Raw genomic sequence first — 288,358 nt, forward strand, 5'->3', positions numbered from 1 at the left:
GCGGTGCTAAAGGCATGGATCCCGGCAGATTGATCTGAACAGGGTTACTCGAACCCAACGAAGTGGAAATTCCCCCGGGACTAGGTAAAGGAATTTGTCCAGCCTGACTCTGTAGCAATCGTTTGGCCAGGTCATCAGTTTGTTCCTTGGAGAGAATGAGTTCTCTTTTGAGGGCATTAGTCTCTTGGCGAGCTGAGTGTACCTCTGCCCTTAATTCCCCCAACAGCTGGGCCAGCTGGTCTGTCTCAGAAGTCTCCATAGCGCCCGGGTGGGAAATTGTAGGTAGGCTTCACGTTCTGTTACGCTCACCTGACTCCCACGGAGGCGCTGGCCAGGATCGTGCTGCTGTGACCTCTTCTAAGGTGTTGCGCGGGGCTCAGAAGATGGACTGGACCGGACTCCCAACTCCTGCTTGTCCGGCTTGCAAAAGTATCCTTCTGTAGGCGAGAATAAGGGATTAACTGTCTGCGGGGAATGCTACCAGCCTCCCCCTTTCCCCTCTCAACCTCCTCGAAACCCTTCAGTGCTTCCCGTGGCGTCTCACCTTAGGGTCTTGAAGGGCGAGCTCTCCTTCCTGCTTCTGATGCAGGGGCGCGTTGGTATCCAGTTACTTCACTGGATTCTTGGTTTTATGAGAACCAAACTTGCTTGGCTTCCAGGTAAGTTCCTTGAAAGGTTCCCCTTTTGTCCTTGCATCAATATGCTAATGTCAATGTCTTTTTCCCCATAGGGGCCGGGGTACGGAATGCCGGGGAAAAGGCACCGACCCGAGATGCAATCCCTGTAGAAATCAGGTAAGTCTTGATGAGCGTTGTTGGGTAATGTGTTTTCATTCGCTCATTGACGCTAATGTCTTTTTCCCCATAGGGGCCGGGGTCCGGAAACACCTGGATGCGGCGCGGACCAGAAATGAAGAGGGAATGACCCAACAGGTAAGTCTTAACATGGAGGTTTAGGTTTCCTCATTCCCTTCTCTCTCTCACCTTTGCTCTTGTCTTTTTCTCCCTAGGCGTGGAAGCGTGGCTGTGAATCCGGGTGATCGCTGCTGAACATGGAGGCGCCCTGTGAAGGTGAGTGGAATGCGGCGCTGCGGCGGTCGATGCGATGTGCTTTTAAATTAAGTGTCTTCCTTTGCAGGATCGTCGGCGAGCTGACTCCGGAATGCAGATCTTGCAGGTAAAGTCTTTTCCTTCTCCTATTCTCTCTTTCTCTTCCTTTGTAGGTGATCAGGATGCTGGCAGGCGTGGCAGAAGTCCGAATGCAGGAGCAAACACGGTGAGCGCCCAGCTGCTAGATGCAGAACAACGCGAAGCATGTGCTGCTCTTCGGGTGTGGTTTAAATAGCCTGTAAAGTAGTTCCAGGTATGTATCCTTCCACTGAGGTATTTATTCTTCCTCAGGCCACACCCGAGTGATAAAGTAGTCCAAAAGATAAAGTAGTCCCATTCAGTCCTCAAGAGGGCCTGGATGTAGCACCACGGTCTGCTTCAGGTAAGTGCACATTAAAACACTTACACACATGTCTTGCTTTATGAGCCTGCTGCCTAAGGCGCCAGGACTGGGGTCCAGAATGAGCCTGGCGCCGAAGGCGCCAGGACTGCGTCCAAAAGGCCCCAACTTGGGCCCGCTGAGACGTCCTTGGGGAAAATGATGTCTGCCTCTGGGGTTGCTGGGCTGGGCCTGGCTCCTTGGAGGTAGGCATTACGACAGGATGCATGTGCTTTTTTGGAAACTGGTTAGGGAGAAGAACCTAATTAGGGATTGTGAGCCGCCATGTAATATCGGCGAGAGGGAATGGTGTACCGATTTTTCTAACCTCTTTCAAAATGAAATTAAACCTGCCCCTAGGTCAATAGTTTATAAACCACCCATTCCAGCTACCTTTATCTTTACTATCGGGGATGTGGTGTTTGCCCTTAACAATCTGCAAAACCATAAAGCAACCAGCATTGATTTGATCCCAGCATACCTTTTTAAGGATGAGGTTGGGATATGGGCCCCAGTTCTGTGTAAGTTGTTTAATGCTATCCTGTGCAGTGGTGTGATCCCAGCCTCTTGGAGCAAAGCAACAATAGTACCCATTTATAAGAAAGGTGGCAGAGACTCCCCAGGTAAATATTGTCCCATCTTGCTCTTGGATGGAGTTGTTAAGCTTTTTGGTAAATTATACTTAACTCACTCCAGGAGTTGGCAGACCGTGAAAATTAATCACTTATCTATAGGCAGGGTTCAGGTCAAACAGAGGTACAATAGACCACTGATCTATCCTGTTTTTGATCATCGTTAAATACACCTTATTAAAGAAAATTTATCTTTATGCTGTCTTTTTATATCTTAAAATGGCCTTCAATACTGTTTCAAGAGAGCAATTGTGGAACATCCTGCTGAAGCGAAATGCCCCTTCTGACTTGGTTGCTATTATCCGCCAATACTGCTACTGTTAAATATGGGGCAAGGGGCGAGCAGACACAGGACATTCGGGGTCAATACTGGAATAAAGCAAGGCTGTACCCTGGCCCACTTCCTATGCATTAGTTATATGCAACCAATTATCGATGAATTGATGAGTGGGTGTCAGGACAGCCGGAGGGTGGACACAGATAAATACCCTGCTTTCTTCTATGCGGATGAAGCGGTCCTCCTGGCAACAACACCCCAGGGCCTGAAGTGTGCTGGGACCATTTTTGAAAACAAATGCTCTGAATTATACATATGACTAAATACGGCAAAATGTAAAGTGATGGTCTTCAGACCGCAGCACGCAAAAAGGAGGATATTCAGATTGCATGCCTGTGGCGACAGTATTGAACAAGTCACACATTTTGATTACTTTGGAGTGCAGTTTGAGGAATCCGGTAGCTAGGAACCACAGGTTAAAAAATCACTACTATCTCTTAACAAATACTGTGGCAGAATCTCATTTTTCTTTACAAAAAATGGCAGGGGGCAATTTCCTCTGCCTTGGAACTTTATAATATACATGCAGTCCCAGCAGCTATGTATGGCTCAAAATTACAGGGACATACCAATACCCGTGATCTATGTGTATGCAAAAATACATTTCTAAAGAAATTACCATTCCTACCTGTGTCAGCACCATCAGCCCAGGTCCACCATTACCATACCTGTTATGTTCTGCGCCAGTATCTGGAATGGGGAACGGTTAGAAGTACACAGGAAGGCATTTTCCCATCTAATGAGCCATGAAGGGGGGAAAAGCCTAAAGTGGTTAGAACATGTGAAGGACTGTCTCCTAGAATTGGGTATGCCTGAGCTATGGATTAAACCCCAGGTACCTTTGGTATGGAATCTGATTGACCTAAGAAACAAGGTTAAAAAGTACATGCATGATAAACTTAGAGTCGATGCCACAAAATTGAAGTTTGGTGTGGAATACCTAGATACCACAATAGAACTAGGGTTCAAGACTTACTTTGACTCCACCCTTGTGCTCTTTGTGAAATCCCTCTACAACCGCTTTAGGCTTGGATCCCTACCAGTAGCCTGTCTAACTAAGAGGTGGCAGGGGTCCCAATTAGAGCTGTGATGAATATGTGGTTCTGGATCAGAAAATATGCTGCATTTTCTATTACTATGTAAAAAAATGGACCGTTTGAGACGCATGTACCTGCAACGTATTCTGAACAATGTAGGAATTCACCAAGTAATGCCAGCTCTATGATTCTTGAGAATGTCTCCTCCCCTATGTGGTATCCGGCACTGCACGTTTTATTCATAGGGCATGGCTGCTGAGAGGAAGGACCATCAAGTGTGGCCCAACAACATGTATATTGGGGAGAAAGAATCGGTGGCTGCGAGCATCGCTCTCCCCAACACTTACTGCACCGAATATCCTGGCAGGAATACAGCTGCATACTGGCAATTACAGCAGGGATTCTTACCTTGAAGTCCAGCATTTATACTCCACCATACTGCTATGTTCTACTCTACTCCCCCATATGCTGTAAATAGTGCATATTGCATGGTTCCTTTTACCCACTGCTAATATGTTTACACTTTTGTCTGTTTTGTCTAAACTCTATATTTTGAACTTGAAGGTAAAAATGCCGAATAAAAGTATGTTTTGACAGATTTTTGGTATACATATGGTTTGTTTGAGAATGTTAGTGCAGGGAGTTTATTAAAGGGCGGGTGGGCAATTTGGAGTATCCTTCTCATCTAGCTTTGTAAACATCTTGTTAGGGTTGGCCATTGGGGGGAGTCTCTTTAGTGGTGCCCCTAGGGTAAGGTGCTTAAGAGGTCATGCCGCACAGGTGTCTCTCGGCAGTGACCAGTGGGAAGTGGCTTATCCTGAAAGTGAGTGGGAAAACATGGAGCAGAGTGGAAGCTATCAAGAGCATGCAGCAGTGGGTACCAAGTCGACAGTTGTTGATAATAGCTTTTAAGTGCAGTTAAGAGAATGTATTTCTGGGAGAACCAAATTGTGGTTGTCCCTATGAACAGCTCAGCATGCTATGATGTCAAGGTGCAATATCCAAGTGTCATTCGTGTGCGATAAATTGGGCATTGGAGCAGACAAATATGGTAGGGAACACACTGCATTGGACACCAGGTGGGGAGTGGAGGTTCAGACATATGAGAAGGATTCTGCTTCCCAACACTTCCCATAGCCAGCAGACCCCTGAGCAGCAGCTGCAGCAGTCACTGCCTCACACTGCCAGGTATGTGTAGCAGTCTCCATAAGGCACGCCAGTGATACAGCAGGAGGGCTATGTTAGACCCCAAACTTCTGAGGAGAAGGTGCATCCAGGGCATTGGGATTCGGATTCTTGCTCTGGCTCAGGGTATGGCAGTATTTTAACTCCCCTCACCCAAATGGACGGTAACAAAGGCGGAGTGCCACATTTGTGGGGAATGCTACTGTTCTCCGTTGAGAAGTAACGTGCCATTGTGAACTTGATGCACCGGAGGGCTGTGAGTTTATAACTGGTTGGTTTACTCACTGGGCATTATCAGTTTTTGGTGGTGGTCTTGTGGTTATTTGGTGTCATTTATTGCTCTCTCCAGTGCCACACAATTCACGGTGTTTACACAGCCATACTTGACCCTATATGCTATACATTTTGGGTTTGTCCATTGTACTGTATGTGACCCCGAGTTAGAATCTACCGTGGGTATCTGCCAGACTGTACTGAGTTGACCCTCGCATGTTCTTCTTATCGTCTTTCCATGCGTGATATTCTATCAAGGTGGCATAAGATTGACCTTGGATGTTCTGGTTTGTTACGCGGTGTCTCTGGTGTTGGTGTTCGTTGGGATCGAACCAATTTAGATGGTCTCCCAGTCACTGTACTTTTCTGGTACATGTGACCTCCTTGCTGGATAAGGATGTAGTGGGGTGGTTGTTGCCCCTTTTTTGCACTCCGCTTATTGATTTTGCGGTGGTAGCATATGCCAATTGGTAGAATTTTGCACTTAGCCAATTGAGCATGTTTCTGTGTTTACATTTACAGGTGAGCTCCTGATGTTGTCCACACGTTTGTACTTCCATATATATTCCCTTGAAAACAGCAGACCTACTTACCCCTGAAGAATTTCTGTTGAAAGAAATTAGCACAGAAAGAAACATGTTGGGTTGGGGAATTTGATGCTGTTGTAGGTTGCATTGTAAATCATGGTGTATTGCGTTGTTCTGATTATATGAAATGTTTGTTTGTCGCTTACCTGCGAGGATCCTTTGTTCCTATTGGTAATGAACATAGATTGTATTTTAGAGTGTTGTTTTATATTTGAGATTTAGATCTTATAATTAGATGAAATAAGTGTGATGTTAGGTTGTCTGATTGAGTGTGACTGAGGTACGTCTGGAGAATGTTTTCTCGGAGAGTATGAGAATATTGTGTTGAATTAGATAGGTCAATTGTGTTTTTTGACTTTTTTACAAGTGCATTGATGTTGGCACTACTGATGATTTTTAGAAAAATGTTATCAATTCATTGTGATGTGTTTTTTCTACAACTTCAGTTGTTCAGTGAAGTGAATTGAATTGTTTCACTTTATAAGTTTGTTCATTTGGACACTACGCCATCTTATGGCTCATATCAGTGAGATAATGGTTCTATAGACGTGTGTACTTCTTTTGAGCTCGCCCACAGAAACACTTGTTCTATGATCTTTTATGTTGAAGCCAATATTTTAACAGGCCATCATCCCTTCAAACAAATGAAGTGTCCAGTACATAGGTATTACATATCTGTGGCAGTGATTGTCTGCTTTCTGATCTTATTGAACCATTATCTGTATTCAAGATGCCTGCGCTTGTTAGAAGGGTGTCCCACAGTATTTCCTCTGCACAGACAATGCCTGCACTGGCCATGAAGCTTTCATCTGGTGTCACTGTGTTGTGGCCATTGAGGCAGTCAATATGGAAATCACTGGTATTGTTGAAGAATGCAGGGTTGCCTGCAGCTCTTACTGTTGCCTGCATGTTAATCCAATTGACATTCCAAATTCTGCAGCAATGCATCCTTACTACTTTCAATGTGCCTCCTCCTTGTGATTGTTGTGGCAAGACCTCCTCCCATGGTACAGGCTGAATAAAAGCAGAGACATTTACCTTGAAAAATGGATCATAAAAGCTATCAAGTATTCAATTTTACATTTCAACCTGTCAACCCGTGTATCATCATGCAAGGTTTTAAGGCAGTCCCTCACCAGTTGTGCTACCTCATCCTCACCTGCCAGGGCACTGGCCTTTGCCAGGTTTTTGAGGTTTAGTTCAAGCAGGTATACCAGAGGAAGAACCTCAGTGAGACATGCACTGTGATGGTTAGCACGCTGTGTAGCCTCTTCTTAAAAAGGCTGCAGTGTAGAGCAGACATTATACAGCAACAGCTACTTATCTGTGGTTAAGGAAATCTCACTAGCACTCTGCTGCATGTGTTGCAATAGCCTGAGATGATATTACACTGCTCCCGCAGACTCTGCAACATGTGCAAAGTGTTGTTCAAAAAAGTGTCCACTGAGGTCTTCAGATTATGCTGCGGCAATTTGTGGCACACCTATAACTGGAAAAGGGAATATTGTGCATGTTAAACCTGGCTGAATTTGGGCGTTGATACTCGGTGCCACTGTGAACATTTCTTTTATAGAGCGACAGTTGTTAACAAAGCAAGTGACAATCAAGTGTAAAACATATGCAGAGCAGGGAATGTGCATTTTATTGATAATTCTTAAGGCGGCAATGACATTTGATACATTTTTTGCTGTGACAAAGCCCTACTGCAGTTATGAGGCCTTAGTTACATTTCCTGTACCTCTTCTACCGTCTCCCAGATATGAACTCCCCTAGGGCTTTTATCTTGGAATTCTGCCATGTAGAGTGTTGATTCGTGTTAGACAAGTATGTGTTGCTCCCTCGCATTATTCTGTGACTCCTCTTGACTGGTAGAGAATGGAAAGGCTAACGAATGTGAAGTAACATCTATACTGTCAATGTCCTGACAACTGTTCCACATGTCCAAAGCAAGTTCGTACTGCTATAATTCCAATCCCTCTGTTGGCATAACTTGGTTGTACAATTCAGGCATTGACTTTTTTGCGAAAAAACAGTACCTCTGAATTTCCCAGCAATGATCGCCTAATCTCAAAAGCTGCCAGAAACCAGGTTTCTCACCAAAGGGCAAGAGGCCTGTGAGAAACATAATGGCAAGATGTGTATTGAACAGGCACTGTTTGTGATGTGACCTGTGATATTTGTGTCCATTCTGAATTGCTTCCACAGCACTGCCATGGCACTAAGGGGTGCTAATGGAATGCATTGCTAAAGTACTAGGGGACACGCTCCATGTTCGACTCCCAAGTAAAGGAATAGTGGTAGTACTGTGCAGTAGCACCTTTGGGTGTTCTTATGGACAGAATGGTGTTACCATAATAAATTATCTCTGACCAAAATAACCGGACATACTCAAAGAATATGGCAAAATATTACTTTATTATCAGCTCAATAAAGTAGAGAAATCTGTCGAAAAAGAATTTCTAGCTCACTCACTCTCAATACATTTTAGTTCTGCAAAAGACTTCAATGCACTTCAGCTATGACATCATCCTACGTGGCAAATAATAAAAGCTATTGGACAGAGGGATTGGTTAGGGGAACATATCTACTTATAGTTTCTATGAGTGTTAGTAACATAATTGGCTGCCCCTCTTCTGGCAGGAATACGTTGGACTCACCTCTCACTACATATAATGCAGGTTATAACAGCATAACCTCAGCAGATAGGCTTCTGAAACAATGTACGCTCACCATTGCATAGGCCCTCATGATTGCTTGGCATTCTCTGCCAACCTTGGACGTCCGTCTCATTAGCAGCACGTGAAATGAAACCCAGAAACCCAGGTGCAGAGAACGTCAATCTACTGCCCACTTGCCCAATTAGACTGCCATCTGTCATCAGCCAAGACTTCAGACAAGGCTTCTTCTTTCTATTTGACTTTGCTGGATGTTTTTTCTCTGGAACTTTATGGGCAGTTAAGGTACAGTGTTACCTTCAGCTGGAGCTGAATAGGCCTCGTTTTCTGGTCTTGGGCCATATGTGAAGAGACCATGATTTTGTCCATCTTGCCTTTATATTTAGTGATATTTGATTCAATTATCCTAGGTGACATTACCCACTTTGACCTCTGGAGACGTGGTTGCTCTGTCTCACATGTGCTTTCTACATCTTTGATTGTTCAATACTTGGCATTCACAATTGTTTGATCATTTACCTAATCTAAAAGAAATCTGCCTTGCATACATTGCCTATCCTCGTTGACTCCCTTTGAAGCCTAGAGTTGCTTCTTACTATGGCATCCTTGATCCTTGGCAAAAAGCTATTCTTTGTTCATGCACAAATGTGTATCTCCAGCGCCTGTCAGCTCGGCAGCCCTGGTTTCTCTCATTCAAGCTTCTCGCTTACTTTTATGCACAGTAGATGTCCATCTTTTCAATGTGGCTGCTTTACTGTTATATTTTCTACTGCAACAGGCTTCTAAGTGACTCATCTATCTTGCCTTTACGCGTATGTATATTTACTACTCATCTGGTTACTTATCTTCTTTGGATATATGGTTTCTTCTCACTCATATACATGTTTATTTTGCTTCTTCAGTTACGTCTTCATTCTTTAAGTATTGTTATGCAGTTTCAGTGTGTCATTGTATCTTTTCTCTATGACATCACTTTGCACCTGTCAGATTTCCTTTACAGTTCTTCGATATTCAGTATTGTCTGCAGATCTCCTGCTATCACTTCAGCTCTTGGATACATAACGTCTCTCATATACTCGATGCAGCATTGGAATGATACCTGGTGTCATGCACTGTGTCTTATTGTTCTTCGGCCAGTATGTGGGAGGTGGGGGGGGGCGGATTCTATCAATGATGTACATGTCTGATTCTCTACAGTACTTTTGATATGCAGACTGGTGCTGGTATGCTGCTTGTCATTTGGTATGGTGAATTATGCACATTGGGTCTTCGGAATTCTTCTTATGTCTATGCATGGTTCTGTATTAAATGTTTCCACAAATATGTGGTGCCTAAGTTTGGCCATGCCTTTCCTCGGAAACCAGAGTTACGGCATATTGTGCACATGGCCAGAGTCATTTGAATTGCATTCATGTAAAATACTGCCGCACTTTGGATTTTCTTTGAGGGCTAACAACAATCAGGCTTGGTTCTTCAGAAAGTGGAGCTGGTGGTGATACATTTCACAGGATCTGCGACAGAAAAAACTGTACACATGTTGGGTGTTTTTTCTACAAATTCTGCTTCTGTGTCAGTTGTCACATTGTGCTCCTGGACTTCTTCACTAATGTCCCTGTTTTCCATCAGCAATGCATGCCCCTGCATTGAGTCTGATGGAACATAACATTTAACTTTATCATCATCAGCATCCATGTCATCCCAAACATCTTCCATTTTTTCAGACTCAGTGGATGGAAGCTTTGGAGACAGAACACTGTGGCCTCATTACGAGGTTGGAGGTAAGTAACGGTCCTTACCGGCATGGAGCAATTACCGTGTCCGTGAAGTAAAGAGCCCGCTATTAGCAGGGAATTACGAGTTTGCGGGCACAAGCTTTGCGCCATGCCGTTAAGGACATAATCGCCATGCCGCTAAAGACCCAAAAATGGCCCTTAGCAGCATCAAGGGAAGCGCTGATAGACCTACCGCCATCCATGAATTCGGCATTAGCGGTGACCGCTTTTAGCGCTGTAAATAAGCGGAACCGGAAGTAGCGTCATCGCATAGGAACAGGAAAGAGCACGGCGGCCATCTTTAAAAACACAATCCATTGCCACCCTCAGCACCCAGGACCTGCATCAGCACTACAGCTGCCCCAACTTCACCCAACACCATATCAGAATGCCCAGGGCGCTGAAAAAAGGAGCTGCATGCCTGCGCAAGGAGCACTTCTCTGAAGAAGAGCTGAACATGCTTTTGGACACCCTGGCCAAAAATGATGAGGTTGTGTTTGCTGCTGATCTGCATCGACCTGCACAGTTGCGTAAGAAAGAGATCTAGGAGAAGGTGGCGCGCAAAGTGAGTGCGGTTGGCACCACCCCACGCACGGTAAAGGACGTGCGGAAGCGCTGGGATGACCTGCGCCTACGCGTCCAGAATATCCTTGCAGCAAATTTTAGCCAGGGCATGGCAACAGGTGGCGGAGGTGCCTCACCCATTCAGATGACTCGCTGGGAGGAGACATGTGCGAGCACAATTGGAATGGAGGCAATCGAGGGAGTGGGGGATATGGAGCGTGGAGCGCCATCATCGGCTGATGGAGGTAAGGGTCCTAAGAAACCACTGTAATGCAAAGCATGAAGATGTCCCCCGAAACTGACAGTGTATGTAACCCTGCCTACAGGCAGTGCACCACACCATCACATCCACATGCATGCTGCACCTCATACATGTGTCACCCAGACGTATCCCTGCATGACCCACCCATATGGCAAGCAAACTATTTCACAACTCCAACGGCAAATACCTGCCATTCCATAGAACTGCAGCAACCCCAATACATGCATGATGCACGTAGACCCATCATTGATGCTGTCCCTCTCTTGGTCCCCCACAGGCACACAATCTGACGGTGAGGCTCAGGACCCCACGGAGCAGCCCACAACACCAGTGAAGAAGGCCAGGGGCACGGAGGGAGCAAACAGGCCCTCAACATCAAGGGGCACAGTGAAACCTGGACTTGCACACAAGCCCAAACCAACACAGGAAACTACTGCGCCAATGCGCGAAAGGGCCACCACCACAGCACCCACACCAGCCAACACCACACAGGAGCCAGTGGCTGAAGGCTCTGTGTCCACTGCCAGCAGTACATTTGGAGAAGCAGCAGCCACATCACCCATGTCGGATGATGATGCACACAGTCCGACACCCGGAACACCTGCCGCAACAAGCCCGCAGCAGTCACCACACCTCTCCCCACCCAGCACACACAATGCCAGCAGCCATGAGCTGTCTGCTGTTGAGTCATGGCCAGGGATCTTCAGCCCCACGGGGAGCATGCATGATGCAGCACCCTTGTTGCATGCTGCTTTGACATCCACCGGTGTCAGGGACAGGCAAGAGGGTATCACAGTCATCCAACAGCGCCAGGAGGAGCTGACAGCGCTGATGACCCAGAACATCAGTGAAGGTGCCCGGGTGAGGGAGGAGTTCCGGGAATATGCAACGTCCCTCAAAGGTGCTATTGAATCAAGTTCCACACGCATATGCGATTAATTGGCGGCTATGAGGCAGGCCCTCACCCTCATGGCGGATGCCTTGGAGGCCCTGCGTCCCGCACAGGTGATTGAACAACCAGGCACCTCCTCGAATGCCAGCTCCACACAGACCAGCCCCCTGCGTAGATCCGCACAGAACTTGCGCAGGTCGGACATGGGGCCACCCGATGCTGGCAGTGGACATGGGTTGTAGGTGCAGCCTGCCATTCTGAACTATTGCAGACTAATGGTGCATGGACGTGCACACCATGTGTGGGGGAGTTCAGGGGGGAGGGGAGAAGGTGAGTGGGGGAGTTGTGGGGAGGGGGCGAGAGGGTGAGTGGGGGAGTTATGGGGGAGGGTGTGTGGGGTGGAGGGTTGGGGCACATTCAATATTCTTAATGTGCAATACACCCGTTGTGTCAAGAGAATTGACATGACTGGACATTGCTCATTGTGTACGTGTGCTTTATTGGTGAACAGTGCACAGTGTCCATGACCCCCACATAACCAGTGCCCTGAGTCCCACCTCCATGGCACCCTCCGCATCCATGTGTATTAGAAATATTGGTTAATCAAATTCTGGCGCACAGCACGTCCCTCCCGAGCATTGCCACCTGCTTGACGTGCAGCCCCATCTCCTCCCTCCTCATCCCCCTCGTCAGGCGGTTGCAGTTCAACGACAGGGGGCAGAGGCACGTTCCGTCAGATGCAGATATTGTGCAGCATGACACATGCCATGATGATCTTGGCCACCTTCTCTTGCCCGTACAGGAGTGCCCCACCCGACCTGCTGAGGCAGCGAAACCGTGCCTTCAAAAGGCCAAATGTCTGCTCGATGACCACACGGGTATGGGTATGTGCACGATTGTAGTCATCTTCATGCCTGGTCTGCGGGTTCCAGACAGGGGTAAGGAGCCACCTCTTCAAGGGATAGCCAGCATCACCCGCATGGGTGCAACAATGGTTATGTGTAAGTGATTTCATCAAATGGAACCTGTACCTATGACACAAAAGCATGCATTAATTTCCTGTTCTCATCCACATATACCTGCATGAATTGAGCTACTCAAAGTAACTGCAATGTGTGAAGTCACATGATCAACAGGTGTGCGTAGCATCGTCTAGTGGACGCAGAGGTGTCCTATTCCTTGTGAGTGTTCATGCACTGTGGTTGCCCACAGCCGTTGTTTCCATGATCTAGGTGATGTGTAGTTAATCGTATGCTTTGATCCTCTCACCGTTGAAGCCAGACTCTTGATGATCTGCCATTCCACGCTTGATGTCCCCATGCTGGTATGCTGCACCTCTGTTGTAGTGTACGAGTGAAATTCTGTATTTTGGCCTCATGTGATTCCTTTGTACGCACTAATGAACACATGTCCGTTGTGATGTTGTTCTTTGGTCATTTGTATTGCCCATACTAACTGCACGTTGCTGCATTGTGTTTCAGGGGCTACGGTCTGATTATGTGGTGTGTACATGTGGATGGCTATGGAATGGTTGCAGTACTGCCTCGTTGTCATTGTTGTGCAGCTAACGTCTTGCATTTAGGTGTCAGGTGTCAGGTCCAGTCTGGCCTGCTTTGGAGTATGGGCATAGTCCATTCTCTCACCTAATCTCAGCCAGGTGAAGTATGCACCTTATTGTGTGCTGGTAGGTGCCTGTGGCCAGGAAGTGGAGCACAGACACCACCTTCAGTAGAGGGGGGATGGCAGTTCGGATGTCTATGAGGCTGGCAATATCGTTATGTATCATGTCCACAATGGTGGTGATGGTGTCCCAGTCCAGACGCTCCAGTGTGTGGATCTGCTCAGGGGTTAGGTTGAATGGACTGGCTCTGATTCGAGGGATTGGGGGCTGCCTGTGTGGTACAACTGCCTGCACAGGTGGGGCATGCTGTGCCTGTCTCACCCTCCTTCTCCTCCTGCGTCTCCTCTGTGCTGCCTGTTGTTGTTGTTGCTGGAGTTGCAATGCAAGCATGTCCTCCAGCCCCAGTATTGCTACTAGAATGAGAATCATTTTGGTGTGTGTGTGGGTGTGGGAAGGGGTGTGGTGTGCTCCTTTTGTGCTGGCCCAGTCTACATTGCCTCCACCTGTGCTGATTGTGTGCACCTGTGACAGTTGAGAACACAGCACATGGCCATTTATGGGTGGTTCGCGATGCCGGTATTGCAACCATGCCGGTATCCCTTTTAGCGCCTTCTTGGTCCCGGTTTTTGCATGTACGCCTGACTTGTGATGTCCTCCTGTTTACACCATGCCGGTATTACCGGCATGAAGGGTCGCGTGCCCGCGCCCATGCCGCTATTAGAGGCACTGTTATTTACGATGCCGCTAATAGCGGGTTGGAGGGTCGTAATAGCCTGGAGTGGTAAGCGATGCAGGTAATCCTTTACCGGCATTGTTTTTCCCTTACCTCCAACCTCGTAATGAGGCCCAGTGACTTCGAATTTTCAACCCAAGTTCAAGTGCACTGTGTTTTGTTCTGTCCCATGCTTTGCTGCATGAGATATGGTCATCGTCCCCTGCAATAGTGTGTGAAATTGAAAGTGCAACCTCCTCTGCAAATCTGGATGCACAATAATTGTGGTGCAATACCACTGCATGTACCTCAGAATTACTTGTGGATTTGTGGGCTGAATGTTGTGTTATGATGAACATGGTCGTGTGATATTCTGCCATCACCATTGCACACACTGATTCCTTGTTCCTCCTCCTCCTTGCACCTGAGTGTCACCCTAGGGAATCTGTACATTTCCACTCAGTTCAATAGATGATATCTGTTGTGGTGAATCCCTTAATGTCTACTCTGCACTCAGACGGAACTTGCACATTTCACTAAATTCAAGAGATGGACCTTCACTTGTAGGGAACTCCTGACTCTCTGTATGTCTGTAATGTTCTTCCACCCCAAGTGTCACATCACTGTATCAACACACAATAGCACAAGCAGTGTTGAGGTATTCATAGCTTCTCCCTGCACCAGAGAGTCACTCTATGACACATGCACAGTTCCCCACACATTTTAAAAGATATTATCTCGTATTTTGACTCCCTGAATATCTGCACCTGCGTGCCACGCTAGAGCATGTGTGCCGTGTTTGTGTTCATTTCTAGACTCTGTATGTACTGAATCCCTGCAGATGTCTAACTTCTGTCAAGTGCACTGTTATTTTCTCCAGATCCTGACAAGTCACAAACAAAATTGAAAGTCTTCGCGTTTATTTCACCTCCCAGACCTCCAAGCTGATGTCACTCTCTGCGATTCCCTCCCACTACACTAATGTCACTTATTTATACATGTTACAACTTCCCGTTTCTATTATCATGTATTTTACAAGAAAAATGTATATTTAGAGTGGTAGAGCAGCAACATGCTATACATAGTGGCCCTTGCTAAAGCATGCTCTAATTTATTTTCCCGGTCTCTCTAAACCAAATTAAAACAAAGTAAAACTCATTTCTACAATAAAACGAATCAACTACAAAATTAAAATATACTTTTTAAAATGGATGTGAGGTAAAATAAAGGATGGCTATAGATTGAGCAAACCTCCAGACATAGAAGGCTATCTGTGCTGTATCTTAAAAACCATTGATCTCGTCAGGGAATGCAGCTCCTATGGTATAATTTCCCTTAAGCTCCAGTATCCCAAAATGCATTATTAATGCCATAGAGAGATTACTAAAGCCAACTTCGTACCACTTCAAAGCACACATTTGCCTGAAATCATCTCAAACACCTAAATTGGTAGCCTCCAATCACAGGATGCCTGCTTTATGACTTTCATCAGCACACCATTGGCCTTCTGAAAATGGAATGCCCTGTAAAAATTGAATGCCCTGGTTCTGAATTGGTTAATTAGGCTGTGAGGGGCGTGAAAGAGCTTGCTCACAATTGGAAGGTGCTTGAATTTAGTGGATTGCGCCTTTTTAGTTTTACAGTAGGAACATCAAGCACTTGATAAACGTTCCTGTTCAACAACGAATCAACCAAAATATGTTATCCCCCCCCACTTCCATATATTGTTTGTATCTTTCATTTATTCCCTTGGCGTTCGTTGTTATTTTGCTACACCATCCCTGGCAGCACAGTCTTCACGTCCTACCACATTTTTTGGTACACTCAGGTTGTGAAAAGGAGAAAGGCACATGAAGCAGGGGGTGGTTTAACTGGAACTTGGAGGGATACAGGGGTAGGTGGGCACATTTTCTGGCTTGCACATTTACCAGGAGTCCTACCCTCTACCTGACTGCTGTGTTCCTACTCGACTTGGGGCCTATGATCACACTGGGTGTGCTGCATTTGTACAAAGTGTTTATTACAAACACTGCTAGGTTCAGTGATAACTCAAACCCCTATCAAACGAAACAACTTAAATACCACACAGCACAAGTATGGAAAGATGAGTGTATGCTGTTGTATCGTCTCTTTAGTGATCAGGTGTTGCAGATATATTTGCATATAGAGCCAGTACATCAGCAGTTTTATACTAGAAAGGGGTAAAGACCACGCACACTGAAGTGGGAGAATGGGAGAAAAGACTCCCCCCAATCTCCTCGCGCCACTGGCCCAGAGGATCGCGGCCCAGACACCCGCCACGGGATGAATTCATCTATCTACCAGATGACCTAATACCCTGGTACAGGAACATACGGATGTGCCCACCAGCCTGCCCGCCAGCCTGCCCTACTCAAGCCGACACCTGTGGCATGGATGAACTCGACTAAGCCATTCAACAATAAGGACCTACATCGTTAGAGATGCAATGACGACCTAGCCAACTGTCAGAACACACGTGCAACCATGCACACTGGACACTCCCACACCAATCCACACGAAGAATATACTCAGTGCTATGACGTAGGTGACGGACACACCCACTGAAGCGCGTCTTTATTATTTTTCACATAGGTTCTCCGAAATGCAGAAACGCAAGACACACAAAGCACTCGTTTACATGCTTGCTGACGCTTCTCCCGCCCCTTGCATCGTAATGAAAATACAACAAAGACATGATACTGCCTATGAAGCCATGTGACACCGCAACCTAAGTGCCGTGCATTACACATCCCCACCTATGAACCAGGCCCAACTAGGCCGCAAGCAAGAGTCGCCATGAACACTGAGCGAGCAAGAGTACAATTGCTGACCCTGCAGAACGAGCCCAGCGAGAGCTGACAGCCAAGGGAGCGATGTTGCAACTCGTAAGCTACCAGCCGACGCCAAGGTCACACCTGTAAGCAAAACCAGGCACGCAAAGGCAAATACAACTTTAAATGTGCAGAATTCTGCCTCAGCCACGGTCTCTCCTCACGTGACCAAGCCAAACCTGATAAGGTGCCAGACCCACGAGAGAGAAGTCGCCTGGGTCCCACGTCTGGGACACAGGCTGCAACAAAGATATGACCCAATGGACACCTACAGCGATGGGAAAGGTCTGCTCTCAGGCCTATGAGCAAATCCTCGCATTGTCTGCACAAACACATAGTTACATATTGTTGCAAATGACAGGTACACCGCGAGCTGAGAACAACGATGGTCCCAGGCTGGGGGGCTCGCGAGTGGACCAATCAGAACATGGGGGCACTCATCACTGACGCCACTAACATTAGCCAATCATTAGGGGTCTTCGTGTAACAATTTTCAAGTATCTAATAGAAGGGACAGCCCAAGTGTACCACCTGACAGACCCTTAACCACTAACAATTTTCTCTATATGTATGCTATACTAACCCTACCACTCGAGGAACCAATCCAGAGTGGCAATAGGTTTTTTGCTAACTTTCCCAGGTGACGCAAGTAGCGTGTCATACTGAAGCAAAAAGGGGCCTGCGAGCCCCACGAATTTCGAGAGTCTGGACGGACGCGTACGATCCTAGACCCATCCCTGCCGTTGTTCAATAAACAGCAGAACCACCTTGCTTCTTGCGTGTGTCTCATACTCATTTTTGGGAAACACGGGAGGAGTTGGGGCCTCCCAGGCCGGAGGTCCGCGGACGGCCCAGACGACCCCGGGAGAAACTCCCCGACAAGTTGGAGGCACTGCTGAGATCTGGTTACGATCTACCTTTTTATTTACGAGTACTCTCGTTGCGAGGAGGCCCGGCGGCACGGCCCCCTCTGCCGCTGCCCCCTTTTTGAGGACTACAGGACCATCGCGGAACTGCGAGAAGACCGGACAGCGCAATCCAGATATTGGCCCTCGGGAGCCGGTTGAGAAGTATCCCGCCCGCGGTTGGCGAGTGTCCAGGCGTGGTCCAGACGAGGGGAGGTGGCGAGCCGCTTGGAGGGGTGCACGCAGTCGAGCGGCCCCGCATCAAGAGAACTTGGTGAGTATGTCACACCCAACAAGCAATGTGAAGTTGTGAGGGAGGGGGGAGGAATGGAATAAGGGAGGTGGGAGGTGTTACAAAGGTGTGCGGCGAAGATTTGATAAATTAGTGTTGGCGGTGAAGTGGTTGGTAGCTGGACAAGTGCGAGAGCAGTCTGCTACGCTACGAAGAAGATTGGGCGGAGCACGAAAACATCAAGTGCGGCTGCTCGTAGACACTGATTGGTCTAGGTCGCGACAACATGTAAGGGTGTGTGTGTGTGTGTGTGCGGTTTCCTACGAATTGGCGATTATTGTTCAATGAGTAGATGAGGATCCCTATTGATCGAGCAGAGAAACTCGATAGATAGATGACGTTTTCCTGTAGGCGGTAGCTAACTGGTTGCCAAATACGGAAGATAACTGGTTGCCAAATACGGAAGCAAGGGCTAGCTGGTTAAGCCCTCCTGCTGAGGGGCGTATCACACGCGAGGTGACGCAGCGTGCGCAGTCTGATTATATTATTGGTTACCTTGTTCCAGGCGTGACAAGAGGACAGCTGTGGGGTTAACGGGGATAAATAGCAAAACTAATTTCGAGAATTCTGGAGTGTGAAAAGAACTTACCGGTAGTTTTGGAAGAGGTCGGTGACGTCACCCGTAGGGCTTTCATAGGATACCTCGACCACACAGCGTTGTTGAAGAGTGGTGGGGAAGCGAATAGTGGTAAGGGGGAGGGCATGGAGGTCAACGGCAACGATTAAATAGGGGCCAGGTGGAGAGGGGGACGTGACCGTGCACAGAGAATGCCGGCCACGACGAGTGAGGAAGGAGGAGGAGGGGTGAAGAAAAGTGGGACAGCTGTATAAGCACATCACACAGGGCACGCAGCCGCAGGGGGCTACGTGCGCCTTGGCCGTAGGGGGCCGTAACGGTATTAAGTGAGAGAAACAAAGACAGAGAAAAGACTACATACTTGCATGCGTTATATTTGACTGTTTTCTTTTTAGCGGACAATCGTAAGTCCCCAAACTACGGGGCCAGGTAAAACATCTGCAATTGTCAAATTTGATAGAATTTATTTTTAGCCAGGTAACGGCTATTATATTGAGGAGAGCTAATAACACAGTGCTACTATGTCATATGGGATAGGATCGGGAGGGTGGGGGAATACCCTCACTACCCCGCTACAGCATATATCTAAAACACTGTCGCCCCATAGGGAGAAACTGATTACATACAGCATAGAATGGACACAGGGGACGGACAACAAAATGACGACACCCTGACCGGCAGTTTTGACCCATATGTCCAGCACTCACTACTGACACATAATACATAACACATACAAGGGGAAGAAGTTGATGCACCATGCGGAGGTGTTTAACTTATGGAGGATGTTCCAGGGGTCCCGACCAGGACCGACCGGAATGTTCACTGTGGGGGAAACAAAGGAGGAGACGAATGTTAAGGAGGAAGAAGAGAATGGGGAAAAAGAGAGTGAAAGCACACAATGCACGGGAAGAGGACAAGAGGGAGGACAGAAGCTTAGTAATATGAATGAAGCAGAAATAAAAAAGGAGCGGACCGATGACATGCCCTTAGCGAAAGTAGTGAAAAAGGAGGAAGGGGGCTTATATCCTGTAACGGAACTACGAGAAGTGATAAGGCAACAGCTAACGGCGGCTGAGGGGTATTCGAACCCAGCATACAGCCCACCACCATATACAGCTACAGGTGGCTACACGGGGGGGAGGTGACAAGTGCGGTAGGGCCAATTTATATGAAGATGCCCGCAAGGGAAGGGAAGACTAGTGAAGAACAAATTGCAGCCATAGGACACGACGAGTGGGTAGCTGCACAGGTGTTATTAAAATTGCGAGGGACATTAACGGGAGAAGAGAAGGAGGTAGTAAGAAAAATGAACGAGGACGATCAGAGTAAGAGCGAGATAAAAGGGGGAGGGGGGAAAAGGAAGGAAGGGGAGCTGTTACGAGAGGAGGAGATTTTGGAGGAACGATTGGCAGAGTTAAGGAATGAGCAAAACGCCCTGATCAAACAACTTGAAAGGGAGGAAAGAGAGAGAAGGAGAGAAAGGAAAGAAAATAAGAATGAGTTAGAAAAAATGAGGGAAAGAACTGAAGAACGGAAGAGGGAAGCTGAAAGGATGAAGGCGGTAGCAGAAGGGTATCTCGAGCAGCGCAGCGCGACAAGAAAAGGGAGGAAGAAGAGAAAGAAAAGGAAATGGAAATATGGAAAAGAAAAATACTATCAGAAACCACAAAGAAATACGAGGAAGGGAGGGTAATAGAAAGCATATTAGAAATGGAAAGAGAGAGATGGGAAAGGAGGAGAGAGGAAGAAAGGATATTAGAAAAAATGAGTAGTGAAGTAATGGAGGAATTAAAAAAGAAAAGAGAGGAAATAGGAGGCAAAATAATAGAGAAAAGAGAAGGGGAAAGAGGAGATAGGAGAGGGGAGAGTGAGATAAGGAAATATGTACGCAGGGACACAGAAGTAGCAACAACATCAGCACAGAGGGGATCAATTGGTAAAGAAGAAGTGGGAGGAACGGATTTAATAGATTTAAAAACAGTGACGATTCGGCGGAAAAAGACAGATTGGGGATTGTCGCTCCTGGAGGATTTTTGTAGCGAGGAAGAAGAAGGAATGGGGGAGAAGGAAGAAACGGGGAAAGGGAAAGCTTAGATAAATTGTACATCTCCCGAACCAACAGGGAATCACCATGGGCTTGCAGAAGGAAGGAAGAGCTGGGGGTAAGTGAGGAAGGAGAGCAAGGGATGGCGGGAATGCAAACACGTGCAGCTACACCCTCATCATCCCGTCCAACATGTCCACCCACACCCGGTCCCGAACACACACCCTATGCCGGCAGGCTTAGAGATCTTCCCGGACGCAGGCAAGAAGAATGAACACACACGCCCACATAAAATAAAGGAAATAATAAGCGAAGGGGAAGAGATGAGGGGGAAGCAGCTATGAGCGGGGGAAATATGGACATAGCAGATGATGTAGACGACACAGAAGAAGAGGAGGGCTATACGGACTCAACACCGCGACACCCGGGGGGGCAGATAGGACACAACCTAATGCCACTTTTGGAGAGAGGAGGGGTTAGACCACAATACATCCCTTGGAAGCATAAAGACAAGGAAAATATAAAGTGTAGGCTCCCATCACTAAGTGGAGGAGCGGGGAAATGGATATATGAGATGGAAAAACACACTGCAGGACAGAAACTGGCAGTAGGAGACGTGAAGGGCCTATTAATATTAATATTAGGGGATGCAGCAGATGACATCTGGAAGAGAGCGGGCTTCCCAGGTGTCACAATAACGAACACATCACATGACGGGGCACCATTTGCGAATTGCAGGCATGCATCATGGCAAGCACTAAGGGTACGATACCCAGACACCTCAGACATAGGAGCAATTACAGCACACAAGATGCGTGAGAACGAATATCCTGTTGATTATATCCAGGAAATTCAGGAGAAGTGGCGCATGGAAACTAGAGAGCAGTGGGACAAGATACCGGCAATATTTTATCATATACTAATACAAGGGCTCCCAGAGGCAGTACAGAAACAATTGAAGAAAGTAGTTGGGATGGAAGCAAAGGCTTGGCCGGAAATACAACTGACAATAGTACACCATTGTAGGACGTGGCAAGAAAAGATGAAACAAAAGGAAGAAGATAGAAAAGCAGAAGAGGCTAAATTGGTGCAGAAAAAAACTGACTAAGTACACGATGGAAGGTCCACTAATAACTACACCTACAACAATGACACCAAGCCCCACGCAAGTAGTGGCCGCACAAGATCCCTCCCAAATACAATCTCCACAAATTATAACACAACAGCTGCCACCACCTCCACCATACACGGCTAACATGGGAGGAGGATACATGACATCAGGAACTGGATATTATAATAACAACAGGGGAAAGGGAGGAATGATGAGGGGTAGGGGATATGGCTATCCTGTACAACAGCAAGGGGGAGGATTCAGAAGCTTCTATCCCACTGGGCAATCAGTATACCAGGATAATTCAGGAAGTTTCCCATGGCAGACCAGGGAACCACCTGTATGTTGGATTTGTGGAATGTTAGGACACATGTCATGCACATGTAGAATGAGACCCTCCACACCAGCATGGGGGGAACAAGGACAACAAGGGCCTACAAGGGAACAGCAGGGTTACCAACAACAGCAAGGGCTGCCACAAGGCAGCGCACAGCAACAGTTAGTAACACAACAACTACCACAGACATATTCACTACCACAACAACAGGTAGCGATAACACAACAACACCAAGTGCAGCCAGTGCATCAGCCCACTCAAATACAGGACCATAAGGTAACCTCCACCGATACACAGCTACAACAAACACAGCTGGGAAGGGTGACTGTCCTGGGACACAACCCTTACACAGGAAGTGGACAATCATTATACCCACAATAGGACAGCCCACAGACGTCCTTGGTGTGTCCCATCCTGTCGGTAACACCTAATAGTGCGGAGGAACCACGCATTGAGGTAACGATAGGTGACAAAAAATTATCATTCCTTGTTGATACTGGGTCAACCCGGTCTTGCATAAGGGAAGGTAAATTTAAAATGTCAGGTGAGGCCATGAACACCCAAGGATTCTCTGGGGCTAGGGGGTTGGTTCCCTTTACTGATAACATCTCCTTATCTATTGGAGATTATGACATGTCTGTCCCGCTCCTGTATTCAAGGGAGTCACCAGTAAACATACTTGGGAGAGACATAATGAGCATGCTAAATATGACAATCTCCTTCACGGAGGACGGCATAATTTGTTCCACTCCAGGAATAAACATGCTCACTGCACGGCAAATTCTGCAAGCATACTGTGGACAGACAGTAACTCCGGCTGAGCCAGTAGATGGCAAACTGTTCCAGTACGGAACAGATATGGCATTCGCATGGATGCCAGGAATAGAAGGGAAGATCTGGAGGAGGCCAGCAGCATATTTGTTCAGACCTGAGACACCAGCCAATGAACCAGAAGGGAAGGTGATTTCGGTGAGCATCGAGAGTATCATAGCAACTGCTGATTATATTGCAGTACATGCCCAAGACCAGGAAGGGAGAGCATGGAGGGCAGTGATAGCGCTGGCTGAGGGATGCAGGCTCAACCAGGTGTCCGCTGAGGAGCTCTTTTCAGAAGACAAGGAGGAGGGTGAAATGGTATTCATGATGAGTCTGGATATATGGCTAAGAGTGACATATAAGCAGGTGGCACAGAAGATTGCCATGGCACTCGAAGCACCCGCATCTATCCCAGTTCCCTTTTACGAGGAAGATATGGCAAAAGTTCCAACATCACTGTGGACCACCAGTCCCTATGACGTGGGCTGCATAAAGAGTATCGGGGGAGTAAGAATAAAGCTGAAAAAGGGTGCAATACTCCCTAGAGTGAAGCAATACCCACTATCAAAAGAGGAATATGAGGGCATATACGAAACAATAACGGCCCTAATAAATAACGGCATACTGGTACCATCAGAATCACCATGTAACACGGCCGTGTACCCAGTACGCAAAGCTAAAGGAGGGTCTTGGCGTTTTATCCAGGACCTCAGACCCTTGAACAACATTGTGGAAGCAGAATACCCCAAAGCAGCAAACCCGGCCACAATCTTATGTGAAATTCCAGCAGAGGCCTCACGATTCACAGTGATTGACCTCAAAAATGCCTTTTTCTCAATACCCCTGCATCCAGATTCACAAGACTTGACAAGCTTCACGTACAGAAACACAAAATGGAAACACACCAGGTTACCACAAGGGTACTGCGAGTCACCCTCAATTTTTAACAGAGTAATACAGATGGACTTGGGAAACGTTGAATTGGAGAGTACGGTGCTGCAATATGTTGACGACATAATAATTTGCAGCTCAAGCGAGAAAAGGTGCAGGGAGGACTCATTGAAAATGTTGACCGTATTGGCTGAAAAAGGTTACAAGGTAGACAAAGAAAAGTTACAGTACTGTCAGGAACAGGTATTATACATTGGTCAACTAATATCCCAACAAGGAAGAAAGATTGCACCACAAAGAGCACAGGCTATATCAAACACGCCACTGCCACAAACAGTGAGGGAGCTGCAGCAGTTCCTGGGATTGGGCAACTACTGTAGAGCATGGGTTTTTGATTACAGCTCATACATAGGACCCCTACTTGAAGCATTGAGAGAAGCAAACAAAGGGGACAAAACATTGGGGTGGACACGGGAAATGAAGGAAGCATTTGACGAGTTGAAGAACGCAATATCAACTGCTCCGGTACTGGCCACCCCAGATTATGAACGGCAGTTCTTTATCTTTTCACATTGAGACTCAGCAGTAATGAAAGCAGTATTAGCTCAGAAAACAAGCATGGGACACAAGCCAATAGCGTTCTACAGAGGTCACTTGGACCCTGTTATTTTAGGCCATTTCCCTTGTGAACAGAGTCTTGCCGCAGCTGCCTTCACGGTAGAGAAATCATCATCTATTACAATGGGGTGCCCAACCACACTATTCGTGGAGCATGCACTATTTGCAATATTGAACAAGCCTAAGTCCACACTAACCATGCAGAGGGCGTCAGGTTATGAGATCATCTTGTCTAGACCAGAACTATCTATTGTTAGATGCAGTACAGTTAACCCCGCAAGGTTTATAGCGGAAGTTATTGAGGAAGGTGATTATGCTCACAACTGTGCGCAGACTATCGAAATGTACTCATGTAGTAGAAAAGTTGAAGAGGATGCGCTCAATGGTGGAGAGCTCTTGTTCATTGATGGGTCATCAACAATATACCAGAGTGATGGGATAAGGAGAACTGGGGCAGCAGTTGTAAAAATGACAGAAGATTTGGTGTGTGTCCCGGTGAAATGTGTACAGTTACCACAGCATTATTCGGCTCAAGCAGCAGAATTGGTTGCACTGATCTTGGCGTTGAAGGAAAGCATTGACAAAAAGAGTTACTATATATTCTGATAGCGCATATGTCACGTCAACTGTCCACTCAGGGTTGATAAAATGGCAGAGAAGGGGGTTTAGGAGAGCTGATGGTACACCAGTACAACATGCTCTCTTGTTAGCTGAATTAATTGAAGTAATAAATGATCCCCAAGAAATAGCTTTGGTTAAATGTCCTGCACACACTAATCGAGAAGACCATATCTCAAAAGGGAATGAAACAGCAGACGCACATGCCAAACATGCGGCGTATTTTGGTGAAATATGGAACCCCCCACAGTCAGAGAGAGGGAGAGGGAGGGGGATAGCTAAACAGATGTTGATGAAAGAAGGGTATACCCATCTCCCAGCCACACAGATAATGGAATTACAGGCGGCCGCACCAATGGCAGAAAAGGAACTATGGGTAAAAAGAGGATGTACGATGCCGCCAACTGACGCACTGTGGCGTCAGGGTAACACTGGAAAGGTGGTCATGCCGTTGGCACTATTGAACACCGCCCTGGCCCAGCGCCATCACCCAGCTCATACAGGAAAGGAAGTCATTGCAGCACGAATTAGGGAAGACTGGTTCTGCCCCGAGTTAAATTCTCATGTAACAATTTTTATCAGCAATTGCCTTACGTGCCAACAGTTTACGGCCGGTCACACGCTGCAAGTGATAAAAGGTACTATACCCCGGCCAGAGGGACCCTTCCTGCACATTCATATTGATTACGTTGATATGATCAATGTATGTCAAGGAAATAGGTATATGATTGTAGTGGTATGCCCATTCTCCAGGTGGATTGAAGCCGGACCCTGCTCACATGCAGATGCGTTCAGAGCAGCTAAATTTCTAGTGAGGGAGGTTTTCCCCAGGTGGGGTGTGTGTGAAGTGCTGCGGTCAGATAACAGCCCACACTTCGCCAATGAAATGTTTCAGCACATCACGTCTTTGCTGGGCATTAAGCATAAATGTGCATGTGCATGTCACCCGCAGGCCAATGTGAATGCCTGAACGGCCTATTGAAAGAAGAAATAGCAAAGATACAGCAAACCATAAAGAAGAGCTGGTTGTATTGTCTTCCGCTAGCTATATTTGAGCTAAGGAATAGGCCAGGGTCTGACCACCACCTCACTCCTCACGAGGTGATGACAGGACATCAAATGCGCCTTCCTCTAACGCCTACATCAAGAGCATTCACAGATTATGAAAACACTGCAACTGTTCTTGGTGATGAAATGTACCAATATGTGTCTTCTTTGATTACTAGTGTAGCGTTTGTATCTCAACAGCTCGAGCGCACGCGGGGCGGGTCTAAGAGTTGTCAACAAGAAGACACTGACAAAGAATTGGAAAAGGAGGGACTAAGCAAAATTGCTAAAGGTGACCACGTGCTACTCCGCAACTTCAACAGAAAGTGGAACGGCCCACGCTTTACTGCTCCTCATTTGGTAGAGGAGGTAGCTACGAGAGCGGTGAAGTTGCAGGACAAGCGTGCTTGGAATCACCTACACGACGTGAATATGTACAAACTCCAGACCCGCCCTAGTGTTACCGACAGGGCCATTGGAAGAACAACGACAGCATCGCTTACAGAGAAGGAGACGTCGACCACAGCTGACGACATTAGTGTCACTACACCCGATCACCCCCCAGAGTCCCCAGAGACAAGTACTGAAATAGACACTGGACACTTGCCCACAGCCCATCCCATGGTCACGAGATCGAAAAGTAAACAGACTTCCGCCAATTGAGCCCCAAACGCCCTGCCCACTAAGGTCACCCCCAATTGAAGGACATTGTTTTGTGCACGCACACACATGTAAACACTTGTATGTTTTCTCTTTTTCTCTCTCGCACATGCAGGTACCGTGTGTAATTGTATTGTCGAGAAATAAGTAACTAACAGCGTACATTGCCCAGGAGTAGATGCTACCCACGGATGATAACTACCCTGAAGCCCTATCACACTAATTTGTATATCATATAAGAAGGCCAAAGTACCTAAAAAGAAGCACTTAACTGCTCTAAGAGATAGATCACTAAGGTTGGCGTGGGAACAGCTCTTCGCCTGCGCACTGAACGACTACTTGATAGGGAGAGCTTGATAACAACAACTAACTATAATAACAAGCGTATTGAGAATTTTCAGGCGGGCAACTTTAACGTCGCAAGAATAAGCTGCCGGACTGCAGCGAGGTAAGAGCAAATGCCGGTGAGACTAGCTTTTGTAATAAAAATGATAGAAGTATTGGTAATCACTGGTCTGTTGGCTGCCTCTGTATGGCAGAAAAGTTATGCTATCAATATTATGGCTGCACCCAAACCTAACGTACCCCCGCCCACGGCTGCAACAGGTGAGACGTCAGGTGGTACTAGCAATCCTCCACATAAAGGAAGTAGAGTTAAACGCAGCACATACTCAGATAATAAGGTTATTGATAATTACATAACAGATTCAGCACACATCTCGAACAACATGTGGTACCAGCACATGACCCAAATAGGTAAGCAGACAACAGAAGACAGCTGTTATGTTTGCTCATTGATCCCATACGCCATGAGCGCTTCTCGAAAATTCGTAGCCACAGAAATAGAAGAAAAGACGGCACGATGTATAATATATCTGGCACTATTCCAAACGAGAGGGCGATTTCAAGGAACAGTGATGAGAATGGAGTGGAAAACAAGAGACACATACCCGTACGAAAACAACTTTCTCAAGTCATATTTGAGTTACCACAAGAGCAGTTTGCATGCCGAAGCGTTCAGGTATATGACAAGTGGCCCTGAAAAGGGAGAAACGAAGAAAGTAACACTACAATACCTACCCTGTGATTGGTACGCCACCCAAGAAACTGGTACACAAGGCTGTTGGGAAAGGCCACTGGTAACAATAACAGGGAAGGTATACATGAACAATGAATGGGACATAGGAGTGGTTGGTAGCAACATGGTGACAAGAGAAAATACTACCACCATAAAGGAACACAATGACAGATGTTAGACGACATGGGGCAAGTACGTACCTCTGCTGACATGGATGGAGAAAGATGAAGACCCAATAAGCATACTACCACTGACCGCGCCCAAGTTATGCTACCAACACAGAGGAGATGTGGAGGTGGGACACAACACCAACTGTGCAAGCGTATTAGAGTTACCAGAGGGTAACAGGTACAGCAGTGATAATGGATCACTACTGGGCCTGCGGAAATAAGGCATATCACACCCTGCCCCCGTTGTGGAATGGTATATGCACAATGGTACACATCAATGTACCATCACTAGTGGTGCCCCAAAAACATGTAAACATGGCCAACTTCCCCAAAATGGATGAAGGGAACAAGAGGAAGAAGAGATCGGTACAATCACAGAGGGGGGAGGACAACGACAACAACAACAATAATGTCCTGAACAGGAAAAAGAGACAAGGAGAACCTCTGACAGGAAACTACCTGTGGGGAAGGTCGGAAACAGCACTCACTTCTATCCCACCAGAACACAGATTATTTAGCAGAGCTGCAATGTTCTTCTCGTCAATAATACACTCTGGACTACAAGCTTATGCAAACGCTAAATGGCTCCAGATAACCCGATGGGAACTAATGATGACCATTAATTCAACAGTAAACGGATTCAACACAATAAAAGAGGAACTATGAGCGGTGAGAATGGTAGCATTACAGAACAGATATGTATTGGATCTCCTCACAGCAATGGACTCCAAAATGATGGAAGACAGTAAACGAGTGAAGAAGGATGATAGCTGGTTTTCATTGTTATGGTCATGGATGCCATCATGGCTGTCGGACGGGCTGGAGATTATAGTTGGATGCATAATACTGGCTGGAGCTGCATTAATTATAATAAGATTTTGGAAGGCCAGGAAGGCACGCACTACAGACGAAATGATCGAAATGGTTGGTATGCACCCCTTGATGCCAACTGATGATGACCAGCACACAGACACGATAATAAAGGAAAGAGAAAAACTGCGCAGACAGATCATCACCAACCACCTAGACCCACCATCCGTAAAGCTCAAAAACCCAAGAAACCCGAGGAGCTACATCGGAAGATGGGTATACTGCAAACCGGGAGGAAGTTTGTATATATGTATTGGTCATTTGAGGACCATGTCAACCACTACAGACACCTGGGAGGAGTGACTAAAATATGGAGAGTAAGAGGAGATAGAGAAAAGGATATGTTTGTGGTCGACAAGTCGACCAGAGGGGGGACTGAAGTGGAAGAATGGGAGAAAAGACTCCCCCCAATCTCCTCGCGCCCCTGGCCCAGAGGATCGAGGCCCAGACACCCGCCACGGGATGAATTAGTCTATCTACCAGACGACCAAATACCCTGGTACAGGAACATACGCATGTGCCCACCAGCCTGTCCGCCAGCCTTCCCTACTCAAGCCGACACCTGCGGCATGGATGAACTCGACTAAGCCATTCAACAATAAGGACCTACATCGTTAGAGATGCCATGACGACCTAGCCAACTGTCAGAACACACGTGCAACCATGCACACTGGACACTACCACACCAATCCACACAAAGAATATACTCAGTGCTATGACGTAGGTGACGGACACACCCACTGACGCGCATCTTTATTATTTTTCACATAGGTTCTCCGAAATGCAGAAATGCAAGACACACAAAGCACTCGTTTACATGCTTGCTGACGCTTCTCCCGCCCCTTGAATCGTAATGAAAATACAACAAAGACATGATACTGCCTATGAAGCCATGTGACACCGCAACCTAAGTGCCGTGCATTACACATCCCCACCTATGAACCAGGCCCAACTAGGCCACAAGCAAGAGCCGCCATGAACACTGAGCGAGGAAGAGTACAATTGCTGACCCTGCAGAACGAGCCCAGCGAGAGCTGACAGCCAAGGGAGCGATGTTGCAACTCGTAAGCTACCAGCCGACGCCAAGGTCACACCTGTAAGCCAAACCAGGCACGCAAAGGCAAATACAACTTTAAATGTGCAGAATTCTGCCTCAGCCACGGTCTCTCCTCACGTGACCAAGCCAAACCTGATAAGGTGCCAGACCCACGAGAGAGAAGTCGCCTGGGTCCCACGTCTGGGACACAGGCTGCAACAATGAAATGACCCAATGGACACCTACAGCGATGGGAAAGGTCTGGTCTCAGGCCTATGAGCAAATCCTCGCATTGTCTGCACGAACACATAGTTACATATTGTTGCAAATGACAGGTACACCGCGAGCTGAGAACAACGATGGTCCCAGGCTGGGGGGCTCGCAAGTGGACCAATCAGAACATGGGGGCATTCATCACTGACGCCACTAACATTAGCCAATCATTAGGGGTCTTCGTGTAACAATTTTCAAGTATCTAATAGAAGGGACAGCCCAAGTATACCACCTGACTGACCCTTAACCACTAACAATTTTCTCTATATGTATGCTATACTAACCCTACCACTTGAGGAAACAATCCAGAGTGGCGATAGGTTTTTTGCTAACTTAACCAGGTGACGCAAGTAGCGCGTCATACTGAAGCAAAAAGGGGCCTGCGAGCCCCATGAATTTCGAGAGTCTGGACGGACGCGTACGATCCTAGACCCATCCCTGCCGTTGTTCAATAAACAGCAGAACCACCTTGCTTCTTGCATGTGTCTCATACTCATTTTTTGGGAAACACGGGAGGAGTTGGGGCCTCCCAGCCCGGAGGTCCGCGGACGGCCCAGCCGACCCCGGGAGAAACTCCCCGACAACACTAATAAAAAACATATCACCAAGCATCTGCATAAAAAGTAAAAAGAGCTAAAATAGTCCTTAATAATATATGTCCAGTTTACCTAACGTGCACTTTTTATCAGATATATGCTAGGGGCAGATGGGCACATGTGTGTGGCCATCTGCCCCCGGGGGGGTCAAAACATACTGCCCCAGGCGTGGGAGGGGTGGCTCTGCCAATATTTGCAGTGGCCTCCCCCCCACCTCAAATGGATGGGGAGCATCTCATGTACCCCTTCCTGGGGCAGAAATCTGCCCCCAGGGAGGGCTACATAAGGTGCCTGCATCCACTTAGGGTGGGGGCGTGAGGGCCATCCCCCTTGCAAAAATCCCTGGTGGCTAGTGGTCCCACCCGCACCCACCCCACCCAAAATTACATTTAAAAACATCTATATTTTTTTTGTTTGCCCCCTTTCCCTGGGGGCAGATGATCACCCATCTGCCCCCAGGATATTGCCCTCATGCTTTGGGGGGCAGGAGGGGAGAGGGCAGTTTACATAGTAAGCAGCGTCCCCCACTTCAAAAACAGATCCCTGCACAACACACCAAACACATATTCGGGGGGGGGGTAAATGATATTACATACCCCCCATTTAAAATTGTGGGGGGATTTGTCCCCCCTGTGCCCACCATGTCCTACGCCCATGTGTATTCCAAGGGCAACCTGGCACAATCAGCAGCAGCCGGGGGTCGCAGAGAGTGCTTCACAGCTTGTGTATGTCAGAAGCGTCCTAGCACTATTGCAGCATCAGTCATCTACCCCAGGCTGTGTACTGTTAGTGGCCTAGAGATTCGGCCCAGGCCTGCCTATGAAGGTAGCAGTCTCAGTGGCAATCATGCAGACTGCTGGGTGGTGGCATTTGTATTTGTTTTTTGCTCTCCTTCTTGCTGTGGGCCCCAAAGAGTGAGCTGGGATGAAACAGTGATCCGAGGTGCGGTGCCCCAACTGGTTGAACTTCATGAAGTCTTAGCCAGCATTTAGACAGAAGATTTTTGTGTAGGCAGACGTTTGGACATTTTGGAAGGTGACAGTTTGAGTAGTAGTGTGGGAGGAAGGGCAACATGTAAAGAGGCCAGCTGCGGCAGTGACGCATTGCTCCATGACCCACCTGACCACATGGAACAGCATTCATGAAAGCTGGGACATGGCTACGATGTTGATGTGTAGTGCCCATTTTAGCACTGGGGTGCCACGTACCTCGTTGATGATACAACAAGATCAATGAGATTCATTTTTTTATCACTGAGCAGGGCAACAGCCTAATCCTCCCAAGTGAGGGCCAGAGTTTTCCAACTGAGATAACAGTGTTCTGCTTGCACCCTTATATATAATGCCATTGTTCAATTTTGAACACAGGGGGAACCTGGTATGTACCACTAACTATATTTCTTATATTTATCATGTGCCTCACAGTATCCCATAAAGGGTTATGAGGTTAAACACACCATGCATCAGTGCCCTGGAAAGAAGGTGAATTTATGCTAGAGGGGGAGGAGATGCATATTTTCTAGCAGGAGGAGTAGGATTTCCTCATGAGCAGGTAAACGTTGTCCTTTTCCTTGGCCCCAACTGGGCACAGGGCATGCAGCTTCGCAGGCTACCAAGAAAGTGGCTGAAGCATTGGCAGCAGACTCAGAAAAAAAGAAGGAGAAGAAGAGGAGGCAGTGACATTGAGGGAGGCCTCCTTCATAATGGATGGTAGAGGGTAAAGCTTGGTGGTGGTGGAGTAGGGGAGTGTAATGACACAAACACAGGAAAATTTCACAGCTATGTTCATGCAGGTGGAGGGTAACATTTCTGCAAGTGCCCTGAAGAACTTTTTGAAATGATTGCTGAGTTGTTTGGGCCTCGATGGTAGAGAGTAAAGCTTGGTGGTGGTGGAGTATGGAAGTGTAATGACATGAACACAGGAACATTACACAGCTATGTTCATGATGGTGGAGGGTGACATTTATGCAGGTGCCCTGGAGGACTTTTCGAAATGATTGCTGACTTGTTTGGGCCTCGTGAAAAGGAGCAGACAATTGATTCAAACTGACAAGGCCAGGGTCAAAATGAAGAGGAGATCCAGGAGGATTGTTAGTTTGACAAGAAACTCAGGAAGAGCACCAGCCTGTAATAGTGCCACAGCAGGCACTGGAACTACTTGCATTTGATGCAGGGATGAGCAGGTGATGGAGCATTGCCATGAGCCTACCAGTAAATTAGGGTCAAGGCAGGCACATGCACATTCAAGGACATGTGCACAGTTCTCTCAGTTTGAGACCAGTTATCTTCTGTTGACGTCCTGAATTTGCACCGACGTGTAACCCAGTTGCACTTGCACAGTTCACTCAATCAAGAGGCGGGGACAGACAGTTGTCTCCTCTTTCACTGAATGTTTGTAACGTTCTCCCACAACAAGTGTCATGTTAGCATGTCAACACAATAGAACAATCTGCGTTAAAGTATCCTATGCTCCACCCAGCTCCCGAGATTCTCCCTGTGCATTCATTCCCTTTAAGACTCTGTGTCCCTGATTCATGGAATTATTTAAAACATGGATTTGCGTGCCATTCTGCTCACAAATCCCTGTTTGAGGAATGGGGATTTGTGGGCAGAATGGCATTCAAAAACCTGTTTTAAACGCAAATAATTCCATGAATCAGGGCCTGAACTTCATGCAGCCCTGAAGGTCTGTTATTTTCTCCTGCCAAGTGTCACTATTATTTTCTTCAGACCCCCGCAAGGCTTACACAATATCAAATGCCTTGTGTATTTAACACACGGACCAGACCGCTAAGCTAATTTCACTCTCAGGCATACCCTCCCACTGAATTGATGCCATTGGCATAATTAACTGGTGAAAAACTGAATGTGCTGCAACGTCCAATCAAAAAAGTAAAACAAACATGCATCTAAACTTGTTTTAACAATCTCGCAAATCCTCACATCATCACCAACTCTAGCAGCCCTTACTCCAACTCTAATACTCTAACTGTCACTTTCCCAAATGTCCGAAGTCTACCTCCACACAAATCTCCTCTCTAATTGCTGGCCAAAACTTCATGAAGTTCAACCACATTGCTCATTTCGAACCAGAAGCTTGAACCTGCTGGCTATATAAGCACTCTGTATATAGCCAGTGGGTTACAACGTATGGTTCAAACCTTTCATACGTTTGACAACTGGAAAGCAGGTGGTTCAGAATTTTAACAAAAACACTTGCCCGGGCTTAGTCAGATAAAAGGTCTCTCAGCAAATGGAAGGCTTTCAGGACTGAGTTTAAACAAACCAAAAAGGTAAATGTAACTATTCTCAATCATGTTAATCCCTATGGATCCAGAGCACACCTTGTGTTAAACCAAAAAATATAAAGTTTAAATTAGTAGTAGGCTGCAGGGGAGAAAAACACCCCTGACACTAGGTTGTGCCAATAGTTAAACAAACAAACAGGAGTCCACGACCTTGTGGAAGATTCCATCCCCTGCACACCAAATTGTAATGGTGTCCAATCAATATTTTAGACCATCTGGATCAATTTCTTTCTGTAGTCACTTTCTTCCACAATTTACAGATTGGTAATTATGATTGTTCACAAGAAAGCAGTAATGCCCGATTCTTTTATGTATATATTAATATTTGTAGCCATTTTTCAAAATATACCAAACATTCATATATCAACAATTCATAAATCATCAATACAAAAAAATCACATGCTCTATGGGTTTCAGAAAATTGCTTCCCTTCTTCAGGAGCTATTATTGATACTTTCTCATGCATCAAGTTGCTTGTTGCTTTTCAAAATGTACAAAGAAAACAGAGATTATACGTATTTAGTGTGAACATTGAAACATAACCTTACTGTATACATACATTAGGTAATCAATATGTATCATGATTTTTCTGTAATACTCACCTGGTGTCAGTCCATTGAGCCCGCTCCAAACTGTGAGGACAATGTTCAGAGAGTAATATATTAGCTGTTAAAGTTAACCAGAAAATCCAGTAATACCTAATGAGTGGAAAACAAAAATGTAAGCTAATTGATCTATTCATAACTAGTTGTCCTTCTTAGTTACCAACTCCCTTAGTATCCACACCTCTAGTGGAGGATGTGTCTTCCTTTTTCTTCTACCAAATGAAGAATTCTCTCATGTTGATGACCTGCTCTTATTCAACTTCGTAATGCTGTTATGAATGTCTTGGTACCCGTAATGCCATCCGCAATAAAAAATATTAGTTGATGACGTTACGCGCAAAACTTGATTCGGGATGCTCAGAATGTTTTATATTAAACCCTCAATGCGGATCGTGAAGTTAAATATGATTCCTACTGAAAATGGAATCTCTGATGTCTAGGAATCTTCCTGAGGCGCAGGACTGATATGATATGATATATGATATGATTTATGATATGATATGGCATGTATAACGTGCCTATATACAAGTGTTTCAAGGCACAACCAGGCAAGGGAGAGGGAACAGAGGGAAGACAATGTCAATGAACTTACTAGGCCAGGTGACATTGAGATTGCGCAAGTGCAGGGGAGGGGGGAAAGGGGAGGTGCTAGGGGACGAGACAGTGCAATACATAGGATAAACAGTAAATACATTAAAAAAATGAAAATACATAGATTAAATCAATAGGTAAAAACTGTGGCCTGCTTGTGGCAAGTACAGGGGTAAGTACAGACATCAAGTGCCAAGAGCTGGAGGGGACTGTAGGGATACAGAAACAGCCCCAAAGTGCAGGGGTTGCTGGGAGGCAGTGCAGGTGTGCAGCTGGTGGGGGATGGGACCTGGGCCAGAGATCAGAGGGTAGACAACTGACCAGTGCAGTTTCAGTCAGGAATTCAGAAGGGGAGAGGATGAGAGAAAGCAGAAGCAAAAAGGAAGGTTTTCAGGTGCTTCAGGAGCAGTAGATGGTTCTCCTCAACTTTCAGGGATGCAACTGAACTGTTGTCTGAAATCTTGATGTCTATAAGCAACTCCTAACCGTATCTAAGTTCATTAAAGTGATTGTTAAGTACATATACTTACTCGACTGTAGAGAAGGGAATTATAATTCACATCCCATTTCATTAAAAAGTCATTTCAATGTTGTTGACTAATTCAGGAGCAATATTAATGAAAGCCCATGCCTCCATTCTAATATTTGTCTTAATAGTCGAAGTACCTTGCAGTTTCCCATTTTGCTGGTACAATTGCACTTTGTAATACTACATTGTTGCTACATACATACAAGTATCTATGTTTGGTAATGCAGGAATGTTTTCACTCTAGGTAAGACTTTATTAGTCACCGCACAGAATTCGGACCATTGTTCAATATAGTGCAAATCTATCCAGATGTCTGCTATAAATTAACATCAGATTTAGTTTTCTAAAAAATCTACATTCACCCCCGGGTGGTTAAGGCTGTTCAGTTTTTCTATCCAGAATAATTCCGTCTGATCCAATTTCTTTCCCATATTCCCTCCCCTTTGTTGTTTCTGTACCACTTCCAGTAGGATGGTTTTGATTTGGGCCACTGTGTGTCTTCTCTCTGTGAAATTTCGTGCTACTGGGGAGCATGTATTTTTGGTTCTTGTATTGCTTTTATGTTCATTCAATCTTTCCTTTGCTTTCCTTATTGTCTGACCACATCGACAATCCCACATGGGCAACTGAGACCATAAATGAAAGATTGCGAATCATAAGTAGCAAAATCCTTGAGTTTAATGTTAGCACCAATCTGTGGATGTCTTGCTATGCTTACCCTCGTGATGTTGTTACAATTGTTGCAATTGAAGCACAGGAATGTGCCACTTCTTTTTTTTGAAGTATCAGTTGTTGGTTCACTCTCGGTTTCTCAACCTTCACAAGTTGATCCCTGATCAACCTTGCGACCTCTTTTATATGCAATGATGAGTGGTTCTAAAATAATTTCTGTAACTCTGGATCCAATTGTATGAGTTTCCAATTTTTCTTGATGAGTCTTGTTAGGTGATGACTTCGACTGGAATATCTTAAGGCATACAAAAATTGTGTTTCTTTATCTTTATTCTTTGGCACGAGGAGGTCCTCTCATCTTAGACTGCTTACTTTGGTCTCTGCTTTATCGACTATCCTCTCTGGGTAACCTCTCTTCAGGTATTTCTGGGTCATTTTGGCATTTTCTGTAGTCAATGCTTCCTCTTCTGATACTATGCGTTTCACACTAAGGAACTGACTTACGGAAGATTGCTTTCAAGTGAAGCTGGTGATGACTGAGGTAATGTTGTGAATTGTTTACATCAGTCGGTTGTGTAAGATATTTGTTACTAAACAACCTTCTCTTAGCACTAGCTCCACATCCAGGAAGTGTAGTTTGGGTATGCCTACTTCCATGGCAAATTGAATACGCTCATGTATGGTGTTCAGATATTCTAGAAACTCGCCTAATTCTGTGAAATGTCCTTGCCAGCTGATGAATATTTCAAGAAAGTAGGCAAACTGAATTCCACCAACTACCACCCAATCATGATCCTAAATGTGTCTAGCAAGAGTTGTACCTCTATATTCTTTAATGAACTAGACATTTGTGTGGAAAATCTAGGTATACTTTTAAAATTCCAAATAGGTTTTCGAACAAGACTAGGTGCCTCTCTTAATGGGATTGTCCTTACCAACCTAGTCGCATCAACGTGAAATAAACTAGAACATACTAAATACATAACCAGCATGCAAATGTCCAATGCCATGGATAGGGCCAATAGTCAAAAACTCTGCCTTAAACTCAAACATTGGGATATTCCAAAGGATATAATTAGCACCATTATGCTTCTTCGTGAAAACACTCAATATAAAATAAGGGTGAATAAAGAAGGTATATTATCACAGGCATGTGGTACACATGTGGGATTAAGGCAGGGATGCATCTTGACTCCTATACCGTTTAACTTTTATATTATTGATATTGGAGTTCTTTGGAGCAACGTGAACTCATCTGCTTTAAAACTATGCTCCATTACCAATCAAGGGCTTGTTTTTGCAGATGATCTGCTTTTCATTGATAAAACACCTTTGGGGCTACAAAGAACATTAGATTAATTTATGAAATATTTTACTGATCATAATCTCCTGGTGAACGGGCATACATCCCAAATTAAGATATTTACAAACAAAAGATCTACCATGTACTGGTCAGTATGCTAGTAGATATTAAACCTGAAAAAACATTTGCTCAGTTACTTAATTGGTATTTACTATTTCTAATTATTCCTCTGTTGAATCAATTGGACCGTATCAAGTCAAGATGAAACCATGTCTTCCCCAATTCAAAATAATCCATGCAAGGCAATGAAAATGTACATTCATTTCACTTCTGAAGTTTTATTGCATGAAAATTGTGGCGAACTTGACTTATGGTGCAAATGTTATCTTGCATGACATGGGTAAAGTCCTTAACACTGTCGAAAGTGTTATCTGAAAACTACCTTGGCACATCACTTATCTTTTCCAAATCCTGTGATAAGACATGAGCCAGGCCTTATTTCTTTGCATAGTATTGCCGGGTGGAAAAGGATATCCGATCTGTAGCAAAAAACAGACACAGCATCTTTGACCTCCTCGCCTCTGACAAACCGCACCTGGTCTGTATCACCAAAACCTGGTTCTCTGACAACTTTGCTCCTATCACCAATGAAGCCTTCCCCCCAGACTACTCCCTTCTCCCACTGAACCGTCCCTCTAGAGGAGGAGGAATAGCAATCGCCTTCAGGTCTCACTTCTACGCCTCAATCACCGACAACCAGCCACCCATTCCTTCCTGTGAATCATTCCTCATAAAACTATCCCTCGGACCATCGTTCTCCCACAGCTTCCTAATCATCTACAGACCCCCTGGCTACGAAAGACAATTCTCAAACAACCTCTGTGACTCTATTGCCACCCTCCAACTAAACCATCCCACCCTCACCCTTCTAGGAGACTTCAACATATGGCTTGACATCCCCACCAACCCTATGACCCACTGTCTGGCTGACGGCCTAGACACAATTAACCTCCATACCCACATAAACGGGCCGACTCACTATAAAGGACACACACTTCATGGCATCTTCAGCTCCCACAACCTGATACATCTAAACACTCCAACCCCTATCATCTGGTCCGATCACTTCATTGTTTCTTTCGCCATTCGCTCACCCAACCCACTCCCCTTACCCGAACCAGAACCTCCGAATCTACGCAAATGCTGGAAGAAACTAAAAATCATTCCCGACCTAGCCGATACACTCCTTGAAGCTCCTCCCCCTACCCGCCTACCTAAGGAACTCCTAACCTCTGACGCCTTTGACTCATGACTCAACACCTCACTAATCCCGCTCACCCCCTCTTGCAAACCATCAGCTCGCCATGGCCTTTTTCCTAGATGGTTCACCCCAGAGCTGAAGTCCACTAAACAGCTATATAAATCCTTAGAACGCAAATGTCAGAAAGACAAAACAACCCTGATCAGATCCACCTTGGCCCGGCACCATCGCCACTTCAAGGCCGAAATCCGGAAAGCTAAAAAAAACCATTACAACTCCCGAATCCTAAACTGTAAAAACCCCAGCAAAGAACTTCAAAAAATCATTGCCGAATTACCAAACCATCATGTACCACCACCCTTCCCACCCCCTCACAATCACTCTGCGACTCACTCTCTCTGCACTTGGTCACCACAGCTCTCGAAAGAACAAACTCTCTAAACAACAAACTAGCTCTCTTACACCCACCACGCAATCCACCCACCCTACCTGCCATCCCACCACCTGCGACCACTACCCAACCGACTTTCGACTCCTTCATTTCAATATCAACTGATGAATTTCTCAAACTTCTCTCTGCCCGCAAACCATCCAGTTCCCTGCTGGACCTCTGCCCAGCCACAACCCTCAAAGAAATCTTTGCATCTACCTGAGCAGGAGAGCATGCAAGAACCATTATAAACGACTCCCTCTCCTCTGGAATTTTTCCCAACGCGTTCAAAACTGTTCATGTCAAGCCTCTTCTTTCTAAAAAAACCTTCCCTCAACCCTCTCGAGCCCAAAAACTACAGCCCCATCTCAAACACCAGGTTCCTTGCCAAACTCATTGACCAAACCACCTACTCCCAACTAAATGCCTTTGTCGAAGCCAACAATCTCCAAGATCCTGCTCAATCAGGTTTCAGCGCCCGACAAGGAACCAAAACCACCCTAACCTCAATCTGGGATGACCTTAAAAACACAGCTGATTCTGCAGGATGCGCCTCACTAATCCTTTTTGACCTATCGCCTTCGACACAATCAACCACTTAATCCTCCTTGACCGCCTCCACTCCCTGGGAACCCGTGGAAATGCTCTCAAATGCATAGCATCCTTCCTCGACAATAGGAACCAAATAACCCTACTCTCCACCTATGCTTCCCACGCCCGACCAGTCAACACCAGAGTTCCGCAAGGAGCATGCCTATCAGCCCTCCTGTTTAACCTCTATATGTCCAGCCTCCCATGAATAATCCGCTTGCACAATATCCTGTGTTACAACTATGCTGATGACACACAACTAATCCTAAAACTCCTGAATTCAAAACCCAACTGCCAACCCAACCTCGCTTCCTGCCTCCTCAACATAGATCACTGGATGACCACAAACCACCTCTTGCTAAACCCCTCCAAAACTGAAATCATGTTATGTGGCAACCCCAAACTTCTTCCGCACCTGTTACCCTGGCCATCTGCCATGGGCAATTTCCTGACACCCTTAAATTCAGTAAAAAACCTTGCATGCACCCTAGTCTCAGACCTAACCCTCTCGCTCCAAGTCAACAACGTCTCCAAGTCCTGCCACTACCACCTTAAAACTCTGAGGTGCATTTTTCCATACCTCCCCTTTCCCAACAGACTCTCTGTGGTCCAATCAATTGTTATGTCAAGACTGGACTATGCTAACCCCCTCTACCTCGGAGTCCAGGCGTACCAAATGACTAAACTACAAAGAGCACAAAACGCTGCAGCCAAACTGCTACTAGCACTTGGCCCAAGAGATCACATCTCCCCAGCACTCAAAACTCTGCACTGGCTTCTGGTTGCCCGAAGGGTGACCTTCAAAACCTTATGCATCTCTCACCGAGCAATGCATAAAACCGGACCTCAATATCTTCAAGACAAACTAAAACCCTACCATCCTCCACGCACTCTAAAATCAAGCTCTGCCGGCCTCCTCGTCATACCAAAAACCAACTCAGGCAGGTTTGGTGGATCATCATTCTCAGCCCTGGCCCCCACTCTGTGGAATGCACTTCCACCCCACATCTGACTCACCGAGGACCTCATCATGTCTTTCCACAAATTACTGAAACATGGCTCTTCCCCTAAAATCGACTCTTAATTCAAACTCGATAACAGCAATCAATGACCTTAGCCCAAAGCTGCTTCATCATTAATAACAACCCAGAAGCATGATCCCAGCATGAAATCGAAAACTAATAACATCTATTGCAAATTAAAATGGATAAACTGAATAGAACAAGTGAAGTGGATGAAAGTAGTGAAGCGGATGGAAGGAATAAACTATGAAAGCAGTGAAGTGGATGAAATTAAGAAATGGATGAAATAAATGAAATAGGCAAGAGGATCAAATGAAGAGTGTGGAGCGGATGAAGAGTGTGGAGTGGATGAAGAGTGTGGAGCAGATGAAGAGTGCGGAGAGGATGAATTGTGTCAAAAGGATGAAGTGTGTGGAAAGGATGAAGTTTGTGGAAAGGATGAAGGGTGTGGAAAGGATGAAGTGTGCGGAAAGGATAAAGTGTGCAGAACGGATGGAGTGTGTAGAGCGGATGGAATGTGCGGAGCAGAAGAAGTGTGGAGAGCGGATGAAGTGTGCAGAGCGGATGATGTGGGGGGAAAGGATGAAGTGTGCAGAAAGGATGAAGTGTGCGGAAAGGATGAAGTGTGTGAACGGATGAAGTGTGTGAACGGATGAAGCCAATCGAACAGATGAAGTGTGTGGAAAGAATGAAGTGTGTGAAAAGGATGAAGTGTGTGAACGGATGAAGTGTGTGAAGGGATGAAGTGTGTGAACGGATGAAGTATGTGGTAGGATGAAGTTGATAGAACAGAGGAAGTGGGTGGAACGAATGAAGTGGGTGAAACAGATGAAGTGGGTGGAATGGATGAAGAGGGTGGAACGGATGAAGTAGGTGGAACGGACGGAACGCATGGATCAGACGAAGTGCATGGATCGGAAGGAATGCATGGAACTGCTTAAACAGTTGGAGTGCATAGAACTGAGGGTGTACATGCGATGGATGGAATGCATGGAACAGATAGAGGGCATGGAATGGACATTGTGCAAGAATGGTTGGAGTGCATGGAACGCTTGGAGTGCATGGAACGGTTGTAGTGCATGGAACGCTTGGAGTGCATGGAACGGTTGCAACACATGGAACGGTTGGAGTGCATGAAATGGTTGGAGTGCATGAAACGGTTGGAGTGCACGGAATGGTTGGAGTGCACGGAACGGTTGGAGTGCACAGAATGGTTAGAGTGCATGAAGCGGTCAGAGTGCATGGAACGGTCGGAGTGCATGGAACGGTTGGAGTGCATGGAAAGGTTGAAGTGCATGGAAAGGTTGAAGTGCATGGATCGGTTGTAGTGCATGGATCAGTTGTAGTGCATGGAATGGTTAGAGAGCATGGAATTGTTGGAGGGCATGGAATGCACAGAGCATGAAGGCGCTCGATCTCAAGCACCTACTGAAAACCACCTCACCACATCACCATGCTTACTCTCTTCTATACACCACCATTCAACTAGAACACAGTGATACTATGACACATTTGGTATAGCTGTTTTCATACCAACACCTGCCACATACTCCCTATCATCCTAACTAAACACAGTTGGCTGCACACCTGCCTGTGGGATGTTTTTACCCATGCATCCGAGCCCTACCAGAATAGGAAAACTGTGCAGTACTGGCATGGAAAACATCTTGATGGCCAGAACTTCCCAGAAAATGCACAGGGAAATGCATGAAGAATAGGCTGCCACCCATTTTTGCCTAGGTTGTGAGCACAGGAGGGCACTGCCTAAAACCACCATTGGGCTACCCACACAGTAGCCTGAAACCATTGGGAATGGCAATGCTGATTGCCAAAAGCAACCTAGAACTGTGGGGAATTCATTTTTTCTTAAATCCCAAAAATGGTTGCATTACCAGTACTCACCACTATCAGAAAGCCGGCGTTTTAAAACCACCAGACTTTTGTGTAAAACTGAACAAATGAAACAAAACCAGACCAAGGAAAGACTTGCTAAGAGGTGGATACAATGTAAAACTATACTTTGAAATGACTTGAAGGAAGTAATTATTTAATGTGTATGTAAAAATCGTAATATACTTAAACTGGGGGACAAAAAGTGACATTTAGCTGAAACCTGGCTTAATGAAACTGAATTCTGCCTGACATCTACCCCCACAGGAGTTAAAACCTGCTCAGCCACTCTTCCCCTTGCCAAAAGGAGTTGTCACCTCTCTGATTAGATTAGGGGTGGAGCAGCTAAAGTGAGTTGAACAAAGGCCTGTCCTGGGCCCAGGCAGATGGTTTATTGGGGGGATCGTAAATGGCTTCCTTTTGAACAAAGCCCTTCCTTGACTCGGCAGAAGTTATATTGGGGGCGTTGTAAAAGTGGCTTCCTCTTGGCAGAAACGGGGAGGGGCAGCCCCCTCTGAGGACATGCTGAGCTTAAAGAAAGTGGATAGACTGGTTTCTCCACCATGTGACCTGGGAAGACACACCCCTGTTGGCCAGAATATGATTTTAAGCAAGATGGATAACTCATGGTGCGGACTTGTCAAAATTATCTAAATGATACCATAATTCTTGTGATTTTTCTGCCCACATTTTAAGAGGTTTTAGGACCCGGTGGGATGATCGGGGGGGTTGCTAGCGGAAAATAGGGTTTCACTCCAAATGTCTGCATGTTAAAAATCTGACACTTCATCAATTAATGTCCACACTCCTTGCGCACATGTGTGTAAATTTGGGTAAATGTCCGATATTGCGAAACCAGTTAAAAAGTGCAAAATGTTGCCATTTCTGAATGCAAGCCCCCAGGAAGAGCAGAGTTTGAACAGAGTATACCTCATGTGATATGTGATGGGTGCATGTAATTTTAAACAACTGTGTATCTGTGCAATATGTATTTGAATCAAATATAGATTTGTGGGCAAACTGACCGGGGGAGGATCCTCTGACCATAAAACCTACAGCATCACTCTGACTCACATTTCCTTCCCCCAATTATGGGAGAGGAGAGAATTGGGCCAATGACAAGTAGAGAGGGGCAGGCTTAGCTGGGCCCAGGCACACACCCATTTTCAAAACACATAAAAAGAGACTGCTGGGACAGGTAGAGAGATTCAATTCCATTTGCTGCGGAGCATGGTGACCGACGACTTCACATCCAGACATCCAGACTTCAAATCCATCAATCTCCAAAGACCAGAACTTTACTTCAGAACTTAAAGCAAGGGCCTAAAACCACAAACTGAGAACTCTGCTCAGCAGGCCTCAGCATCCTCAAAATCATTTGCAGACTATTCACAGCCAGGCTGAGCTGTTGATTCTGGCCTGAAACCCTGCGCCAGAAAGATCCAAAAGCAGTGCTGTACCCAGAGAAAGCAGAGCAGTATCCGGAACCAGAGGCCAGAGATCCAGAGTGACCCAGACCGCTGTTAGCAGAACCAGAGAGCTGACCCAGATCAATGTGAAGTGCCGAGACCAGAACCGGAGTCCAGACCAAAACCTGACCAGATCCGTGGCGAGGATTATTTCAAAAATATATTGTGAGTACCTAGCAGAACTGTGCAGAACCAATCACTTAGTTAAAATAATCTAATCCAAACTATTTTAATCTAACCAGAACTGCCTCCTAGAAGTTGTCACTTGTCAATTCTGCAGCTGCACAGCTGTCAATTGTCATTTTGAGTTTACTTAAAATCCGAAAAACTACCTTTATTTAATTGTCCGTATCTCTGGAACCGTTTGGGCTACGAACTTGGTTCCTCTGAAAGCTTAGAATCTAAGCTCTCCAACAAGCCTAGAACCGACTTCCTACTCCTTATACTTTCTCCGCAATCACGATTCACGCATTTGCGAATTTTGCCGCGATTTGCGATTTGGCCCGATTTCTTTACTTGTAAAAAGATAGCTGCTTTTGCCTGAACTGCTAAAATTCGTTCGCATCTTAAGAACCATCCCTGAATCATTGCTAAAGTGAGCCTGAACTCATCCCAAGTAGCTACCACTCCCCCTGAACCTCCTAAAGGGAATTAAAACCATTTTCAGCATATTTCTCACTTCATTGCCATCACCTTTTAAAAGCATTTTGGGCCTGTGTTTCAAACTTCTATCTGTGGTCTAAGCTTGCTGGGGTGAATTGAATTATATTTGATTGCATTCCTAAGAACTGTGTGTGTTACTTCCATGTCCTTCCATTTCTTACATTGCATAGGGGAGGAGGGTGAATTGCCAGAGAAAAAGTGATTATATTATCTTTTGCTAAAATAATATCAAGTATTTCTGTACTGCATTTTATTCCTCATTGCTTTTCCCTTGAAATCATAAAATTATTTTTGCTACTTTATCCATCCTATACTAACTCCTCATTGATTATAAAGAAGTGTGCTAGTGCCAGATTACCCATTGTTGGTCAACATCATATATCTAAGTGTACTATCAGATATTAATTTATTATAAAGTGTGATATATATATATATATATATATATATATATATATATATATATATATATATATATATATATATATATATATATATTGTTTAAATTCTCAAATAAACCTTTTAAACTTGCAAAACAGAACTACTTCTTGGCTCAGTGGGGTCAGGGGGATTCTAAGAGAGGGGTGTTATATAGGGGTAGTCATCCAGAACTCATGAACTGGACATAAAGATATATTAATAAGGGTTTCCATTCAGTATCCCAGACTAGGCATTGACTTAGCTGTAGTGTTGAATTGAATCCTCTTACACGCCAGTCTAGGCATTCTCCTGAGACCTAACATAGCCAGAATCAGTCTGGTATCACCCTGCCAGAACTAAGACATACTCCTGATCTCCCAACCACCACACCTACCGCTAAGAAGCAGCTTTCATACAAGTGCCACACCTGCTGAACACATATTCGGTGCACACACGCACCTTATGACTCTCTCTCTCTCTCTCTCTCTCTCTCTCTCTATACTGACTTGAACTACGGTTCCCGAGGGCATTCAACCTACCAGCGCCTGGAGATCATACCAATGGTACATAAGGTGCTATATAAATGCAAAGTAACATAACATAACATATGCAAAGATGCTTAATCCATTGATTAGTTCACTTTTCATGAAAGCAATTCATGCTAACCCTTTTGAGGGAAATTCGTTTGGATGCCTGGGAATTAGCAAATAATACCAATAAAACTAAAAAAAAATTGGAGAATAACAGTTGAACAACTGAATACATATTGGACCTCATTACATGTATATGATAGTTTATTTATATAGCACCTATATACAATGTGTATCAAAGTGCTTCAAGGCAAGGGAGGGAACAAGGGAAAATACAGTCACAATCTTACATGCCATGAACAACAAGAATGTGAAAAATAACTATCGTATTCGGCCTGGCGACATTTCAGATAGTGTAAGAGCTAAGACACAGATAGTAAGTAGAAAGGAGATGGGAAACAGACAGCCGTCTACCGTACTAGGCCTAATGACATTTCTGGTAGAGCTGGAATATTACAAGAGGTGAAGGAGAGGGTAGGAGAAGGAGGGAGAGGAACCAAACAAGTGACTGTCATACTAGGCCTGACGACATTTTAGATAGTGCTGAATGGGGAGGGCAGTAATAAGGAGGGGGAGGACACAAACAATTGCTGCTATTGTACTAGATCCAAGGATAATTCCGATAGCTAAAGTGCAAAGAAAAAAGTAAGGGAGGGAGGAGAGACGGAGAGGGGAGAAGGGTGAGGATGAGAGAACAGAGAATAAAACAGTGAAAAAAGCACAGAGAAGCAAAGGAGAGAGCGAAATACAGATGCAGAAGTCAAAAACTCATAATGTTGCAGGGAACAGAAAATGTAGGCAAGGATTCAAGAAGACGATGGGCACAGCATGATTCAGGGCCAAGCTGAGTATGAGATCCAGGGAGGTCCAGCATGAGGGTTGAGAAGGTGAAAAAAAAGTCAATGTCTCCATAAAGTCAAATCCATGTGTTGGTAACAGGTCGGAGATGGTGAAAGCCATAGTGAGTCAAGAACTCCTGCAGTGAATAGATGATTGGGAGGGAGGTGGAAGAAGAGTGCTGCAAAGGATGAGGGGAGGGTGAAAGGATATAGGAGGTGCAAGAAGGTGAGGGCCGTGGGAGGGGGCACACACGAGTATCACGGTGGACCAGAGGGAGTGGGGGGAGACATAGAACATAATGGCTGACCAGAGGAGGTGTCACACACAAGAATTACGTGGGACCAGGGAGGGGGGTGGGAAACACAGAACATAATGGTGCACCAGAGGGGGGACATGAGCATTACATGGGGCCATGGCGGGGGTGGGGGCACACACGTACATCACAGAGGACCAGAGCGGGGTGGATGGACACATGAAAATTACGAGGGATCAGAGGGTGGGGGATGCTACCAGCAGGTTGTTGCTGACCTCATAACACTGTTCTGCTGCTTGAGGATCCGGTGTCACTGGGACATTACAAGTCCCGGTGGCCTGGGATATCAGACGGCAGAAAGTGTAAGTCCCCATTCCCGTGGAGTACCATAGTACTCCATGGGAATATACACACAGAAGCACCGGCACCGTTGCTAACGGTGCCGGTGCTTCCATGGAAACCATGCCTGCAGGTTCCGGTACTCCCAGCAAGTCAGACCTGCTGGGAGCACCAGCCCCTGCGGTCATATTCGTAGTCTGGTAGTCCGGAAATGGTGCAAGTAAGTTTCTACCAGCACCCTTATTTCTGGACCGCCAGACTTGTAATGAGGCCCATTCTCTCTACTCCAAATATTCTAATTTTTTAGGAATCATATGAAATTGTCAAAATACATACACCATTTTCCTTGCAATCAGATTAGATGTGTGTTTAAGATTCAAACTGAACCAATTGTCCACTCTGGAGTGTTTAATTCCTAGATGGGGTATTTCTAAGCATGAAAGATCTTGCAGACTTTGTGTGCTCCTGATGCTGTGGAAACAATAAAGCAACACATCTAACTATATACCGTATTTGTCATTTGAGAAATGTATAGTTCCCAATCATCCTTACCTTGGACAATGATTATGGCATATCATTATTATTGGGGATAAAATTGGCCTACAATTAGCACTGAGTGTTTTACAAAATATTATATGAATTATTGGATGGTCTAAATTCTAACAGGAATTGACGCTAGCATTTTAACAAATTGTATGTCATTTCATTGATCATTTTGTAATTGAATGTCTTGTTTGGTGCTTGCTGAATAGATATTATTTCTAACTAAACTTAATGTAACTTACTTCAATGTATTGTTCTTGTTATTTTTGTATAGACACCTTTGTGTAAGGTTTATTTTTCAAACCAGTTCACAATAAAACAAAATAAATTAACTATTGCAATCATGTTGAACGGGAAATTATACCGTGCCTCCTATACTGTATGAATACATGTGTACTGGCCTACGCCAAGCTTCTTATAAGCCACTTGCGAGGAAATCCGAGTTGCAAGGTGTTGACCTTAGATCAGTGTAATCCGCCATTTTAGATCTATCCGACATTTTAGGGTCTCGCTCTTAAAGTCACCCTGTGTTCTAAGATGGTGGACAATGTCATTTCAAATGCAACATGGCCGTCTTGACCTCTGTGTATAAACTAATGTATAACTTGCTTGCAGGCCACATGTTGGGGTCATGAACTGAGACCTTGTCCTTGGTTGACCTGTGTATTATAGAGGATTACTTGTGCCATTGAAGCTAATCTGCGAGCATATGTTAAGAACAATGTATCCAAATACTGAACTGAGAAAACTTGTTTAAACTACACTGTATAGATGTTTGAGAAGGTCTTTATAAGAAATCCTAAAGTACACTGTTACCATTAAGGCTTGTTGGCGAATGTATTAAAGGCAAACCCTAAGTGTACAGATGTGTGAACTAGGGACGAACCCTAGATATGTAATGTATTAACAAATATTAACTGGGAAATGGGTTGAACATCGTGTTTTCGAGGGTATAAAGGGTGTGACTATTCTAATGTACAGTCACACTCACTGAGCATACCGAACCACACTGGAGTTCGCTGTGTTGTACTGAGGGCTGATAGATATCTGTTGCTTTGTCCTTTGAAACTGTTCAGTATAAAATAAAGATCTTTGTATGTTCCTTTGTAACCCGTGTTCAGTGTATTTCCTTTTGGGGTACTCAGCCTCAATATCTTCTTTTTGTTTTCACAATCACTCTTACAATTGTAAGCTCAGAAACACCTATTGTAGAACCTAAAAAAAAGACATCCCTTCAGAAGACCCTCCTCACTGGTCTTGTTTCTCCACAACTTCACATTCTAGTTAGGATGTCACTGTCAGTGCCCAGTCAGCATACAGTCATGTATCTCCCTAAGGAGCAGCAGGTGTCCTCTGTTCCTGCCCTAGTCCCACCTGACCTCACGGCAGCACCCATCATATGTCTGGCATCTGTGATTGTAGGAATGCACTGCACACCTTTCCCACAGCCAGCACAACAAACACCACTGCCATGACAGTCACTGGGCCACTGGCACAATTAAACCTCTCTTTTAAATGGACACCACCAGCATCTCTGCAGGCAACCGTCACAGCTGCCTGTAATTGTTACCGTTACACATCGCATGCAAATAAAAACAAAAAGTGAAAGACGTCACATTTGGACAGACTCAGTGTTTGGATTTGAAGATAATACTTATTTCAGGTCCAAGAGTATTAAGAACATGATATTTTCTTTTCCTTTCCCCTTGCTGAGTTTCAGTCCAATATCATTGGCTATGATATCATAAACTGTGGCTGTAGAACATGCCTGGCGTTGAGATATGAAAGTACATGAAATTAACAAAATGAGAAAATGCAAAGAGAATGTAAAAAAAGATGTGGTGGAAGGCTCCCAAAATGAAACTAAATCACAAGTGGAGAAGGAATGACATCTCATGATTATGTGTCTGACTATTTAGACACACAGAAATCCAGTGGGAGAAATATTCTACAACCCATAACATGGCAGGACACCACTATCACCATTATATCCATCAAGGTTAAGCATTGAAGTACATTTTCAAATTATAGTGTTAAAGATGAGGCTCATGAATTAAGATGCATGAAATGAAGAATTGAGAATGCATACTAAAGGCGATTGTCTACTAATTAGACAGCACTCAGAAAAATGAGTACACTTTGATTTCCATTAAATAGAGTGGTGAATTTTAAACAGTGCAGCATCCCTTGAATTTCAATTGAAGATATCTATTGACATAAATGCAATTTAGATTGTTATTAAAACCCTACTGTAACAGCCTAGGGGAGGCTGATATTCACCATGTAGCACGTAAACACGGATTAATTACAAAACAAATAGGCATATTTTGATGGGTTCTTTGAGCTTTGATATGACCAACACAATTCGAAATTGGGTTTTGTCATCTATCTGTAATGCATAAAACAGAAGCACATTTCATAAGACATCCATAAGTCATGCTGTACAGAGGGGAACAATAAGAAAGGACAAAAAAGGGGATTATAAGATTCAAATTCAAGACATTTTCCTATTTCGAGTTCCTCTATCCATTTGTTTCATCTTACCTAATTCTAGATATCTATGCCTTTCCTACAACCTAATTCATTCCTATGCTTAATTGAATCTTTTCCATTTTGCCCTTAAACTTTCATTGAAAAACAAGCATATGCTTAAGTTTGATTTTGGGGATTCTGGAATAAAATATTGACATTTTCCAAAATCTAATAGTATTTACCTGTGCCCACGATTGTCACTCCAGATTAAACACTTTAGTGTCAATCGATAATGTATTCAGGAAAACTATCCCAGTAGTTAGTGTCTGTCGGCCAATAGAAATAAATGCATTATAAGTGATAAAAGTCTACTAAAAAACGTATACTTATTCAATCCAAAGTTCCTTGTTTCAAATTGGGTCTAATATATCCCAAAAGTTATTGGCCAAGCTTTCAATTAATAGATTTGCAGAATCTCGAGATTTCTTTCAATCTAGCATTGTTCTGCGTGTGCGAGTGTGGGTGCCATCTTGTGACAATATTTATTCCCATGATATCACTTAATGACGTGATGAAGTCATGTGTGTTTCGCCGTGATGATGCCTGTTGCCAAACCGGCCTTATCGCAAACATTTGATCTCCTTAGTTCACAGACATTCTGCACAGGTGGGCAAGATGTTAAATTAGGTATGTTAGTCACTAGCGACTGTCCCTGAGACACTAAGTGACTAATCAACCGGTTACTGTTGACCATGCGGGGTAAAAAGAAAAAAAAAAAACTTTGAATTGGTCAACCAAAAATAATCCAAATGTGTATCTGTCTCACAATTGTAGAGGTTACAGTAATGTTGGTAACCTACTAATATTGGCATTAAATATGATCAAACTGATGACTATAGGGTTTGTTATGGAAACATGTTATGTATTAATATTTAACTTGACTAACATGTTGGCCATGTATGGTCGCAATTTATAATTGTCTCACAGTTTAGATTGCAAGTAGCAGAGATTATGAACGTTAGAATTAGTACATTGTAGGTACGACTAATACACATCAATTCAAATGACTGGAAATATAAACGGTTCGTGTATTTCTTATAGAACATTGAATGTGTGGTGTTGCACAAGTTTACCCTTGAAATGATGTGTATTAGTCATAAACTCGCTTACTGTTACTGCCACTTGATCATGTGGGTTTCCCATAAGGATTATCACCAAAAAAGTGGCAGTAATGGAATTACCTCCTTTTTTTCCCAAACGGCTACACGTTTAATGAGTCCCATTGTTATTTAAGTGCAGTTGCATTTAAAATCTTATTGATACAATGTGCATGGAAACACATGCAGTGCTCCATCATGGAAATATGTTTCAAGAACTTCACCACATTAGCAGGCAAACTGCCATAAGTGATGGGAAGCCAATCAGAGCTCACTAAGCCCTTCAGTTTTGCATGGAAAAACAAGGGAGTAACATTCAGTTGACTAATATCAACACCTGTGATGGCACCACTTTAAAGTGGGGAAATCAGCACAAAGTCATATACAAATGTAAGCAATTACGTGTGTGATTTAAATCAAATCTGGAAATTATTCCTACATGAGGTCAGAAATAACAACAGGAATTGCTATGTCTGAAAAAGCAAAAGAAAGCCCTTGTGTGCTCAGCCAATCGGGTGGCTGGAAACAAGGGCATGAACTGACAGTATATTGCCTGCATTTTTCCTGCAACTCTAATCCCTTCCCTGCCAATTGTTTTAGGTGTCTCAGCACTTTGGTCCCTGTCCACTCCCCAGACCAACACACTTTGGCCCCTGCACACAACCTAGACCCATCATCCCCCACCCACCTCTCTCCCCCATAAGCACGTAAAGCCCCAAATGTCCACATCCGCTTACCTGCTGGGGGTCCTGGCTCCAGTCTCCTTCCATCTCAACCACCATTTATTTATTTTATTTATTTATTCGTTTTTGTATAGCACACAACAGCCCAGAGGCATTGTGGCGATTGTTACAGGAAAGGACTTAGTTACTGAACATACAGATCATTTTTACAGTGACAAATACATACAGGCACTGATAAGCAAAACAGTGATGAGGTGGGGGCAGGTGGTGCTTGTTACAGGAAAGGACATAGTTACAGATATACAAAGGCATGATTACAATGACAGAATATGTACAAGGCAGTGATAAGCAAAGCTGTGACGAGGCAGGGGGGGTGCTAGTTGAAGAGAGAGGTTTTTAAGTTTTTGCGGAAAGCAAATAGGGAGGTTTCTGATCTGAGGGCTGTAGGGAGCCTGTTCCAGAATGTGGCCGCTATGTAGGGGAAGCCTAGCCCACCTGCTTTGGCCCAATTGGTGTGGGGGGGTGACCAGGAGATTAGTGTAATGCGTATGTGTGGGACATGCAGAGGTCACTCTTGTGATGGTCTCTGACAGGTATGAGGGGGCTGTGAGGGAGAGGCATTTGTGTGTGAGAGTAAGGATTCTGAATGTAATGCAAGTCTTTTACAGGGAGCCAGTGTGCTGCTTGTCTTGCATGGGCAATATGGTCCCTTTTCGGAATTCTCAGTGCTGCTCTTAGGGTGTTGCTTTGGGTGATTTGGAGTCTGTTTATGGTTTTTGCTGAGGTACCGGCAAGGACGGCGTTGCAATAGTCGAGCTTGGCCCCAATAGTAGCTCTGGCTATTGAGAGACAATTTGGCTTGGAGAGGTAGGGTTTTATGGCATTGATGAGCTTGGTGGTGTGGGCCGATGCTGAGGCAATGGCGCTAGCCTGTCTTGTCATGGACAGTGAACATTCAATGTGGACCCCTAGAGTCTTTACAGATGTGGAGATGGGTATGATAGTGTTATCAATGGTGAAATTGGAGTATAGATTATCTAGTTTAGCTAGCGTGTTTATTTTTACCAAAGAGGATGATCTCAGTCTTATCTCCATTGAGGCAAAGGCCGTTAGCCGCCATCTATGCTCGGTTAGTGGAGTTCATTAGGTTTAGTGCGATGGCATCTTGGTTGTATGAGCCGAATAGTGGTAGGAGTACTTGTGTGTCATCAGCGTAGTTGGTATATGTTATACCTAGTGCGTCAAGTTTGTCTAAGAGAGGCTTTTTAAACAAGTTGTACAGTGTGGGGGCTGTGCAAGAACCTTAGGGGACTCCGGAATGGATAGTGGTGGGGGCTGCATTGGCTGTGTCAGAGAAAACTTTCATTGCTCTTCCTTCAAGGAAGGAAGTGATCCAGGATGCTGCTTCATTGGGGAATTTAGCTGAGTGTGTGTGGTCAGCGGTGAGAGTTTTATGATCTACAAAATTGAAGGGAGCTGAGAGGTCCAGTAATGACAGGAGTGCTGGCTTACCTTTGTCCATAATTTGGGTGATTTGGTTTTTGAGATCAACCAGTGCAGTTTCTGTGCCGTGCCCTTTGCGGAAGCCTGATTGTCTTTTCCCTAAAATGGAGTTGGTTTCAAGAAAGTGTTGGATCTGGGTGTGGGCTGCTTTGTCGAGAATTTTGAGGAGGAAAGAGACAGTGGTTATGGGGTGTTAATCATTGGGTTGGGTGGGGTCAAGAGTAGTTTTTTTGGGAGGGGCACACCCAAGTTTCTTTGAGGCTAGCAGGAACGATGCCTGATTTAAAAGATGCATTAATGAATACCATCAAAAGAGGGACGAGGGAATCAGCGCAATCCTTGATGATCTTAGGTGGGCATATGTCTCCTTTACACATGGATGGTTTAAGGTTATTAAGGAGGTTGATGTCTTCTGTTTCCATGATGTCTCTGAATGAGAATAGGTTGAATGGGCTTGATTGCGTGGGGACTGTTTGCGGAGGCAAATGTTGAAGGGGCATGGTTTGTAGTGATCCTGGATTTTCTTTTGTAAGAGGTCAATTTTATTAAGCATGGCAGATTGTATACTTGCACACCAGGCCTCATCTTTGATTATCTCATCTGGGCTAGTAGGTGGAGAGGTGAGCTCATTGAAGATGGTGAAGATTTCCTTAGTTTGGGAGTTAGCATTTGTAATACGGGCGTTGAAGGAGTTGGGAGATGTCGTTAAAGCTTTCCTTGGTACTGTCGCAAGGGTTGCCCTGCCATATTTTGAGGGCTTTCCGTTTGCTGCTGCGTAGGGCTTGGAGTTCTTCTGTGAACCAGGAGTTGATATGTAGTTTATGTCATTTTTTTTCCTTTTTACATTCAAGTGGGGCTATGGAGTTGATAGATTTAGTGAGGATTTCTTTATAAATGTCTGCTAGGATGTTTTGGTCATTGGAGAAGGGGGGTGATAATAAAGGGACATCCAAGTAAGGGCAGAGGTTGTCCTTGTTGAGTTGTTTAGAGCTTCTGACATGAGAGAGAGATTTGGTGGCAGGGGCTGTGGGAATAGTAAATTGGACACAATTGTGATCGGTCCATGGGTATGCAGTGTTGGAAGTGACGGTGGAGGAGCAGTTGTGGTTGGTGACCCAGTCAAAGGTGCAGCCTTTTAAGTTGGTAGGAATTGTGACTTTGTGAATTAAGCCTAGGTCCTTTAGATCTTTAGTGAGTGCAGCTGCAGCTTTGTCTTTGGGGTCGTTGAAACCTAGATTAAGGTAGCCGAGAAGTAGTGTCTTGGTGGTGCTTTTAATATTGTCACTAAGTAGGTGGATGAGGTGTCCCTGGAAGTCAGAGGGAAGTCCTGGCGGTCTGTATATGATGTGAATGTTGATGGTGATGTTAGGTGAAAGGGAGAGTTGGGCAGATAGAATGTCTGAGATGCCCCCACATGGGCGGCTGTTAAGCCTGAGGGATAGGTTTTCCTTTGAGATAAGCACCATGGCACTAGAAATGGGTCCTAGTCCCTTTTTCTATTCTCTGTGCTGTTATCCATCTTGCTTTTATTTTTTTCAAGGTACTTGGGACGCATGGAATGCATGTGAAGCCCGTCTTCCATAAAATAAATAATTAAATGCAACTATTCACACCTTGGACAGAGTCCCAGGGTGTGAATAACTATCATCCCCTTGTCGGCATCATACAGGGCCAGTAACGGCTCTTAGCCTTCACTGAGGCCCTCACTTAGCTCAGGCCTGTCAGGCTTGGGCTGGTGGGCCGTTACTGGTCCTGTATGTCCCCCAACTTGGGGGTGATTGTTACATTAATTATTGGATGACTTACCTGCCAAAATACTAACAATCACACTTATAATACAGAAGCACCATGCATGCAAATGATATGCATTCATATAATCATTGATGACTGATATATCATGGAAAAAGAGTACCCCAGTTTAATAGTCCTCCAGCCTGCATCCTTCATGCTATTTATCCTCAATCCTTCCTTTTTCCTTTCTCCTTTGAAAGGCATGGGGCAAACTAGCTTGTCTGCCAACAGGAAAAGGTTCCCACGAAATCCAACAGACACTGAATACAGCTGACTTCCAGGTAGGTTGCATCCAGGCCAGCACTTTCCCATTTTTATATTTGTACCTTGCTGTGTTCTTTATAATTGAAGGAAGCGGCTACTCTCTCACAAACAACTTCAAACCTAGTAATCATGGAAAACCAGAATGCAAAGTAATTTGTTTTGGGATCTGTAGAGTGCAGTCTGATGAATTGTAATCTGTATCTAGGTAATAAACAATCATTGTCAGTTTGAGTAAAAAGGACATTATTATTGATATTGCCAATTATTCAATCTCAGAAATTTAAAAATTTGATAAATTGCTAAATCATGACATAACCAATTAGGGTCATGGATGTTTATCAGATATGTTCATTTATATAGACTTTGAAATTGATTTGTTACTTGTATGGAATCATCAAATTGAGATTCAGTAACAATAATGTTTTAGATAAGATTTCAAAGAGTGTTTGATACTTAGACCAAGATGAAAATCCATCAGAGCACTCCACAGATCCCCAAAAAAAGACTTTGTATTCCATATACATGCAAGTACTTTATTTACTTGATTTCATAGTAATTTACCTTCACATTCAAACATGTGTCCTTAATACCAATTAAAAGGAAGAAAACAAAAACATCAATGTGTTTTAAAGGCTTCAATCCCTAGAGTGTATGCTGAAGTGACACAAGACAAGAGCATGAAGCGTCAAAAGTGGGTTGATGAAAAACACATATCCCAAAACCTCCTGCAATACCAACTCATAAAATACAATATATGAGAGCTTGTTACATGGAACTACATGGTGGTCCTCAAACACCAGCACCTCTTAAACATTTCTCCTCGAATGCTGCCTTGTTCTTGTTAACTATTATCATATTTCTAGTCCATCCAGAGATGGGGTACATGATTGAGAGCCATAGAAAAACAAATTCTTGGACAAAATCCTTTTATGGATGTTGCGAAATTCCAGGATCTATTCTACAAGCCATTGTTTCTGCCAATACTCAAATGTATAGAATATTTGTCACATTTTGACAATTAAAACATCATGGGCCAAGTTCACAAAGAATTGCAATTGAGAACATCTGGAGATGTCTACCAGCATCTAATGATGACACCTACTACCATCTACCATATTTAGAAAAAGGAAGTGTAACCGTGGAGCAAATCAGTGATGCCTGGATAAATCAAATAGTCGTGAATGGTATTTGCAAGTGAAGATTTCATAGTTGCTCTAATCAAATCCAGATGTTTGCTAGTTTGTTTTAAAATGTCTGAATTAGGTATAACATAGCATTTGCAAATCAGAGATGCCCATGGGCATCTTCACACTTTCTCCAGTGCAAATCTTGGTGAAGTAAATCCAATAAATTCAAAATGCATTCCATAGCTAAAACAGTAAGAGTGAACTCCCAAGTACCATTTTCAGCTATCTCAAAATATCTGCATGCATTTGGATTATTTTGTCCACATATTATGCTTCCCAGAAACAGTCAGAATTGCACTGTATCACTTCAGATTAATTTAGTAGACATGGCTTCACAATCGTGATTATATGGCCTTTGCTATTGACATGTTGTTGGACGGATACAACATCTAGCTAGGCAACATATGGAATGGCAAGAGTGTCTTCTGGCATTGGTGGAAGACTTAATGCTGCATCAGATGCATCTACAGGTATATTGATTTCTGAATGTGTCCGGTCATAGCTCTCAACCTTTTGTGCCTTTGGGGTGGGTGAAAAAAATGATTTTGAGAATTATGGTTTGTAACACCTATTTACAACTAGCAGAAGCAGCATACTCTATGGGAGTATCCATGCAATTCTGTCTAGTTGCACATTTGGAACACAATTGGCAAAATAATGGCAAGAAGTCAGCAGTACTACCCAACCTATCCATTGCAAAGTGAGTTTAATGATTTATTTATTTATGTTTACATTTATAAAGCACACAAAACACTCACGCATCACAGCATTGTTACAACCAATTACATCCAAAGTGGTAGAAAGTCAGGTACTTATGCTTTGGTGGTAGCCAGTAAAAGTCCAGGTGGTAAGCAAATAGCCAGGTTTTCGGAGCCTTTATGAAGGTCCAGTAGGAGGGTTATTCTCTTAGAGACAGGAGGGTGTTCCAGTGGTTAGCTGCCACAGGTGGGAAACCTGAACCTCCACCCTTTACCCTTTTATATTTGGGTGGGATCGGTGTGTAGGTGTAAGCCTTTCTCACGGGTCTGGTGGATTGGGTTTTTCGGAATCTTTGTACAAGGTAAAGTGGGGCAGTGTTGGATATGCATTTGTGGGTGATAGAGTTTTAAATATAATTCTTTCCTTGACTGGCAGCCAGTGGATGTTCCTTCTAGCCTCAGTCATGTGCTCTCTATTGGGGATGTTAAGAGCTGCATGCATGGCATTATTTTGTATCACTTGGAGCTTGTGGATGGTGTGCCGAGGTCCCTGTGAAGAGGGCATTGCAGTAATCCAATGTAGCCCCGATAATGGCTCTGGCAATCGTGAGGCAGCTATTTGGGGTAAGGAATGGTCTGACTGCCGTAATCATCTTTGTTGTGTAGGCTGCTGATGTTTCAATAGCATTGACCTATTGTGTCAGGGAGGGTGTAGAGTTGAAGTACACTCCTAGTTTTTTCACCGATGTTTCGACAGGTACTAGAAGATAACAAATCTCTTAGAGGTGGCTGTCTAGTGATAAACACATGAAATCTATCAGTGGCCAAGATGCGAGTTACAGGCCCTGTTGGAAATTGTATATCACCCACCCAGGGAAATATTATGTAAACATTGCGCTTGTTCCAAAAAATTAAGCAAATTCATTTTGCACCATTTTTGCTGATTCGAGAATATGGAATAGAGCACACTGATATTGCCTCCATCTGAACTATCTCAAATTGCATTAGGGCACACATTAAGAAGCAGGCATGGTTTGTCCATATAAGGTGATGGGGCACCGACCCACATCCCATTCTCGATGAGCCAAGCCAGTCAAGTGAAAACACTGAGTGATCCCTCAGCTGTACCTAGCATCTGAGGGATCATTCTTGTGCTGGCTTTACCTGTTAAAGGGGAACATGGTTTCCCTTTGACAGTTTCTGTTCCACAGAATGCATATACAATGGACCATGCAAGGCAGGGAGAGTTTTGCTTCCCCAGGCTTGCATGGCCCATTGGGGATGCAGGCTGGGGAACTGAAGATTTGAGTGTGCATACAGGGCTCTCCTGCACTTCCCTGTGCATTCAGACTGATTGAGGTATCCAAGCTCCTCTATGCATGTGCAGGAACCAGGAATCAATCTCTGATTCCTGGTTCCTGTTCTTGCAGCATGGTTGCTGGAGGGGTTCCAAGGCAGGCAGCATGAGGAAGAAAGAGCATAGTCTAGACCGGGGAAGATAGTAAGAAAGAAAAGTATGATCACTATATGTGTGCATGCATCTGTGTGTGGGTTTGTGTATGAATGATTGAGTGCATTGTGAATGGTTGGGTACACTTGTGAATATGTGAGTGAATGCTGTATGTGTGTGTGCATATTAATGCTCTAGTGCCTGGGTATGTCTGAGTGATTGAATGCTTTATGGAGTCGTGTACGCTTCTGTTTGCGTGGGGAAGTAGTGCACTGATTTGGGGTGGGAATCACGTGTCAGTCAATCTTTCTGGCTCTATTTTTTAAATATGTCTTGTTTTCTGGCCATTAATCTTTACAAAAAAACGATACACATGTTATTACATAGCTGGACTGCCCTACTAAGATACAACCTGCCTGGCTATATTATCTTACTAGGTGCATGACTTTTGCACTGGGAATCAATTTTAAAGCAACCTTTATAAGTGTTATTACATGGTTCAACATGGCAGCACTGGCCTACTTTGGTGCAGTCAATCTAGTTGCATTTGCTTTTACTGTGGAATGGCTTTTTACTGGACATTTTGGATTCATGTTATTATGTTGCTAGACTGGCCTACTCCAGCCTACTCGAGTTGTCTTTCTTTACTGTGGGGTGGGATTTTTGACCATGCAACAATGGTAAAGCAAACATTATAAGTGTTTTTGACTGGCTGGAGCAGCCTGCTCTTGTGTAGCAAACGTGGCTGTCTTATTTTACTGTGACATGACATTTTTACTAGGCGTCAATGGTAAATCAAGCATAATAAGTGTTATTACATGGCTACACTAGCCTACACAGTTGCTGCACGTCTGGTTGTATTTTTGTTACTGTGGCATTCCATCAATGACAAATCAAACATGAGTGTTATTACGAGGCTTCACTGGCCTACTTGTGTGAAGTCTGTTTCTTAATGCAGCATGGCATTTTTCAATGTGTGTGCAGAGATCACTGATCATGCATGTTGTCATAGGCACGTTTGTATTAGCTCACACAGCTGCACAACACATTTGAATTCCCAATAAGGAGCACATATCAAAAGATAGTTTTGCAAGTGTGGTTGTATTCTAACAACCAGAACACTCATTGCAGCTACTTTTTACCCATGCAAGTTCAATTTTGCATGGCATTAGCACAAATTATTCCAATGCGTCAATGGAAAATATGCCCCTCCAATTAAAATATTCACAAGCCGCCACTATTAAGCAGTAAACATGTTCATTATTATGTTGCATAGCTTAAAACGAACTACACACCATCTGAGTCAGTGTTCCCCTGGTGGAAATCTTTTTAGATGAAATGGCTAGGATGAAACTTGTTTGCTCCATTCTACGTTCCATAAGTAACCAAACTGGTGCAAAGTTGTGTCCTAAATTCTTAGTACCCGTGTTAGATAATATAGCTCATGTGTCCACCCTTTCCGAATATATCTACTCAATTTAGTGTCAAATTTGTTTTTTTTTTAAATGGCAAAAAATCTGCTTTAAAATAGGAACTTAAAAGGCAAAAATGCTCAAGTCAGTAATAAAACAGACAGCAACAAGAGTACCTTTCAGAGTTACACAAGGTCAATGAGTAGTTTGAAATTGGTGAATCCACTCTTATTGCTTGGGGTCAGCAGGGTCAGCAGGGTCGGACAAGGCCATAGAATTGTCTCTGACACCAAAGAAAAAGTGGCCCACAGTTGCAAATGGCTATTCATTCCTTTTGTGACACTGTCTGAATAGTAACCAAGGGAAGGTTTTTTGATTAACAGTGCTAAAAATTGTGCATCTTAAAAAAAAAAAGAATATTTAGCAACAGTGGTCAGAACTACTAGCCACAGAGTGAAATAACTCATCAAACTGGCCAGAAAAGTGGCACTCTTAGACCAAAAATACGGGTCCACACCAGCATTTTGTGCTTTTGGTTTGGCCATTGGCCTAACTCCCTATAGGCCAATCCGAGTCTCGTGGCTAGTTATACGTTGCTGTAACCAGTAACAATGTGCTATTCCATGTGAGCAATTCTTTCAAGTCTCTTCAGCATGGAAAAACGTGTAGGTTGCCATACTCATTACAAACAGGGGAATGTTCATGTGCTCTACTCAATGTCATCCATGTCTACATCGTGATGCATATTTTGCTTCAGTTGTTTGGTTATGGAAGTCATACAGAATGTATGGTATTGACTACCTCCCCTCACAATTGCCATTACCCTTGTGGGTGAACATGATATTCATTATTTTACAAACAATTTGAATGTTCTCCTTACTGTTTCACCTGTAAGGGAGAGAAGATATCAAGAGGGTAGCTTTTAACACTTCAGCATAGCAAACCGAGGGACAGGCTTCAAGCCTTGCTCGTGGAGTTACAGAGAGGTCATGCCTTCTGAAAATCTCTGCCCAAAAGGGGTCTTATCTCTATTCAGGAGGGGGTCTTAGCTGACTGTCACTGATGACGTTATTTCAAACCATCCATCAGAAAGCCATCACCAGAGTCAAGGTCAAGAATGTAGAGTCTGCACCCTGAGCCAGTCTTAGCTAAGCACGTGGAACAGTTAACAAACACCCTTTACCATAAGATAGCATTCAGATTCTTTCAGTAGAATGCTTGAAGTGAAGTTCTGGTCTGGTTTGTTGATGTTCCTGTTGTGGCTGAACAGAATGTAGAATGGGGAATAGAATGCAACCACGGGAATAGAAGGGTGAGGGAAGTAGGAAAATCAGTCTTAAGGCATGAATAAAGGAGTTGAGACATGAAGGCAGTCTCATGTCATTATTTAATGGATGTATATTGAGTACCAGGGTACAAAGGACAAATACAATTGGCGACGAGGTAGTCACTGGAACCCACACTGCTGGAAAAAGAAAGGAAGTGGGACAGCAGTGACCCATGGAAAACAGCCTGTGGAGATGGCTGACGTAAAAGAGGAAGTTGAGAAGATAGAGGACAAGATTGAAGACAAACAAGCGATCTGAAAAGGGGTCTTAGTTCAGACAAATTCAAAGAAGAAACCAGAAGTAAAAGGAAAACGTAAAGGCTGCTGACAAGGTGAAAGAAGAATAACAAAAAGAAAGTACAGGTGGCTGTTGTGTTCAGGGTTTGGCCACAAATGACTCTGACCCTCCAGTGAACTGTTAACTTATTTACTTAAGTTTAGGTACACCAATTACAGTTCTTAGAGTCAGGTAAGTAAAAGGGGACATAGGACACCCACCGGCATCCTCTCTCAGGGCTTACATCCTTGCAACTAACAAACCTGGAACTCACTCATAGATAAACATTCTAAGCCCTGCATTCCATCTCAAGATTCTAGTCACTTGCACCAGATGAATGCAAAGTTAATCACAACACATCTTTCCCCTATAGGGACAACAACAAGAACAGTAAAGTATCGGTGGCAAGATCAATATTTCATCAATATTTTTGTCCAGTAAAGTCCCACCTGAAAAACAAAAGATTATTCAAAGCATTTCATATATAACCACAACCAACTCCAAAAGGTTTAGACCCTGTCACCACTTCAAAATCTATTAATATTAACATCAATGTCCATCTGTGGATTAAAATTAAAAGTCCACCTGTGGAGAGAACATATTAATATGCCTACATAGAACAGCTAATGATGAACACTGTTATCAACTTAATAACTCTAATGAAGATTTAATAAACACTCAAAACCTTAATATCTTATTTCACTCACACATCACCGCATACATGTCTACCAACATATGCCAAAACAATGGCACCAAAGTCTAGGAACAACATTTCCCTTTTTATACAGACAGTGTAATGGACAGTAGTCCGCTCAATGGTTCACCACAACCATTGCACCTTTTCACACATGCAACACATGTAATGGACAGTAGTCCGCTCAACGGTTCACCTCAACCATTGCACCTTTTTACACATGCAACACATGTAATGGACAGTAGTCCGCTCAACGGTTCACCTCAACCATTGCACCTTTTTACACATGCAACACATGTAATGGACAGTAGTCCGCCTGTCGAGAGAAATATGTTAAACTACATAACTCAATTAAAGAGAGAGACATGTACCTACAACATCACTCTAATAAACTAATATATATCAGCTCTAGTATCTCAACTCTAATCGCCAGCACCTCTGCATTCTCTCCTACTTCACCATTGCATAGAGAGTAACGGAGGAACACAGAGCTCCCATCCCCATCAAACTTCATAACTGAGTCAGGCCTCCCGCTGCAGCACTCATGCCGAACTCCAGGACTCCACTCAAGCCAACTGCAGCAACCTTCGGTTCCAGTCAAAGGTAAGCGCTGACATCGGATAACTTTGTCAGTGATCTCAGCTGCCTTCACTATGACCAATAGCTTGTAGCCTTGGCGCAACAGATGTTTGCACAGTCCATGGGCCCCAGGCCCCTCCTAGATCCATTAACAACTTCCAACTCTTCTGAATGTTTGTACAGTCTCAATTCTCTTAAATGCTTTCTGAGAGACTGCCACCTTGAACTTCACCATGCCAATGAATGAATGAACCTTGCTGCTCCAATGAACTTCACAGCTCCTTCTAATAACCATAGGTCTCACAGAGCCCACTGCACTTTACAGCAGACCGTTGTACCTTTCAACACTAGAACTTCTTGTCCCCACTGCCCTTTGCAGCACACCCTTGTCACTGAAGTGCCTCTTCACTCCCTATGCAGTGCCTCTTCACTGCCCCGTGCAGCACTTCACTGCCCTCGCAGCGCCTCACCTCTTCACTGCACCATGCAGCACTTCACAGCCTCTGCAGCGACCACTCACTGCCTCTTGCAGCGCCTCTTGACTGCCTCTTGCAGCACCTCTTAACTGCATCTTGCAGTGCCTCACTGCCCTTGCAGAATCTCTTCACTGCCTCATGCAGCACCTCTTCACTGCCTCACGCAGCACCTCTTCACTGCCTAACGCAGCACCTCACTGCCCCTGCAGCGCGTCTTCACTGCCTGTCGCAGCACCTCACTGCCCTTGCAGCACTTCTTCATGCAGCACCTCACTGCCTCTGTAGCATCTCACTGCCCCTAGCAACGCTTCACTGTCTCTGCAGCACCTCTTCACTGCCTGTTGCAGCGCCTAACTGCCCTCGCAGCACCTCTTCGTGCAGCGCCTCACTGCCTCTGCAAGATCTCATTGCCCATTGTAGCGCCTCACTGCCCTGGCAGAACCTCTCCACTGCCTCATGCAGCACCTTTACATCCATAGCTGCTCTGTTATTCCAGTGCCTTCGTAGCGCCTCTGTCTGGGCCTTTCTTGCCCCCTCTGCCTCTGTAGCACCTCTGTCTGGACCTCAATTGCCCTCACTGCACTTGCAGTGCCTCACAGCCATCCAGCGCTCTTACCTGAGAGAGGATCACTTCTCAGAGGGGGGGGGGCGGTGGGTGTCTCCCTTTGGTGCTGTCCCCCCAGCACAGCCAGATCCCATCCTCGTCGACAGTGTTGTGTTCAGGGTTTAGCCACAAATGACTCTGACACTCCAGTGAACTGTTAACTTATTTACTTAAGTTTAGGTACACCAATTACAGTTCTTAGAGTCAGGTAAGTAAAAGGGGACATAGGACACCCACCGGCATCCTCTCTCAGGGCTTACATCCTTGCAACTAACAAACCTGGAACTCACTCATAGATAAACATTCTAAGCCCTGCATTCCATCTCAAGATTCTAGTCACTTGCACCAGATGAATGCAAAGTTAATCACAACAGTGGCTGAAGAAAAGGCAAGATTTCAAGGGAATAGTAAGCCACGCAGTGCAATAATTATTTTTACAATCTGAAAGTGGCATTGGGACTGCATAAGGCAAGGAAGGCGCACTGTCAAGAAAACAAGCAAGAAGACGTAAGGTGCATGACACAGCCATTGTATGTCAGGACATGTGTGAACTGTGAAAGTGGAGGCCATTTAAGAATTAATTTGCGCATTCAAGCAACTGAAGGCGTTGCTTGAATTCGCATTATTTAAACAAGTCAACATTACTTTTTGGGAGCGCGAGGTGCAACGCTGAATTTTAGGATCAAGGAAAGGTGACGTACGAAGAAGCGTCACGAAAACATTAGAGAAAGGGAAATAAATACGTGAGGAAACGTGCCACCATATTGTGTGATTGCCAGTATTAAATAGTGTGTTGGCATGACAACGATATGAAACAAAACGAAAGTGGATACAACAACGATAATATGGAAATAAAAACAACCAATGAAAAATAAAGAGCAAGATACATTTAAACATTCAAGTTGAAAGTCTACAGTGGCATTATAGTAAGGAATCATTTGGGAGACATGCACACGCATGGACATTGAGAGAAGTTACAAAAGATTACCATGGTGACCTGGCAAGTGTAAATAAAACCGCATCGGAAACAAATGAAATGGTGTGTGCAAGCGAACGAGAATGGGTCTTAAGGTTGCATTATAATGTTTGCGGTGTCAAGGGAAATATTATAACACAGACACAGTGACATTAAAAACATTAAAAAATATATATATCTTCCAGTTGTCGTGGTGTTTCTAGAATATAATTTGGTGAAGAGCATTAAAATAAGCCATGGCAGCAAGATGTGAAGGATGCACATGTTGAATGATGAAATTACTGCTCATATGAAAAATGAACAGAGTCAACAAGGAATCATAACTGTGTCCTTTAAACAAAAAAAATAAATCACAACATTCAGGATACATTATAGCTGTTTAGAGTGACCTGCACAGTTGAAAGGAATATCACACATTGTGGTTCAATAACAATAACGAGACGAACAAACAACGAATTACGTGATAAGTAAGCACTTCACCCTTCAAGGTCACGCACAGAGAGGAAACAGAAGCAATACAGCCCGGCCGCAAGATACTATGATCCCATTGGATTATTTGCATTGTCCTGACCCATTCATATTGGAGCCACAGGAAGACCAAGGGCGACCGTGGCAACAATGGATGGAGGAGTTTGAAGGATTTCTGAAAGCGGTGGGAAATCAGGATGCCTTAAACAAAATGGACATATTTAAAAACTTGGTGGGAAAACATGTGAAGAGTATTATTGCGACTATTCCGAGTGAGGAAAGAACAACGTATCAAGCATTGATTTCTGTCAATGGTGAACGGTTGGTTGTTTCTACAAATAGAGACTATGAGCGTTACACATTCAACAAGTGCAGACAAAAACCACATGAAACAAAAGCACAATTTCTATTACGGTTACAGAAAAAAGCAGCAAACTGTGAGTTACCAAATTTCGGTGATGATGAGGCGATAAGACTAAAAATAATCGAAGGGTGCACATCATCGCAACTCCGGAAACATCTCCTAAGTGTGCCTCTCCATTTGAAAGAAGTTTTGGAATTGGCTAGGATATATGAAAGGGTTGATGTGCAGGCAGCCAATATGGAAAAAAGAAGTGAGTTGAACGCCATGGTTGACTTCAAGATAAACTCACAGGAACAGTCACGATTGTCAAACATGCTTTCCAAAAAAAAGGCATGGAATGGTGAAAGCAGGAGGAGACCAGAAAAACAGTGTTACAGCTGTGGATTTGAGTCCCCACATAAAGGTCGACGATGTCCTGCTCTTGGTCGAATGTGTATCGAATGTGGTAAGGAAAATCATTTCAGGATCATGTGTAGAGAGAGAGTGCCGTTATGGTCAGTATATAGACCAGATGCTCTGCTGATAGTGGAAAAGAGGGATGGCTTATTGAGGTCTCACAACATGAAGTCTTATTGGGAGAGAGTAGATGTGCAATCGAATGTGCAACCCAAAAGTGATGCAATGATACATCAAGCGCAGTGACCGGAACCTGGTGGAATGAAGGGAAACTTACGTAATGGAATGACCGAATATGAGACTCTGGAATGCGATGATGTGTCGCAATCATGCCGAAGTGGGGGTCAAGGGCAGAGTAGAGGAAGTTACCAATATCAGCTCGAAACCTGTCCTTCTCGGACTGAAGATCATATCCTTGTAAAAGGTAAAGATGGGGATGGGAAATTTGAAGAAAGAAAGAAAGATAATGGTTGGACAACTCGGAAAAGGAGAGCTGATGAGCATGAGGTACAGTTGTCAGTGGGTCGACAAAATCAACAGAAGAGACTGGGCTTCATTAATGAGACAAGGCCTCTAATAGTGACAGCTGTCAACAGGCCCAAGGTTATGACCATGATAGATGATGATGATATGCCTAGGATATTCCAAGATGATTCAGGGGTAGAACTGTATGAGGAAAAGAGGAATGAAGAACCACCTGTTGGCCTCATGTCACTTAAAGATTCTGGACATTCTCCACCTTGTTTACGTAGTGAAGAAGAAAATCGAGGGGTAACTGGAGCAACTGGTCGTCCTCAGAGAACCATTAGAAAACCCTCTCTTCTTATTGAGCATATGTAGATGTGACTTTGCCAGATAAGAGTAGAGGGTGAACTCACATGATAAGGAAGGGGGAGGTGTTGTGGCTGAGAAGAATGTAGAATGGGGAATAGAATGGAACAACGGCGATAGAAGGGTGAGGGAAGTAGGAAAGTCAGTCTTAAGGTATGAATAAAGGAGTTGAGACATGAAGGCGGTCTCATGTCATTATTTAATGGATGTATATTGAATACAAGTGTACAAAGGACAAATACAACAGTTCCTATGTCTTTAGTCACTTCACGCTAGAAAATGGTAATTTCCCTTGAATCTACAAGTCTGCACTACGTTGCAGGAAGCATTCACACCTTTTCCTATGAGACTTCAAAACAAAATACCTAATTCAGAAAGGTGTCTGTATTTTGGCACGCAATTTGAGCGTTCTGCCTAGTTATTATAATGAAATAATCTATATGCATTTGAAAAATGGTGTTTGCCACAGAACCATTCAACATTGCTTATTCAAGATCATGCTTGTGCATTCACAGCATTGGTCAAAATAACATTTGTTTTAAAGTAAAATGTTTCTCCTTTTGAATGGTGCCTTATGAGTTGAACAAAACATCTAAGGATCACTAACAGTTTGCAATAAAACCACTTAACACAAACGCTGCTAAGCATTTCTACACAAATCTTCACTGAATGTTATGAGTGAGAATTAAATATGTTCTTAGAAAATGGTGATGGTGTTAATTGATATTTATTTTGGAATCCATGTACATGTGTAGGCGCTCCTGAAGACTTTTGAAATCTGGAATGCATTGAAGGGCTTGTGAGGTAAGCGATGATATGTATCGACTAATATGATATGTAGAGTACATGGGGCAAGATTGCATGCATAGCAGGCAATTGTTAAATGGTGCAGGACCATTTGGTAATTAATTTGCACAGACCGACTTGTACAATATGTTTTATTTGCAGTGGTTACTAGAAGTAATTTTGTTTAAATTGTTGGTTGGTGCAAATGCCATTGGAAAAACATCCCTGTACCAGTGCCAATTTACCTGACAGTGCAGCTGAACTGCTCCACACTCTATATATGACATGTGGCCTACATTTTTGGTAGTGGTGCCCAAGCAGTTCATACGCAGAGTGACAGCCGGGAGTCCAGTCATCCAATTAATATAATTCCCTGAGATGGATAATTGCTTTGTATGCCGTCAAAGGCATGTGTTTCCTTTGCCATCTACTTTGTGGAGAATAGGCTTTGCTGAAATGTGGATGCCTTAGATGTACTTTCATAAATCCATATTTTAAGGTCTTCACTATTCAGCACCTATCAAAGATATAGGGCCCGATTGATGGAATTATTTGTGGGGAAAATCAGGGACTTGCACGCCAAAACCGCCCGCAAATCCCTGTTCGGCGATTCATGGAATCGAAGGCGCAGGACTTCTCCTGGGCTTACATGGAGTTTGTGCAGGCTCGGCACGTCTCTGCAAGCCATTGAGTGCTTGCGCGAGACACCCTGCATAGGCAGTCCTTGCACACCCACAAACCACGGCATTAGGCTTATTCATGGATTTGGTCGCACAGCTGCTCGGTCAGGGAATAGTTACGCAAGTCCTTCATACTGTCCGCCACCCGAAAGCAGGCATGAGTACACTTGCGCAAAGGAAACACCGCACCAAGGTGGGTTTGCGTGTCGGATCTTGGGATGCGTATATGCACCAGGGTTCTGATACAACTTAAGGCTGCGTATATGCAGTATAGCAGGGTGCAGGGACCGTTTACGTGGGTTTGCATGCAGATTTTCTGAGATTTCAAACAAGTTACGATTTTTCATACGCATGTTGTCAGGGTGCTAGAAACAGTTACAGGGTCCCCAAGATGCAAACCTGCTTACAGGGGACCCCACACACTGTTCGAAGGGTGCATGTATTCGAGCCCAGCAGAGCACGCAAAAGTAGCAGTCCAGGCTGTTTTTGCTTTGCATGGGAGCAAGTCAGGGGCATTCAGTAATCCATGAATACACGGCCCGTGCATTTTTAATCTGCACGCAGGCTAACACCGTGCCCTTCTCAGTGTGTGGCCCCTGCAGAATTCCTGCACACATTTCCATGAACAGGCCCATAGTATCAATTCATATATTATCAATTCATAAACTCATATATTATCCACTCAATCTACTGTTTTGCAATATAGCTATATTGAGACCGTCGGAGGTACAGGGCGGCAAGGAGCTCTAGGATCTTATATGTGTTTAAAACATTGTTGTGATTGGGAATTCCAGCCATGAAGAATGCACACATTTTTCTGCACAACAATGCATTTTTCAACATCTGTGCAGAGATCGCTGATTATGCATGGTGTCATAAGCAGGTTTGTGTTAACTCACACAACTGCACATGTGAATTTCCAGCAAGGAGCCAAAATCAAAACATAGGTTTGCGAGTGTGGATCGTACTCTAACAACCATTAGTCACACCGTCTGTGAAAGACAGGCATGCGCCTCGTTGCAGAAAGTTGCACCGATACAAGTCCAATTTTGCATGACTTCAGCACAAAACAAACATATTCTTTCAAAGCATTTTAGCACATGGGAAATAGGCGCTAGAGCTAATATCATTCCGTATTTGCATGAATGGAATCATTGCCGTTTTGCAAAAATCCATTGAAAGTATATGTTTTGCAATAGTGCCCTTTTTTTCCACTGTAGTAATACGGTCCAAAATTGCCCTTGTGCCATTCCAAACCTTTAATCATGATGTCCCATATGGCCCTTTCTCGGACCAGATTTTGCATCAGCATCCAACTGACCACGCTGACTGAAATGTACATCCATTTTTGAAGCAGCCCAGAACCACGTGCGATTAGCATTTCTTTGTTTTTATGTATTTATTGCATTTCTTTGTAGCCCCCAGTCCTGAATGTATCACGGCGCCAGCATGGAGCGCTAAGAGATGGGTTCATTAGCCCGTCTGTCATTCCGAACGGAAAGTAGCAGCAACTTAATATCAGAGTTGTTACTACTTTAAAAACATTGTTCACCTTCACGCCGGCATGTTTGTAATTTAATAACAGCTAATGTTAACGCAATGTGTCTGATGGTGTGCGATATGTTACAATGCCTGTCAAAAGTATTTGAGACCAAAACCTATGATTAGGCCTCAAGCATCTTCAGATTGTCATGGAAACCAGTCTCTATGAATTTGAGATGAAGGATCTGTATTTACGATACACACAGCAGGATGTTTTCTGTTTCCAATTTGGAATTCCTTAATTTCACTTTTATTTTTCCTGGAAAAATGTGAAATGCCTTGTTTGAAAATCAAGGAACATATTGGAAATCTTCTCAAATATGCGCAGTATTTATATTTTCAATAATGGCGTGCAGACTTAAAGCATAATTTTCTTGCAAGATCTAATGGAGATGTTGACCATGAGGACTGCACAATACACAACAGTATCTTTTACAATACTGGAAATATTTTCACATCAGGAGAACTAGGTAAACGTTAATTTAACTTTATTCGTCCGTAAGGCCATCGAAGTACACAAATATAAAGATAAGTATAACACATAAATCATATATAGTACGAATAATATACACTGACTGGGCCCCCGTGTCAAACACAATAGCTGCCATAGTGTCAACCCCAAGGCAAATTCTGATGTTAACTGCCTCTGATGGCATGAGATGCTGCATATGTAACATTATTCTGTATCCGTTAGTAGCCTCCTCAGGTCTTTTCCCTAGTGGGACTATATCGGCTCAAGATAGCGATTGGTGCGGGGTCCTCATGCCTATAGGGTGCATTGTTCCTGTGGGGTTGGCATTCTTACAAAAGGGGGACGCTCTAATTATAATCGAGCTACTTGGCGGTAGGCAGCGTCTCGTTCCAATTCCTAATAGGCCAGTGGCCATTCTTGAGTTCTATGCAATGCAAATAATATCATGAGTGTTTCCCTCATTGTGGCACAGTCTCTGATTTGAGAGCGGCATCCGTAGACTTTTCTAAACCAATGGGTACATCTGTTTATGAGGGAATCTCTTACTTCCAAAGGTCTCACTGGGGCATTTGCAAGAATACCACCCCCCCCCCTGGTTAGTCCCCCTCATTGTTTCACGCCCCATGTCCTAGGGCTTTTTGCAGCTTTGAAACACTATGGATGACCATTTCTGGGCCCGTTCTGTGATCTACTTCTTCAGCTCCACACCCCAGCTTGCCTCCCTGTCAATTATGCTGACCCCCGTAATTGTCCTCCCCTGAGACAGCCCGCCCGGGCATTTGTGCTAGTTTATGCTGGAGTTTATTAACTAAGGGTGACATACCAAGGTCACATTGATTCTGAATCCCCTTTTTAACTAACGCTCTGCAGGGCACTTCAGAATAAATGGGGGCCTTTTATGGCAGACTCAGTCATGTCCATCTTTGGAGTATTATGGGACTACTATGGGACTTTCCACTGCTGGATCAGGCCACCTTAAATTAGTCTCAGTACTCAGCTGATGCTCCCCTGGGGTATCTCCTTCTGTGCCTTTACAGATTTTAAGGATCTACATTAAAGGGTTCTTCATATGTAAAAGCAGAAGAAATATCGAGGCTGAGTACCACAAAGGAAATACACCAAACACGGGCAATAAAGATTCACAGATCTTTTATTCTGCGCAGTTTACAAAGAAACATAGATACAGATAGCTATCTGGCTCTCAACACCCCGCAATGAGTACCAGCCCGTCAAAGAGAGGAGAAAGAGTGCTGGACATCTAAATATTCGTACTTTTATGCAGTTTTCAGAGATATTGTCCAGCCCCTCTACATGTTAATAATTTGTGGTCTAGAGTTTGTGCCTAGTTCACATACAGTTTATACAATAATATGCAGACGGATTACATTAGTTTGCATTTCCATCAAGTTACAATGGTGATGTATATTCTCGGATCCTGTGGAAAGCCTTAGTCTATATCCCTTCACAATGTAGTTTGGCTGTGTACATGCTTGAGATTTACTCTGCATTGTCCCAACGTTTACACAGGGATGAATCTTATGTGCGCAGACAATACTCAGATGGCTTTACATATGGAGCGCAAGGTCTCTTTACCTAGTCTAAACAGTTGGCTCTTGGACAGCCTAAACATTGACAGAACTCAAAGGTCGGGAGGCTTGGTTGCAAGTTGAAAACACAGTCCACCATTTCACAACAGAGAATTGCATGAACAGAAATCAAAATGGCGGATGACTTTAAAATGGCAGCGAAGTCGATCCAAAATCGGAACTTTGCAACGTGGTTTTCCCCATAGAGCGACTAGGCTTAGGCCAATATAAATGAAAAAGGAGGCACTATATGATTTCCATTTAACAAACCCTCCTTTTGGCCTAAGCCAAGTGCTAAACTAGAAATTAGTCGCTGCACGAGTAACTCCACGTTTCAATGTCCATACATCCTGAATCACATTCATCAGATATATCAATCGCCATAAGATCTGCGGCGGAAATGTCCTTCATTACAAATTCATTGGTCATTATTCCCGGTGCGTGTACCTTTGGTCCTAACGTTCCCATAGTCTGTGCACAACATCCCCCTATCATTGAACATATGGCAGGAAGACATTGTATACAGCAACAAAAAAACAACAGAATACCCAGAATTATCAATAAAACCGAGAGAAGCTTCCATCCCTAAGATCGTAAGAAGTCCCAGAACCAAGTACTAAGATCCCAATTTCCCTCAGGAACTTGTACTTCAGAACTCAGGATGTGCAGATTTTGTATTGCCTTAAAGATGGCCGGGGAGGAATCTGGTGTGAAAACACAGCAAGCGGACCCCACTAATTTGCATACTCCACCACGCTCAGCCAATATGACGTCTAATACCATCCAATTTTGTAGCGCCACTAATCTGATTGCCTTTTGCTCTAGAGTCATGTTATAGATTAGGTCAGTGATCCGGTTGATGGTTTTCTCCAGTACTCTTACTAGTCTCCTAATGTCCTCAGAATTCATAATCTGCCCCCAAAATGGAACAAAAGATTTTGCTACATCGCCCAGAATTTGTGGAGGAGTATCACCGCTCTCGTCCCACCTTAGACGAGCACTAGAGATTTCAGTGGTACTGGCTACATATACCCTGGTAGCAGAATTCCTAAATAACAAGTTCCCTGGCAATCCATAGGTAGCCATGGAAAAGCTTCATTACCACAAACAAAGTAGACAGGTTTGCCTACATACAAAGGTCTGTCCTCACTGGTCAAGTTTGCAACATTGGTGCAACCCTTGAAATCGCCCATTGACTGACTACCATTCCTTTGTATGCAGAAAGAAACAGAATTGGGGCTATGGTTAACAGTATAAGAAGGTGGCGTGGCATCTCTATTAACTATAGGAGCCATCTTAAAAGAAATCAGAGATTGAAAGCATCGGGACAATCTATCAGAAGGCCTAATAGAAGCAACATTAAGCTTGCTCCTATTTGCAAAGAGTGAGCATCCCAGAGGCGTTAAAACTCGCTTTTCAAATTCATTCAAATTTGTCCCATCAAAATTCCCTGAGATACTATTGTTCCACCGGCCAAAGGATAATGCCGGTAGAGAAGCATAACATGAAGTAGTTAAAGGCAGAGGATGAATATACCAGCCCAACCCTTTTTCCCCATGTTGCGGTAAATGAGAGCAAACCCAGCAGTTTGGCCTATTCAAACTGGCATGAGTTGCATTCTTTGTTAACAGTAATGTATTATTATGATTGCTCTGTCTATGTTGAGAGTCTCTAGGAGATAGAGTGTGCAGGTCCACAAAAGGTGTAGATACAGTAGGAACACTCTCAGTAGGCAAGAATGTTTCAAGTGGGCGTACTTCTTCCATATACCAAAATCCTAAGGCAGCTAATACTATGAAACTGGTTAACACAATTACAAGAAAACAACACGTTTTAAAAGACCATGTAGTTGATCGTCCATTGTCATTGTTGACCACACAGTCACTTGTTTGTTACGCATGAGTAGAGGCAATAACAGGCATTGTTCATTTGAAGCTGTTCTCTTTTTCGAAAAGATTACTGCGAAAAATTCTGTAGTCCGTTTGCTGATGATCTCCTGATCACACGTTTTCTTAGTCTTTCCCTATCCCCAGCCACCTACTTTCCTGCAGATGCAATAAATGTGGTACAGGACAAGCTCGGTAGTTGATCCCCTGTGGGCACAGCTGAACCGTGCAGTAAGTCTAGCTCCGTGGACGCAGATTGTACCTTGTGACTCCTGGTACCGTGTGATCTATGAACAGTGTGTTGTTGCTTCCTGGTGGAAGTGATGAATTTGCAGCAAAACCAGACAAAGGTGCAAAAGGATCTGTAGAAGAGTGTGGAGATGAAGCAGCAATTTCCCCAGGTCCCAAGGGCTCAGGGAGTGTCTCCGAAACACCCTTGGTGTTGCTCAATACTGATCGATCGCTGGGAACAGAGCAAGTAAGTTTCTCCATATTTTCTTCATCGTGTGGCAAAGGGAAAGGTATCCTCTTGACATGTGAAGCGTGAATCCAGTGTTTCTTTCCAGCTACTCGTACGGCAGTCTGTGTGGCCAGTAGGACCTGAAAGGGCCCTCTCCACCGTGGTGCGAGACAGGATGCTCTCTCAAACGCTTTGGTCAGCACCCACTCACCAGGTCGGATGCTGTGACCTGGCCCCTCATATTTGGCGGGGAGTGCTTCTTGCACCTGTTGATGAATCAAATACAGATTTTGAGTTAACCGTTCACAATATTCAGAAACAAGTACATGCTCTATATATCTTAAAGCCCTATGTTTAGGAAGATTCCAAATGTTAGCTAGCCTCCCCTTCACCACCTCATATCGGGAGAGCCCAGTCCTAGTCTGCAGGGTTGTCCGCATAGAGAGTAACACTATCGGTAAGGCTGTAATTTCAAATTGGTGCCAGCACAGTCTTAGCAAGATTGTTCTTTAAAATTCCATTGTGCCGCTCTGCCAATCCAGCAATCTGAGCATGTCTGGCCGAATGGTACCGTTTATCGATCTGTAATCCCGCGCATATTTGTAGGATAACAGCAGTGATAAAATGTGGACCATTATCCGACCAGATGACCCTCGGCAAACCAAACCTAGGAAAATATTCCTTGAGCATGGTTTTCACCGTCGTCATTGCTGTGGCATTTTTTACAGGGAAAGCTTCAACCCATTTACTGAAAGCACAAATGACTACCAGAACATACCTGAGGTTATTACAACACTCCATTTCTATAAAATCAAAGTGAATTACCTCGAAAGGGACAGAAGGTGGACCAAAACCACCCATTGGTGTCGATGTACCCTTCCCCACATTGTGCTGTAGGCAGACCATACAACTCTGGACAAAATGCTCTGCAGTTTTCGCGATGTTAACATTTACCCAGATAGTTTCTAACATTTTGCAAATTTTCCTAGCACATATGTGGGTGGGACCATGAGCCATTGAAACCATCATAGTGATGTACGTGTCTGGCAACATCCATTTTCCCTCTAAGTTATCCACCCAACACCCATCATCATCCAACCTCGCCAAGCCCTCAGCCCATTGCTTAGTTTCCTCTAGAGTGGCATCTGCTTGGATATTCTTTATCGAATTGATTCCTTCATCTATAGTACAGACTTTTGTGGCTTCCCTTGTAGTGTACATATCTGAATAGAGATCGGCAGCAGTCTGTTTGGCTATCTGGTCAGTAAAAGCGTTCCCTTTTCCTACATCGTCAATGATTTTCTGATGTGCCACGCACTTCATAATTGCTAGCTGAGTGGGAAGTGCAAGCGCTGAGAGTAGCTGAACTATCAAGGTACCATATTGAATCTTTGTTCTATGTGAGGTCAAGAAACCTCGTTCTGGCCAAAGTCCACCGAAATTGTGAACCACCCCAAAAGCATACTGACTATCAATATATATATACACTCTAAGCCCTTCAGAAAGTTCGCAAGCTCGGGTCAATGCAATAATCTCTGCGGCCTGTACAGAGTTATGTGAAATTCTTTTGGTTTCCACAATCATGCTTAGTGTAGTGATGGCATAAGCAGAAGTGGATGTACCATCCGGAAGTTTGAAACAAGAGCCATCGCAAAACAGCTGTCCTTGTGGATGGTTCAGAGGTGCAACTTTCAAATCAATCCTGCCTTTAGTTTCTTGTTCTGTGGTATAAAGGCAGTCATGTGACGTTTCATCACTGCAAGCAATATCTTGCGGAAGAGGTAATAATTCAGCCAGAATCAATACATAACACCTTTACATTTGGATATGCGGTGCAAACAAGATCAATTTGTATCTCGTTAATCATGCGGAGGTAAGATGTTGTGTTTGCATTCTGTTTAATAGAACGTCTACAGAGTGAGGTACCAACAAGGATAAAGCATGGCCTAGGACCATTTCCTCGCTCTGTTTTACAGACCAGCAGTGACAGCTCTCATACATCTCGGCAAAGCTCATGCAACAGGATCAAGGGTGGAGGAAAAGTAACTGCACGGCCTATTCTTCCCCCCATGTTCCTGCGTTAACACAGCCAAAGCACATCCATCACGTTCATCCACACACAACTCAAAGGCCTTTTCATAATTTGGTGTGCCCAAAACCAGTGCTGAACACAGTGCAGTCTTGAGCAAATCAAAAGCTTTCTAGTGTTCCAAGTTCCATGGCAATTGCAAAGAAATGCCCTTCGTTGTCAAAGCCAACATTGGTTTGATCACTAGCGAAAAGTTTGGGAACCACTGTCTACAGTAAGAAGCCATTCCTATCAACGCTATGACTTCCTTCTGTGTATTTGGGACAGACATGCTAGAAATTATTTTAATTTGTTCAGGTGTCAATCTTCTTCCCTCCTTTGACAGGAGATAGCCTAAATAGGCGAACTCCTGTTGACAATATTGAAACTTTTTCAGTGAAGCTTTATGTCCATGTTTTGCTAGATGAATAAGCAATAACACAGTGCCTTCTTTAGAAGCACTTTCTGAATGTGCAGCCAAAAGAAGATCATGAACATATTGGAGCAATATACAAGTAGTAGGCAACTCAAGCATGTCGAGCTGTGCTTTCAAAGCCTTAAAGTAAATGCTTGGACTTTCCATGTATTCTTGTGGCGCACGGGTGAATGTAAACGAGCGTCAGCCAAGGTGAACGCGAACAGGTATCTGCTATCCTTGTGTATAGGAATGATAAAGAAGGCATTCTTAAGATCTACAACACTAAAATGAGTAGCAGAAGCTGGGATTATCGTGAATATCGTTGTCACATCAGGCACAATAGGAAATTGTGGAGCGACAATCTTATAGATAGCTCGTAAATCTATAGTGAAACGGAAAGGAATTGCATTATCTCCTTTCTTATACACCGGTAAAATCGGACTATTGCACAAACTACCTACAATTTCTTCAATTACCCCATGGTGTACAAAATCAGAAACTATACACTTCAAAGCTTGCTCACCATCAATCGAAATCTTATACTGAGGAATATGTGGCAACTTTACTCCAGGTTTCAAAATGATTTTAACAGGCTCAATTTATTAACTACCAACATCATTGTAATCAGTAGCTCATACACACTCCGGAACGTCACTAAATTCCAGCGGCAAAGGTCTAGTTAAAAACTGTGAGGTAGAAAATTGCTGTGGTGAAATCGTCAAACGCACTCCATCTGAACAACAATGAATTACCACATTTAATTCCTTCAACAGATTCAACCCCAACAAATTCTCACCACAGTTTGATGTCAAAAGAAATGGACAGTGATCCATGAATGGTCCCAGTGAAATTGGTACCGACAAAGAAACCAAACTAACCACTGGCGTACCAGAAAACCCTACAGAAACATTAGTTTGCCCTGACAGTGGAATGTCTGGAACCCGTGAATGGTTAATGGAACACTTCTGTGCTCCTGTATCTATCAAAAATAGATGTTTCCTATTTCCCACCATCATCTCAACATAGGGACCTTTCTGATTAACGGGAATAGGCGTTGGTTCCAAACCCTGCTTCGGGCAATCCTAGCAAAACAATATATCATCAAAGGGAATGTGTTCAGAGAGATAAACAGTAGAAGGCTGATCAAAAATATTTCTATTATCCATACTTAGTGGCTGATTGTCTTGCAAAAAGGACTGAGAATTCTGAGAAAACTGGCTTCTACCCGGACCCCCTGCTCCAGGGCGGCCTCTGGATCGTCTACCCATAATACCGTATGTATTATTCAACCTTTGCTGGAGGATAGGGAATTGTGATCGCCAATTACCCTCTTGTCTGCAATAGGCACATTGGTTCGTGTGTACAGGACCCAACGGTATGTTACCTTGTGGAACATACTGTCCCAGAAACTGTGTACTACCCCCTCTAGGCTAACAATCTGTTGCAACAACACCTTAGTTTTCAAGTCTCCCTTTTTCTTTTCAATCCTTTCCTTCTCATTAGTGACTCGGTTTTCATAATACTGAGCCGTATGAAACACTTCAGACTGAGACTTAGCTTTGCATGCCCTCTCAGAAGTCATAATTTGTGACTGGATGTCAGGTAACAATCCACGCACACATTTGTCCACAAATAGTCGTTAATACTCTGTGCTTAAATCCTGTCCGCTAAAATCTGAAAATACTTGTTCAAACCGATTAAAAAATTCGGTAGCACCCTCAGATTTTCCTTGGATACAAGCAGTAAGTTTATCCCAAACTATCCTTTTCTCAGGAATTAAGGCTTTCAGGTTTGTCACTATTCTATCAGTCAAAGTCAGTATCATCTGTGGTGGTCTCTCACCAGCTGGCCTATCTCTATCTTGCCTAGTCAAATTATGTAACGCTCACCTGATTCCCGCAGAGGCGCCGGTCTTGACTGGGTGAATGCCGTATCTTCAAAGGTGATGTGTAACACACGGTTGGCTCTTTGGGCTGGACCTCTGTGCACTGTATGTCTGACTCGAAGAGTAAGATGTCTGCAGATAGAAAATATGGGATTAATGAACTGGGTTTATTGGGTGCCTCTCTCCTCTTCCCTTTCTCTTCTCCTGTAGAACCCCAAAGGTTAACGCCCTCACCTTAGGTAAGTGAACGCCGAGCTCTCCATCTGCCTCGGGGCAGGGTGCCGTAACCAGTTTCTTCACTGGATAAGGGTGCAGGCCTCTTGACCTCAGAGGACTGCTGTCCGTCGTTAACTGCACGAACGGTAAGTTCTGGGCACTTCAACAGGGTAATTCATAGAATTTCGCAGAAAAGTGTCGCAAGCGGCTGGCGCAGAGTGTCCGCGTGCGATTGTCTGCGCCAGGCACGTGCGCTAAAACCGATTTCCGCGCACAGCGTATTCATGGATTTTAGGCTCCCAAACCAGCCGTGGCGCAGAGTATCGCAGCGACCCTGCAGCAGCGCCAGTAACGCCCCCAAGAACGCCCTCGCGCAAGGAAAAGCCATCGAAATCGCTAAATCATCGCAAAGGGCTGCGCTAACCCTGGACCAGTTTACAGGGCTGCCAAACAAGGAACGCAAAGCGGGTAACGTGCATATCAGGGGTAGGCGTGAAGTAATACACGCGATTAGGCAGGGTACGTGTATTACAGGGGTACGCGGGAAGTTTAACACGCGATTGGACAGGGTACGTGTATTACAGGGGTAGGCGTGAAGTTTTACACGCGATTAGCCAGGGCACGTGTATCACAGGGGTACGCGGGAATGATCACACAGGATTTGGCTGGGTACGTGTATTACAGGGGTACACGGGAAGTTTTACACGCGATTTGGCTGTGTACGTGTATTACAGGGGTGCGTGGGAATCATCACACGCGATTTGGCTGGGTATGTGTATTACAGGGGTGCGTGGGAATCATCACACGCGATTTGGCTGGGTACGTGTATTACAGGGGTGCGTGGGAATAATCACACGCGATTTGGCTGGGTACGTGTATTACAGGGGTGCGTGGGAAGTCACACACGCGATTAGGCTGGGTGGGTCCTCACAGGTGTTCCCTGTACACCCTCCACGGCCCCTGCAGGCAGCCTACAAAACAGGGGCCTACCCTGCACACCTGCTCATGTCCCCCTGCACCCCCACCCCCCAGCAGTGCAGGGGCAGCCTCCACCAGGCCCCCACTCATGTCCCCAATCACCCCCACCCCCCAGCAGTGCAGGGGCACCCTCCACCAGGCCCCCACCCATGTCTCCCACCACCCCCACCCTCCCGCCACCAGGGGTACCCTCCACCAGGCCCCCACCCATGTCTCCCACCACCCCCACCCCCCAGCAGTGCAGGGGCACCCACTACCAGGCCCCCACCCATGTCTCCCACCACCCCCACCCTCCCGCCACCAGGGGCAGCCTCCACCAGGCCCCCACTCATGTCCCCAATCACCCCCACCCCCCAGCAGTGCAGGGGCAGCCTCCACCAGGCCCCCACCCATGTCTCCCACCACCCCCACCCCCCCGCCACCAGGGGCAGCCTCCACCAGGCCCCCACCCATGTCTCCCACCACCCCCACCCCCAGCAGTGCAGGGGCACCCACTACCAGGCCCCCACCCATGTCTCCCACCACCCCCACCCTCCCGCCACCAGGGGCAGCCTCCACCAGGCCCCCACTCATGTCCCCTATCACCCCCACCCCCCAGCAGTGCAGGGGCACCCTCCACCAGGCCCCCACCCATGTCTCCCACCACCCCCACCCCCCCGCCACCAGGGGCAGCCTCCACCAGGCCCCCACCCATGTCTCCCAACACCCCCACCCTCCCGCCACCAGGGGCAGCCTCCACCAGGCCCCCACTCATGTCCCCAATCACCCCCACCCCCCAGCAGTGCAGGGGCACCCTCCACCAGGCCCCCACCCATGTCTCCCACCACCCCCACCCTCCCGCCACCAGGGGTACCCTCCACCAGGCCCCCACCCATGTCTCCCACCACCCCCACCCCCCAGCAGTGCAGGGGCACCCACTACCAGGCCCCCACCCATGTCTCCCACCACCCCCACCCTCCCGCCACCAGGGGCAGCCTCCACCAGGCCCCCACTCATGTCCCCAATCACCCCCACCCCCCAGCAGTGCAGGGGCAGCCTCCACCAGGCCCCCACCCATGTCTCCCACCACCCCCACCCCCCCGCCACCAGGGGCAGCCTCCACCAGGCCCCCACCCATGTCTCCCACCACCCCCACCCCCCAGCAGTGCAGGGGCACCCACTACCAGGCCCCCACCCATGTCTCCCACCACCCCCACCCTCCCGCCACCAGGGGCAGCCTCCACCAGGCCCCCACTCATGTCCCCTATCACCCCCACACCCCAGCAGTGCAGGGGCACCCTCCACCAGGCCCCCACCCATGTCTCCCACCACCCCCACCCCCCCCGCCACCAGGGGCAGCCTCCACCAGGCCCCCACCCATGTCTCCCAACACCCCCACCCTCCCGCCACCAGGGGCAGCCTCCACCAGGCCCCCACTCATGTCCCCAATCACCCCCACCCCCCAGCAGTGCAGGGGCAGCCTCCACCAGGCCCCCACTCATGTCTCCCACCACCCCCACCCCCCCCGCCACCAGGGACAGCCTCCACCAGGCCCCCACCCATGTCTCCCACCACCCCCACCCCCCCACCACCAGGGGCAGCCTCCACCAGGCCCCCACCCATGTCTCCCACCACCCCCACCCTCCCGCCACCAGGGGCAGCCTCCACCAGGCCCCCACTCATGTCCCCAATCACCCCCACCCCCCAGCAGTGCAGGGGCAGCCTCCACCAGGCCCCCACCCATGTCTCCCACCACCCCCAACCCCCAGCACTGTGGGGAACCTGCCAGCAGGCCCCCACACATGTCCAACCCATGTCTCCCACCACCCCCCCACCCCCCAGCAGTGCAGGGGCAGCCTCCACCAGGCCCCCACTCATGTCCCCAATCACCCCCACCCCCCAGCAGTGCAGGGGCAGCCTCCACCAGGCCCCCACTCATGTCCCCAATCACCCCCACCCCCCAGCAGTGCAGGGGCACCCTCCACCAGGCCCCCACCCATGTCTCCCACCACCCCCACCCCCCAGCAGTGCAGGGGCACCCACTACCAGGCCCCCACCCATGTCTCCCACCACCCCCACCCCCCAGCAGTGCAGGGGCAGCCTCCACCAGGCCCCCACTCATGTCTCCCACCACCCCCACCCCCCCGCCACCAGGGGCAGCCTCCACCAGGCCCCCACCCATGTCTCCCACCACCCCCACCCTCCCGCCACCAGGGGCAGCCTCCACCAGGCCCCCACTCATTTCCCCAATCACCCCCACCCCCCAGCAGTGCAGGGGCAGCCTCCACCAGGCCCCCACTCATGTCCCCTATCACCCCCACCCCCCAGCAGTGCAGGGGCAGCCTCCACCAGGCCCCCACCCATGTCTCCCACCACCCCCACCCCCCAGCAGTGCAGGGGCAGCCTCCACCAGGCCCCCACTCATGTCTCCCACCACCCCCACCCCCCCGCCACCAGGGGCAGCCTCCACCAGGCCCCCACTCATGTCCCCAATCACCCCCACCCCCCAGCAGTGCAGGGGCAGCCTCCACCAGGCCCCCACTCATGTCTCCCACCACCCCCACCCCCCCCGCCACCAGGGACAGCCTCCACCAGGCCCCCACCCATGTCTCCCACCACCCCCACCCTCCCGCCACCAGGGGCAGCCTCCACCAGGCCCCCACCCATGTCTCCCAACACCCCCACCCTCCCGCCACCAGGGGCAGCCTCCACCAGGCCCCCACTCATGTCCCCAATCACCCCCACCCCCCAGCAGTGCAGGGGCACCCTCCACCAGGCCCCCACCCATGTCTCCCACCACCCCCACCCTCCCGCCACCAGGGGTACCCTCCACCAGGCCCCCACCCATGTCTCCCACCACCCCCACCCCCCAGCAGTGCAGGGGCACCCACTACCAGGCCCCCACCCATGTCTCCCACCACCCCCACCCTCCCGCCACCAGGGGCAGCCTCCACCAGGCCCCCACTCATGTCCCCAATCACCCCCACCCCCCAGCAGTGCAGGGGCAGCCTCCACCAGGCCCCCACCCATGTCTCCCACCACCCCCACCCCCCCGCCACCAGGGGCAGCCTCCACCAGGCCCCCACCCATGTCTCCCACCACCCCCACGCCCCAGCAGTGCAGGGGCACCCACTACCAGGCCCCCACCCATGTCTCCCACCACCCCCACCCTCCCGCCACCAGGGGCAGCCTCCACCAGGCCCCCACTCATGTCCCCTATCACCCCCACACCCCAGCAGTGCAGGGGCACCCTCCACCAGGCCCCCACCCATGTCTCCCACCACCCCCACCCCCCCCCGCCACCAGGGGCAGCCTCCACCAGGCCCCCACCCATGTCTCCCAACACCACCACCCTCCCGCCACCAGGGGCAGCCTCCACCAGGCCCCCACTCATGTCCCCAATCACCCCCACCCCCCAGCAGTGCAGGGGCAGCCTCCACCAGGCCCCCACCCATGTCTCCCACCACCCCCACCCCCCAGCAGTGCAGGGGCAGCCTCCACCAGGCCCCCACCCATGTCTCCCACCACCCCCACCCCCCCACCACCAGGGGCAGCCTCCACCAGGCCCCCACCCATGTCTCCCACCACCCCCACCCTCCCGCCACCAGGGGCAGCCTCCACCAGGCCCCCACTCATGTCCCCAATCACCCCCACCCCCCAGCAGTGCAGGGGCAGCCTCCACCAGGCCCCCACCCATGTCTCCCACCACCCCCAACCCCCAGCACTGTGGGGAACCTGCCAGCAGGCCCCCACACATGTCCAACCCATGTCTCCCACCACCCCCCCACCCCCCAGCAGTGCAGGGGCAGCCTCCACCAGGCCCCCACTCATGTCCCCAATCACCCCCACCCCCCAGCAGTGCAGGGGCAGCCTCCACCAGGCCCCCACTCATGTCCCCAATCACCCCCACCCCCCAGCAGTGCAGGGGCACCCTCCACCAGGCCCCCACCCATGTCTCCCACCACCCCCACCCCCCAGCAGTGCAGGGGCACCCACTACCAGGCCCCCACCCATGTCTCCCACCACCCCCACCCCCCAGCAGTGCAGGGGCAGCCTCCACCAGGCCCCCACTCATGTCTCCCACCACCCCCACCCCCCCGCCACCAGGGGCAGCCTCCACCAGGCCCCCACCCATGTCTCCCACCACCCCCACCCTCCCGCCACCAGGGGCAGCCTCCACCAGGCCCCCACTCATTTCCCCAATCACCCCCACCCCCCAGCAGTGCAGGGGCAGCCTCCACCAGGCCCCCACTCATGTCCCCTATCACCCCCACCCCCCAGCAGTGCAGGGGCAGCCTCCACCAGGCCCCCACCCATGTCTCCCACCACCCCCACCCCCCAGCAGTGCAGGGGCAGCCTCCACCAGGCCCCCACTCATGTCTCCCACCACCCCCACCCCCCCGCCACCAGGGGCAGCCTCCACCAGGCCCCCACTCATGTCCCCAATCACCCCCACCCCCCAGCAGTGCAGGGGCAGCCTCCACCAGGCCCCCACTCATGTCTCCCACCACCCCCACCCCCCCCGCCACCAGGGACAGCCTCCACCAGGCCCCCACCCATGTCTCCCACCACCCCCACCCTCCCGCCACCAGGGGCAGCCTCCACCAGGCCCCCACTCATGTCCCCAATCACCCCCACCCCCCAGCAGTGCAGGGTCAGCCTCCACCAGGCCCCCACTCATGTCCCCTATCACCCCCACCCCCCAGCAGTGCAAGGGCAGCCTCCACCAGGCCCCCACCCATGTCTCCCACCACCCCCACCCCCCAGCAGTGCAGGGGCAGCCTCCACCAGGCCCCCACTCATGTCTCCCACCACCCCCACCCCTCCCTGACACCAGGGGCAGCCTCCACCAGGCCCCCACTCATGTCCCCAATCACCCCCACCCCCCAGCAGTGCAGGGGCAGCCTCCACCAGGCCCCCACTCATGTCTCCCACCACCCCCACCCTCCCGCCACCAGGGGTACCCTCCACCAGGCCCCCACCCATGTCTCCCACCACCCCCACCCCCCCACCACCAGGGGCAGCCTCCACCAGGCCCCCACCCATGTGTCCCACCACCCCCACCCTCCCGCCACCAGGGGCAGCCTCCACCAGGCCCCCACTCATGTCTCCCACCACCCCCACCCACCAGCACTGTGGGGCACGTGGCCAGCAGGCAGTCAGGCAGCCGCAGATGGCAGGTGGGAGCGTGCTCAGGGCTCTGGGGGGCAGTAATTTGGCCTCCTGTCCAGGAGCGTGGTCTTTCGTGTGTGAACGCGTGGACAGCCTGATAGGGAGTGATTCTGCACGTGAAAATCCCACACGTCAGCGTGTGAATCGAGGAAAGGCCCTTAGCGCGTAAACCCGTCACCAGCATATGCGCGCCTATAGTCACCTGCACGTGCAGGAAAATGTTGCGTGACACGTCCCAGTGTCAAAGCGTGTGATTGGTGAAAATGGATCTACACGCAGAAGTGACAAAGCGTGTGATTGGAGAAAATGGATCTACACGCAGAAGTGACAAAGCGTGTGATTGGTGAAAATGGATCTACACGCAGGAGTGACAAAGCATGTGATTGGTGAACGTACACGCCGCGTAAGTGACGCTGTACGTGTGGGCCTGTATATAAGGTACGTGTAGAACACCATTTCCTTGTACGTGCTTTTCGTGGAGAGCGAGTGGGTGAATTCTGTACTTCTTGTCGTTTCACACGCGATTTACTTCACGGCGTTTCCAGTTCGTACTCCCTGTTACCTCTGACAGCTTTTTCTCTTTTTTCTCTTGTACTGGTTTACCTGGGCCTGTTCCCTCAAACAGTGTCCCCTTCTACTGTTGTCCTGTCTTCTCAGACAGCGTACACATCTTCTTTTGGCGGGGGTATTGCCAACCAAACGCGCTCATTTTTCACGCTCTTTTACCTGGCAGACGGTGAGTCACGCACGTATCTAACTTCTGTGCTTGCCCCGTGTGTAGCCTACCCCTTCAGAGGTCATTCTAGGCTGCGTGTGACACGCATACGTTCATTCTTGTGTTACTGGGTGCCACAGCGTAGTGCAGGTTTTTATTTCTGCACACGTGGTCTAGGAGGGGTTGCGTGCACGTCATTCCCTTTTTTGGGCCTCCTGTGCGTTGCGTGACCCGTCATCTTTCCCCAGGGGTTACAATCAGCCGTGCTAGAGCACTAGGGTACAATTACCATCTGGTACCCAACCCCTTTGACCCCCAATTGCCCAGGACAATTGTCTACAGCCACTCCCATACGCACATTAATATCAGTGCCATGGCTGGGAGGCGAGGATTCCGTAAGGGTGGCAAAGGTGGAAGAGCCACAAGTGGTGGCCGTGGTGGATCCGGTAGGGGACGTGGTCGTAACTTGCAGGGTGAGCCTGTCCCCACATGTGTGGAGGACCAGTCAAGGGCACCCATCATCCCCCCCTCCCCCCTCCCCCCCTCCCGTTGAGGCTGAAGTGGCTGACACCATCCATGCTCAGCCCTTGTTGGACCAGCCCATTGTGGCACCAGACCTGGCTGACTCCATGGCTGACTTCCAGGTCAGCAGGGCTACGACACGTGCGCTGGTGCACGTTGATGCTATCATGCCACGTGGATCTGGGGCAGCAAGGTCATCTGCTGCCCCAAGTAGGCAGGGCGGAGAGGCTGCAGGGGCAGCTGCGGCTCCATCCACCCCAGCTCTCACACACCCAGCCAGGACAGTGTCCGTCCTAGTCCATTCTGCTGACATTCCCCATGACACCATTACACTTGAGCCAATGCCTGCACCAACTCCCATGCTGAGTGTGCAATCCCACACACCTGATACAGAGCCCACCAGGGCTCCTGCCCCTAGTGTCCAGAGCGGCGCAGGACAGTCAGGATCACCACCACCTTCCAAGCGGAAGAGGAAGAGTGCTCGTCCGGCACAGGCTGATGCCCCAGACACGGCTACACAGTCCGGTCCGTCGAGGAAGCCCAGCTTCACGGATGACGAACTGAATGCACTTGTCCAGTATGTGTCCGGACATGATAACGAGATGGTCATTGTTGCAGGATCCAAGACCACACCTGCACAACGCCAGGCACACTGGCAGACCGTTGCGGACATCGTAAGTGCCCTTGGAATCGTGAGGCGCACAGCCAATGATTGCTACAAGCGCTGGAATGACCTAAAGCGCAGGGCAAAGAAGAAGCTGGCCTCAAGTCATGCCGCAACTCTAGTGACTGGAGGTGGGTCTCCAGTAGAAGACATGGAACTCACTCCACATGAGTCAGTCGCTGGGACCTACGTCACGGAGGAACAGATCCAAGGCGTGGGAGATCTGCCTGATTACGAGGCATTGTCCGGTGAGTGCACATGCATGTGTGTGTCATCCATGTGCATGGTGTGTGTGTGAGGGCATCTGTTTGTGTGCCAGGTGAGAGTGTGTGCACCTGAGTCGAATGGGTCAGCCATGTGCTTCATGCAATACATCCTGCGCAGCTGCATTTAGCCATTGCAGTATCCCTTCTGCCAACAGTAGATAACTAGGCCAACAGCACCCAAGTAGGCCTTGAAGTGTCACCTTGCCACAACATTGTTGCTTATTTTCCTATGTTCAATCAGACAGATTGTATGCATTCCACCACTTATACTAGGCATTCCTCAGTCCTCTAGTCACATGTATGGCATGGCCATGGTAAAGTGGAGTTACTTTGTTACCTGGATATCATATGTTCACACATGTCCCTGTGCAATTGGACCATATTGGACTGCCAGCTCCAGGTGATAAAGCAGACCTGTTTGAATTAGAAAAGCTATTGCATGTGGGAACTGGACAGAATGAATAAGTGCTGCCCTCCTCTCCATCTACACTCAATAGCATTTGCACATGCCATCTGTGTGATGGCATGTGTGTGTCACCTGGCAATCACAGGGCAATGTGTGATGCCACTGCCAGGCAGCATGCATGAAATGTGTTCAACTTCCATCTTTGTGTAATGAGTGTGTGCCATTTGCCTGCCCTTCATACGCAGTGAGGGTGCATGCATGGGAGGGTCTTAGTCATGTGGGACATGTGTCAATCAAGTACTGGTTCTCTTGCTTCTCAGCCCTCATTGTGTGCCATGGTGCTAATGCGGGTTTCCATTTCTTTGTCATTATGTCATTGCAGGGGAAGACGCACCTGATACTGCTGGGGTTGTGGAGATGGTGCAGACCCAGGAGGGTTCCGAGGGCCGACCAACCACCAGTGAGGGACGTGGTGTGCTGGTGGGTGAAAACCCACAAGTGCTGCAGGTCGTGCTCTCAAGGGGTGTCTCTGGCTGCACCTCCCCCGAGCTGTACTCAGCTGTTGACTCGGATGATGAGACCTACGTGCCGTCGCAGGTGAGTGTTCCAGGGAGGGAATCTGTTCTGTCCCACCCACCTGCACCAGGGTCAGAACCCTCAATGGGGATGTCAGTGTTGGCAGCTAGGCCTTTGGTGGTTACGGATGCAGGGTCACACTCCGCGACATCTGATCCTGTTCCTGGGCCAGCAGATCAGAGGGGGAATGCAGTCCTGCAGCCTCAGGCAGTGCCGGCACAGCAAGGCGCAGTCCGCCTTGCCCCAGACAGGTGTGGTGCCCGCCGACGTGGTGGCCGTACGCCACCTGGCAATACTGCATGGGAGCAATCCATTTACGGTATGGCTACCCAACAGGCAGCATCATCCGAGATGATGGCTCAGGCCATGGATAGGGTGGCCACTTCCATTGTCCCCCCTGAAAGGCTGATGGAGCGACTAGAGCAGGCAACCGACTCCATCTGCCAGTCACACAGGGAGGACATGTTGGCGTCCAACAGGGACAGGCGGGCGGCACTGGCGACTCTACAGGAGGCCATCTCCATAGAGTCCCAGGGCCACAGGGAAGCCCTGAGGCAGGAGCTACATCAACTCAGGACGACTCTTGTTGAGCTAGAGGCTTCAACACACCAAAGGACAGAACAGCAGCTGGAGCGTCTCACCCGTACGCTCTCAGCTGAGATGCAAGCAACGAGGGCGGAGGTCCGGGCATCCCGTGAGTTGTTGCATGGGGACCTCCGCACACTCATCCTCCAGAACGAGACCTACCACACCCGCATGCTTGCAGCCATGGAGGAACAGAGTAGGGCCTTGCGTGGGCTGCCTCCCATAGTGCAACCACCTCCGGATGCAGCTGCACAGGGTGATAATAGCGACAGCAGTGATACTCCCACAATAGGGTAGCCGTGTGGGCCATGAGCCCATGGAGGTGTTTTTTTCCCAGGATCCACACAGGTGGTTTCTGGTGTGCACCCTGACCTCGGACCTCCTGGGTGGCCTCCCCAACCCGCCCGGGACCTTTAATGGCCATTTTTTATTTTTTTTATTTTTTTTTTATTTTTATTTTTATATTTTTCCCAAATTTTTTTGGGACAATTTGTTGGCTTCCGTGGTTCCTGTGGGCATACGCTGCATTGTGGCTGGGCACATGCAGGCTTGTCATGTATTAGGTTCAGATGCCTGGGTTTGAGTCACACACACCCCTCCTGCTTCCCGTTTCCATGGGCTTGCAAAGGGTGTGCCCAAGTGACATTGAAGTACATGGTGACATTGAACTCCCACTACATGTGTGGGTAGTCTAGTCAATACTGTGTATACATTCCTAGTGCATATTGCTGTTGTGTTGTACACTGCATGTTGCATTGATGTGTAACTCATCATCTGTGTCTGCCTCCCAATTTGCAGGTCCCTTCCTCATGTCTACACAAGGCCCTCTAGTCTGGAGATGGGGTCCTTGTTGGCAGCAGTGCACCTACAACTCTACATGGCACCAACACTGTTCAGTTGGAAGTGGTGGGAGTGCAGGCATATCCAGGTGGTGAGACAACTGATCTATTACATTACTGAAGTCATGTTAATGGTAGTACGTGCTCAAGTTTGTTGTTTGTCCTGCATTACAGTGAGCATTTCAGGTGTAGGAAGTTTCAATTGGGAACATTGTACATCGCAACACTTGTCATGTTGTGGGGATTACTTTGTTTACCTGCACATAGCATGACATGGCACGGTGTGTTGTGTGGCGGTGCTGGGGATGGGTTGGGTGACATGGCACTGTCCTCTTGTTGCATTTAGCCAGTGGGTATTCATTTTGGCTGCTTGAATGTGTTTCTTCACAAAACTGCATTGGTGTTGTGTGTGGGTAGGGATGCACATATTGTAACACTTCCAGGTGAACAATCTCAGGCTGATATGCTTTTCACGGTTGAATCTCCAGACATCCAGGATCAGTGTCAGGTTGAGTCATCATTGATTGTCAGATGGAATGTGCCAGGCCAGTGTGCACTCCACAGGGGAGTGTATACTATGTGAAGTAATTAGCCACTAGCTGTGTACGGGTTGCCTCCCCTCGTGCCCTTTCCCCTCCCATGCGCAGCGGCTGTGCATGTGGCTGGGGATGTGGGGCCACCACCATGTCCACGGGCAGGCCCCGGCGTGTTGCAACGTTGTGCAGGACACATGCTGCCACTATGATCCTGCACACTACTGGGGGAGCGTATAACAGCTGCCCGCCAGAACAAGGGAGCGAAAGCGTGACTTTAGCACTCCGAATGTGCGCTCCACTATGTCCCGGGTTGTAATGTGGGCTGTGTTATATCTTACCTCGGGTGGCGTGGTGGGGTTCCGAATTGGCGTCATCATGTGGGGGCTGAGAGGGTAGGCACTGTCCCCTGTGGAGGTGGTGATTGGTATCATTGGTGGGGTTGTGACCTTGCTCAGTATCCAACATGCATGCATGTGCAGTGGCATACATACTCACCAAGAAGCCATGTATCGCCATGCCGCCCAGCATCTATGTCCCGGCATAGGGTGGACATTCGGTAAATGAAGCTGTCGTGGGTGGACCCGGGATAGTTGGCATATACTGAGGTGATGATTCCCTTGGCATTACATACTACCTGCACGTTGATGGAATGCCAGTGCTTGCGGTTCCTATAGATGTGCTCAGATGCCATGGGGGGACGTAGAGCCACATGGGTGCAGTCGATGGCACCTAGCACTTTGGGGAATCGTGCCACACCGTAAAAATCCAGGGCGGCAGCATGCCTTTCAGCAGGTGTTCTGGGCAGGTATATGTGCCTGCGGACTGATGGGCGTGCAGTGATGATGTCCAAGACCTGGTGTAGGCAGCGTGACTGGGTGGCCTGTGACACCCCACCCACTATGGCACTTGTCCGCTGAAATGATCCAGTGGCTAAGAAGTGCAGTACATTGAGGACCTTCTCCAGGGGGCTGAGTGCTTGGGAGCACAGGGTGGGTGATGTGAGGTCATCCTCCCACTCACTCACCAGGTCCAGTATTATGTGTGGTGGAAACCTGTACCTTCCATACACCTGGTCATCAGGCATCCCGAAAAGGCTGGTTCTGGGTGTGAATATTCTGGCCCTGACTCTCCTCCTCCTCCTCCTTTGGTAGCCCACTGCCACTGCTGCTAGGAACGGTATGTTCATCCTGGCATCTGGCTTGTTATTTGAAAAGTGCGCAAATGAATGCTTTGCGCGTGTTCTAGGCGAGCGTGTGACCCGCGCACCCCTGGAATCTAGTTCCCAGTCCAATAGCGTGTGGAAATTCCCACGCAGCACGGGATCAAGTGCGCTGACGTACTTGCGTGTGTAAGTGCCCGCGCACCCCTGAAATACACGTACATAGGCCAATCGCGTGTACGCGCACTTTTGTCCAATTACACGCGATGACGCACCCCTGAAATACACGTACATAGGCCAATCGCGTGTACGCGCACTTTTGTCCAATTACACGAGATGACGCACCCCTGAAATACACGTACATAGGCCAATCGCGTGTACGTGCACTTTTGTCCAATTACACGCGATGACACTCTGACGTGCAGTATTTCCACGTGTGCTCCGTCATCACGTGCTGAGTGGGGAACACCCGTGCGGGTCACGTCAGACGCGCTTACGCGCTGAGGGACTCTGGTCCAATAGAATCGCGTATGCGTGCTGACGCGCTTACGCGCTAAGGGCCTTTCCTCGGATTTCACGCTGACGTGCAGGAATTTCACGTGCCAAATCACTCCGTATCAAGCTGGCCACCCGAAAACACACGGAAGACCACGCTCCTGCCCAGAAGGCCGAGTTACTGCCCCCCAGTGCCCCGAGCAGCCTCCCACGTGCCATCTGCTGCTGCCTGCCTGCCTGCCTGCTGCCACCGTGCCCTGCCATTTGGTGCCTGCACATCAGCCATCTGCAGGGGTCCAGTTGCTGTGTCCACCCCTGCTGGAACTGAAGACTCCCGACTGGGATTACATCGCTCCACAGCCCAGCCCCAGGACCCAGTTGCCCACCCACACCTGCCTCTGGGGTTGCCATGTCGGGCACTTCCACATCTGGCACCAGTGGCAACCCCAGGCCAGAGGGGCAGAGGGGCACCAGCTTCACTGCCACCGAAGTTGGTGTCCTGGTGGAGCATGTCCTGGGGCAGTATGATGCCCTCTTTGGATCGTCCCGCGCCAGCAAGGAAGGACGGGAGAGGATCTGGGCCGACTGTGTGGTTGCCATCAACGCGGAGGGGGTGGCAACCCGCAACGTCCAGAAGATCAAGAAGCGCTGGGAGGACTTGAGGTCCAGGACCCTTGTGAAGGCCCGGCGCCTCGTGGAGGGGGGCCGGGGCCGCATGAGTTCCATCCAGAAGAGGGTCCTGGAACGCGTACGCCCAGCGCTCCACGCCCAGGTCCTTGAGAGGGAGGCCCCTCTGGAGTTGTCCGGTAAGTGTCCAAGCATTACTGTGTGAGACAGGGCATGTTGCGGTGTGCTGGTTCTATGATACTTGCCTGTATGTGTGCCATGGGCCATGTATGCATGTATGTGTGCAGGGACATCATGGTAATGCATGTGCGACCAGTGATGTGTGACCCACATGGTTGTTGCATGTGTTGAAATGCGGCATGGGGAGCCCTATGCAGATTTTGGACATGAGAGCATGCCAGTCTCTGTACCTGGACATGGATGGGGGTGAAGGATGGGTGCTGATGCCAGGTACATGTCTGTGTGCCTGACCTGTGTGTCTGTGACTTGTGCATGCCATGGATGCATGACACATGTGTGTGACAATGCACAGATTCAGTGACGCACCCAACTTACCCTTGTTTCCCCTGTGTTTGGTGTGTTTGGGGCCAGATGGATGTGACTGAGGTGAAGTGTGTGCATGTGATATGCATGAGCCATGATGCATGTGAGTTACATATCATTGAATGTTTCAATAGTCCATTGGACATGCATGGAAATGTCCATGGCATGCACCATGCCTGTTACTGTGTGTGTTTTGCCTGGACTGACCCATGTGTTGTGGAGGGACATGATGGAAGTGTACTTTGACAGTGGTGCTCATCTGCTATTGCTTCCAGTCTAGTGGACCATTGTACAGTAGCCTGATGCTTGTGTCCTTTGTCTCCCTCTACGCAGCGGCTAGTGAAGAAGAGGGCGGAGACGGCGCTGTGGAGCAAGGCGGCGGGGATGCCCCCACGGCTGCAGCGGAAGGGGTGGGTGAGCCCCCACAGGGGCCTGCTACGGCGGGAGACGGTGAGGAGCCATCCAGGTTGGTGGTTTGCACAGAGGAGGAGGAGGCCGACACTGGTGCACACATAGGGCCTGGTGGGAGCATCCCTGCTGGTGCAAGTGTTGCAGTCCAGGGCCAGGGCCAGGAGGCAGCACAGGTCACCGTGGAGGGGCCTGTGCATGTCGCTGTCCCTGACCCTGTGAGTGCACCACCATGCACCAGCAGGGATGCTCCGTCCCAGGCCCGTCCGCAGGTAGAGGGGATGTCCATGTCACCTGACTCCCCTCCACCTGCGGACGTGGGAACCCCTGGCCGCGTGGAGAAGGTCCTGATTGGGGTCGCGATGCGCACGGCTGTGATTCGTGATGCCGTGCGTGCTTCCCGGGAGGAGCACGCACGTCATCACGAAGTGCACCGTGCTGACGTGGCCCAATTGGGATCGGCCATGTTCGGGGGTTTCCTGCATGTGTTGGCCAATCTGACGGCCCTCTCCTCCTCTGTGCAGGCTATCCACCGGTCGTTCTCCTTGCCGTCTTCCGGCCCAGATGCCACCAGGGCCCCCTGTGGACCTGCCCCGACCAATGCAGCCAGCTCGGTGGGGATCCCATCCCTGCCACAGTTGGGAGTCGGAGGTCCAGCAGGGGTGGACAACACAGCAAGTGGACCCCAGCAGATGGAAGATGTGACGGCATCATCGGGCAGGGCACGTGCACGACGGCGTCGGTGGTTTCCATCAGCCTGGATGCCGTCGTGCTGGCAGAGGCAGTGGCGTCGGAGGCAGCAGCGGGCTCGACGTGGGAGGCATCATGGCTCGGGGCCATCAAGAGCAGAGGGGCAGCCATCGGCCGGAGGGCAGGGCAACCCTGGGATGGTGGTGTCTTCCGTGTGGGAGGAGTTTGGCCAGCGGATAGGTGCGGAGCGGCAGCGGGCGGAAGAGGAGCGGCTCGCCATGGTCAGGGCGGAGTTCTCCATGCGTCGGGCATTGAGGCGGGCTGAGTGCCTCGAGGAAGCTCGCAGGGAGTTTGAGGTGGACATGGGGTTGTCCCTGCGAGACCTCGGGGCCAGGACAGAGTCCCGCCTCCAGGACATCGACATGGAGTTCGATGATGCCCTGGCCAGCAACATCACCAAGTGAGCCGCAGGACTTGCCCGCTGCCTTTGTATATAGTTATTTAGTTAGTTAGTGCTAGGTTTCCTTTATTTTTTTTTATTATTTTGGACCGCTCGGACAATGGCCACTTTTTTGTACATATATTTTTCATTAGTTAGTAGTAGGTTTCATTTATGGTGTTGGGCTCATGGACCCTGGTACATTCCTGTATATAGTTTGTTTTTTTGGGAGATACATTTTTTTAATTTCTTATTGTTTTCACCATGACGTAATGGTTTTTCATTAATTTCCTACTACATGATATTGCTTTGGACAATTATTATTTTTTTTTCATTCCTTTGTTTTCTTGTTTATCACTTTTGTTCTCGGACATGGACCATTTCTTTACTTAGCCACATAGTTGTATGTTTGAAAAGTTAACTTATTTTTGTTATTTAATACATTTTTTATATTTTCTTACACTTGTGTTATTTTCTCATTGGTTTCTTACATGTCATGATATGGGTTTTGACATTCACTTGCACCCTTTGTGTATGTGTGTGTGACGGACATGTGTTCTTTTGCATACTTGCCATTGGGGTTGTGTCATGTGATTGCATTCACTATGTGGGTGGATGCAATCCTTGCCTGGGTGTTTGTGCTGGGTATGCTGGCCATTACTGCCATGATTGTGTATCGTCAGGACCTGGGGCCAGGGGGACATGTGTGGGGGCCTGCTGGCAGGTTCCCCACAGTGCTGGGGGTTGGGGGTGGTGGGAGACATGGGTGGGGGCCTGGTGGAGGCTGCCCCTGCACTGCTGGGGGGTGGGGGTGATTGGGGACATGAGTGGGGGCCTGGTGGAGGGTGCCCCTGCACTGCTGGGGGGTGGGGGTGGTGGGAGACATGGGTGGGGGCCTGGTGGAGGGTACCCCTGGTGGCGGGGGGGTGGGGGTGGTGGGAGACATGGGTTGGACATGGGTGGGGGCCTGCTGGCAGGTTCCCCACAGTGCTGGGGGTTGGGGGTGGTGGGAGACATGGGTGGGGGCCTGGTGGAGGCTGCCCCTGGTGGCGGGAGGGTGGGGGTGGTGGGAGACATGGGTGGGGGCCTGGTGGAGGGTGCCCCTGCACTGCTGGGGGGTGGGGGTGGTGGGAGACATGGCTGGGGGCCTGGTGGAGGCTGCCCCTGGTGGCGGGGGGGTGGGGGTGGTGGGAGACATGGGTGTGGGCCTGGTAGTGGGTGCCCCTGCACTGCTGGGGGGTGGGGGTGGTGGGAGACATGGGTGGGGGCCTGGTGGAGGGTACCCCTGGTGGCGGGAGGGTGGGGGTGGTGGGAGACATGGGTGGGGGCCTGGTGGAGGGTCCACCTGCACTGCTGGGGGGTGGGGGTGGTGGGAGACATGGGTGGGGGCTTGGTGGAGGGTACCCCTGGTGGCGGGAGGGTGGGGGTGGTGGGAGACATGGGTGGGGGCCTGGTAGTGGGTGCCCCTGCACTGCTGGGGGGTGGGGGTGGTGGGAGACATGGGTGGGGGCCTGGTGGAGGCTGCCCCTGGTGGCGGGAGGGTGGGGGTGGTGGGAGACATGGGTGGGGGCCTGGTGGAGGGTACCCCTGGTGGCGGGAGGGTGGGGGTGGTGGGAGACATGGGTGGGGGCCTGGTGGAGGCTGCCCCTGGTGGCGGGAGGGTGGGGGTGGTGGGAGACATGGGTGGGGGCCTGGTGGAGGGTACCCCTGGTGGCGGGAGGGTGGGGGTGGTGGGAGACATGGGTGGGGGCCTGGTGGAGGGTACCCCTGGTGGCGGGAGGGTGGGGGTGGTGGGAGACATGGGTGGGGGCCTGGTGGAGGGTAGCCCTGGTGGCGGGAGGGTGGGGGTGGTGGGAGACATGGGTGGGGGCCTGGTGGAGGGTGCCCCTGCACTGCTGGGGGGTGGGGGTGGTGGGAGACATGAGTGGGGGCCTGGTGGAGGCTGCCCCTGCACTGCTGGGGGGGGTGGGGGTGATTGGGGACATGAGTGGGGGCCAGGTGGAGGGTGCCCCTGGTGGCGGGAGGGGGGTGGGGGTGGTGGGAGACATGAGTGGGGGCCTGGTGGAGGCTGCCCCTGCACTGCTGGGGGGGTGGGGGTGATTGGGGACATGAGTGGGGGCCTGGTGGAGGCTGCCCCTGGTGGCGGGGGGGTGGGGGTGGTGGGAGACATGGGTGGGGGCCTGGTGGAGGCTGCCCCTGGTGGCGGGAGGGTGGGGGTGGTGGGAGACATGGGTGGGGGCCTGGTGGAGGGTGCCCCTGCACTGCTGGGGGGTGGGGGTGGTGGGAGACATGGGTGGGGGCCTGGTGGAGGCTGCCCCTGGTGGCGGGGGGGTGGGGGTGGTGGGAGACATGGGTGTGGGCCTGGTAGTGGGTGCCCCTGCACTGCTGGGGGGTGGGGGTGGTGGGAGACATGGGTTGGACATGGGTGGGGGCCTGCTGGCAGGTTCCCCACAGTGCTGGGGGTTGGGAGTGGTGGGAGACATGGGTGGGGGCCTGGTGGAGGCTGCCCCTGCACTGCTGGGGGGTGGGGGTGATAGGGGACATGAGTGGGGGCCTGGTGGAGGCTGCCCCTGCACTGCTGGGGGGTGGGGGTGGTGGGAGAGATGGGTGGGGGCCTGGTGGAGGGTACCCCTGGTGGTGGGAGGGTGGGGGTGGTGGGAGACATGGGTGGGGGCCTGGTGGAGGGTGCACCTGCACTGCTGGGGGGTGGGGGTGGTGGGAGACATGGGTGGGGGCCTGGTGGAGGCTGCCCCTGGTGGCGGGGGGTGGGGGTGGTGGGAGACATGGGTGGGGGCCTGGTGGAGGCTGCCCCTGGTGGCGGGGGGGTGGGGGTGGTGGGAGACATGGGTGGGGGCCTGGTGGAGGGTGCCCCTGCACTGCTGGGGGGTGGGGGTGATAGGGGACATGAGTGGGGGCCTGGTGGAGGCTGCCCCTGCACTGCTGGGGAGTGGGGGTGGTGGGAGACATGGGTGGGGGCCTGGTGGAGGGTACCCCTGGTGGCGGGAGGGTGGGGGTGGTGGGAGACATGGGTGGGGGCCTGGTGGAGGGTGCACCTGCACTGCTGGGGGGTGGGGGTGGTGGGAGACATGGGTGGGGGCCTGGTGGAGGCTGCCCCTGGTGGCGGGGGGGTGGGGGTGGTGGGAGACATGGGTGGGGGCCTGGTGGAGGCTGCCCCTGGTGGCGGGGGGGTGGGGGTTGTGGGAGACATGGGTGGGGGCCTGGTGGAGGGTGCCCCTGCACTGCTGGGGGGTGGGGGTGGTGGGAGACATGGGTGTGGGCCTGGTAGTGGGTGCCCCTGCACTGCTGGGGGGTGGGGGTGGTGGGAGACATGGATGGAGGCCTGGTGGAGGGTACCCCTGGTGGCGGGAGGGTGGGGGTGGTGGGAGACATGGGTGGGGGCCTGGTGGAGGGTGCACCTGCACTGCTGGGGGGTGGGGGTGGTGGGAGACATGGGTGGGGGCCTGGTGGAGGGTACCCCTGGTGGCGGGAGGGTGGGGGTGGTGGGAGACATGGGTGGGGGCCTGGTAGTGGGTGCCCCTGCACTGCTGGGGGGTGGGGGTGGTGGGAGACATGGGTGGGGGCCTGGTGGAGGCTGCCCCTGGTGGCGGGGGGGTGGGGGTGGTGGGAGACATGAGTGGGGGCCTGGTGGAGGGTGCCCCTGCACTGCTGGGGGGTGGGGGTGGTGGGAGACATGAGTGGGGGCCTGGTGGAGGCTGCCCCTGCACTGCTGGGGGGGGTGGGGGTGATTGGGGACATGAGTGGGGGCCAGGTGGAGGGTGCCCCTGGTGGCGGGAGGGGGGTGGGGGTGGTGGGAGACATGAGTGGGGGCCTGGTGGAGGCTGCCCCTGCACTGCTGGGGGGGTGGGGGTGATTGGGGACATGAGTGGGGGCCTGGTGGAGGCTGCCCCTGGTGGCGGGGGGGTGGGGGTGGTGGGAGACATGGGTGGGGGCCTGGTGGAGGCTGCCCCTGGTGGCGGGAGGGTGGGGGTGGTGGGAGACATGGGTGGGGGCCTGGTGGAGGGTGCCCCTGCACTGCTGGGGGGTGGGGGTGGTGGGAGACATGGGTGGGGGCCTGGTGGAGGCTGCCCCTGGTGGCGGGGGGGTGGGGGTGGTGGGAGACATGGGTGTGGGCCTGGTAGTGGGTGCCCCTGCACTGCTGGGGGGTGGGGGTGGTGGGAGACATGGGTTGGACATGGGTGGGGGCCTGCTGGCAGGTTCCCCACAGTGCTGGGGGTTGGGAGTGGTGGGAGACATGGGTGGGGGCCTGGTGGAGGCTGCCCCTGCACTGCTGGGGGGTGGGGGTGATAGGGGACATGAGTGGGGGCCTGGTGGAGGCTGCCCCTGCACTGCTGGGGGGTGGGGGTGGTGGGAGAGATGGGTGGGGGCCTGGTGGAGGGTACCCCTGGTGGTGGGAGGGTGGGGGTGGTGGGAGACATGGGTGGGGGCCTGGTGGAGGGTGCACCTGCACTGCTGGGGGGTGGGGGTGGTGGGAGACATGGGTGGGGGCCTGGTGGAGGCTGCCCCTGGTGGCGGGGGGGTGGGGGTGGTGGGAGACATGGGTGGGGGCCTGGTGGAGGCTGCCCCTGGTGGCGGGGGGGTGGGGGTGGTGGGAGACATGGGTGGGGGCCTGGTGGAGGGTGCCCCTGCACTGCTGGGGGGTGGGGGTGATAGGGGACATGAGTGGGGGCCTGGTGGAGGCTGCCCCTGCACTGCTGGGGAGTGGGGGTGGTGGGAGACATGGGTGGGGGCCTGGTGGAGGGTACCCCTGGTGGCGGGAGGGTGGGGGTGGTGGGAGACATGGGTGGGGGCCTGGTGGAGGGTGCACCTGCACTGCTGGGGGGTGGGGGTGGTGGGAGACATGGGTGGGGGCCTGGTGGAGGCTGCCCCTGGTGGCGGGGGGGTGGGGGTGGTGGGAGACATGGGTGGGGGCCTGGTGGAGGCTGCCCCTGGTGGCGGGGGGGTGGGGGTTGTGGGAGACATGGGTGGGGGCCTGGTGGAGGGTGCCCCTGCACTGCTGGGGGGTGGGGGTGGTGGGAGACATGGGTGTGGGCCTGGTAGTGGGTGCCCCTGCACTGCTGGGGGGTGGGGGTGGTGGGAGACATGGATGGAGGCCTGGTGGAGGGTACCCCTGGTGGCGGGAGGGTGGGGGTGGTGGGAGACATGGGTGGGGGCCTGGTGGAGGGTGCACCTGCACTGCTGGGGGGTGGGGGTGGTGGGAGACATGGGTGGGGGCCTGGTGGAGGGTACCCCTGGTGGCGGGAGGGTGGGGGTGGTGGGAGACATGGGTGGGGGCCTGGTAGTGGGTGCCCCTGCACTGCTGGGGGGTGGGGGTGGTGGGAGACATGGGTGGGGGCCTGGTGGAGGCTGCCCCTGGTGGCGGGGGGGTGGGGGTGGTGGGAGACATGAGTGGGGGCCTGGTGGAGGGTGCCCCTGCACTGCTGGGGGGTGGGGGTGGTGGGAGACATGGGTGGGGGCCTGGTGGAGGGTACCCCTGGTGGCGGGAGGGTGGGGGTGGTGGGAGACATGGGTGGGGGCCTGGTGGAGGGTGCCCCTGCACTGCTGGGGGGTGGGGGTGGTGGGAGACATGAGCAGGTGTGCAGGGTAGTCCCCTGTGGTGTGTGCTGCCTGCAGGGGCCGTGGAGGGTGTACAGGTAATGCCTGGGAGCACACAGCCAAATCGCGTGTGGAACTTCCCGCGCACCCCTGCAATCCACGTACCCTGACTAATCGCGTGTGGAACTTCCCGCGCACCCCTGAAATCCACGTACCCGGCCATATCGCGTGTGGAACTTCCCGCGCACCCCTGCAATCCACGTACCCTGACTAATCGCGTGTGGAACTTCCCGCGCACCCCTGATATCCACGTACCCGGCCATATCGCGTGTGGAACTTCCCGCGCAACCCTGAAATCCACGTACCCGGCCATACCGCGTGTGGAACTTCCCGCGCAACCCTGAAATCCACGTACACGGCCATATCGCGTGTGGAACTTCCCGCGCACCCCTGAAATCCATGTACCCGGCCATATCGCGTGTGGAACTTCCCGCGCAACCCTGAAATCCACGTACCCTGCCTAATCGCGTGTGGAACTTCCCGCGCACCCCTGAAATCCACGTACCCTGCCTAATCGCGTGTGGAACTTCCCGCACACCCCTGAAATCCACGTACCCTGCCTAATCGCGTGTGGAACTTCCCGCGCACCCCTGAAATCCACGTACCCTGCCTAATCGTGTGTGGAACTTCCCGCGCACCCCTGAAATCCACGTACACTGCCTAATCGCGTGTGGAACTTCCCGTGCACCCCTGAAATCCACGTACACGGCCATGTCGCGTGTGGAACTTCCCGCGCACCCCAGAAATCCACGTACACGGCCATATCGCGTGTGGAACTTCCCGCGCAACCCTGCAATCCACGTACCCTGCCTAATCACGTGTGGGACTTCCCGCGCACCCCTGAAATCCACGTACCCTGACTAATCGCGTGTGGTACTTCCCGCGCACCCCTGAAATCCACGTACCCGGCCATATCGCGTGTGGAACTTCCCGCGCAACCCTGCAATCCACGTACCCTGCCTAATCGCGTGTGGGACTTCCCGCGCACCCCTGAAATCCACGTACCCTGACTAATCGCGTGTGGTACTTCCCGCGCACCCCTGAAATCCACGTACCCGGCCATATCGCGTGTGGAACTTCCCACGCACCCCTGAAATCCACGTACACGTTTATTTTTTCTCTCAGCGCGTGTCTGTGTTTGTGGGTACCCCTTTGTACGTCATTTATCCTGGAGGGCCATAGTATTGGACATTCATCATGGCTGTATATAGGTGCTATTTGTTGGCGCACCTTTTAGCGCACATTTCTTCCAGGCGCAGAGACGCTACCGCCTGCTTTCTTGTGGCGGTCGTGTTTGTGCCTGTGCGCTGGTTTGAGCGTGCGCTTTTTTGCCCTATTCTATTCCATGAATATGTGTTGTAGGCGAGCGTGTGGGCGTTCCGCGCACTTTTACCCTGTGCTTCCCCCGTGACGCCCACATTTTGGCAAGTTGTTCCCCATTCCGAGTGTTACGCCCCGTGTTCCGCCTACTTTTGTTGCGTGCGCCGCGCTATGTGCGATTTTCGCTGTGGACTGTGCGATTTTCGCTGTGGCCTGGCGCACGCCGTTAGATGGCCTGTGCGCCAACGTGCGCCGCGCACTTTCTTATCGCACGTCCGATGGTTTTCTCGCGCACGGCCTTCCATGAATCGATGTGCGCTGCTTTTCGTGCGATTTTCGCTATTCCACTGCGATTTTCGCCATTCCACTGCGATTCGCACGTTTTTGGCCACTTGCGCCGCGCTAATTATTCCATGAATCGGCTTGCAAATGTCTTAAAAGTCTTTTGTAATGATATCTCTTGTTTTGCAGGGTTCCGGCGATGGCGGATGGCGGGCTGATGAGAGTTGAGGATCGAACCCGCGTGAGGAATAGAAGCGCCTGGAAGCACGTAAGTAAGCGCTTGTAGCCTGCTTCACAATGCGTACTAACTGTCCCTTTTATCTTGCAGGTACAAGTTCGGAGCTTTAGAGAAGCTGAAGGGTGCTGGAATACCCACTGGATTCGGCGTGGGAAGGAGTAATGGCACGTGAGTAATAAAGTTGCCCAATGTCTTTAAACGCACCTTCTTTTGTCTTTCAGATGCGGGATGCAGCGCCGAAGGCCTCCGGAGCGTGCGAAGAGCTGGTAAGCTTTTGTCTTTCAGATGCCGGAATGCAGTGCGAAGACCTCCGGAGCATGCGAAGAGTAGGTAAGCCTTTGTCTTTCAGATGCCGGAATGCAGCGCGAGGCGTTGGTGACAGCCCATGGACCAGGTAAGAGATGCGCTGCCACTGAAGACCGTAGTGCTAACCTGTTCTTTCTTTGTCTTTACAGGTGCTGCTGAAGACTGGATTCCAGGATGGTAAGCCTTTGTTCCCTTAGGCCCAGGATCAGAAGCAGAAGACACGATGAGCGTTCTGCTGCAGAGAATGCAGAATAACACAAAGCAAGATTCATCCATCGGGTGTGGTTTAAATAGCCTCCTGTAGTGCTTAGGTGTCTCCTTCCACAGCCACGCCTAGGTAAGAAAAGAGTTCCTGCTTTCCAGAAGAGTTCCAGTGTTCTGAACCTAGGGAGTGGCTCCTGCCCCACCCAACAGGAAAAGTAGTCCCAAACAGAAGAGGATCAGGGGTTCAACTGGCAGGTAAGTAAGCAGCATGGTCTGCTGCAGGTAAGTCCACCCAAGCATTATGAGCCCGGCGCTTCCAGCGCTGGGACTGGGCATCTTTATGAGCCTGGTGCCACTGGCGCCAGGATAGGGTCCAAAAGGTCCCAATTGGGACTGGCTGGCACTCGGAACCGGGGTTATGGGTCTGCTTCCAAGGGAGTCGGGCAAGTCCTGATCTTTTGGAAGCAGAGATCATGACAAATTATCCCATGTGTCCCCTAACCCTGGTGCATTGTCTACTGTCCTAATTTGTTTCCACAAATGGGCAGGTAGGAGCACAGGAAATAGCAAATCTATATCACCCAGAGTGAATACTGACGACTGCGAAAACAGATTCTATCTCCTTATAAAATCTTGTTGGATTCTTTCTAATATGTGGGATAGATTGTCTGATGGTATTCACTTCCTGTCTTGAGAACAGGGCGTGGACAAACTGCGATACATAATGTGCATAAATATCATAGGCGGCAATGCCTGTTGCGGCATTAGCCGGAACCTTGACTTTGGGGACGAATGTCAGAGGAACCTCTCTCATAGGTAACTGAGTAACAGGTAACTCCGAATGCTTACTGAGCAACAAAGCTAAATTGAGCGCTAAAGCAGCTGAAGGAGTGTGAAACGAAAAAGCTCTCTTATAGATATTCAATAATTCTGTTACATCCTGTTACAAACGTTGGTCACTGTGGCATTGCAGCCGGTTGTGCCGTTCTGTGTTCGTTAAACCTTCCAAGATGGCCGTCAGCCTTTCTTGTTATTCTTTGAGCACCGGGTCAGTTGTTACACGTGCAGACCCGACGTTGCCGGCTGGTCAGGTGACCGAATATAAGGGATCGAGAGTATTGGTTCAGTGCGTCGCTACTCCTAGTCCAGACGCTTCATAAATGATCGCCATCGAGGGATTTCTACTGTGTTTGCCTCATACCTGCTTTCTAACCTCTTTTCTTTTGTGGGCTTCAGAATTGACACCGATCCAGACTTCGGAGAGTCCCTGACTCCTCCCTCCGAGATTCTTCCACGTTTCTCTCTGGAACTTTGTCTCCGACTCATCCTAGCATTTCGCTTATGACCTTCACACAGGGATCCTTATTCAACAACTACACAATTCCTCTCGTATGGTACAAAACATTATTCTGTAGGATTCCACTCTAGTTCCTGTCTCAATTGGACTAACCATTTCACCCCTTGTTTAGGATCAATCATCCTTTCTTGTAGCCATCAGAGTTACAGGAAGTAGAGAGTTTAACTGATCTGCTTTAAATACATCGGAAGCTGATTTTAGGTGGTTGGCATTCTTTCTGGGATACCATTGAGCTCATTTACCTAAAACTCTTCTTACCTGTCCTTTCTTTTTCACAGAGCACGTTCCCTGCAGAAATCGTAACTCTGGTACAAAGGCAAGCGACTGCAGGAGTCTCACTCCCGAAGACAAGACGACCTCTGACTGTCCTCGCCGCTGCACAGGTTTTTTTCCCATAGAGGGTTTTCCCTGGGGGTGCTGCCCCTCCTCTCCTGGTTATTTTACCCTGGGTGATGGCGGCAGAGCCTGCAGGGGTATTCTCATATTCGTCCCTAAATTTCAACTGCCTTCCTGGTCACGGCTGTAAGTGACTTCAATGCCGCACTCCAAATAAGTCAATGCCTAGTCTGGGATGCCCAATGGAAGCCTTTATTTATATATATTTTTATGTCAAAGTTCTTTAAATCTGGATGATGAACCCTTATATAACGCCCCTCTCTTTGGATCTCCCCGACCTCACTGAGCCAAGAAGTAGGTTTGTTTTGCAACTTAAAAGATTTATTTGAAGTATTGAACAATATATATATCCCACTTTTATGAACAAAATAATATCTGAATAGCACCCTTGTGAATATGGACGGTAATCAACAATGGGTAATATTACAAAATTACAATCTCTTTAATCACTTAGGAGTATGAATATGGAGGATACTGTCGCAGAGAATATTTTATGTAATTCAAGGAAATGCAATAATGGGAAAGAATGCAATACAGAAATAAACCTTGATATGATTTCAATCAAAAGATAATATGGTCAATTTTTCCCCTGTGACTACTCACTCCCCCTCTATGTAATATGAAGAGATGGAAATGAGGGCACACAGGTTTCAGGAACACAATCAAGAATGCAGTTCAATCCCAGTTCCCCCAGCAAGCTTAGAGTGAACAGGTATGATTTTAAAACACAGATCAAAATGCTTTTCAATGTGATTGCAATGGATGGGAAAATATGCTAAAATGAATTTAATTCACTAAAGGATATTCAGGACAAGTGATAGTTACTTTAGATTGGTTCAGGTCAACACTAGCAATTATTCTGAATGATTATCAAATTTTTTTTGTGAAGGTAGATTTTGCAGAATTAAAATCAAGATTTCAGAAATGACAGATGCCCCTTAGAGATTTACCAACAACAGGATGGACACAAGATTCTATAATGCAGTTTTGGACAGGTTAAAATGGAGGGAAGAGGATTACTTTAAACTAAGAGATTGGTTCTGTACAGTTCTAGACTAGATACTCAATCCTAGTTTTGGAATGGAAGGGAAATGGACCCCATCAAGATCTGGTCAAGGCTTTGGGCTGCGATTCTCTCGCCACCGGACAGGCCTCAGGCACTGGGTCTGCGTTCAGCACTGCATGGCAGTCTGCGCGGCCTCTTAGACTTGATCAAGCGGGTCCTGGATACAGCTCTGCTTTCTCTGGATCTTGGTTCTAGCATAGGGTTCTTAGCTAGAAGCAACACAGCTCAGCAAGGCTGCTGAATGGTTTGGTTAGGCCCCGTGGAAGTTTAGGGGTTAGAATTAGGTTGCAAAAGATTCTAAAGGCCTGCTGAGAAGGATTCAGCTTGTGGGTTAGGCCTCTCTGCTTCAATGTTCTAGAGTTTGGTTCTAGAGTTGGTTCTAGATCTGGAGTCTGGAGTCTGGATTCTAAGTTCTGGTCTCTGGAGTCTTTCGGCAGGGTGCTGTGCAGGAATCAGTTGAGTAGTGGAAAGGTGTGTCCCCTATCTGTCCTAAGCAGTCTCTATTTACCTGTTTCCAAAGTGGGTGTGAAGGCTGACTTTCTATGCCCAACTCCCTAAGGATTTGATAGGTCAGAGAATCTCCTGTCCCCTGACTGGAGAAAATGATCAGCGTGTCATGAGGTGCTATCATGATGCTGTGTATATGGCTTAGCTGAAATCCCTCCCCTCTGCTTTTACATGGAAAATCAATTTTTCTCAAAAAAAATATTTCCCAGATACACAAGTTGTTCATAATACATACACACATCACAAATTATTTAAGGTATATCTCTGCTCAAGTCCCATGTTCCTACGAGCTTGGGTTCAGAAATGACAACTTATTGGCGCTTTTGGTGGGTTTCACAATATTGGTTCCGCACCAAATTTTACACAGACATACACACCCTCTCTGAGCATATTACTGTAAGTTCTTATGTTCATAGCAAAAACACTACAGCTGCAATATTAATAAATCCCTGAGTTTGGTCTCAGAACATCGCACAACGTCCAGCTTACTCTTAAATTGTGAGTGCATTTTTCATTTTAAGAATCCAAAAGTTTCATATTTTTGTCAGCTTGTTACAATATTTTAGAACCATTTTCCTTAAACATATATTTGGTGCAATGTTAAATCCACATCCCAGTCTGGTCCGCCTCCAGAGCTGGGTGAGTCAGATAGTCAAATGGCCTGCCTTCCTGCTAGAGCAGTTGTTGACCAGGCACACCCAAATCAGCATATTCTATTCAGTTGAAAGACTCTATTGTCTCTTTCCTCCTGCCAGCTGGGGAAATCTCCTCCTCTCACAACAGTTCTAATTAACATGTCCATGCGATATCCTCTCCTGTTGGTGGGAAGGCCCAGGTGTGAAGGGTTCCCAGAGACAGAAGGCCTCTTGAAGTTTTAACTAAATCAGATTACCTTCTAGTCAATTTCAACAGAGTTCCTTGTGAAAAAAAATGCATTTTATAAACTTAAAATAAGCAATTTATCTTTAAATCAAGTCTTTTTCAACAATGAAATCACTGTGTGGCACTCTATATGACATTTTGATAGAATTCTCTTCTTTGGCATAGTTTGGGTTTAGTTGTTCAGTTTTTCAAAGAATATGGTTTTAAAACGCCGGCTTCTGGTAGTGGTGAGTACCGGTATTGCACCCATTTTTGACAGCTGTCTTTACATCAGTATCTTTAAAATGGGATTTAGCTTGATAGCATATGATTCTTGCTGACATTGTGTTGATGTGGATTCTTGCAGTAGAATAATGTGGAACACCCAACAAGAAGGTTGGATCTTTTTGGTGATTTGTGAGCCATGATTTTATCAAGAAACAGATTCGTAAACAGCTCTGTGTTGCTTTTGACAATCAGCATTGCTTTTTCCAAGTGGTTTCAGGCTGCTTTGTGGATGGCCCAATGATGATTTTAGGCAGTGATCTCCTGCGCTCACTAAGATAGGCAAATGTGGATGGCAGCCTATCTTTCAGATTTTTACTGCACATTTTTGGATGGTTTTGAGCGAGCAGCATGCTTTCCAGTGGCCATTCTGATGTTTCTGCTGCCAGCAATGCGCAGTACTGTTGCAGGGCTTGGATGAGTGGGTTGATGCATCCCAAACAGCTGCTTGTCCAGGTTAGTGAAATCCATCTTATATAAACTTGAATTGGTGGTGATTCAGATTGTTATCGGGAAATTTATAACAGTTAGCGACGCCCTTAAAGGAAAGATAAATATATTTTTTTTTTTTCTGGACATTCAGCAAGTGTCTATGGAACAGCAAATGCAACAACGTATGGCTGCCATGCAGTCCATATCCCTGGAGCTGCAAAATGTCAAACAAGACAATGCGCAGCTCCAACAACAGGTAGCTTGTGTAATTCCCAAACACCCCCGTCAGCTCTGCCATCTGGCAAATTTGACGGGGATCCTCATAAATTGAAGGAGTTTCTAGATAGTTGCACCGTGCAATTTACATTTAAACCACAATATTTCCCTACTGATAAGGACAAGGTAAGGTTTTTGATCTCCCACCTTTCGCTTTAGCTTGGGTTACCCCGTTAGTTACTTCGGGAAACGCAAGTCTGGAGTCTTATCCAGCCTTTGTAAACAGTCTTAAGTCTATGTTTAATAGACAAGAAATATCTGTAGCCTCTCAGGAGCGTCTTCTTGATCTTAGAGAAGGTAACAAGGACCTCCGGACCTACATTACCCAGTTCGAACAACTATCTTCAGAGACCAATTGGGCGGATGACGCTCTTCTCACCTTGTTCCGAAGAGGTCTCACAGAGGAATTGAAGGATGAGGTGTCCAGAGTCCCTCGACCTGCCAATTTAGCTGATATGATCACAATCCCCATGCAAATGGAGTACCGTCTCCAAGAGAGATTGCTAGAGCGGAAAAAGGGGAAGGTTTTCTGTCCTCGCTCCGAGAACTACCCAACAATTAGCAATCGACCGCAGACAGATGAACCCATGCATATTGGGATTACCCATGGTCCACTACCTGCAAATGAAAAAGAACGGCGTAAATTGTTAGGTTTATGCATTTACTGCGGTTCATCCACTCATGTGTTACGAGACTGCCTGACTGTTCCTCCGCGAAGACCCAGTTCACAAATTTCAGGAAACTCCAAAACCCAGTCATAAGAGGAACCACGGCTAGGGTAAACAAATACGGTTCCTCACCTCAGGTAGATTTGCGGATATTATAGGTAGCGCAAAATTGGGATCACTCATACGATTCACCAAGGGTTTAGACAGGTGCATATGGTGGCCCTTAAGGGACACAGACACTATTGAAAGGGAGGGGTCATCTTCAGGAAAAAATTGAGTAGTTTTTAATTCAGGAACCCCTAAAAGATTGTTATCCCAATACAGCGCCCTGCAACGCATCAGGTCCAGTGAAAGCACATTGCATGTCCCAGGGCTAGCTGCAAAGTGTGCTAAGCTGCCCTTCTCAGCAGTGGTTTTTGCTGCTGCATGATATTTCCTTTCATCACATTTGTCAGAATTACCCTCTGTAAAAATCTTGCTTGCGTCACTCCACTTGACAATCGTGGCACTTCCCAAGAAATGGTTAATTTAATTGGTTAGATTATATTTGTCGCCCGTAATCATGATGTGGGCCCCCACTGTGGTGCTCGAGTCGGATTGCAAAGTGAGTGGGTCCTACAGCCTTTGTTGTACTGTAAGAAGCTTCCTTTTAGTTTTGATAATTGCAGATGGGCTTTGTGGTGATGAGTGGGTAGGAAACAACATCTGTGTCAATATTTGCCGATGGTATGATTGTACAGATGAGAAGTAAGAAGGTAAAAAGCAAAAGAAGAAAAGCAGTCAAGTCTGCACACAGACACAATGTAAACAGTTTGGGTAGGACGCCTTGTCACGCTCCTCACCATGTCCCGATGGGTCATCAATCAGCAGCCTTCGCCCTTTGTGAAACTGGGGGTTGCGACAAAGAGACTGCCCATTTGGTCGCTTAATACCTCTGCGGGAGCTCAACAACCCACACCCTTGTCCTCTCAGACTTCACCCTCTGGGTACTTGTTCTTTTATGTTCCAGGGAGGATGGAAAAAGTGTGAGCTGCACATCAAACAGCACAAAGGCAGATAGGCAAGTCAACAGAGTACCCGTGCGATAGCTCAACACCCTGCACCCTTGTTCCGTGGGCTTCACCCTGCGGGTGGTTTCCAGTCCTTTTATGTCCCATTGAGCGTGGAAAAAGTGTGAGCTGCACTGCAAACAGCAGAAAGGCAGATAGGCAAGTCAAGAGAGTCCCCCCTGTGGGAGCTCAACACCCCACACTCTTGCCCCAGCTATTTAGTATATATTCAAAATATTGAATTCTGAGATGTATTTCGACGCTGGTTTAGATTCCCCCCCTTTTGTCTAAGCTTACCGATGACTTGTTGGAAACCTGGAGTAGACACATATATTTAGTGAAAGAGAGCATGCATGCTATTATATATGCACAAACATTTTGGTGTCGTAAGTGGATAATCCTGACAATATGTTAGTATTATTATTATTTTTACTATTATTATTATTAGTATCGGTAATAATACACATGTGTACTGTCCAGAAAGCACCATGATTTGTAGGATGAATCAATTCTTCAGGGATCTTTTGCATGTCAGGTGGTAGCAATGTTTTGGTCCTGAAAGGGAGAACAGGACCAGAGTTTGAATTCGAGAGCAAGTAGAGAATTCATTCCTGAGTATGATCTACTGACATATGGAAATAACAGGTGCTTTATGGATGTAAACCATGGGCCCTCATCAAAACAGGCACAAGTAAAGTTGCATGAGAATAATTCACAAAATGCATTATCTCAGACGACAAACATGTTCATATATTAACATCCAAATAGGGCCTGATTCACAGAATGTTTTCCTATGGCATGGCGTCATTATAAATAACTTCCATGGATCAGGCCCGTTCCGGTAGAGGGGGAGCTGTTGCACACATATGCTGAATAAATATCACACCTTCCTCCAACCAGTCAATGACATAGCAACAATTGACAACGCTAATAGTTTTGGCTGATACAGACATATTGTTAGCATTTCCCAAGGTACTCAAACCATGTGCCAATGACAGCATATGCCTAGAAAGTGCCATTATTTGTCAAGAAGCAACATCATGTGTGCTGGTAGTCATATGCCAAATGTTGCTATCATAAACCAGGCAATGCCATTAAAGACACAGGTATTGCGGCCATTTCAATATTTTGGTATACAAATCCCCAAGATTCAAATACCTGCAAATATTGGCATGAACACCCAAGTATTTGCAGCATGGCCATCCATTTTCCAGGCACTGAAACTGTTGTCATTGATATGTGCATTTCGAAAAGTAGTGCCGGTAAGCTAACATGTGCCAAGATCAGTTATCAAAAGTTAGTGTAGCACAACCACATTCAATTATTCAGGGTTTGTACATACATGCTCTGCTTGATTTTGACCATTGAGCTGAGCACGGCAGGAAATGTTTTCCCCATCACATAAAGAGTACCAGATTCCATTAGTCCCACTTAGCATACTAAGACCACATTCCAACATGCATAGCTCTCACTAAAGCCAGTTAGCATCATGACCACAAAGCGTAGTAAGACCTGATTTCTTTATCGCCTTAATATTTCCAAATTAGATTATTTTGTGGCAGGGAGTGTTTGAAGGAGGTGTGGGGTTGTACTAGTGTTTGTGCAATACTGTGGATAGTGTGTGTGCAATGCTATTGCAGTGAAAGTGCTAAGGGAAGTGTAGATATTGCATTGCTGACAGGGTGTGTATGAAGTGATGGAGGTGATGTGTGTGCAGTGTGGTGTGTGTGCAGTGCTGGTGGCAAGGTGGGTGTGCAGATATGCATTCTTGGGGTTTTGTGTGTGAGCAGGTGGCTGGTTGTAAGTGTATTGCTATAGGTGCATGCAGTGTTGTCAGCGAAGTGTGTGCTTGTGTGCTGTACATTACTAGGAGCATTGTGTGTGGGGGGATGTGGGGGTGCTTGAGTGTTTGTGCGTGTCTACATCCCCATCTGTGCTTACACTAGGATACATAACACAAATAATAAAACTGATATTGACCATAAGGGTTTTTAGAGAACCCAGAGCACTTCAGAAACCATTTAATAACTGTACAGATGCAGCAACGCAAGTAGACTAAGTAATCATAAAGGCTGGCTATACATAGTGAATAGACTGCAGGCGGTGCTGCCATTATATAGAAGCTGGACATCAGTGTCACATGTTTAGTAAGCTCGAACCCATGAAGAAGGAAGGATTGGAAAAGCTGTGTCGCAGCAACATGAAGCTAAATGCATGGAAAGGCCTGGAAGAGCTGCCTGGCCTGGTGTCAAAATATGAAGTAGTCAAGAACTGGTTATCTATCTGAAAAGAACAGTAACTGTGAGACACTGAATAGTCTTATGTTAAGGTACAAAGAAAGAACATTATAAGTGATAAGTTTATTAATTAAAGACAATTAAATGCTGCAAAACAGACCAAAATATGGTTTGCTGTCAAGTGAGCTAAGGATGGAAATAGAAGTTAGGCATACTGCTCTGGACTTGACATAGCATGTGGCTGTACTCCCTTCTATTCCCTGGAGCAAGGAAACTTTGCAAGGCCAAGTTCAAAGACAATCTGAATGACAGAAGGCATGAGCGATGAGAGATGTTGGGCTAATTGCATGAGGAAACATGGTCAACGTCCACCCACTGGCACGTGGGTAACAGCTTTCGTGCTGCTAGTGAGACAAATGTTCCAGAAGGATACAAGCATTCCAACCAATTATAGTGGACCATATAATGAAGGGCCATATATTTTGAGAACCAATAATATACTGTGTACCTGATATCTGATGAGGATGACTTGCACTAGGTTTGGGCATAAGTTGTCCACCTGAGTGAAGAGACCCAATCACAACCCATCCCTACATAGAAAGTATACTTAGATGTTCCCTTTGAGTGTATCACAACCACGGTAGGTTTCTCTTATTTGCCATGTAGTATGACATCACGTATGACGGATATTTGCTATATAAAAACTAAAGCTAAAGTCTGTTGATGTCCATAGTAACTCTCTGTTTCAGCCAATTGATATTAAAACAGTTGAAGGAGAATTTTTGCCAACTTCCTGAGTCGGTCTTATTTTGTGTAAAAGTTATTCTGCATTCCATCCATGCATGACGTGTTACTGATTTAAAGACCCCAGGGTTCAAGTGGTAGCATTGTCGGATGGTTTAATAGATGATCCATTGACCTGTCAGAACTCCAGTGTTTCAGATGATCGGATACCCTCTGTAATCTAGCCGGAAGATCGGAGGGTTTTCTGTGGGGAGCGGCCAAATAGAAAACTTGCAGGTAAAATGAGGACGGTGTGCAGGGTCCCTATTTGACGAAATCCCTACTGGCTCTTTGCGGACACCTGGTGAAAGTGGTCAGTTGGAGGAGGAGATAATACTGAAGGCCTCGAGTCAGAGTGATCGAATGGTGGGTTGACTGAGGGGAATGGCAAACTAAGGGGATGGGGTTATGAAAATTTAAAGAGTAACAGAAGTAACGGGAATCATTGTGTAAAGAGAAAGAGAGAGATATAGAGCCTGAGACTCCTAACCCAAGGGGATTTTAGAAGAGGTTGTCTCATACTCCAATCGGAGTAAACTAGTCTACGTGCAGGACAGGTCCACCTAAGGAGACATCCTAAACTCTGTGATCAGAGAATTAATTAGAGGCAAAAGAGGAATGAGGGTGATCACCATGGTTTTTATGTGAAGAGTTGACTAGTTAGTCTGTCTATGTGTTTTTGTTGAATTAAGGTGTTGAGGAGGGACACAAACAGTTGTATAAGAGTTGAGACAAAGTCAACTAGTTATACTATCTATCTAGGGAAGTAGCTACTAATCCAGAGGTAGTCAGAGAAAATTGGGGAAATAAAGGTTTTGAGCAGCGATTGTTGGAGTGTGCTCATATGTTATGTTTTTAAGAATCGAAAAGCAGCAAAGGTATTTTATACACTCTGGTAAGTATTGACAGTCAATCGAGACTTGTCACAATGGGAGATATTACTCCTCTGATGCATTTATGTAAGACATTGCCAAAACACATGCCCAAGCTCAAACAGTATAGTGCGGAATGGGTGTGAAAGGCATGACCGATAAGATGTTCATGCCATGGCCACAAGGGGGATCACTGTCAAAAGTGGTATTGCAACACATGACCACATACCTGCACGCTGCGTACATGGAAGAGAAATTAGAGAAGAGGTTAGCTATTCTAGAGCTCTGGAAAATGTACCAAACAAGAGAGAGAGGATCCGCAACCTGAGGAGTGAATGCTTAACCAGTGTAACGAGGAAGGTGTTGAGCCCCCAGCTCCCCTTACCTCGCCAGAAGTAAAATTCGATAGTACGGAAGACACAGGATTGTATCCTTTAAAGGAACTGAAACTGGCAACAGGGTATAGTAACCCAATGTACGAACCACCCGGTTATAGCAGTGACAACAGTTTAGAGGAGAGTAAGAGAAAAGAGGAGGTCTTTAAGATCATACAAAACAGGGAAGAGAAAAATGAGCGATCAAACATATTGACAGAGATGGAATGGGAGATTAAGAGATGGAAAGCAGAAAAGGATAAAGCTGACGAGATAACGTTCATACAGAATGAATGGATGGGAGGAAAGAAACTGCTCGAACTAGATGGGAAAAACATTGAGGAAGTAAGGCAAAAGGAACATCAAGACAAACAGGATAGCAAAGACAGGGAATGAGAAAACAGATTAAAAGAAGACAAGCATAAAAGAAAGTGCAGACAACGGCGAGAACAGATGTATCAAGAGGAACAGCAACAAAAAAGAAGAAAGGGCATAGGAGCAAAGAAAGCATGATAATAGGCAGAGAGCAACATAAGAATGAGATGGACAAGAAAGGAAGAGAGAAGGGGAGGAAGCACAGAAATTAAGGGACAGAATAATACAGAGACAAAGAGAAGAGGAAGAAAGAAGAGCAGGAGTAAAGAGAGGAGCGATAGACAAGAAGAGGAGAGAGTTAGATGAGAAGCGAGAAAGTGAAGAGAATCAGATGAAGAGTTAGAACGTAAGAGGAGACAACGGGAGCTTGATATTAATTGTATTCAAAAGGAGCTGATGGAACCAAGTCCTACAATACGATGGGACCGAACAGAGGAGTTCCTTCCATTAAAGTGTGCGACATCAGGGCCATCTAGAGTGACCCTAGAAGAGAACTTTGATATAGGAAGCATTGGGGATAGGCTTATCAGGAATTAGGGGAAGGTACCAAATCGGGAAGCCAAGGGAAGGGAGATCAATCCTCTGTATTTCAATTACAAGGCAAAAAGGGAAATCCATTCAGTCTTGAGCAGAGGGCCTTATGCTTAAGCAGACTGACCGTAGATAAGGGTGAAGGGGAAGAGAGTCATACTAGTTGGGGAGTAGATAGGTCTGACGAGGAGAGGGAATCCTTCAATGGAGATGAGGGAGGAGGGGCATGTGCCCCTGAGGAAAGCCTGCATTCAGACAAGGAAGTAAGATGATCATATTTAGAGAAACCTATGGATAGGACGCCAGATCCCACAACATATCCAGAGCGTCCCCAGAAACAATCTCATAGTGAAAAAGGAGAGTAAATGCCATATGTGAACAGATTAAGATCATTGCCAGGGAGGAGAAGGTCAGGGACTAGTGTCTCCACCATGGATAGGTAGACAATGGGAGCAGACTGCAGGTTAGTGTTTCCACAGTTTCCCTTATTGGAAAAAGGGGCGCAAGACTGCTGTATATTCCATGGCCACAGATGGACAAGGATAATTTAAAATGCAAGCTCCCGAGTTTGACATCGGGTGCAGGAACATGGATTTACAAATTAGGAAAAATTAAAGGAGGAAACTAAGGGTCTCTTGGGAGCCATCATTGGGGAAAGAGCTGATGACATATGGAGAAGAGCAGGCTATTCAAGTATGGCAGCACAGAACACAGAAAACAATGGAGCACCATTTAATAATTGCAGAGCAGATGTTTGGACGGCTCTTAGGGTATAGTATCCTGACACATCAGACAAGGGTGCAATTATGACACGTAAGATGAAAGAAGATGAAGATCCTACTTCTTACATTCAGGATATTTAAGAGCATTGGACTCTTGAAACTAAAGAGCCATGGGAAAATACAGTGGCACTATTTTACCACATTTTATGTCAAGGATTGCCAGAGCAAGTGCAGAGACAGATGAAGACATTAGTGGGGATAGAAGCCAAGCCTTGGGCTGAGATATAGCTGACGATAGTGCATCACTGTTGGCTCTTTAAAGAGAAAAACAAGAAGATGGATGAAGCTCGGAAAGTTGAAGAAGCCAAATTAGTTAGAAATAAATTTTCAAAATACGCCATAGATGGGACTATATTCACAAGCAGAGAAGGGCTGGGAATACAGCAAGCATTGGGTACATCACAGGCAAATTATCAACGTCCGATGGACCAAAGAGGAAATGGGTTTATGCCACAAAGAAGAGGTATGGGATATAGAGGGAGGGGTGGATTCCAAAATAATCATGGTGGGTTTCACAATGCACATAATGAAAATCAGAATGTGCAAGGAGGATTTAACCAAGGGGGACTAATCAGACGCTCTCCTCCTGTATGTTGGACTTGTGGGATGACAGGGCACATTGCACGCATATGTGGGAACCAAGGGAATGTACAGAATGGCCGGTTCTCAAGAGGGGGCACATCTTATCCTCCAGCATATAGCTCACAAGAGAGAGAAGGGTTTGCACAAGATCAGCCAGTGTATCAAATAAAGACACCGCAAATGCAACATACACAGCAACCACAGCAAGTGCAAATGAATAAACCACAAGGGCAGTCACATCACGCCCGATGCAAACACAGCAGTATGCAAACACAGGACAATTATTGACACCTAGAATATGGGGTTTCAGTATAGAGGGTGGAAATCCTTTCATGGGTACAGGCATATGCATGTATCTACAATAGGGCAGTTTACAGGGTGACTGATGTGTTCAGTACTATATGTGACACCAGACCCCGAAGAGGAATCAAGGATCGATGTGACGATAGGAGGCAAATCTTTTTCTTTTTTAGTAGTCACTGGGCTACATGTTCATGTATATGAAAATTCAGTGAATGCTCAAGGGTTCTCTGGAGCTACGAGTCGAGTTCCTTTTACTGATAAATTACCAGTCTCTATAGGAGAGTGTGACATGGCTGTTCCATTGTTGTACTCTCAACAGACACCTGTTAATATTTTGGGAAGAGATTTGATGACAAAACTTAACATGATGATTTTATTTACTGACAAATATATTGTGTGTTACATTCCTGGAATACACTACATGAATGTGGATGAATTTATATGGGCATTCACAGGGAAAGTAGCTCTACGAAGCATTCCAGTAGAGCCAGAGGATTTCCTTTATGGGGTGAGCATTCTATTAACCTGGTTATCTCGCTTAGTGGGGAAGACTATGAGAATACCTGATGAATTCTTGTTCAGAACACAGATACCCATGGACGAAGAGGGGGGACAGACTATCCCTATAGAATTAGAAGCAGCCATAGCATGAAGGTAAAACAGCAATGCTTGAAGGAACAGATGACGAGGGTAGACCATGGAGAACAGTAATAGTTATTGAAGAAGGGTGCAGATTGCTTGACTTTACTGATGATGACATGTTTAGAGAGGACCCAACAGATGATGTAGTGTTCTTTATGAGCATTACATATTGGACACAAATAGAGAAAAGAGAGGTCGTGCAGCGAATGGCGATAATACGGCAGCGTCCAGCTTTTTTTGACAAAGACTTGGAGAAGGTGCCAAGTGTCCTATGGACTACAGGCCCTTATGACGTAGGACTGTTAAAGGGGTAGGGGAAGTCAAAATAAAGCTGAAACTAGGAATGATTTTACCTCAAGCAAGACAGTACCCCATGTCTCGAGAGGCTGATGAGGGTATTTTTAAGACTATTTCAACACTGATGGAACAAGGTATTCTGGTATTGTTAGAATCATTGTGTAATACCGCAGTGTATCCTGGGAAAAACTCAAAGGGAGGGTCGTGGAGATTCATACAAGATAGGAGACCGATTAATCAGATTGTCGAAGCATAGTTATCTTTAGTTCCTAATCCGGTGACAAGACTATGCAGTATCCCAGCAGAAGCATGATATTTCACTTTGATTGATTTGAAAAATGCATTTTTCTCAATCCGTTGCACGAGGACTCACAAGACTTGACTTCCTTTACGTTGCGCCAGACTAGTCTGAAACACACTTGTTTGCCCCAAGGGTACTATGAGTCTCCATCGATCTTTAATAGAGTCCTCCAGATGGATTTAGGCAATATTGATTTAAAAAGTGTTGTGATACAGTATGTAGATTTTGATTTGTAGCACTACAGAAGGTGAGTGCATACAGGACTCAATTCATTTGATGACTATTTTAGCAGACAATGGATACAAGGTAGACCAAAGAGAAATTACAGTATTGTCAAGAAGAGGTGTTATAGATAGGACAACTGATCTCACACGAGGGAAAGAATGTGACACCTGAAAGGGCTGGGGCAATTATGAAAACCACAAAACTGCATACAGTAAAACAGATGCAACAATTTTTGGGGCTATGTAATTATTTCAGAGCCTGGGTGTTTGACTATAGTTCGTACACAAGACCCCTTTTGCAGGGTTTGAAAAAGGCACAGGTAGACAAAGACACAATAGAATGGACTGAGGAAATGGAGGAGGGATTTGAAGAGTTGAAAAAAAACAATCAGTACAGCTCCTGTTTAAGGAATTCTCAATTATGATGAGTAGTTGTTCTTATTTATACACACAAATGGGACAGTTATGGCAGCAGCGCTTACACACAGGACCACATTGGGGTACAAAACCCCTAGCATATTATAGTGGGATTCTAGACCCAGTTATGAAGGGACACTTTCCTTGCGAAAAGTCATTGGCAGCCGCTGCGTTCACAATTGACAAGTCTACAAGCATTGTAATGGCTGCTCTATGATGCTTTTTGTGGAACATGCTCTGTTTGCCATTTCAGAGAAACCCAAGGGTACATTGACATCCCAGAGAGCTTCTGCTTGCAAAGTCATATTTTCAAACCCAGTGATTAAAATGGTTGGATGTAAAATAGTGAATCCTGCCACGTTAATCGCTGAGTCAGTAACAGAGGGTGACCAAGTGCATGATTGTGCAAACTATATAGAATTCTATGTGATGGGTTCGAAAATGTAACCGTGCGCTATTGACAACACTAAAGTAATGATATTATTACTGCGTACTGCGGACACGTTTTCACAAAAACATACCCATCCAGGGTTAAAGCTAAGTGAAATGAATGATAAATCTGAAAGGGTGAAGCGCACTCTGGTTATTGTTTATACTATCAAATACATACAATCACAATTGCAATGAAGGGATTTTTTATGATTTATTCCTGATGTAGACAACCGACACGTGTTTCAACCTTGTGGTCTGTTGAAAGGGTGTATGTTCTACCGCATCAACCCTATTTCTCTCTTGGGATGACGGCGGTACGGTTGCATAATTTAGTCAGATAAAATCACCATACGGGATATCCCCAATATGCGATATGTCTAAGAGTTAGACTGACATTCTCGGATAGTCAGAAATGGCAAAGGAATACGTCCAAAATTAAGAGTTTAGTGGATTAGTGCATTGCAGGTCGTACTGGAAGCCTGTTTCCGCATGGGTCAAATCCCTGGGTCAGATCCCAGCTCAATAGAATTATTTCCACAGCGCACCCGCCGGGGCGAGTGCCTTAGGTATGTGCTCCTCTTCCCGGCCCCAGCCGTATTGGAAATCTGTGCGTTTTGCACAAGAAGCCTGAAGCAAAGTCGTATGGTCAGATCCCAACTATTTTGCTCTAACGGTGATCTCGGAGCAAGTACCTTTAAGTTGTGAAACCTGCAGGTACTTAATTCCTCCAATTACGACCCATTATTCATCTCGTTTTTAGAGACTTCACTCTGAGGCTCAGCAGTGATGGCCTCTGCCTTCCTTGATTTCTTATAATTTTTTCATGTACATTCGGTTAACTTCATCAGAGTTGTAACATTCTGTGTTGCTTATTTTTGGGCTTCTTTTCAATCCCCTTGTTTTATTATTTCATTTACTGAGGTTGAAACAGTGAGTATGTTGACGGGTCTTCAATGTCATCCACCAGAATACTGTTTAGACCAGTCTGGATCACTACTTGCTTGCTGTTAATCTCTTCCGACCTTGGGACTCCATGGACTTGTTGCAGCACAGATATCTCTGCCTCCTGCACAACTTCTTCCCCTTCAGTTTGCAAAATTATAGTTGAATGTCTCTCAATTATGTACTGGTCGACAATTTCAAGTCAATCCTTATCCACACTGAAATGTCTGGTTCTAGATTTTGTGATTGATGGAACATTTTCCACTGTTCTTCTCATTTGGTTTAATCTACTATGACCACTAGACCTAAACAGGTCCATGCTCTTGTCTTGATTGGCAGTTATATATCCCTCAACAAGCGATATCTTCATATGTATCACTGTCAATAGAGCCACCTGATAATTGATTTTCATATTGTTGACATCGCTAAAACACTCATTGCTTTTGATTGATTGATTGTTTATTTATTATGCGCTTATACACAAGTGTTTCAAAGTGCAACTATGCATGGAAGGGGAAGACATGGGGAACACAAAAACAAACAATCTTACTAGGCATGGTACATTCAGATTATGCAGGTCTACAGAAACAGGAAGTGCATGGGTGGGGAAATAGGGAACAAACATGGCCAGTCCCATTAGAACATGGGTTAAGTGCAGAGAGATACCACTCTCATGGGTCGTATTCGAAGTGCAGTAGTGCTGCAGCAAGTGCAAGTACCAAGGGCAAGTGCAGGAGACTGGCTAGGAAGCTTGAGACCTGTGAGGCTCTGAAGGTGAACCAGGCAGCCAGTCGGCGATGCTGAGCAAGTAAAGTAGAGAGAGCAATAGAGCGGGAGAGCAGAAAGAGGTAGTTAGCAGGGGAGGGGAAGAAAGAAGGAGGAGGCTAAGAGGAAGGTCTTCGGGAGTTTCCAGAACTTAAGGAGATTCGGCTCAAGACAGAGAGAGGCAGGCAGGCTGACCCAGAGGGAGGCAGCTGCGGTTTATAAAGATCTCCCCCCAACTCTCCACTTAGAGAAGAGGCTCACCTGCAGAGAGTTGGAGGAAGACCAGTGGAGGGCTCGGGAAGGTGAGTATTTAGGAAGAGAGTGTTGCAGATGGAATGGGTCCAGGCCCCAGAAGGCCTTGTGGACAATGTAAACGGTATTGAACTTAATCCTTGCAGCCACGGGGAGCCAGTAGAGGGATTTCATTGCCAAAGAGATGTGGTCCCTGGGCTTGAGGCCAAGGACAATTCTTGCAGGTCTGTTCTGGATGAGTTGAAGAGGATGGAGGGTAGAAGAGGGCAGGTTGACGAAGAGGCTGTTGCAGTAATCCATCCTAGAGAGGACCAGGGCTCTGGAGATGGTGAGCCTCCCGGGGATTGTATAGGTGCAGTTGGTAGTAGGACTTTTTAGAGAGGTCCGAGTTGTGATATGAGAAGGATACAGTGCAGTCGAAGATGACCCACAGATTTTATGCCTCATTGGTAGGTGGAGGTGCAGGGCCAAGGGAGGCCAGCCAGAGAGAGAGAGGAAAGGCTGGATCAGGGGTCGCAATGAGGACAATCTCTGTCTTACTGGCATTGAGGCAGAGATTGTTTGCAGCACACCACAACTGAAATGTGGACAGACAGTCAGGTATGAGTGAGGAGGAGGAAGAGGAAGAGGGTAGCCTGAAGGAGAGCTGACTGTCATCTGCATAGCACTGAAAGTTGTGGGTGAAGGTGGGTATCATACTGCAAGGTGTGCCATGTAGGCATTGAACAACCAGGGGGATAGGATAGATCCCTGGGGACACCAATACATAGACAGAGGGATAGGGGAGAGAAAGGACCCCAATTCCACCTGGGGGGGGCAGTCAAGAGGAAGCAGGTTAGCCATGCCAGGGCCTGATCAGTCATCCTCAGGGTATCTTGGAGGCGTGTGATCAGCGTGTTGTGGATCACTGTATCGAAGGCAGAGGAGAGGTCGAGTAGAATGAGGACAGAGGGAGAGTCTGAATCAAGGTTTGAGAGCAGGTTTTAACAGGTGTTCAAAAGAGCAGTTTCCATGGCTCTGGATGCTGGTGGTCCTGAAAGCAACCCAGAGATTCTATGTGGAGGGTAAGCTGAAAAATAGCCAACTTCTCCAGGAGTTTTCCCAGGAAAGGAGTGATAGAGATCGGGTAATAGTTTGCTGGAATAGAAGGGTCAGCAGAAGTTTTTCTGAGAGAGGTTGCACAAGGGAGTGCTTAAGATCAGTGGGGCAGCTCCAGTGGCGAAGGAGAGGTTGCAGAGGTCGGCCAAGGCTGGGGCAAAAGAGTCAATGTTGTCCTTGATGGTTTTGGAGGGACAGGGGTCCACCTGTTTGCAGGAGGCTTTCATAAACTGGCCTAGTCTAGAGGCCTTGTCAGGCATGACAGGGGTGAGAGAAGAGAGAAGAAGGGGAGGAGCAGGGTGGACAAAGGAAAATACAAGAGATGTTGGTGCATGAGGTGGTGAGGAAGAGAGAGAGGATAGGATGTCCTGTGTTTTTGAGGTGAAGTGTGCAGCCAGGGCCGAGCAAAGGGCCTGGGTGGGTGCGATGGTCGAGGAGGCTGTGGTAGGGTTGGCTAGTTCATTGCTGTTAATGGAAGGGCTCTGATTTGTTGGATAATAGGTTGATTTGTAGCATTTCGGTGCTGGACTGCCCATGTGGGTGGGACAAAGACTGATATGCAAATGGATATTTCCCATCTGTGAAAGATACAGTGAGCAAAAAGTGTGTGCTGCAAACTCTTATCTCAGAACAGGTTATCATGCCATGTTCTTTCTGGAGAGGAGCGCCTGCTACCTTTTTTTGAAATATTTGCAAGGAACTTGGGGTTGGTCACCCTGAGTTACCTGGGGGCAATCAGACGTGGACTCCCTGCTTACTGTGCTCAGAGAGGCAAAGCTTCACCTCACTGATGAGGCCCAACAAGGCTGAAACACATGTATGGGGTTGCTTTTGGTACTCTTGTTCAGAGAGGAATTGCCATAGCATTTCGGTGCTGGATTGCCCATGTGGGCAGGACAAAGACTGATATGCAAATGGATATTTCCCATCTGTGAAAGGTACAGTGATCAAAAAGTGTATGCTGCAAACTCTCATCTCAGAACATGTTATCATGCCATGTTCTTTATGGAGAGGAACGCCTGCTAACTTTTGTGAAATAATAGGTTGATTTACCTGACTATTCATTGAAAGCGTAGAGTCACTAGAGGACAACTGGTATTCCTTTTCATCCACTGCTGAGTCTGGGTATAGCACTGGCGAGGCTAAAGGAGATACGCTGTGCTCCTTAGCGGTCATTCGGGACACCAGCCAGCCAGTATCCTTCCCCCCTGGATTTACAGGACTTGTTATTTCTTCCCTTTGTTCAAATCACGGGGCTATATGAGCCTGTCTTTTTATCTGACTCTTGTAGGTACTTCTATTTGCAAGTTACTCTCATGACTTTCCAATCCAATTTGCTAGTCCGTTCTTTCCTTTCTCCTCAAGGTCTCAATATCAATAACGGGTGACTCAGTCATTGCTGGTCTCCCCAATCCCAAGGCCTGTACTGCATTAGCCACCATAGAATCGCAAGACATTTGGCCTTTTTCATTAATCAGTCACTCAGTTTTTCCCGATTTGGTCAAATAGGCTTTGATTTTAGAAGTAGTACTTTTTTCGGGAATCAGTTTCTCTGCAGGAATTGGTGTTGATAATACCTGAATTTCTGTAACAAAAGTAATCACATTAGGGTCTCGCCTTCTGCCACCTCCAATGCTTTGGGGGTTTTAGGAGGCTGGACAGCAGTCCCCTGGAGGCTTTCATCTACTACTAATGTTTTCACTTCCAATGGGGTTACCTTGCTTCTCACATTCGGAGGCATTTAAACTGCCGTGTTTATTTTGATAAAGCCCTGATTTATTTAGTGGTTTAGCAGTGATTATCAACACTAACTTAAATGGCCGCCCCCTCCATGGTCCGCCAAATGATAACCTCACTGACCTTAAATGTTTTTTTGGTGTGGGGGCGCCAACAACAGGTTCTTCCAGTAACTTTCAGGCCGACTTCGTCGACTGGGGAAAACTGCAGACAACTGCTCTTTACACGCCCCCTCTCACAGCAGTAACAAGGAATATGAGCACACGGCTCCACACAGCTCAAATAGCCACAGATGATACAGCTGACTGCTCTGGGTCTGTTCAGGGTCTGCACAGTGTCTGCGGACAACTATTCACTACACGCCCGCACTCACTCTTTACCCTTACAGATTTGGAATTACCTGCATCATGTTTATTATTAAATATAAATTTAAAAAAAACTCACATTTGCACCATTGCAGATGGCAATTCGTCAAAGGTGCATAACCAAGGCAAATAATTGACAAACTGGTGGAACGGCTGGAGCCGGCCTGTTTTATTTCTATCCTCAACCTTACAAATGGTTATTGGCAAGTCCACCTCAATGATTAAGCTAAAGTAAAGATGTCCTTTGCAACACTAGAAGGGTGATATAAACTAGGCCTCCTTCACAAATCAGGAACACCAGAAGGTAAGTAGTTTACATGTAGGTTTATTTCTCTTAGTTCTTAAGTAGAGAAAGCACTGGGACATCCCTCTAGCCCAGCACCTCAGGTCCAACTGAAACCAGCAGAACCCTGCACACCAAACATACATCAACATTCCACCTAGAGCCCCAGTGACATCACCACACCAACACTCCACCTAGAATGTTAGTGACATCTCCATCATCACAACACTGATAGCCATAATCAAGCACAGCACAGATTATGACATATGCCCCTCTCTTCAACCATCACAACACTCATAGCCATAATCAAGCCCAGCACAGATTATGACATATGCCCCTCTCTTCAACAACACAACACTAGACCCATGGTAGAGACCCATCACAAGTGCAATATCACCAGAAAAGTTACAGCTCAGAAACCATTTTCTACTCCCCCTGAGCCGAACCGCTACAACCCCAACATCTAACCAAGATCTGAAATGGAAAATACAAAACAAAAAAAACTCAAGCACAGGCTCTCCCCAGAACCTGAACCCACTCAGCTACAAACCCGCTGAATGAAACACAACAATGGAAGAACCAAAAATAAGTCCTTCACCGTGGAGACCCCTTGCATCGCAACCAAAACTAACCCACTCACCATCTAATCCCCGCACAGACATGTGGCCACCATGTCTGTGCCCAACACCAAATAACTCCAACCAAAATCTATGATCTTACCACTGAATTCCATAACAACACAACACTGTCCCCATAACTTACTCAAAGAGCACCGCACCACCCTTAAAAACCCATACAGCAGCTCACTGCCCACTAGACAGCACCTCACTGCCCCCTTAAAATGACCCAGACAGCATCACACTGCCCGCTAGACAGCACCTCACTGCCCTTCAAACCCAGACAGCACCTCACTGCCCGCTAGAGAGCCCCTCACTGCCCCCTAAAATAACCCAGACAGCACCTCACTGCCTGCTAGACAGCACCTCACTGCCCCCCTTAAAATGAGCCAGACAGCACCTCACTTCCACCTTAAAATGAGTCAGACAGCACCTCACTGCCCGCTAGACAGCACCTCACTGCCCCCAAAAATGACCCAGACAGCACCTCACTGCCCCCCTAAAATACTGGCATCATCCACACATAACCAGGGGACAGGCCCCTACGAACATGACAAACAACACGCAGGACACCATGTAAAACCCCACAGTAAGGGATAACCTCATCAACTCTATGGAGCTAAAGTCCCTGCGCCAAACCCCAACATGTCCCTGAAATACAAAACAACAAAATGCATGGCAAGTAATTGTAAATGCAAAATGGATGCAAGTGACATGGCGTTAAAGTCCCTGCGCCATACCCCCCACCCACATGTCCACTTCAGCCAACCTGCAAAGAAAACATTGCATAAACAAACATTACAATGTCCCATGAACCCCACAACCACGAGACCATACCAAAAACCAAAAGGACATGTCCTAACAACAGGCCACATACATATACACAACAACATAATATACCATAACAGGCCTTAAACAACTAACATTGACCCATGACCCAAACCATATATTTACTAATCCCGGAGGCCAGAACATAAATACAACAGCATAATAATGACACCGGCCTCCCCCGACACCTACCTTATTTTAATCCTCAGGGCTAGCAAACTCCGCTGTCCCAACGTATAAACCCCATAGATCCGGGTCCAACTTTCTCAGGCCATCTGCTAAGCCTCTCCGGTTGTTGCAGGAAATCTGTTGCCGCAGCCACGCCTTGACTTTCCTATAACTTTCCTGTAATGTAACTTTCCTGAGCGGTGCCAATGATAGAGTGGCCTTGTCATTCCCCATGCATGAACACCCCTGGAAACTCTCTGCGGCAAGGAAAAATCCAGTCATTTCTTCCCGAGTTACTTTTCTGTCCATCACCAACAACAGGCTGAGCTTCCCATTCTCCATGAAAGAACGCTCCTGGGAAAACTCAGCGGCAGGGAAACATCCCGTCGTTACTTCCCCACTTCCCCACACTGCGCAGCCCACTCTGCGCTCCAAGTAAACTCCGTTGTGGCAATCAACTTTGCGTTCCAGCTTACGCTGCTGGAATGCTAGTCCTCCTACAACCGACGTCGGCCCTCCTCCAGCCGACGTCATCACAACTAGTCCCAACACGATGAAAGCAACAACGCTGCTCGGACCCCTTGTGCCATCAACCTGCGCACCTGCAGTTCGGCGCCCCAGTTTCCCTTCATCACCGACCTCAGGCCATAGAGCATTTTCTCAGGCGGCCTCTCTGCTCCATCCCACAGCGGAACCGCTCCTCTCAATGCGGCGCTGCCTGGCCACCGCAGCAGGGAACCTCCTCCCTTCCGCCATGCTCATCCGACACACTGGGGCCACTTCAGACTCCGCTGTTCTCGCGCTGCACAGCACAGCGGCTGAATGCAGAGCGCCCACCAGCCCCTACGCACTACGCAGGCTGACCTCCTCCGGCCAATACAGAGCTGGCAACAATGGATCTCTGCCGCTCCCGCACCGCCAGCCAAGGTCCCCAACCTGGGACCTGGCACAGACCTCTGCACCGCCTGGCCTGCAGAATGCCTCCACTGGACCCGGAGACCGACCTGAACCTTTGCTGCACCACCCGGCCTGCAGCCTCCTCCTGCTTGATGGATGTCACCCTGGAAGGCAGCGCTCCTCACCAGCTGCCCCTTCCCAGCAGCATCGGAACCATCCTCGTCGCCAGTGATATAAACTATGCCTCCTTCATCAATCAAGAACACCAGAAGGTAAGTAGTTTACATGTAGGTTTATTTCTCTTAGTTCTTAAGTAGAGAAAGCACTGGGACATCCATCTAGCCCAGCACCTCAGGTCCACTGACACCAGTAGAACCCTGCACACCAAACATCCATCAACATTCTACCTAGAGTCCCAGTGACATCACCACACCAACACTCCACCTAGAATGTTAGTGACATCACCACCATCACAACACTCATAGCCATAATCAAGCCCAGCACAGATTATGACAAAGGGCTTTTCCAATTGACTGTCTTATCTTTTGGGATTCACCAGGCATTACCTGGTGTGATGCATCGGTGTTGCAGCAACACACACAGCTGGAGTCATAGGAGAGCACATCAGAGTGACTGCTGTGGAGAGCGGTGCAGGAAATAGCCTCACAGGGGGATGCAACCTATGCTACAACACTGTGAAGGTGTCACAAACCTGAACACAGCTCTAGCAGACAGATTAGCTGGATCCTATGAATGGAAATCAACCACTAGCCCACCAGGGAAAATATTTTAGAAATAAAGGCCTCTATGAAGGCTACTATAACCAAAATCCATTTAACCACCAGGGATTCTACACCTCCAGGGTGGCCTGAAAGAACAACTCATCCCATGGAGCCACCACAGGCTCTAGGTTAGAATGCAGTCTGTTTGCAGGGAGTAGGGGGGGGCGCTTACAAGCCCTTTTGATGCCCACAAGCCCTTCCCCAATCACACCCCCTGGAAGGCAGGTAAGTGATTGTATAGGGTAAGTGACCAATCCTGGGAAAGGGTGTGGTATTTAAGTAAGTGTGTATGGGTGGTTTGTTAATTAGGTGAGGACAGAAGGTAAAGGAGAACGTCTGAAAGGCCATAGATTGAGACTCTGACAGGAGTGTGGAGGTTGCTGGAGGGATCTGTGGACATGACTGTGCATGCATGAGAGTAAGAACTAAGTGTAGTAGGAGTAGTGTAGTAGAAAAGTGGTAGGAGTGAGAGTAGAGAGAGAAGTGGAGCTGCAGTGACAGAGAGGCAGTAGAAATGGTAGATGGAAGCAGTATTAGTTCAAGTGGTAGTGGTGGAGAGGTGTTGGTGGTGGGAAGTAGTATTGGAGTAGGAGCAGGAGGGTGGTAGTAGTGGTGGAGGAATAGTAGAGGCACATAGGTAGTGTAGGAGGAAGGAGAAAGAAATGCCCAAGATAATATATGGTAGTGATTGTTGTGAGTGGAGGATTTAAGAAGGAGGAAACATAAAATCTAAGGGTGGAGGTAGGAAAGCAAAGTGTGAGATGTGAGGGATAACAGAGTGGTGACTTGAGAACAACCTGGTATCTAGAGGAGAGGGTCAGGTGAGCTTGGGCAAAAGAGGAGAGCTGGTGGAACCAGGTGAAAAAAGGCACCACTCTCTATTTCCTTAGAATACTAAGTGGTCTAGGATAGGGAGATTTACAAGGCCCCTAGGGAGATAGCCAGACATCAACGTATGGATAACCACCTGCAGTCAAAGTCAGATAAAAGACAGTAGGGGTTACCTTGCACTAGAATTTACCATTATAAGGACACTTGGGTTAGGGTGCAAAGATGCAAGGGGAGAGGAGAGAGCTTCGGACGGTCCTACCACCAATATCCCAAAGGACCCAGCGGGCCCTAAGACTAGCCAAAAATTCCTCAGCTGAACCAATTCTAAACCTAAATAAAGACCGTGGAACTTATTGGAGCTTCTAGAGTGATTATTTGCAACAGCCTGTCACACATTGTAGGCCTTATGCATCTTCAGAACGGAAGTCATGCATTTAAATCAGCCCTATTTGCACCCCAAACCAAACTCTGCTAAAACATCTACAATTTCAGAATAAAATCAGTTTTACTCATTCAATTAATAATACCAAAGTCATTCCTTACCACCTCCCTCTGCGCAATGACGTGAAACAACACACCTTGCGCTTTTCTTTCCCAAACACTCAACATACATCTTAAAGACAGACAATCATTTGGGGAACAATTTTCCCCATGCCTTGCCACCTGTTTGAACAAGAAAATCTCTACTTTGGCTATAAGCTAACCACAATAAAAATATCAACCTACAACACAATTATTAATTCAAGTTGAAATCCTATAAGGTCACTAAGACTGATCTCTGGTGTTTAAGAGAACAGATTCTGCAATCCTGAGATTCCAACTCCTGAGCATTACTGATCTTACGGAACCTATCCATGATACACTATACCACAAATAAATAAAATAATTTGAAATGCCACTACACCTTTTGAAGAAATTATCTTATCTAGAGGTATTAGAAAATGATTAATCTTATCAGAGCATTAGTGAAATCAAATTATAATTGACTATTTATAAGCCTGAATAAGGCAATGATTTACCAACATAATCACAGTGGAGTGGTCAGAATGTTTTCCGCCCTAAAACAATTGGGCTCCATTTATCCAAGCCAACATAATACAGAATCGGGTTGAAAACCCCTGGCATCATCCACAAACCATACTCTCTGTTGGTTCAAATTATCACCTTGCTTGAAAGCTCAAACAATATGAAGTATCAAATTACCTCAGAAAAGTACAAAATTAAGTGCTTTGTATGACTGGGCTTTGGTGTCAAAACAGCTCAACTCTGGAATAATATTCCAAAAGACCTAAGAAAGGAAAAACATTTTAAAGTGCAAGGGAAACCTCAATAAATGACTCTTTCTGAATGCTATCCCTGTAAGGAATGACAAAGAAGGACAATGGGCCTCATTATGAGACCGGCGGTAGCCGTGCCGGAACCGGCACAGCTGTCACCGGTATCATTTTCTTTCCGGCGCCCACGAATGGGAAATTACCAGGTCATTACGGCCCTGCTGGACCTGGGAATTGCCCATTTGCGGGCACCGGACTGAAATGCTCCCTATTCCCATTGAGCCTAATAGGGCTCAATAGGAATGGGGAGGTCGGATGCACCGGCACCATTCAGAATGGTGCCGGTGCATCCGACATGCTCTGCTCGTGGGTGCCGGTATGCCCACCAGGTCAGACCTGGCGGGCAGGAAGGCACCCACGAGCAGAACTCTTAGTTTGCCGGTTCGGTAACAACGGTACCGGCAAGCTTACCGGTACCGTTGTGACCAGACCGGCAAATTTATAATGAGGCCCATTGTATTTATTATATTGTATTTAGTTATTTGATATTTGTAAGGCGCCTATAAAACAAATGGTGTTTCAAGGCACCACAAGACAAAAAAAAAGAACAAAAAAAAAGAAGCAACTCAAAGAGCCCATATAGAAAAGCTAATTAGACAAGGAGGACAAACCTTATATACTTACATGGAATGAGGATCTAGACCAGTGGTCTTCAAGCTTTTTTGGCCTGGGCCCCTCATGAGCAAAATTCTGACCTGCCGGGCCCCCCCAAAAATGCCAAATGGACACTATGTATTGCATGCCGTCACCGCACCCTACTCCCAGTATAGTCCCCGGGCTCCCCCACCTGCTCCCATCACACTCGCCGGGCTCCCTCTTCCCACTCCTACCCAGTCCCTGGGCTCTCCCCACCACATCACACACCCTGGGCTCTCCCCCCCTGCTCCCACAACTATCCCATGGTTCCCGCCCATCCTGCTCCCACCACAGTCCCTGGGCTCCCCCCATCCCGTTCCCAACACAGTCCAAGGGCCAGTGGCGGCTGGTGAATTTTTTAAGTTTTCCCCCAAAAATGACATAGCGACCAAGCGCAGTGAGGGAGCCCGAACCAATAAAGGGAGGTTCATGGGGTTTCCCCCCGTGAATTTAAAAAATAAAATAATGGGTTAAAATGATGCATTGTAGGGCACACTTTAACCAAACTAAAATGGGTGCATAGCCAAACAGTTTGCAGTTGGTTCTGGGGGGGGCAGGCATGACATTTTTTACTGGCCATCTATGATAGATGGCCAGTAAAAAGACACCATCCCTGTCCCCTGGGCCCCACTGGGCCTAACAAAACATGATTATGTGTGTATGCAAGGTGCTGGGGTGCCAAGGGGGAAAGCATGGCATTTTTGACTGGACATCTGTTATAGAAATCCAGTAAAAAAAATACCATCCCTGTCCCCTGGGCTCCACAGCACCTCAGAAGGAGAGCTGATTTTGGCAGGTTGGTAGGGGGATTGTTCAACAAGGGCATTTAGGCATTTTTAAAATGCCTTTGTTGTACAACCCTCCTTCCCCTCTCTATCCACCACTTGCCAAAATCAGCTCAACGGACCAAAACAAACTAACACACACACACACACACACACACACATTCATACAGCAATCACTCTATCATTCACACAAGTATCCATCACCATACACTCACTCATAACACAAGCATACATGCATCCATACACATGTTTCAATACAAAAAAAACATAAATATACCTTCTGCATTGGCCTGCGTGTGGGTGCTGAAGCACCCTGCTCCAGGCTGCTCTGTCCATATGTGCAAGGAGGCGCAGGAATTCCCCCTTGCACATACAGACGAAGCAAAACGCCCCAGCCCTGCATGGCTCAGTGAGCATGTGCGGCTGGGGAACTGAACTGTCAAATGGAAATAGTGTTTTCCTTTGACAGTTCAGCAAGCCTAGGAAAACTCCCTCAGCTGGAAAAAAAGCAGCTGAGCGTGTGCTCATTTGTTTTACTGGACTGGCTCTTTAGCTCTTCCATAATGGGTGAGGGGGCCACTGGGTGGGCTCTCCCTCACCATTATGTATGAGCCGCCATAGGGCAATAGGGCAATAGGGCAATGCCTGTACCAGAAATTCAAAATGCTAGCATGGGCCAGTCAAAATGGCCCACCTTTTTGGCCAATGTGGGCCAGTTTGATGAGTTACTTCACTATGCAGTTAGTCATTTTGACCATTGTTGCTGAATAAATATTCTTTAAATATCACAATTTACTTACATTTTAACACAAAGCACCCCCTTGGGTACTATTCTGTGACAAAGGAATTAATATACATTTACAACTGCAATCCACTTTTTAATTGGTGCCTGAGACACTTTCATGCTTCATCCCGACCATGTGAGCCACCCCTGCCCATTTCTTCCAATCTAAAAAAAAAAGAAAAATATTATTATAATTCTTTTTTTTACATTTTCTTCTGGGGTCTCACGGGCCCCCAGGGATGTGAACGTGGGCCCCCAGCAATGCGGGGGCATGCCCCGCAGTGTGAATACCGCTGATCTAGACACTCTGTCAATGGCCTTGCACTTTCATCAGAGGTTCATAGATATATTATATAACAGCTCTGACTAAAATCCTGAGTCCCTCCCACATTTGTGAAATGGAGATGAAGAATGTATTACTAGAAGGGTAGAAGTCCACTTCAACGCCTTCAATGTTAAAAATAATGTGCCCCCAAAATATCATAAGATGTTTTGTTCAGCTATGTACTCATCTCGGGAGGATAGCTGAGGGGCAACGTGCAAGACCACATGGAGCAACATGGTTCGATCCCCCGTCCGTGTTTGGAAACTTTTGGGTATTAAGCGCATTATAAATAACTTATCATATCATATATCATCTTTAATGTCAAGGTATATGGCACTACAGTAGGTTCACTCATACCTCTATACAACATTTTTGTAATGTGTATATGAATCAATATTGCTGTTAGAAGGTGTATTATTAAATAAACAATACATGAACTCTCACACATGTCCGAGCTCACGTTTAAACTGTCACAACATTCCAAACCACACTTACACCAAGACGTGTTTGGTATCAATTAAACAATGACATAGATGTTGGCAGATAGAGCATTTTTTGTTTGGGTACCATGCGAGTATCTGTGTCTTCCGAGTATTCGGCCATCACGTGGTCTAGTAACCATGCGTGGTGTCTCTACCTGCACATATGACATAAGAGATACGGTGGCATAGAGACAAGGGACGCTGAGACACCACCATCTGATAGGGTGTCCGTGTTACAGATGATATTACATGTAGACTGACAACTATGCAACCATTTTTTGATATCAACAAAATCACTCCTTAATAAAATGGAGAGTGATGGTATGTAACACTCACAACCACGTGACTGCGTGCGATATTAAGATAAGCATCTATTAAAAGCCTATGTAAACAGAAGCGAAATTGAGGGCCTGTAGGCACACACTACCACTACTGTTAAAGAAGCCCCTGTGCTTTGGTGTCATTTCAGAGCCCTACACGACGGGAATACTCCCCGCACGGAACGGATCCTACCATTCCAAAGTGCCTTAACGAGAAGACACGGATTTTGGAAATACCAAACGAGGATCTCCATTGACCAGCAAATCACAGGCTAGACACACTGGGAGCCCTGGACTCAGTAAGTAGCCTTCCACCATAACTATTCATGTGGTCAAGGATAGGTTGCCATTACTTGTTAAATATAAACATAGCTTAAAATAGGCCATTGTGTCTGTTTGTTTCTTGCTCTGTAGGATAGGGTACAGTGTGCCATTTCTACGAGACAGAACCTGTATGGGGATTGACTCCACTACATTGTCATCACCACTTGAAATATTAACGGAGGTGAGCATGACTGGGTAACAACTTGAGGTGGTATTTCTTTTTACATTGATTGTATAACTAATTGAGACGACAAGGATATTGGAATAAATTGTAATTAGTTTAATATTGGGCTTGTAGATCACAGGTTTCACCTGATCCATCATAGAGGCACCGTGCATTTGTTAGTTGTCCTCCGTCCTGAGGAAGGTTGGCACACCTGGAGGACCATAGAATTATATCAGGTACCCTTTTGGTATTATCTGCAAGAAGTTAGACTTACATCCAGAAAAATCATATTTGAATTCACACCGATAGGCATATAGCAAAAGAGAGTTTCTGAGAGTATAACAACATTCATTCACTGAACCCCCTTCTCAATTGGATAGTTGACTATCCTTCCAGTGCATAGTTATCAATGAGCATACTTCAGCAATGGCCTTGGTCTTAAATACATATTTGATATTCTGCCTTTCATAAGGGCTTCTAAATAAAATGCATAGATATCATTTTATTTTATGATTTATTCATTCATGCACCAGTTAAGGAACTAAATGCTCATGGTATAACTTAAAGTCATATAAATAATTATATTTCGTTATGGTAGTAACTCCTGTCTTGTAGTGCTTAAGTACCGGAAGTAGATTCAAATTGAGAGGCACCGTTATAATGCCTTGCTTCATTTACACATTGTGCTTTTTTAAATTTTCCACAAAAGGGCACACCTGGAGACCTGCACACCTGAGGCTGAGCCCTGAAACATGGCGCAGATTCTGCCACACACCAGAAATATTCCAATGCTGGACGGTGAAAAAGCAAGAACCTCTGTTTCTAAATTAAAAGCAAAAACCTACTTCTTCCTGCTACACATTGAAAGTGTGAGTCCCCCCAAACGCAATACAAACTCCCCAATGAGAGTCAATAATGGACACACCCCAGGAGGCAATGAGACCAAGACCAAGTGCGGGTGAAGATAAAATGTAAAGTTTATCCAAAAAACAAATAGGGCAAGCAGAGAACTCTGCAAACTCCGAGAGCACTCCGTCAAACGTCATAAAACATCTACGTTTTGTTACAAAACCATGTCTACTATGACGTGGGAACTAGGAGTTACATGAATCGATGAGATTGAGCAATGGGGAGTAGACAGTATGGAATATGCAGGGTCAAAGCTTCAGGATTGGTGAGGCTCCTTGTGGTGTCACTGTGATGCTTGTAGGTCAGCTGGACTTGTCTGGGTGGAGTGCTGGGTCAGGTGATTTCTAATTGATACATCCCTGCTGTACTAACATTTGCCCTTGTGGCCATGCACACTCATTCAGTGTTGACTATAATTCATAATGCCCTGTAAATCCTACAAAGCATTATTCTAACATCACAAGAAAAATAGCACATAACTCTTGGTGTTCGTGTTTCATCATTCTAAAACTACTATACAATAAATGGACAGCTTCACGGATTCAGGTGGCTTATCAGGGGGCATATTTCAAGGATACCTCTATCACTCTTCTACGTTAGATCTAGTGGGGGACATCTTTATAGTAGTTGGGGTGAGCTGGGATACTACCTGGTCAGAGGGCACATAGCTGGCACATCAAAAAGGCGGTGGCAATGAGAGGCTTATTGCCCATATTTCTTTAACCAGAGTCTGGGGTTGTGGAGCAAGTTTATGGTGCTATTGCGGGCTGGGGGTTTGGGGGAGGGGTATCCTTGGTGCAGGCTCAGGGGCAGGGTGAGAGGTTACATTTGTAGCATCACATCATCTGTGAAACAAGGGCCTTTAGATGTTTGCCAGGCCTGAGGGGGGAGGAAGGTGAGGGTTGAGTGTTCGGCGTTGCAGCAGAAGGTGAGAGAGCCATGTGGCCTCTAGCCAATCTACTTTGCTGGGTTACATACGAATCATTAGAATGCAAGGTAGAATTAGGCCAGTGTGGTTGCAGGTACATTGAATAATATGTGAACTATGATCATAATATAGGTTACACATTTTCGTTTATCATGAGCACCAAGCAAAGTGAATTCTATCTACAATCACCTTGTGGCTTTATCATTTTACATTATAAACAGTTAGAAGTGTATTCTAGTTGAACATGTTTGCGAACAGCATATCGAACAAGTAAACATATCATACATCAGTATGAGTGTTTGGCAGAGAAGAAGATTCGCCCAAAAGTATGGGGCCTAGGCATATAACTAATACAGTAGCCTTGTGCACAGAAAAATAATAGGTAATGATCTTCTTGTTTCGTTTCATAGAATCAGCCCCTTCATACACAACTACAGGAGGGGGGATTGATAACCTTTGCAGAGGGATTAGTGTTGTGGGTGAACCAGTGGGTGAACAGGCGTGGCATATGTAACTGTTACTTCAAAAGGAGAGCAAAGTTTGGGGGTTATCCTCAGAGTATGTCATGAATGAGGAGTCTTCAAGGGGGCATGGCATGTTTGTGGAGATTAATTGTTTTCCTCTAGCCCAAGCTTCCTCCGGTCATTTGCAGGTCAGTGATGAACTGCGTAAGGTGAAAGATACAATGTTAGTCTGGTAGCTTGTTAGTGCCTAGTCTCCCATGGGAACAGGCCTTCTGCAGGGACGCAGAGGGGAGGAGGGTGAGGGAGATGACTGGCTCGCTGTGCGTGATCTCGAGAGGAGAGCTGCAGCTCTGCAGCAACCTTGGTCCATGAGGCCTGTGGTACAATGTACAAAATGGAGTCTGGTGGTGGTACAAAATGGAGTCTGGGATCGGATTTCTGGCCAATGTGTGCATACATATGGGTCGTCCCACAGCCATCCTGCATCCCTGTCCACAGGCGCATGGGTGGCCAGTGGATGAATCATAATCTGTATGTCGGATGGAATGGAGGAGAGGGGGTTTCAAGGACCTTTTCTCCCATATATTCCCCCCTTTCATTACTTAAGTAACAAATATTGCAATTCACCCAGCCTTTTGCGCTCCTCTTCCTCAGCCATGGCCTCATCCTATGCAGGTGTTCCCTTTCGTGGCATCCATGCCCTGCATACGGCTCTGAGGCTCTCCCCTGCCCTGGCATAATCATCTGGAGTACAAGTCATGTAGATACATCCTCCATCTCCCTCGAGATCCACCCACACCTCATTATACTAAGCTAGCTCTCGGGGCTCTTTTATAGCTGTGTGATATAACCTATCTACAATATACCCATCATAGTATAATGCCACCAATATATATTTAGGCCCTGAGTCTTCCCCCATTTGCACTTGTGCCTCTTGTGTCATCTGTGCCACTCCTTTTGCATTGCTCATTGTCACCATCATCATTGCACTGTTAGGCACTGCATCTGTGCAGCACCTCAGACCTAATTGGCACACACACAAAATCAAGACCAGGAACACAATGGTGGGTACTAGCAGTTTGTCAGCCATCCCAAACCATGAAGGAACCCACAAAAAAAGTTATTTGAACCAGGTACTGGGCTGCACCCCTCCTTCCTCTTTCATCCGCTCGCCAAGGTTATGCACGGCTGCTATTACGTGGGACAGAGTTCCATTGTCCTCATCTGCAGAGGGTCCGAAAGTGCAACATCCGCTCCTGATTTTTCTGCAAACACCTCCATCCATGGCTGTCAACAGGTCTAGAACATACCTGTTCTGCATCATCATCAACCGCAGGGCCCTCAGCTCCACCTTGATCACGTTAAACCCCTCTTCTGTGTCATTTGCCAGTTGTATCAGCTCCCACCAGGCTATTTGGAGCCATTTTGCATTGGCTTATGCTTGGGTGCTGGGAATGAGGGAAGCAAAGAATGTCTCAGCGGAATTGAACAATCAAAATTGATCTGGAATCTGTACCAAAAGTTCAGAAGCTGCCTTGGAGATGTAGTTTGATGATCTCTTTTTCGTGAAACTGTGCTCTGCATGCTCTCCTCAGATATGGCATAGATGGGAGCTTCTTCAGTTGGCTGCACGGGTTCTGGATTGTTGGCGTGCGGCAGCTTTTTCTCCCCTTGGATATGACTTTTAGGGATCACCATCAGAGCGGAATGCAACATTGCCAGAGAGCATGTGCCCCTCCATGACTGTGGAAGGTGGAGGTACGCCTGTTTGCCGCAAACCCAGTAAGTGTCCATTAATGAAGCAGTTCCTGGGGTTGCTGTTAGTACTCTTGTTCAGAGGAGAATTGCCTAGCATTTCAGTGCTGGACTGCCCCAGGGCAGGACAAAGACTGATATGTTTTGGATAATTCTCATCTGTGAAAGATAGTGAGCTAAAGACTCTGGTTAAGGCTCTCATAACCAGGACCTATGTCTGGCAGAGAGACCCCCAGAACCTCCCTTGTTATTTGCTATATGAATAAAAGCCATCAAATAAACATATTATAGTTGCAATAACAATAACACCATACGTTCAAAGACCCTGGCTAATAAGAAGACTCCCACTCATCCAGAAGCATCTCAAGGAACATATTCGTAAGGAAACATATATTTAAATTTCAGGATCACTCACAATTTTACAAAAGGTACATGCAGGTTCCTTCTAAGGCATGATCCTACTCAAAGGTGAATGAGAATGAGAGCATGTTCCAAAAGTATGGGAAACAGTATTCAATCTTGGGGACAAAAAGTAATTTTTGGGTGTGTGAATCACAGTTCCTGAGCAGATTAGTAGTTGTAGTAGATCTGCATTTAACTGTGGTTCTTGCTTTTCAAATCACATAACACACTTTCACCTTAGTGAAATATGTAAATCATAGATGCTGCTAGAAACCTATCAAAGTTGTGTTTATGTCATCAGAGCTGTACCGTGTAGATCCTACAAGCGACATGAGTTACGTGATGATGCTGCAAAGGTCACCGATGTAACGACGTCACACCGTATTTAGAGTACACATAGCTGTGCTACACATCAGGGAGCTGGCCGCTGGGTAGGAAAACACACACACACAACGACTTGAGCAGCAAACCATTTCCTCAGAACTTTCTTGCTTATATATATATATATATAGAGCACTCTTATATTACACGTGCAGTTAAGAATTTCCTTGCCATAGAGCATTTTTATATTACATGTGTAGCAAAGCTTTTCTTTCTAGGTTCTGTCAACCACGCATATCGTCACGCATATCTTTTTAGTTTTCTTTTTAGCACTCTTGTTTAACACACTTGTATTACTGTATAGAGATAGGTAGGGTTAAGGTTATTATGTAGATGGAGCTGTATTAAGTATAGTTGAGAAATTTAGTAGTGAGCAAAGAATCTACCATGTTTTAACAGGCCCATGTTAACAGCTGCAGAGATGCCATTTTTTAAACTAAAGGCCATAGCTTGCATTTGATTGAAATTTATTTCTGCTGATGGACCGAGTAAATGCAGAGCAGTCTAATTTAGAGGGAATTTTAATAGGAAGATGCAAGGTGTCCAATAAATTGCTGCAAGGGAAACTGTTCTCATGGGAGTGAAACTAAACCCCAGACAGCAGGTGCAATCCCACAAGATATGGGGTAATACACAATGGGTGCAAAGTACACAGTACTGGGGGTGAGAAGGCCCAGACCGCAGGCTGCCTGAAGATGTAAATAGGATGAAAGTGACGTGCCCTCAATAACCACAGGACATTTTACCCGGGAATGAAAGTGCTATGGTAGAACATATACAGATAGAGGAATTGATTTCCAGCAGCAGGCCCTCGCATGTTTTTTCAAAATAATGTTGGCAGCATGTCGTGAGAAGGGAGTGGTGGAGGCAGCAGGCCCAGCAGCTCCAGAAGGGTGCGGGGCTGACGGGCTGAGGGAGCCAATCAGGAACAGGGGATTGGGGTTCCAGGGGATGAAGCAATGTGTTCAACCTTGATGATGTTGCCTCGTAATATCATTGGTGGTTCTCGGTGGAATGCTCTCGTCCATGCTGTCTCCAACATGAGGGTCCAATTAGCAGCTAACAGGTTATCAACTTGTACAATGAAGGATACCAAAAAAGGAAAATGTTAAGTTTCATGCTGATTATCACAACGCAATGTTATTGAGGGGCGGGATGTTCAGGTTTTTGATATCATGATGGGGCGTTGCGTTCAGTGTTATCAGAAATGAGGCCCCTAATTAGAGTCTTTATTGTAGAGAGTTCTCTAGGGACTTTTGCTTAAAGAGCAGCCAATGAACATGTACGAATTACCCTAAAAGTGTTGCAATGATAATGTTAATGTGTTTTATGTATTAAAGACTGTGCCCAGAAGTGGCAGATTGAGACGGTTTTCAGTCCTGACTGTTTGTCTTTCTCCCGGCTGTTTAGATTTATAAAGCTGTGTTTTTTCGTGCATAGCGTAAACTCCATTTTATTGAGTAATTCAGATTTTTCCTTTGACCACGTGAGCGAGTGCCCCTGACGTGCTGTCCAAACTTTGAGGAGGGTTAAGCTAACAGAAGGGAAGAGGTGTAAGTAATGTTTTATTTCTTTGTAGAGATGTAATTATTATGTAATTTAGTAGACTACATTTATTCATAATGGTAATTAGCATGTTTTACATTCATTCCTGTGGTAAAGAAATGAACAGAGCTTGGCATTTTTTGTCTTGTGAGTGAGGTTTCACAGTGCTTCACCAGTGTGTTAAAAGTGTTCATATATTTTATATTTTACAAGGAGGCTCCGCCCCCCTGGTGCCTTCAGCGCCCAAACCCCAGTGGGCTCCCTTCGCTCGCCTCCCCTTGGTGACTGCTGCGCGTTGAATTTGGTGGCTTGGTTGCTCATAGGGATACTCCAGCAAGTGCTCGCTTCGTTTGCACCCCCCTTTGGGCAATTGGAAAGTTGGACATTATACCAGCAAAGTTGGAGAAATGTGGAACGAAATGACAGAAGACCCATATCTTTAGGGCATACAATGACCCCAATTCAAAGCGTTATTGTACCGTCACTTATCAGTTACACAAGTTCATCACACAACTTCATCAGTTCATGTCAGTTAATAAACTTCAAATGCCATAGGAATTGTAGATTTGGACATTATACCATCAACGTTGGATGCATGTGGAACGGAATGGCGCTAGACTCATATGAAACGTTACACAAAATCGTCACTTATATGCAACTTTATAAGTGAATGAACTCCAGTGAATGTACTTCAAACGCCTTAGGATTGCAGTTTTGACACATTGCATCAAGGTGGGCTAAATGTGGAACAGAATGACACCAGACCCATGCCTGTAGGATATACAATGACCCCATTTTAAAGCGTTTCAAAGAAACAAATAAATGTTACATGAAATCGTCACGTATACACAATTTCATCAGTGAATAAACTGCAAACGTCTTGGCAATTGCAGATTTGGACAGCGTACCATTAATGTGGGCTAAATGTGGAATGGAATGACACCAGAACCATGTATGTAGGACATACGATGACGACAATTTAAAACGTTACAAAAATTGTTACATAAAATCAATACACAAAATCATCACTTATGATTTTTGTATTATAGGGTTGATTTATGTGCCTACAGCCTGACCAAGCAAGCCTTTTGCACTAGAGTAAAACAATTAAACATGATGCAAAAGAAAACAGAAATACAATAATAAATACTCTATTATTACAAAAACATATCAGCACAATGAAATATTTTGAATGAAATTATAATCAACACAATATAATCTTAGGTTACATTAAGACAAGAGCATATCGATAATGCCAATACAAAGATTCACACAGGGGCTATGCAGTTAGTTGTTTTAGGACCTTTTCCCAGACATAATATGCTGCAGCAGTGATTACCAGCGATTGTGCGCAGTAAATAGCAGTACAAAACTGGTCAGAACTGAGACTGTATGAGGAGAACAAACATTTTCTTAGGCCTTATTATAATAAACAGACAGCTGTGGGAAATCAGTCGATATATGACTGGCAGACTCAATGCTACTACCACAGATATAACATATTCTGGCAGCCCGAGGGATAACCCTCCAGGCACCTGTATATTCCAATATAGGAAAGTATAAGATGAAGCGTTCCAGTGCTGGATTACGTAATTTAATAAGATATCTGCAGCGAAGGTCAGAAGAGAATTCCTGCGTGACATAATGAGCGCACCTCTTTTTTCCAGACAATTTAGATAAAGGCCCTCATTACGACCCAGGCAGTAAGTTACCGCCTGGGTCGTACCCTTACCACCATGGTGTAAACTATGTTTACACCATGGTGGATGGCGGATTTACCACCCCATTCCAAGGTGAGTGGGGCGGTAAATCCCCATTTCCCATTTACCCTTTCCCATTCCCATTTTTGCCCCATAGGGCATAATGGGAGTGGGGAAGGCGCTAATTACGCCACCGTAAATTACGGTGTCGTAATTAGCACCATGGTCCCTTAGCGCCATGGATTTTAACGCCTGCAAAAAGCAGGCGTTAAACTCACCATGACGCAAAGGGACCTCGGAATCAGGCGTTAAGGGTTGGCGCCGTTTACGGCGCCGTTAACCCCTTAACGCCTGACTCGTAATGAGGCCCAAAGACTGGGAGTGATCCCCTATCAGAGTCTTATCTTTTAGATTAGTTAAGAAGAGGGAGACTCCATTCTCAGTGGACAGAGGCAGCCCTATGGCACCAAGGAGCTGCTTCGCTTTGGTTATCAAGTTCCAGCAGGCACGATTTCTGGGCCTGATAAGGGCATGATCAGAAATAAGGCCCAATAATGACGGGTGGAGCTAGTGGCCTGATTGATGTTTACCAGCAATTTACATCTCGACATTTTCCAAAGTGAGAGAAGAGAGAGTAATCCAAGCTCCAACCTCACAGCTTCTATTGCAACCACCACAGGTACACCTAGCAGGGAGCACAGCAACTTCCCTTCTACTTTATCAAGCTAGCATGTATGGCATTTATGGCAGGCAAGCAAGGCCTCGAAGCCATAGAAGTTCTGTGAATAACAAACTTTGTATAGACCTCTAGCAATCACTCGATGGAATGACCCCCTTGCTTATGCATAACACTCTTAAAAGCTTGCCACTTCCTGATTGTCTTAGATGGTAATACCCTCATGTATAATGCAAGAGAGGGTATTTTCCTTGCAGTTCCCAAGGTAGGCATAAGTGTCGACAATCACAAGAGGTTCTCCCATACACCAAGGAAATGGAACTTTAACCCCACTCTCTTGCCACTTACCATGATTTTGGTTTCCTGAAGTGTATTCTCAGTTTATTAACTGCCACATAAAGATGGAGAGCCTGCAAAGAGCACTGTAGGCCAATGGGAGTTTGCATACGAGAGCCATGATATGTTTTCGTTGCCGAGGTTAGTTGGAAAATTACGGGCGGCCTGCTGTGCATCATCTCTGTATCAGCGGCATATCGATTAAGTAGGCGATGCAACCTTGCTTCAGGCTGATTTAGTGGTGAATGATTTAGATGTGTGGTCCTCCTGAGCCAGACTGATGGTAGCTGAGGTGTCAGAATAAAGTAGTTTGATGAAATACAGTAAGATGGGATGTACCAACTTATCCCAGTGTCTTGACGGGACACACTGTCAAACGCTGCCTTATAATCCACAAAGCAAAGGTGCAAATGACAGTCTGCATGGCAAAGGGCATCCGACATTAAGAGCTGCAGGCCCCATATGCTGTGGAGTGTACTACAGGCTTTTCTAGATACGGTCGTCTGGCGTTTAATTCAATTTAAAGATTCTGCCCACTCATCCCATTGATTCAATGATATAGTGGCAACATCATCCTCTAGGGTCCAGCTTAGCCAGCAGATGAAAGTTGTTTGGATCAGAGCACGTTCCGTTTTTGTGCACTGGGACAAACACATATTCGTGCCAGCACATAGGAATGTCACCATGTCACCAGTTTTCATAACATGAGCAAATCATTCATGAAGGAGATGGACCCAGAAACGGGGGTTTCTTTTAATAACCGCATTTGCTATACCGTCCAGACTGGGAGCTCTGGACGCCTTCATTTTACTGATAATTAGATAAATATTTTCTAAATCGCATACAATGGATGTCAAAAGACCATCCATATAAGTATTCTCAATATGGGAGCCCCAAATCTTCTCGGAAATACCAAAGAGTTCTTTAGAGTACTCTGCGGTCATGAAAGTGCAAAAGAGATACCAGAATGTCCTGGTGTTGTTCGCTATTAAATGTCCCTGTATCATTTTCCAGTTAGAGATGCTTAAACTATACTTTTGTCCTCGCACCCAGTTGTTATAATGAGTTTGTAGAAAAGAAATACGTTTGCTTCTGTCTGGTTCCATGATCGTATTGTCCCTGTTAAGTTTTCGTATAGCAGAATCCTGGATTTTGTATTTGTTTATTTCTTATGTATCACAAAATCAAACAGGGACGTGTGACACTTGGTGGATGGAAAAAAACAAACACATTCCTATGATGGCAGGGCCAAAGGTTGTTCAGCATCATCTTCAGAACCCATTGATTAAAATATAGGAAATCTTCAGGGTGTTGCCCACTGGTAAGCAATAATTGATTTACACGCCCGATATTTGATTCAGCAATAATAAACATAAAGTGTGTCAGCGGAAAAAAAACAAATTATGGAGGAACCCGTCTATAGAACTAGGAGGTGGGCATCCAAATTCAGAACCACAGATCAAACCATACCAAAAGCAAAGAAATTTAGAAACCATGAACGTTTTATTTGTATTTCATTGTATGTTTAAAATATACATATTAAATCATGTTTAGAGCTCATTATCTGAATAATACCATTTAATTAGAGAATTGAAAAACACAGTACTTTTCTAAAAACACGACTGATAATTCAGTCAATGCTAACTTAATGTAGCCAAGCAGTCTGAACGTCATGTCGGTTGAAGGGGATCATCCAGCTGTTTTTCAATTCTCTAATTAAATGGTATTATTCAGATAATGAGCTCTAAACATGATTTAATATGTAAATTTTAAACATACAATGAAATACAAATAAAACGTTCATGGTTTCTAAATTTCTTTGCTTTTGGTATGGTTTGATCTGTGGTTCTGAATTTGGATGCCCCCCTCCTAGTTCTATAGACGGGTTCCTCCATAATTTGTTTTTTTTTCCGCTGACACACTTTATGTTTATTATTGTTGTTACTTCCTCTTTGTCAGCGAAGTAGAGGTTCTCCCATCTCCTGTTTCGCTTTCAATATTTGATTCAGACCATATGATTCTGATAGCATGCTCATGTATGGACACTTTCACTGTGGGTTTATATTTTACAGGCAACATATGGAATTGAATAGCCACAGTGAACATGGCATGATCACTCAGCGAAATAGTGGTAGTTGTAAATTCCAATATGCAAGTGCGTATGGACTGGTTAATACAAAATATAATAAAGGCGAGAGCAAGTCTTACCATTACTCCAGGTGGCCAAAGATTGGGTGGACGCTGCTATTAGGGGGTTTCAGATCAAATTCAATTAACATATCTAGCCAAAGGCAACCTTTCTTTTGCAACTTGGATGTGTACACAGCCCCACACTCAATCCTGTTTAGTGAGATAGCCCCACAAGGGTCATACATGTTAACCTCATCCTTACATTGCTCCCAATGGGCATTACAATCATGTTTCACAGCAACTTCACCATGAGGCGATAACAATGTATTTATTGTTTATTTATTTATTCTTTGCTTGTTAGGTGCTTATACAATAAGAATATACTGTTTCAAAGCTCCCACAGGGTAGGGAGGGAGGGAGAGTGAGAAATACATCACAACATTACAACACAATATTTAGGAGCAGAGGGAGAAGAGTAAAGGGGACAAACCTACTATGCATTGTGAGTATTCAGAACGTGCAAGTGCAGATAGGAAGAGGGAAGAGGGGGTAAGTGAGGGGGAGTCCGAACCAGTGCGTGAGACATGGACGAAGTGCTAGGAATGTTGAGTGCTACACGGCCTGGGCCACACAAAGGTGGAAGTGCGAGTCTCCAGAGCGGAGGGTGTGCAGATGCAAAGTGCTGTGGAAAGATAGCAGCTGGGAAGAATTGGTGTGGGAGGTCAAGTCCCCGAAGATGCATTAGGGCCAATGACACCGATTCAGCAACTGTGGGATGAGGAAAGAAGGAGGGAAGGGGGAGGAAAAGAGGAAAGTCTTAAGGAGCTTCTGGAATTTGATAAGAACCTGCTCAAGGTGCAGGGGGAGGGGGCGGCAATTCCAAAGTAGGGAGCCTGCAGAGGAAAGTGAGTGATCCCCTGCCCTCTGTTTAGCAAAACGCTTTACACACAAATAGTTGGTGCCAGAGGTGTGAAGTGGTCTGGAGGGAGAGTATTCAGTGAGATAAAATTATTAAAGTTGAAGATTGTGTGGTCCCCGGGCCCAGAGAGCCTTGTGGATTATGCAGAGGGATTTGAATTTAATCCGTGCAGCAACCAGGATCCGTCAAGACTTTTTAGAGTAGGAGAGATGCAGTCCCTGGGTTTAAGGCAAAGGATAAGTCTTGCTGCCCTATTCTGGATAAGCTGAAGGGGTCGCAGAGTGGAAGAAGGAAGATCCAGGAGAAGGCTGTTACAGTAGTCAAGTTTAGAGAGAACCAGGGATTGAGACATGTTGAGCCTCTGGGGGAAAGTGACAAATGGTAGAATTCCTTTGAGAAGGAAGAGCTGATAGTGGACTTCTTGGCAATGTCCCGAGTCTGGGGGAGGAAGGAAAGAGAGGAGTCGAAGATGGCACCAAGGTTTCTGGCTTCAGTTGAAGGCGCAGGCGTTGAGCCCAAGGAGGAAGGCCAGATTGAAGTGAAGGCATTCTTGCAGAATCTCAGAAATACCAGCCAATAACTGTTCAGTAAATAAATACACCATTTGGGCTGTCATTTAGATCGATTACTAAAGTATTAGCACCAAGTACCAGATAGTTTTCCACCACCTCACTGAGTTAATTAGAGGGTGTGGCCCCCTTAGAAAAGTCTCTTATGGCGCGATGCACAAGCCACCCTTTGCACATCCCCTCTGGGACAAAACCACCAGCCGAGAGGTAATATTATAGCCATTTAAGGCAAAATCTTACAGTAACCGTGTCTCTTGCAGAAAACATACGTCAACCAAAAGAAGAGCCTTGAGACCCTCTGGGTTACTTAAGATGGAGCAATAGCCATGTGTATTCAGTAAAGAATTCGGGTTGAAACAGCAGTTCCCCCTTGTCAAGGCTGAGACATTACAGCAGTTTCACCTTCATCAAGGCTGAGACATGTCTCCATGTAAGCGTATCCAGGCTGAGACATGTCTCCATGTAAGCGTATCCAAGTCCCTTCAACATGTTCCATGGTATTCACACTGCTACTAGTTTTAATGTGTACAAGTTTCTGGTAGGCAATATAATTGTCGAGAAGCCTTTGGGGCCCAGCGTGCCCAACATATTTATGCACATATTTGTTTGGAATTTACTCTGCTATCTTGAGCTTGTGAATGCAGTTGGAAAGGAATCACATAGAGAGGAAGTATTCACCCTTCTAAATGAATTCCCTGTCCCCCCTAGCATGAGCGTCTTTAACATTGGGGGTCCACTAATTCTGACCTACCCTACCTCACCTGTAAACACAGAAATGAGAGCAGATGACTATCATTTGTGGTCGATCAAAGCTATAAAGTGTTTTTTTCTCAACATCATGGCAATGCTACTGAGGACTGGGAATTAATGCTGTCAAGGTTAACCCCTAAGTTTAACCCCTGCCACAACAGTGGCACAACAAACAGAACAATGTAATAATTTGTCTGATTGAACACCTGCTGACATGGCAATCCACCGTGCAGTGCTAAAAACTGACAGGCCGATTCATGGAATAAATGTGCGCCGAAAATCCCGGCGCAGAGGGGCCAATACGTGCGCTGCGCCGAAAATCAGCGCAAAGCGCAGGGAAACCAGCGCACGTCGATTCATGGAAGTCCCTGCGCAAGAAAAGCAGAGGACGTGCGCGGAAAAAACGCGCGGCGCAGGCCGGCGCACAGGTCAACCAACGTCGTGCGCCACGGCCACTGCGCCATCACTCCGAGCGCAGCGCACAGCTCTAAAGTAGGCGGGACACAGGGCGGGATACTCGGAATGGGGAATAAAATGGGGCACAACACTCGGAATGGGGAAGAATGTGGGCGGCACGGGGAAAGTTCAGGAGGCAAGTGCGCGGAACGCCCACACGCTCGCATACAACACGTATTCATGGAATAGAATAGGGCAAAAAAGCGCACGCTCAAAGCAGCGCACAGGCACAAACAGGCACAAACACGACCGCCACAAGAAAGCAGGCGGTAGCGTCTCTGCGCCTGCAAGAAATGTGCGCTAAAAGGTGCGCCAACAAATAGCACCTATATACAGACATGATCAATGTCCAATACTGTGGCCCTCCAGGACAAAAGACGTACAAAGGGGTACCCACAAACACAGACACGCGCAGAGAGAAAAAATAAACGTGTGCGTGCATACCGGGGTGCGCGGGAAGTTGCACACGCGATATGGCCGGCTACGTGGATTCCAGGGGTGCGCGGGAAGTTCCACACGCGATATGGCCGGCTACGTGGATTCCAGGGGTGCGCGGGAAGTTCCACACGCGATATGGCCGGCTACGTGGATTGCAGGGGTGCGCGGGAAGTTCCACACGCGATATGGCCGGGTACGTGGATTGCAGGGGTGCGCGGGAAGTTCCACACGCGATATGGCCGGGTACGTGGATTCCAGGGGTGCGCGGGAAGTTCCACACGCGATATGGCCGGGTACGTGGATTGCAGGGGTGCGCGGGAAGTTCCACACGCGATATGGCCGGGTACGTGGATTGCAGGGGTGCGCGGGAAGTTCCACACGCGAAATGGCCGGGTACGTGGATTGCAGGGGTGCGCGGGAAGTTCCACACGCGATATGGCCGGGTACGTGGATTGCAGGGGTGCGCGGGAAGTTCCACACGCGATATGGCAGGGTACGTGGATTCCAGGGGTGCGCGGGAAGTTCCACACGCGATATGGCCGGGTACGTGGATTCCAGGGGTGCGCGGGAAGTTCCACACGCGATATGGCCGGGTACGTGGATTCCAGGGGTGCGCGGGAAGTTCCACACGCGATATGGCCGGGTACGTGGATTCCAGGGGTGCGCGGGAAGTTCCACACGCGATATGGCCGGCTACGTGGATTCCAGGGGTGCGCAGGAAGTTCCACACGCGATATGGCCGGGTACGTGGATTGCAAGGGGTGCGCGGGAAGTTCCACACGCGATATGGCCGGGTACGTGGATTCCAGGGGTGCGCGGGAAGTTCCACACGCGATATGGCCGGGTACGTGGATTGCAGGGGTGCGCGGGAAGTTCCACACGCGATATGGCCGGGTACGTGGATTGCAGGGGTGCGCGGGAAGTTCCACACGCGAAATGGCCGGGTACGTGGATTCCAGGGGTGCGCGGGAAGTTCCACACGCGATATGGCCGGGTACGTGGATTCCAGGGGTGCGCGGGAAGTTCCACACGCGATATGGCCGGGTACGTGGATTCCAGGGGTGCGCGGGAAGTTCCACACGCGATATGGCCGGGTACGTGGATTCCAGGGGTGCGCGGGAAGTTCCACACGCGATATGGCCGGGTACGTGGATTCCAGGGGTGCGCGGGAAGTTCCACACGCGATATGGCCGGCTACGTGGATTCCAGGGGTGCGCGGGAAGTTCCACACGCGATATGGCCGGCTACGTGGATTGCAGGGGTGCGCGGGAAGTTCCACACGCGATATGGCCGGGTACGTGGATTGCAGGGGTGCGCGGGAAGTTCCACACGCGATATGGCCGGGTACGTGGATTGCAGGGGTGCGCGGGAAGTTCCACACGCGATATGGCCGGGTACGTGGATTGCAGGGGTGCGCGGGAAGTTCCACACGCGAAATGGCCGGGTACGTGGATTGCAGGGGTGCGCGGGAAGTTCCACACGCGATATGGCAGGGTACGTGGATTCCAGGGGTGCGCGGGAAGTTCCACACGCGATATGGCTGGGTACGTGGATTCCAGGGGTGCGCGGGAAGTTCCACACGCGATATGGCCGGGTACGTGGATTCCAGGGGTGCGCGGGAAGTTCCACACGCGATATGGCCGGGTACGTGGATTCCAGGGGTGCGCGGGAAGTTCCACACGCGATATGGCCGGCTACGTGGATTCCAGGGGTGCGCGGGAAGTTCCACACGCGATATGGCCGGCTACGTGGATTGCAGGGGTGCGCGGGAAGTTCCACACGCGATATGGCCGGGTACGTGGATTGCAGGGGTGCGCGGGAAGTTCCACACGCGATATGGCCGGGTACGTGGATTCCAGGGGTGCGCGGGAAGTTCCACACGCGATATGGCCGGGTACGTGGATTCCAGGGGTGCGCGGGAAGTTCCACACGCGATATGGCCGGCTACGTGGATTCCAGGGGTGCGCGGGAAGTTCCACACGCGATATGGCCGGCTACGTGGATTGCAGGGGTGCGCGGGAAGTTCCACACGCGATATGGCCGGGTACGTGGATTGCAGGGGTGCGCGGGAAGTTCCACACGCGATATGGCCGGGTACGTGGATTGCAGGGGTGCGCGGGAAGTTCCACACGCGATATGGCCGGCTACGTGGATTCCAGGGGTGCGCGGGAAGTTCCACACGCGATATGGCAGGCTACGTGGATTGCAGGGGTGCGCGGGAAGTTCCACACGCGATATGGCCGGGTACGTGGATTGCAGGGGTGCGCGGGAAGTTCCACACGCGATATGGCCGGGTACGTGGATTGCAGGGGTGCGCGGGAAGTTCCACACGCGATATGGCCGGCTACGTGGATTCCAGGGGTGCGCGGGAAGTTCCACACGCGATATGGCCGGGTACGTGGATTGCAGGGGTGCGCGGGAAGTTCCACACGCGATATGGCCGGGTACGTGGATTGCAGGGGTGCGCGGGAAGTTCCACACGCGATATGGCCGGGTACGTGGATTCCAGGGGTGCGCGGGAAGTTCCACACGCGATATGGCCGGGTACGTGGATTGCAGGGGTGCGCGGGAAGTTCCACACGCGATATGGCCGGGTACGTGGATTGCAGGGGTGCGCGGGAAGTTCCACACGCGATATGGCCGGGTACGTGGATTCCAGGGGTGCGCGGGAAGTTCCACACGCGATATGGCCGGGTACGTGGATTCCAGGGGTGCGCGGGAAGTTCCACACGCGATATGGCCGGGTACGTGGATTGCAGGAGTGCGCGGGAAGTTCCACACGCGAATTGGCTGTGTGCTCCCAGGCATTACCTGTACACCCTCCACGGCCCCTGCAGGCAGCACACACCACAGGGAACTACCCTGCACACCTGCTCATGTCTCCCACCACCCCCACCCCCCATCCACCAGGGACACCCTCCACCAGGCCCCCACCCATGTCTCCCACCACCCCCACCCCCAGCACTGTGGGGAACCTGCCAGCAGGCCCCCACCCATGTCCAACCCATGTCTCCCACCACCCCCACCCCCCATCCACCAGGGACACCCTCCACCAGGCCCCCACCCATGTCTCCCACCACCCCCAACCCCCCATCCACCAGGGACACCCTCCACCAGGCCCCCACCCATGTCTCCCACCACCCCCACCCCCAGCACTGTGGGGAACCTGCCAGCAGGCCCCCACCCATGTCCAACCCATGTCTCCCACCACCCCCAACCCCCATCCACCAGGGACACCCTCCACCAGGCCCCCACCCATGTCCAACCCATGTCTCCCACCACCCCCAACCCCCATCCACCAGGGACACCCTCCACCAGGCCCCCACCCATGTCTCCCACCACCCCCACCCCCAGCACTGTGGGGAACCTGCCAGCAGGCCCCCACCCATGTCCAACCCATGTCTCCCACCACCCCCAACCCCCCATCCACCAGGGGCACCCTCCACCAGGCCCCCACCCATGTCTCCCACCACCCCCACCCCCAGCACTGTGGGGAACCTGCCAGCAGGCCCCCACCCATGTCCAACCCATGTCTCCCACCACCCCCACCCCCCATCCACCAGGGACACCCTCCACCAGGCCCCCACCCATGTCTCCCACCACCCCCAACCCCCCATCCACCAGGGACACCCTCCACCAGGCCCCCACCCATGTCTCCCACCACCCCCACCCCCAGCACTGTGGGGAACCTGCCAGCAGGCCCCCACCCATGTCCAACCCATGTCTCCCACCACCCCCACCCCCCATCCACCAGGGACACCCTCCACCAGGCCCCCACCCATGTCTCCCACCACCCCCACCCCCAGCACTGTGGGGAACCTGCCAGCAGGCCCCCACCCATGTCCAACCCATGTCTCCCACCACCCCCAACCCCCATCCACCAGGGACACCCTCCACCAGGCCCCCACCCATGTCTCCCACCACCCCCCACCCCCCATCCACCAGGGACACCCTCCACCAGGCCCCCACCCATGTCTCCCACCACCCCCACCCCCAGCACTGTGGGGAACCTGCCAGCAGGCCCCCACCCATGTCCAACCCATGTCTCCCACCACCCCCAACCCCCATCCACCAGGGACACCCTCCACCAGGCCCCCACCCATGTCTCCCACCACCCCCCACCCCCCATCCACCAGGGACACCCTCCACCAGGCCCCCACCCATGTCCAACCCATGACTCCCACCACCCCCAACCCCCATCCACCAGGGACACCCTCCACCAGGCCCCCACCCATGTCTCCCACCACCCCCACCCCCAGCACTGTGGGGAACCTGCCAGCAGGCCCCCACCCATGTCCAACCCATGTCTCCCACCACCCCCAACCCCCCATCCACCAGGGGCACCCTCCACCAGGCCCCCACCCATGTCTCCCACCACCCCCACCCCCAGCACTGTGGGGAACCTGCCAGCAGGCCCCCACCCATGTCCAACCCATGTCTCCCACCACCCCCACCCCCCATCCACCAGGGACACCCTCCACCAGGCCCCCACCCATGTCTCCCACCACCCCCAACCCCCCATCCACCAGGGACACCCTCCACCAGGCCCCCACCCATGTCTCCCACCACCCCCACCCCCAGCACTGTGGGGAACCTGCCAGCAGGCCCCCACCCATGTCCAACCCATGTCTCCCACCACCCCCAACCCCCCATCCACCAGGGGCACCCTCCACCAGGCCCCCACCCATGTCTCCCACCCCCCCCACCCCCCATCCACCAGGGACACCCTCCACCAGGCCCCCACCCATGTCCAACCCATGTCTCCCACCACCCCCAACCCCCCATCCACCAGGGGCACCCTCCACCAGGCCCCCACCCATGTCTCCCACCACCCCCCACCCCCCATCCACCAGGGACACCCTCCACCAGGCCCCCACCCATGTCTCCCACCACCCCCACCCCCAGCACTGTGGGGAACCTGCCAGCAGGCCCCCACCCATGTCCAACCCATGTCTCCCACCACCCCCACCCCCCATCCACCAGGGACACCCTCCACCAGGCCCCCACCCATGTCTCCCACCACCCCCACCCCCAGCACTGTGGGGAACCTGCCAGCAGGCCCCCACCCATGTCCAACCCATGTCTCCCACCACCCCCACCCCCCATCCACCAGGGACACCCTCCACCAGGCCCCCACCCATGTCTCCCACCACCCCCCACCCCCCATCCACCAGGGACACCCTCCACCAGGCCCCCACCCATGTCCAACCCATGTCTCCCACCACCCCCAACCCCCATCCACCAGGGACACCCTCCACCAGGCCCCCACCCATGTCCCCCTGGCCCCTGGTCCTGACGATACACAATAATGGCAGTAATGGTCAGCATACCCAGCACAAACACCCAGGCAAGGATTGCATGCACCCACATAGTGAATGCAATCACATGACACAACCCCAAAGGCAAGTATGCAAAAGAACACATGTCCGCCACACACACATACACAATGGGTGCAAGTGAATGTCAAAACCCATATCATGACATGTAAGAAACCAAAGAAAAAATGACACAAGTGTAAGATAATGTAAAAATCTATTTTAAAAAAAATCAAGTAAACTAATACAACTATCTGGCAAAGCAAATAAAAGGTCCATGTCCGGGAACAAAAATGAGAAACCAAAAAACAAAGGATAGAAAAATCAACAGATTTTGTCCAAAGTAAACACATGTAGTATGAAATGAAAGAAAAACCATTACGACATGGTGTAAACAATATGAAAGTAAAAAAATGTACCTCCCAAAAAATAACTATATATACAGGAATGTTCAAGGGTCCATGAGCCCAACACCACTAATGAAACCTAATACTAACTAATTAAAAAAATATGTACAAAGAAGTGGCCATTGTCCAAGCGGTCCAAAATAATGAAAAGAAATAAAGGAAACCTAGCACTAACTAACTAAAAAACTATATACAAAGGCAGCGGGCTAGTCCTGCGGCTCACTTGGTGATGCTGGCCAGGGCATCCTCGAACTCCATGTCAATGTCCTGGAGGCGGGACTCAGTCCTGGCCCCGAGGTCTCGCAGGGACAACCCCATGTGCTCACCAAATTCCCTGCGAGCCTCCTCGAGGCACTCAGCCCGCCTCAATGCCTGATGCATGGAGATCTCCGCCCTGGCCATGGCGAGCCGCTCCTCTTCCGCCCGCTGCCGCTCCGCACCTATCCGCTGGCCAAACTCCTCCCACACGGAACACACTGCCATGCCAGGGTTGCCCTGCCCTCCGGCCGATGCCTGCCCCTCCGATCTTGATGGCCCTGAGCCATGATGCCTCCCACGTCGAGCCCGCTGCTGCCTCCGACGCCACTGCCTCTGCCAGCACGACGGCATCCAGGCTGATGGTAACCACCGACGCCGTCGTGCACGTGCCCTGCCCGATGATGCCGGCACATCTTCCATCTGCTGGGGTCCACTTGCTGTGTCGTCCACCCCTGCTGGACCTCCGACTCCCAACTGCGGCAGGGATGGGATCCCCACCGAGCTCGCTGCATTGGTCGGGGCAGGTCCACAGGGGGCCATGGTGGCATCTGGGCCGGAAGACGGCAAGGAGAACGACCGGTGGATAGCCTGCACAGAGGAGGAGAGGGCCGTCAGATTGGCCAACACATGCAGGAACCCCCCAAACATGGCCGATCCCAATTGGGCCACGTCGGCACGGTGCACTTCGTGATGACGTGCGTGCTCCTCCCGGGAAGCACGCACGGCATCACGAATCACAGCCGTGCGCATCGCGACCCCAATCAGGACCTGCTCCACGCGGCCAGGGGTTCCCACGGCCGCAGGTGGAGGGGAGTCAGTTGACATGGACATCCCCTCTACCTGCGGACGGGCCTGGGACGGGGCATCCCTGCTGGTGCATGGTGGTGCACTCACAGGGTCAGGGACAGCGACATGCACAGGCACCTCCACGGTGACCTGTGCTGCCTCCTGCCCCTGGCCCTGGACTGCACCACTTGCACCAGCAGGGATGCTCCCACCAGGCCCCATGTGTGCACCAGTGTCGGCCTCCTCCTCCTCTGTGCAAACCACCAACCTGGATGGCTCCTCACCGTCTCCCGCCGTAGCAGGCCCCTGTGGGGGCTCACCCACCCCTTCCGCTGCAGCCGTGGGGGCATCCCCGCCGCCTTGCTCCACAGCGCCGTCTCCGCCCTCTTCTTCACTAGCCGCTGCGTAGAGGGAGACAAAGGACACAAGCATCAGGCTACTGTACAATGGTCCCCTAGACAGGAAGCAATAGCAGATGAGCACCCCTGTCAAAGTACACTTCCATCATGTCCCTCCACAACACATGGGTCAGTCCAGGCAAAACACACACAGTAACAGGCATGGTGCATGCCATGCACATTTCCATGCATGTCCAATTGACTCTTGAAACATTCAATGATAAGTAACTCACATGCATCATGGCTCATGCATATCACATGCACACACTTCACCTCAGTCACATCCATCTGGCCACAATCACACCGAACACAGGCAAAACAAGGGTAAGTTGGGTGCGTCACTGAATCTGTGCATTGTCACACACATGAGTCATGCATCCATGGCATGCACAAGTCACAGACATGCAGGTCAGGCACACAGACATGGCTACCATATATGTACCTGGCATCAGCACCCATCCTTCACCCCCATCCATGTCCAGGTACAGAGACTGGCATGCTCTCATGTCCCAAATCTGCATAGTGCTCCCCATGCCGCATTTCAACACATGCAACAACCATGTGGGTCACACATCACTGGTCGCACATGCATTACCATGATGTCCCAGCACACATACATGCATACATGGCCCATGGCACACATACAGGCAAGTATCATAGAACCAGCACACCGCAACATGCCCTGTCTCACACAGTGATGCTTGGACACTTACCGCTCAACTCCAGACGGGTCTCCCTCTCAAGGATCTGGGCGTGGAGCGCTGGGCGTACGCGTTCCAGGACCCTCTTCTGGATGGAACTCATGTGGCCCCGGCCCCCCTCCATGAGGCGCCGGGCCTTCACAAGGGTCCTGGACCTCAAGTCCTCCCAGCGCTTCTTGATCTTCAAGACGTTGCGGGTTGCCACCCCCTCCGCGTTGATGGCAACCACACAGTCGGCCCAGATCCTCTCCCGTCCTTCCTTGCTGGCGCGGGACGATCCAAAGAGGGCATCATACTGCCCCAGGACATGCTCCACCAGGACACCAACTTCGGTGGCAGTGAAGCTGGTGCCCCTCTGCCCCTCTGGCCTGGGGTTGCCACTGGTGCCAGATGTAGAAGTGCCCGACATGGCAACCCCAGAGGCAGGTGTGGGTGGGCAACTGGGTCCTGGGGCTGGGCTGTGGAGCGATGTAATCCCAGTTGGGAGTCTTCAGTACCAGCAGGGGTGGACACAGCAAGTGGACCCCTGCAGATGGCTGATGTGCAGGCACCAAATGGCAGGGCACGGTGGCAGCAGGCAGGCAGGCAGGCAGGCAGCAGCAGATAGCACGTGGGAGGCTGCTCAGGGCACTGGGGGGGCAGTAACTCGGCCTTCGGGGCAGGAGCGTGGTGTTCCGTGTGTTTTCGGGTGGCCAGCTTGATACGGAGTGATTTGGCACGTGAAATTCCTGCACGTCAGCGTGAAATCCGAGGAAAGGCCCTTAGCGCGTAAGTGCGTCAGCACGCATACGCGATTCTATTGGACCAGAGTCCCTCATCGCGTAAGCGCGTCTGACGTGATCCGCACGGGCGTTCCCCACTCAGCACGTGAAGACGGAGCACACGTGGAAATACAGCACGTCAGAGTGTCATCGCGTGTAATTGGCCAAAAGTGCACGTACACGCCATTGGCCTATGTACGTGTATTTCATCGCGTGTAATTGGCCAAAAGTGCGCGTACACGCCATTGGCCTATGTACATGTATTTCATCGCGTGTAATTGGCCAAAAGTGCGCGTACGCGCCATTGGCCTAAGTACGTGTATTTAAGGGGCGCGCGGCCACTTACACAAGCAAGTACGTCAGCGCACCTGTATGCCTGCTGCGTGGGAATTTCCACACGCGATTGGAGTGGGAACTCGATTCCAGGGGTGCGAGGCTCACACGCTCGCCTACAACACGCGCAAGGCATTAATTTGCGCACTTTTCAATGAACAAGCCAGATGCCAGGATGAACATGCCGTTCCTAGCAGCAGTGGCAGTGGGCTACCAAAGGAGGAGGAGGAGGGGAGTCAGGGCCAGAATATTCACACCCAGAACCAGCCTATTCGGGATGCCTGATGACCAGGTGTATGGGAGGTACAGGTTTCCAGCACACATCATACTGGACCTGGTCAGTGAGTGGGAGGATGACCTCACATCACCCACCCTGTGCTCCCAAGCACTCAGCCCCCTGCAGAAGTTCCTGAATGTACTGCACTTCTTGGCCACTGGATCCTTTCAGCGGACAAGTGCCATAGTGGGTGGTGTGTCACAGGCCACGCAGTCACGCTGCCTACACCAGGTCTTGAACATCATCACTGCACGGCCATCAGTCCGCAGGCACATATATCTCCCCAGGACTCATGCAGAAAGGCGGACGTGCATCCAGGAATTCTATGGTGTGGCTCAATTCCCCAAAGTGCTTGGTGCAATTGACTGCACACATGTGGCTCTACGTCCACCCAGGGCAACAGAGCACATCTATAGAAACCGCAAGCACTGGCATTCCATCAACGTGCAAGTTGTATGCAATGCCAAGGGAATAATCACATCAGTATATGCCAACTATCCAGGGTCCACCCACGACAGCTTCATCTACAGAATGTCTACCCTATGCCGGGACCTAGAGGCTGGCCAGCATGGAGATACATGGCTGCTTGGTGAGCATGAATGCCACTGCACATGCATGCATGTCAGATACTGGGTCATGACAAAACACCACTAATGATACCCATCACCACCTCCGCAGGGGACAGTGCCTACCCTATCAGCCCCCACATGATGACCCCAATCCGGAACCCCACCACGCCACCCCAGGTAAGGTACAACACAGCCCACATTGCAACACGGGGCATAGTGGAGCGCACATTCGGAGTGCTCAAGTCACGCTTTCGCTCCCTTGACCGTTCTGGCGGGCAGCTGTTATATGCTCCCCGAATAGTGTGCAGGATCATAGTGGCAGCATGTGTCCTGCACAACGTTGCAACACGCCGGGGCCTGCCCGTGGACATGGTGGTGCCCCCACATCCACAACCACATGCACGCCCGCTGCGCATGGGAGGGGAAAGGGCACGGGGGGAGGCAGCCCGTACGCAACTGGTGGCCAACTTCTTCACCTAGGAATCACAGTGCTGGCTAGTGCACACTGCTCTGGCACATACCATCTGACAATCAATGATGACACTACCTGACAATGTCTGAAAATTACTTGACAATAAACAGTCAGATACACATCAGCCTGAGATTGTTAACATGGAAGTGTCAATATGTGTGCACCCCTAGCTACACATACACCAGCAATGCATCACAACGCAAAGACACAACTCCATCAATCTAATATGCATTGCCACAGGCGATTCACTACATGACAACATTGCCATGTCACCCATTCCCTTCACAGTCCCGCCACTGAGGACACCATGTCATGGTATGTGACAGCAAACAAACTGGCCATCACAACATGACACCAGTGTCACAAATAGCAGTGCCCCAAATGGAACATAGCCGCACTTGAGCAGCTAACCGCCCTGGAGCCACTACTACACACCTGTGTAAGAGTATTTTCAATCAAATTACACACCAACCCACCCTGAAGCCCACCCAAACAAGACACATTGCATGTAATCAATGGTAGTGTCATTACCTGATTCTGCTGGTATGTCCTCACCGTCCAGATGTACAGTGATGGCGCCATGCAAAAGTGTCAGTGCACATCTACCGACATGTAGTCTGACTCCAGAGAGTATGCCCTTGTGAAGATCTGTGTGAAATACCTGCAAAACATGAGCAACATATGTAAGTAGAGGCACATATCAAACCATCATGCATAGTTAGGTGCAACAACAAAGAACACTATGAATGTCTACACAGTATTGACTATGGACTGGCCAACAGCTCATGGGAGTCCAATGTCACCGTGTAATTTGCTGTCACTTGGGCACACCCTTTGCAAGCCCATGGAAACGGAAGCAGGAGGGGTGTGGATGTCTGCTACCCAAGCATCGAAACCAAACTCAGGACAAGCCTGCATGTGCCCAGCCACAATACAGTGTATGCCCAGGTACCCACACAAGGCAACACTCTTGCAAAATAAAAATAAAAATGAGAAAAAATGGCCATGAAAGGGCCGGCGGGGGGGGGGGGCACCTATGAGGTCCGAGGACAGGATGCACGCCACAATCCACCTGTGTGGATCATGGGAAAGGAAAACACCCCATAGGCTCGTGGCCCACACGGCTACTCTGTTGTGGGAGATGAGTCGCTATGGCTCTGGCCAGACCCTGCAGCTGACTGTGGAGGTGGGGGAGCTGCCTCAGAAGATGGTGTGACAATGGGAGGCAGCCCACGCAAAGCACGAGTTTGCTCCTCCATGGCTGCAAGCAGGCGGGTCTGGTAGTTCTGGTTCTGGGTTATAATCATGCGGAGGTCCCCATGCAGTAACTCCCGGGATGACCTGACCTCCGCACGAGTTGCCTGCATCTCGGCCGAGAGCGTCCGTGTCAGACGCTCCAGCTGCTCCTCTGTCCTTCTATGGGATGAAGCCTCAAGCTCTAACAGGGTCGACCTGAGGTGACGGAGTTCTTCCCTCAGGCCTTCCCTGTGGCGCTGGGACTCCATGGAAAGTGATTCCCGCAGAGTCGCCAGTGCCGCCCGCCTGTCCATGTTGGACGCCAACATATCCTCCCTGTGTGCCTGGCAGATGGACTCTGTAGCCTGCTCCAGTCGCTCCATCAGCCTTTCTGGGGGGACAATGGAAGTGGCCACCCTATCCATGGCCTGTGCAATCATCTCGGATGATGCTGCCTGTTGGGTGGCCATACCGTAGATGGATTGCTCCCAAACGGTATTGCCAGGTGGCATACGGCCACCACGTTGACGGGCACCACACCTGCCTGGGGCAAGGCGGACTGCGCCTTGCTGTGCCGGCAAGGCCTCAGGCTGCAGGACTGCATTCCCTCTCTGATCTGCAGCCCCAGGAACAGGAACAGAGATTGGGTGGTGTGGCCCTGCATCCGTAACCACCGGAGGCTGATCTGCCGACACTGACATCCCCATTGAGGGCAATGGCCCGGCTGCAGGTGGGTCGGACAGAGGAGATTCTCTCCCAAGAACACTCACCTGCGACTGCACATAGGTGTCATCCTCCGAGTCTACACCTGAATACTGCTCGGGGGAGGAACCCCCAGAGACACCCCTCGACAGCACGGCCTGCAGCACTTGTGGGTTTTCACCCACAAACACACCACGTCCCTCACTTGTGGTAGGTCGGCCCGGGTTGCCCTCCTGGGACGGCTCCACCACCACATCCCCAGCATCAACAAGTGCTTCGTCCCCTGCAAAGACATGAATGAGAAAAATGGAAACAGGCATTAGCACCATGGCATGCAACAAGGGCTGATGAACAACAGAGGCAGTAGTTCTACGACACATGTCCAACATGACTGGGAGACCTCCTATGCATTCACCATCACTGGGTCTGTAGGGGAGGCTCAGGGCATACAATGTACAGATTGGAGAGCAACGCCTGCTCACCTTGCTGCCTAGCACTGCCATCACACATTGGCCGTTGATTGCCATGTCAAAGGCACATGCCATCACACACATGGCATGTGACATAGCCACCAAGTGAAGAGGGAGAGGAGGGCTACTTTTTTGGATTTCAACCACTCTGGTCCTGACATTGCATCGTCACATCAATAAGTATACATGTTGTACATGGATCTGCTAGTCCAAATTGGCAACGATGCACAGTGCCTTGTCTACATCAACAAAATGCAGTAAACAATGTGATTCCACCTCCCCATCACCTGTAAAGGATTCATATTGCATTCGTGAAGCACCGGTCAAGTAATGTATGAAGGTACAGCGGAGCACTGAGGGGTGGTGGGGCAGAAGGGGATGCCAGTCAACAATCCTACTGGTGCTGGTGTCATTCATGTCACGCAAGTGCAGGGGTGGGTGGCACAATGAAGTGCAAGGGGAAGTGGCGGCTGGAAGTGCTGTACAAGGTAAGTAGGACTTGACGTCAAGGGCAGATGGTGTTAGGCGCAGACAAGTGCTGGGGGGGTGGCCTATAGGGGTACAGAGACATTCATGCAGTGCTGTGGGCTCGGAGGGGACAGGGGAGGTACACACTGCTTCTGGCTCGGCAAGGTCCTTTCAGATTTCTATGTGTCCTGCAGAGTTGTCACATGCCGCAGATATGTGCCCTTGGATTGGGGATCTCATCTTGGTGAAAAGGGTGAGGCGCTATTGCCTTTGGAGCATGTGGCAGGCCAGTTTGCCAGAGGATGGCCATGATGCAGGACATTCCCTCTCTGCCACCCGGCACCTGTGGTTTGGGTTCACAAGATCCGAGTCATGCCAGGACTCTGCATTGGCATGGGGCTTCAGACAGGTGGTCATGACCGTGGCAAAGACATCCAGTGTACCTGACATGGAGTGGAGCATGGAGTGGGCCCTGTCAGGATGGGAGTGAGCCTAAGGGGGAGCTGGATGGGGGGGAGATTTTGGCAGCATGAGCCTCGACTGACACACACTTCATGGGTCGGAATACCAAGAAGGTGTGTGACAGTGGTGAGGGTGGCTTTGCCTGTGGGGTGGTGAGGGTGAGCTGGGAGGAGAGGAGAATGTGATCACTCCAGGAGAGAGGAGTGCAGAGATGGACGGAGAGGGGAAAGTCAGATGAGATCAGAGCATCAAGAGTGTGCCCTGCAGAATGAGTAGGGACAGACGGGAGTCTAGAGGGTGAGAGGGAGTTGCTGAGGTCACAGAAAGGTCACGTGGGGGCGTCAACAAGCATGCAGGTGGATGCGTACAGCACCAAGGATGAGGATTTCTGTGTCTGGGGACATGAGTGAGGAGGAGAGGTGAGGACACTCAGAAAGGAAGTAGTACATTTGACCAGTTTTCCCAGACACAGTACGCACTGTTTGAGAATGTCAAGGTGTGGTGGAGAGAGACCTCACACAAGCCATTCCAGAGTGGAGTAGGTCTAAGTAGGAGTGACAGTGGCAGGAATACCCTCAGGGAAGCCAAGGGCACACCCCCCCTGCACAGTAGTGGCGGGCCAAGGAGAGGGTCAAGGATGCAGACAGAGCTGGCCGTCAGACATGTTTCCATGAGACCAAGGATGTCAAGGTGCATAACCTCATGTAAGTGACAGATATCGGAGGAATGCCTGATGCAGCCGCAGTGAAAGGAGTGTAATTGTGGAGGAGGTTGACAGCCTTGTAGGACTTACGGGGAGTGCTAGAGATCAGAGGTGCAGCATGTGTAGGAGTTGGAGTGGGAGGCGGAGAAGGTTCATGGGAGGGTGCAGGGAGGCAGTGCAGGATTGATGAGGAGAGAGGAGGGGGGACAGCAGGAGAGGTAAGGAAGTTGATGAGATGTGGGTAGCATTTCTCAAGGAGATTGAGGTTGGCCTAAGGGCCTTGGACTGAGACGCTCCCATTACCATGCACATCAATAGTGGCCTCTGAGGATTGGAAGGAGGCCAGGAGTACACCCCAACGGGTCCCACCAATGATGGTGGAAGAGGAGCAAGGAGAGAGGACAGGGACCATGTGAAGGGTCTATGGGACAGGCAAAGGCATGTATGAGCAGATGTCAGTGAGAGTTAGCTTAGAGTAGGCTCAGATGCACTGGTCAGCAATAGGGTGGGTCGCATTGGAGGGCAGGGTGCCCTCATTTGACTTTTGGCAAGCAGGTGTCGTGAGTAGGGCACGATGGTCTGAACAGTAGAAGTCAGGGAAGATAGACCATGAAGAGCAGCATGGAGTGTGAGGGAATGGGGCTCGAAACCAGACGGTACCAAAGCCCACAGGTAGGAGGTGGATGTCAAGGCAACATCCACAGTATGACAGCATGTTGGTTGGCATTTATATACAGAGGACGCATTAGCATGTGGTATCATTGCATGTCAGGCATGTGAAGATGAAACTTGAATGGCTGGGGGAAAGGATAGGAATGGTATGTAAGACATCAGATGAATAGACAGGGGAGTATGAGCAACAATGTAGTGACAAAATGACAATTCAAGGGCAACTTCCATGGTGTCGGCCCATATGTGCACTGTTGCCAGTAGGGATAGTGCTGTGGCCAGATGGTGTTGCACTGAACATACTGGATGAGGCTCATGGGTGCCACTATCAACTCTGCCACACACCCCCTTGACAGGCACCCAACATGAATGCTTCACACACACACCATGCACATGGATAATACACACATGCATGTGCACTCACCGGATGATGCCTCGTAATCAGGGAGGTCTCCCACACCTTGGAGTTGTCCCTCGGTGACGTAGGATCCAGCTACGGACTCGTGTGGTGTGAGTTCTATTTCCTGTGCTGGGGACCCACCTCCAGTCACCAAGGTTGCGGCATGACTTGAGGCCAGCTTATCCTTTGCCCTGCGCTTAAGGTCATTCCAGCGCTTCTGGCAATCACTAGCTGTGCGCCTCACTACTCCAAGGGCACTTATTCTGTCAGCAATGGTCTGCCAGTGTGCCTGGCGTCTGGCATGTGTGGTCTTGGACCCTGCAACGATGACCATTTCCCTATCATGATCTGACACATACTGAACAAGTGCATTCAGTTCGGCGTCTGTGAAGCTTGGCTTCCTTGATGGGCCGGACTGTGCAGCCGTGCCTGGGGCATCAGCCTGTGCCGGACGTGCACTCTTCCTCTTGCGCTTGGAAGGGGGTGGGGATCCAGAGTGTCCTACGCCGCTGTGGACACTAGGGGCAGGAGTCGTGGTGGACTCAGTACTGGGTGTGTGGGATTGCCCACTCAGCATGGGAGTAGGTGCAGGCATTGGGGGTAGTGGGATGGGGTCAGGCCTGATCTGAGGTGCATGAACTAGGACCGACACAGTCTTGGCAGGGTGTATGAGAGGTGGGGTGGATGGAGCCACACCCTGGCTACGGGGGCCAGCAGATGACCTATCTGGCATAGATGCGCGTGCCCTGATGACACCAATGTGCACCGTTGCACGTGCAGTGGACCTGCTGACCTGGATGTCAGCGATGGGATCACCCTCAGACAGGTCTGGTGCCACAATGGCCTGGTCCAACAAGGGCTGATCAGGGTTGGTATCAGCCACATGACTCTCAACTGGGGGGGGGGGCATGGGTGTCCCTGACTGTTCCTCCAGACTGGGGGGGACAGGGGCACCCTGCAAGTCACAACCACGTCCCCTAGTGGATCCTCCACGGCCACCACGTGTGGCTCGGCCACCTTTGCCACCCTTACGGCTTGCACGCCTCCCAACCATGGCACTGATGGTATTGTGCGTATGGGAGTCGGTGTGCACAATTGTCCTGGGCAATTGGGTGTCAAAGGGGTTGGGTACCAGATGGTATTCGTACCCTAGTGCAGTGGCAAGGCTATATGACACCCCTGGGGAAAGATGACGGGTCACGCAACGCACAGGCACCCCAAAAAAGTTAAGGAACGTGCACAATACCCCTCCTAGACCACGTGTGCTGATAGAAAACCCTGCACTACGCTGTGGCATCCAGTAACACAATGAACGTATGCGTGTCACACGCAGCCTAGATTGACCTCTGAAGGGGTAGGCTACACACGGGGCAAGCACAGATGTTAGATACGTGCGTGACTCACCGTCTGCCAGGTAAAAGAGCGTGAAAAATGTGCGCTTTTGGTTGGCAACACCCCCGCCAAAAGAAGATGTGTACGCTGTCTGAGGAGACAGGACAACAGTAGAAGGGGACACTGTTTGAGGGAACAGGCCCAGGTAAACCAGTACAAGAGGAAAAAGAGAAAAAGCTGTCAGAGGTAACAGGGAGTACGAACTGGAAACGCTGTGAAGTAAATCGCGTGTGAAACGACAAGAAGTACAGAATTCACCCACTCGCTCTCCACGAAAAGCACGTACAAGGAAATGGTGTTCAACACTACCTTTTATACAGGCCCACACGTACAGCGTCACTTACGGCGTGTACGTGCTTGGCCCATGTTCACCAATCACACGCTTTGACACTCCTGCGTGTAGCTCACTTTTCACCAATCACACGCTTTGTCACTCCTGCGTGTGGATCCTTTTTCACCAATCACACGCTTTGACACTCCTGCGTGTAGCTCACTTTTCACCAATCACACGCTTTGTCACTCCTGCGTGTAGATCCATGTTCACCAATCACACGCTTTGACACTGCACGTGCAGGTAACTATTGACGCACATATGCTGGTGACGGGTTTTCGCGCGATTCGCTGAGTGTGGGGTTTTCACGTGCAAAATCACTCCCTATCAGGCTGTCCACGTGTTCAAACACGAAAGACCATGCTCCTGGCCAGGAGGCCAAATTTAAGTCCCCCAGAGCCCTGAGCACGCTCCCACCTGCCATCGGCTGATGCCTGACTGCCTGCTGGCCACGTGCCCCACAGTGCTGGTGCGTGGGGGTGGTGGGAGACATGGGTGGGGGCCTGGTGGAGGGTGCCCCTGGTGGATGGGGGGTGGGGGTGGTGGGAGACATGGATGGGGGCCTGATGGCAGGTGCCCCTGCACTGCTGGGGGGTGGGGGTGGTGGGAGACATGGGTGGGGGCCTGGTGGAGGGTGCCCCTGGTGGATGGGGGTGCAGGGGGACATGATCAGGTGTGCAGGGTAGTCCACTGTTTTGTGGGCTGCCTGCAGGGGCCGTGGAGGGTGTACAGGGTACACCTGTGAGGGCCCACCCAGCCTATTCGCATGTGATAATTCCCACGCACCCCTGTGATACACGTACCCTGGCCAATCGCGTGTTGAACTTCCCGCTACCCCTGTAATACACGCACCCTGGCTGTTCGCGTGTGATAATTGCCGCGTACCCCTGTGATACACGTTCCCTGGCCTATCGCGTGTTCTACTTCACGCGTCCCCCTGTAATACACGTTCCCTGGCCAATCGCGTGTTGAACTTCCCGCTACCCCTGTAATACACGCACCCTGGCTGTTCGCGTGTGATTATTCCCGCGTACCCCTGTAATACACGTTCCCTGGCCTATCGCGTGTTCTACTTCACGCGTCCCCCTGTAATACACGTTCCCTGGCCAATCGCGTGTTGAACTTCCCGCTACCCCTGTAATACACGCACCCTGGCTGTTCGCGTGTGATAATTCCCGCGTACCCCTGTAATACACGTTCCCTGGCCTATCGCGTGTTCTACTTCACGCGTACCCCTGTAATACACGTACCCTGGCCAATCGCGTGTTGAACTTCCCGCTACCCCTGTAATTCACGTTCCCTGCCTAGTCGCGTGTAGTACTTCCCGCGTACTCCTGATTTGATGATTGCCCGCTTTTCTTTCCTTGTTTGCCTGCCCTGTGAAGTGGTCCAGGGTTAGCGCAGCCCTTAGCGATGATTTAGCGATTTTGATGGCTTTTCCTTGCGCGAGGGCGTTCTTGGGGGCGTTACTGGCGCTGCTGCAGGCTCGCTGCGATTCTCTGCGCCACGGCTGGTTTGGGAGCTTGAAATCCATGAATACGCTGTGCGCGGAAATCTGTTTTAGCGCACGTGCCTGGCGCAGACTATCGCAGGCGCACGCTGTGCGCCAGCCGCGTGCGCTACTTGTGCGCTGGATTCTATGAATTAGCCTGTGAGTGTGAGATTCCAAACAGCTCCTTTACTGCTGGTTCAATTCTGAAATTCATTATCCAAGACCAACATCAGTCCGACAGCACTAATTTATAAATGGAGAGCAACAGGTTCTCTAAAAGTGCAGACTTTGCCAAGCAAATAGCATTCTTTCAATGGTAGACAAAAGAAATCACGGTGCATCCACTGAAATACAAGGTCTTCTTCACAACCTCTGAAAGTTGAATTACTCCACTGTACTGTATGCCATGTCTCTTTCCTGTCTCTTCTCTGGTTGTAAACAATTGCATTTTCCATTTGTATATTGGCATTAGGAGGTTTTGCTACTGTATGGGGTACAGTATATTGTATATGTTCTTTCCATTAAATCTTATAATAGCCCTTCTGTCACACGTATATGATTTATTTTCTTTTGCCATTGGATTCTACAGTGTGATGTGTTTTTCCATCACAGTTTTTCCCATTCCCATGTTGATGTGTGCATTCACATTCTATTGGCATTGAATGGCGTTGACTCTGTATAGGGCTACATTATTATCTGTTCTATTTTTACCCGTTTGTGAGGGCCCATAACATTAACATGATATATGCTTTGTTTATTTAGTGTCAACATTTCTTTGGTAGCTACCAGCGGTGAACATCTTCTTGGGAGAGACATTCTCATTGGATGATACCAGGGAGCCAGAGAAAGCTCAGAGGTTAGACCACCACCGTGCCTACAATCTCACTGAAGGGGTGGAGGCACAGAAGAAACCAGATGAGACATCCTGGAACGGGGGAGGGACCAAGGTTGAAATCCGAAATGCAATCCTAATGATGACACTGATGCAGTGCAAGTTAAAATGTGCAGGAATGTAACCATGTGAGGATGAAGTACTATTAGGTGGCCACAAAAAGCCTGGCAACTGCAGGGCTGCCTCTACCGCATGTGCTCCTAGATGCAGAGGATTTTCTCAGAGCGGCGCATTCAGACTAAATGGAATGTCCTACCGATGGCCCTAAGAAATTGCTCGTCATTGGAGGTATTTAAGAACAAACTCAAAACAAACCTATTGAAATAGAGCAGCTTTTCCACCACCAGATCATTTTATCACCTGTCCTTTGTAGGTCCTTGTGCCCGTATGCCTCCGGGCCACTTGGTTGCGCCGTACAAATAATATAAAGTAAAGTAAAGAGGCAGAATGTGTTCATCCTGTGCAGCACTTTTCACCTATTGAAGAGAATGGTGCACGGAGAGTATGCGGGGTTTGCTGGAAATATTAATCTGCAACAGGGCCCATAGTCTACAATAATTGTACACTATATCACAGAGGAACTAAAGCCCATAGCCATGTTGTTTACCCACGTAGTCTATGGTTTCAAACACAGGTTTAGCAACACCATTAACCTGCACTGGTAGAGATAGTCTCCCACCCAGCCATATTTTTTCTAATCATCCCAATGCTCTACTGTCTTTGCAACATGCTTACCACCTGACATGAATGTTGCTCCTCCCATGATGCCCTTCATGACACCTATCCCTTGACCCCATTGCCTTTAGCAACTTCACCCACAACACCAAAGACCTGTCTACTGGGCTCAATCACACCAATAATGCCCATCCCTTCTTTCAAGCCCTGGTTTTGGTTACTAGCTCAGATTCCTTGCCCCCGCAATATGGTGCAAAGGAAAGAGAGCAGCAGTGCCCAATTGCTCAAAGTCCCATTATTATCTATTATCCCAGAGTTGAGTTGATAATCGTTAGCATCTCCACACATTCTATGAGTGAGATTATCCAAATTCTTTTCAAACACCTCATCACTGATTTATTTTTCCAAATATTGTAGGAAAAAGCCAATTCATTGGGGAGACAAAAAACTTCAATGTCTCTTAGTCCCAGGGCCACAACAGTGTCATGTGGCCCTAAATGATTCAATGGGATAACACCCAGCAAAATAAGGGTAAGAAAAATGTATTCTTTGGTATGGTCTGCCAACATGCCTGCTCTTTTACATCCCCACATGCTTGCTTCTCCCATTCCCCAACCGCTTTAGAAAGGCAAGTGCCTTTCACACCCACCTCTGGGCAACAGACAGTGGCTCTCCCTAACACAGGACAGCAACATGTATGCATTTATCCTTTGCTTATTTATTTTTACAATTCTTTTGAATCAAAATCTGTAAATACAGATAAAGAAGACAAACTAAGCTGTTCTTTACGTTTCTGACCACTGAGGATGGTAGGTGAAGACCTGCAGGGAATGTAAAATGCCATATTGCCATTTGAAATTACTGCCCATTACAAAACATCAGTGGAGACTATGAACTACACTGTTAAAACGATATTTGATGCCACAAAAGGGCAACAACTCCCATCAAATGTTCCCATTGATTCTGCAAGGTAGGGATGATGGAAGTTGTGGGCAAAACGTGGATATTCAATGGCTCCCCAGAAATGTTGGTTTTAATCTGCTCTGACCCCTACATACTGTCTGATCGCAATTGCTTATCAGAACGAGGTCACAGAGGGCTTGGCGCAGATCCACAGGCTGGGCACCATCTTTCATACCTCTCGAGTCTGTGCATGTTTGTTTAATTTCTGCTTAGTCTGTGGTCGCGCAAGAGGCGGGTGACGCCATTCTTGATGGCGAGAATTGTTGGCTGAATTAGCAAAGCAGGAGCACTGGATACACCTTCAGCCATCATGGCCAGGCTGCCTGCAGCCCGGCCTGATAGATGGCGCCACAGTCGCATGGCCCCGGATCTGTCCCAGGGGCTTTGTCAGCTCGGCGCAGCAGTCTACCCATTGAGTAGGCCCTGAGGAGCATTGATCCAGCCATCTGATATATGCACGCAGGTCCACCATCTTGGAATGGTGAGCTCCACCATTATTTTAATAATGTACTGTAACTCCATCAGAAATAAAGACTGAAATGTAGATCGACAGACGGGCCTTAGCCCAGGAGCTACCGTTTTAAAAAAAAATGTATTTCACAAATTAGTTTAAAAAACATATTCAGTCGCAAGGAAGACTGTGGGCGTAGTAGCTGCGATCACAGGGGGTGGGGGTTGCATTGCAACCCCTGGCGACCTCCAAATGACGTCCCTGGAGGCAGATAGGAAATCAAAACAAAAAAAAGTCACACCAACTGACATTACTATACATTACTTAACAAAAAAGTGTTACGTTTCTATGCTGACTTATCTCCACCAAGAGAAGTCATGGCAGAGTCTGAAACCTCCAATGAATAATATATGTTTGGCCGCAACTCCCACCATCCCTCTTAATTCACTATGTTGGAGAAGACTGATGGGAGCTGTACTCAAAACATTTGGTGAACAGTTGCAGATTCAGGACACTGCTTATTGGAGTACACTTTTCAGGCATTACAGAAGTTGAAAAAGTAACTTCAATCAAGCTTGAAGTTGTTATAAAATAAATAAAGTAAATATGCTGAGCCGACACTTTTACAGTGAAAACCACGTCCACAACTAAATACAAAGTGCAGTATATTGCAGTCGGAGACCTTGCCCATGCTCAATGCCCCCTTGTCCCTGGAATGTAAAAGTAAATATGACGGTCATATATGTATATTGCTGTTCTGTGTACAGTATGTACTGCCTGGCAACTAATGCAGAAAAAAGTGCATCTTCGATCAGAATGAGTCTGTGTGCTTTGGCATCTAAAGTCAGCATGACTAAAGTGTTTCCCACACTGCTACATTAGTAAATTATTCAATACACACCATAGACAGGCTTTCTAATTCTAAAAAATAGATAGAAAGACTTTGCATATGCATGGTGCAAAATCCTACATTATTGTTTTGTACTGTATGAATGTGCCTTATACTCTAATGCACAGTCACTGAAAAGGATTTACACAATATGGGTTACCTGCATGGCCAGGGAGGCATGCCACCCATGATAAAAAAAGAAATGTACACTGCGCAGTGTGCACATTACTCACTAAAATGGATTTAATAAGCGATACCCCAGCACACACGTGATCATAAAGTGGAGACAGCACATTCCGCACAGTAGGGTTTGATCAAGTCTATTAGTGAACACATATAAAAAGGTATGGATGTGCAAAAGTGCTCTACAAGGCCAACGTTCTTGAAAATGTGCATCTGTCGTTGCCTGCAGTACAGTAACCCACCTTTGAAGTGCCCTTTAGCTGAGGAAGACCACAAACTACATGTGGGAACTGCCCCACACAATCAATCTTTTATCCATGAACACCAATTAGAAATGTGACAGTATGTAACAATCAGGCTCAAGCTCACCTTTCATAAGAGGTAGATAGAAACTAGCCAGTGAAAATGTTTAGGACCACACATTTCCAAGAGCCGAAGGCAATAGGTTCTTGGACCTCAAGTGCCATTGCTGTACAGGAGTGTAGTATATTTCATATAACTACATACTGCACGAACCAGAAGCCTGAAGACATTGGGCCTCATTACGACCCAGGTGCTAAGTGTTTAATGGCGCCGGAAAGCCGGTGAAGTGGCACAGCGAGTAGAGTGCTCGCTTTGACATCCGTGCAGAGGCTGCTAACGCAGGTTCGAATCCCGGCAGGGCCAAACTCAGCCTTTCATCCTTCCGAGGTCGATAAATGAGCACCACACACCGTGGGTAATAATAAGCAGCGCTCAGATACCTCAGGGTTCGTAGCGCTATATAAATGCCAAATTATTATTATTATTATTATTATTATTAAACACTTAGCGCCTAAGTACGAGGTCCCTTTGCGGGACCCGACCTTAACGGCTGGTTTTTCCAGCCGTTAAAGTAGGGACCCGCAAAGGGACTTTGGTGCTAATAACGGTACCGCAATTTGCGGTACTGTTATTAGCGCCTTCCCCATTCCCATTGAGCCCTATGCGGCAAAAATGGGAATGGGGAAGGGCCATGGCGGCATGGGGAATTACCACCCCACCAACCTCGGAATGGGGTGGTAATTCCCCATTCCGCCATGGCGGACACCGGCATGGACCATGGTGCTAATAGCACCATGGTCCTCGGCCTGGGTCGTAATGAGGCCCATTGTTTCTAAAAGACCTTACGTTATTTAAAATTATAGAGTGCACATACGCCCAAAGGCACCTTGGTGCTACACTAGCACAAACAGACCCACAGTTTAATATATGACCTAGAATAACAAGGTTTTAAGGGAGCGGGGAAAAAATAAGGTAATGTGAAATAGTGTGCAAGGAGAAAGGCAGAACATGCCAGGCCTTAGAAGCTGCCACTGAGAAGGCTTGGCCCTCCCATACGGGATAGTCTGACTCCTGGCACTATGTCCAGCAGGGCTGACTGGGAACAGAAGGGACAAGCTGTAATACACAGAGAGAATTTAGCTTGAAGATACTCTGCCACCCCGCTCGTAGAAAGCGCGATATGCAATGCATACCGATTTAAAGAGAATCTGCTTCTCAATTGGTAACCAGTGAAGTTGTCTAAGTAAGGGAGACATACGCGCTCCAAATGGAGGATGAGGAATAGACCTAGCGGAAGGATTTTGAAGCATCTGAAGATGATTTATGAGGTAACGTGGCTGACCAAGGTAGAGAGAACTACAGTAGTCAACTGCGCTAAGAACCAGGGCTGCGACTACTGGCGCTTGAAATTTAACAGGGATAAAAGTTAAAACTTTTCACAAAATGTTTAGTTTAAAGTGCCCAGTCTTACAGACCGTAGATACTTGCTCCTCCACGGAAAGAGAGGAGGTGATTTTTACCCACAGTTATTTTACTGATAAAGACGGCAAAGCGAACGGACCAAGTGACCTTGGCCAGAACTCAGCCGTGCAAAAAGAAAGAGGAGTGGAGGTTCCAACCACCAGGACCTCTGTTTTGTTACTGTTAAATTTTAACCAGTTCTCTGCCATCCAAAAGTCCAGGGCCTCAAGGTACCTCCTAAGTGGTGCCGCAGTATCTGATCAAGTAAGTTCCAATCGGACCAAAATCTGTGTGTCAACGGCATAGGAGTAATTCTTGAACCCGTCAGAGTCTTGCGGGACTCCACATGACAACAATACTGGTTTGGAGCAGAAAGGAGGAAGAGAAATAGACTGGGAACGATCAGCCAAAAAGCCCACAAACCAGCCCAGAACTTAACCAGCCAACCAGCTGCAGATAACCGGGAGATCAGGGTTGGGTGGTCGACTGTGTTAACTGCAGCAGATAGGTCCAACAATAGTACTGCTCCCACTCCACCCTGATCCACATGTCGAGCCAGATCATCCATCACAGAGTTCAGAACTGACTCCGTCCCCCTTCCCAGGCTGGAAACATGACTGAAACAGGTAAAAAAAACTCAGAAGACTCCAAAAAAGAGGAAATTAGGGGGACACAAGGGCCGCCATTACCTTCATAAGGAAGGGAAGGAGAGAGATTGGACGATAGTTTGCAAGCACCGCGGGATCCAAGGAAGGGTTCTTTGATAATGGGATCACCAACGCGTGTTTCAAGGTGTTAGGAATAAATCCTTCAAGGAATGATGCATTTACTGCTACCATAAATTGTGAGATCAAGTCTCTTGAGATTTCCTTAAGAAGAGTTAGGGGAATAGCATCAGTTGGTGAGGCCGATTTTAGTTGATGAATAGCCCCAAAAATATCCTGTTCAGAGAAAGTGGGTGAACGCATACCAGATGGTGTTTGGTGCAGGTGAGAAAGGAGAGTTGGACTGATCAATGACAGGCTGGGCAGCCATGTTGCTGATATTGTCCCAAATAGTCTCAATCTTGGTATGGAAAAAGGAAGAAGGAGAGTCACAAAAATCCTGAGATGGCACCACCAAGGATCCAACTTTTATAGTAGAAGAGAGAGATTTTACCAGTTCAAGCAAAGCCTTAGGTTGGTTTACAGCGTTTTCCACCTTGTCACTAAAGAAGGATTTTTTAGCAGATATAATCACCTTCTGATAAAGTATCAGGGTGCGACGGAAAGCAGCTTTATCCTCAGCCAGATAATGTACGCGCCACTTCCTCTTCGCCCTCCTAGATACCAATTTACTTGCCCTGAGTTCCTCAGAGAACCAGGGCTCAGACGGATGATTTTATTGTTTGCAAAGCCTAAGGGAGGCCAGTAAGTTAGCAGCTGCCGTAAAGGAAGCGTGCAAAGTCTTCAGAGAACAGGGGGCATCCTGATCAAAATGTTATCGAAGAAAAGTAACAAGCTCAGAGTTTGCAACCTTATGCCAGCCATGTTTAAGAATAGCAGGCTTAGCCGCCGGTAAAGATAGGTGTCGCTGAAGAATAGAGAAAGGTACCAGAAAATGGTCATACTATACTAATGGACTTGGAGAAGAAAAACAAAAAGTAGACAACCTGGGGGCGCAAACAAAATCTAAGATATTTCCCAAAAAATTGGTGGGCTGCAAAGTTAACCGAGGGAAGCCAAGATCAGCCATAGAGGCCAGAACATTTTCTACCTGACATGAGTTGGTTCCATTTGCTGGGATATTAAAATCTCCCGCAATCACCAGATTTGAGTATTTTATCTGGAGCTCCAGAGCAAAAGCAGGAAAGTCTACGCAGAAGAGACCATCCGCGCCTGGAGGTGGGCAGACTGCTAGGACAGCTGGCATCGAGGAGGGGGATAGGGAAACACGAGTCAGAAGACACTCCTTCTTCAAGGAGTGCTTTGGCACAATACAAGAGATTTTATATTTAGTTTTGTGTATAATAGCTACTCCACCCCCAGGATCAGCCGAGATAAGATCCACATGAACCATCTCATAACTAGGGGGAGAGCCTGAACAATGGCAGAGCCAGAAGTTTCACTCAACCAAGTCTCTGTCAAAACTACGAGGTCAGGCTGAAGACTTGACAACAAGTCATGACAAATCCATAGCGGGATCCGCCAGCGAACGAGCGTTAAGCAGCCCACACTGAAGATCCGCTGCTGCTTACGCCACACGCTCACACAACATAGCTACTAACTTATCATGGATGAAGTATTTGTCAGGGTCAGGAAGGTAAGGTTGCAATGTTTAATAGAATACATTATATCAAGTTAGTGGAACCCTGACCCTGCCCTAGTTTGCATTATGGTGAATTTAAAAGATCAGCTAATCATTGGGACTTTGTTGGAATGATCAAAGAAGCATTGGTTGCAATGTGTAAGCTCTATCTGTCAAGTGAAGGCACAGGAACACTCAGCTAAAAACAATGATGCTATTTGCTACCTCAAGAGGAGAAACTTGTTGACCCCATATTATATTTGTGTTTACAGGTAAACAAACGCAAATGAATCAGAAATAACTTTCAGAGACAGAAAAAAGCCGTACTGCAACAACATATGCTGCCAATGCATTTTTGCAAATTTGTCGTAGTCCTTTGCCCGAGTACAAATTGCAATTGAACCCATGCAAGGCTTCTGCAATATGGCCCAACGTGTCTTGCATCAGAGCAAAGTGTGTGTTGTTGTTAAACGATATTTCAAATATCGAAGACAAGACATTTTTAACAAATGCATACAGTATATTTTGATCGGCTAAATATAGCATGTCTGTAGAATATGTTATAGTGCCTAACTGCTGCCTTTAAGAAGTTCAGAGCACTGTAGGCAATGAGGAGAAAAGCAATGGAAGGGGAAATAGGAGAGGTGGAGGGAGAGAAGAGTAAATGTGAGGTTTCAAGGAAATCAGGTAGTGACAGAAATATTACACAGGCCCTTTATGGAGCACGGTGAGAAGGAGACTAGAAAAGAGGGGTTTCAATCATGCATTCCTCTCCCTCCTCCTCCCAAATAAAATGCATTCACGCAGGTCGTCTGTTCGCTGACTTTCTCTCAGAGGTTCAATTTTTCTTGGTAGCCAGGTACTATAGAGGGCCCGATTTATTGAAAAAGTGCAAAGACCCCACTAAGTACTGTGCGCGTTAAACAACTTTGCGTGCATTTGCGTGTGAAAGTCATTTTGCGCATTCCATGTATTCATGGATATCAAAGGGCAAATTAACCTGACACGCAAATAAAACGAGGTTATGTATAACGCGCTTAATACCCAGAGGTTTCTAAGCGTGGACCCAGGGATCAAACCTGTGTTGCTCCGTGTTGTCTTGCTTCCAAAGCGAGCACGTTGTGTGGGATGTTTTTATCCATGCATCCGAGCCCTACCTCAAAACTGTGCAGTACTGACATGGAAAACATCATGATGGCCAGAGCTTCCCAGAAAATGCACAGGGAAAGGCATGAAGAATAGGCTGCCACTCATTTTTGCCGATGTTATGGGCACAGAAGGGCACTGCGTAAAACCACCGTTGGACTACCCACACAGTAGTCTGAAACCATTGGGAATGGCAATGCTGATTGCCAAAAGCAACCTAGAATTGTGGGGAATTCATTTTCTTAAATCCCAAAAATGGGTGCATTACCAGTACTCACCACTATCAGAAAGCCGGCTTTTTAAAACAACACCAGACATTTGTGTAAAACTGAATATATGAACCCAAAGCAGGCCAAAGAAAGACTTACTGAGAGGTGGATACAATCTAAAGTTATATTCTGAAGTGACTTGAAGGTTTATAAAAAGACTGGCTGAGCTGTGGATTTCAGCAGTTTAAGTAAATTTGGACTGAAAGACACTAAAAATCTAAATGTTTAAAAGAAATGAGTGACCTACTTTTGAGTGTCACATAGGTTGCAATTGTTTAAATGTCATAGTTTTAAACTTAGAATCAGCATTCTAGCTGCATATGTAAAAATGGTTAGTTTTATTTGAATGCAGAAAACTGGGTAACTAAAAGTGACATTAGCTGGGGCCTGGCTTAAGGAACTGAATTCTGCCCACCAGCTACCCCCGACAGGAGATGAGACTTGCACAACAGCTGTGTTCCCAGGCCTAGCTGCCTTTTGCTGCTCCCACCAAAAGGGATATGACACTTCTCTGATTGAATTACCTGGGCTCTGCAGCAAATTGAACAAAGCCCTGTCCTGACTCAGGCAAATGTTTTATTATGGGGGCCGTAAAAGTGGCTTCCTCCTGGAAGGAAAGGGGAGGAGCACTGCATGTGAGAGCAAGCTGGCTTGGCAGAAACTGGGAGGGGGAGAAACTGGAGACAGAGGCTGAGCTTGAAGAAAGTGGAAAGACTGGTTTCTGTACCATGTGACCTGAAAAGACACACCCCTGTAGCCAGAATATGGTTTTAGAAAAAGATGAATAACTCATAGTACGGACTTGTCATAATTATTTAAATGATACCATAATTCTTGTGATTTTTCTGCCCACATTTTAAGAGGTTTTTAGAACCGGTGGCATGATCTGGGGGAAAACTAGCAGTTAAGAGGGTATAACTTAAAATGTATGCATGTTAAAAATCTGACACTTCATCAAGTAATGTCCATACTCCTTGCGCACATGTGTATAAATTTGGGGTAATGTCCGATATTAAGAAACCAGTTAAAAAGTGCAAATGTTGCCATTTCTGAATGCAAGCTCCCAGGAAGAGCAGATTTGGACAGGGTATACCATCAGTAAATGCATGATGGGTGCATGTAATTTCAAACCACTGTGTACCTATGAAGTGTGCATTTTGATCAAATATAGATTTTGTGGGCAAACTGACCAGGGGAGGATCCTCTGACCCATAAAACCTACAGCATCACGCTGACTCACAGTTCCTTCCCCAATCATGGGAGAGGGGAGAATTGGGCCAATGACAAGTGGAGAGGGGTAGGGCCTAGGAAGCTAGCCTCTCCACCCATTTTCAAAACACATAAAAGCAGACAGACAGGACAGATAGGGACATTCTATTCCATCTGCTGCGGGACGCTCTGCCGGGAAAATCCATACTTTACCTCCATCAACCTCCAGAGAGCCAACATAGAGACTTCAATCTATCCACCTTCAGAGACCAAGACTTTACTTCAGAATTTGTAGCAGAGAGGTCAACTACAAGCTAAATCCCTCTTTAGCAGGCCTCAAATCATTGCCATTATCACAGCCAGGCGAGCTGTTTGAATTCTTTGCAAGAACTCTTGCCATTTGCCAGAGAGCAGTGTTGTATCCAGAGAGAGACCAGCTGAACCGGAGACCGCTGTATCCGGACCCACAGACCTGATCAGAACCAGAGACCCAGACCAGACCAGCAGAGTAGAGCTGACCCCGACGCTGTGTGCAGAGACCGTCTGTGGCGAGTGAAGAAAACCTGACCAGATCCGTGGCGAGGCTCATTCTATTTTAAAATATATTGTAAGTACCTAGCAGAACTGTGCAGAACCAATCTCTTAGTTAAAATAATATAATTCAATCTATTTTAATCTAACCAGAACTGCCTCCTAACTGTCACCTGTCATTTTGAAAACTGTCACCTGTCATTTTCTAGTTGCTAGCTGTCACTTGTCACTTTGAACTTTTAAAATTTCAAATCTGAAAAACGACCTTTATCATATCGCTCATATCTCCGTAACCGTTTGTCTTAGAGACGTGCAGTAACTTTCCTCTGAAAGCTGGGAATCTTGGCTTTTCAACGAACCTAGAACCGCATTCCTATTCTCTATACCTTTGCCACAATCGTGAAAAACGCACTCGCGAATTTTACCGCGATTTGCAAATTTCTCCATGTGTGAAAACAGCAGCTTCCTTGCTTTCCTTGCTAAAAATTTGTTTGCCTCTTAAGAACCATCCCTGAATCATTGCTAGAGTGAGCCTGGACTAATATTAACTTGATACCACTCACCCTGAACCTCTAGAGGGAATTAAAAGCATTTTAGCATATTTTTCACTTCATTGCCAGGACATATAAAAGCATTTTGGGCCTGTGTTTCAAACTTCTGTAGTCTAAGCTTGCTGGGGTGAACCTAATTACATTTGATTGCATTTCTGAGAACTGTGTGCTTCCCTTCCATTTCCTTGCATTGCATAAAAGGGGGGTTGAATTGTCCAAGAAAGTGATTACATTGTCTTTTGCTGAAATCCTATCAAGTTATTTTCTGTACTGCATTTCATTCCACATTGCATCCATTTGAAACCATCAAAGTATTGTTGCTATCTTATCCATCCTATAACCACTCATCATTGATTATAAAGAAGTGTGCTAGTGCCGGACTATCCATTATTGATTACTGCTCAGATTAAGTGTGATATTCAATTATTAATTTATTATAAAGTGTGATATATATATCTATTGTTTAAATTATCAAATAAACCTTTTAAACTTGCAAAACAGAACTACTTCTTGGCTCAGCGGGGTCAGGGGGATTCCAAGAGAGGGGTGTTATATAGGCGTAGTCATCCAGAACGCATGAACTGGACATAAGCATATATCAATAAGGGTTTTCATTCAGTATTCCAGACTAGCCGTTGATTTAGCTGTAGTGTTGAATTGAATCCTGTTACAAATTTGGGGCTCGTAGCCGGGGATTCCGGATTAGATCTATCACTTGTGCAGATTAATACAGTGTGCCAGCTGACCAGATACACATATCCGGTCGGATCACCACGCTGTGTTACGCTGTAAAGCACTCCTCAAAGGAACGCTCTAAGGAAAAGGTCTGTTTTGCACAAATAAAATACAAAGTTCTGTAAGTCAGGAAGGAACTCAAATTCCAGAATGACGACCTTGGTAGATATGAAAATAGCCAGAGAGCACTTCTTACATAAGCTATTTGTGAGAGGTGAGTGGACTCATCAGGACCAGACGGTCTGGTTGCAAGCAATCGCACCCCAGATCACGGAAACAGGGTCAGATAAATGGAGAGACCAGGGTCCCTTACATGTGGCCCTGAGTGAACTATATATGTCCTCTAAGGCCAAGGATGAGCACAACAAGATTGCCAGCGTAGCGGCATATTTATATTTACATATGGGAGCCATGCAGGACAAATGTGCTGAAGGCCAAGATCTGGCGAGTAGGCAACTGCTGGCATTACAGAAGGCCCAATCTGATCTGGACTCTTCTGAGCAGAGGCTGCAGTGGAGCCAGGAGTCAGAAAATGATAGTAGGCAGTCTATCATTAAAATAAAAGAGGACATGGATATACTGCAACAGGAAAAGGCTGACCAGGATACTAGACTTCTGGCCCTGCAGAAGGAGCACCAAGACAGTTTGGACTCCTTACTGCAGAGCCAGAAAAAGCTGGAGCAACAATTAGACTTTAACAGGGCATGCACGGAGCAGGTAGCCACCCTGCAAAGTCATCTAGATAGAGTGAAGGCAGAGAGCAACAAGCTGATTTTGAAAGACCGGGATACCCAGGCAGAGTTTGATGAAGAACTCCAGAAAGCTGGTGCCTTTCAAAGGCAGAGGGACGACCTGGCGGCACAAATGCAGGCTCTTAGCCAGGAAAGAGACGCCTTAGGCCAGGAAGTCTGCCATTTAAAAAGAAAAACAGAAGAAAATCACTTGGCCCTCCAGGGGCTGGGTGACCTCCAAAAAGAATGCCAGAACTTGTTAGAACACACCAGGAGGGTGGAGGATGCTCTGGCAAGAAAGGAGCAGGCCAATAGGGACACAGCTCAGGAGGTAACCCTCCTGCAGCAAAGACTGGCCCAGTGCTCCAGGACCAATCAGGAGGCACAGAGAGAGAATGAGGCTCTCTGCCAGCACAATGATAGACTCCAACAACAGGTAGCGATGCAGGAGAGACTGATAGAGTCTAGTAAGGCCTTAACTGACGAACTGAAGGCGCAGGCTCTTGCATTGCAACAGGGAGCAGGGGCGGATAGAGATGAGGTTCGCTGGGAAAGAGAAACTCCTGAGCATAACCCCAGGAGCCCTAGTACCAGAGGCCTTTATTTCTCTCAGTCCCTGGACTCTGCCACCCCCATGTCCCCTGGCGCACATGAGCACAGGGCCACAGGGATGGCAGATTACTATCCAGCCAGAAGCATGGGGCTCATAGGCCAGTACCACCCAGGAATGGAGGGGCGGACATCCGGGTATGGGCACCCAAGCACAGTGCAATTTGATGGGGAACCCCAGGTGAGTAGGCCCATTAAGGGCATCCTGAAAACCTCTGCCCAGTTAGGTCAGTGGGGGGTTACCCATCAAATCCTGGCAGCAAGGAGGGATCTGAAGACTCCTCTGAGCGGTACAGGACACAGGAGACCAGGTCCCCACATTCTGCCAGCCATTCCCAGGCTCGCAGAATCCGGGAAAACCTGGAAGAACAGACGGGAACCTCTGGGAGCAGTGCCTCTGAGTCAGAAGATGAATGAACCAGGGTTACCCGGACCAAAAGGGCCAATAAGACAAAAAGGGCCTTGCTTAAGGACCCCTTAAAGCAGATTAAGGCAATCAGGAGCGTCATCACGCCTTATCATAAGAACGCCAAGTATTCTGTTTGGGAGCACTTAGAGTTGTTTGAGCAAATGATGGAGACTTTCCATTTGAAGGACAGCCAAAGCTGTATTCAATATGTAAAGTGGACCTTCTCCCCGGAATACTCCAGTTTCTTTGTGGGGCTGGAGGACCAAAATCATTTAAGATGGTCCACCTATAAGGCGGCCATCTTGAAACATTTTTCTACTCATAGAAATCCTCAAGAGGCTCGCAAGGCAGCCTACAATTTACAATGTGGGGAGGATCAGGCCCCACAAGAATTTGTGCAGGAGTTAAAGCGTGCTTTTGCACAGACCACAAGAAGGGTGCGCACGGATAGCAGAGAATTTATTAATACGTCTTTCCATGCCTTGCCCAAATACATAATGACCCAGCTCGTGAGGGATTTTCACGAGAAAAGATCTTTAGACTGGGTCATTGAACATGCGACCCGGATCTATGAGGTGCAGGAGCCAATAGAAAATAAAAATAATGCGCCCAAAAACCCCAAAGTCAACAACACCCCTGCTGCTGCCAAGGTGGCAGAGGTAAAGGTCACCCCCGTTTTAGAGTTGGAGATGGGGGGGCCTAAAAACCTACCTGCACCTAATAATGCTAGGCCCAGAAGGTCATCGGGCCAGTCACAGACAGGGAGCCAGGGAGGCAGCCCCACAAATGGGGTCCCTCGCTCTCCTGATTATGTAAGCCCCCGTTACAAGGGAAACAGACCCATCCTGGGTTATGTGTGGACTCCTCCAGCCCAAGGGGGGGGATCCAGCCAAGCACCTAACCCAGAGAACTTCCCTCCCAACTTCTCACAGGAGGGCAGAAACTCACCAAACCCTGGGCAGAACTTCTTCCCCAGGTATCCACCCAACTTCCAGCCCCAAAATCCTCCACCCTTCTTTCCCCAATTCCCTGAGCCCAGACAACCGAATCCGGGAGAGGGGAGGCCAAGGGCGGAGGGGTATCCAAATCTTCCCAACCAGGGGTACTACCAAAGAAGGGATAGCTACCCTTCCCGGGATCAGCCCAGGGGAGAAAACAGGGCCCCGTATCAGCCTGAGTGGGTTTCCCAGTTAGAGCGCCAGGTTCAAAACATGGCGCGGGATCTGGGTCACATACTGAGGGCTCAGCAGAACCCTCAGATCGGCATGCCGGCGCAGAACGCACCCAACTCTGGACCTGGTGCTCCAGAACAATGACGGGGGCAGCACCCCGATAACTCACCGGTTCCCAGGGAGGAGGCACAAGGGGGGGTGTAAAGCCTTGGCGGAAGCTTCCTTCCTCACTTGTAAACAGCCCCTGGAAACCCAGGAACCGGAAACAAAATCTCCTGCCCCTGAAAGTCTGCCTCCTAAGGAGCAGAGGGGAGGTAGGAGAAACAAAAGACCCAAACAGACACAGTTTGAGGAGGAGGTACAGATCTTCCAATTTGAGGGAGAGGGATCCTCAGAGGATCCTGGGAAAAGGATCTTCTCCTTCAGAGAGGGGGGAACTCCTCCCAAAGACAAATGGGTCCCTAGGGATGCAAATCCAGACTGGGGAGATGTGGAGACTGAGCTACCGCCGCCCACCATCTCATCCCAGAACCAACCGCAAGAAAATCCCCTGGTTCAAACCCATCCTGATGACTGCCTCCAAAAAGGGCGGGGCGTCCCAGAACCGGAACCAGGGGAACCCACAATGGCTCTGATCTCCAGTTGCCAACTTTTTCTTTCAGATTCCCAAGGCTCTCCACAGAATTCTGCCCAAATCTCTTCGCTAGCGATGTCCAAAACCAGAAAGTTAGCCCACCAGTTGTCAAAAATGTGCATTATCTGTGCCCCCTTGAGGAGAAGGAGGGAAGATACTATGCCCCGGTACAAGTACAGGGGCAGGGTACAATTTTGGCACTGGTGGACACTGGATCTCAAGCTACCCTTCTGTCCAGAAGGGCCTTTGATGAACTGAATGCAGGAAGGGGAGAGAATTACCAAATTCCTTTCACCTCTCTTCCTGGACAACTGCAGAACTTTGACGGGAAGGAAATTCCCGTTGAGGGGACTGCAGACTTGGACATTAAGATCGGGCGACACAAGGTGAAACACCCGGTCATAGTAGTGACTCCAGAGGGCACCCCTTGTTTACTGGGGAATGACCTCCTGAACAGGATGTCACCCTTAATAGATTGCGTAAACAAGGTCCTCTGGACCCAGACTAGCCGACCAATAAAATTAAAACAGAGTGTCAACCATGTTAGTTTAAACGGCACCTGCCACATGGTTGAACAAAAATCTGACCAAGTAGAATTTCACTTCCAGAATAGCCAAATTCCAGACGTGACAGTAATAGCAGTAGGACAACAGACTGGTGATGGAGGGTCCTCTCTATTTCTGAAAATCAACCTTCCTTCCCGTCTAAAGTGGTACTCCACGCTGGAAGGAAACACTCTGAGATTTCTAGTTGCTAGCTGTCACTTGTCACTTTGAACTTTTAAAATTTCAAATCTGAAAAACGACCTTTATCATATCGCTCATATCTCCGTAACCGTTTGTCTTAGAGACGTGCAGTAACTTTCCTCTGAAAGCTGGGAATCTTGGCTTTTCAACGAACCTAGAACCGCATTCCTATTCTCTATAGCTTTGCCACAATCGTGAAAAACGCACTCGCGAATTTTACCGCGATTTGCAAATTTCTCCATGTGTGAAAACAGCAGCTTCCTTGCTTTCCTTGCTAAAAATTTGTTTGCCTCTTAAGAACCATCCCTGAATCATTGCTAGAGTGAGCCTGGACTAATATTAACTTGATACCACTCACCCTGAACCTCTAGAGGGAATTAAAAGCATTTTAGCATATTTTTCACTTCATTGCCAGGACATATAAAAGCATTTTGGGCCTGTGTTTCAAACTTCTGTAGTCTAAGCTTGCTGGGGTGAACTGAATTACATTTGATTGCATTTCTGAGAACTGTGTGCTTTCCTTCCATTTCCTTGCATTGCATAAAAGGGGGGGTGAATTGTCCAAGAAAGTGATTACATTGTCTTTTGCTGAAATCCTATCAAGTTATTTTCTGTACTGCATTTCATTCCACATTGCATCCATTTGAAACCATCAAAGTATTGTTGCTATCTTATCCATCCTATAACCACTCATCATTGATTATAAAGAAGTGTGCTAGTGCCGGACTATCCATTATTGATTACTGCTCAGATTAAGTGTGATATTCAATTATTAATTTATTATAAAGTGTGATATATATATCTATTGTTTAAATTATCAAATAAACCTTTTAAACTTGCAAAACAGAACTACTTCTTGGCTCAGCGGGGTCAGGGGGATTCCAAGAGAGGGGTGTTATATAGGCGTAGTCATCCAGAACGCATGAACTGGACATAAGCATATATCAATAAGGGTTTTCATTCAGTATTCCAGACTAGCCGTTGATTTAGCTGTAGTGTTGAATTGAATCCTGTTACAAATTTGGGGCTCGTAGCCGGGGATTCCGGATTAGATCTATCACTTGTGCAGATTAATACAGTGTGCCAGCTGACCAGATACACATATCCGGTCGGATCACCACGCTGTGTTACGCTGTAAAGCACTCCTCAAAGGAACGCTCTAAGGAAAAGGTCTGTTTTGCACAAATAAAATACAAAGTTCTGTAAGTCAGGAAGGAACTCAAATTCCAGAATGACGACCTTGGTAGATATGAAAATAGCCAGAGAGCACTTCTTACATAAGCTATTTGTGAGAGGTGAGTGGACTCATCAGGACCAGACGGTCTGGTTGCAAGCAATCGCACCCCAGATCACGGAAACAGGGTCAGATAAATGGAGAGACCAGGGTCCCTTACATGTGGCCCTGAGTGAACTATATATGTCCTCTAAGGCCAAGGATGAGCACAACAAGATTGCCAGCGTAGCGGCATATTTATATTTACATATGGGAGCCATGCAGGACAAATGTGCTGAAGGCCAAGATCTGGCGAGTAGGCAACTGCTGGCATTACAGAAGGCCCAATCTGATCTGGACTCTTCTGAGCAGAGGCTGCAGTGGAGCCAGGAGTCAGAAAATGATAGTAGGCAGTCTATCATTAAAATAAAAGAGGACATGGATATACTGCAACAGGAAAAGGCTGACCAGGATACTAGACTTCTGGCCCTGCAGAAGGAGCACCAAGACAGTTTGGACTCCTTACTGCAGAGCCAGAAAAAGCTGGAGCAACAATTAGACTTTAACAGGGCATGCACGGAGCAGGTAGCCACCCTGCAAAGTCATCTAGATAGAGTGAAGGCAGAGAGCAACAAGCTGATTTTGAAAGACCGGGATACCCAGGCAGAGTTTGATGAAGAACGCCAGAAAGCTGGTGCCTTTCAAAGGCAGAGGGACGACCTGGCGGCACAAATGCAGGCTCTTAGCCAGGAAAGAGACGCCTTAGGCCAGGAAGTCTGCCATTTAAAAAGAAAAACAGAAGAAAATCACTTGGCCCTCCAGGGGCTGGGTGACCTCCAAAAAGAATGCCAGAACTTGTTAGAACACACCAGGAGGGTGGAGGATGCTCTGGCAAGAAAGGAGCAGGCCAATAGGGACACAGCTCAGGAGGTAACCCTCCTGCAGCAAAGACTGGCCCAGTGCTCCAGGACCAATCAGGAGGCACAGAGAGAGAATGAGGCTCTCTGCCAGCACAATGATAGACTCCAACAACAGGTAGCGATGCAGGAGAGACTGATAGAGTCTAGTAAGGCCTTAACTGACGAACTGAAGGCGCAGGCTCTTGCATTGCAACAGGGAGCAGGGGCGGATAGAGATGAGGTTCGCTGGGAAAGAGAAACTCCTGAGCATAACCCCAGGAGCCCTAGTACCAGAGGCCTTTATTTCTCTCAGTCCCTGGACTCTGCCACCCCCATGTCCCCTGGCGCACATGAGCACAGGGCCACAGGGATGGCAGATTACTATCCAGCCAGAAGCATGGGGCTCATAGGCCAGTACCACCCAGGAATGGAGGGGCGGACATCCGGGTATGGGCACCCAAGCACAGTGCAATTTGATGGGGAACCCCAGGTGAGTAGGCCCATTAAGGGCATCCTGAAAACCTCTGCCCAGTTAGGTCAGTGGGGGGTTACCCATCAAATCCTGGCAGCAAGGAGGGATCTGAAGACTCCTCTGAGCGGTACAGGACACAGGAGACCAGGTCCCCACATTCTGCCAGCCATTCCCAGGCTCGCAGAATCCGGGAAAACCTGGAAGAACAGACGGGAACCTCTGGGAGCAGTGCCTCTGAGTCAGAAGATGAATGAACCAGGGTTACCCGGACCAAAAGGGCCAATAAGACAAAAAGGGCCTTGCTTAAGGACCCCTTAAAGCAGATTAAGGCAATCAGGAGCGTCATCACGCCTTATCATAAGAACGCCAAGTATTCTGTTTGGGAGCACTTAGAGTTGTTTGAGCAAATGATAGAGACTTTCCATTTGAAGGACAGCCAAAGCTGTATTCAATATGTAAAGTGGACCTTCTCCCCGGAATACTCCAGTTTCTTTGTGGGGCTGGAGGACCAAAATCATTTAAGATGGTCCACCTATAAGGCGGCCATCTTGAAACATTTTTCTACTCATAGAAATCCTCAAGAGGCTCGCAAGGCAGCCTACAATTTACAATGTGGGGAGGATCAGGCCCCACAAGAATTTGTGCAGGAGTTAAAGCATGCTTTTGCACAGACCACAAGAAGGGTGCGCACGGATAGCAGAGAATTTATTAATACGTCTTTCCATGCCTTGCCCAAATACATAATGACCCAGCTCGTGAGGGATTTTCACGAGAAAAGATCTTTAGACTGGGTCATTGAACATGCGACCCGGATCTATGAGGTGCAGGAGCCAATAGAAAATAAAAATAATGCGCCCAAAAACCCCAAAGTCAACAACACCCCTGCTGCTGCCAAGGTGGCAGAGGTAAAGGTCACCCCCGTTTTAGAGTTGGAGATGGGGGGGCCTAAAAACCTACCTGCACCTAATAATGCTAGGCCCAGAAGGTCATCGGGCCAGTCACAGACAGGGAGCCAGGGAGGCAACCCCACAAATGGGGTCCCTCGCTCTCCTGATTATGTAAGCCCCCGTTACAAGGGAAACAGACCCATCCTGGGTTATGTGTGGACTCCTCCAGCCCAAGGGGGGGGATCCAGCCAAGCACCTAACCCAGAGAACTTCCCTCCCAACTTCTTACAGGAGGGCAGAAACTCACCAAACCCTGGGCAGAACTTCTTCCCCAGGTATCCACCCAACTTCCAGCCCCAAAATCCTCCACCCTTCTTTCCCCAATTCCCTGAGCCCAGACAACCGAATCCGGGAGAGGAGAGGCCAAGGGCGGAGGGGTATCCAAATCTTCCCAACCAGGGGTACTACCAAAGAAGGGATAGCTACCCTTCCCGGGATCAGCCCAGGGGAGAAAACAGGGCCCCGTATCAGCCTGAGTGGGTTTCCCAGTTAGAGCGCCAGGTTCAAAACATGGCGCGGGATCTGGGTCACATACTGAGGGCTCAGCAGAACCCTCAGATCGGCATGCCGGCGCAGAACGCACCCAACTCTGGACCTGGTGCTCCAGAACAATGACGGGGGCAGCACCCCGATAACTCACCGGTTCCCAGGGAGGAGGCACAAGGGGGGGTGTAAAGCCTTGGAGGAAGCTTCCTTCCTCACTTGTAAACAGCCCCTGGAAACCCAGGAACCGGAAACAAAATCTCCTGCCCCTGAAAGTCTGCCTCCTAAGGAGCAGAGGGGAGGTAGGAGAAACAAAAGACCCAAACAGACACAGTTTGAGGAGGAGGTACAGATCTTCCAATTTGAGGGAGAGGGATCCTCAGAGGATCCTGGGAAAAGGATCTTCTCCTTCAGAGAGGGGGGAACTCCTCCCAAAGACAAATGGGTCCCTAGGGATGCAAATCCAGACTGGGGAGATGTGGAGACTGAGCTACCGCCGCCCACCATCTCATCCCAGAACCAACCGCAAGAAAATCCCCTGGTTCAAACCCATCCTGATGACTGCCTCCAAAAAGGGCGGGGCGTCCCAGAACCGGAACCAGGGGAACCCACAATGGCTCTGATCTCCAGTTGCCAACTTTTTCTTTCAGATTCCCAAGGCTCTCCACAGAATTCTGCCCAAATCTCTTCGCTAGCGATGTCCAAAACCAGAAAGTTAGCCCACCAGTTGTCAAAAATGTGCATTATCTGTGCCCCCTTGAGGAGAAGGAGGGAAGATACTATGCCCCGGTACAAGTACAGGGGCAGGGTACAATTTTGGCACTGGTGGACACTGGATCTCAAGCTACCCTTCTGTCCAGAAGGGCCTTTGATGAACTGAATGCAGGAAGGGGAGAGAATTACCAAATTCCTTTCACCTCTCTTCCTGGACAACTGCAGAACTTTGACGGGAAGGAAATTCCCGTTGAGGGGACTGCAGACTTGGACATTAAGATCGGGCGACACAAGGTGAAACACCCGGTCATAGTAGTGACTCCAGAGGGCACCCCTTGTTTACTGGGGAATGACCTCCTGAACAGGATGTCACCCTTAATAGATTGCGTAAACAAGGTCCTCTGGACCCAGACTAGCCGACCAATAAAATTAAAACAGAGTGTCAACCATGTTAGTTTAAACGGCACCTGCCACATGGTTGAACAAAAATCTGACCAAGTAGAATTTCACTTCCAGAATAGCCAAATTCCAGACGTGACAGTAATAGCAGTAGGACAACAGACTGGTGATGGAGGGTCCTCTCTATTTCTGAAAATCAACCTTCCTTCCCGTCTAAAGTGGTACTCCACGCTGGAAGGAAACACTCTGAGATTCTATACTAATCCACAATCAGAAACTCCCACTCCTATAGTCCAGAAAGATGTGAAATCAGCTCAGAGCCTGGCTGATATTCAGCAAATTGGAGAGCAGTTGTTCATCCCTGTCCAATTAAATGATGGGAAGGACTCTGTTCTCGCTCGAGTGTGTGTGAACAACGGTAAGAGCTTCATCAGCGAAGCCATGTTCCGCCAACCCCCAAAAGATCCAGCCATTCCCACATTCAAACTGATAGACAAATGGGAAATGGATCTGGAAGCACCCAATTCCAAACATCTCCTGCCAAGCAGGTGTAAGCTCAAAATCTCCATTGGCAACAAGAGCATAGTCCAGAATTGTTGGGTCGTGCGAGACGTCTCTGCCGCCTTTTACTTAGGCAGTGACATTCTCAATCGCTTTGCCATTAGTTTGGACCTAATAAACTTCAAAGCTTGGTCCCGATTAGCGGATAATCCCATGGGCTTTGATGATCCAGAAAAAGCATTTAGGTCAGCTCAATTGCTACCTTATGCAGTTGAAATTCAGATCAAAGAGGAAGTCACCATCCCAGAAAGGACCCGACAATTCTCCCTGGAAGTGAAAGTTAAAAGAGGACAATATCTGCAAAACCCTGATGCTTACATACATCTAAACGCTTCTCTCCAACAGCAAGGGTTGGGGGTAAACCCAACTCCATTAGTCAACATAGAACATGACACCATTCCAATAGAGGTGGATAACAGCGACTTAAAGAGTATTACTCTAGCCGCAGGCACCATTATTGGGATGGCGGTTGATGACCGACATTTTTCCATAGATTTAGGTAATGAACTGTAAGGGCCAATCCCCAAGGACTGCTTTGACAGTGACAGTGATGACAATACAACACCAGACAGGATTTTTACCCGGCATGGGGGGAACTTCCTGGTGTACACTTCTTGCCCTTATGGTAAGGAAGATGTGACTTGTGACTTCAGGAGGGATGAGGTGATTTTCCAAGTCCATGAGGGCTGCCTTTCCCACCTGAAGCCTCCAGTCCAAATCAGCACTCTGACCAGGGACTTCTCCACCCAGCTGGAGGAGGCCGCTGAAATAGCCAAACCAGAAGTCTTTCCAGGCTTCAGGCAGATGGTGGAAGAGAGAGTCAACCTAGCTGATGCCTGTGTGACTCTGGAACAAAAGCAAAAGTTGAAACAAGTTTTCTTGGATTTCCAAGATCTCTTTGCGGTAGACTCATATGACTGTGGTCGCACCGACATCCACACAACAACAATCCCCACGGACCCTGGCATGACTCCAGTGTTTGTGAAGCAATATTGCTTGCCTCTCGCATCAATGGAGTCCCTTACTGAAATAATTAAGAACCTTGAGTCCCAGGGAATAATCCGTCCAGTCCACAGCACCTTCAATAATCCGGTGCTGGGAATATTGAAGCCAAACGGCCAGTGGAGACTCTGTGCCAACCTCAGGGAGCTCAACAAACGGGTCCATACTTCCCGATGGCCTCTTCCCTACATTGACCAAGGGCTGGCCCAGATTCAGGGGTCACAGGTATTCACTGCAATAGACCTGACCAATGGATACTGGACTGTGCCTGTCAGTAGGGAGGACCAATACAAGCTGGCTTTTACCTTTGGGGGCCAGCAGTACACATGGACCCGGACTCCCTTCGGATACCTTAACTCCGGTAATGAGTTTAACATTTTCCTACATAAGGCCATGCCCGACCTGGGTGCGAGGGGTAACCTGGCTTATGTAGATGATGTCCTCATCAAAAGTTCATCTGTGGAGGAACACATAGCGGAGATCTGTTATGTTCTGACGCAGTTGAGGGCCGCCGGAGCAAAACTTTCCTTTCAGGAAGCACAGTGGTGTAGAACCCGTGTTAATTTCTTGGGGCATGAGATTACTCCTCAGGGTCTCTGTCTCCAGGAAAATAAAGTGGAAGCACTTCAGAAACTGAAAGACCCCACAACTCTGCGGGAACTAAGGAGTCTCCTTGGACTGACTAATTACAGCAGAAAGTTCATTGAGGGCTACGCAGAGATCACCAGACCCCTGATTCATCTCCTGAAGGGGGGGTCAAGTGGGAATGGGGTCCAGAACAAGCCAAGGCAGTAAGACAACTCAAAAGAAGCCTCTCACAAGCGCCCTGCCTAGCTTACCCTGTCAGAAACAAGGAGTTCTTCCTGGAGATGGGGTTCTCTAATACGTGCTTGACGGCAGTATTATACCAAAAGCATGACAAGGTCAGTAAAGTAATCTCCTATGCGAGCAAAACTTTATCCTCTGTGGAGGAAAAATTCAACGATTGTGAGAAGGCACTCCTGGCAACAGTGTGGGCATTGAAGAATTACCGCCCGTTTATCCAGGGGGAAAACATCATAGTGGAGACTCCACACCAGCCTCTGCAATATCTCCAAAGTGACAGAATCCGGGCCGGAAATGTGAGTAATTCCCGAATTACTTCCTGGATTCTATCAATGCAAGGCTTTCCTGTGGAGGTCAGATATGGCCAAAACAAGAAGAGTCCCCTCGTGCAAGGTCTGGCTGACTTGCATGATTGTGCCAGAGAAAACTGTCTCGAGGACGAAAGTCTAAAAATAAAGGACAACATGGAGGCATACCTTAATTCCCCCCACAAAGTCTTTGAAGAAGACAAGTGTGAGGGAATGCCCACTGTATATGTGGATGGATGCTCTTACCATGTTGACAACGACGGGGAGAAAGAACTGGTGGCCGGCGTAGGGAATGCATGGGTGAATGAGTCCCCAGAACCCTCCGCTGGATACAAAATTGGTCCCCGAAGTAGTCAGGTGGCAGAATTGATGGCTGTGCATCAGGCCATCCTCAATGCTGTCCAGCATCAACTCCACGAACTGGTCATAATCACAGATTCAGATTATGTACGGAACGGGTTCGTGGAGCACCTGGTTAATTGGAAAACCAGAGGCATGTTATGTGCTAACAACAAACCCTTGAAACATGGGAAGTTGATCCAAAACATTGATGATCTGGTCACCTCGAATGAGATGACCATCTATTGGAAACAGATCAAGGGTCATTCCAAAGTAGAGGGACCAGACAAAACTGGAAATGACTTAGCTGATCAGCTGGCCAAAACCGGGGCCATCCAAGGGGATCTAATTGAGATTGAGTCCCTGTTGGGGGAAATCCAGGTCACTGCTATCACTAGGTCCCAGACAAATGCTCACGATGATCTTTCAATTGCACAATAGAGTTAGGAGACCCCTGATGCTGATTTGATTACAGCTCAGAAGGGGGATCCAATAATTGGTAAGTTTTACCAACACCTTGAGTACCCTGAGAACTTTCCCCTGACGGATACCGATTATATTGGGAAAGAGGACCTAAGAGTGTTGATGAAATGTCCAAAAATGTTCGGAATCCAAGACGGTTTGCTGGTGAGGAAATCCAAAGCTGGCCACGATCAGTGGGTGGTTCCTACCTCATTCCGAAACCTGATGTTAAGTCACGCCCATGATGCGCCCACCGCCGGTCATAGGGGGTTTCACACAACACTGGAAATCTTAAGAGAGGTTGCATACTGGCCACACATGGGGCAGGACCTTGACCAATACTTGAAGGGGTGTCTTGTGTGTGCGCTATTTCAGCCGACGTCCCTCACACACCGCGCGCCTCTCCAAAAGAGGGGGATGACACTGCCATGGTCAGATTTACAAATCGACTTTGTAGGCCCCGTGATTCGCTCTGCTAGGGGGAATGTTGACTGTGACATGCTTGTTTACCAAGTGGGTGGAATGTCTCCCAGCCCCAAATTGCAAGGCAGAAACTGCAGCTGCCCTGATGATTAACCACATCTTTTCCCGTTTCGGTCTACCTCAAAGGATTGAGTCAGACAGGGGTAGCCACTTCACCAGTGAAGTAATGACAAAGATGTGGGAGATACTGGGGGTCAAAAGGAAGTTGCATATTGCTTACCGGCCAGCTTCTTCTGGGACAGTAGAGAGATATAACCGAACCATTGTGAGCATATTAAAGAAGTTTGTGGCAGATTCTGGGCCAAGTTGGGATATCCGATTACCTCTGGTCCTAATGGCCATCAGATCTACCCCTTCATCTGCAACCAAAATGTCACCATTTGAGTTGATGACTGGGCGCAAGATGGTGCTTCCTCAGCATTTGCTCTACAGGACCCAAGAGCAGACCCTAATAAATGCCTCCACAACTCACGAGTATGTGGAGAATTTAAGGAAACACCTTCAACATGCTTTTGCTTATGCTCAGCGGAATCTAGAAAGATCAGCTGATAGCATGAAGACCCACTATGACCTGAAGACTTCCAGGAAGGAATATCAGGCGGGGGACCGGGTCTATCTATACAATTTCCAAAGGAACCAGGCCAAACAGCGAACATTTTTGCCTACATGGAAGGGACCCTTTGAGATTATAGACAAAATCTCCCCTGTGGCCTACAAGATCCGCATCCCCAAAGGCGGTTTGGCAGAGGGGGAAGACAAGTGGGTCCACATTAACCAGTTGAAGTGTTGCCATCCCAGGCACACTCTGCAACAACTGGAGGAAACCTCTGGAATCCTAGAGGGTACTGTCTCAGATTAATTCAGTTCTAACTTAAAATATCCTACATATCGCCTATCAAATTCTGAGTTTCTCAATGTGGGTGTTTTTGTTTTTGATTGCAAAAAGAAATGTGCGTGTTCATATGTTTTGACTATAAATTTATATGCCACCCCACTATATCAGTGGTGGGGGAGAAATGTCCATGAATAGGTATTGCCGCTCTTCCTTTGTCGTCCTAGGAGAAAGAAAACCTGGAGACGGGCCAGGGAGGACGATCCGGAGACCGGGAGCAGAGACGCAAGGGGACCAGTGTACCGCCCAATACTCCCATCAGGACCGGCGAGGAGAACCGATCGATCCGACCGGATGGAGGAAAAGATGCTGAACTGTGCCATCTATTGGAAGAAGATGAGGAACCATCCCAGGTCTTGCGAGTCCCATCAGTGAAACAGAATGGCCAACGCAAGAGGGGGGCTTGTGGGATGTTTTTATCCATGCATCCGAGCACTACCTCAAAACTGTGCAGTACTGACATGGAAAACATCATGATGGCCAGAGCTTCCCAGAAAATGCACAGGGAAAGGCATGAAGAATAGGCTGCCACTCATTTTTGCCGATGTTATGGGCACAGAAGGGCACTGCGTAAAACCACCATTGGACTACCCACACAGTCGTCTGAAACCATTGGGAATGGCAATGCTGATTGCCAAAAGCAACCTAGAATTGTGGGGAATTCATTTTCTTAAATCCCAAAAATGGGTGCATTACCAGTACTCACCACTATCAGAAAGCCGGCGTTTTAAAACAACACCAGACATTTGTGTAAAACTGAATAGATGAACCCAAAGCAGGCCAAAGAAAGACTTACTGAGAGGTGGATACAATCTAAAGTTATATTCTGAAGTGACTTGAAGGTTTATAACAAGACTGGCTGAGCTATGGATTTCAGCAGTTTAAGTAAATTTGGACTGAAAGACACTAAAAATCTAAATGTTTAAAAGAAATGAGTGACCTACTTTTGAGTGTCACATAGGTTGCAATTGTTTAAATGTCATATTTTTAAACTTAGAATCAGCATTCTAGCTGCATATGTAAAAATGGTTAGTTTTATTTGAATGCAGAAAACTGGGTAATTAAAAGTGACATTAGCTGGGGCCTGGCTTACAGAACTGAAATCTGCCCACCAGCTACCCCCGACAGGAGATGAGACTTGTACAACAGCTGTGTTCCCAGGCCTAGCTGCCTTTTGCTGCTCCCACCAAAAGGGATATGACACTTCTCTGATTGAATTACCTGGGCTCTGCAGGAAATTGAAAAAAGCCCTGTCCTGACTCAGGCAAATGTTTTATTATGGGGGCCGTAAAAGTGGCTTCCTCCTGGAAGGAAAGGGGAGGAGCACTGCATGTGAGAGCAAGCTGGCTTGGCAGAAACTGGGAGGGGGAGAAACTGGAGACAGAGGCTGAGCTTGAAGAAAGTGGAAAGACTGGTTTCTGTACCATGTGACCTGAAAAGACACACCCCTGTAGCCAGAATATGGTTTTAGAAAAAGATGAATAACTCATAGTACGGACTTTTCATAATTATTTAAATGATACCATAATTCTTGTGATTTTTCTGCCCACATTTTAAGAGGTTTTTAGAACCGGTGGCATGATCTGGGGCAAACTAGCAGTTAAGAGGGTATTACTTAAAATGTATGCATGTTAAAAATCTGACACTTCATCAAGTAATGTCCATACTCCTTGCGCACATGTGTATAAATTTGGGGTAATGTCCGATATTACGAAACCAGTTAAAAAGTGCAAATGTTTCCATTTCTGAATGCAAGCTCCCAGGAAGAGCAGATTTGAACAGGGTATACCATCAGTAAATGCATGATGGGTGCGTTTAATTTCAAACCACTGTGTACCTATGAAGTGTGCATTTTGATCAAATATAGATTTTGTGGGCAAACTGACCAGGGGAGGATCCTCTGACCCATAAAACCTACAGCATCACTCTGACTCACAGTTCCTTCCCCAATCATGGGAGAGGGGAGAATTGGGCCAATGACAAGGGAGAGGGGTAGGGCCTAGGAAGCTAGCCTCTCCACCCATTTTCTAAACACATAAAAGCAGACAGACAGGACAGATAGGGACATTCTATTCCATCTGCTGCGGGACGCTCTGCCGGGAAAATCCATACTTTACCTCCATCAACCTCCAGAGAGCCAACATAGAGACTTCAATCTATCCACCTTCAGAGACCAAGACTTTACTTCAGAATTTGTAGCAGAGAGGTCAACTACAAGCTTAATCCCTCTTAAGCAGGCCTCAAATCATTGCCATTATCACAGCCAGGCGAGCTGTTTGAATTCTTTGCAAGAACTCTTGCCATTTGCCAGAGAGCAGTGTTGTATCCAGAGAGAGACCAGCTGAACCGGAGACCGCTGTATCCGGACCCACAGACCTGATCAGAACCAGAGACCCAGACCAGACCAGCAGAGCAGAGCTGACCCCGACGCTGTGCGCAGAGACCGTCCGTGGCGAGTGAAGAAAACCTGACCAGATCCGTGGCGAGGCCCATTCTTTTTTAAAATATATTGTGAGTACCTAGCAGAACTGTGCAGAACGAATCTCTTAGTTAAAATAATATAATTCAATCTATTTTAATCTAACCAGAACTGGACTCCTAACTGTCACCTGTCATTTTGCAAAACTGTCACCTGTCATTTTCTAGTTGCTAGCTGTCACTTGTCACTTTGAACTTTTACCTATCACTCATATCTCCGTGACCGTTTGTCTTAGAGACTTGCAGCAACTTTCCTCTGAAAGCTGGGAATCTTGGCCTTTTAACGAACCTAGAACCGCATTCCTATTCTCTGTACTTTTGCCACAATCGCGAAAAACGCACTCACGAATTTTACCGCGATTTGCAAATTTCTCCACGTGTGAAAACAGCAGCTTCCTTGCTTTCCTTGCTAAAAATTTGTTTGCCTCTTAAGAACCATCTCTGAATCATTGCTAGAGTGAGCCTGGACTAATATTAACTTGATACCACTCACCCTGAACCTCTAGAGGGAATTAAAAGCATTTTAGCATATGTTTCACTTCATTGCCAGCACATATAAAAGCATTTTGGGCCTGCGTTTCAAACTTCTGTAGTCTAAGCTTGCTTGGGTGAACTGAATTACATTTGATTGCATTTCTGAGAACTGTGTGCTTTCCTTCCATTTCCTTGCATTGCATAAAAGGGGGGGGTGAATTGTCCAAGAAAGTGATTACATTGTCTTTTGCTGAAATCCTATCAAGTTATTTTCTGTACTGCATTTCATTCCACATTGCATCCATTTGAAACCATCAAAGTATTGTTGCTATCTTATCCATCCTATAACCACTCATCATTGATTATAAAGAAGTGTGCTAGTGCCGGACTATCCATTATTGATTACTGCTCAGATTAAGTGTGATATTCAATTATTAATTTATTATAAAGTGTGATATATGTATCTATTGTTTAAATTATCAAATAAACCTTTTAAACTTGCAAAACAGAACTACTTCTTGGCTCAGCGGGGTCAGGGGGATTCCAAGAGAGGGGTGTTATATAGGGGTAGTCATCCAGAACGCATGAACTGGACATAAGGATATATCAATAAGGGTTTTCATTCAGTATTCCAGACTAGGCGTTGATTTAGCTGTAGTGTTGAATTGAATCCTCGTACAGTTGACCCTGAGCTATCCTCCCTATATGTGATGCCCACAACACACCCCCATGCAAACAAAAAACATTGCCAAAGAACAACCTTTGCACCTACCTTCGCATCCACCTTTGCCCCACCATCCAGAACCTCAGCAAAACTGTGCCTGGTCCCCCGTAAGTCAAGTCTGCACCCCAACAAAATGGTGCGTGGTACCCCGTAAGTCAAGGCTGCACCCTGGAGAAATTGCACATGGTCCCCTCCATAAGTCAAGGCTGCACCCTGGCGATACTGCACGCGGTCCCCCCTAAATCACGGCTGCACCCCTGGGAAACTGCGTGCATGGTCCACCATAAGTCAAGGCTTTACCTTGGTGAAACTGCATGCTTTCCCCAGTAAGTCACGGCTGCACCTGGGCAAAAGTGCGGGCGGTTCCCCGTTGTCAAGGCTGCACCCTGGTGAAATGGCCTGTGGTCCATGGTAAGTCTCAGCTGCACCCCTGTGAGACTGCGTGCATGGTCCCCCGTAAATTAATTTATTTTTATTTTATTTTTCATTTATAACGTGATTAATGCTAGGGAGTGGTTTCTAAGTGCGGGATCGGGATTCGAACCTGTGTTGCGCCGCATTGTCTTGCCTCGAAGACAAACGTGTTGACCCTGAACTATACTTTCTCGTCAAGGATACAAACCCAGCAAAACTGCAAACTGTCCCCCCACTCTCAAGGTTCCCAAACTGCTCGCCTATACCCCTAAGTTATAAAAACCACATCAAGTCCTGACACCACCCACCATCTCCCCTCACCTTTGCCACCACCCCAGGCAGCCCCCTCAAATCCAGACACCAACTACCAGTCCCACTCACCTCTACCACTACCCCAGTCAGTCGTCTGATAGCAAACCCCTCCCAACCCTCTGCCATCAATCCAGGTAGCCCCCTCAAGTCCAAGCAAAACTCACCAGCACACCTCACATCTGTCACTACCCGGGGCAGCCCCCTGACAGCACACATCCCTCCTCATACCTCCTCACCTCTGCCACCACCCCCATGCAGCCCCCACAAGTCAAGGCACCACCCACCAGCATCCCCTCACCTCCACCACCACCCCAGGCAGGCCCCTCAAGTCCAAACACCACCCACCCACTCTCTCACCTCTGCCACTACCCCATTCGGCCCCCTAACAGCACCTCCCACAACCCTCACCTCCTTCTCCACCCAGGCAGCCCCCTCAAGTCCAGACACCACCCACCAGCCCCCTCACCTCTGCCACTACTCCAGGCAGCCCCATCAAGTTGTGGCACCAGCCACCCTGACCTCCCCCACCACCCCAGACACCCCCCGCAAGTCCAGATACCACCAACCAGCCACCTTCACTTCTGCCACTACCCCAGGTAGTTCCCGTGACATGACTCTTACCTCCCCTCACCCACTGAGCTCTGCCAGTATTTATTTATTTATTTATTTCCCCAAGCTGACCCTGCCAATCGACACACATACAAGTCCAATGTTGATGAACAACTGACCTCAACGACACCAGCCTGTAGCAAACATGAAGTACACTGACTACATATGCACCCCTCCAACTTTAACAACTGGGAGTACATATCCATGTCCAGAGTCCACCCCCCCACACTCCCTCACTTCCACCACCACCCCAGACAGCTCCCTCAAGTCCAGGCACCACCCCCCCTCACCTCCGTCACTACCCCAGACAGCCGCTCAAGTCCTGACAGCACCCACCAGCCACCCTGACCTCCCCATCACCCCTGGCAGCCCCCTCAAGTCCAGATACCACCCACCCGCCCCCTTCACCTCTGAAACTACCCCAGGCAGCCCCCTGACATGACACCTACCTTCCCTCACCCCCTGACCTCTGCCAGCACTCCTAGGCTGGGCATGCCAATTGACACACAAACAAGTCTAGTATAGATGAACAATTTACCCAACAACACTAGCCTGAAGCAAACATGAAGTACACTGGCCACATATCCCACTCCAACTTGAACAAATGGGAGCACTGCTGCAGAATCAATGTCCGGACCCATCACAGTACTCCCTGGTACATCACACTCAGCTGCAAATCAACAGGACAACATAACGTAGCACCAGCAACACTGTGACCAGACCACGTACATGTGAAATAGCAATGAAATGGAATTCAATGAACATATCATTTTGACCATGTGCTATTGCAATGGACTCAAAGCGCTGTAGGTGAATGCCTGTGGAGGAAGCAAGTCTGAGAAATCACAGAGTGTATTGAGTCATAAGAGTGTACTGAGTCATATGTAATGGGTGTCTGCATAGTAGCCGGTACAAAGGAATGAAGGAAGGTAGTCAGGGGTGGGAAAGTCCCTCCAAGTGACTCAAGTTCAACTGGCATGTGGCTGGGTGATGTGAAGGCTGTCAGAGAGTGTGCAAGTCAAGTAATTGGACAGTTTGCCTAGGCAGACTTAAAGATAAAGAATCAGAGAATCCTGCATTTCAGTGGCCGATGTGCAGCATGATACGAGAGCAGGTTGTGGGTGATTAGAGATGTCTGCGAGTGAGGGGCTATGCCTTGGGAGGGATACACCTAACAGAGAATGAGTGCACAAGTAATGAGTGTAGCCCATACATCCACAGTGAGGTTTCAAACCACGTGAAAGTCATAGGCAAAATGAATTACAGAAACATAGTAAATGTGATTTTGCATATGGACCAAAAGAGACTGCAACAAGTGTGTGATCATGAATCATAAACACATATTACAACATGCACACAACAAAAACAAAACATAGGAAAGTGTGAAATGTCCAGGGCTGAATTGAAAACACAATCCAAATTGAAACCTAACACAATAAGCTATTTATACAGGAAGCAGGCTCAAATGTCCTTCAGTGCATCCGCCAGGGCAGAGATAGATTCTGCATCTTCTGCATGGAGATGGGACTCTGTTCTTTCCAGGTGGTCTTGCATGCCCTCTATCATCCTCCACTCCTTCACATCCTCTCAATCTGCCTCCAGTATGGCAGCCCGCCAAAATGACCACCTTTCCGACACCTCTGCCCTGGTCCTGGTAATCATTGCCTCCCTAGCCCACTGTCTCTCTGCCATCGGATGCCCTTGGACATGTGTCCAGATGCACACCAGCTACCAGAGCCACCTCCTCTCCTCTTGCCAGATGCCAAACATGTCCTGCCTGAATTGCCTCCTCAAAATTGCCTCTGCACACTCCTTGATTGCTGCTACCTGGCTGAGCTCAAGCTGTGCAGGTACACCTGCTGTCTGGATGACACATATCTGGGGGACACAGCACCTGCACTGTCCTGAAGTGCTCGCTGTCCAACTATCGCTGTGTCGGTGCTTGGGCAGGCACAGTGACCACCTCATGTGGCAAACTTGAGGCTTCCATGGGAGACAGGGGCATAGGCACTACCAGACCAGGCAGTGTTGTTGGATTGGTGCACAGTGGCAGTGATGGAATACAGCATGGAAGTTTCCCTGGAGGATGGCTGGGGGACAGAGGAGGAAGTGGAGGTGGAAATAGAATGTGCCAGTGCACAGAGACCACACAAGAGCAGTGCTCTTTCCAGCTGGCCCAGGTATTGGCACATTGACTTGTGATGCTGAGCCAGCTCCTCACGAGTAGCTGACACAGCATCACAAATCAATCCCGTCTGCCGGACCAAACTAATCAGCAGGGTCCACACCACTTCTAGCGTGGCCTCCTCGGGCACAAGGGGGCATGGGTCTGGGTGAAGACATCCATGAAGTCGGCCACTGGCACAGCAGATGACCTAAGGACAGAAGGTTGTGCAGCAACCGCCACAGTACACTGCACGTCCTTGTGTAGCCTGAACACCCTCTTGGATGCCCCCACTAGACACTGTGTGGTGGCCTGCAGTTTCCTCCTCCTTCACCTTCATCACCCTGGATGACTCGAGAGAGTCTTCTACCCTAGATAGCCCTTCTGACCCTGCACCCTGCCCCACAGCCACTGAGGAGTCCCCCACCACAACCACCACCTGGGACATACCCCCAGCAGCTCCACCTGATGGAACTGGCGCACTCCCAGCCAACTCTCCTGCACAAGAGGTGGAGTCAATGGCGGCCTGCTGGATATGCGCCTGGGTCTGATGGCCGGGTCCCTGCCCTTCCACTCGACAGCAGGACCTCCGCCCTCTTCACAAGCTGCAGAAAATGGGACAAAGGTCACTGACCTCAGCCATCAGTGTCAGTGCATATGTGGCATTAATAGCATTAACAGTATCAATCATGCAGCAAGTTTCATCCAGCAACTGACACACACACACAACACAAACACACATGTGCACACCCATGCAATCTGTATGACTACAGCCACATGAGTGTAGGGACAACAAATAATCACAATTATGACACATGCACTTGTCAACACAGCATATTGTTGTGGGGCCAAAAACACATTACCAAAAACATGTAATGCCACCATACCAATGTCAAAGTCACACAAGTATGACATGCAGCCAGTGACATGGGAACTGCACCTTGGCACCTGTCCACCCAATTACAGTCAGAAAGATGCGTCCATGACTGCGTAATCTGCAAGCATACAACATGTTCCGGCACATATATCTGAGCATCAATGGCTCATATCGTGTGGCCCAGCACTTACATATTGCATGAACACACGCTAGCTTGTGCTTCAAATGCAGTGGGATGACACATCCAATCTCTGTCCCTGAGATGTCAATGCAACAACTTGACATTCACAGACATTCATGCACATGCATCACTCTCAACAGATTTCTGTGGACGGACTTACTTGCAGTTGCGCCACACATAGAGGTACCCTTCATGCATGTCCCTCACATGGCCACAACATAGCAAGTCGGCATCTGTACTGTTCCAGTACTTGTCCATGATCTCACATAGCATTTGCCCGAGTTCAACAAGTCACCAAGGGGAAATAGTGAAAATACCCATGCATATGCCATAAACTAATGTCTGCCACCTCATACGCCTTGGCATGAGGCTGCATGCTGTTACGTCTCACACCTATACACATGCTGTCTACAGAATGGGGCACCTGCAATCATGCATGGCACAAATGTACTGTAGAACAGTGCTCCACATGGGTACTCACGAGTAACTTCCAGACGTTGTTTCCACTAACAGATATGTGTAGAACCTCTTAAGGACCCATAGCTGGTTCAGTGACAAATGGTGGCAGCCTGCATGGAACACCTCCAAGATGGGTTCTGTTGCAATGGCTGTCTCTGCGATTGAATAACTACAGCCTTGAGATCCTCCCATCACTTCTTCACGGTCTTCAGTGGATGGTCTTCCACCCCCACTGCATTTATGGCAGCCATGATCTCTTCCCAGATCTGGTGATGTCTTTCATTACCTTGCTGCATTGCAAGGTTGAAGAGGGCATCATAGGCACCCAGGACCCGTTCCACCAGTATACCATCTTCGGTGGTGGTGAAGTTGGCAGCCCTCTGCCTTGCTGACGTGGCGGTGCCGCTCTCTCCAGAAGAATTTGATGGTCCTGACATGGCAAACCCCCAGGATGGAATGGCTTTGCTGGGTCCTGGATAGGTGCAGTGGAGCAGTGGTTGTGTTGGTAGGGAGAGTTGGAAGTCCCAAATTACAGACTAGGTGGACACAGGCCCAACACCGGAGGAGAGGCAATTACAGTGCAGTGCAGCTGGCACTCCAAAACAGTGTTGGTAGCAATAGGACACTCATGCTCTGGTACCAGAAGATATTGGGCTTCATTGGGCGAAGCAGTGAAATGCAGAGTAACTCTAATACCGCCACATTTACTGCTCAGCCCAATCTCGAGATGGGCAGAAATTGGGAGTTTTACCTCTATCTTTTGCTGGAGGTAAACCTCTCCCTTTATGCCTGTTTTTGGTGCTATTGGCGCACAATAGGAATGCAGATGTACCTCCCCACTGCAACTCCGGATCCGGCGCAAATTGCAGCAGACTAATAGCAGTGGGTGGTATCCAGGCGCAATCAGTGCCAGGGTACCGTCCAACTCCGGATGAGGCCCATTGAGTGTTTGAGGCAATGCAGGGCAGCAGGAGGCAAATGAAATGGCACGCAGGCAGGAGGAACAATGGTGCAGGTCGCTCATCCGAGGCAGTTAAAACAGAGTAAAGGCCCTTATTGTGCTCACGGCAATGACAGTGATATTTAAGGGGTGCAACATGCATCACTGGTTGTGCGAAGATGGACTCATTTTACATACATGCATACACACATTTGTGGGTGCTATACAAGCTGTTTCATTCAAGTAATGCGTATTGCAGTTTTCTTTTTGTTGTGGTGCCTCTGCGCATACATGCCTGAATTTTTTTTTCCATTTTGAGGCCTATGGTGAATCGTGTATGCAATATTTTTGTTTCTTGGGGTACTTCTTTTTGGGTCTTTTGGAAGCATCTAGGGTATCGTGCATGCAATTTCTGGCTCTTGGGGTGCCATTGAGTATCGCTTACCAGCTTTTTTCATTTCTGAAAGCTTTCCGGGTATCGCATACGCACGAATTTTGATGGGATACCTCTATGCATCGCGTACTGCATATTTTTTGTTTTTGGGGACATTGGAGCCTTGCTGCACCACACATCTACGTGGTACATCATGTAAACTGTTCCCTTCCTCATATTGCCCAGAACAATATATTTTTGTGCATTCCAATCATTGAATTTTCCTGCACCATGAGTGGTAAGGCCCCAAAAGGGAAAGGGAGAAGACGGGATGTGGTGAGGACACATGTGCCCAACCCCAGGAGGATGTGGCATGCCTCAGCCCACAGGTCACCCGGAACCTGTACTAGGACATGGTCGGAGATGGACAGATGAACCAGCACCACCTAGGGCCATCAGGTCCAAGAGGGGATGCTCTACATAGGAAGAAGGGCTCCACCCTGAAACACAACACAGGAGAAGGGTCCACAGAGGAAGAAGTGCTTCACTGATGTGGTTCTTAGAACCTAGTAGACTATGTCACGGAATATCATCATGAGATGCACCAATTTGCGGGTAGCATCCATACTCCTGCACACCAAATGGTGCATTTACAGCATATCACAGGATTCATCAATGCATGCGGTCTGCTGAACAGTTCCAGAAGCAGATGAAGGACCAAGAAGAAGATCAGTGACAACCTGGCCACTAGAGGGGGCACCAGAGGAGGAGCGGCTGAGCCCAATTGAAGAGGCTGCAAGTACACTCATCAGCAGTACAGTTAAAAGGTGTGGGAGGCATGGAGACCTATTAGAAAACATCTTAAGAGTGCCATTTGTGTTCATTGTATGTGTGGCCAAATATGGTTCACAACCCATATATGTGTTGTATGTAGTAGAGCTGGCTGCTGTTGTCAGCCATACTTTGCCAATGCATGTTTGCTACCGTATTCACTTCTGTGACATGGCCTGCATTCAGGGAGGCTGCTGTGTAGTTCACATGTGTGGCAAATGCTTGTGTGACAGTACAAACACTGTCTACTAGTCCTCACAGCTGTGCAAGTACTTGCATTCAGGGTTGCAATGTAAATAGCATGCCAACATAGCAAGCCCCATTATGTGACCCCCCCTGATAGGTACAAATCCTTCACAGGGCACACCTCGTTATCACGCTGAAGAATTTCTCATCCACTTGAATCAATCATTGCCACAATCATGGGGCCTGTCTCTTGGCATTCTACATCACGTACATGAGACATATGTCGCCCATGCACATCATTTGCTGCTGAGGTGCATTTTTGTACTATCACCTGCTCTTACAGAATGCATTCTCAGAATGCGTTTCCAAGCTCCCTCTACGGACACACTGTGGTGTGACCAGCCTTCCCGGCTCTGAGTGCTCACAGACCACTGCCCTTTGTATCAGGCGTTATGTTCAAACAACTTAACTTGTATATCGTAAGGGCCCACGCTAGACAATTCATAGGTAAAATCAGCTGATGGTGGGTCATCATTCCAAGGTGGGCAGTCTGGTACTCTCCCATTGATATGTTTGTAGAATGACCATGTGAAAGTTTACTTGGATGGATTATGCCAATGAGTGTGCCGGTCTGGATTGCATGTCATGTATCTGCATGGATGTAGTTAATTATTGTTGCACCTAAGTATGATTCCCAGACAATAGCCCTCATTCCAACCCAGGCGTTAAGGGTTTAACGGCGCCATCTGCGCCATTAAATCTTAACGCCTGATTTCCACCTTAATGCCTGCTTTTAGCAGGCGTTAAGTACCAAGGCGCTAAGTGTCCTTGGCGCTAATTACGGCACTGTAATTTACGGTGCCGTAATTAGCGCCTTCCCCACTCCCATTATGCCCTATGGGGCAAAAAAGGGAATGGGGAAGGGTAAATGGGGATTGGGGATTTACCGCCCCACACACCTTGGAATGGGGCAGTAAATCCGCCATCCACCATGGTGTAAACAGAGTTTACACCATGGTGGTAAAGTAGGGAACTTACCACCTGGGTTGGAATGAGGGCCAATGATTGAGCTTTAGCAGTACAAAAGCTACTCTTGACATGTTGTATGGGGTCCAACTTTACACTGACTCTGCCATCTGACCATTATGCATGGCCCATGAATGAATTGGCACAACAGACAAGGGCCATGCTTCGATTGACAGTGCTGGCATGAGCATCTCTAGAAAGTGCTAGCCTACAGCCAATGAATACCATGTTGTTGTGGTGTTTTATGTGGGTTTGGTACAGTAAAGTGTTGACTTTGAGGTGAGTTCTGTGATTGATGTATGTGACTGAGTGTGGGTACAGTATGGCACACTCGTACTGATGCATATGCCAATGTTCCAAGTGCACTATTGTATGTACAAGTGACACAAAGCTGGATCAAGGGACTACTGAGTTGGGCGGTCGCACAGGGCCAGGCGGAATATAGTGCACAGTCAACACGCACAAAGTGAAGTGTCATTTCACATTGTGTGACATGACAGCGCCTGTTACATGGCCGTGTCATTAAAAGCAGCACTCAATGAATGTCAGTCACTCACTCATGGACAGTCGTTGCCTGACACTTCACATGACAAAGTCATATGGAGGGCGCTGTCAAGACACACAATGTGAATTGAAACTGCAAAAATGCATGAATTGTGCTAGGCATACAGCAGGGGACTCACACCCAGGTGCAATCACACCCAGTGTTCTGGTAGACCTGCTGTTGTCATTAACATGACATATCAGATGGTAACAGTCATATGTGTATTCACATTTTTTCCCAGGACGCATAGAGCTTGACTGCGAGGGTTGTGACTTGGCCAGCGCACTCATCATTGCTGCACACATATCACGTCTTTGACTGTACATGGACTACGGTCTGCACAATGACATAATGTAACCAGATGTCCTAATCAAGGTGCAGAGTCAAATGTAGGAGACATCTGACAGTGGTTGGCATGCTGGTAGTATGGAGAGGATGTAGATCATGAAGATATGCATGTAGGCCATGTCCCATCCACTGAAGCACTTTGGCAAGGACATCACAGTTTGTTTTCTCATGCATGCAGCATTTGTAACAATGAAGTTTAATGAATGAACAGTCTTCATGTGGAAATTGACATGGCGTGATTATCAAGTACATAGTTGGAATCACGTTATGGCTGGCATATATTGTTCTTGGTAGTATATGTGGATTTAGCTGACTAACTGATGCCATGTGCTGTCTTTCAGCATTACAATTCCCCATGTGCAGAACTTTTCCCTTGGGCGTGTAATCATATGCTTGTTGCATGGCCCATCAGTCATTATGTAGACCAGATGTGTACAGCTATATCTACATTAGTACATTAACAGCAGGTACAGGACCAGGAAAGAGGTGTGTCAACAAATGCCATACTTCTGTGGTGTACAGCTCACAGTGTGACAAATCACGATGCCTGATTTATGGTTGTCGAGCCATTTTGTGTCATTATGCACATTAATGCACATGTGCATTTTTATTTCAGGTTACACATGACCCAAAATGTCATTGTCTGACCATGTGCAGGTGATGATGCAGCGGATATAATGGAGGAGCGGGAGGAGAAAGACGAGGAGGAGGTTGTATGTCAGTTCACCAATGGAGTCCATGGTGTCGTTCGACATGAAAATCCACAGGTGCTATAGGCGATCATCAGTCATGCTTCTGCTTCTTTGGACTCTTCTGACTCTGCAGATTGTGACGCTGAACCAGATGTGAATGACTCACTGATGGAGAAGGTGAGTGCCCCAATGGGCAGATCAGACTGGGCCGTTGAGTTTGCGGCAGTGCACCAGGCTACACAAGGCCAGTCAGTGGTAAGCCCCACATCTGCAGTGGTTATGGCTGCAATATATTCCTCCAATGAGTTGGCTTGCAGACCAGCAGTCAACGACAGGGTCCCAACAGCAAAGAGCCTGGTCCCTTGCATCACAACGCGGTCAGCCCTGCACATGTGGTGGACGTGTGAATGCTGGAGAAACAATGTGGGAGCAGCATATGTTGTATACCACCATCCGGCATGGAGGCATGTTGCATCATGTTGCTGAGGGCCTAGTTTGGATTGGTAGTTGCTCACGCCATGCAATTTGGACTTCCAGTCATGTTACCTTCTTCCATACAGGAGTTTTGAAGGCTGTCCCGTTTGCTTACTTTCATGCAAGGCATGTCTTTGTAAGCTTAGAATGTTGGTTCAGGTGGGATGCTGTGGATGCGATACAGGTGGGTAACTTGTGCATGTACGTTCAAGGCACTCAGAGGAGCACATGTTGTGGTGTTGTTGGTGGCAGGGAGGCTTTCACTGTGTGTTTTATTTATTGCATTGGCATGGGTTGAGCAGATCAGGCTGCATGGGTGCTGGGACACATGGGGTTGGGAGGCTGGCGAGTCAGTTGCTTCTATTTTTTGTCATGCCTACCACACGGTATCCCATTCACTCACCTTTTTGTTGACCCATACTGGCAATCCACTCCTGGCACTTTGGCTCTGTATGGGGTTGCACTCCCCAGACTACTGGGGACATGTGGGGACTGCCCTGTATGTCGAGCCGCAACACAACAGGGTGGATATCCCTCCCCTGGACACCAGGCAAACACCGTAGGCCTGACATTGTTGTTTGGCATGGCAATGCGTCCATGCTCGGTACCCGCGTAGCTATTTTATCTCTCCGCTCCCTTCAGTTCCATGCTCATTATTGCCCGTTCAGTCCAGTCCCTCTGGCCCCTTCCTTCCATTTCTCTTGCCTGTTGCCTGCTCCCTTTTGTGTACCAGTATCCTTGGCCTCCATTTTTCATTACTTCCTCTTTTCTGCTTGTCTCTTTTATGCATGTTGCCTCTGTTCCCTGCCACTATGACTGCTGCCTATTTGCCCAGCTGCCTTCTGCCGGATCCTGTCTTCACTGCAATTGCTGAGGATTTCACCTACTGTCATCTTGGACATTCCATATTCGGCTCACCAGCCAGTGTTTCCTAAACTGACGTGATGCCAAGCTAATTAGGGCATGCCCAATCATGGCATTGGGAGGGCTTCCAAGGGGATCCTGAGTTTCCAAACTCTCAGGGATCTGTGTGTGGGAGCTCTCTTAGTGTTATTCTGACAACAGCCTGATCTGATGTATCACAGTGACCCCTCGCCGAGATAAGGGGTAAGTGGAACATGGTCCTTCACAGCATGGCACTCATAGGAAAAGGCAGTTGAGGTGATGTGGGTGGTGATGGTGTCACTGTGTGGGGTGTTTTATATTGCATTGGCTTGAGGTGAGCTTGCCCAGCTGAATGGGTGCAGGTCTGGGGTGGTGATGGTGGGCTGGCAACACTTTGCTTGCAGTCATTGCATTTCATCCAGGGAACAAAGGGGTCCAGAGTCATTGGGTGCATGGATGTGTTACATGCTTTGACCTTGTGTTTTCAGGACTGAGGCATTCTGCAAGGGCAGAGAGTTGCTGATATTCAAGGGAACAGTGCTGTGTGATGCCTGCTTGCAACACTGCATCAATGTCGGCTGGTTTTGAGGACTACACAGTGGAGCGACAATTGATTCATGGGTACAGCTGGTGCAGGCACACAAGGGGACAGATGTGAGGTGAGATGTGAATCTTTCTTGAACTGAGCTTGCTATTCCCTCAGTTCATATGACTATTTTGATGTAGATGTGTATTGTGTATTTGATTTTTGTCAGGGAATGGGGTGACAAGCCCAACTGTAGGTTATTGTGCAATATGCATAGGGTGGCCAGGGAAGGCTCACATGTGTTTGTTTCAGGTTGTTTTTTTGTGTTGTGCCTTCTCACTTGTGTTTCCCTGTGTGTTGGTGGGGGTCTGTGTGATGCTGGAAATGCATCGGAGGGACAGGGCCTCCATATCCTTGTCCTTTACTGCTTTTTATCGTGTGTTCTGTCGTGTTTTACGCACAGGAGTTCATGTGGGACTCCTGGTGCTACAGCTCTCTCTCTTTTGGTTTGGTGAACGGACCCGTGGGATACCCTTATGGTACCCATGGGTGGGGGTACAACCCTGTGCCCCTAGTGTATGTTTTTGGGCACCTGTGGGTGGCCCACAGAGCAGGGTATGGGCTGGTGGCAGCTCCATGCCGAAATTGACAGGTGCGTGGAGTATCCTCCATTTTGGGATACCCCGGCCCTGCCATTGGGAAATTCGACGTTCGACGACCCGTGACTCCTGCCTTAAAGGGAGGGCACTCAACAAGGGCCGTCGATTCCCCGACACCGAACGCCAAGTTCCCCAACACCTCTCGACAATCCGTGGCTCCCGCCTGAAAGGGAGGCACTCAAGAAGGATCGGTCGACGTATCGTCGGAGAACTCTACTCCACCAGGTACATTAGGGGGGTAAAACCTTAATAGGAAGAAGTGAGATTATTGGACATATGGACTGGGCTTGTGCGATATATCCTTATTTTACAGGTTGCCCAGGTGGGGGGATCTCCACACAGATCTGTGTCTAGGTAACAGGGCCAGCATTCTGCCTATTGTTTCAACCATCTTACGTTCTTGCCTATCTCTATTACTGGTTTCCTCGTTATTAATCTGTGTGACATTTTAACCGTACAGTTGATGCACTTTAATGAGATTCGATAACATTAGTGGTACCACTTTAGAATTGTATATATTTATCATTATTGACTTCCGAGTACAAAGTGCGTTATTGTGATCGTGTACATACCTTTGAATATTAATTATATAAAGACTCTGTTATCAGTAATACAGTGTGTGGGCATTCCTTTGTGGGGGTTCGGGGACTACACTGTACTTAAGAACCAGTCTGCATCACCTCGTGAGAAGCTAGGCCTTGATTGCTCGTCCATTTCTACCTTATAGAGAATCTTGGCTGGGGTCCTCTGTGCCTCACCTCTACCATATAGAGAGCGGAAGTATAGACACCCCCTACCAGTCTTTACACTGGTGGCAGTGGTGGGATGCTTATGGTTTTAAGAATCAGTGTATACCCGTGCCACTTACAAAATATCTGCACTTTATTCGATTAAGGTTTGGGTATGTACAAAATAACTGCATTACAAGCAATGGAGTCTATTGCGAATGGTAAATTGACTCGGATGAGCTTAGAAGCTCTCCAGAGTGCTTGTGAAGCCAGGGAGTTAGACTTTGTGGATAAGTCTAGGGCTGAGCTGATAGCTGCCCGGGTGGAGTACCAGACCGATGGTGAAACTCTTGATGGGGGGGGAATGCAACCAATGAGGAATCTGTTTCTGGGAATGCCGCCATTCCTGCTGCCTCTGTTCCGAAACCCAGCAATTCCTTGGAACTTGAATTTAAGGATGAAATTGGCCTTTGAATATCGCAAGTTGGAAATAGATGCTGAGTTTAAGAAAGAGGAGCTGGCGCAACAAGTGGAGCTCAAGAATAGGGATCTTGAACTCAAGAATAGGGATCTTGAACTCAAAGACAAGGACACTGAATGTCAGAGAATTCAGCTAGAGAAAGCTTGAGTGGAGACTTCAGCGAAACTCAGTGAGAGTGTCAGGTCCCCGGCAACGAAATTTATGAAAGATTTGGTTGGTGTGTTTTCAGAGGGTTCTGATATCCTCCAATGGATTGAAGCATTTGAAATGGCTTGTGCAATTCATGATGTTGACAAAAGAGATTGGGCTAAGTGTTTGCTAAGCAGAGTGCCTCAAACTGGATATGACTGTATTCTAAAGCTGAGTGTGGAAGAAAGGGGTCAGTATGAGTGTATGAAATCTGCTTTGATTGCCAAGTTTGGCAAGATGCCTACCCAATACCTTAAAAGGTTCAGGGATTTTAAGAAAAGAGAGAATGTGTCTTGGGTTGACTGGGTGAGTGCTGCGCACATGAATATGATGGGGTGGATTGATGGTTACAAGGTGAAAACATTTGTTGAATTGTCCCATCTCTTGTTTTTTGAGCATTTTTCGGAAGCCTGTTCACCAGAGCTGCATCAGTATGTTGCTGACCAGAACATTTTGGATCCCTTTAAGCTGGCTAGGCTGGCTGACAAGTGGGTCTCCCACCGGGTGTCCCCTAAGGACTCCAGGGGGAAGGACAAGGACAAAGAAAAGGGGGCCTCTCAGAAAGCTGAGGAGTCCCAAAAGCAGTCACAGTCGAATAAACCTAAACCCTCCTCTCCTAAGACCCAAAAATCTAGTGGGGATAAGTCATCTGTGGGTGGGAATAAGAGTAGTGGTCCACCTGCTACAAAGCAGGCTCCCGGTGGTTCCAGTACCGTACCCCGCACTCCTGGCACTTGTTGGGACTGTGGGGCTCTGGATCACAAAAGGGGTGACTCCAAGTGTAAAGGAAAGCACTCGGAGTACAGTCTGTCAGCCTGACCTACCTTTATCCCATGTCTGAGGTGGAGGCCACTGTCATCCCCTCCTCTACCGGAATCACTTTTGGTGCTCCCGTAGAGATTGCCTAATTGTCCCTTGGGGCCTGGGACCAGTACGTGGAAGTACTGGCAACTATCCCACAGAACACCCGTAGATTTTTGAGAAGTGTCCTCCTGAATGGCCAGCCTTCTACTGGTTTGAGAGACACTGGGGCAAGCATGACAGTGGTGGACAGGACCCTGCTCAAGCCAGAGGACTATGTAGATGCTCCTCTGAGAACCACCAGGTTAGCTGGTGGGCCTCCCAAATTATCGCCTGTAGCCCGAGTCACACTCGTAATTGGAGACAAGACAGCAAAGCTTCCTGTCCTGGTTCAGGACAACGTCCCTGCTAACATTCTGTTAGGTATCGATCTAGTCGAGTTGGGATTGATCGCGGATGGTCTTCCCATGACTGCTGCTGCGGTCACTAGGTTACAGGTGACACCGGGTCCCGCTGTGAGTCAGGTACCAGAGCCGAAGGCGCAACCTAAGGCACGACAAAGGAAGAGGAAGAAGGCCACCTCTGTGGAGGGAGCCCCTTCTCTTCCTGCTGTTCCTACAGCACCCATTGGGATCCATGCTCCGGACGGGCTGGGTCCAGTGGTAAACCCCGTCTCAACTCCTGTGGGAGAAGGGCCAGAAGACTCTTCTGTGGGAGAGGTTCTCAACCCGGAGGATCATCCCGATCTTCAATGCTTGTTAACTGAAGGGGGACCCTCCCGGGCAGACTTCTGTAAAGGACAGAGAGAGTGTCACTCTCTCGAGGGTCTGAGGAAACAGGCCCTGTCCCAGTGCCTAGGTCTTCCCGGATTTATTGGGAGGGTGAGCTCCTTGTTAGTGAGCCCACTAAGCCTGAACCTGGTGCCCTCAAGAGGTTGGTGGTACCCCAGGTTTATAGGCCCTTCCTACTGCAGTTGGCGCATGAGGTGCCCTTGGCTGGTCATCTTGGTACCAAGAAGACTAAGCAGAGGCTCTCAGCCCATTTCTACTGGCCACGGATGGGAGTAGAAGTGGAGTCCCACTGCAGGACCTGCCCAACTTGTCAGTTGTCTGGCAAGACTGGAGGCAGTGTCATTGCCCCACCTCAGCCATTGGCAGTGGTTGGCACACCGTTTGAGAGGGTGGGCATCGACATTGTCGGTCCCCTTGACCCTCCCCTGTCAGGTGGACATCGGTTCATCCTGGTTTTGGTAGATCATGCCACCAGGTACCCTGAGGCTATATCCCTTCGGACTGTTACTGCCAAGGTGGTTGCCCGGGCCCTCCTGGGCATTTTACCCGTGTTGGATTCCCCAAGGAGGTTGTCTCTGACCGAGGATCCAACTTCATCTCTAGCTACATGAAAACCATGTGGAAAGAGTGTGGGGTAACCTACAAGTTCTCCACTTCTTACCACCCCCAGACCAATGGTCTGGTTGAGAGCTTTAATAAAACTCTCAAGGGCATGCTAGAAGCTTTGGAAGAGCCCCTAAGGAGGAAATGGGATCTCCTCCTGCCATGCCTGTTGTTTGCTTACAGAGAGGTACCTCAAGAGGGTGTTGGTTTCAGCCCCTTTGAGTTACTCTTTGGACATCCCGTGAGGGGGCCCCTTGCCTTGATCAGAGAAGGTTTGGAAGCCACCCCTCCCGGTCCTGCCAAGCAAGTGGGGGACTATGTATTAGGCCTCAGGCGGAGGATGACACAAATGATGGGTCAAGCAACAGCGAATCTCAAGGCCAGCCAGGAATTGAACAAATACTGGCATGACCTTAAAGCATCGCAAGTGGATTGGTCTCCGGGACAGGAGGTCCTCGTGATGGAGCCTACCAAGCCTCGGGCATTGGCAGATAAATGGACTGGACCCTTCAGGATAATCTCCAAGATGGGCGAGGTCAACTATCTGGTTGACATGGGAATCCCAGGGGTAGCCCTGAGGTATTCCATGTCAATAGGCTCAAGCCTTTCCACAGGCGTGCAGAAGTCTCATGTCTCTTGCTGGCTTCAGAGCAAGAAGAGGATGAGAGTGAGCCCCTTCCTGATTTGCAGCATAGCAACCCTCAGGATGGCTCAGTGGAGGGAGTGCAGCTCTCTCGAGATTTGACAACCGAGCAGCAGAGGGCCTGCAGGACTTTGCTCCAGCAGTATGCCTCTCTGGTTTCGCTGACGCCATGCCTTACACCGTGGTGTAAGCACGAGATTGACACTGGTGACAGTGTGCCTGTCAAGAGCAGGAGCTACCGAATGTCAGATACGGTTAAGAACCACATCCAGCCTGAGGTCACCAAGATGTTGGATCTGGGTGTTATTGAACCCTCAACCAGTCCCTGGTCCAGTCCCGTGGTCCTTGTCCCCAAGGCAAGTTCCCAGGCAGGTACCAATGATTGGAGGTTCTGTGTGGACTACCGAGGAGTCAATGCCATTACCAAAACTGGTGCGCACCCATTGCCCAAGGCAGATGAGCTCATGGACACCATAGGTGCTGCCAAATTTGTGAGAACCTTTGCCTCACCTCAGGCTATTGGCAAATAGCTCTGAGGGACCGTGCCAAGGAAAAGACAGCGTTCTCAACACTGGAGGGACTCTACCAATTTAGGGTCATGCCTTTTGGGTTGAACAATGCCCCTGCCACCTTCCAGAGATTGGTCAATCATGCTCTCAGTGGGCTGGAAGCCTTTTGTGTGGCTTATTTAGATGACATTGCCGTCTACAGTCCCACTTGAGAAGAGCACTTGACACATCTGGGTAGAGTGTTGCAGGCCTTGAAAAGGGATAACCTCACTATCAAGGCCACCAAGTGCCAGATAGCTCAGGGGAAAGTCACGTATCTTGGTCATGAGGTAGGAGGGGGTCAAATCCAACCTCTCCCCAGTAAGGTACAGGATGTACAGGACTGGGAGACTCCCACTACTCAAACCCAGGTGAGAGCCTTTTTGGGCCGCACCGGGTATTATCGCAATTTCATGGCGGACTATGGAACCATAGCTGCACCGCTGACAGCTCTGACTTCACCCAAACAGCCTAGGAAGGTTAATTGGACTGAAGAATGTCAGAGAGCCTTTGATGACTTGAAAGAAAGTCTGTGTCGGGCACCCGTGTTGTGTGCGCCTGACTACAGCCGACCCTTTATCGTCCAGACTGATGCCTGCGACACTGGAATTGGAGCTGTCTTGTCCCAGTTAGATGACAAAGGGAGAGAACATCCTATCATATTCATCAGTAGGCAACTCAAGGGTAGAGAACTTAGGTGGGCTACTGTTGAAAAGGAATGTTTTAGTATAGTTTGGAGCCTTAGGCGTTTTAGGCTCTAGCTTACGGGGTCAACCTTCAAGGTCCAAACAGATCATAAGCCCCTGAAGTGGCTTATGCAGATGAAGGGTGAGAACCCGAAACTGATCAGGTGGTCCATTAGCCTGCAAGGGCTCGACTTCACCATAGAGCACAGACCAGTGAAGAGTCACGATAATGCAGATGGCCTTTCCAGAAGGTATGTTGACCGTCTGGATGAGGGTGTCTATCCCGTGGGAGATTAGGCACCCTCCACATCAGTCTGCGGGGGGCGACTGTGATGCTGGAAATGCATCGGAGGGACAGGGCCTCCGTATCCTTGTCCTTTACTGCTTTTTATTGTGTGTTCTGTTGTGTTTTCCGCACAGGAGTTCATGTGGGACTCCTGGCGGTGCAGCTCTCTCTCTTTTGGTTTGGTGAACGGACCCGTGGGATACCCTTATGGCACCCATGGGTGGGGGTACAACACTGTGCCCCTAGTGTATGTTTTTGGGCACCTGTGGGTGGCCCGCAGATCAGGGTATGGGCTGGTGGCAGCTCCATGCTGAAATTGACAAGTACGCGGAGTATCCTCCATTTTGGGATACCCCGGCCCTGCCATTGGGATCCGTTGATTCCTGATGGAAAACAAGATGGCCCCTGTGGCCTCTTGCTTTCTATTCCCCATTACCTTGTTTTCCCGAAGTCCTGGGAAGCCCTGACTCTGTCCCTTCCCCCTGAATGACTGTTGGGTGGAAGTGCCATATATGGTGTTGTTGTGAAGGCCCGGCCAGACTGGCTGGAGCCTTCCCGGTGATGTATGTTGTGGGTACCTTCTGTAGGTGGGACCTGGGTGAATAGAGTGTGTGACAAATATGCATTCTGTGTTGTGGATGTCTAGTATCTGGTGGTTAACACAATGACTGATACAGCCCTGCCCGAAACCGGTATGAATGCAGCTTGGAGTGTTGAATGGCTCGGTACTTGTCCCAATACACATAACTTGTTGTGAGTGTCTGGAGAGAAGTGAAAGGCCTGAATACCTTGTGTGCCTGATTGGCTGCCTGCCTGCATGAATGCCCGTAGTCGTGATTAGATGCTTGAGTGTGACCCAGCGGAATGAATGGGTGATCAACAGTATATCTGAGGACCTCTCACTGCTAGGAATCATGTTCAGAAGCTGAAGTCCACTACGACGAGTAACTGGAGTAACTGACGCTTGACCTTGAAGCCCTGCTGGATGAGAAGAATTTCTGTTGCTCTCCTTCACAATCTGAAAGCTGCTGTGCCTCCAAGGACTGACCCAGAGAGGACCTGCTAAGGCGCCCTCTTCCCGAGCTACGAGGGACCATCGTCCACAGCTGATCTTTGCCAACGCTCCCTGGTAGACAGACCGTCGACAGGCTGCCGACCCGATATGGGGACTGCTGCGGAACTCCAAGGAGAAGCACTCGGACTGTTGTCCGCCACTGTCGACGACTGCCGTCGCTGACCGGAGCAGCCATGCTCCCGTTTGCCTAAGAACTTCAATTGATCATCGGACGCTCTCGTCTGCATCGTCACCCGCTTGTCTCCCGCTGGAGATGGCCTGACCGTCGACGCGCCGAGGAGCATCCACCGGTGGGTTTCTCGCCACATAAAGACCACAGAGACGCCGACGACTCGACACCCTTGCTGGGCCACAGTTCTTCATCATCTCTTTGCAGTCCAGAACTATCGTCACCAAGGAGCCCCGCACGCCTCTTCCTTGCAGGACGCCAATGCTCTGTCGTCGATGAGCACCGCTAGGAATGAAGCTGCCACTTCCCTGCCGTAGTTCACCCTGTTCAACGTCGGACGTTCGACGACCCGTGACTCCTGCCTTAAAGGGAGGGCACTCAAGAAGGGCCGTCAATTCCCCGACACCGAACGCCAAATTCCCCGACACCGAACGCCAAATTCCCCGACACCGATCGACGATCCGTGGCTCCCACCTGAAAGGGAGGCACTCAAGAAGGATCGGTCGACGCATCGTCGGAGGACTCTACTCTACCAGGCACATTGGGGGGGGGGTAAAACCTTAATAGGAAGAAGTGAGACTATTGAACATATGGACTGGGCTTGTGTGATATATCCTTATTTTACAGGTTGCCCAAGTAGGGGGATCTCCACACAGAACTGTGTCTAGGTAACGGGGCCAGCATTCTGCCTATTGTTTCAACCATCGTATGTTCCTGCCTATCTCTATTGCTGGTTTCCTCGTTATTAATCTGTGTGACATTTTAACCGTACAGTTGATGCACTTTAATGAGATTCGATAACATTAGTGGTACCACTTTAGGATTGTATATATTTATCATTATTGACTTCCGAGTACAAAGTGCGTTATTGTGATCGTGTACATACCTTTGAATATTAATTATATAAAGACTGTGTTTTCAGTAATACAGTGTGTGGGCATTCCTTTGTGGGGGTTCGGGGACTACACTGTACTTAAGAACCAGCCCGCATCACCTCCTGAGAAGCTAGGCCTTGATTGCTCGTCCATTTCTACCTTATAGAGAATCTTGGCTGGGGTCCTCTGTGCCTCTCCTCTACCATACAGAGAGCGAGCGTATAGACACCCCCTACCAATCTTTACAGTCTGCATGCAGATTATTTGTTGTGGGGCATGTGTAAGTGGTAAGGGATGTTGTTGTATATGTTGTGTGCTTTGTTGTGTGCGGCATCTATACTGTTGTTTCAAATTTCTATGAGTGTGTCAGTAGTTGGTGCAGTTGATTGTACGGTTTGGGACACACACATTTTGCCCCTCCGAGACACACGTTCCCAGGGTATTGTTATCGGCACAGTGAATTGGCCACAATACATCAATGGATGGCACTAGGGATGTGGGTTCACTGTGTGTGCTCCGCTAGGGCTGGTATTTATCTGAAGTACGATTGCACAAGCTGACTGTGTGCAGCCTCTCCCTGTGCCCTTTGTCCGACCAAGGGCATAGGTGGTGCATGTGGCTGAGGGCGATGTCCCTCCTGCATCTCTACTGGATGCCACGTCTTGTGGCATCATTGTGCAGGACAAAAGCTGCCACAATGATTTTGCATACTACTGGTGCGGCATATAGCAATACCCTGCCAGAGTGTGTCACGTGACTGCATGCATGTGCATGAGAGTTGATATTCACCTAGGTGCCAGCTGTTGCCAAAGGATGCCGATGCCAAGGCCCCGTAGAGCGGTGACCGGTGGTAGATGTAACTGTCATGTGTGCTTCCAGGGAAATTGGCATTGACTTACATGATGACACCTTTTGCATCACAGATGATCTGCATATTGCTGGAATGCAAATGCTTCTGGTTGCGGTAAATGTACGCCATCATTCCGTGGGCCTATAGCACTACATGCATGCAATCGATGGCTAACAGTACACGTGGGAAGTGTGCTGCTGCAAAGACTTCCTGGCAAACTCTCAGCCTTTCATGCAGTGTGTGTGGCATATATATGTACCTACGCATGCACGCACATGATATGATCCAGCCCAAAACCTGCTGTAGACACCGGAAAATGTGACCTGATATATGCCCCCTACAATTGCAGTGGTGTGCTGGAAGGTTCCTGTGGTTATTACATGTAGGGGTGTCAGCACCATCTTCAGAGGGGTGAGTGCGTGGCAGCAGATATTGAGTGAATCAAGGTCTTCCGCGCACTCCCTGACCAGGTCTAGGATGACATGGGGGGAGGACTTGGACCTTGCATATACCTGGCCATCTGGCATCCCATACAGAGTAGTGTGTGTTAAGAAAATCTGGGGCATTTGCATCCTTCTCCTCCTTCTGTGTCCATGTATGATGGCTCCCAATATATCTGCATTCATCCTAGCTGACTGACGTTAGAATGGTGTGCATTGCATGCTTTGTATGCATTGTTTCCCTTGTGCATTGTACTTTGCGTGTACTCTCATGTGGCAGTGAGGTTTTCCCGATCTGAGGTTGCGCATTGAAATCCTTGAATTCGGTTCTGTTTGCGCTTGGAAGGACATGTGGTTTCTTTGTGTGGCCCGTCCCTCAATATGCCCATGTTATTCCTTATTCTTCCTCATTTTGCTGGGTGAATGGGGAACATGCATGTTCCGCCCCCTATTTATTTAATTGCATAGGCCCATCCCAAACTTTGCGTGGAGTGTGGTGCACAGCTCTCGACTGCATGCAAATTCGTGTCCAATGCCATGGGAATGCATGTAAAATCCATTCCATGAATCGCTGAAAGGAAGTCACTTTTCAGCATGCACACATTTCTATGAATAAGGCCCAAAGCACTTTTTTACAAAGCGTTTTTCAATGGGCTTGAACCATTGTACAGCTCTTTTGTAAATCAGGCCATAAGATTCATGTGTTGCAAAGCATGTTCCTATATTTTTTTAAACCATTTATTGGGAAATTGACAAGGGTTTCGGAAACTTGACATGAGCACTGAGCCGGGCTTTAATTTTCTGTTTTCTTTTATCAATGATCATCTTATTTTGCTCTGAACCCATTAAGCGATTCATCTGACCATATTGAAAGATTTGTGGGGAAGGAACATCATGCTTCCTCCCAAAAATAGGAACCCAGATGACATTCTGATTTTTAAGATATTTGGCAGAGTTAAAGGATAGTTCCGGGACTTTTTTTTTTATTGTCCCTACGGTTCGGCCATGTGTTTTTAAGCATAACTCGGTAGATCGTAGAAAACTTTCCTATGGACCTTACCCGACTTTTCGTCCATTAACGCACTCGAAATCAGCCGCCATTTTCTGATAATCCTATCATTTCCCCCCATCGCCCTGGCTCACCTGCTTTTGCGGCACTAAATCAAATCCCCCGCCCCTGAAACAGACTTTATCAAAACATTCATATTCCCCGCCTCTATCCGTGACATGACTGAGCTGCGTAGGCAAACGCGCCCAGACGTCTTCTACGCGACTCCACACAGAACCCGGAAACCAACACAGATCAGCTCACAACACAGCGCGCCACAATTGGGAATATGAAACTTTACTTTTAAATCAAACCGCAAGATTGTAAATTTGGTAAAGTACATTTATTTGACATCAAATGTTTAGAGAATATTCAGCGATTTTCATTTTTATTTGCTCACGTTCCAAAAAGTTCGTTTTGAGGCACGCGATGTTCCTTTGCTGTACACAGGGTCTTAGATCATCTCACAATACAGCGCCACAATTCGGAATATGAAACTGTGGTTTAAAAGCAAACGGCAAGTTTGTACATTTGGCAAAGTACATTTATTGGACATCAAATGTTTAGAGAATATTCAGCGATTTTCATTTTTATTTGCTCACGTTCCAAAAAGTTCATTTTGAGGCACGCGATGTTCCTTTGCTGTACACAGGGTCTTAGATCATCTCACAATACAGCGCCACAATTCGGAATATGAAACTGTGGTTTAAAAGCAAACGGCAAGATTGTACATTTGGCAAAGTACATTTATTGGACATCAAATGTTTAGAGAATATTCAGCGATTTGCATTTTTCTTTGCTTTCGATCCAAAATAGTTCGTCTTGAGGCAAGCGATGTTCGTGTGCAGTACACAGGGTGTTGGCTTACGATAAAATAAGCTCTTCGGTCGCACTGATAATCGCATGGCTGTTCCAACAACGAGGCACTAGGCCACCACAACGGTCTGTATGTTGCATCTAGCCGTTAGTACCACGTAAGGGAATACTTGTACTTGGCAATCGTCCCATAAAATGGTCAGGGTGGTAACGTTGTTCACGCGGAGAAGCAACTGGCGGTTAAAAAACCCATCCGCCGGTGTCTGGTACTTGTGACACATGCAATAATGAATGATGTACCTGTTTGAAAAACATAAAAAATGAAATTAGTCTCACCATCAGATCTTTATTAAAATTATTCATTTTATATATTAGGTCGGGAAATTATTTCATAGCTAGGACAGTGCAACTGGGTATTATACGTCAAGGGGGGGCTGTAGGATACTGAGACAGTCCCCCAGTGCAGGGGTTGACAGGGAGGCAGTGCAGGTGGAGAGTGGAAGGGCCCAGGACCGAGGTCGCAGACAGTGGACCAGTTGTAGCAGGGGAGAGGGAGAGAGAAAGCAGAAGCAAAGAGGAAGGTTTTGAGGTGCTTCCGTAAAAGGAGATGGTTCTCCTCAAGATAGTGCGCGGTCCAAAACAATATGTCACATAGAAAGAACACGTACAACTTAACCCGTCTTTAAAGCTACTGTATAGTAATTAAATTGCGGTATAAACTTATCTAAAGAGTTACTTACATTATATTTGCATTTTCCATTGTGTCTGTGCGTAGGGCAGCCCCGAAATACCACTCCTTCTATGCTGACGTTATTTCTTCTAATGAACGAACATTAAATGGCTTTCGTTTCTGAAATTATATTCATTATCGTTTACGTTATTGCACCACACCCCCAAAAAGAAGTCTTTCGGGATGGTCCCGGCCTGTCAAGGTCAAATAACAATAGAACCTTATACTGAGTCGTGGGCCATTCCGGCACCCGAGCAAAAAATCAAAGCAGCTGACCTTCACTTTGAACGAGCACACATTCCTAGTTAGCTACATTCAGTGTAAGGCCATCTCACAGGACTTGAAATTTACACTCCATCTTTGCATTTTGTCTGCGTGCATTTGCAGCCCCAGAGAACCATAAATACGGAGACATTCTATATTTTTTGAAAAATGATTTATATTACTGTTTGGTTTAATTTAATGCGCAAATGAACAAGGTTGGATAGACACATTGCATGTACACTGAGCAATCAATTTTATTTACACAATACATAGCTACACATATTCAATGGGCCTGCGACATGAGGAGACTCCAGAGCAAAGTCACAGGTGACACCCGGGTGGTTCGCACAACTGCACGGTGAAGGGAGGGGCAACGGTGGAGAGACACATTGCATGTACACTGAGCAATCACTTTTATTTACACATTACATAGATAGACATATTCAATGGGCCTGCAACATGAGGAGACTCGACAGACAATCAAATTACAATCATTTAAACCGTGATGTGTATTTCTCAATGAGCTCTTCTTTAGGTGGACATGGAACACAAGCAATGTTGGGTGGCAATGCAGTTGTCCCCTGCACAGGTTTGTTCACAACTCCATTTATGTGCCTATCTAGGACGTCAACAATAAGTCTTTCAATAAACTCATATTGCATATCCTCAAACACTGGTTTGATCACCCATTGTTTACTTCTTTTAGTGAAGGCCTTATTGTAGCGAAGCGTCCCTAAAGTTCCGGTCGTCCTACTTTGTTGACGGCCAACATCATGGTTATGTGCCAAGACCGCTAGAAGAGTCCGATTTATCATGCCCTCCATGCCAAAATGCAATCGTTTTGGCCTGTACTTTAGGCACATATTGTGGAACACCTCCAAATCGCCTGTGTGGCAGAATTCCGTGAGTCCCCTCAAATCTCTTGTTAAAGTTTTATCAAATACAATCTTTTCAATGGCTTTGTGAGTGGGTGATGAAGGAATCAACCACTTCTTCTTCCGTGCCTCCTCTGTGGACAAATGGCCATGTTCACAATTGTGGAAATGTTGGTTTGTGTTCCAACGGTGAACTTGGTACAGTGTAGCATTACTGACCGCCATTTTTCCAGTAGAATTTCCAACGACCCTCCACATGTTTTTGAGCTCCACCAAAGATGGTTGCTGATTGACTTGGACCACTGTGAAATACCTTGCATATCTTTTTTTTTACCTGCAGCCGACATTTTTTTATTGATTGTTTTTGCAAGATGCCAAACGTCAAATTGGTGTTTTATATTTTTGTACTCTTCTCTCATTGTCTTGGCAATTGAAACGTGTCTGTCCGTGGCTATCAGGTCGATCACCATTCCCCGCGATTGTAGTTCTTGCAATGATGCTACAAAGCCAACTTTCTCCATGGCCACTGAGGATGTACTTTGTGACACCTGCACGACCACCGAACTCACAATTTTCTTACTTTCCATGTCCTGAAAGTGGTAGGTGCAGTACTTGGCTGAAAATCCTGGGCTGTCGCACTGTCCATCACCGGCTAGCCTGAACCGTTTGCCCGCAAATGTACTATCAATAGACATTTTTTCCATTCTCCAAGCTTCGCTAATGGCTGGAAATAGATAATCGGTTTGGTATTTGTAGAACTGAGTTTTCGCAATGAAATGGATTCCCACAAACTGAAAGAAAGACTCTAACTTTTTAAAACTTGAACCACTAAAAAGTGCAGCCGCTGCACAAAGTAGATTGCCTGCTGGCAGTTGCCCCAGCATGGGTTGTGCAGACCATGAGAAAGGATGATATTTTGTACAGGTGGCATGTATTTTAAGGTTAGTGCCTCGAATTGCACGAGTCACATTAATCAATGGCTCCCCACATACTTCCCCACCAACCGAATGCCCACATTTCATCCGAATAATAATATCAATCAAACAACTATCGAATACAATGAATTTGGCCTCTTTCCTTATACTGTCACTCTGCATCCCAGCTGGTTCGGCCTGTAACGTTGAGGACATGTCACTCACATGAAAGGTAGAATCTCTGATATCGTCTTCCGCTATGTTCAGTGATATTGATGGTGTTTCATTGTCATCCACTTCATTCTCTTCCATTGCAACATCTGTTCCTTCTCCGGCGATGGGTGAATAAAACAATTTCTTCAACTTTCTCGCGGTCTTAGTTTTTGCGGATGTGGATTCTGTGAATTGATCTCCGACTGCATCCGAACTACCAGGAGGACATTCACTATCAATGGCTGGTGGTGGTATAGCTCCATTGTCAATCACTTCATATTCTTCCCATTGGCACGATGCATCTCCAGTCTCAAGTCCCTGCCAAAAGCTTTGACAAGCAACATCTCTCGTTCGCTTCACTGTCTGTGTAGATCTAGTTCGTACACCCACTCGCAACTAGAGGACAGATTGGAAAAGGGATGTTCAGTTTAAACACAACTTACAGTATTGAACTATTAACAGTGAAAAACAACATAATATAGTGACCAGGACACTAACCTTCTTTTGCTTTCTTTTCTTTGAAACTTTCTTGCCTCGAACTTCAACATCAGGACGCTGTTGCTCCGACTCGTGTGTGCATGTCTCCACTTCCTCTTGCGCTGCAACGACTATATTTTCATGATAAGCACATCCATCACGCACTGACGCTCCATCGACTCCCTGAAACATAGAACTTTCATTAGTATGTATAATAATATCGAAAACACAAAATGTACTTGGGGACCAATACACACGTACATCTCAATAGCAAAACACGAATGAACGCTTTGTGTAGAACATTCAAACGACAATTATTCACGCATTGTTGATCTAGTTAGAAGGAACTGTCAAGATCCATACCTCGGGCTCCTCATAGACTTCCATTGATGATATTATTGAAGATGATGCTTCAGTAACTCCCTGAAACACAGTAATTGCATTAGTATGGTTTTCTATTTTGTTAAAAAGAACATAAACTTTGTGCAGGCGTCAACGGGTCATCTAAATAGACCTGCACAAATGATCAGTTGTCTAAAATAAATAATGGATATGTAAATATGATTCGATTTGCTCGATCGTTGGAAGTGTCACCACCCAGAGATCTGCATCAACTACTAGGGGTGATGTTCTTGTAGAAGAAGCTCCGTCATCTCCCTGAAACAAAGTACTTGCGTTAATAAAGAAGGAAGTATAGCGGATGTAATCACGTCATATGATTTCGGTTGAGAGCAATTTTCGCCTCGCTCGCGGTGTGTTCTTCTTTATTAGCAATGATGTGGAGTACATGTCAGAAGTAAAGTGCCTGCTGCAGATGCGGTATCGATCACCCCTCTTGTCCGCAAAGACTTCTAGGACTCTACTTTCAAGCTCAGACGGTGGATATCCGCAATATCGGACCCATTCTCTTATCTGATCTATTGTCTTAGGGAAAACATGCATTATAGTACCTTCAGATTTATTATGGGTCTTCAAAGGGCAACCGCCAATGGAACAGGCAGGCATTGTGGAAAGTTCTGAAAAGTAAAGATCAACAATTCTCTATGAATACCAATGTAAACTCAGAACATGTGACTAGTTCCTTGCATGTACTGTCTTGAACGAAAAGAAATTGGACGCAAAATGATTATGGTACATGGCCTTACCTTGACGAACAAACAGTTAGATGCAGGGATCAGAGTAGTTTCTTGTCGTAGAACAGGGAGCAGTTCACAGGTTGCAAACTGACGAGTTTCCTCGAAGTGGTCACGGAAGTTCACAGAGACGAAGAGCAGATAACCAGCACCTTCACGGGTTGACTAGCAAAGCGCAAAGAAGTGCTCATTAGAAATATGAAGTGGGTTATAAAGAATTCGAAACAGGGGTGTGTTTGTGAATGAATGACGTGTATATGTTGTGGCATTATGCGGTTTGCAGGGGGCCGTCCAGCGTGAGGGGGGATGCTTGGCAGGAGACACGGGGTCTGGAGGTAGACATGGGAACAACAACCCATGCTCTATAGACCACTTTGAAGTGTACATGGTCTTTGGCACCTCTTGGCCTTTATCGCTCCCTGACAGCTCCAGTTGCCAGCACAAGTACCCCGGTGCGAACTGCCTTTGATAGGGCGGGGGGTGGATTGGGGCGGTGGTCGTGCAGACAAGACACAGGAAGACTCGTGAATGGAGACACACTTATGTGGATTGCAGGGGGCCGTCCAGCGTGAGGGGGGATGCTTGGCAGGAGACACGGGGTCTGGAGGTAGACATGGGAACAACAACCCATGCTCTATAGACCACTTTGAAGTGTACATGGTCTTTGGCACCTCTTGGCCTTTATCGCTCCCTGACAGATCCACTTGCCAGCACAAGTACCCCGGTGCGAACTGCCTTTGATAGGGCGGTGGGTGGATTGGGGCGGTGGTCGTGCAGACAAGACTCGTTTGCCGCAGGGCCTCACCAAGGAGAGGCCATCTAACTGCATGTAAGAGGCAGGCTGCAGGATCTAGTACATGGAAGGCAGGGGTGTGAGTTTATAAATACCTCACCCTTCCCAGGAGAATATATGGGTGCAGTTCACCCTGGAGACCCTGGATGCCTAGGCAGTTAGTCAGCAGCAGGCTGGCCTGTGGTGGCAAGGCGGCACGGGCCAGAGGGGGTCATCTCTGTACCCGGTGCCCTAAAGGATGATTTATTATGATCAAACATATGGATTATTTACCTATAACCATGTTTTGTATCAATAAAATCCAACGGCCTTCCTTTTATTGCCAACGCTTGAACAAAGTGGTGTGGTAAGTATTTTTGGGGGAGGAGGCAAGGCCGGGAGGCTTGATGCCAACCCGCAAAATAACATATGTATGTCTGCTGCATATGGGTTCAACGGTTATGTGGATTGAAGGTGGGCGGCCAGCGTGAGGGAGGATGCTGGCCGGAGACATGTGGTGTGACAAGACAAGGCACAGGAAGACTATTCAATGGAGACACACTAGATTCATTTAAAAAATGAAAACAACCATTGTTAAAATATATGTTGGGTTTTATTTTAGATCTTAATTTCAATTGAACATAAATAATAAACATTACACATTGTAAAGTTCCGGTTGCAGCACATCCAGGGAAAATCCGCGGTATTGTCCACTGTCGCTGGGGAAATGTTGTCTAATGGCAAGTACCGCACAGGCAGGTATTACTCTCCGAACGCGGTGTCCGAGCCTCCCGTGAAGCCACCAAGTGAAGCAACGATAGGCCACCAGCCTGTACCACCTGTGAAAATGAAAGATTCAAACTGTATTAAAATGACAAAACCTTCTTATCACTGTCGATTCAGGTAAAAAATGTCATTCTGCTTTGAAAAAAATTCTATCTAGAAAATGCACAATATGGAACCAATTTACATGCATTCGAATGATATGTAGATGTAATTTTATATGTGGGAGACGACCATGACATAGTAGTGGCATCACTGACATCAAAACCAGAGTATACTTACTCGTTACTCGGATTACGCGGACGAACAGTGCCGCGAAGTTCGTGCATAAGCACCATCATCATCCTCAACACGGTCCGTGAGAGGCAGGCTTCCCTGCTCGGTGATGCATTGCGGACTTGGCTCGCCTTCCGAAATGTAGGCCAAGCACCCGGAATTTTCACAGCAGCAGCAGTTCTCCTCCTCAGTTGGCATTAGCTCGCACCGATTGCACGTGCACCAGGTGGAGACGCCATCCATGCGACATGGTCCAGGCTCTTCATCCGTTGACTGGTCCTCCCAACTGCTGTCTGAATCCCCATCGTTTTCGCGTGCTTGCCTTTCCAGTAGTTCTTCCTCGGTGTACACAGGCTCGTACATATACGGCATTATTGTAGCCATTGTGTGGTAAAGAAAGTAAAATAATTTACAGAGATGGTACAGGTGTTCACAAGGCCTAGAAGCGGGGAAGGTAGCTGACCAGAGCACAGAAACGAGTCACAGAATACTCAAAGTAACAAAGAGAGAGTAATGGAATCGAAAACCTGCTGCTGTGTGTTGTGAAACGGTGTGTTTATACTTATAGAGGAAAGAGGCGTCCTGCCATTTCCATGGCGACACTTCATTAGCTGAGGCGCAGCGATTGTTGACAGGAAACGTGCTTTGGCGTTGGGAAATGGGCGGTAAGCGTCTGCTGATGTCAGGCTCAGGGGCGGGGGATTTGATTTAGTGCCGCAAAAGCAGGTGAGCCAGGGCGATGGGGGGAAATGATAGGATTATCAGAAAATGGCGGCTGATTTCGAGTGCGTTAATGGACGAAAAGTCGGGTAAGGTCCATAGGAAAGTTTTCTACGATCTACCGAGTTATGCTTAAAAACACATGGCCGAACCGTAGGGACAATAAAAAAAAAGTCCCGGAACTATCCTTTAAATAAAAAACATGGGCTCCACTACAGACGAAGATTGTGGCATATGTTATGATGTCAACAATACACAAAAAAATAATACTCATTTGAACATTAGGTTTCCACTATAGAAAGTCCGATAATGTTTAAATGTTAAAACTGTTCAATTGATAAAACTTGTCCTAGCAGGACATCCTCACCAGTGTTGCATGTCACCCCTGTTGGGAGACATGGGATCTCCCAGTGTGTGTTCCTTGGTCATATGGTACCCCATGTGACCAAGTTAATAAAATGTACGAGCTGCTTCCGGCTCGTCAGTCACACCATACTATGGCTCCGGTGTGGTTCTTTGCGTTCGCCTGCCTGGCGCAACACCGCGTGGTGTAGGCCCAAGGACCGGGCCCACCACGAGGCCGGCGCCCCTGCTGGGAAACACCGACCTCCACCATATGCGGGCCATGTGATCATGGCAATTGGGGACGACCCATGTCTGGGTGCCCCCAGAGCCAGGGCCGTCATGTGCTGGGTGCCCCCAGCTCTGTGTGGGCTCCAGTGACCTGGAGTGCCATGGGGTGATCCCCACGGCTTTATCCTCAGCGTGATCACCGCACAGCAGGACCCGTCGGGTGATCCCGACATGAGTATGGGGGCTGCCCGGTGACCCGGAGCAGCCCCCCTCAACAACCAGTAGCAGCAGCCTCCCACCTGTGAAGACGGCCCAGCTGCAACAAGGGAGCCTTAACGAAGGCTGCTAAACACTGCAACCAGACGGGGTCGGCGCCGAGGTGCATTTTGCCACCATTAGCACCTGTTTTTTTTTGCTTTTGTTTAAACGTAGTTATTTTACGTTGGTAAACGGGCATGTTAACTCAGTAGATACAAACAATCATAAATGTCCCAAAACAGTCTTAAGAGGTAATTTCATGGTTGACGGCATTTACACGGATTTCCTATGGAATCACCAAGCTTTGAGCAGATGGAAAACGTTGACATATTCCCTTGGAATCCAGTACCTTTCCACTGCATCACAATTCAGTGTTAATAGGGATGCATGTTTGTAGCATAATAAATTGGGGTGGTAGAATTGAAGGCCATATACCTTGTGAATTCATTTCCACATGCAAATCCAGGAAAATGATGCAATTCATTAAAAGGATGTGCAGAAGTTGCATGCATCCCTTTCAAGCTTGCCTATTATGAACAGGAACATCTAAAATTAACTATTTTGAGCACTTACTGGATCACCAAAAGAAAGTGATATCAATGAGTGAGCACAAAGAAGCAAAAGAAGGCGGCCATTCTTTTTGTTTGTGGTGGTCATTGTACTGGCAGCGAGGGAAGGAAGAAGTGAGGTGGCAGCTGGTGGCAGATAAGTGATTTTAAACTAATTTAAAAATGGGATGTGTCAGCTTCTCCGTCACCGGGACTACCCCTGGCTTCAATGACTGCACAGCGTCTGGATTAATACAAACGCGGATTCAGGTGACATCGCACACAACCTCTTTGTTTTTCGCCTTCTCCTTACAACTCACTTCCTTTCTTTCCCTCTCGTCACTTCCCACCTGCCCTGCTCCACAAGTCCTGCCCCGCCAACAAACTACATTTCCCAACTCCCCCATGCTACCGCCCATTTAATACCAACTGCATCTCATTTACCCAATTTCTTCAATGAGTCTCCGGGGCCTTATTCTTGCTCCTTGAGGTCGATCATATCTCACCTCTGCATGTCCTGACCGAGACGGAGATACAGGGTCATCTTGCTCGGCCCAATCAGAGTCCACACCATCACCCTGATAGGCCTCCTCCAAGGAGTACAGGAACTTGTGTTCATAACTACTGCTACTCCGTGTCGAGTCAGTCACTGGCAGTTTTTTTTAAGTGTGAAGTGTTCAGCTGGTGTCCTTCTGCCGTGATCATGAAGCCTTTCTCTGGTACGGGCACAATGGGTGACACCCAAGGCATGGGACATACTGCTAGCTTTATGATGTCTTGTTCCAGCAGATTGCGGAGTTCTTTCTCCACTTGGTGTTCTATGTTGACAGGAATGCCCCTGTAGTGTTGTGCCACCTGCTGGACGTCCTCGTCAATGTGAACTTTGAACTCTCGGTTTCTTAATTTGCCTCTGCCCTTGAAGAACGCTGGGAACAACTGGTCAATCTTGTCCACTGTGTCAATGTACTTGTTGACCATCAGCCTGTAAAGGACATGAATTAGACCCATGTCGATATCAGTCTTAAAACTTAAAATGAACCCGCATTCTGTTGCTGTGGATATCAAATGTACAGGAATCTTCAGTTCTTGCGTCTTGTATCAGCATCTTGCCTCAAACTGACTGAAGCACTTTATCTGGGACTTGGACCCATATGGTAGATGTTCAATTCAGATGGTCGGAGTCTGGGTGCTTAATGAAGGGTCTTATATATATGCTCACTAATGAAATTCACTGTGGCGTCAGTGTCTACTAGCAACTCTGTTTGCCGCTCATTTAGGGGCATGAGCAGCATGGGGTTGTGTTCTGTGTTCTGTTTATTGCCCAGAGCACATTCTTATCCTTTCTGCTATTGCTCTCCTTCTGATGCGCTCAGTTCCTTTTTACATGGTAACTGTTCAACCAGGTATGGCACATGCTGTCACAAATGTCTCTCTGGTCGTGCGGACAAAACACAGTGGGCCTCATTAGGACCCAGGCGGTAAGGGGTTTACGGCGGCGTAAACAGCGCCGACCCTTACCGCCTGATTCCGAGGTCACTTAGCGCCATGGCGGATTTAACACCTGCTTTTAGCAGGTGTTAAAATCCATGGCGCTAAGGGACCATGTTGTTATTTACGCCACCGTAATTTACGGTGGCGTAATTAACGCCTTCCCCACTCCCATTATGCCCTATGGGGCCAAAATGGGAATGGGGAAGGGTAAATGGGGATTGGGGACTTACCGCCCCGCCAACCTCGGAATGGGGCAGTAAGTCCGCCAACCACCATGGCGTAAACATAGTTTACGCCATGGTGGTAAAGGTACGACCCAGGTGGTAACTTACCACCTGGGTCGTAATGAGGCCCAGTATCTCCTCTTATCCCTCACTTGCTTGTCTTCTCTCCACTCCCTCACTTGTTTGTCTTCTCCTGAATCATGTTCTCGTCATCCTCCTTCTCTGTGTTTTCTATGTACTTGGGCCGCAATCTGGGATAACTCTGATGAGTGGTTGGCACCTTCTCCCTGAGCCTGGTCACAAATCTGCCTTCACTGTCTCTTTTTCCCAAAATACTGGACATTCAGCACTCCAATTTGAGGTGGTTTCCCCCTACCACACGCTGAGCACCTCTGTCCCAGTGCCGGCCACGTGCCATCATAGGGAACTTTGTATTCACATCTGTAACAAAATGGTTCTGTTTGAGCATGTGCACATGCAAACCCTTCGGGTTGCCCATGACCTCTACCTGTGACTCCACTGCTAGTTCTGCTCTCGCCAGCATCAGTATCCCCTTCAGTGATGCAGGTGTTTGGCGGTGAAGGGGTCTGCGGCATAGACAGTGAGTGCAGACGACTCACCCTCCTGTTTGCGGCCGCCAGGTAAGAAGTTGTGAGGAGTTAGCTTTCTCTGCGCTTCTTAGCCCATCTGAATGTGCCCTTCTCACCTGACTTGCGTATCCCCCCTGAGACTTGCCCCTCTGCCCGTATCCCTCAGCCGGGTGTACCACCTCCCTTGTTGTTTCCTTCCCACATGGTTCTATCGCACTCTTCCTTGCGCTTCACCCCTCACCCCATCAACCCTTGTCTTCCCGTCTCTGCATCCTCTGCTCAAATTTTACCCTCGCAATCCTTGATTGTGTGTGCTCCATGCCACTTTCAACCTTGCAACGCTCATGCCTGCGTGTTCTTTGCCCGTGTAGTTCCCTCGCAATCCTTGATTGCATGTTCTCTATGCTCTTCCATCCTTGGCTAAGATCACAACTGTGTGTCCTTTGCCCGCATGGTTCCCTCGCAATCCTTGATCGGGTGTGCTCCACACACCTTCTATCCTTGGCTACTCTCACACCTGCGCATCCTATGACCACGTGGTTCCCTCACAAACCTGGGTCACCAGTGCTCCTTGCCCCTTCCACTCCTGCTACACTTGCGCCTGCGCATCCCTGCCCGTGTGGTTCCCTCGCAATCATTGATCGCGTGTGCTCCTTGTCCCTTCCATCATTGTCTACGCTTGCGCCTGCGTGTCCTCAGTCTGCCTGGTTCCCTGGCAATCCTTATTCGCATGTGCCTTGTGCCCCTTCTATCCTTGGTTCACTCGCGCCTACCTGTCCTCTGTGCATCCCCTGCTCCTCCTGCAGTGCTCCCCCTGCCCCTTTCCACCATCACAGCCCCTGTTGATACTCTGTGCTCTGCTGCTTTCTCTTCTCATAGGACCTTTTTTTGCTTCATTGCACTGTTCTTGTGTCTGCTATCTTTGACTGCTGTATAAATGTACTGCCTTCCTCTGTATGTTTTTCAATCTTCTCCTTAGGTTCCCTTTATTTATTTATGTATGTACTTATATTGCGCCAAAAGCCCGTAGGCATCAGGGCGTGTGGGACACAGAACAAAACATCAAACAAGGACAATCATTTGCAAAGATTGTGCCAAGCGGTAAAGAGTGACAGTAAAAGGGTCCTCTCATCTAAACAGATGTTTTTTTTCAGAGATTTCCTGAAAGAAAGCAGGTTTGTTTCCAACCGAACGGAGCATGGTAGCGTATTCCAGTACTGTCTTGCCTGTACTGCAATTGCTTTAGCAAAATCGTGGTACTTTTAATAAGCCCTGATCTTCTGATCGTAAAGACCTGAGGAGAATGGCCCTCATTACGATACTTCTTCTGATCGCTAAACCATGGCGCTATTAGCACCATGGTTGGTGCCGGTATCGTAACGAGTCCGTCAATGTTCAATGGGGAATTACCACCCCATTCCAAGGTTGGCGGGGCGGTAATTCTCCATTAAACTTTGGCCCTTCCCCATTCCCATTTTTGCCCCATAGGGCTCAATGGGACTGGGGAAGGCGCTAAGTACGGTACTGCAAATTGCGGTACCGTACATAGCACCAAGGTTCCTTTGCGGGTCCCTACTTTAACGGCTGGTCTAGACCAGCCGTTCAGGTCGGGTCCCGCAAAGGGACCTCGTAGTAAGGCGCTAAGTGTTTAACGGCGCCGCAGCCTTTTACGGCGCCGTTAAACACTTAGCGCCAGGGTCCTAATGAGGGCCAATGTATTTCATGAACTGTTTCTCTAATTAATTTGGGGCTGTGCCTTAGATACATCTGTGAACTATAGTCATAGATTTGAAGATAATTCTATCCTCTATTCTCAGTCTGTGCAGTGATATTCTTCCTTCCGTAATATGCTCTTTGCGCTTGATGCCCTTCACTATTCGGACGGTGTGATTTTCCATGACTTGACACTTTTCTATTTCTTTCTTGGAGGCACCAAGGAGCAAGGCATTACCGTAATCCATTCGGGACATAATAATTGCCCTAGCAACCGTGGCCGTATTTTCCTCATTGAGGAAAGGGTGGATGGTTCTCAACAGATGTAGAGAGTAGGCATTATTCTTATGGAGGTATTTCGCCCGTGCTTCCGATCCCACTGATGCTTCCATCATCATCCCCAATGTTTTGACCTTAGACGAGACAGTAATAATTGTCTCCTTTATTACAAAGGCTTCATATTCTGTGCCCAGTTTGGCTGTGGTCTGACGTCTGACGTAAGCCAAAAACTATCAGTTCGGTCTTAGAACCGTTTAGGCACATCCAATTCTGTCTCATCCATTTGTCTATTTTATTGTAGACTTCTGTTATTTTAGCACTGTCTGCAGCATGATGCCCACCTAGTTCACAGATCAATTGCGTATCGTCGGCGTAGTTTGTAAAGAATACGCCAACGCTTTCTAGGAGGTCACAAAGGCATCTCACATATAGTTTAAAGAGAAGGGGAGATAAAATAGCTCCCTGCAGATCTCCGAAAAAGATAGGCGAAGGTTCTTAGAATGTATCCCCAGTGCGCTCTGGCACTCTGATCTGCTAGGAAGGAGCTCAGCCATGCCAGTGCCATTGGGAAACAGCCTGCTATGTTGTCCAGGGCTTTTTTCAGGAGTTGGTGATCCACCAAATAAAATGCTGCGCTAAGGTCAAGCAACATCAGAATCCCTGCCTTGCCCTTATCAACAATTTCCAGCATGTTTTTCAAGTCCAACATAGCAGTTTCTGTACTATGTGCTGCCCGGAAAGCTGATTATTGTTTGTGCAAGAAGCCATAGGCTACTACATGCTTTTGTAGTTGATCAGTAGCCAATTTATGCAAGATCTTAAGAATCAAGTTGGAGTTAGTAATGGGGCATAAGTTCCCTGGGTCTTTCGGGATGAGGCCTGCCTTTTTTACCAATGGAGTGATGGTAAACTTCTTTATATCCCTGGGTAATAAGCTCTCTTGGAATGAGGCATTCACTATTCTAGTAAGAACAGGCGTGAAAAGTTATTTATTGTCCAAGATCACTTTGATCGACAAAATGTTCTTCGCAAAAGAGGTTGGTTTCATCTTACCCAATACCAGAAGCATCTCTTCCTCTGAAACTGGAGCAAAACTGAAACTGGCCGCTTCACAATATCTGGAAGCAACTGGGGATTGTACCCTAACGTCCATGGATAGTTTCTTCTTGGACGCTATAATGTTATCTCTGGCCTTCTGAATTTTGGCCGTAAAGGCCTTTTGCACTGCCTCACAATCCTCCTCAGTGGGATTAAAGGATGGAGTGAGCATCTTAGGTGTTTCAATGTTTTTCAAGATCTCAAATATTTTGCTGGTGGAATTAGGGGCTGCTGCGATCTCTTTATTATAGTAATTGGATTTGGCTTCTCTAATGGCTTCCCTGTATTTTATGTTTATAACTTTCCAGGAGTCCTTATTAGCTGGTGTAGGATTATGTAGCCATTTTCTTTTTTGACAGCGTTTTTCTAGTTTTAATTTATTGAGCTCATTATTAAACCATTTTTGTTGATTGTCAATCGTTCTGATTGCTTTAGATTTTAAAGGAGCAAACTGTTGCACTAGATCATGTATTTTTGCATTATATTGGGATAACATATTTTCACATGACTCGTTTGTTTGGAAGTTGTCTAGTAGCTTTGATCATTGTTCTGTTATTTAGCCCTCAATCTGTCTGGTTGTTCCCTGTTGTGTTCCTTTTTCCTTCATGTTCCCTCGTTCTTATTCTGTTAACTGGTTGGTTTGCTATGTTTGACTTCTGTATACCTGTACTGCCTACTTCTGTATGGTTTTCACTCTTCTCCTTAGGTCCCCTCATTGTTCTGTTCCTTAGCCCTCGCTCTGCCTGGTTGTTCCCTGTTTTGTTCCTTTTTCTTTCAGGTTCCCTCACTCTTACTCTGTTAATTGGTTCACATCTACATGACTGCTCTTCCTTTTTGTCTCATCCAGCCCATCGCATATTTTATTAATTTGTTCTTGGCTCGTCTGTTTGCACCTCACCTCTTGTGCCTGTCCCTAGTGTCTCCTCCGCCTTACCTTGTTCCACCACCCCTCCTTTCCCCCTCTCCCCCTTTGTCTCCTTTCCCCTCCCTCTGCATCCTCTATGGTGCTCTCTGTCTTTCCTATCTTCTCTAACTGCTTTTCTATTTACTATCCTGTCCTTCTTACTAAGTCTGGTAGGGAGAAGTTCAAAAGGGATATCCTGGTCTCCAACACCAGCGCTTCCTCCGGACAGACCCTCACCGACATCCACTTTGTCGTTCCTTCGCCCGACCTATGGACTCCGCATATGGTCTCTGTGCTCTCTCCTTTTTCCTCCTCTCCCATTATTGGTGGCACTTGGTGGGAGGCCCTCCTGGCCCCCTTGCACTCCTCTACGACCATCATGAATGTTTACCTAAATGGCACCGTTTTGGTACAAGTTCCTCTGGCCAACCTCCTTCTCTTTTTTATAGACACTTCCTGTGCCTCATCAACTTCCTTTCTTCTCCTGCTGTCCCTTCTTTCCCTTCTTGGCTCCTCTTCCTCCACCATCTGCCACCTCTCTAGCTTCCCCTACTTCTCTGGCTGCCCTGTTGCCTTCCTCCTCTGCCACCTCCCTGGCGTCTTCAATCTCCTCCTTGGCTACCTTGCCCTCTCCTCCTTCCTCTTCTGACCCCGCTCAGGCTCCTTCTAGATTTCAACAGGGTGTACCTCTGACCTGTACCCCTCCACAGAAGTATTTCAAGGGTGGAAACCTTCTCCACATTGCCAAGCTCAACTTTCTCTCAGCTGTCAAACACTCCTCCGACATCTGCCATCTCCAAGAAGAACTCGACCTTGATGTTCTCTGTCTTACCGAAACTTGGTTCATGGCCAGATCTTTCACAAGCTTTGACACTCTCCTCCCTGATGGCTACAAGATCCTTTCTGCGCCCATATCCAAATGTCCCAGTGGGGGTGTAGCCTTAATCTTCCCAGAGAGGATCCCTGCCTCTATGATTCCTATGCAGCTCTACTCCTTCTTTGAATGCCTGGCCGTAGGCTCTATCGCTCTCCCGGCCGCTCTGGACCTGTGGCTGCTATCTACCGGCCACCCGGTCAGCTAACCTCCTTCCACTCTGAGTGGGAGGACCTCTCCTCCTGCCTCCTGGCTTCCACCACTCAACTCCTCCTCCTCCGAGACATGAACATCCACCTGGATGCTTCCTGTCCCTCCTCTGGACTCTTTTGCAACCTCTGCAATTCTTTTTCACTCTCTGTTCTTTCCTAAGGCCCAACTCTGCAGGACACACCCTGGAGGTTCTGATCTCCTCAAAACTCACCCTCTCTAACCCTCCCACCACTCCCCTCTCCTCTCATATCTCTCTCTCTACCCCTCAGGCCGAGCCAACCCCTGCACTGCCAGCCACCTTCTCGGTCATCCGACCCATGAAGTATGTGTTAGCTAAGGCTTTCATTGCCACTTTCTCTCCTCCTCCTACACCTATGGCTGACTCACATCCTGACACAGCCCTCTCCAACCACCATTCTTCTATCTGTGACACTCTTGATGTACTTGCTTCAAGATATTGATATTGATATTGATATTTTATTTCTATCGCGCTCGTACACAAGTGTTTCAGAGCGCGACAAGGCAAGGGAGGGGAGCAGGGGAGAACAAAATAGTGATCTTACTATGTCCAGTAACATTGAGAATGCGCAAGTGCATGGTAGAGAGGGAGGGGAAAAGTGCATGGAAGGGGGGAGAAGAGGAAAGTGCAAAGCAGAGGAGAAATAGATAAATAACAATAAATAAATAATAAAGGCAACAAACAGTGGTAGTGCAGCCAGCAATTTGCAAGTGCTAGGTTTAAGGCAGTAGACAGGGTAGGTCTGATAAGTGCCGGAAAAAAAAGGGGGGGCTGTATGGGTACAGATACAGACCCCAGTGCAAGGGGTGGCCCGGAGGCAGTGCAGGAGGGTAGCAGGGTGAGCAGGTACCTGGGCCCAGAGGACAGAGGGTGGCCAGGTGCATGGTACCAAGAGAGAATAGATCAGCAGGGGATAGGGGGAGTGAAGACAGAAGAACAGAGGAAGGTCTTGAGGTGCTTGCGGAACTGGAGATGGTTCTCCTCAAGTTTTAGAGTGGCAGGGAGGCTGTTCCAAAGGGAGGCCCCAGCCGAAGATAGAGATCTACCCCAAGCTTGCTTCTTTGAAAAATGACTGACCCTGATGGAGTTGGAGGTAGAGGAGCAAAGAGCTCGAGAAGGAGGTATTTGCGGAGGGATAGCTGAAGGTAGTTTGGATCCGCTTGAAGCCCGAAGCCAAGTGCAACTCTCGATATGACTTAGACGTCGTCTCCCTTAATCGCATGTGTAGGATGGCTGAGAGGAAATGGCGGTGCACCCCCTGACAAACTGGCCTGCCGCCTGCTCAAAAGGTAGTACCGACTCTTTGTCCACACTAAGAAGAGAGCTCACATCCAAACATGCATCTCTGCGGCATCTAACAACTCTGCCAAACTCTTTAAAATCTGCAAGCAGCTGGCCAATCCTGCTGCAGTCTCTACCTCTCCTGTCCCCTCAAAGGCCTTCTGTATGGCCTTGGCTTCACATTTTATCTCTAAAACCCAGGACACCCTCTCCACCCTCTCTTCCTCTCCTCCTTCTTCTTCTACTTTTCCCTCTACCTATGGCCTTCCTGCGGCCACCTTTCCTCCGTCCTTCTCTTCATTTCCATTGTTCAACCCTGACAAGGTCTCTAGACAGGTCTGATTTATGAAAGTCTTGTCAAAGCAGATTCTCCCCTGTTCATCCAAAACCATCAAGGACCACATTGATACCCTCGCTCCAGCCTTGGTCAACATTTGAAATTACTCTTTTGCCACTGGAACCTTCCCTTCCCCCATGAAGCAATCTCTTGTCCACCTTCTTCTTAAGAAACCCTCAGCCGACCCCTCCTGTCCGGCTATTGCCCGATCTCCATTATTCCTTTTCTGAGCAATCTCTTGGAAAAGATGGCCATCTCCCAGCTTAACCTTCACACCAAATCTGTTGGTTGTCTCCATGACCGTCAGTCTGACTCCAGAGCAGCCAGAAGCATGGAAACTGTTCTCCTGAACGTCCGTGAAGACCTGCCTTAAACCTGGATACTAACCACCATTCTGTCCGCATCCTACTCAAAATCTCTTCTGCTTTTGATACGGTCAACCATGCCATCCTGCTCAACCAGCTCAGTGATAACCTGGGTATCACTGATCGGGCGCTGGCCTAGCTTCTGACTGACCCTCCCAGGTCCAACTTGGGTAATACCTCTCCTCTATCTCTCTCTCCCAACCTGTGGTGTTCCCCGGGGGTGAAATCTCTCTCCTTTGCTGTTCAACCAATACCTGGCACCCCACGCCCACTGCATAGCTGCTCTCTGCTCCAACTTTCAGTGATCTGCGGATGACACTCAGCTCGCTTCCAGGCTCCCCTCAGACAACACTTCTCCCTTTCTCATCCCGGATTGTCTGTCCGCAATCCAGGAGAGGTGTGCTGCCAATGATCTCTGCCTTAATGCCAGTTCGACAGTGATCATCCTCATCGTCTCACGAGCACCTTCCTCTCCTGTCACTCTGTGGCCACCCACACTGGGCCCTCTTCCTGCTCCCACCTGTGAGAGTAAAAACCTCGGGGCCCTCTTTGACTCCACAATCTCCTTCTCTCGTCACATCTCTGACGTCTCTAAGAAGTCAAACTACAAGCTGCACCTCCTCAGAGTTATTCTTCCTTTCCTCACTTTTCCCAAGAAGCTCAATGTCTTCAGAGCTCTGTTTCTCTCTAGGCTGGACTACTGCAACAGCCTCTTTCTCAATGTAGGTTTAGGAAAGGGCGGGGTATCTAGTTGTTCGGTGCGCTGAGACTCCAATCAGTTATAATAATCATCTAAGTTAGACAGCAAAAAAAGAGATCGAAATAGGGTGTTTGCTGCGGTGTGGGTGGAAAAGGAAGGGCTACCCCTGCCCAATTTATGAAATAACTATTCAGTTAGTGTTTTCCCTACTACGTGCTAAACTCTACTAGTGTATACGAAAAAACCCTGCTCTGGTAGTCAAAAATCATATGCACTGGTTTGCCTTGGAGTAGTTAATATTTATTCGCACAAATCATATGTGTAACATATGTGTCCTTACTGGATCAGATAAGGTGACAATGAATACCACACGCAGAAGTGGTTATCAGCATGGGTGTGTTGGGGGCGTGGCCTGGAGCTCATGGCGAGTGGAAGCTGAGTCGCCGTGCTCCGGCCGAGGCGCCGTATCCTGATCCTTTTGCCTGCCTAAAATTGCACCTGAGACGGAAAGAACCGACCCCAAGGGAAGGGGAACCGACCCCGAATATGTTGCTGTGGTCCTCCCCTGGACCTGGACCTCCAAACCCACGGATTCTTCCCGATAAAGGTCCCCCCCATGGCGGGACCTAAGATGGCGGCCATCTTTCGAAGCTGATGTCGCTGGAGAACGCCAGCTGCTTTCGCAGTGAAACCGACTTGTAAACTGCTACCGAGGGGAAGAAGAACCTCTGCCTCTGCAGCGGGGAGCCAACTGGGGGCTCCCGACCGGGCCCGTGCCCTGGACTACGGCACCGAATGGGGCCGCCCCGACCCCTGGTGCGGGGGACCCCTGCCATCGTCAGCCGAGGAAGACGGAGGTGAGGAGAGCGCTGGGCGAGGGCATAAACTATTTGAACATGTGCCATTGTATATTCCCCCGAGAACTTGACCACTAACTCTGCCCGAATCGGATCACCCTGCTTTCAGAACCATAAGCTCCCCAACCTCGCCCGCCGTCATTCGCCTCCACACGACCGAGTGACGCCCATCATGGCGGCCAGGAACAAGACGAAGGCAACCACCATGGACACGTATGTGTCCGCTAAAGCTAAAGCTCCTCCGCAGCCATGCGCTTCTACTCCCGAACCTCCCCGAACAAATCCGGCAGACCCTCCCGAAAACCAAGCCCAAGTGTTGGAGGCAATTGCATCACTGCGCGCATTTATAGATTCTAGAATCGGAGAGTTCAAATCCGAGCTACAACTCATGCGCCAGGATGCCCGTAATCTGATAGAAAGAGTAACCTCCGCCGAATCAACCATAAAGGAGACGTCGGGAGATACAACGGAGCTGAAGGCCAAGGTGCTGGACTTAGAACGGAAGGTGCTCACACTCGAGGCCAGGGTACTGGGGATACCGGAGGGAATTGAAGGCCCGAACCCGACGGCCTATATAGAATCCTTGATACAGCAGGAGGTGGGCGCCGGAAAGCTGACGCAAGGATTTTCGATTGAAAGGGCGCACAGATCGCTACAGAAGAGACCCCCGCCAGGCTCACACCCTCGCCCTATAATTGCCAAAGTCCTCAACTTCCAGGACAGAGAGACCATCCTCCGGCACTCCAGAGAGGAGGGCCCCATCGAACGTGGGAGCTCGAAGATTACGATCTACCCCGACTACACCCCGAAAGTCCAGCGGGAAAGGAACTCATTTGTGCCGATTAAGGCCCGACTCAGGCAACTGAACCTGAAGTATATGTTACTATACCCCTCTAGACTGAAAGTGATCCACAAGGGCAGGGCGATTTTCCTGGAATCCCCGGCAGCCGCAAACACGTGGCTAGAAGACAACAATTTAACTGCAGATAATGACCCTCAACCTACTGAAAATTGTTGAACCCCCCGAGCCTGAGACATCGAAGTTACTGTGACTCATAAACCCTACTTGGACGTAACGTGAACGACTTAAGAGAAGGTAAAATCACCCAACAGCTAGCAATGATGATACGGCCCTCGCTCGGCCCACGCCAGGCACAGGGCCCCGCCTCCCACGAACAGCACAGGTCAAGCCCGTTGCCTGACCGACCCCCCTCGTGCCCGACACCCGGATGGGTCCTGACGGTGCGAGAGCGCCTGAGCACCAGCAAGACCCCGTTGTTGCTGGGCGCACCAGTTATAGTTTTGTTAATTGTTTTTGTTCACACCACAGTCTTCAGAATATCAGCGGAAAAGAAATATGGGGCCGGAGGCCCTTGGGGGAGGCGGAAGAGAAAACATCAGAACCTAGAGGGAAAGCCACACCACCAGGAGACAGGGGCGGCAGGGAAGATGAAACCAAGACGCAGGCCCAATGGCGCTCCAACTTAAGGTGATGACGTGGAATGTGAAGGGCATGGGCACGTATCTGAGAAGGAACCGGATCCACTCCTACTTGCGTAGGAAAAAGGTGTCAATAGCGATGCTTCAAGAAACCCACCTCACGGAAGAAACCACGGCTAAATTATCTGATAGATGGGGAGGTATGGGGAAAGGAGCCCCATACTCCAAATTCGCCAGAGGAGTGTTCACGTGGGTGAGTCCGATTGTGCCCTTCCACCTATTGGGCTACGAAGCAGATAAAGAGGGCAGATACCTAATATTATGGGGTACCATTGAATCCACGCGAATCTGCCTGGTGAACTCATACTTTCCGCAACATGGAATACCCTCACACCTCTCAATGCTCAGTGCCAAAATGATTCCTCGGAGAGAGGGTGCCTTCATATGGGGTGGCGACTTCAATTCCATCAGAAACGGCGCTGTGGACAGATCAGACCCCCCCCGCCTCTCGAACAGCCCTGCATCCAAAGCGCTAAACACTGCAATAGAACAGCTCGACCTGGTGGACATTTGGAGGGAACAACATCCCACCGAGAGGTGCTACTCCTATTACTCGCCCTGCACAAAGTCCACACGAGGATAGACTACCTGTTCATAGATCGTGAGCTGGCTCAACAGGTGGATGACACACTCTACCTAGGCAGAACCATATCCGATCACTCACCACTGATCATGCAATGGGCCCCGAGAGGTCCCAGACCGCCTATCCCCCTATGGAGAATGCCACCCGCAGCACTCACAGACCACGCATTTAGGGAGGAACTTGGCACCAAACTTGAGGAATACCTAGACATTAACACAGGCTCAGTGTCAAGCTGGAACACACTATGGGAGGCCATGAAGGTTGTGACAAGGGGTGAAGTAATATCAGGAGCCGGTGGTATCCATAAGCTCCTGAGACTGGAACTGGAGGAACTGGAGAACAAGATCACCCACCTGGAATCCGGAATCAACACTAAGCCGGACGTCGAAATAGAACTAAAGAGCACCCGGGAGGAGTGCCTTTTGGCCTGGAACAGACTGTCCAAATTTGACTACGCGACCTACACGGCCAGAGCTCACAAAGAAGCGGATAAGCCTGGTAGAATGTTGGCCTGGCTATGTAGGCGCGAGTTCCCAAGACATCTCCCAACCGAAATAACCGATGAGAGGGGGATAACTCACCGGACGCAGCTAGACATCAACTCAGCTTTTGCGGCCTTCTACTCCAGATTGTACGCCCACAATACCGAAATACCAGTGGATGACATAAAGGCCACACTGGCCGAGATTGAGCTCCCAAGACTGACAGAAGCCCAAAGAGAGTTACTGGATGCGGAAATCACTATAGAGGACGTGACAGACGCGATTAAATCGCTGACCACCTGCAAAACCCCAGGAAGCGATGGGCTCCCGCCTGAATTTTACAAAGCCTACGCAGCGACCCTTGCCCCGACCCTCCACAAGGTGTATATGGAGGCATACGAAAACGGAAACTTACCCAACACCATGAAAGAGACGATTATCATCCCTATACTCAAACCCAACAAACCCGCCAATAACTGCGAATCATACCGCCCGATTGCCATGCTAAACTACGACTGCAAGATCCAGACGACAATCCTGGCCAAGAGACTGGCGAGGGTGATTGGAACCTTGATCCATGAGGGCCAGAATGGCTTTGTGCCAGGACGCAATACCACCGCGAACCTGAGGAGGCTCCAACACATCATGGCAGAGACCTATGATCGGGACGAGGACCTAGCGGTGCTCTCCTTGGATGCCATAAAGGCCTTCGATTCAATCTACTGGGAGTGGCTGATCGAAGTGCTAAAAGAATTCGGCTTTGGCGAGAGCTTTGTAAAGTGGGTCGAGGTACTGTATAACACACCGACAGCGAGAGTGAAGACTGGCAAGATATTGTCCGAAGCCTGGCCGATACAGCGGGGCACGCGGCAGGGATGCCCGCTATCCCCAATGTTATACATACTGGGCCTGGAGCCAGTGGCTGCTTATTTCAGGACACAACACTTCGACGCGGGCATTGAGCTGGGCAGCGATTACGCCATAATATCCATGTATGCAGACGACGTCCTCCTATATCTGAACAATCCCCAGCTCAATGCACAAGTCGCATTGGACATCCTCGACAACTATGCTCGATACTCTGGAATAACATTCAGCAAACTAAAGTCGTGTGCGTTTCCACTGGCCAGACTCAGGGGTCTAGATGCGCCCGACCTCCCAGATGTCGGGATACAATGGCAACCAGAGCAGTTGAAATACCTGGGAATTGAGGTGCGCCATACCCCAGCGCTCACGCACGATCATAACACCGAAAAAGCAGTAAGAGCCCTCCGTAAATCTATGAACTTCTGGTCGAAGTTACCACTGGCAGTTATGGGTAGAGCGGCAATAGTCAAAATGATAGTTCTCCCCCGTCTCTTATACCACTTCACGAACGTATGCTTCTACATCAGACCTCCTTTCTTCAAAAAATTGGACTCTTTGATCAAGGACTTTATATGGGGGTCGTCTAGACACAAGATCTCCCTACCCACACTCACGCTTCCATACAAAGAAGGTGGGATACAACTGCCCGATTTGCAAAGGTATTACCTAGCCGCGCAGCTTAGCCACACAACGAAATGGCTCTCCGACGACCTCTCAGCAGAAGTAGGGCTCCTGCGACATTCGACTCCCAAACTGTTCCCTAAAGAAATGCTTTGGAACCCGACGAAACAAACTTCTGGAGTCCCCATGATTGTCAACCTGGGCAGGCAGGTATGGGCTAGAATTGGCTTCCTTCGACAACTCCAACACCCCTATAATCCCAATACTCCCATCCTGGTGGATGTGTGCAAAACTCAGGCGGACTTGGCGACAGCCAGGAGGTGGGAGAGAGCTGGAATCTATACATGGGGAGATCTGTTTGAAGACGGCATGTTCAGAGAGCTCGATTCGCTACAGGCCAACGAAGGCATCTCGAACACCCAGTTCCTTTGGTACCACCGCCTCAAGCGGACAGCAAAGGCACAGTGGCCTGACTGGCCAGAAGAACCCCCGCCGGACCCCCTTCTCCAGGAGATGTACGATCTAGCAGATGGTTGGAAACCGGTCTCCCGCTTGTACACCAAACTAAATGATAGACCCAACCCGAAAAGCGCATCCCTGAGACAGAAATGGGAATCCGAACTAGGGACCGCGCTAACCGACAGTGAATGGGAGCGAATACTACGATACCCCAAGGAGGTGTCGAGGAACATTAGATTTAAACAGGTTCAATTGAACGTACTGTACAGGACATACATGACCCCACTCAGAGTTGCAACTTTCAACAAACATGCATCGCCGAACTGCCCCTGGTGCGGAAATGACAAAGCGGACATGGTCCATATGTTTTGGACTTGCACCAAAACAGCAAATTTCTGGTCCATGGTGGAACGTACCTGCACCGCAGCGGGACTCACGAGATATGAGTGGAACCCTAAGGAATGCCTGTTGGGAGCTCATCCCAGGCCTAGCAAACACAAACACCTGGTCAAACTGATGGACCTAGCCTGCATCCTTGCAAAACGTTCCATTGCAATGGCATGGAAATCCCCAAGGGGCCCAAGGCACGGACGTTGGCTTATGGACCTGGAAAAGTGGACGGAGGCAGAAACTAGGGCCTGGCAGGATGGAACCCGCTCAAACGATGATGACTCCAACAACACCCTAGACTCATGGAAGGCCCTGGTGCGTGACATCCAATTTGCCTCCGACCACAAACCCCCCTGAGCTTTCACCCTTACTAGAGACTTGCTTGTGACTTACCCCAAGAATGGTCAATCTGATGAACAAGCCCCCGTGAACTTGGGTGTGCCGCACACCAGCCCCTCGCCCGCCGCCACAATTACGAACAATATATTCACCTATGAAGACTGTGGTAGTTAGTTAGTTAATTTATTTTAGTTTGTTTGTTGTGTTACCGTTTGATGGTTGTGTTGTATTCATATAAATGCCAATAAAATACTTTAAAAAAAAAATCAGCATGGGTGTGTTCAATGTACCAAAGTTAAGTGACCAGTTACATTTCCATTAATTACAATTTCTGGTAGTTGTTCTCCCATAAAACAAATTGACAATTGTTTGCCTTATGAATCCCACTTAGAGGCAAACACCCCGTCACTAAGACAGTTGATCAAGCAAAAATGGTTTGCATATGCGGTGTACATAAACACATTATTTCCCAAATGAGTATCAACAACGAAGTCTGCTCATAAAATTGCCAACACTTGTTTCGACCCTCTGGGTCTTCGTCAGGGCATAAGAAAGTATATATATGTGACCACACAATACTTATAACTGGTAGATATAGCTCTACAATCCTTGTATCATGAATCCTCTATCAAAACGTACTTCTCTAGACATCTCTAGTATTTAATAATAATAATAATAATAATAATAATAATAATAATAATAATAATAATTTGGCATTTATATAGCGCTATGAACCCTCAGGTATCTGAGCGCTGCTTATTATTACCCACGGTGTGTGGTGCTCATTTATCGACCTCGGAAGGATGAAACGCTGAGTTTGGCGCTGCCGGGATTCGAATCTGCGTTCGCAGGCTCTGCACTGATGTCAAAGCGAGCGCTCTACTCGCTGTGCCACTTGACCGGCTAATTTGTACTGTATAAGTCCCGCACAACAATATCATTGAGACAGAAAGGGGGGGATTAAGGGGGTGAGGAGAAGGAGAAAGACACAAAAGAAAACAAAATGTATTGAAGGCAATTAGGAACTGAAATGCTGCTAATATAGAGTGCTCACACTCCCAAATATTCCCAGGAGCAAGGATACTTTGAAAAGCCAAGTTCAAAGGCAATCTGCATGGCAGAAGGCTTGGGTGATGATAGATGTTGGGCTAATTGGGGGCTGAGACACGGTCAAAGTCCACCCACTGACACCTGTAGTACCGGCTTACGTGCTGCTAGTGCGCTCAATGGTCCAGAAGGGCACAAGCGTGCCATCCAATGATAGAAGGCCATATAACGAAGAGCATTAAAGTTTGATAGCCAATGATGAGCTTTGTGTCAAATAACTGTTGAAGATGACTTGCACTAGGGATGGGCATAGGTTGTCCACCTGACTCTAGAGAACCAATCAAAACCCGATCCCTTATAGAAAGTATACTTAGATGTTCCCCTTAAGCCAACCACAACCCCTCATAGGTTTTTCTTGTGGGTCACATAGTATCACATCACGTATGACAACATTTTACTATATAAATGCTGTTTTTTACTAAATGCTTTGAGTGAGTGAGATTAACTTGTGCGACATCTGTTGATGTCTGTTGTAACTCCCTGGTTTAGACAATTGATAATAAAACTGTTTAAACGACTTTGACTTCTTCTTGAGTTGGTTTATCTGGTGTAAAAGTTACTTTGCATCCCATCTACTGCACATGATGCTACTTATTTAAGGGCCATAAGCTCAACTGCCTCCTGGCACCCCCTGCACTTATGGTCTGTATCTATAACCATAGAGTCCCCTTTCCTGCACTTATTAGACACCTGTTGTCTGCACTTCTAACACCCACACTTGCCACCTGTTGGCCGCACTACTTGTTGTGTTGATTCCTTGTCCTACACTTGTCCATCCTCCTGCCCCCGCTCACCTGGCAATTCTCCCCTCCCCGCTTCCCTACACTTGCGTAATCTCAATGTCACTAGGCCTAGTAAGATTTTTGTTTTTTTGTCCTCTGTTTCCCCTCCCTTGCCTTGTCGCGCCTTGAAACACTTGGGTATTGGCGCGTTATAAATGCCATCTCATATCATATTAATGTCCTGGATTACTGCAATAGCTTCCTGATTAGTTTTGCAAATCTCAACCCGCAATTATCTGAGAACGCAAAGCCTCAGTGTTAGAATAATGATTGAAATCACAGTATTTAAGTTTGATTATTAGCTTCATCACAAAGGTGTCCATAGTTTTACTGTTGTGTTGCTTTGTTGTGTGAAACACGTATCTTTCGTAATCCACGTGATATGACGTGATATGAGTAGCAGGGGCAGTGTTTAAGCCTTGAATGGTTTATTTTGAGTCAGGCTGCAGTTCATCAATGATATCCCTGGTGGCCGGGACTTCCACCAGCTTCAATAGGGACTGTTCTCCTCCATGGGCCCCATAGCACCCAAATAAAAATCGAAATCCCTGATCCATTTGATCCACCTGGGCCCCATGGTGCTGGTGTCAGTAACTTCAAACACCCCCAGGCAACTGTACTGCCAGCGATTCCTGGACCCTCTACTGTACCTGTACCTGTGGCGTGACAGGGACAGTGGCCGGAATGTCCAGATCAGACAGGGTGAGTGGCAGGGGCAGTTTCTTGGTGAGGTGTCACAGGGTTGAGAAGCAGAATATTGTTGGTAACTGGATGCTTTTTTTCTTGATTGAGCCGAGTGATTTTGAAATGCCAATGCAGCTGGGCCAGCAAGTGTCCATAAACCAGTGTATCTTGCCCGCAACTGTCCTTCAGGGCCACTCCTCCTCCAAACGCTCATTTGCACTTCCAGTAGGCCTGTGTGACCACCTAAGATGGTGGCCGCCTTATTGGAACAAACACTGCCTGCCCATTAGGTCGAGATCATCATCCATTCTCCTGTCTGTAGAATTCACCACTGCGGCACTGGGTCTTCCAGGCTGCCTCCCCACGTAGTTTTCACACCAGCGCGCCTGCCGCATGCAGGCTGCACACCATCACTGCTGCACCCGGGTGCGCAGTAATAGAAAACAGCGACCGACATGAGCCGCCACAACCAGCTACAGCACGAACTGCCGCTCTTTACCAATGTCGGCTCCTCCGTCAAAGGGACTACCCGTGGCTTCAATGCCCTTACAGCATCTGGAATAAGATGCAGACTCAGGGCCATTGCACACAACCACTTTGTTTTGCCTTCTCCATACTACTTGTGGCGCTGCCCGTAGTGACGGGCTTACGCGGCGGCGTGACGTAGCACGCCGCCGCCCAATGTATAAATAAAGGGGCGTTCCCGGCCGCGAGCAGAGCAACCGGGAAGCCTGAACCGAAAGGCTGTGTGTGCATGTCCTTTCAGGTGGGGGGGCTTACGGGAACGCAGTGGGGGGGGCTCAGGACCGCCCCCCAACAGTGGCGACGAGCGAGTGCGGATGCCCGGGCCCGGCGGTGCAGGCTTCCGAATTTTTCTGCATACACGGAGCGCCTGGGTGCTCCGTCTTACGCCATGGCTGCGGCTCGTACACGCGGCCGACGGCCATTTTGTCTGACAGGCTGCGGATGTTCTCCGAGCTCCGGTTTGGAGGGGGAAGTGTATCCGGGCCTAATTTTTGGCAATTCTGCCTGCAGGCAGCTTGATCTGCACACCCATGTTTGGATTGTGGATTTTTATGTAGTTTTGGTGCAACTACGTCGTGTGAAAGCCAGGAGAGGGGTTAATGTAGCTGGACCTGCTTAGCCTACTCCATGCTCATTGGTGGATGCCAGCGGATGGAGACAGCAGTTTTCTTCATCCCCTTCATCATGAAGTTGCTGGGGTATCTTCTTCATCCTCTTCATCATCGGAGAAGGCTGTGCACCTGGTATCGGATTTGACTGTTGAATGCACTCACACTGTGGGTGGTGAAGGGTGGCTGAGTTGCGGCCTCCAAGACAACTGGTGGGGGTGCCTGTGCGCTCAGACCCATGCGTGACTCTGAAGACTCGGATGACGGGGCAGGGGCTGCGCTGCTTCTTCAACAGCCTGGGCAGCCTCCAATAGCTCCAGTGCAACAGCCGGTACCGGTTCCACAGTTGCCCCTGCAAGGACCTCTCGCAGTATTGCTAGCTGCCCAACCTGGAATCCCCATCATGGCTCAGGCAAGAGCACCTGCGGCCCACGCTGCTCTGCAGCCCATTCCGGAGTTTGATGCATCGGGGCCACCTTCGAGCATGGGCCCCCGGTGGAGGTGATGGGTGAGTCGCCTTGACATGTATTTCAGGGCCTCTCAGGTGACGGACGATGACAGCAGAGTGGCCACCATGCTGTATTCCGCAGGGCCTGCGGTCCAGGAGATATTTGAATCCCTCACACCTGCCGATGCCTCCTATGATGCGGCCAAGGCGGCACTCCTGGCACATTTCCTCCCCCTTGCTAATGTGGACTATGAGAGATTTGTCATGCTGTCGGCCAAACAGAAGGACGACGAGACACTGGACACCTTCTATGGTTGTTTGCGCCGCCTCTCCCTAGGATGTGCGTGGACGGACGCAGAAGACATGATGCGCACGATGTTAATTCAGGCATGCTCCTCCGGCAAACTCAGGAGGCAGGTCCTCAGAGAGCCAGGCATCACTCTGCCCGCATACTGGAGCTCAACCGGTGCCATGAGGTGGCAGAGGCTCGGGCCAATAAGATGGAGGCAGGATCCCGATCAGTGAGAACGGAGGAGGTGTGCGTTGTGTGGCGAGGTGGCAGAGGCATGAGCCGTCCGGGTGGTGGACCCCGTGACAGGGCAGGCAGAGCCTCGGAGTCGTTCCAGAAGTGCGGGTACGACCTTCCTCACCCGACAGAGTGTCCGGCGGTGGGAAAGACCTGTGGCAGATGTGGATTGGTCGACCATTTTTCAAGGGTATGCCGTGCAGCCCTGCCTGTGATGGTGCCGAGAGGCCAGCCACGGACGTGGATTCCACGCCAGAACCCGCCGCCAAATGTGGCCCAGGTGGATCAGGGAGAAGTGGATTCCCAGGTGGAGGGTGCCGAGGAGGAGGACGAGGAGAACATCTTCTTCGTCTCGAGTGTGGAAATTCTGAAAAGGAAGAGCCGGAGACAGCCCAGATGTGTGGTGGAGGTCAACCACTCCCCAGTCCCGGTGCTCGTGGATACGGGGGCCTCCGTAAATGTAATGGCCAGAGGACATTATGACACGCTTGATCCCCTCCCGGGTTTGGACACACCGAAGGCTCGCATCTTTGCATTTGGAGGGCTGAAACCGATACCACTGGATGGTGCCTTTGTAGCCTGTGTTGAACATGACGGCTCACAGATCAAGGCTCGCTTCTATGTGACTCCAGTGAGTGACAACACCCTGCTCAGCTGTGCTGCTGCGGAGGCCCTGGGGATTGTCAGTTTCGCTTATTCAGTCTATTTGGAAGACATCAATGATCTCCTAGACAAGTACGCAGCACTCTTCAGTGGGATCGGGAAGATGACCGGCGAACCGGTTCGTCTTCACATTGATGAGTCGGTCCAACCGATTGCCCTGAAACATCGCAGGGTACCGTTTCATCTGAGAGAGCAAGTGGACAAGGAGCTGGACACTCTGGTAAACCTGGACATCATCGAAAAGGTGGAGGGCCCGACCCCCTGGGTGTCTCTGATCGTGGTGGCCAGAAAACCTAAGCAGCCTGACTCGGTCCGCATCTGTGTCGACATGAGGCTCCCTAACAAGGCAATAAAGAGGGAGCGGCATCTCACGCCCACGATCGATGACATAATTGCGGAAGTACAAGGGGCTCGGTTCTTCTCGAAATTGGATCTCCGAGCAGGTTACCACCAGGTCGTTCTCCACCCTGAGTCCAGGTACATAACAACGTTTACCACCCACCGGGGGTTGTACCGATACAAGAGGTTGAGCTTTGGAGTGTCATCTGCCACCGAGGTGTTCCAGAACATCATCAGGGGCGCCCTGGCGGATCTCGAGGGCGTCCTCAACATCAGCGATGACAATCTGGTGTTCGCAAAGACAGAGGTAGCCCACATGAGGAGGCTTGGTAAGACCCTGGAACGACTCCAATCACTGGGCCTTACCCTGCATAAGGAAAAATGCGAGTTCATGCGCACCTCCATTGAGTTCTTCAGTTTCGTGTTCAAGGAGGGAGGGGTATCGCCCGATCCAAGGAAGGTCCAGGACATCAAATCGGCACAACCTCCCGAGTCGGTGTCCGATGTGAGGAGTTTTCTGGGGATGGTGACCTACTGTGGACGTTTCATCCAAAACCTCACCTCAAGGTCGGAACCACTCCGGGCCCTGACAAAGAAGGAGTCAGCGTGGCACTGGGGCCCACTTGATCAGGCCGCTTTCGAGGACTTCAAAGCTGCCCTCACGACGGAAGACACCATGGCATTCTTCGACCCAGCCCTGGAGTCAGAGATCGTTGTTGATGCCAGTCCGTTTGGCCTGGGCGCCGTGCTGACTCAGGTGGATCGCAACGGGGGAGTTCGGCCAGTGGCGTATGCCAGTAAGGCACTATCGGAGACTGAGCAGAGGTACTCCCAGATCGAGCGGGAGGCCCTGGCGGTGCTGTGGGGATGCAGACATTTTCGACTCTATGTCTTGGGTCGTCCGGTGACGGTGGTTACCGATCACAAGCCGTTGCTTCCAATCCTGGTGGGGTCATCGTCAAAGCCACCGGCCAGGATTGAGAGGTGGATGCTCGCCCTCCTTGAGTATTCTGTAACCTGGTGTACCGGCCTGGGGCCAACAATGCGGCGGACTACCTGTCCCGCCACCCGGCGGTGTGCGGGGGAGAGGGGCATGATGTCTGTGAAGAAGAAGCTGACAGCCATGTACAGATGTTGGTGGAGGCGGCCACACCAAACGCGATGCCGCTGGCGGAGCTGGAGGCCGCGGCGGCCCAAGACGAATGCTTTCAAGTACTGAGGCACTCGATGCAACACGGCTCCTGGAAGTCCGTCCTCGAGGCTGTGGCCGGGCGGACACATGAGGCCAAAACGACGCTTGAGCAGCTGTGGAAAGTGAAGGACGAGTTGTCGTTTTCGGAGTCGGGCTTGCTGCTCCGCGGTGACCGGATTGTCATTCCCCTGTCAAAAGTGAGGGAGGTCATCACATTGGCACACCATGGGCACCAAGGCGCGGCCAAGACCAAGGCGCGACTCCGGTTGAAGGTCTGGTTTCCTGAACTAGAAAAGAAGGTTGATGACTTTGTGGCGGCATGCGTGTGGTGTCAGGCAGCCTCTCCTCTGCAACGGGAGCCAGCCATAGAGGTGATGCCCCGAGGCACCCGGCCCTGGGGGGTCGTCCACGCGGATTTTGGATCGACGTCGGTGGGCACCCACTTCCTGGCAATTGTCGACGAGTACTCTAGATATCCAGAGGTGGAGTTCGTCGAATCCGTGGCATTTGAGCATGTGGTGGTGGCGGTGGAGAAGATCTTTGCAGCCCACGGTTTTCCCCACACCCTGTGCTCAGACAATGGGGCTCCTTTCCAAAGTGAGCGGTTCTCCGAGCTAATGGAGCTAGTGCAGCACAGGAAGGTGTCACCGCTGTGGCCCCGAGCCAATGGCGATGCGGAGAGACTCATGCGGACTCTTAATAAGACATTCCGGATCGCCCAGGGACAGGGTCAACCCCTACAACGGGCCCTATACCAATTCCTGCGGGTGTATCGAACCACCCCGCATGCCTCGACTGGAATAGCTCCCGCAGAAGCGCTGTTCAAGAGATGTCCCCGGGGTCTGCTCCCTGAGGTTGGGGAGAAGGAACCAGGGGTGATTGACAACCAGCGGGTTGCAGCGGAAAGGCGAGTGAGAGTTGACCAAGAAAATCTGCGACGGGGTCTCCGGCCTCAACGGCTTGAGCCGGGAGACGAAGTTCTAGTCCGCAACCGACACCCCCATGGGAAACTCTCACTCCCCTATGAACCCGAGCCTTTGGATGTGGTGGCTGTCAAGGGATCCATGGTGACGGCCTCGGATGGGCGATCTGCCGTCACCCGGAATGTGAGTTTCTTCAAGAAACTGGGTGATCCCCGGACTGAAAATCCGCCTGAACCTGACCCACCAGAGGACCCCGACGCTGGAGACTTCCGGGACGAGAGTCCGGCCTCCCCAATCCGGGAAGCCGCAGCCGAGGGGCTCCACGGGCCGGAGGTAGGCAGGAGGTACCCCCAGAGGGCTGGGCGAGGGAAACCTGCTTACCTCAGCGAGTATGTTCTTGGACACTTAGCATGTAAACTGTGATGAAGGGATCCGGGTGGTTGACAATAAAGGGGTGTTGGGTGTGCAGTGGTGGTTGATAGGATAGTTGTGTGTTAAAAGTTATGATCATTAAACGTGCCGTTGTTGTGGTTCCTCCCGAAAAAGGAGGAGTGTGGCGCTGCCCGTAGTGACGGGCTTACGCGGCGGCGTGACGTAGCACGCCGCCGCCCAATGTATAAATAAAGGGGCGTTCCCGGCCGCGAGCAGAGCGACCGGGAAGCCCGAACCGAAAGGCTGTGTGTGCGTGTCCTTTCAGGTGGGGGGGCTTACGGGAACGCAGCGGGGGGGCTCAGGACCGCCCCCCAACACTACTCACTTCCTTTCTTTCCCTCCAACCCTTCCTACCCGTCCTGCTCCACAAGTCCCGCCCTGGCCCACAAACTACATTTCCCAACTCCCCGATGCTACAGGAGTAAAATCATTAAAACAAATCGATATCCCTTAAATTCGCATGCAAATGTTCGACCTAGAAAACAGAACTGAAGGCTTTTTTAGCATTTATCGAGGCTTTTAACTCTTGTTTTGTACTTTTAAATAAAACCCCTCAACTGTGTACATTTAGAAGTTAAATGTGTTTCTTCATAAATACATTCATTTTTCTTATATGCACGCTTTATCTTTCCATAGACGTTTGATTTAGTTTGCGAGTAAATAATACATGGCATTTATGTTCCATGAGCAGCGTGCAAAAACGGAACATTTAAAAAAAAGAATGTAAACAAAACCGGATTAGCAAAGTTTAATTCCAAAGCCTCGTAACGATAAGGAAGCTTTCAGTTTGTTGTGGGAGAACGAGGCGCAGGGGAAATGTAAATAGACGTTTGCAAACAGTGCCTACTACTTATAGTGAAATGAGAGTAGGCCGGAAAAAGACAACCTGCGTGCGTCAAAATGTTTCCAGAGAGCAGTGCTGGGGCGTCATTTGCCTTTCTTTGCTCTGGAACAGAGTCAAGTCCACGAAAGGAGCAAGGTTCTACTAAGGTTCTGCAACATTACCAAACTCTCCTCCTGCTCCATGACAGACCCATGAGAAAGAACCCACATTACATGAACCCTCTTCAAAAAACTTCCAGGCACCTTTGTGTTCTCTTGAAGTCTGGTTATTGTTTTATTTGCACTGTGAATACCTGCAACGTTAAAAGAAATAAAATGTCAGCAGCGAATAGATTTCAAATTAAGATGTAATGATTCTTTACACAGGTAATGCAATCAAATATCCGTTTTCCTGCTAATTTCAAAACCGGATCATTTGTAATGATGTCCCCATGCATTAAAGACAATGGACCTGATTTACAAACGCGTTTTTGAATGGGAAAATCCCACTGAAAAACGGTTTGTAAATCAGTCCCAATAACTTGCAAATTCATGCACTCTAGAAAAAAAGCAAACTGAAATCAAATTCACTCAACATAGAATACTGTCAAGAGCAGCTACACTTTTTGAAATGTCTGTCGACTTTAGCTTCTGTGTTGTTGTATTTATTTTATTGAAACTAGGTAAGTGTATCTCTTTGAAATCTAATTTGTAAAAGTGAAAAAGTGAATGCCAGTGATACAATTATCCTAATTTACAAAGAAAGCACTGAGTTTGTGCAAAGTGGTTATCGTGAGAAAAAACATTGTCTGGACGAAAATATTAGTGCTGGGAGCCGATTAATGGAATTAAATGCATGCAGAAACCGGCAGCACAAAGTATAAGCAGAAGCGCCTGGAACGCCCCCATTACAAACAGAACCTAGCGGATTACTTACTAGAAATCACCACTACTCCCACTCCACTCCTGTGACCGACAGGTCCTAAGCCCAGCACCCCCACTAAACTGTGCCTCAGCCCCCTAACTTAAGGCAGCACCCATGTACCCCCACTAAACTGTGTCCCAAGCCCCCTAACTTAAGGCAGCACCCACAAGTCTGCCCTTTCTCAGTAGCTCCACTGATGTGTGCCCCACTAAACTGCGCCCGGCCCAATAACTTAAGGCAGTACCATATACCCCAAACAAAATGCACCTCGGCCACCTGACTTAAGGCATTACCCACATACCACCAATAAACGGCACCTCAGCCACCTTATTTAAAGCAGCACTTGTGCACCCACTGAACTGCACCTCGGCCACGTGACTTAAGGCAGTACCGACATACCCAACATACCCCCAATAAACTGCACCTCAGCCCCCTAACTTTAAGCAGCACCCGCAAAACCCCTCTAAAATGCACCTCAGCCAACCAATTTAAGGCAGCACCCACATATCCCTCCTTAAACTGCACCCAGCCGCCTAACTATAGACAACACCTACATGTCCTCCTCTTCCCAGTGCCCCCACTGATCTGTGCCCCAACTCCCTAACTCAAGGCAGCACCCACAAGTCTGTCCATGTCTCAGTACCCCCAGTAATCTTTGCATCAACCCCCAACTCAAGGCAACATCCACAAGTCAGCCCTCATCCCAGTGCCCCCAGTGATCTGTGCCCCAACCCCCTAATGCAAGGCAGTACCCACAATTCCATCAACACCCCAGTACCTCCACTGATCTGTGCCCCAACCACCGATCTCAAAGCAGCACCCACAAGTCCATCCACATCCCAGTATCCGCACTGATCTGTGCCCCAAGCCCCTAACTCAAGGCAGCACCCACAAGCCTGTCCTTGTCCCAGTCAATTGTGGGGCACTAACCTGCCACAACCTCTCTGGTCTGTGTCCACTATGAAGAAGACCTGCCAGACAACCCCCCCAACATGAACACTTGGCAGCAGTGATGCTGAATCCAGCTCCAGTGGATCACACACAGCTGCACAACAATAGCCAACCATAATTTAACTGCAGCTACACAATGCTCCCTTAATGTACATGAGGCATAGTGCACATGTGATGGCTATAGCCTAGTGATCCAGAGTGAGGCTACATCCCTTCTCAACATCCCCAATGCTGATAAGCCGCACCTGAGAATGTAGAGTGAGCACATCCACATTGACAAGCAGGTGCCTAAGGGACCCCAAAACATAAATGGACCAGAAAAGAACTCAACATACACAAAGCTGAACCCAATGAATGGGTACAGGCGAATGAGCTGTCACCAGATACCACAAGCATCAATACTTTGTGGAACATCTGGCAAGACACATGCACAAAATACATACCCATTCCCAATTAGAGACCCCAAACACCATTATGAAACATGTCTCTCATCACCAAATGCATCCGCATATTGACAAGATTAGACACAGAAACAAAAATGAACTCAACCAACACTGATGCACTGACACTAAACATGCAGTGCACCTGCACGAGGAATGGCATCTGACAAGTCGCCCATGCCACCTCCAGCCATCTGCTGCTCCCTCCCCTACATGTGAAACACATGTAAAACACATTTCCATATCTCTAAGTCAATCAAAGAAGTGCAACCATGGCAGCCACAAACAACACACATTACTCAAAATCCCTGAATATTTCCGCAAAAGAAGTGCCATGTAAACCACAGCATACATATATCACACACCCAAACACACCATGCAGGGAGACCACCAGGGGGCGCGGAGCATGCAGGACATGTGAGCATCGCGCTCCTGAAAGTACCGCAGGGCCTAGTGGACTTTCCTAGTCCCCAGCCTGGAGTACGAAACTGAGCCAGAGAAGACCTGTTCCCTGATCAGAGGGGCCCACCCTGAGAGTACCGGGGGACCCACCGCTGAGAACCGCTGCGGCGTGGCCCGGGGCCCTGACTATAGAGGTGTCCTGAGAATGTGCACATGAGCAGGGGGCACCGACGCGGACCAGCGACACCGGACGCCGTGGCCCACGCGGCCCCGCGAAGAGGCCCCAACCCCCCCTGTCCCAGAAGCATATTTCGCAGAGGTGTGCGGGGGGACGCACCGCACCGTGGGGGACCTGCAGTGGGGCACACAGGGACGCGAATCCTACGAGAGCCGAGGACCGAGGAGGACACGGCCCGGGCTTCCCGCCCGCTATCAGCGCATCGGAACGGGGGCAGCACAGAGGGGCGCTCCCCAACATACCGGGGCCTTGAGCTCGTTCCTGGCCCACAACCAGTGCACGGAGGCCCCAGTGACCGGCATCGGCCTCAAGGACGCCCCGGAAGCGCCTTGGCCTTCCCGGCGGAGCCCAGCACAGTGACGGGGAGCGGTTGGAGGTGAGGAGAACATGGGGGGGGCAGGGACAATCGAGTGGATGAGCCACCTAGGGGAAGCCCCCCCAAGGCCTTCTCCTTGGTTGCATGCAGGTACGCCACCCGGTCCGGGTGCGACGAAAAGAACCCGGGGACGCCTGAATTTGACAGATTCTACTAGGCCCACTATCGCTGAGACTCTTCTTAGACCAACAGGCCCCACCTAGGGCACAGCACCACTCACGGATCCACGTGCCCTCATCATCCGAGTATCCAGTGGTCCGGCCACTGTGGGGGCCCTGGAACGTCGACCCTGACACCGGCCCTCATAAGGGGTATAGCGGCACCGCCCTGAGGTGCACCAGGAGTCTCGGAGCCTGGAGCGACCCCCAGTACCCAGGGCGATCTCATCCCTCCAGCGCTTCCGCCGACCCCTTGTGGCCACGGGTGCGGCCCCCAGGGACGCCATAACCACCATGCCAGCGGGTGGTGAGCCCCCTCCCGCAGCACTCACCAAAGAGGATCTCAAGGACATTCTCCAATTGATTAAGGCGATTTGCTCGGACATTCAAGCCTCCATAGTGGATCTCAAGGGGAGGGTGGAGACCCTGGAGGATAAAATGGAAGGCATGGAAAATAATCACCTCCAGGCAGACCTGCTCGACATGAAATACGAGGCTAGGCTAACAGACTTGGAAATGAGAAAGGAGGACATCATTTTGAAGATGGACGATCTTGAAAACAGAGAACGCCGAAACAACCTGCGCATCATGGATGTGACTCAAGAGAGAGGGGAAACTGCAGCGGACGTGGGGAGAAAGGGCCAGGGCCTGATAAATCAGCTTTTTACTCTGGAGGGCGGCAAGGAAGTCCAGCTGGAAAGAGCGCATCGAGGTGGAGGGGGTGCAGGCGGGGGACCGAGGTCCATTGTGGTGTGGTTCCTCCGTTATAGAGAGAAAATTGAGGTCTTGGAGAAGGCAAAAAGACTGGGGAGCGTTATCTCTGAAGGCGACACAATTAAGATATTCCAGGACCTATCCTCCCTCACGCTCACCCACAGAAGAGATTGTCGTCCACTCACCCAGTGGCTCACAAGCCAAGACATCAGATATAGATGGTCCTTCCCCTTCGCCCTTTCCTTTGAACGGGCCGGGGTAGGCTATTGAGTGATTAGTGGCAAAGAAGCCTCACAAGTACTACAAGTGCTCAAGGTGGACACCCTGGAAGGGGGAAATATGATGGAGACCCAAGAACCAGGCGATACTGTGAGAGAACCGGCGGGTCCCTGGTCCACGAAGAAGAAAACAAAGGGCAGGAGAAAATTCAGGAAACCTAACACGCCGACGTCAGAGGCTGAAGGGGACTAGGAGTGTAAAGATAGTTTAACGAAACGATTAAGCCTGGCTCGTAGGCGACCCCGGCTGGGGACACAGAGTTTATCAAGAGAACTGCGGTGCAGGAACATGCACATACCCCGGTGGCTTGCCCGTTGGCAGGCGTCTTGGACAAAGGAGGGCAGAGGAAGGGGGGAGGGGGGAATTGATGTTCAGGGGCTCGGGGCACGATATCCACCACACTTCAAATGGGCTCAGGGCAGCCCCGACATGACCGGGAGGACAGGATACTTAAGAAGGGAAAGCAATGGCAGTCAATGAAAAAAAGGGCCGGGTCGAGTCACTCACAGTGGGCTCGCTCAACGTCAAGGGACTCAACTCGCCGACGAAGCGCTCCCTTCTCGGGAGGGAAATGAAAAATGGAAAGGAGGATATTCTGTTTGTTCAAGAAACCAGAACAGTGAGGGGGGAGGAGAGGGCCATCCCGGGATCTCACGTTGGTCAGACCTTTTGGGCATCAGGTCAGGTAAAGAAAGGCGGAATGGGCATCCTACTCCAAAGGAACCGAAACTGACAGAGGTGTCCCGGTGGGAGAGGGAGGATGGAAGAGCCTTGGTAGTGTCCGGCAACCTACATAACTCCAGAGTCAGCCTAGCAGTGATATACTGCCCTAACGTGGGCCAGAGGGAATTTGCTCAAGTGGCTTTGGAGGAGGTGATGGCTAAAACGGAAGGGCTCTTGATCCTGGGCGGGGATTTCAACATGTGGGCAGATCGAGAGCTGGACCATAGTGGGAGTTCGGCCACATCAGGCAACAGAGGCGCTGAGCCTCGTGGCGGGTTGCGTGAATTAATGTGGGAGCAGGGATTGGTAGACATATGGAGGGAGCTGCACCGTAGACGTAGGGGAAACACCTTCTACTCCGCAGTCCATGGCACCAGGACTAGGATAGATTACCTTTTTATGGGGAGTCAGCACATGAGCAGAATAGAGGCCTGTGACATCCGCCCGGTCAGCTGGACAGACCATGACATGGTCTGGTCAGATGTCGGCATAGCGGGGCTGAAACCCAGGGAGTCTCTTTGGAGGTGCAATGAGTTCCTGCTGAGGGACGCGGTCTTCAAGGAAGAAATGTCCGCCGCAATTAAACAATTCTTTGGGTTAAATGACACAGCAGAGGTGAGCCGGGAGATGGTGTGGGAGGCGGCTACAGCGACTTGGAGGGGAAGATTGATCAGTGAAGGGGCATCCAAAAAAATAATTTGGACCCTCTTGACCCACAGGTTGAGATCTGAAATAATCTGTCTAGAAAGCTTGGAGGGGAAGGCAGAGACAGAGAAAGAGAGGGACCTGAGCATAGCGAGGGAGAAGATACAAGAATTGAGGGAAATGGAGATGGGGAAAATTGTAGCGGGGCTCCAACATCTACGTCAGAAAAACTATGAGAAGGGGGACAAGGCTGACGCTATGCTGGCAGCAAAATTGCGAGGCCAAAGGGCTGATAGATGGGTGGCAAGAGTGGTTAGCGCTGAAGAGGGGGAAAAATCTGATCCGGAGGGGATAGTCGAGAGTTTCGCTTATTTCTATGAGAAGCTCTACGGGAGGGAAGGGGAGACAGAGAAGGAAGAGAGAGAGGTATAGCTCAACGGGGTCACCCTCCCCTCCCTTGATCCCTTAGAAGCTCCGGCCCTAGATGCCCCCATAACTGAGGAGGAGGTGCTTAGAGCTATATCGGGACTTAAACTGGGCAGGGCCCCGGGGGAGGACGGGTTCACGGCAGGTTTCTATAAGGCTTTTTCTGGCCTCCTGGCGGGGTTCCTTGCGGACCTTTTCTCGAATATTATGAGAACGGGGAGGGCACCCCCTTCCTTTGGCAAAGCGATGATCACAGTGATACCGAAGGAGGAGAAAGACTCTGCGGATTGCCGCTCCTATAGACCCATCTCCCTCCTGAATGTAGATGTGAAGCTATTTACCAGGATTGTCGCCTCGATACTGGACAGCTATATGCCGAGGCTAATTCACTCAGATCAGGTGGGTTTTATATGGGGAAGGCAAGGTGCAGAGACACTGCGCAAGACGGTGCACCTGATGAGAGAGGCAGCACCGAAGGGTGGGAACCCCGTCCTGGTGTCCATTGATGCTGAGAAGGCGTTCGATCGGGTCGACTGGGGGTTCCTTCAGGGGGTACTTGAGAAGCTGGGCTTTGGGGCGGGGATTAAACAAGCCATCAAAGCCCTATATGTGTCACCAACTGCCAGAGTTACAGTCAACAGGCGTCTGTCGCAAGTCTTTCACCTCCAGAGAGGTACGAGACAGGGTTGCCCCCTTTCCCCTCTCCTCTTCGCCATGACAATGGAGATTCTGGCAGAGTACCTCAGGGGGGCCTCAATGGTGAGAGGAATTGAGGTGGGCGAACGCACCTTCAAATTAGACCTCTATGCAGACGACATCCTGCTTCACCTGCGGGATCCGGCAAGGTCGGTCCCAGCCGCCTTGCAGGTGATTCAACAGTTTGGCCACTTCTCCGGGTTCAAGGTAAACGTAAGCAAGTCCATGATCTTTCCCTTTGCACCTGATGCGGATAGGGACCTGGCGGAACTCGTCCCACTGCGCCTCCGAATCTGTTCGGAGGAGATAAAATACTTGGGATCAACATAGTCTGTCCCGACAAGGATCTGGGCCAGGCAAACTACCCCCCACTCTTTGACAAACTATTCAGGGATATGGAGGCTTGGGGGAAGGGGCAGATCTCCTGGATGGGAAGAATAAACGCCATAAAAATGAATTTGCTCCCCAGGGTGTTGCACGTCTTCCAAATTCTCCCCTTGGAGGCTCCTGAATCATACCTTAGAGAAGCCAAGAGGTGTATAGTGAAGTTCATATGGCAGGGCCAGAGACATAGGATTGGGTACAAGACTCTCACCTTCCCCAAGGATAGAGGAGGGGTCGCCGTGCCGGACCTTAATTCCTACCATAGAGCAGCCCAACTTAGGGCCCTGGCTCCCCACCTTAGAGAGGACACCAATAAACAATGGGTATACATTGAAAATTTCTACCTACGCCCAGTTACTGTGGGCGAATGGCTATGGGTCCCACTGAAAAAACTCCCCAAAAGAATTAGGGACCACCCAATACTGGGCACAATTTTTAATTTTTTTATTTATTTGCACTTATAAAGCGCGCTTGCAGCCCATAAGGCATTGAGGCGCTGTTACAGAGAATGCGAAGAGAATGCGAAGATTCAATTTACAGGGGGTGCCCAGTGGGCTCTTGGTTGCAGGTAAAGGAACAAACATGCAAAGCATTGTTAAACGGAACAAAATGCAAGGAACTGTTGAACCAACTCATGATGGATATTCTTTCAGACAAAGATTTTAGTTTTAATAGCCTTGCGGAAGGCTAGGTGTGATTCAATCCGTCTTAGGTGAGGTGGCAGGGTGTTCCAGTGCGTGGCTGCTTTGGTGGGGAAGCTGCAGCCTCCAGCGCGCACGTTTCGTGAGGTGGGTGTGACAATCGTGTTGACATAGTGTGATCTTAAGGGTCTGGTGGCTGTATGCCTGATGATTCTGTCGGTCAGGTAGGGCGGGGTGAGGTCGTGGAGGCATTTGTGGGTGAGGGCAATGTGGAAAGCACTAGCAGGGAAAGGCTCTAGCGATAGAGTCACCACATGGCCCTCTTCTCTGAGCCACATCTGGTCAACGCCAGTCCTGGAAGAAATCCCGGGCCACGAACACTATCAGTCATGGTTTGACGCGGGCCTGTGTAAGGTAGGCCAATTGGTAAGGGAAGACACTTTTATAAGTATCCAGGAACTCGAAGCGCCACTGGGAATCAGCAGGCTCTCCCCGCTCCTATACCTGCACCTTAAGAGCGTCCTAATGAAACCTAAACTAAAATCATGCTTACAAAGAGGGCTGACCCCAGTTGAGAAAATCTTAGATTCCCACACGGAAATGAAAGGCCTCATCTCCCTCCTTTACAGAGCACTGTTAACCTCCCGTGAGGGTACGACTAACTGCCTCAGAGGGAAATGGGAAAGGGACCTGGGCTGTACCATCAGGGATGGGCTCTGGGGGAGGCTATGTAGCAGGGCATTTAAGACTTCTATCTCATGCCAGTACAAGTCCCACGCCATCAAGCTTCTCCATAGGTGGCAATACAACCCGATCTCCCTCTCTAGGATGTTCCCGGACACTGTCCCGTTGTGTTGGCACGGATGTGGGGAAAGAGCCGACTACTGGCATATGTGGTGGTCCTGCAGGAAAGTACAAGTCTATTGGTCAGAAGTGCTCAGCTGGCTCGAGGAGGCGGGAGAGGGGGTTTACCCATCAGACCCATTGTTATTAATATTTGGTCTCCGCTACAGGGACGACCACTGGGAGAAACTCCCGGACCTGACACACTTCCTGCTATTGGCTGCCAGAGCTGTACTGGCCAGGACTTGGAAGAGAGCATCCCCCCCCTCGAAGAGGGAATGGGTGATAGTGGCCAAAGACATTTATTTCATGGAGAGACTAACATCAGCAATACACCGCTCCTGCACGCAGGTTGAGACTGATTGGCTGCAATTTATGGAAGCGTTCGCCAATGTGGTGGACGATACAGGAGCTTAACTGATGTACCCCACTCGGCCCGAAAACTGGTTGCGGTAGGAGACTCATGGCACTTCCTCAAGTAAAGTCCATTTATGTTTATTTCTCGTATACCCGGTTGGAGCTGCCCGAAACGTTCACTCATGGAAATGTGGATCGTGCGCTCCATCATTAGGGGTCTTGTGCGGGAAGGGGGAGGGAGGGTGTATACAGCAGAGTTATAAGTTTTTTCGAATCGAAGTTGGCTCGGGCCGGTGCCCGGTTGCCATTGTTTGTACTAATGCTTTGTTGCCTTGAAAAACTAATAAAATTGAATAAAAAAAAAAAACACACCATGCACACAATTGGCCATCATACCTGTACAGCAAATCACGGAAGTGTGCAAGCAACAGATGAGCATGAAAAAGACGTGAAACACATGACCAACAAAACATGTCAGCTCCCCACATCTGCAATAGACCACATACATCCAATCGAACAAGGATGCAACACACTAAATATCACACACACATGAAGCATGTACACATGTCCACCAGCAAACAGCACAGTAACAACATGACACACATTGTGTACCAAAAACCCACATGACAGCCATGGGACATATCCACTCAGAGAACATGGTCAAACAAATGGTGCATAATGACAAAGAGACAGCAAATGATGTGATTGAATCATCAAATAAAAATGTATTGAAGACAAACTAAGTACAGGCATGAAAAGGGAATAATTGTCCTGGAAAATATAAATAATAAAAAGAAACCTACAACTCCTGAACTGTGTACATGAGTCAGTGGACCAATCCATTGAAATCTCTGACAAACTCTCAGCCAAGTCCAATTCCCCCTCCACCTCTGCAGTATGCAGGCATCCCCTGTTGTTTCCTAGAGGGGTTCCCTCATCTGAAATTATATTTCCGCTGCCCTGCAAGACTCCTCCAGGATGGCAGCCTGCATTGACCGCTCTTCTACCTCGGCGCTGGCCCTGGCTATTGCTGCATCATGTGCATGCTGCCTCTCTTCCTCCTGCTGCCTCATAAAGTGAACCTGGGCCAGCACCAGAGTCTGCAGGTGCTGTCATGCCTCCTGCCTCACTCGTAGCATGTGTGTGCACCTCCTTGCCTCCGCCTACTGGCAATGCTCTCCAGAATGTGCCTCCTCACTGCCAACATCTCCAACATCTCCGGCTGCCTGCTAATGTGTCTGTGGAGCAGGTACTCCCTCCGACTGGATGACAGTGTGTATTGAGGTACTACAGCACCTTGACTGCCCTCAATTGCCCTGTGTTACTCCTCAGCATGTTCCCTTGTAGGCACCTTGGCAGGCACAGTGACCACCTCATCTGCTATCAAATGGACTTCCAACTCCGCCAGGGGCACATGCACATCCAGACTGGGCACAGGTGCACAGGAGGCTACAGTGGTAGATTTCATGGAGGTCACAGTTGAGTATGACTGGAGCACAGAAGAGCAGGAGGAGTGGCCATTGAAGTGGCCAGTCCGGAGCGACCATCAGAAAGATATGCTGCATCATGTTGTTACAAGAGGTAGCCCATCTGCATGTGATGCTCTAAAGCAGCTCATGTGATGCTTACACAGCATCAAGCAGAGAAGCATTCCACCTCAAGCCACCCATCATCAGGGGCAGCACATCATCCCAGATGGCCACATGGGCTGGATCTGGGATGATGCCTCTATCTTCTTGGAGGCATCAGTGAAGGTGGGTAGTGCTGCAGCAGATGGACCTGGCACAGTAGGTTGTGCTGACCTTGCATGGTGGACTGCACATCCTCCAGTCTCATGGCCCAGTGTGCAGCCTGCATATGACTCTGTGTACCCCCACCTGACACCATGGGCAGGCCTCCAATTGAAGTCTCCGTGGTTTGGTGCCCCTGTGTGGCCACATCACCACCATCCTGTCCCACTGCTGCCGAGGTGTCCTCCACAATGATGGAATCCTGGGACTACCCCAGAGCAGCATTGCCAGCATTGCCTGATGTATGGGACGCTCCCCTGGCCGCATTGCCCTCAAAAGTGGAGGTAACAACTGGGCCTAGCCGGAGTCAGCGCCTGGAGATCTTGTCCCTGGTTTGCAGTTCCACAGCCCAGCACGTACGCTCCTCACGAGTCACAGCAACTTTAGAAAAGGAAACAAAGAACCTAGGTATCAATTATCAGTGCCAATGCATGTGTAGATTCCATAATAGTAACAGTAGCACAAAGTCAGCATCAGTAAACAAGCAATTGCCTCACACACACATGCCCATGCCCTGAAGCCAGAATGAATACAGTCTCACAAGTGAAAGCAAAATGACAAGTCACAATTACGACACATGCACATGTGAACCTAACACATTGATGTGTGGCAGATACTCATCTCACATCACAATACCAATGATTCAGTGACCCAAGTGTAAACTGCAGGGCAGGGCAATGGAAAGGGGGTCTGGCTGCATGTGTCCGTAGCACCAACCAACAAAATCTAGCAACATGCACCCCTGACAGTCCAACCTGAAAGCATACAACACATACATGCATGCATTGCTGAGGATCAAGTCGCATTGCAGTTGCGCCAAACCCATCACAAAAGAGCGCTGGAGCACTCACACAAAAAGACCCATCCCTTGATTCAGCTAACATACTTCTAATAGCAAATAAAGTCTATAAAGCAGCAGTTATAGCACAGAAAGCCAACTCACTGAATTCCTGCACAGATAATGCCTCTTCCAATACCAAGGAGATATTCTCCATACTGAGAGAATCGGAAGCCTCTATCCCCACCACGACCCCCACCAATGCTAGCAAAGTTTGGTGCACCACCATCCAAAATGCTCTCACCTCCAAAATCCTCAGTATTCAAAACAAAATCCAAACAAAAAGGAACCTCTTGGCGCACAAAAACCCACCCTCACTTGTGTAAGACACTTGCACTTTAAAGAATACCACCCAATTTAGATTCATTAATGCCACCCAAAACCGACCAGGTGCTGAACACCATCTCCACTTTGAAACCAACCAACTGCAAAGGCTTCCCGCTTAATTAAACTTTGTGCCCCCCCCTCCTCTAGCACCCATCATCACCAATTTCATCAATGTTTCTTTCAACACCAACACTGTACCAGCCAGCAGTAAAGAAGCCTGGGTTAACCCGCTGCTTAAAAAACCTCACTAGACCCCACCCTAGCCACAAATTACCATGCCATCACGACTGTCCCTTTTCTACTGAGAATAGTGGACAAGATTGCATACTCCCAGATTCAAGACTACCTTGAAAGCAAACTGCTGCTAGGAGCCAGACAATCTGGTTTCTGAGCCAAGCACAGTACATAAACCTCCCATTTAGACTTCAAAATCCAGATGGACAGTATAAGAGATTCTGTGAAAGAAAATGTGTATCCTTCTCCTTATTGACCTCTCTGCGCTTTTGATTTGGTCAATCACGACAAGCTTTGCAGTGCCCTTGCTGAAAACGTTAACTTCTCCTCAGAAGCTACCCTTTGGATAAAAGTGATTTTTAGCGGATCGATATGCTAGAGACTCTATAGGCGCTGAGGCTGCCGATACCATCCCTTTATCCCAGGGGTCCCCCAAGGCTTGTGCTTCTCGCCCGCCCTCTATAATGCCTACACAAAACTGCTATTCGCAGCACTGGATGCCATCGGTGTCATCTACACAATCTTCGCAGATGACACCCAGATGCTCATCCCCATTTCTGGAGACCACGAACAAGACTCAGCTACCATTAACAAAATCTATTCCATTATCCAAAATTGGATGGCCACAAACAGTCTTTGTCTCAATGACGAAAAGATGGAGACCCTCATAGTAGGTCCCCCATCCCGATTAAAAACCCTCCATGCAACTATTCAACCATTACCATAGATGGAACTCCCATCCCTAGTACTTAAACTTGTCAAAACTTTAAGCATCCACATAGACTCCAACCTCACAATGAGCAAATATATCAGTAGCCTTGCCTCAACTAGCGCATACACTGCTAAACTTATTGCACTTAGCCACCCATATCTCACCCCACAAAACTGCCGCACCCTAGCTCAAGCCCTAATTCTATCAAAACAGGACTATTGTAAAATCCTTTTACTAGGAACCACAAAGACTAACCTTGACAAAATGTAATTATTACAAAACAAAGCCTTAAGGGCAGCATTTTGTCTAAAAAGCAATGGGTATATTTCCCACATCAGGAAAGATGTGCACTGGCTCCCCATCAAAGCCAGAATCCTATTTAAGACCCTCATTACCACGCATAAATTCATCACCAATGTAGCCCCATTATATCTGAACACTGTTTCTCACAAAAAAAGACCACCAGAGCCCTCAGATCAGGCTCTAGTACCCACCTCTACATCCCAAGATTCAAGAGCATCAGAGCAGGAGGGATTAGCTTTCCTGTAGCTGCAGCTAAAATTTGGAACTCCCTCTCCATGCATTTCAGAAATAAGCCCTCCCATCAGCGCTTCAAGAGTCTCATTAAAATGTGGCTCTTTAACAAATTCTAACCACAAGTCTGCCCTGGCCACCGAGTTCCTCACTCCCCTGCCTCACCCTGATTCCCGCTTTGTCTGTGCTATGATTACGATCTTATGAATAATAACCATGCCATGCCTTGAGCTGTGACACCTCAGCTTCGTACCATATTATATACTGTAATATTGTAATTCTCTTTGTAACCAGCTAATCATATTCTCATGTAACGTATGACGTGATACCTCCAGGTTTGGCAGTGTAACAAATGCAATAAATAAATAAAAAATAAATGGACCCCAACAAATTCCATGATGACATACCGTGCTTGGCCCCTCATTCATTGGCCTGACAGATCACGATGTTGTTCAAGATAGTCAAATGAACAAAATTGCCATTAGCACATATCCATATACATGTCATTCTCAGCTGCTGAATGGGGATGATGCAATCATCATATACAATTGAATAACTCATAGAGGAGGTGTGCATGACTGTGCCGCACATGCCCGCAACATTTCAACCTGGCAACTGTTTGAGTCTGAGACCTTGCTGTCAGCATCTCACATTGCATGCACATGAGTATACTTTGTTGCCAAGATCTGTTCGAGCCCATCCCCACTTCTGTCAACTTCACTGATGTGTGCCATCACATGCTACCAGCGTCGGCATTAGGCTGCATGACACTTAAGCATTGTGCAACACACATGCCGTGAAAAGAACAGACATGCTCAATTCATATTTACCCATGCAGGACATACAAACTCTGTGGAAAGGTTACCCTGTGAGTACCCACAAGCAGCTTGGATCGATGTCTGCAGGTCAAGGACCTGGGCATGTACAACTTTGTTTCCCTCTCCAGGACCGGGACATGAAGGGGTGACACCAAATGGCAGCCTGCAGAGTTTACTTCCACGGAAACACCTACCTCGAGGGTCGCATTTGCCATTGCCTGGCTCCTGATGCTGAGGTCGTCCCAGTGCTTCTTGACATGGCCCACTGTACGGACATGCCACCCCCCGGAGTGTTTATGGCAGCCATGATGTCTGCCCAGATTTTCAGATGGCGCTCATCCCAAGCTGCATCTGCCGATTCAAGATGGCATTGTAATGGGCCAGGACCAGCTCACCCGATAGGCCAACTTCTGCAGCAGTGCAGTTGACATCCCTCTGCCTCACATTAGAGGGGCTGTTTGATTTTACAGACATGGCTCCCCTTGAGGCTATGGGTGTGAAGCTGAGCCCTGAGAATCCGTGCTTTGGAGCTGTGGTTGTGGTCCTGAGGTGTTGAAGTCATAATATGTCAGATGAGGTGGTCACTGAGTGCGACAGGTGAGCCACAGGAGAACAGGATAGGAGGCAATACCAGGCATTCAAAGGCAGCGCTAGTGGTCAGCATCCAGTGACACACTACCAAGCAGCAGGAGATGTTGAAGTTTGGATGCAAAATATGGGAGAGGGAGGCAAGATATAGTATGAGGTAGAAGTAGCATGAAGCAGCAGGTATGTCCTGTACATGCACAAGGCAGCAGTGTGAACATCTGAGCAAAGGGCCCATGTATGTAACCCTTATCTGATGTGACCTCCCTTGCTTTCACGTAGGCAGAGCCATTTAGTGGGTGCAACGTGCATTTCCTGGAATGCTCATCAACGGAAACATTTGGAGGTGCAACATGCCTTTCCAGGCTTGTTCGGAGGATAGTATATTTTGGAGTTGCAACTCACATTTCCTGACATGTGCGGAGGATGTGATATTTTTAGGGGGTGTAACAGATAATATGGAAGAGGAGAGGAGAAGGGTCCACCTGCTCAATGGGGTGGTGAGCTACAGGCAACCCTGTACCACCAAGGCCCAATAGGTGTAGGAGGGGCCAGCATGACGAGCAGGAGCATGCTCCACTCCACAAAAAAGCACAGGTGAAGGGGGGCGCTGGTGCGCACGTCTAAAATGGCTGCCTAGGTGGAGAGCTCCGGCTTGTTCGAAATCCTTGTATCCTGTATATCCTTCCAGTTCTAAGTTGTCTGACGAATAACCACAGAATATTGCGGCGGAAGGTCTGGGGAAGAGACCCTGAAAAAATGGAACACATCGGCTCCGGGACAACAGAGATATCCGCTGGTGAAGTTGCAGCGTCTGAAGAGCTGCGACGTGGCCGCCCGAGGGCTCCACGTAATTTCTACGTGAGCCCGGAGCTAGCAACTGCGGGCCGGCCAGGTGGGGGAAGGGCAGCCCACCAACACACAGGTGCTGCCGGAGGGCAGCAACACTCTGTTTCTCTTCCCTCTGCCCGAGCGAAGATACGAACGCAGATCTCCCTGCACCAGGTCCTGAGTGGAAAATCCTATCGAGTGCCCAGAGACACGCCGCGACAACAGCACGTATGCCCTCGGGCCCCAATCCCACCCGCAGCTGAAGTCTAGCTGAGGTGACGCTGGTGAAGTGGGCCGCCGGTGGGGGTCCGCCGGGGGCCCTAAAATACTGCCCAGTTTACACCCATGGAAGAACATGGCAGGGGGGCCACCAATCCTGTGAATACGGCATGCCTGGGTCCTCGTGAGAGGGGAGACGAATGCAGCAACGTGGCTGGCGGTGCCCCGAAATAAAAGCAGCTCGCTGCTACATCATTATTAAAGGTGAGGGGTACGCTGCGGGGAAGGACACTGACTGGACCCCCCATGGCCAGTGCTTCCCGGTGATAAAGGCAGCTTGTCGCCGCGGCTTGGAGGAGAAGCGGGGTGATACTGTGTGTGCCCTCTTGGCTCACCCAATGCCCACTTGTGGGTAGGGAGAAGTGGAATACAGCAATCCCCGCGACAGGGAAATACGCCGGAGGTGAGACAGGGCCCGACCCCCCATGTGCACTGTGGGATGCCCTGATCAATGAGACTAGACAAAAGCCGCTGAAATACTTTCCTTCACACCCGTTGAACTCCTCTACTGGACAACAGAATGTCAGGCATATAGGTGTCGGGAGCCCTGAGACACAATTGGTAAAAGGACATAGCGGGCAGGCTGGCAACTGTGTAAGCACAGAGTTCTCGGACCACAGGGAGAGTGTGGAGAAGCGAGACAACAGGCCGAGGTGGCCGGGTGCGGACACCTGGTCGCCACAACATTAAAGGGTTCAAGGGAATCGCACAGGAAACATATTAACAGTTTACCCTTTGGCCACAATCAGTGTTCACGCTAGAACTGTGGGAGTTTAATAATAACGCCTCTGTGAGAAGGAGTGTACACCTGGGGCGAGACAGAACCCAGTCCCCCATCTGCATTGCAGCACACCCTGAGCTGGGAAACAGGGCAGAGGCTGCGCCATCACCCTCCATTATAACCGCTGTAATTCGATACTGGTCGCCGGGGTAGCAGTCATATATACGTGGGAGAGCACAATCCACCCCAAAAGTGGTAATTTTGTCTAATGGGCCGCACTGAGAAGAAGGATGCAGGGGGAAGAAAGACCGGCCCAATGGACTCATATGCCTGCTCCCAGCCACAGGCGGCATCAGGAGGGGCGGCACAAACATCCGCAAGCCGATACACAGACCCTTTAGATCGTCTGGCAACAATTGTGCAGAATGGGTTCTTGGCTGTCAACGTTAAGTTGGATGACATAGTGGTGACGATTGGATCCCTGAAAGCACGATTGGAAAAGGAAAGTGCACGCATTTCGGAAGCAGAAAACAGGATAAACTCAAATGAAGATGTGATTTCGCAGCATGGCCGGACATATCCCTACTCCAAACCGAACTACGCAAGACCCAGTGCGAGGATCTTGAATCTAGGTCCCGCAGAAATAACATTCGCATTGTCAGGGTTTCGGAGACTTTTGGCAAAGGCTCCATGGAAAGGCAGGTGGAAGATCTGCTGAAATCTGTATTGTGGGCAGAATCCCTTTCAACCCACTTCCTTGTCGAAAGAGCTCATGGCATGCCTTCTAAATTATAGAGATAGGGACACGATACTCCGACTGTCCAGAGAAAAAGGAACGCTGCACTACGAAGAAAACAGAATTCATATATATCCAGACTTCTCTGCGAACATACAAACACAACGCAGGTCCTATGAGATGGTCAAGAAACAACTATGGCTCCGTAATGGTCCCTATGCTCTAATTTTCCCTGCGAAAATGAGAATCCAACACGGAGGAAGTGCCTCTTCTTTGAAAACCCTGCTGAAGCTATGGCATATGTGGAGGCCTCCATTCCGCTGCCCCCCAGAGATCGAATGAGGGATCAAAATGCGAGACCTAAACCTGGCAAAGGCAGAAGAGATCCAGCAGACGGATGAAACTAAACCTTCCCTGCAGTAGCATAGTGTCTTCTAAAAGTCAACACAACTGAACTGGACCAAGATCTGTTGTTTACCGAGTCGTGGAGCCTCCTACGTGGGCGACCAGATGCCAACATTAGCTGTCCCCTGGAAAGGTCCACTAGCTCAGTTGAAAAGCCCACTGGGCGAGTTTTGAGTTTTAATGGGCAGCATCGTCAAGTTTGGGGAGATGATGCGGGTGGGGGGCCAGGATACCAGGTAGCAGTTAGCTATGTTGAGCTACCAGGGAAATGGGGAGAGGGAAAGATATATAGAACCTAAAGGCACACCTATTTAGGATATAAATCTCATCAAATTAGTCAAAGGAAGTAAGGAGATTGAAGATGAATTTGAGGTGCGGGGGAGAAAGACTCAACCTTGGCATCTAGGTTGGATATATAAAATAGAAAGGTATGGTTGTTCCCAAAAATTATTTGGGAACTCCCGTCCCCTGCACACTATCAAATATCTGGAAAACCAGACAAGAAACTAAAACAAGTTTTTGGATTTAATTGTTTAACAAACTATTTTTAGGCAAAATTTGGCAAACAATCATTTTGACAAACACTTTTCATGGTACATGAACCATTTTTCTTAATCAGATATGAAGACTTTTGAAGAAACAAAGACATTCGTGCAAGTATGCTTTTCTTTATTGTACATAGTACATGATGGTGCCCAACGCATTTCGAGTATAACCAACTCTTCTTCAGGGGCAAATGGCACATTTTATTCAATGTTTCTACAAAGTGAAAAGAGGACATAGGTCATATTTTTTAGGCCCATTATAACAATTCATTTAAGCAAGTGGCATAAAGTAACAATTTTCAACAAATAGTAACAATTTAGAAAGTAGTGTTGGCAACCACATATTGATTCAGGAGCAATTCTCTGGAAACTACCTACGTTTAGAATGATGTTCTAATTTTCCACAAAAGCAACAATATATATATACATAGCTCATATTCAGCTAAAGTTGTCTATTTAGGCCAGATCCTGAAATTCCTGAAAAAAAGGAATATGCAGCCATGGCGGCACCTCAAGTTGTAAGAACATGCTGCTTTTAAAGAGCATTTTATGTAATGATAGGTGAAGAGACTGTCTATGAAGTAATATAGAGGTCAAGTGGAAGGTAGTAACATGAAAACTTACATGTCTTAAAAGGGTCAACAAAATGTGGTGAATGCATAATGCATCTAGTCGCTGTCTCCAAAGATGGGAGGGCTGCAGGAGACGCTCAAGGTCGAAAAAACGACTGTTGACTAGAGAAAGAGAGTGAGGGTAAGTATCTAGAATGACCTTCACAGAATCAGAAGAGCATTTGGGGGTTAGAAGTACTGACATAGAATTTCTGTGAAAGGCGCTCCAAGGTTGGTCGCATCTGCCGGTCTGGAGATGCGTCCTTCCCGTGGTGCATCTCCTTTTTACTGATGGAAATGCGGTTTGTTTGGAAATGACATGCGCGGCAGACACAAATCTACAGAAAACCTACAGATGTCAACAGTACCCTTCACTTCTAACCCCCAAATGCTCTTCTGATTCTGTGAAGGACATTCTAGATACTTACCCTCACTCTCTTTCTCTAGTCAACAGTCGTTTTTTCGACCTTGAGCGTCTCCTGCAGCCCTCCCGTCTTTGGAGACAGCAACTAAATGGGGAGAGGGGACAGTTGCATTGTGTTTGAGGTTGGTTTGAAGGTTAAGTGGTCTCACGGTTGCGGTTGTTGTTCCCGCAATGCGAATATTGGGATCGTCTGATGGTATGGCAGGTACAAATACACATGGAAGTGGTGGTACAGGGTGGCTGTACAGGGGGGCTGAGAATACCATTTTTGTCCTGGAATGTAAGGGGATTGAACATCCCAATGAAAGCCAGGAAGGTTAGCAATTATGTTTCTAGACACTGCCCTCAAATTGTGATGCTACAAGAAACTCATGCAATGGGTGTAGTGAATCTCAATATAATGCCCAAATGGGGGAAGACACGATATTGTACAAACTATTCGTCCCAGTCCAGGGGGGTAATCATCCTCATACATCCCTCGCTGGGGTTCTGGGCAGCGGGGCACAAGGCGGACTCGCTGGGCAGATATGTTCTGGTGTTGGGGGAAGTAGCGGCAAAGCAACTTACATTGGTGAACACATATGGCCCTAACATCGATGATCCAGACTTCTACTTAAATATATATGAAACCCTTAATAAACTCGATGCATCTTCCATAATATGGGGTGGGGACTTTCACATGGCCCTAGACCCGACAACAGATAGATCCAGTGCGAAAATGGGGACACCTACTAGAATGGCACTAACACTGGGGCAGTTACTTCCACAAATGGCACTGATACATGCATGGTGCACATTACACCCAGATGCCAGACGCTATACCTACTACTCATCCGTCCACGACAGTGAGTCGCAGATAAACTATTTCTTTGTATCACAGGGCCTATCAGAGATGCTGCACATTTGCGAAATCTTGCCTGTACACCACTGTCTGACCACTCCCCTGTTGTACTGGAGCTTTGGCTGAGAGATGTTCCCAGGCCTGCTAGGAGATGGAGAATGCTGGGTGGGATGCTTGGCGATCCAGGGGTAGTGGAATACCTACGAGAGGAAATAACAGAGTTTTTTACTAATAACATTGGGGCGGTGGCAGGGGTCTCCACTGTGTGGGAAACCTTCAAGGTCTGGGCTAAAGGGGCACTTATCTCGAAATCTACTGGCCTCCTGAGAGGAGTGAGAAGGGAGTTGGAAGAGGTAAAAAATGCCTTAAACAACCTTGAGGAAACCTATAGCCGCACACATGAAAGGGCCATCCTGGCCGAGATTCATAAACGTATTCGAAACTTCAATGATCTGGCCACCAGAGAAACACAATATATGGCAGCCCCCGCCAGAGCACACAGATATGGCGAGGGCAATAAGGCTGGTAGAACATTGGCCAACTTCATTAAGCAGGAGAGGCAGCCACATTCAATTACTCGTATACAAGACGCGACTGGCGAGGTGAAGACAAGCAAAGAGGGTATAAATGGGGAATTTGCCAAATTTTATCAAACACTGTATTCAAAACAGGGATAGCAAAACGACCACTGAGATTAAGACATACTTAATGTCGCTGGGACTCCCTCAACTCCCGTTCGAACATAAAATGGCCCTAGACCAACCGATCACTGTGGTGGAAATAGGTGAGGCAATCATGGGACTAGCGTCAGGCAAAGCACCGGGCTCCGATGGGCTAGGGACTGAATTCTATAAAGAGTTCTGCACAGAACTAATTCCTGTAATGCTGGAGACCTGGGAGGAAGACCTAGAGGGAGGCATAGTGCCCCCGACAATGAGGGAAGCTATCATAACTGTGTTACCTAAGCCCCAACGCCCACCTAATGACATGTCATCATACAGGCCCTTATCGCTTATCAATGTTGATGCTAAGATATTTGTTAAGGTGCTGGCGAACTGAATGTTACCCTTGGTCTCCATATTGGTTCACCCCGATCAGAATGGGTTTATTCCTCTGTGATCCACTGCGCTGAACCTTCGTATACTATTTGGTATAATGGCCCAGATTGACGCCGGGAGGAGCGCAGTTGCTGTTGCCCTTGACGCCGAAAAGGCGTTCGACTCCGTGTCATTGGTATATCTCTTTACTGTGTTGGAAACATTTGGGGTGGGACCTGCTTTCATTGGATTTGTGCGACTGCTCTACACCACTCCAGGAGCCAGAGTATGCACCTACAGAACCATCTCCGAGCTGTTCCAATTAGGTAGGGGCACAAGAAAGGGATGCCCCTTCCCGCCCATCTTGTTTGCCTTAACCATTGAGCCAATGGCAGCAGCTGTTCGGCTAAGACATGGGGGCAGGGGAATAAACATGAAAGGCTCAATCCAACTAATTTCGCTTTATGCGGATGATACACTTCTATACGTCTGTGAACCTGAGACAAACATAGCGCCCATTATGACTGATATACATGAGTTTGCAGACTATTCAGGGTATGTCATTAACTTAGCTAAATCAGAAATGTTTCTGCTCACGCCTTCCACTAAATGCCCTGCGATTACCTGCAGCCTTAAATGGTTGGAACAACACATCAGATATCTAGGGGTGTTAGCATCTAGAACCAGAGAACCCCTTTATGTGGACAACCACGAGAAGGCACACAGACATTGAGCACTAAGCTGCAGATCTGGGGACACCTCCCCATATCCCTATACGGTTGAATAGCTTTACTCAAGATGAAAGTCCTCCCCAAACTATTATATTTTTTTGTAAACATACCCATATGGCCAGGCAGAGACTTCTTTACTAGATTACAGTTGTTGGTAGTAACCTTTATATGGAATGGGAAGGCGGCTAGAATTGGGTGGGAGAAAATGACAGAACCCCACGACACCGGGGGCATAGCGGCCCCAGACTTTGAGCTTTACTATCTGGTCGCTCAGGCACAGATTGCAAAGTATTGGTACGAGGACCCGGGGAAAACACCACACACTTGGGTGGAAACGCAAACTATATCCCCCACAGACATTAGGTCAGTTATATTTAATCCAAGGCACAAAGACACCTGTGATTATGACCCGGTCAGCTGCACGGTCCAGGCTTGGGGCGTGTTATTCAAGCGACTGAAGCTGGAGACACCATATAGCCCGGAGGTCCTCTTGTGGAACTTTCCGGGTATCCCCCCCAGGTTCGATGCAGGTATTCAGGAGGTCTGGGACCCCCATATGGAAATGAAGGTGGGCGATATGTTTATAGATGGTAAATTTGCATCTAAGGAAGACTTCATGAAAGCGATGGGGAGTGGGCCACTCAAAATATTGCAATACTATAGAGTAAGGGCCGCATATCAGAAGAGATGGCCAATGTTCCCAGATGAACCTCCCCAACACCCCTGCACACAACTCATTACCATGAATGCCGGGATGGGTATATCTAAACTATATGTAGCAGTGCAACCCCATACCCCCACAATAAACCGGGTCAAAGACAAATGGGAAACAGACCTGCAAATGCCTATCCCGGAAGACAAATGGAGCAGATACTGTGTACTCACGAAAAAGGTTTCATTAAATGCGGGACTACGCTTGATACAATTTAAACTTCTAAATAGATTACATTACGCGCCGGCTAAACTGGCAAAAATTTCTGCGGAGCATGGGGGGGAGTGCCCCAAATGTGGGGCACAGTCCGCAGGCTCTTTTAACGTGTACTGGGAGTGTCCTGCTCTTCTGAAATTCTGGGGAGAGGTGGCTGAACTTTTGGCTGAAATCACGCAGATACCCCCACAGCTAACACCCCATAAATACTTGTTCAGAGACATTGGTAAGTGCTCAGAGAAAACCAGGAGACTATTCAATGTGGCATGCGCAGTGGCGAAGAAATATATCCTACAAGCCTGGAAAATGCCCACGCTGCCAAGCATCACCACTTTCCTTCGCGAACTGACATGTCAATGAATGTGAGGAACAATATGTTTTGACTCTCCCGGAGGAAAGCTGACCTAAAAACATATGGAGCCCTTTCCACATGTATCTGTGTGATTTTCTCTCAGATGATGAAATATCCATGTAACGTTAACTGTAACTTTCTCTGTTTGTCAACTTGTGTGAATTGATGGTAGAGTAACTGCTGTAACTGTTGAGACCACCGTTGAACAATAAAAAGAGTTACAAAAAAAAAGCACAGGTGAAGGAGAAGGGACAACCAAGGAATAGACACATTACAGATGATGAGGTGACAATCCTCCTGAATTAGGTTGATGAACACCATGTCGACCTGTACCCTTGGGCTGGCAATATACTTCTTGTGACCCTGCGGTGGAGGATGTGGCAGGAGGTCACAGACTACATCAATACCTGGGCTGTGAAGAGGTGCAATGCAGAAGAGTTCCACAAGGAGATGTGGGGTGTCATTAGATGGACCAAGGTAAAGCTCGGCAGCAATTGGCCTATACCCAGACTACTGAGGTGGTAAATTGCATGTGGATGAGCTGACTCCATTTCAACAGGTTGCCAGCGGACTCATCAACAGTGAGCAGGTGGTGGGTGGCATGAGAGGCAAGGGCACCTATGCAGTAACACCAAGTAGGTGCCACTTGTGCATGTCAGGTATGTCTCCATCTTCATATGTTATGCTGTCAAATATTGTGGTACAGTTGTCCGGAGTGCTTCTGGCCCATCCATGACTACTACAGTGATGCTTCCATGGGCACTGCCATCACATGTTGTTCATTCTACGAGGTGGATGTTTGAACTCTGTTTGCAGTTGACATCGATTAAACAGCACCCATTACTCTATTTGTATTTCTTGACAAAGACAATACACCTGTATGTGGCAATGGCCTGCAAGACACATGTCTATGAAAAACTCACAGTGTCATGCATATGAATAGTGCATTATGAACATTAAATCTCGACTCAGATGGAATGATGTGTTCCAGGCAGGAGTTGCAGTGTTTGTCCAATTGATGCTTAGGTGATGTTCATTCCACATTTGGAGTGCCAATCAATTGTTCAAGTGCACACCCACCGGTCATGTCCATTTTGCACTCTCCTCACACATGGTTGTAATGCATTTGTGCGTGGCTAACCACAAATCGGGACTAGGGAAATGAAGGGAAGGGGTGATGGGGATTTTGGCTACACAAATGCCTGCATGCCGGTTTGGTCACCAGGAGTAGACATGATACTCCCCCATGTTGTTAGTAGCTATGGTTCAAATAGAGTAGGGCCTCGGCAATGGAGTGAGGCCCTCCTTCCGTCTGCTGTTAGACCTTCAACTCTCATACTCATTCCTGTCTGGTTGTATGTATTGTGTGCTACTCCTCCTGTCGGTGGCATGATGCAAATCCCAATTTACACCAACATGATCGCACAAGGCATTGAATGTCTGTCACTTTTACCTTACACATGTCGGAGTGCCCAGCTTCAATGTGTGATGTATATGTTGCTGGCCCTATTAGAATACACATATGCATGTTCAGACAGTTAGGTAGTCCTCTGATAATTGTTTTCTGACTTATTGAAGGTGAGGACGCAGTGGATGAGGAGGTGGATGAGGAGGAGGCGGATGAGTCATAACCACCCACCAGTACAGCCCAGGGTGCTGTGCCTGGTGAGAATACCCTTGTGTAGCTGGCCATCATCAGCAGGCCTGCCGACTCTTTAGATGATTCGGCTGAATATGATGTGGATGGCATACTGAGGGACATGGTGGGGGGTCCAACATTGAGTAGTCAGGATGGCACAGGCTCTTTGAGTTCCTTGAGACTGCTAAGTCGGGGAGGAGAGCCAGAAGGCCCTAAGGCTGGCATTGCATAGCCCTAAATTAATGGTGGATTCAGTGTCTGCAAGTTTGCCTTTGCCCATCATGGACCCAACATTGGAGACTGGTGTAATTTGCAGGATTGCAGAATACCAGCCAATGTCAGTGCACTCAATGCCATAGGCCCAGGCTTCATCATCCAGGCTTCGTAGGCCCAGCACACCTAGTGGATGTGTGCCCGCCGGACACACAGAGGTGGAGAAGCAGTTGCTGCATGCATGTGCCCAACGGGGCGAGGTCCTACAGGAGATGGCCAAGGACATCCATCGCCTGGCAGAAAATGCCATCTCCTCAAATGCTGCACACACTGTCAAACTCTGCCTATCTTGGCAGGAGAGGAGAGAGGACATCTAACAATTGAAGCAAGTAATTTGTGATGATTGGCTTTGAGATAATCTCTGCATGATGTGTTGTCAGGGGACTGCAAGTAGCAGCAGATGGACATCTTGAGAGAAACATGGCATGTGTAGATGTTGTCCTCAAGGGAATCCCACAGTCAAGATGTAGCATCACAGAGTAAATGCTTGCAGGTGGAGATGTTGGCTTTAAGAGAATCCCGCAGTCAAGACAAGGATTCCTTGAGGCAATCTCTGCATGATGAAATATTTGACAAAAGGGACGACCTCTGCCAAGAATTGGATTCCTTGAAATTATCTCTCAACATGCAAATGGAGACATCAAGGGTCACCATGCACTATGCTATGTTATATTAGCTTTATATGTAGAGCACACAGTCACCTGAAAGCCTCATGGTGCTGGTGGAGAGAAAACAACAGTAAGGGACACGAAAAGAAAGTAGAACAAGTGGGTTTTCAATTGGCTGCAGAACAAAAGATGTTCATCAATGACGCAGAGAGACCGCAGAAGCTTGTTCCATAGAACCACAGCAGATACTGAGAAGGTTCACCCGCCAATCCTGGCCTGCCAAAATCTAGGGACCTGGATCAGAAAATCAGAGCACAGGGCTTAGGAGAGAGTATAGCAACAGAACCTTTGCTGCAAAATTAGGCACCCAAAGGCCCAGTGAACAATGTAGAGTGATTTAAATTGAATATGGTAGTTGGCAAGCAGCTAGCAGAGTAGGGAAAATATGATCCCACATAGAGAGGCCAGTGGCCACTGTGGCCGCAGTGTTTTGGAGTATCTGAAGCCGGTGGGGACTATATGCAGGTTGAGAGCAGGTTGAGAAATAAAGAGAGAGTTACTGTATTCCAGGGAACCGAATGTGGTGGCCGCCACCACAGGGGCCCGCTGGTCAGGGAGTAGTAAGGAAGAACCTTTCTAAGGAATTTAAGCTTAAAATAGCCACTATGGCAGACCGAGCTGGTCTGGGCGTCCATAGAAAGGGAAGCCGAGATCTTGACTTCCTGGTCCCTGACAATGGTAACAGGTTTAGGAAGCGGACCAAGAGAAGGGGGCCATAACTCAGGTGTCCTGACAGAGGACCGTGAGGGAGCACCCACAATGAGGACCTTGGTCTTGTCGCTGTTCAGTCTGAGCCAATTTCGACTCATCCAATCACCAACCATGGGCAAGCAGTTCCTAATGTTAACAGACTTTTCAGAAAGGGCAATACTGATAGGGACCACAACCTGGGTATCATCCGCATAGATGAACAGCAGAGGCCAAAGGATTGGATGAGGAAAGACAACGTCTTCATATAGACATTGAAAAGAATAGGCGACAGGGCAGAGCCCTGGGGAAACCCACAAGTAACAGAAACATTGCTGGACTGGAATGGGGGCAAAGAAAGGAACTGGGACCAGTGAGCCAGAAAATAATTAAACCAGGCTAGCACAGGGCCACAGATACAAGCAGCTAGTAACATTTCAATCAGGATTGTGTGCTCATTGGTGTCAAATATCACTGATAAGTCAAGTAGAAACCGGGCACTGACACCTCCCTGGTCAGTAAGCATAGCCAGAGCGTCCATGACTGTCACCAAGAGAGACTCAGTACCTCGCCCAGGGCAGAATCCAGATTTAAATAGGTTGAAAAAAGGTGATTTTTCTAGAAATGAAGAAAGCAAGAGGGAATCCAGGGACTCAAGAGTTTTCATCAGGAAAGGGAGAGGCGTAATAGGGTGATAGTTTGCTGGGAGAAGAGGATCCAAAGAGGTTTTTTTTAGAAGGGGAAGAACTAAGGCATGCTTCAGAATAGGTGGAATAAAGCTGATGCTTAACTAACGGTTAACCGCCTTTGTCAACAGAGGGGCAAGTTCAGCACTCCAAGTCTTCACCAAAGATAGTGGAATAGGGTCCAAAGGGGAGGCCAACTCAAGTTTAAGAATGGCCAATGTGATGTCAATAGGCCCACAAACATGAATAAGGAAGACCAAGAACGGGTAGCCGACAACGTAGTAGGAAAATTTAAATTGGGTTAGGAACAGGCAATGAGTTCATAATGGGGAGACATATCTTGTCAATTTTTATAATAAAGAAAATCAACAAAGAATGGCGTAGTTCTTGCAAGGGTATCACAGAAGTAGAAAAAGAGGCCATGGAAAAAAGAGAGACAGGTGGAAGATGGGCCGGCAGGATGGTGAAATTATGGAACTACTACCCAACTTGCAGCTGTAGCCTACAAAGTAAATAATTAAAAGAAATGCATGCGTAAAGGCAGCCAAGTTAAAAATGTATTACACACACATCCACATGAATGAGGCAAACATAGACTTTCATAGATTGGTAAAAAGAGTAAAACAGTATTTAAATGGTGGGCTTGTGAAATCAAGCACAGCCTTACCATTGTATCTCTCAGCGCGGCCTCTCGCTAGTACACTTTGGTTCAGCAAGTAAGGTGGAGGGCGGGCCAGCGGGGGAGGCGAAATTAAGCAAATACTACCCCATTTGTAGGCGGAGGCTACACACAAAGTAGACAGGTTAGAAATGTATTACACGCACATCCACATGAATGAGGAAAACATAGATTTTCAGAGATTGGTTAAAAGAGTGAAACCGTATTTAAATGGTGGGTTTGTGAAAGCGAGCATACCCTTACCATTGTATGCATGTTGGCTCTTTGGCCACTCGCAACATCCATCACTAGCACCTTGTAGCTATTGGAGCCCTCATGCATGCATCTGTCTCATGAGTGGACATAGCCAATGAGGACCAGGCTTTGGCATTGCTTTGCCCGAGTGCACCATCCCAGGATCCACCACAAGATGGGGATTCCTGCTGCACCACCCAGGTGATGCCATTGGCCATGTTCCCACACACAACACTGCTTTTGCCACCACCACTCATTCGTCAAGCACCCTGGTGTTCATAAGCCAGTGGAGGGAGCATGTATGGTTTCTATTTTATTATTTTTCCAACCCCTCATGGCCCCCACCCTTCCCAGGGTGGACATAGTTTTGTATTTTTTTATCCCCCGTCTAAGGTGGACTGTATTCTTTATTTTTGTGCCTGTTCAGGGCGGACAATATTCTTTAGATTTGGCCTCATCCAAGGTGGATTGCATTCTTTTCTTTGGCCTCATTCAAAGTCAACTGTATTCTTTATTTTTTTCCTTGTTCAGGGTAGACAATATTCTTTATGTTTGTCCTTGTCCAGATTGGACTGTGTTATTTGTGGTACCTCATTTCAGGGCCATTTTGCTCTCGAGGGAAGTGAGTCAACTGCTCATGGACACAATTTTGAACAGTGGGAGTGCGCATGTGACCATGCTCAGCAGGGTCAATTGACATGGTGTGGTGGACTTCTACAGCCTCCCACATTCAGCTGAGCATTCCATTCGACAACCATGTGTATATGTGCAGTCTGTGAGATAGACACCTTTAGCTGGTCCAAACGTATGTCCAATCTTTTTTCTGGTATGCTGCCTCATCCCACCCTGAGAGGCAACCCAGCACCCTATTTGAACCCAAGCCCCCATTCACTCTGCTGCACACTGGTCTTCCTAGCACCAATGTATAGACCATGTGTTAGGTGGAGGTGATGAGGGATTTACAGTACCATAGCGGTGCAACCAGGTAAAGTTGTGCACTATGATAGATTTTCATGACTGGTGACATATGCTTTCCAATTCTGGATTGATGTGGCACTTGTTGGGTTTTCATGGATGATGTGATTTGGTGATGATTGGATGATGGTCACTGTCACTTGAGATGTGAGTTGTCCAACCAAATTGTGTGTGAGCATGTCTCCTTGATCAGCTATGCATGTGCTTTGTGTTACTGATTGCACATCCACAACTTGCTGCTTGGATTCTATCTCCTCGGGATGTTCCTGTGCACATTTTTTTTGTGACGGATGATGTGGTAACTTCATTTTTGGTGTGGCATTACATTTACACTCCTGTCATGTCAGCCTTGCATCCTCTCTCCTGAAATGTGTCAAATTTAGTAAGCCACTCCATGATCAGGCGTGGACTGGCCTATTGGGTACTCTGATATATTCATGGTAGACATCTACACCGTGGCCCACTTTTCTGTGTTTTTTCCACATTTTTAACGGGAATGGGGTTTGGCCTTGCAGTGGAAGTGTGTTATGGGGTCATATTGGGTATCCTTTTCATGGCCGTTTTTGGTTCCCAGTCCATCACTGTAAAAGCAAGAGAAAATATCGAGGCTGAGTACCACAAAAGGAAATACACCAAACACTGGCTTATAAAGATTCACAGATCTTTATTCTACTGCGCAGTTACAAAGAAAAATATCAGATAGCCATCTGGCCCGCAGTACATCACAGTGAGTACCAGCCCTTCAGTGTGAGGAGTGAGAGGTACTGGACATATGGACATTCGTACATTTATACGATTTCAGTAATAATGTCAGCCCCTCTGCAAGTTAATAATCTGTGGTCTAGAGTTTGTGCTGAGTTCTCTTATGGCTTATACAACAATATGCGCACGGATTACATTTGGTTTATATTCAAACAAGTTACAATGGCAAAGTGTATTCCCAGATTTAGCAGTAAGCCTTAGCACATATCCCTTCACAATGCAGTTCAGCCAGTGTCCACGCTCGACATTTGCTTTAGGAGCCATATTGAATCTTAGTACCATGTGAGGTCAAGAAACCTCGTTCTGCCCAAAGTCTACCGAAGTTGTGAACCACCCTAAAAGCATACAGACTATCAGTATATATATTTACTCTAAGCCCTTTGGAAAGTTCAAAAGCTCGAGTCAATGCTATAATCTCTGCGGCCTGCGCGGAGTTATGCGTAATTCTTTTGGTTTCCACAATCGTGCTCAATGTGGTGATTTCATAAGCAGCCGTGGATGTACCATCCGGAAGTTTGAAACAGGAGCCATCAGAAAACAGCTCCCCTTGTGGATTATTCAAAGGAGTATCTTTCAGGTTGATTCTGCTTTCAGTCTCTTGCTCTGTGGTGTAGAGACAGTCTTGTGACGCTTCATCACTGCAAGCAGTACTTTGCGGGAAAGGTAAAAGTTCAGACGGATTCAGGAAGCAACACCTCTGAATTTTAATGTGCGGTGCAAACAAGATCAATTCGTATCTCGTTAATCGTGCGGAGGTGAGGTGTTGCGTTTGTGTTCGCTTTAATAGAACATCTACAGAGTGAGGTACCATCAGGGTTAAAGCATGGCCTAGGACCATGCCCTCGCTCTGTTTTACAGACGCAGCAGCGACAGCTCTCAAACATCTTGGCAAAGTGCATGCAACAGGATCAAGGGCGGAAGAAAAGTAGCTGCACAGCCTATTCTTCCCTCAATGTTCCTGTGTTAATACAGCCAAAGCACATCCATCACGTTCATGCACATACAACACGAAGGCCTTTTCATAATTTAGTGTGCCCAAAACCGGTGCAGTCTTGAGCAGATCAAACGCTTGCTGGTGTTCCAGGTTCCACAGCAATGGCAAAGAAATGCCCTTCTTTGTCAAAGCCAACATTGGTTTAATCGTTAACGAGAAATTTGGGATCCACTGCCTACAGTAAGAAGCCATTCCTATCAAGGCTCTGACTTCCTTCTGTGTATTTGGGACAGATATGCTAGAAATGATTTTTATCCGTTCAGGCGTCAAACTTCTTCCCTCCTTTGACAGGAGATAGCCTAAATAGGCGACCTCCTGTCGACAATACTGAAACTTTTTGAGTGTAGCTTTGTGTACATGTTTTGCTAGGTGACTAAGCAACAATACGGTGCCCTCCTTACAGGCACTCTCTGAGTCAGCAGCTAAAAGTAGATCATCTATGTATTGAAACAATGTACAAGTGGTAGGCAACTCGAGTGTATCAAGCTGTTCTTTCAAAGCCCTACTACAGATGCTCAGACTTTCCGTGTAACCTTGCGGTGCACGGGTGAATGTAAACGAACATCCCCCTAAGGTGAACGCGAACAGGTATCTGTTATCCTTGTGTATAGGAATGCAAAAGAAAGCATTCTTAAGATCTACAACACTAAAGTGAGTAGCAGAAGCCGGAATCATGGTTAGTATTGTCGTCACATCAGGCACAATAGAAAATTGTGGAGCAACAATCTCATTGATGGCACGTAAATCAATGGTGAAACAAAAAGGAATTGCATTATCGCCTTTCTTGTACACAGGCAAAATTGGACTATTGCACAAACTACCTGCAATTTCCTCAATTACCCCATGATGTACAAAATCAGAGACTATGCATTTCAAAGCTTGCTCACCATCAACCGAAATCTTATACTGGGGAATACGTGGCAACTTTACTCCATGTTTCAAAATGATCTTAACAGGCTCAATTTGTAGAACACCGACATCATTGTCATCAATTGCCCACAAACACTCCGGAACATCACTAAATTCAGGTGGCAAAGGTCTATTTATTTATTTATTTATTCATATTTTTAAAGCGCACGCTCAGCCTGTGGGCATCGTGGCGCTGTTACATATAAGCAATTGGCTGGTTACAGAAGGAAGGTTGTTAAAGTTTACAGGCATTTTGAGTTACGGTATCATGTTTTAGATATATACGTTTACAAGGCATTAGATTTACAGTCTCATGTTTTAGTTACAAACTTAGCAGTGCAGACATCATGGCGTTTAAAAATATGTCGTTCATGTCGGAGGGGAGGGTAGGAGGTGATTATGTGAAGAGCAAGGTTTTGAGGGATTTCCGAAAGGAAAACAGTGAAGGTTCCGCTCTAAGAGAGTTAGGGAGGTTGTTCCAGAGCTTAGGAGCTATGTGTGGGTAGCCAATGGCTCCAGCTTTAGCTCTTCTTATGGTGGGAACTCGGAGTTGGTTGTCATGGGGGGTTCTTATAGGACGAAGGGAGGATTTCCTGGTGATGGTTTCTGCTAGGTAGGAGGGAGCGGTATGATTGATACATTTGTGTGTGAGGGAGAGTACTTTGAAGTTAATTCTTTCTTTAACTGGGAGCCAGTGAGCATTTCTTCTGGCCTGCGACACATGGTCGAATTTGGGGATGTGCAGGGCAGCGCGGAGCGCATTGTTTTGCACTGTTTGGAGTTTATTTAGGTTTTTGGTTGAAGTGCCAGCTAAGAGGGCGTTGCAATAGCCTAGCCTGGCTCCTATGGTGGCTCTGGCAATGGAGAGGCAGTTGGGAGTGGTAAAATAGGGTTTTATTGCGAGGATGAGTTTGGTGGTCAGTGTGGAGGAGGAGGAGATGGCGTTGACCTGTCTTGTCATGGAGAGAGTAGCGTCTAAATATACTCCTAGGGTCTTCACAGCAGCTGAGACGGGTATGTTGGTGTTGTCGATGGTTATGTGTGAATAGTCTTGGCTGAGCTTGGAGAGGATTTCGCTGGGGGCCAGGATGATGATCTCTGTTTTGTCTCCGTTAAGACAGAGGCCGTTGATCGCCATCCATGCTTGGATCGTGGAGTAAATGTTAAGGAGGGCTTCTGTGTCTTGGGCATAGTCTCCAGTGAGGGGGAGGAGGACTTGTGTGTCATCGGCATAGTTGGTATAAGCTATGCCGAGAGAGTCCAGTAGGTCACAGAGGGGTTTAGTGAAGAGGTTATATAGGGTCGGTGCGGTGCTCCACAATTGTGGGACTCCACAATTTATGGTGGTCGGAGGAGCATTGGCCTGGTCAGAGTACACCTTCATGGCTCGGCCTTCTAGAAAGGAGGTGATCCAAGAGGTTGCTTTAAGGGAGAAGTGGGCTGCATTAAAAAGGTGAGACGTGAGGATGTCATGGTCCACTAAGTCAAATGCCGCGGAGAGGTCGAGTAG

The sequence above is a fragment of the Ambystoma mexicanum genome, chromosome 12, assembly GCF_040938575.1.
Source record: "Ambystoma mexicanum isolate Mex_15411 chromosome 12, UKY_AmexF1_1, whole genome shotgun sequence".
NCBI classification, from domain to species: Eukaryota; Metazoa; Chordata; class Amphibia; order Caudata; family Ambystomatidae; genus Ambystoma; species Ambystoma mexicanum.